Below are 227,500 nucleotides of genomic sequence, written 5' to 3' on the forward strand. Positions count from 1 at the left end.
ACAAGTCATTTAGCAGCCACCATGATGTAGTGGACATGCAGCGTCCACACCATAGACATAGAATTAGAAATAGAACCATTTCTATGATCCACACCCCTGTGCTGCCTGCTACATTGTGCTGTCATTTGAACAGAGAATGGTGAACCCCTGCCTGCCCAGAGGACAAGCTGTTCTGGAATTTGTCCCAAATTATACCCTATTCCCTATGTAGTGCACTACTTTTGACCAGGACCCATATGGCTCTGGCCAAAAGTAGTGCACTATGTAGGAAATAGGGTGCCATTTGGGACACACACCCTGGTCTCTATAGAAAGTAAAGTACTGTAGGTACTGACTGAGTCACTGAAACCCTACTGTATTGACAACTGAACAAAGGTTTCAAATGATTGTGAGGTGTTCTGTATATAGTGAATGATTGTGAGGTGTTCTCTACCTGACAGGTCGCTCCTACCAGGTGGCGTGGCGAGAATCTGTCTCCGCACCACGTGCTCTCACCACTGGAGTCCCCCAGGGCTCAGTTCTAGGCCCTCTCCTATTCTCTCTATACACCAAGTCACTTGGCTCTGTCATATCCTCACATGGTCTCTCCTATCATTGCTACGCAGACGACACAATTCATTTTCTCCTTTCCCCCTTCTGATAACCAGGTGGCGAATCACATCTCTGCATGTCTGGCAGACATATCAGTGTGGATGTCGGATCACCACCTCAAGCTGAACCTCGGCAAGACGGAGCTGCTCTTCCTCCCGGGGAAGGACTGCCCGCTCCATGATCTCGCCGTCACGGTTGACAACTCCATTGTGTCCTCCTCCCAGAGTGCAAAGAACCTTGGCGTGACCCTGGACAACACCCTGTCGTTCTCCGCTAACATCAAAGCGGTGACCCGATCCTGCAGGTTCATGCTCTACAACATTCGCAGAGTACGACCCTACCTTACACAGAAAGCGGCACAGGTCCTAATCCAGGCACTTGTCATCTCCCGTCTGGATTACTGCAACTCGCTGTTGGCTGGCCTCCCTGCCTGTGCCATTAAACCCCTACAACTCATCCAGAACGCTGCAGCCCGTCTGGTGTTCAACCTTCCCAAGTTCTCTCATGTCACCCCGCACACTCCACTGGCTTCCAGTTGAAGCTCGCATCTACTACAAAACCATGGTGCTTGCCTACGGAGCTGTGAGGGGAACGGCACCTCCTTACCTTCAGGCTCTGATCAGACCATACACCCAAACGAGGGCACTACGTTCATCCACCTCTGGCCTGCTAGCCCCCCTACCTCTATGGAAGCACAGTTCCTGCTCAGCCCAGTCAAAGCTATTCACTGCTCTGGCACCCCAATGGTGGAACAAGCTCCCTCACGACGCCAGGACAGCGGAGTCACTGACCACCTTCCGGAGACACTTGAAACCCTACCTCTTTAAGGAATACCTGGAATAGTATAAAGTAATCCTTCTTCCCCCCCTCCCCCACAAAACATTATTTTTTAAAGTGGGTGGTTGTCCCACTGGCTATCATAAATTGAATGCACCAATTTGTAAGTCGCTCTGGATAAGAGCATCTGCTAAATGTCTTAAATGTAAATAGTGAATGATTGTGAGGTGTTCTGTACATTGTGAATTATTGTGAGGTGTTCTGTACATAGTGAATGATTGTGAGGTGTTCTGTACATAGTGAATGATTGTGAGGTGTTCTGTACATAGTGAATTATTGTGAGGTGTTCTGTACATAGTGAATGATTGTGAGGTGTTCTGTACATAGTGAATTATTGTGAGGCGTTCTGTACATAGTGAATTATTGTGAGGTGTTCTGTACATAGTGAATGATTGTGAGGTGTTCTGTACATAGTGAATGATTGTGAGGTGTTCTGTACATAGTGAATGATTGTGAGGTGTTCTGTACATAGTGAATGATTGTGAGGTGTTCTGTACATAGTGAATTATTGTGAGGTGTTCTGTACATTGTGAATTATTGTGAGGTGTTCTGTACATAGTGAATGATTGTGAGGTGTTCTGTACATAGTGAATTATTGTGAGGTGTTCTGTACATAGTGAATTATTGTGAGGTGTTCTGTACATAGTGAATTATTGTGAGGTGTTCTGTACATAGTGAATGATTGTGAGGTGTTCTGTACATAGTGAATTATTGTGAGGCGTTCTGTACATAGTGAATTATTGTGAGGTGTTCTGTACATAGTGAATGATTGTGAGGTGTTCTGTACATAGTGAATTATTGTGAGGTGTTCTGTACATAGTGAATTATTGTGAGGTGTTCTGTACATAGTGAATTATTGTGAGGTGTTCTGTACATAGTGAATTATTGTGAGGTGTTACAAAGGACTAATGCTGCATGATTTACAGAGAGTTAAGACGTTCATTCAAAGACAGAGAGAGAAGAGAGAGAGAGGGGGAGAAAATACAGACGTTAAGAAAGAGAACAGAAAAGAGAGAGATGAGTGTGTATGTGTGTGTGTGTGTGTGTGTGTTTGTGCATCCATGTGTGTGTGTGTGCGTGTGTGTGTGCGTGCATGCGTGTATTAACTCACACTAGGGGTGATGTGAGTGACCTGGGTCTTGAGGCTGAAGGCCAGGGTGGCTCCAGAAGGGCTGGCTGAGGAGGCAGAGCGTGATGTCAGCAGTAGCACCGCCTCCATGGGCCTCAGGAAGGAACAGGAGTACTGCACTGTCACCTCCACACCACGCCCCCTAGTGGAGAAGAGGACAGAGTGTAAGGGTCAAATATAAGGTGGGGGCAGGGATGGGGAAAGGCATAGGATTCATGGAACACCAGTCTAGACACTGAACATCAGTTGAGATGACAGGCAGCCAGTTAACACTAACACAGTTAGACAGAGAGAAAGACAGAGCCAGGATAGAGAGAGAAGACAGAGCCAGGATAGAGAGAGAAGACAGAGCCTGGATAGAGAGAGAAGACAGAGCCAGGATAGAGAAAGAAGACAGAGCCAGGATAGAGAGAGAAGACAGAGCCAGGATAGAGAGAGAAGACAGAGCCAGAATAGAGAGAGAAGACAGAGCCAGGATAGAGAGAGAAGACAGAGCCTGGATAGAGAGAGAAGACAGAGCCAGGATAGAGAGAGAAGACAGAGCCAGGATAGAGAGAGAAGACAGAGCCAGGATAGAGAGAGAAAACAGAGCCAGGATAGAGAGAGAAGACATAGCCTGGATAGAGAGAGAAGACAGAGCCAGGATAGAGAGAGAAGACAGAGCCAGGATAGAGAGAGAAGACAGAGCCAGGATAGAGAGAGAAGACAGAGCCAGGATAGAGAGAGAAGACATAGCCTGGATAGAGAGAGAAGACAGAGCCAGGATAGAGAGAGAAGACAGAGCCTGGATAGAGAGAGAAGACAGAGCCAGGATAGAGAGAGAAGACAGAGCCAGGATAGAGAGAGAAGACAGAGCCAGGATAGAGAGAGAAAACAGAGCCAGGATAGAGAGAGAAGACATAGCCTGGATAGAGAGAGAAGACAGAGCCAGGATAGAGAGAGAAGACAGAGCCAGGATAGAGAGAGAAGACAGAGCCAGGATAGAGAGAGAAGACAGAGCCAGGATAGAGAGAGAAGACAGAGCCAGGATAGAGAGAGAAAGAGCCAGGATAGAGAGAGAAAACAGAGCCAGGATAGAGAAAGAAGAGTGTGGCTGTGTCTGAATACCCATACTTGCGTTCTAAATAGTAGGCATTTCGGTATGTGAAAATATAACATTTTATAGTATGTGAAATTTACAAAATGTAGTATAGTTTAAATGCCAGGATGTCATACTCATTTTGGTTTTTCATCCTGAATTCCCTGCACACTATTGAGTAAGATAATCCTCTTTTGAGACCCACATGTGTTCCACAACAGCTGATAATCAGATAAATTGAGGCGCTGTACCAAAATGAATGAATGGCAGGAATCAACACAACTGCACATTAGATGACGCAATCTCAGTATGGATGAGCCTAGTTTGTTGATATTTGTTGCTTACTGCATTAGATTTGACTAAACAGTATGTTCTAAATAGTACGTAGTACGATTAGTACACAGTAAGTAGTTTTAGTAAGTAGTAGGATAGACAGATTTCAGGCACAGCCAATGAGAAGAGAGAGAAGAGATAGGAAATAATTATCTTCATCTCTTAATCTATCAAGGCTATTTGAGCATAATAGGTTCTGGAGGTGTCTGGAGGACTGGGTTGAGGAACAGTGCTGTCCTACAGGGTTAGGGGTTAGGGGTTATGATTAGAGATAGGACGGCTTACTTAGGAGGGATGGTGATGGAAGCTCCTTGGGGCAAGGAAAAGTGATAGGCCTCCTTCCCTACGATGGAGGCATGGTACCACATCGGTCTGGAGGACGGGCTCTTCAGACATACCTGGAGCACACACACACACACACACACACACACACACACACACACACACACACACACACACACACACACACACACACACACGATGGAAAAAGTGAATAATTGTCATATGTTGTGTACACACCAAAGCAAAGTGAATGATCTTCAGAAAAGGATCTGATTGAACTGCTTTGGAAGGTGGACCATCCAATACATGCAGTAAGTCTGGGTTACCCCAGGGGTAGTGCTGTGTGTTGGAGAGAGAGGGAGGGACCTGCCTGCTTGGTAAAGATGTGGTGCAGGCTGCCAGACAGAGTGATGGTTCTCCTGGGAAGGTACTGGGGCAACCTCTCATACAGATAGACACACAGCATCAGCATCAGCACTGGGTTAGGGTCTGACAACTCTGTGGGCTGGATGTCTATGTCCAGGCAGAGCAGCGTGAAGGCCTGGCTGAGGATGATACCGTTGTGGAGGTTTTGTTCCAGACGGCTGCTGCTGGTGTACATCCTCTGGAGATGGCTGGAGATCTGAGGGACCGGAGGGACCGGAGGGGGGAACAGTCAACACTGGGCCAGTTTCCCAGAGACAGATTAAGCCTTATCTGCTATCACAGTCAGACTAATCAAAACCAGTCGAGTTGGGATTCATCTGGAGTTACTGAGAATTTCCCACACATAGTAGACTAGGACAAGAGTTGACTTGAATAGGAGGGGAGAACACAGGCCCGTACCAGGAAGGGGCAGTAGGCAGCCAGCACAGCAGCCAAAACCAGGCCATCTGCCAGGTCCAGGTCAAAGTTCACCACCCAGCGGGCTGATGGGACATCTCCTGGTTAAAGAGCAGAATTTAGGTAACAGAGGATCTGGCTCTGTCTCTACCTCTCTGTCTCTACCTCTCTGTCTCTACCTCTCTGTCTCTACCTCTCTGTCTCTACCTCTCTGTCTCTACCTCTCTGTCTCTACCTCTCCGTCTCTACCTCTCCGTCTCTACCTCTCTGTCTCTACCTCTCTGTCTCTACCTCTCTGTCTCTACCTCTCTGTCTCTACCTCTCTGTCTCTACCTCTCTGTCTCTACCTCTCTGTCAATCTCTCTGTCTATCTCTCTGTGGATCTGGCTCTGTCTCTACCTCTCTGTCTCTACCTCTCTGTCTCTACCTCTCTGTCTACCTCTCTGTCTCTACCTCTCTGTCTCTACCTCTCTGTCTCTACCTCTCTGTCTCTATCTCTCTGTGGATCTGGCTCTGTCTCTACCTCTCTGTCTCTACCTCTCTGTCTCTATCTCTCTGTGGATCTGGCTCTGTCTCTACCTCTCTGTCTCTACCTCTCTGTCTCTACCTCTCTGTCTCTACCTCTCTGTCTCTATCTCTCTGTGGATCTGGCTCTGTCTCTACCTCTCTGTCTCTACCTCTCTGTCTCTACCTCTCTGTCTCTACCTCTCTGTCTCTACCTCTCTGTGGATCTGGCTCTGTCTCTACCTCTCTGTCTCTATCTCTCTGTCAATCTCTCTGTCTACCTCTCTGTCTCTACCTCTCTGTCTCTACCTCTCTGTCTCTACCTCTCTGTCTCTACCTCTCTGTCAATCTCTCTGTCTATCTCTCTGTGGATCTGGCTCTGTCTCTACCACTCTGTCTATCTTTCTCTGTCTATCTTTCTCTCTCTATCTCTCTTACTCGTTCTCTCTTGTTTTCTCACTCGATCTCCCTCTCCGTGTCTCTCTCAACACACACACCCCTCCTACCTCTACAGGTGAGTGGGCTCCAGACGGTAGTCCTCATGGTGTGGTAGTGCAGGTTGAGCCAGGTGAGTAGCCTCCTCTCCCAGGTGGAGTAGACGTTAGAGGCCAGGGGCTTTGGGTTGATCCTGGGGACCTGCTGCTCCATGCTGCCACTGTCACAGCTCTGGAGGCCCAGGGACAAGGGACCCTCTGTCACCCGCGGCAGGACTAGCACCTGGGGAGGAGGGGAAGACAGACAGATACATTCCTCAGACTGCTGATCAGTGATATGAGGACGCAGAGGGGGGAGAGAGAGAGAGAGAGAGAGAGAGAGAGACAGAGACAGAGACAGAGACAGAGACAGAGACAGAGAGAGAGAGAGAGAGAGAGAGAGAGAGAGAGAGAGAGAGAGAGAGAGAGAGAGAGAGAGAGAGAGAGAGAGAGAGAGAGAGAGAGAGAGTGAAGAAGAGAGAGTGAGAGTGAAGAAGAGAGAGATTATATAGAGATGTAAAGACCACATTCCCTTGCCTTGTAGGTCTGCAGTAGAACATCCATCCAGGCCCTTTTACTGAGGGATTCAAAGGCCATGCTGCTGTAGACCATCCCCGTCTGATCACACTGGGACTGGGCCTGTAGAGAGCTCCAGTGACTGAACTCCTGGGAGTCTAACAGGTACTCAGGTCTGATGTGGGACAGACAGGCTCCCTGCCTCCTGAAGATCGGAACACAGTGAGTAGGCGAGTGAGCGAGTGAGCCTGCCTGCGCGCGGGCCTGCAGAGTTGGAATTAAGTGTGTGTTACCTGAGGAAGGCCAGCAGCACTGTGTTCTGGTGGAGCAGCTGCTGCACGCGCTCAGTGAGGTTGCAGGACAGCGATTGGCTGGTGCTCACACCAGGAAGTGTCTGTCCACTCAGATGACGCAGCATGTCGTAGACGGTCCGTGTGTCTTTACCATGGCTCATAAGGTATGAGTTCCTCCACTCACTAGAGCTGGAGTCTACTGTCTGGACCTTACATACCACCCTGAGAGAGAGAGAGAGAGAGAGAGAGACAGAGAGAGACAGAGAGAGAGAGAGAGAGAGACAGAGAGACAGAGAGAGAGAGAGAGAGAGAGAGAGAGAGAGAGAGAGAGAGAGAGAGAGAGAGAGAGTGAGCGAGAGAGAGAGAGAGGGAGGGAGGGAGAGAGCGTGAGAGAGAGAGAGAGAAAGAGAGAGGAGAGAGAGAGAGAGAGCGCGAGAGAGAGAGCGAGAGAGAGAGAGAGAGAGAGAGAGAGCGAGAGAGAGAGAGACAGAGAGAGAGAGAGAGAGAGAGAGAGAGAGAGAGAAGAGAGAGAGAGAGAGCGCGAGAGAGAGAGCGAGAGCGAGAGAGAGAGAGAGCGAGAGAGAGAGAGAGAGAGAAGAGAGAGAGCGAGAGAGCGAGAGCGAGAGAGAGAGAGAGAGCGAGGAGAGAGAGCGAGAGGAGCGAGAGAGAGGAGCGACCTTCTGAGAGAGTGGGGTAGAGAGATGGGGTTTACCTTCTCAGAGAGTGGGGTAGAGAGATGGGGTTTGGTCCTCGGGGCCAGCCAAACTGACTGAACCACTTCTGTACAGCCTGCAATCAATCAATCAACCAATCAACCAATCACATTTAGCTATAAAGCCTTTGTTCTATCAGCAGTTGTCCCAAAGTGCTTTAACAGTTGTTACCTGCAGGATGCTGTGGTAGTACAACCCCTCCTCTGAGTCCTGCCCTGGGAAGACTGGTATACCCTGCTGCTGCCACTGCTGCTGGTCAGTCAGACCCACACCTCCCTCACCACCCCTCTCTCTCTCCTTCTGGGGCCAGTCCTCCTTCCCTCTGGGTCCTGGTCCAGCACTCACACTCCTACTCCTTCTGTCTCCAACAGAGTCTGAGGACATGGCAATATGCTTGATTCAGCTTGGAATGGGCACTTTGGGGATTTTTATTTGGGATTGTGGTCCTGGTACCTTTGTACGGGGGAAACCAAGTTAAGGCCCACTCCAGTAATTGAAAGTATTTCACATATGTATTTGACCAGGTCTGGTGAGTAACAGTTTAGTTGTAGGGGTGTGTCTCACCAGAGATGGAGTGATTGCTGGTGGAGGAGAGGAAAGCGAAGGTGGAGGAGGAGGAAGTGTAGCGAGAGAGAGGGCTGGGGGAGTAGCATGGCTGAAGCACCGCCTCCCTTGTCATCTGAGAGCGCCCTGATTCGCCGCTGAAGCCGCTCAAACGACCTGAGTGACAGCCACATGGACCAGTTAGGGTGGGGGATGGAAGTACACAGACACTTAGATTAGCAGACAGTAATCCCCAACCCAACCCACAATGGATGGGTATGAGTGTAGGAATGCTGTATATTGTGCAGTGTGTTGTGGGTACAGAACAGGACAGGAGGACATACCACTCTTGAGGACTATCTGCTGCTCAGAGCGGTGCAGAGACAGGTAGGGCCACACTGTCAACAGACTGTTATCTGCTGTAGCACATACCTCCACCTGGAACCTGAAGACACAGACCAACAGAGGAGAAGAGGAGAGAAATTAAACCATCACTTACAACTCTGGACTAAGACAGGAGAGAGGGAGGAGGAGGAGGAGGAGGAGGAGGAGAGAGAGAGAGAAAAGAAGCCATCACTAGACAAAGCTAGAGAGAATTATAAGAGAGAGAGAGAGAGAGAGAGAGAGAGAGAGAGAGAGAGAGAGAGAGAGAGAGAGAGAGAGAGAGAGAGAGAGAGAGAGAGAGAGAGAATGAACAGTATGTGTGGCTGACTGGGACGAGGAATCCTAAGAATCCGTACCTGTTGTTGAGGTGGTCCAGGAATGTGATGTGTGAGGTGAGGTCCAGGGGCTGAGGGGAGCAGAAGGTCACTGTGCAGGTGATGTGGGTCTGGGGCTTTGTGTGGGTCTGGGGCTCTGTGTGGGTCTGGGGCTGGGGCGGGACGGTGCCATTGTGGGGCAGGCTGACTGAGAGGGCCTTCAGCCGACTGCCATCCTCCAGAACCATCTCCTCCACCTCCACACGCAGACAGGAACCACTGGGGTCAGAGGGGAGAGGGCAGGGGTCAGAGGGCAAAGGTCACAGAGGTGAGAATGGGACTCTATTCCACTATATGGGATAGTAATATATTACTCTATAATGACTCTATAATGGGACTCTATTCCACTATATGGGATAGTAATATATTACTCTATAATGACTCTATAATGGGACTCTACTCCGTATTATTACTGTATAGAAATGCAGCTCTTTACAAATTCTCCTGTTTATTGGAGCTATAATACTGCTGAGAGAATCTGCTGAATCAGGTTATAAATACACAGGCTACCTATCAGAGCATAGAGATCATTAGGTATTACTGTAGTACAGTAAACAGTCAGTCAGTTAGTTTGTGGATGCCCATAGTGACAGGCTGGTGGATGGGTGGTACAGACCTGGGGTACCCGGTGGGGAGCAGGGAAAAGGTGGTGGTGGAGGGGGTGTCCAGGGGGACAGGGGTGAGGAGGACTCGAGGGGGGAGGAAGCTAATGCTGGGGGGGTGAGGGATGGCACTGAGAGACAGCACCCTGTAGGGGTGAGGGACTCCCCCCTCCTCCCCCTTCTCCCTGTCTCTCTCCTCCTCCCCCTCCTCAGACAGAAACAGAGGGAGGGACACCTGGATCTGACCTGCTGTCACTGGAAGACAGAGTGACGATGCAGAACAGAACACAGCAAACAGACATTTACAGAACCACCATTAAATCATACAGTAGCAGAACTCATCTAAACAACACCACTTTAGAGGTCGGAAAACCTGTTGTTATTATTATAATATTATTATACATTATATTAACTGTCCACCAAGAGTGAGCTCAGAGGGTGACGTGAGAGAGGGTTAACCTGGTGTGACTCTCTCAGGAGAGAGGGAGACAGTGACAGACACACACTGCTGTGGCTCCAGGGTCCCAGTGGTAGGACAGATAGTGAACATCCCCTCACTGCTACTGGTGCAGGTGCCACTGCCCCCTCCTGGTGTTACTGCAGCGCTGCAGTCAATCCTCCAGCTCACCCTCTTCTCAGACACGTTCCTCAGCTCTACGGTCTGGAGACAACAGAGGAGAGGAGAAGAGCCTCCGGCTGGTTGTAGCTCAGCCCAACAACACACAAACTGCCTCTCAGTTGGGAATATCAAGCTCTTTCTCTCTGCCAGCTCTGAAAAACATCTGCCATTCAGAATCTACCTGCATTAGTAGTTGGTGGAGTGGTGAGGTGAGGTGAAAGTACTTACCTGAGTTTGTGAGGAGGTAGTAAGTGAACTTAAGGGCTCCAGATCAAACGGGAGACTTGATGGGGACATCTCCAGCGGGGCTCGCAGGGCTGAGGGACACACAGGGACAGAGAAACACAAACACAAAAACACAATATCTTAAGCGCTAATTACACAGGTCTTAAATCACTCTTATCTTAAACGTATTGTCTTATCTCAGAGCCTTACGGAATGATGAGTGTCTAGTGTCATTACTGTCTAGTACACTGCAGGGACAGAAACAGCAGAGCACAGTTTGAGGTCATATTGTGTCTTACTGTCTAGTATACTGTGGTCCTCTGTAGCTCAATTGGTAGAGCACGGCGCTTGTAACGCCAAGATAGTGGGTTCGATCCCCGGGACCACCCATACGTAAAAATGTATGCACACATGACTGTAAGTCGCTTTGGATAAAAGCGTCTGCTAAACGGCATATTATTATTATTATACTGCAGGGATAGAAACAGCAGAGCACAGTTTGAGGTCATATGGAGTCTTCCAAGTATTGGAAACAACACTGGGTGTGGAAACAGTGGGAACATGTAGGTCTGAGCAAGTGTGATGTCATTGATGTTTGTGGAAATGCATGTATGTATGTAAATGTTATGTTGTTTATTGTTTTTGTCTAGCTTTGTTTTGTCTTTGTTTACTGTCAAGGAAAAGCAGCAAGAAAAGTTAAAATAAAAAGTATACTGCAGGGACAGAACAGCTCAGTCCATCTGTTCAGGCCAATGGTTCAGGCAGGCAACTTTCTGACCCCGTATCCCCACTCCTCTCACCTGTGGCCTGAACCCTGCGTGATAGCGTCTCCATGGCGACGGGCAGCGGGCGTGGGGTGACGATGTGTTGGGCCCTGGAAGAGGAGGACTTCGGGACGGAGCTGGGAGGGGCGGGGGAGGAGGAAGAGGAGGATGAGGAGGGCAGGCCCACACTGTTGACTGTCACAGGCAGGTTGAAGTCATACGCTGCCACCTGCAGGACAAACACAGGAACTACCGACTGACGCATGATAGAGCAGAGAAGGAACAGATATAGGATGGGGTTTGGGTCAATTCAGTTTGGTGTAATGGGTGAAGTTAGGATAATGATTATGGTAGGGAAAGCTCATCCTTGATGTCTCTGTGTTTAGGGAAAAACTTGTCTATCTTAAACACAGATGTGGGATGGAGTAATGTAGAAGGTGTTTGATCTGTTGGGATTAATAAACACAGATGTAGGATGGAGTAATGTAGAAGGTGTTTGATCTGTTGGGATTAATAAACACAGATGTAGGGTGGAGTAATGTGGAAGGTGGTTGATCTGTTGGTGATTAATAAACACAGATGTAGGATGGAGTAATGTGGAAGGTGGTTGATCTGTTGGTGATTAATAAACACAGATGTAGGATGGAGTAATGTGGAAGGTGGTTGATCTGTTGGGATTAATAAACACAGATGTAGGATGGAGTAATGTGGAAGGTGGTTGATCTGTTGGTGATTAATAAACACAGATGTAGGATGGAGTAATGTGGAAGGTGGTTGATCTGTTGGTGATTAATAAACACAGATGTAGGATGGAGTAATGTGGAAGGTGGTTGATCTGTTGGTGATTAATAAACACAGATGTAGGATGGAGTAATGTGGAAGGTGGTTGATCTGTTGGGATTAATAACACAGATGTAGGATGGAGTAATGTGGAAGGTGGTTGATCTGTTGGTGATTAATAAACACAGATGTAGGATGGAGTAATGTGGAAGGTGGTTGATCTGTTGGTGATTAATAAACACAGATGTAGGATGGAGTAATGTGGAAGGTGGTTGATCTGTTGGGATTAATAACACAGATGTAGGATGGAGTAATGTGGAAGGTGGTTGATCTGTTGGGATTAATAAACACAGATGTAGGATGGAGTAATGTGGAAGGTGGTTGATCTGTTGGTGATTAATAAACACAGATGTAGGATGGAGTAATGTGGAAGGTAGTTGATCTGTTGGTGATTAATAGGTGAAAATGAGTATAGATGAGGGATAATGAAAACAGAGGAGGGAGCCCTTACTTGTTTAGGGGAGAACACCAGGCAACACTCTGCAGTCTGCTGCCCTTGTAGATCCATCGCAAACACGTCTGGCTCCTGGCTTGTACCTGTAACACACCAACACCTGGCTCTCAATATTACGCCTGCACATCCAGTCTAGTAATCCATACATCTAAATTGAACTAGGCTGACAGTTTATGACAGTCTATCTTCTTAGAGCATTTCAGTCACAGTCAATGAATCTATCAGTCAATCAATCAAACAAATATATACCTGCAGAGTGTGGGGGGAAGTGGATGGTGAAGTCAGTGTGTTCTGACAGGTCAAACTGGACCCGTGCCAGGGCAGAGGAACGGTTCCTCAGGGAGAATGGAACGCCACGACTGGAACCAGAATGCACCCCGTGGAACAGGAAGGATTTCTGAGAGTAGGAGTAGGAGTAGGAGGAGGAGGAGGAGGAAGAGGAGGAGGATAACAAAGATGGAGAGATGTTTCTGAGAGGAGGAATATTATAAGGAGTCTGAATATTTTTCAGACCGAGCTGAATGTTTTGTTTTCTGACTGTGGCAAAAAAAGAGCCTTCAGAAAATGAACAGCTCTGCTCTCTGAAAATGAACAGCTCTGCTCTGCTCTCAGAAAATGAACTGCTCTGCTCTGCTCTCTGAAAATGAATAGCTCTGCTCTGCTCTCTGAAAATGAACAGCTCTGCTCAGCTTTCTGAAAATGAACAGCTCTGCTCTGCTCTCTGAAAATGAACAGCTCTGCTCTGCTCTCTGAAAATGAACAGCTCTGCTCAGCTTTCTGAAAATGGACAGCTCTGCTCTGCTCTCTGAAAATGAACAGCTCTGCTCAGCTTTCTGAAAATGGACAGCTCTGCTCCGCTCTTGGAAAATGAAAGAATGAAACAGGGGAATCCAATTAAAATAAATGTGGGATCAAGTTGGGTCCAGCTGTAAGCGTGGCCTGCCTTCTTCAAAGCCTAAGTGTCCCTGCAGCTCCCCACTCTACAGACCCCAGCTAGGGGCTGAGACAGGCACTCCCCATTTCAAAAAGGAAAAGGTTTTGTCTATGTGTGTATTTCACGGCAGTGAACACCACCACAGGCATCTTCTTCCATTCATTTAAAAACATGACTGCAGAAGCAGCAGACTTTGTTGATAATGATGAAATGGTATGGTTTGTTTATTTTCCACAACTCAGAAGAAAAGTACAAGAGACTACTGTGGTGTGCTCCTGACAGGGCATATTCAGGACACGCTGTTATTCTCTGCTGTTCTGTGTCTTTCGTACACATACAGTCCATATGCACGCAAGTCCACATTCACACACACATATGAACTCACTAAGTTGATGTCCACCAGGGGGGGCTCGACATATGAACTCACCACGTTGATGTCCACCAGGGGGGGCTCGACATATGAACTCACCACGCTGATGTCCACCAGGGGGGCTCGACATATGAACTCACCACGTTGATGTCCACCAGGGGGGGCTCGACATATGAACTCACCACGTTGATGTCCACCAGGGGGGCTCGACATATGAACTCACCACGTTGATGTCCACCAGGGGGCTCGACATATGAACTCACCACGTTGATGTCCACCAGGGGGGCTCGACATATGAACTCACCACGTTGATGTCCACCAGGGGGCTCGACATATGAACTCACCACGTTGATGTCCACCAGGGGGGCTCGACATATGAACTCACCACGTTGATGTCCACCAGGGGGGCTCGACATATGAACTCACCACGTTGATGTCCACCAGGGGGGGCTTGACATATGAACTCAGCACGTTGATGTCCACCAGGGGGGGCTTGACATATGAACTCACCATGGTGATGTCCACCGGGGGGGCTCGACATATGAACTCACCACGTTGATGTCCACCAGGGGGGGCTTGACATATGAACTCAGCACGTTGATGTCCACCAGGGGGGGCTTGACATATGAACTCACCATGGTGATGTCCACCGGGGGGGCTCGACATATGAACTCACCATGGTGATGTCCACCAGGGGGGGGCTCGACATATGAACTCACCACGTTGATGTCCACCAGGGGAGGCTCGACCGACCCGCCCACTCTCAGCTCCAGAGATTTCATGTTCCTTAGAACTATCTGCAACACACACACCTCGTTAGGCAAGCTCTTCCATCATGACTATCTAGGTTTCTGACATAATGACAGGTAAGGCTAGAGGTTATTTAGGTTTCTGAAATAATTACAGGTAAGACTAGAGGTTAATTAGGTTTCTGAAATAATGACAGGTAAGGCTAGAGGTTATTTAGGTTTCTGAAATAATGATAGGTAAGGCTAGAGGTTATTTAGGTTTCTGAAATAATGACAGGTAAGACTAGAGGTTATTTAGGTTTCTGAAATAATGACAGGTAAGAGGTTATTTAGGTTTCTGAAATAATGACAGGTAAGGCTAGAGATTATTTAGGTTTCTGACATAATGACAGGTAAGGCTATAGGTTATTTAGGTTACTGAAATAATGACAGGTAAGGCTAGAGGTTATTTAGGTTTCTGACATAATGACAGGTAAGGCTAGAGGTTATTTAGGTTTCTGAAATAATGACAGGTAAGGCTAGAGGTTATTTAGGTTTCTGAAATAATGATAGGTAAGGCTAGAGGTTATTTAGGTTTCTGAAATAATGACAGGTAAGACTAGAGGTTATTTAGGTTTCTGAAATAATGACAGGTAAGAGGTTATTTAGGTTTCTGAAATAATGACAGGTAAGGCTAGGGGTTATTTAGGTTTCTGAACTAATGACAGGTAAGGCTAGAGGTTATTTAGCTTTCTGACATAATGACAGGTAAGGCTAGAGGTTATTTAGGTTACTGAAATAATGACAGGTAAGACTAGAGGTTATTTAGGTTTCTGAAATAATGACAGGTAAGAGGTTATTTAGGTTTCTGAAATAATGACAGGTAAGGCTAGAGGTTATTTAGGTTTCTGAAATAATGATAGGTAAGGCTAGAGGTTATTTAGGTTTCTGAAATAATGACAGGTAAGGCTAGAGGTTATTTAGGTTTCTGAAATAATGACAGGTAAGGCTAGAGGTTATTTAGGTTTCTGAAATAATGACAGGTAAGACTAGAGGTTATTTAGGTTTCTGAAATAATGACAGGTAAGGCTAGAGGTTATTTAGGTTACTGAAATAATGATAGGTAAGGCTAGAGGTTATTTAGGTTTCTGAAATAATGACAGGTAAGGCTAGAGGTTATTTAGGTTTCTGAAATAATGATAGGTAAGGCTAGAGGTTATTTAGGTTTCTGAAATAATGACAGGTAAGGCTAGAGGTTATTTAGGTTTCTGAAATAATGACAGGTAAGGCTAGAGGTTAATTAGGTTTCTGAAATAATGACAGGTAAGGCTAGAGGTTATTTAGGTTTCTGACATAATGACAGGTAAGGCTATAGGTTATTTAGGTTACTGAAATAATGACAGGTAAGGCTAGAGGTTATTTAGGTTTCTGACATAATGACAGGTAAGGCTAGAGGTTATTTAGGTTTCTGAAATAATGACAGGTAAGGCTAGAGGTTATTTAGGTTTCTGAAATAATGATAGGTAAGGCTAGAGGTTATTTAGGTTTCTGAAATAATGACAGGTAAGGCTAGAGGTTATTTAGGTTTCTGAAATAATGACAGGTAAGGCTAGAGGTTATTTAGGTTTCTGAAATAATGACAGGTAAGACTAGAGGTTATTTAGGTTTCTGAAATAATGACAGGTAAGGCTAGAGGTTATTTAGGTTACTGAAATAATGATAGGTAAGGCTAGAGGTTATTTAGGTTTCTGAAATAATGACAGGTAAGGCTAGAGGTTATTTAGGTTTCTGAAATAATGATAGGTAAGGCTAGAGGTTATTTAGGTTTCTGAAATAATGACAGGTAAGGCTAGAGGTTATTTAGGTTTCTGAAATAATGACAGGTAAGGCTAGAGGTTAATTAGGTTTCTGAAATAATGACAGGTAAGGCTAGAGGTTATTTAGGTTTCTGACATAATGACAGGTAAGGCTATAGGTTATTTAGGTTACTGAAATAATGACAGGTAAGGCTAGAGGTTATTTAGGTTTCTGACATAATGACAGGTAAGGCTAGAGGTTATTTAGGTTTCTGAAATAATGATAGGTAAGGCTAGAGGTTATTTAGGTTTCTGAAATAATGACAGGTAAGGCTAGAGGTTATTTAGGTTTCTGAAATAATGACAGGTAAGGCTAGAGGTTAATTAGGTTTCTGAAATAATGACAGGTAAGGCTAGAGGTTATTTAGGTTTCTGACATAATGACAGGTAAGGCTATAGGTTATTTAGGTTACTGAAATAATGACAGGTAAGGCTAGAGGTTATTTAGGTTTCTGACATAATGACAGGTAAGGCTAGAGGTTATTTAGGTTTCTGAAATAATGACAGGTAAGGCTAGAGGTTATTTAGGTTTCTGAAATAATGATAGGTAAGGCTAGAGGTTATTTAGGTTTCTGAAATAATGACAGGTAAGGCTAGAGGTTATTTAGGTTTCTGAAATAATGACAGGTAAGGCTAGAGGTTATTTAGGTTTCTGAAATAATGACAGGTAAGACTAGAGGTTATTTAGGTTTCTGAAATAATGACAGGTAAGGCTAGAGGTTATTTAGGTTACTGAAATAATGATAGGTAAGGCTAGAGGTTATTTAGGTTTCTGAAATAATGACAGGTAAGGCTAGAGGTTATTTAGGTTTCTGAAATAATGATAGGTAAGGCTAGAGGTTATTTAGGTTTCTGAAATAATGACAGGTAAGGCTAGAGGTTATTTAGGTTTCTGAAATAATGACAGGTAAGGCTAGAGGTTAATTAGGTTTCTGAAATAATGACAGGTAAGGCTAGAGGTTATTTAGGTTTCTGACATAATGACAGGTAAGGCTATAGGTTATTTAGGTTACTGAAATAATGACAGGTAAGGCTAGAGGTTATTTAGGTTTCTGACATAATGACAGGTAAGGCTAGAGGTTATTTATGTTTCTGAAATAATGACAGGTAAGGCTAGAGGTTATTTAGGTTTCTGAAATAATGATAGGTAAGGCTAGAGGTTATTTAGGTTTCTGAAATAATGACAGGTAAGACTAGAGGTTATTTAGGTTTCTGAAATAATGACAGGTAAGAGGTTATTTAGGTTTCTGAAATAATGACAGGTAAGGCTAGGGGTTATTTAGGTTTCTGAAATAATGACAGGTAAGGCTAGAGGTTATTTAGCTTTCTGACATAATGACAGGTAAGGCTAGAGGTTATTTAGGTTACTGAAATAATGACAGGTAAGACTAGAGGTTATTTAGGTTTCTGAAATAATGACAGGTAAGAGGTTATTTAGGTTTCTGAAATAATGACAGGTAAGGCTAGAGGTTATTTAGGTTTCTGAAATAATGATAGGTAAGGCTAGAGGTTATTTAGGTTTCTGAAATAATGACAGGTAAGGCTAGAGGTTATTTAGGTTTCTGAAATAATGACAGGTAAGGCTAGAGGTTATTTAGGTTTCTGAAATAATGACAGGTAAGACTAGAGGTTATTTAGGTCTCTGAAATAATGACAGGTAAGGCTAGAGGTTATTTAGGTTACTGAAATAATGATAGGTAAGGCTAGAGGTTATTTAGGTTTCTGAAATAATGACAGGTAAGGCTAGAGGTTATTTAGGTTTCTGAAATAATGATAGGTAAGGCTAGAGGTTATTTAGGTTTCTGAAATAATGACAGGTAAGGCTAGAGGTTATTTAGGTTTCTGAAATAATGACAGGTAAGGCTATAGGTTATTTAGGTTTCTGAAATAATGACAGGTAAGGCTAGAGGTTATTTAGGTTTCTGAAATAATCACAGGTAAGGCTAGAGATTATTTAGGTTTCTGAAATAATGACAGGTAAGGCTAGAGGTTATTTAGGTTTCTGACATAATGACAGGCAAGGCTAGAGGGTATTTAGGTTTCTGAAATAATGACAGGTAAGGCTAGAGGTTATTTAGGTTTCTGAAATAATGACAGGTAAGGCTAGAGGTTATTTAGGTTCCTGAAATAATGACAGGTAAGGCTAGAGGTTATTTAGGTTTCTGAAATAATGAAAGGTAAGGCTAGAGGTTATTTAGGTTTCTGAAATAATGATAGGTAAGGCTAGAGGTTATTTAGGTTTCTGAAATAATGACAGGTAAGGCTAGAGGTTATTTGGGTTTCTGACATAATGACAGGTAAGGCTAGAGGTTATTTGGGTTTCTGACATAATGACAGGTAAGGCTAGAGGTTTGAGAGACTTTATGATATGTTGTGTGTTTGTAGAGGCTTTATGATATGTTGTGTGTTTGTAGAGGCTTTATGATATGTTGTGTGTTTGTAGAGGCTTTATGATATGTTGTGTGTTTGTAGAGGCTTTATGATATGTTGTGTGTCTGTTTCCTTCACCTCCACTCTGGTGTCAAACTTCATGACAGCTCCAGGGTTGAGGTGCACCTGGACCTCTGCCTGCCCCCCCACAGGAACCACGCCCTCAGGGGGGGTCACCACCATGCCAGGCAGGGGGTACACGTCCAACACCTGATACACACACACACACACACATGTTACACCATCGGAAAAACACACACATACAAGTATAAACAGTACAAAGACCTGGTGTGGAGTGTGTACCTGGAAGTAGGCATGGTTGTGTCCTGTGTTGTATAGCGTTGCTGTCCTGACAGAGGGGAAGTTGAGAGGTACTGATCTAAACACCAGATGTTTCTCAGACAGCTTCACAGTGGATGACCCAAGCTGTACAGAGGGGAATGGGGTACATATCTCAGTACATCTCAACATACACCGATCACCATCACACACACACAGACACACACACACCTTGGTCACACATCGTAGGTGTGCTGTGTTTCCCTGGTGAACACACAGGTCAAATTGTCCCTCCACAGGAGAGTAGAAAGAGGGATGCCACATCACCTCACAGTCTAACTCCCTGTACGCCTCCACAGTACCTGGCAGAGAGAGGAGGAGGGAGAGAGAGAGCGAGAGAGAGAGCGAGTGAGAGAGAGACAGAGAGAGGAGAGAGAGAGAGAGAGAGAGAGAGAGAGAGAGAGAGAGAGAGAGAGAGAGAGAGAGAGAGAGAGAGAGAGAGAGAGAGAGAGAGAGAGAGAGAGAGAGATGGAGAGATGAGAGAGATAAGGAGAGAGAGAGAGAGAGAGAGAGAGAGAGAGAGATGGAGACGGAGACAGAGACGGAGAGAGATTGGTGTGGGCAGATGCATGTAGCTCCACGAGCTGCCATACTATGAGATTTGATAAAGTGATAAGCTTGATTGTTTCCACAGACATTTGGTCTGTGCCACTAAAACATACAGAACATATAGAAGACTAGACTACAGTACATCACCATACAGAACATATAGAAGACTAGACTACAGTACATCACCATACAGAACATATAGAAGACTAAACTACAGTACATTACCATACAGAACATATAGAAGACTAGACTACAGTACATCACCATACAGAACATATAGAAGACTAAACTACAGTACATCACCATACAGAACATATAGAAGACTAGACTACAGTACATTACCATACAGAACATGTAGAAGACTAGATTACAGTACATCACCATACAGAACATATAGAAGACTAGACTACAGTACATCACCATACAGAACATATAGAAGACTAGATTACAGTACATCACCATACAGAACATATAGAAGACTAAACTACAGTACATTACCATACAGAACATATAGAAGACTAAACTACAGTACATTACCATACAGAACATATAGAAGACTAGACTACAGTACATCACCATACAGAACATATAGAAGACTAGATTACAGTACATCACCATACAGAACATATAGAAGACTAGACTACAGTACATCACCATACAGAACATATAGAAGACTAGATTACAGTACATCACCATACAGAACATATAGAAGACTAGATTATAGTACATCACCATACAGAACATATAGAAGACTAGACTACAGCAGTGTTTTGTTTTGATATAACCCAGAGCGGCAGCCTACCTGTTGCTGGGCGTATGGAGAAGGCGATGCCCTTCTCTGTGATGATGGGCCTCCAGGTGAAGTCAGCCGGGTGGTTCCTGGGGTTGACCAGGGTCACAGTGCCCCTGTAGCCCGATGGGGCCAAGTAGCTGGGGGACGGTGACAGGACCACCTGGCTCTGGGACAGCTGGAGGACCACAGGGACGACCTGGGACTGGACCAGGACATGGCCCCGGTGACAATTATTCACTGTGTAGGAGATGGACCTGGGAGAGGGAGATGGAATCTACCAGTCAACTGTCAATCAGTCAGTCAATAAGTCAGTCAGTCAATCGATCAATCATCAATCAAGCAATCAATAAGGATTGGGCTCGATTTGGTTTGTCAATTATCAATTTAGGAAACCTCTATATATAAAGAGAGAGAGAGAGAGAGAGAGAGAGAGAGAGAGAGAGAGAGAGAGAGAGAGAGAGAGAGAGAGAGAGAGAGAGAGATAGAGATAGAGATAGAGAGGCAGAGAGAGACAGAGAGACAGAGACAGAGAGAGAGAGGCAGAGAGAGACAGAGAGACAGAGACAGAGAGAGAGAGAGAGAGAGAGAGAGAGAGAGAGAGAGAGAGGCAGAGAGAGAGAAAATGAAAGAAAGACAGAGACAGACAGACAGACAGACAGACAGACAGAAACAGAGACAGACAACCAGCCAGCTAGCCACACACACAGTGACTAACTTGTGGAACTTTCCCAGCTTGGTGCTCTCTAAGACGAGGGGCAGGGTGGCTCTGGAGAGGGGGGGCAGGACGTGGGACAGAGGGCTGGAGCGCTGCAGCTCAGGACAGCAGTCTAACTCCAGCTGCACCCACACATACACCTGCAGGTTGTTCACCAGGTCCAGGGTCCTCACACACACTGAGGCCACACACACCTCACCAAAATCTATTGAGGATGGGCCTGGATGGGGAGGGGGAGGGTGGGAGCAGGGAGAGAGGGGAAATGATAACTTGTACCCAAACTCTGATTCACATCTTTAATTCAAGAAATGTTAATTTTGTGAATATTCTCTTCATCAGCCATAGTAGGGACAGAGGGCTACAAAAAAGACTGCATGTGCGTTTCTCACCTATGACCACTTGGTGAAGCTGCTGAGCTGTCAGGGTGCGGCTGCAGTCTGCCACCTCCTGGTTAGTGGAGGTTAGTGCATTGATGCCCTCTGTCACCTGGACAACAGAGGTTCAAAGTGTCAGAGGAATACTGTACAGTCAGTCAGGAAACACCAGATATAAAATGATAGAGACAGAGGAATACCGTGCAGTCAGTCAGGAAACACCAGATATAAAATGATAGAGACAGAGGAATACCGTACAGTCAGTCAGGAAACACCAGATATAAAATGATAGAGACAGTGGAATACCATACAGTCAGTCAGGAAACACCAGATATAAAATGATAGAGACAGAGGAATACCATACAGTCAGTCAGGAAACACCAGATATAAAATGATAGAGACAGAGGAATACCGTACAGTCAGTCAGGAAACACCAGATATAAAATGATAGAGACAGAGGAATACCGTACAGTCAGTCAGGAAACACCAGATATAAAATGATAGAGACAGTGGAATACCATACAGTCAGTCAGGAAACACCAGATATAAAATGATAGAGACAGTGGAATACCATACAGTCAGTCAGGAAACACCAGATATAAAATGATAGAGACAGAGGAATACCGTACAGTCAGTCAGGAAACACCAGATATAAAATGATAGAGACAGAGGAATACCATACAGTCAGTCAGGAAACACCAGATATAAAATGATAGAGACAGTGGAATACCATACAGTCAGTCAGGAAACACCAGATATAAAATGATAGAGACAGAGGAATACCGTACAGTCAGTCAGGAAACACCAGATATAAAATGATAGAGACAGAGGAATACCATACAGTCAGTCAGGAAACACCAGATATAAAATGATAGAGACAGAGGAATACCGTACAGTCAGTCAGGAAACACCAGATATAAAATGATAGAGACAGTGGAATACCATACAGTCAGTCAGGAAACACCAGATATAAAATGATAAAGTGGGGGGATTGCATAGGCTAAAACAGGTAACTGTAGACTTTAGAGGACCCGTGTAAAATGGTTTCCCAGAGATCGCAGTTCAACTTTACACGCCCTGCTTTACCTGTCTGGAGCTGGACCTGGTCTCCATGGCAGCCAGCATACAGGTGGTCAATAGCTGGCTATGTCCCTGGTCGACGCTCCGCCCCTCCTGGCTGTGATTGGACTCCAGGTCCCTCAGAGAGAGTTTGGGGGTGAGGAGTCCTGCGGCAGGCCGGAGCCCAATATCTATGACGTCCTCCACCTCGCCATGCAGCCTGAGCATACATCGAAAACATTGTCAGATACCACCTTGTTGTCAGCGTACAGCACATATTGTAAACAATGATGAGGGGATTCGATTAAACTGGCCAGGTTGCACTGGGGTATGACCGTCACGTGACTGGGCGAGCTGGTGAAGGAGGCAAGCCCTGCTCAAATCGAACAGTAATCTGCACCGCTCGGTCATATCTCTTTTTCATAAAATACAGTATATGTTTGAATTTTCAAACTAGTTTTCATTGGGAAGGCAGATAAAGCCTTTTTATCAAAAGATAAGAGTAGAGTGCAGATTAATCAAATCCCCTCATAGGTAGACTTTTTGGAAGGGGAGTGGCTAGGACCGAGCTTTGCAGTTTAGTTCTTGCAAAAAAATGTGTACCCACTAAGCATTTACCGTCAAGCGACGTCTTTTGGACGTCTTTTTTTGGTCCGGCTTTCTTTTTTAGGTATTTGTTTGGGGTGCGGTCCGGACCGGCCTTGATTTCAACGTCCATTGACGTAGATTTTTGGTCCTGTCCAAGTCTGAACCAATCATAGAAATCTATATTTGGTTCAGATTTGGTCCAGTCCAGACCAGCCTTGATTTGACTAAATAAAATACATCTATGATTGGTTCAGATTTCGTCCGGTCCGGTCCGGACTGGCCTTAATTTGGCCCAAATATAGATGTCTATGATTGGTCCAGTAGGGTGTTTGCCTTTCACGCCTTTTGGTGCAGTCCGGACCGGCCTTGATTTCAAGCAGAGTACAGGACCGGACCAAATCTGAACCATTCATAGACGTCTATGTTTGGTTCAGATTTGGTGCGGTCCGGCCTATATTTGGCCCAAACATAGACGTCTATAACTGGTTCAGATTTGGTCCGGTCTGGACTGGACCAAATCTGAACAAATAATAGACATCTATGTATCACAAGTTTTGACAGCAGAGTCCAGTACAGTACAATACAGTAGAGCACTATTCTATTCTACTGAACTAAACTGTACTGTACCGTACCATACCATACTGTCCTCTACTGTACTAAACTGCCGTATTGTAATGTGATGTTCAAACGTGTGAAACAGCCTAGACGTCTATGATTCATTCAGATTTGGATCTGGTCCGCACTGACCAAATTTGTACTTGTTTGGGGGCAGAGCTCATTAGAATAATATCCAGAAAGCTTTGCAAGTGTTTGTTTTTTACATAAAAATGTTGGTCATTCAGCAGGTTAAAAAAAAACATATCACAGTCATAGCAAGAAAATAAAGAAATCTGTAACCGTTACTGAGAATGTTATTGTAGTTGAAGTGGTCTGTTGGTTCATTCTGTAGCTTGGATTATTTTGAACATCATCGTTGCCAGTTTTAAAGCTTTTGAAAAAGTTAACATAAGTGAATGTGACAGATGGTAGCAATAATCCATATTCAGTTGGCCCCTCATTCCTATGTTATAGTGATATACAGTAATGCTTACTTCACTGATAGTGTACAGTATGTGCAGAAATGTGTCCATAGAATCAATGACTGAAAAATATATATTTTAAAAGTCTGTAAATTACGTATTTTCTACTTCCGGAAAAATACGCATTTTCAACGTCGGAAAATATGTCTTCTAACCTTTCATTCAGCACCTGAAATGCGTGTAATGTCCACGTCTGGAAAATAGGTCTAAAAGAGGTATTTTCAGCATAGTTTTGCTTACTGCGTAGCTGTTTGGGTTGCCTAGGTGACAACATACAGAACACACATCACCCTCTGTCTACCTCGCGGTGGTTTTCTGCAAGCGCGTGTTTCGCAGGCTCCTGAAGAAGGCTAGGTAGTGATCTCTGTGTCTCTGTCTCTGCTGCTGCTCCTCCTCCGTGAAGGCAAAGTCAGGGTCCACGTAACGGTAGCGCTCCACCCCCGTGAAGATGGTCCTGGGTGGAGAGAGACAGAGAGGATATAAGCAGTTCATAGGAGTTCATAGGGGGTACATAGGGGGTACATAGGGGGTACATAGGACTTTATAGGGACACGGATGCCACTGTAAACACACTGCGCTGACTGCCCAGGCATCTGGAGGTACAGTAGGTCCCAGTAAACCTGACTGCACTGATACTATTGCCATCATTACTTTAGTAGTATTGATATGGCTCTGGAATAGGTCACAGGGTGCCATGTCAGATACTCTATAACGGTATTACTCAAATGACCTGTAGGTGGTGTCTGGAGAGGCAGGGCGGATGCTGCAGGCCCTGTCGTTGGGGAAGGCCACTAGCTCCCGCTGGCTACCATCTAGCCTCTGGCTCCTACGGTGGCTCTTGCTCTGGCCGTGGCTGTGGAGCCGGGTCTTGGCCGCGCTAAGGACAGCTGCCCGCACCAATCCCACACACCTGCCCAGCTCACTGGAGGGCACCCGGGCATACTGGCCTGTCTCATTGGTCACAGCCGGGGTGATTCCTGATGCATCACAGACAAAACAATGAATGGGTGGGTCTAATAATAGGTTGAAGATAGAATGCCATACAATAGTTTGAAGAACATATACTGTATGGGTAAGAGATCAGTGGACAGGGCAGTGAGTGGTTCAGTGTGCTGGCTGTGGGCAGGGGGTGGCTTTGGGTCTCACCAGGGTTGAGTTTGGGTGTCTTGCAGGCGGTCTGTGCCCGGCAAACGGCTGACAGGTGCAGGGTGATGGTGTGGAAGCTGCGGAGGCGGAGCTTGGTGGAGGAGGGCTCCAGGTGTACCACCTGACCCAGCACCTCTAGCACCTGTTTCACCTTGAACGTCCCCATCTGGTGGGGGGCGAAGGACAGCACCACGTCCTGGACAAAAACACAGATCAATGATTCTGATCAGCTTTCTGTCAGACTCAGGGAGGATATAGAGGATATTGATAATTCAGCTTTCTGTTCTGTCATAGAGGATGCTTGGAGGAGACTGGGGTTGTGTCCAAAATGGCTCCCTATTCCATATATAGTGCACTACTTTAGGGCCCAGCCACCCTATACAGTGCACTAGTTTCCTCTGGCCAAAATAAGGAGCCATCTGAGCCTGGACCAGGGTCGTCTACCTGGTTTTGCCCTGGGGAGATGGTCCCACTAGGCGGGTCACTGATGAAGTTGGCCATCTTTCGGAACTTGAAGGTGACGGGGAGTATAGGGGAGAGGTTGTGGAGCACACACAGGACGTCCACACGCTCTCCCATCATGCACTGCTGGAAGCTGAAGCTGTGGCCGGGGCTGGGCACAAGGGAGACAGGGAGGGCTGAGCCAGTCACCGCCAGCTCCACACAGCAACCTGGGGGTAGAGGTCAGGGCTTAGAGGTCAGAGAGGTCAGGGGTCAAGGACTAGACAGTCCGAGATCAACCACAACATTTCTGTTATAGCTGTCGTACACATGTCGTTCAGTGCCCCTCACCAGAGAATGGCTTCAATTGTTGTTTTTACTAATGATATAATATACATGATTGTATTGCAGCATATTGTGCCTGCTATTGGTAAGGAACAGATTGAGGCTTGCTGTACCATTGTGGGGAAGTACAGTGGAGTGCTGCTGGTGGTTGAAGCCATCTTTACTTCCCACCATCTCAAACTTGAGGAAGAGTGAGTAGTCTTGTTTACTGGCTGCTGCGGAGACTCCACTGCTCTTCTGCTCCTCCCTGCTCCTTCTGAAGAACAGAACAACCATTATATACTGTGTGTTAGAATATCTTTATACACATTTATACCCACACACAGACACACACACACACAAAGGAGGGCTGTATACCTTCTGCTGACAGGACGGAAGCAGACCCACAGAGTGGTTTTCTCGTAGGGTCTCAGTCCTCCCTCGTTGGGCACACAGGTGATCACAGTGGAGGGATCCACAGGGGTGGCCCTGTTACGAACACTTCTCTCTAGCAGCGCTGCGTCTGTACTCCTCTGGAGGTCAAAGCCCTGAGGAAACACACACACACACACAGACACACATACACAGCAATACAAAAACGTATCACGCCTAACGATAGAGATCTAAAAACACAGTTTAGTATAATTGCACTTCCGTGTGAAAGTGTGAAATATGTCAACATGTGTCTGTGTTTTCTCTGTGCGTTGGTGCATGTGTCTGTGTTTTCTCTGTGCGTTGGTGCATGTGTGTGCGTGTGTATGTACCACTTCTGTCCCTGAAGCATCGTCCTGCAGCACCACCATCCAGTCGCAGGCCTGTGGTCCATTGTTCACCAGAACCACTTTTTCCACCCGGGATGTACCAAAGAAGACGGGTCCGAAGCGGAGGCAAGACAGCCTCTCCCCCTCTAGGTCCTGGAGCTCCAGGCTCTGCTCCAAAACATCCGCCCTGATCTTCAGGACCACATCCTTACTGTTCTGCAGCTTCACCCTGAGAGAGAGGGGGGGATGGGGGGAGTGGGAGGAAGAGAGAGAGAGGGGAGAGAGAGAGAGGGGGGGGGGAGAGAGAGAGAGAGAGAGAGAGAGAGAGAGAGAGAGAGAGAGAGAGAGAGAGAGAGAGAGAGAGAGAGAGAGAGGGCAACTCAATAAACACACACAAAATGCACAAACAAAGAACCATAAGTAACACTAAGCAGAATAAGGTGGAGCGTTTAAGATGATGTTCAAGATAAGGCAGAGGCTCTAGTTTCCTTACTGGGCCTCCTCTCTGACCCTCGTGGGTTTGTCAGTGCAGAGTTCCACCTTCAGCCACTGGGTAGCGCCAGGCTGCAGGACGCCACTTCTGGGAGAGAGCCTGATGGACTGGTCTCCATCATACAGCACCTGAAAAGCTCCTTCAGCAAGGCCAAGGGAATGAACAGCAATCAATTAATATAACAATAAAAAAATACAATAAAAAATAAACTAGATTACTGCAAAATGTCTACTAAAATCAATCAAAGCAAGTTTACAGAAGTGGGTTCAACGTAAGAGGCAAAAGCATAATACCTGGAGCAGATCCCTGATTGGTCAATTCCACCTCTTTGCTGATCACTTGACTGTTTGCCGTCACAGAGCCGAAATCAGCGAGAGATTCCATTGTTAGAGAACACGCTGGGGAGAACCTGCAGGAAAGGCCAAATATAAGTAACCTTGTCTGAGACCTGAAGATTGCATTAACCCGCTAATGCCAAGCACATGTCTGGTGGAACACGGCCAAGCTATTACATGAATGAGTTATGTTATAACAGGGGTATATATGACTCTGCTTACACAAAGAGGGGGATCTCCATGGCAATGTCATCCAGGACAAGGAGCAGACGGTCACAGACATCCTCATCTTTCTCAGGCCTGAATTCTAGAGTACCACTTAGGGCCAATCCGGCAGCAATGGGGGTTTCTGTGTTTGTCACTCTAAATGTGAACAGCTTGGGGGGTAGAAAGGTCAAAGGGTTGAAAACATTTAAGAAGAGAGGGGCAGGGCAGTATGAAGGGTGGAAGTAACAAAAGTGTATAATAATTTATTGCATCAATCAAAATGAGTTTATAAATTAGAATAGGACAAAAGCGCAATGAAAACTAAGCACAACTAAGCACAAGTTGCTCTGAACTTTACTAACGTATTACACACAAAGACAGCCAACAGGCAGCACTGCAGAAAGGATTTCACCTTTGATGTGGGTTCAAGCAGTCTCATTCTTTTCGAGGTACTTCCAGTGTTGGTCACCGTGACAGTGGTCTTGTAAACCTTCCCTGCTTTTACGTCGGTAAACTCAACAACCGGGGGATTAATTCGAATAGAATTCGTTGCCATATTGTTATAGTTAAAAGTTGGGAGACTAATAGCACAATTCGACGGCTTATCCCAGTTCAGGTTTCGGTCCTACGTTATCAATGACATAGGCTTCATTTTCTGCAGTAAGTAACCTTTCAATGTATAAAGCTAACCACATGCAGATACAGTGTATCGTTGATGGTTACCAGGGCAACAAGACATAGGAACTTTGTAAACGGTACTTGTTTTCTACGGACAACATACAGCCGGATCTATTTCCTTTAACCAAGATCTGCCTTTTCTGGTACTTCCTTTCTAACAGTCCCCCACCGAAGTGAGTTTCGCAGATTGATAGTCCTCGTATAATCTAAATTCATCCTGCAGTATTTACGCATAAAACACATATTTGCATTGTCCAAATCTATAGTTGTGTACCTCATTGTCAATCGGATTTGAGTTTGGGATGTATTGTGCATTCATTTAGTTAACAAAAACAGTCAAAACTTTAGTTACCGTACACATCACAGGTTTCGTAACATGCTAGCTGGCTAGCTACCAGACATAACATATTTTTGCCAGCTAACGAATGTTTTGTAACTGGTGTAATGCACCACAGGCAGTGCCGTTAATGGTTACATTTAGCCATTTCCATGATACATTTTTGTTTGGGTGGAACAGGATGTTTTCCTGTTTTGGACGTTAGCGTACCTGGCTAGCTAGCTAACGTTAGCCTAGCAGGTCTGACGGTTCACTTTGTATGGGACAATCTCAACTTCAACCGGCCCGGTTTGTCTTTTCAGATGGCTCCTACCAAGAAGGGAGAGAAGAAGAAGGGGCGTTCAGCCATCAATGAGGTGGTGACCAGAGAATACACCGTCAACATCCACAAGCGCATCCATGGAGTGTAAGTACTGTGGTGCAAACAGACAAATTCACCAACAGAAGCCAGGTCAATGTTGGATCAGTGTCCTCAAAAGTATGCACTCTTCTGTCATCTGCACCTTAAGTAGTTTTTCATCAGAACCAGAGGATATAAACTGGTTTTGTGTAGCTTTGGCATGTGGGAGTATTTACATCACAGAGCATGGCTGTTGACAAATCTACTGTTCCTCTAAATTGGCAGATGTCCCTCAAGATGTAGGCTAGTTTTTCTTAGTCCCCTGAGACTGGTATTAATCAGAACGTTTCTTCTCTATACAGGAGCTTCAAGAGGAGAGCTCCTCGCGCTCTCAAGGAGATCCGCAAGTTCGCCATGAAGGAGATGGGAACTCCTGATGTACGCATCGACACCCGCCTGAACAAGGCTGTGTGGACCAAAGGCGTCAGGTAAGGACAAATGAGACACCTGTCATCAGATTAATCGGGTGCATTCATTAGTGCACACCATAGCAGAACGTTTTGCAACAGAAAACCTGGGGTTTCTATTGGACAAGTTCAGATAAGTTTCTCCCTGTTTCTGCTGTTTGCTTCCATTTGGTTTCTAGTGAATACACCCCAGTTATAATATGAATCAGGATACAACATTTGGATATACTGATGATATGGTTTTACAGTACTTGTGTTTCCCAAACCCCATTAAGTTGGTAAAACAATCACTAAGCCCTTCATTAGTTGAATCGGGCGCTTTCAGCAGGGTTGAATGTTTAGGAACGTTCAGATAGAAATAGGCTATGTTGATCAAACATGCCTCTGACATGTAGAATAAGGAATCACATCGGCTCTGTTCATGGCATTTCTATCTGCAACGTTAGAGAACGCTTGGCAACTGAACAGTTAGTGACCGTCTGGCCCAGGTGTGCTTCCTCAAGAACAAATAAGTGTTCAAATATCAAATACGTGGAATAGCTGGGGGTGCTAGAAGAAAGGTTTGGGTAACTGCTCGTTATCAACCCATACAACCACTTATGGTTGTTGTTGACACAAATAGCACTACAAATTGTGTTGCACAAGTATGTACTAACGTTCACCTGTGTTATTTACAGGAACGTGCCATACAGGATGAGACTAACGTTCACCTATGTTATTTACAGGAACGTGCCATACAGGATGAGACTAACGTTCACCTATGTTATTTACAGGAACGTGCCATACAGGATGAGACTAACGTTCACCTATGTTATTTACAGAAACGTGCCATACAGGATGAGACTAACGTTCATCTATGTTATTTACAGTAACGTGCCATACAGGATGAGACTAACGTTCACCTGTGTTATTTACAGGAACGTGCCATACAGGATGAGACTAACGTTCACCTATGTTATTTACAGAAACGTGCCATACAGGATGAAACTAACGTTCACCTATGTTATTTACAGGAACGTGCCATACAGGATGAGACTAACGTTCACCTGTGTTATTTACAGGAACGTGCCATACAGGATGAGGCTAACGTTCACCTATGTTATTTACAGAAACGTGCCATACAGGATGAGACTAACGTTCACCTGTGTTATTTACAGGAACGTGCCATACAGGATGAGACTAACGTTCACCTATGTTATTTACAGGAACGTGCCATACAGGATGAGACTAACGTTCACCTATGTTATTTACAGAAACGTGCCATACAGGATGAGACTAACGTTCACCTATGTTATTTACAGGAACGTGCCATACAGGATGAGACTAACGTTCACCTATGTTATTTACAGGAACGTGCCATACAGGATGAGACTAACGTTCACCTATGTTATTTACAGGAACGTGCCATACAGGATGAAACTAACGTTCACCTATGTTATTTACAGGAACGTGCCATACAGGATGAGGGTACGATTGTCCAGGAAGCGCAATGAGGACGAAGACTCCCCAAACAAACTGTACACACTCGTCACGTACGTCCCTGTCACAACATACAAAGGTGAGGCATAGTCAATACCAAATGTGCCTTCATAGGTTTTTTCAGACTTGTGCTGAAACGTCAACGTTAGTCTCAATTACTGTATATCCCTGTTCTGTTCTTGATTTTTCTGATGCCAAGTACACCAATATGAAAGATTTTTTTGTTTTATCATCTTTTCTGTCCTAGGATGATGAAGACGGGGGGTTTATAATTCTCAAGCTGTTGCTAAATCGTTTTTCTTTCCTTTGTCAACAGGTCTACAGACGGTCAATGTTGATGAGAATTAAATCTGTCTTCAACGCTTGTAGAATAAATGTATAAAATGAGTTTTGTCTAATGTCTTTATTATACAACAGGGTTCCCCAACTGGTGGCCCCCGTGCTGAATTTGGCCTGCGGGTGGTTTTATTTGTCCCCCAAAGTTTTCTGAGCGAAAATAAATAAATACAAATGTTTTGTTGTGTGGAATTTTCCTTGTTGGACATAAAAGACTGTAGAAACAGCAGGAAATCAGCTCCAAGTGATTTTAATTTGACATCTGTTCCCAAGTATTCCTACGCGTAATAGAGAGACGTGATCGTATAGAAATGTAAGCAAGGTTTGAAATGATTATGTTTTAGTCAAACATATATGTTTGGGCTTCTAGCAGTCAATTTGCACTCTACAAATTATTTGTAATTATATTCCGGCCCCCCGACCATCCGCTCCAGAAAAAATCGTCCCGCGGCTGAATCTAGTTGATGATCCCTGCACTACAAAGTAGATGAACTGTTATGAATACAAGCCTACTTGAAGTGTGTGTGACTTGCATGTCTGAATGAGGTTGGGTGCCTAAATGTAACTATTCATGACATGATAAACACAAAAACGCCTCACTCTTTTTCCTTTTCCATCGACTCAAGCTACTGCCTTTTTCAACTGCCTCAAACGCCTTATCTGCTGTGGAAGACCACTGTCCAAGAACTGCCAGAACCATTTTTTTTAGCTTTGAGAATCTTATTGTGATGATAAACACTATTTATAAAAAATATTATTAGATGTGATTGAAACCCTGTCCATTGACCAGTGATCTGTGTTAGCCAATATAGTCTCTTGATGGTTTACCCATAGTTTCCAAAGATGTCAATTCTCTTGAATCCTGATCCCAGTGCCTATTGCCTATATGACCATGAAGCCAATTTTATAAAATGTCCCCATGTTGCATCAGAATAGTGCATATAACTGTTGTGGCAGAGACGAGATGAGGAGTGTCTAAAATATGCACTCGAAATGCAAAACTCAAACAATTTATCCAGCTGGCTGCCACCAGAGGGTGGTGCGGTCTGCCCTCCAGGACACCTACAGCACCCAATGTCACAGGAAGGCCAAAAAGATCATCAAGGACATCAACCACCTGAGCCACAGCCTGTTCACCCCGCTATCATCCAGAAGGCGTGGTCAGTACAGGTGCTTCAAAGCTGGGACCGAGAGACTGAAAAACAGCTTCTATCTCAAGGCCATCAGACTGTTAAACAGCCATCACTAGCCGGCCTCCACCCAGTACACTACCCTGAACTTAGTCACTGTCACTAGCTGGCTACCACCTGGTTACTCAGCCCTGCACCTAATAATGGCTGCTGCTCTATGTACATAGACATGGAATCACTGGTCACTTTAATAATGTTTACATACTGTTTTACTCATTTTATATGTATATACTGTATTCTAGTCAATGCCACTCTGACATTGCTCGTCCTAATTATATTTTTCTTAATTCCATTCTTTTACTTTTAGATTTGTGTGTATTGTTGTGAATTGTTAGATACCACTAAACTGTTGGAGCTAGGAAAACAAGCATTTCACTACACACGCAATAACATCTGCTAAATATGTGTATGTAACCAACAAAATCTGATTTGATTTGACCTCCCTGGCACATCCAACTGGCTGTAAGGAATGATGAGGAATGATTAGCTGAGGGTGGTGTTCTTCTAAACATCCAAGCCCAGCTGCTCCCCAAGAAGACCAAGAGCAACAGCAGCAATGTCATTTATGCAAACAATGCCAATAATACCAATGATGCTGGCCATGTATCTGAGGAATTGTATGTATTTAATTCAAAAATTAATATTTATTTCACTGGGTAAGCCTTATCCTGATACAGTGGGGGGAAAAGTATTTAGTCAGCCACCAATTGTGCAAGTTCTCCCACTTAAAAAGATGAGAGAGGCCTGTAATTTTCATCATAGGTACACGTCAACTATGACAGACAAAATGAGGAAAAAAAATCTAGAAAATCACATTGTAGGATTTTTTATGAATTTATTTGCAAATTATGGTGGAAAATAAGTATTTGGTCAATAACAAAAGTTTCTCAATACATTGTTATATACCCTTTGTTGGCAATGACACAGGTCAAACGTTTTCTGTAAGTCTTCACAAGGTTTTCACACACTGTTGCTGGTATTTTGGCCCATTCCTCCATGCAGATCTCCTCTAGAGCAGTGATGTTTTGGGGCTGTCGCTGGGCAACACAGACTTTCAACTCCCTCCAAAGATTTTCTATGGGGTTGAGATCTGGAGACTGGCTAGGCCACTCCAGGACCTTGAAATGCTTCTTACGAAGCCACTCCTTCGTTGCCCAGGCGGTGTGTTTGGGATCATTGTCATGCTGAAAGACCCAGCCACGTTTCATCTTCAATGCCCTTGCTGATGGAAGGAGGTTTTCACTCAAAATCTCACGATACATGGCCCCATTCATTCTTTCCTTTACACGGATCAGTCGTCCTGGTCCCTTTGCAGAAAAACAGCCCCAAAGTATGATGTTTCCACCCCCATGCTTCACAGTAGGTATGGTGTTCTTTGGATGCAACTCAGCATTCTTTGTCCTCCAAACACGACGAGTTGAGTTACCAAAAAGTTCTATTTTGGTTTCATCTGACCATATGACATTCTCCCAATCCTCTTCTGGATCATCCAAATGCACTCTAGCAAACTTCAGACGGGCCTGGACATGTACTGGCTTAAGCAGGGGGACACGTCTGGCACTGCAGGATTTGAGTCCCTGGCGGCGTAGTGTGTTACTGATGGTAGGCTTTGTTACTTTGGTCCCAGCTCTCTGCAGGTCATTCACTAGGTCCCCCCGTGTGGTTCTGGGATTTTTGCTCACCGTTCTTGTGATAATTTTGACCCCACGGGGTGAGATCTTGCGTGGAGCCCCAGATCGAGGGAGATTATCAGTGGTCTTGTATGTCTTCCATTTCCTAATAATTGCTCCCACAGTTGATTTCTTCAAACCAAGCTGCTTACCTATTGCAGATTCAGTCTTCCCAGCCTGGTGCAGGTCTACAATTTTGTTTCTGGTGTCCTTTGACAGCTCTTTGGTCTTGGCCATAGTGGAGTTTGGAGTGTGACTGTTTGAGGTTGTGGACAGGTGTCTTTTATACTGATAACAAGTTCAAACAGGTGCCATTAATACAGGTAACGAGTGGAGGACAGAGGAGTCTCTTAAAGAAGAAGTTACAGGTCTGTGAGAGCCAGAAATCTTGCTTGTTTGTAGGTGACCAAATACTTATTTTCCACCATAATTTGCAAATACATTCATTAAAAATGCTACAATGTGATTTTCAGGGGGAAAAAAATCTAAATTTGTCTGTCATAGTTGACGTGTACCTATGATGAAAATTACAGGCCTCTCTCATCTTTTTAAGTGGGAGAACCTGCACAATTGGTGGCTGACTAAATACTTTTTTTCCCCACTGTATGTGTGTATGGCTGTGTATGTTGTGCAACAGTGATACATACCCCCTGTCCCTGACCAGAAGCGTGATATGACTGGGCCAAGTAGTCAATGCTGCATTGTGTGCCATATGAAGCCATGTATGATGGTAGTCCATAGGCTCAGCTCACTTTGTATTTGCAGTGAGCATATGCACAACTTTTTGTGTATTTTATTTTATTTTATATACAGCAAGCAGCATATGATATCACTGGCCAATTGCATAGCTAGTTCTCGGGTAGTCTTGTCCAGTCCTATGTTGTGCCGTGTAAACATTTGAACGCTAGGGGGCGATATTGATCTGTTATTGCATCAACAACATGGATAACGGGACAGGTCCGCCAACATCACAAGAAACGTTACTATTGCATTAGTTGCAATTACATAGCAGGTAAGACATCACATTTGGGTTGTACAATGGGAAACTAGCTATCAGATCATTTTATAATCAAGTAAAACGTACTCAGGAGCAGGCCTAGCTTGCTACACTTCGGGATGGTCAGAATTATGGCTACTGTTAGCTAACAAACAACTACAGCAACAAGCTAACTAACGTTAGCCGAAGTTAGCCAGCTAGCTGAGCTAAATTGATCTCTCCCTGGCTTTCAGTGGGGACAGTTGTTTTGACCATGCCTATAGCTAGTTGGTGATTGGCATAAATGGTCATGTAGTTTTATAGCCTGCTGAAATGGTAGCCTATGGATGTTAAGCTAGCTAGCTAGCCTGCTAAGCTAACTAGTCTCTCCTCACTGTCCCTGTGACACTCCTCTGCCTGTGGTGAAGCACCCGGCTGAGTCCAAATATTATGACAACTAGCTAACGTTAACTAGCATTCAGTCCAAATATTATGATAAGGTTTCCCCCTTTCATATGTGCTGAGTCAGGCGAGAAAGGCTAACTGCTATTGCTAAACAGCTGTTTCTGCAGGGACCGTCGCTACTTCAATGGCCCACGGGTGATGCAAAGAACGATGCGGCACCACTGGCTGCTCGTCGGGGCTTGCGGCTGGGTGTTGCTCATCCTGGTGTTTGCCAACAAGTTTATCAATTTCAACGCCAGAGACACGGATGGTAAATTATCAGACTGAAACCTGATAGTTTTTATCATCAATACTAGCTAGCTATCTATACCTTTCAGTTAGAGTTGTAGCTATAGCTACAGGACAGCTAAACTGTTAGATGTAATTGTCTACTCTATCCTCCTTGGAATTGTCTTGTGATCTCTTGGTGTCTTGTGTTTCAGACTATGGGGAGAAGACCGAGATTCAAATTTGGACACAACCAGGAGTTAAGACCACCAAATTGCTTCCAGCTCAGAAATCAGAAAGAAGAGCTCCCAAGTCATCAGACGTGGTAGGTGTTGTGTGTGTGCCCTTGAAACAGAATCCTCAGTTCCTTGAATTGTGTGTGTGTGTCAGTCCACAGTAGGCCCCTCCTCCATGTCCGACCCAACAGACTGGAACACTGTGGAGACGAGGCGTCTGGAGCTGCTGTCCGCCGTGTGTAACAACAACTCCCTCAGGAACCTCACTCACACCTCAATCAACAAGTTTGTCTTGGACCGCATCTTTGTGTGCGACAAGCACAAGATCCTCTTCTGCCAGACCCCCAAAGTGGGCAACACTCAATGGAAGAAGGTCCTCATCGTTCTCAATGGTTAGTGAGGGAGGGCAGTAGGGAGAGAGTGATAGTGTCAGTGAGTGAGTGGGGGGGGAGTGAGAGAGGAAGGAAGAGAGTGACGGAGTGTCAGTCAGTGAGTGATGATGATGAGTAGAAGTTGACTCAAAACGTAAGCTTATCTGTCTGTAAATTGTAGTGATGTAGTGGCCTCGATGCCAGTGAAAAAGGACAATAAACTTGTGTTCTTCACTGTCCTTTTGCCCCTCAGGAGTGTTCTCCACTGTGGAGGAGATCCCAGAGAACCTGGTTCATGACCATGAGAAGAACGGCCTGCCCCGCCTCTCCTCTCTGACAGAGAAAGAAATCACTGAAAGGTTAAGGCCCTGCTCCAATACTTCAGAAATGCATCCTACCTTCCTTCCTTGAAGTAATCACAGATCTGAATTAGTTAGATTGGTTAAAGTAATAAGCTGGTAATGTAGGCTACCCTTGCTTACACCTACCCAATCACTTGCTATCGTAAGATGAATGCACTAATTGTAAGTCGCTCTGGATAAGAGCGTCTGCTAAATGACTAAAATGTTATAGAGCTGTGCTTAGGTCAAGGAAGGAAGGAAGGTTGAACACATTTACTGACTTGTTTGGCCCTGCCCTGTATTCCATTGTGGTGTTATGATTATATTTCTATGGGACTGACACTGCTTTTTGTTTTATCTCGCCAGGTTAGCCACGTACTTCAAGTTCTTCATCGTCAGAGACCCGTTCGAGCGCCTCATCTCCGCCTTCAAGGACAAGTTTGTGAAGAACCCGCGCTTCGAGCCCTGGTACAAGCACGACATCGCTCCCGCCATAATCCGCAAGTACCGCAAGAGCCACCGTGACAACGACAACAACAAGGCGACCACGGGCCTGCGCTTCGAGGACTTCATCCGTTACCTGGGTGACGAGCCTGGGCGCCGACGCATGGACCGTCAGTTCGGGGAGCATGTTATCCACTGGGTGACGTACGCGGAACTCTGCGCCCCCTGTGACATCACGTACAGCGTCGTGGGGCACCACGAAACTCTAGAACGCGATGCCCCCTACATCCTCAAAGCTGCCGGGATAGACCGCCTGGTATCGTACCCCACAATCCCCCCGGGGATCACCCGTTACAACCGGACCAAGGTGGAGCGCTACTTCTCAGGCATCAGCAAGCGGGACGTCAGGCGGCTTTACGCCCGGTACCAAGGAGACTTCAGCCTCTTTGGCTACCCCAGCCCGGACTTCCTGCTAAACTGAATGACAACGACACTAAAGAAAGACTGTTGTGTTGCAATGATATTATAATATAATGTTTCTCTAATCTAACATGCATCTTAATCAGTGTGTGGTTTACTGAAGAGGTAGGGAGGGTGTAGCCAACTAGCTGCCTAGCCTGGCTGCTCTAACTAGGAGCCATAGTAGAGACTAGTGATCCCCACCGTCCGGGTTCAAGCCAGGCCAGGGAGGGATGGAGACTACAGGTTGGTCTGATATAACATGCTGAGCTGCTGTAGGATGATCGTCACTCCTCTACCTGGCTGACGGTACTTCCTGCCTCGACCTAGCAACTTTTCCTGCCTCTACCTAGCAACTTTCACCATGGGCGATGACTGTACTACATGTCTCTACTTCCTGGTAGCCGTCACCATGGTGGTCATGAATGGCATGAGGACTGAGGTGATGGAGAGTTACTTACTATGGTCACGGTTAATGGCTGTATTCGCCATACGACCAATGAATTAAGTGCCACATTTTAATGTTATTTAACAAAGCTTTTTGTATTATAATAATGAGTTAATTTAAAGCAGAGATTACTGTTACATACTGTGCTAAATGGTACCCTCTGTACTACTTCCACACAAAGCAGATCTGCTGCTGGAACTGCATTATGGACTAACAATATAGTGGGTCTGGGAGACAGTAGCCTGGTTAAACCAGACTGAATGCTTAGCACACCATTGAAACGTAGCAGAATCAGTTTGAATGCCAGGCTAGAGATGGTCTGGTAACAATATCAGAGCCCCAGCTCTCCTCCCTCCAGTCTAACCACTCATACAGAGTAGAGCAACAACATCTAGTTTCAACAATCGGCACCTATAGAAATTCTGTGAGTGCTGGGTGGGAGGAGTCAGTCTGATATGCCTGTGGTCAGGTGGCAGGTTCACAGTGGCATAACTCCTGCTGATTGGCTGAAGCTAGTACCGCAGATAATATGCCTGTATTGTCATGGCTGTACAGTTCCCGGGCCTTACCTCATGTTCCCGTCCAGTACAGTAGACACACATACAGACAGATATATATGAAAAAAGTATGCACTCACTAACTGTAAGTCGCTCTGGATAAGAGCGTCTGCTAAATGACTAAAATGTAATATAGATGTCCTTCAGGGTTAATCCAGTTAAATCCAGCCCAGACGGATAATAATCTGGGATCATGACAATCTGGATTGGAGGCATACAGCCAACCCGCTTCTATACCCATACGTATGTCAAAGATGGTGGATGAACGAAGATGTCTTACTCAGGCTGTTTACTTTCTACTTAAGTCCCGTAGACACCAATGCGATAGCAGCTGTGTCTGGTCTACTTAGTTCATTGACTGTATATAAACCATTTAAAAAAAAGAGGGAGTGGGATGCTTCCTCTTCTGTCTCAACTTGCCACCTGTAAGGGCAGTACAATAAACTACAGTGACACTGTACTTGGGAGAAGGAATTATTTTCTTAAATTTTCTCATCTTCAGAACTGTTATTTCACAATTGACTTCCATGAATTGTCTTATTCTTCATCCTAAACAAGACACCGTCCAATGGCGCCCATGAAGAGAAGTGAGTGACAGCTTCCTGTTGATCTTTTTAAATCAACCAATGTTTGGTATGTTCAGTCACATTGTATTGACAGAGCTAGGCGACCAGGCGATGGGTACTGAGTAATAAAGGTTTCATGTAAAATATAGAACTTGTCTTTTGCGCTCTTCTCTGTAACACAACACATGTATGATGCTTTCACATTTATTTTCCCTGTATATGAGGTCAGTTAAACGGTGCAGTAGACCTGATCATATTATCATTCTAGCAGTAGACCTACCACCAGAATTCATTCAATTAGACCTACCACCAGAATTCATGTAATCTTTCAACCTGCAAACAGAATAAATTAAGACAATTCTACAGAGTCATCATAGTTTAAGAGTCAAATCCATCTCCTGATGGGAATATGTTCAGGCCAGCCAGAGTCCTGTTGGTAAGTGTCTGGACTGGAGTGTTGTGGCACAGCAGTCGGAGGGTGTTGGTTGAGTTTAACCCAGAGTTCCTAGTAAAGTAGACCATTGCCAAAGTTTCCCACATCGAGTGACCTAAAGGGAAATGTATTCATGGGGGGGAGTAGCCTAGGCAGTACAGTAAACATTCATACAAGTCACTCAGAGATTTTAGTACATTCGGCCAGGGCGCATCCCAAATCACACCCTACATAGTGCCCTACTTTAGACCAGAGTGCATCCCAAATTACACCCTACATAGTGCCCTACTTTAGACCAGGGCGCATCCCAAATCACACCCTACATAGTGCCCTACTTTAGACCAGAGTGCATCCCAAATTACACCCTACATAGTGCCCTACTTTAGACCAGAGCCTTATGGGCCCAGGTGAAAAAATTTGCACTACATAGGGAATAGGATGCCATTGGGGATGAAGTCAATGTCTCTTTTGAACATTACACAAATGACATCAAGCAGGACATGGCACTAAGACTGAACTCCACACAAAGCAAAGATAAGAGCCATTACAAATGAACAACTAACCATTTTAATGCACAGTCTTAGTAACCAATGCACAACAAAATAAACTAAATACAGCAACTTCATTATAAAAAGGGAGACTTATCACCCGACAACTAAAACATCCAATCGCACAAAAACAATTGACAATTGTGTCATTCGGGGGAAATGAAATGCATGTCTTTCCTGCACCATTTATAGTTCAATGTACAGTACATTGTACAAAGCCTCTATCAATCCCTCCATAGGCTAGTATCTCCAATAGTCTCTATGGTAGAAGCAGAACAGGACTTCCAGATCAGATCAGTCTTCCAAAATGACAGCACTGCTGACTGAAAGTTTCAGCGTTTTGTTAGATTTTCCCTTGTGATTAAAAAGGCTATAGCAGGGGGCGGGGTTTAGCATTAGAGGGGCGGGGTTTAGAGTTAGGGGGCAAGGACTCAGAGCAGGCTTAGTTGTCAGAGCTGTTCAATTTCTGATCACAGGTCAGTTTCATCATGCAGCGTTTGTTTTTACCCATAAGCCCCGCTCGCTCTCAGGAGAGACACACCTCGGAGGGCTGTGGTGTACCGGGCTTGGCTACTGGTGAAGCTGCCGGTACCAGCCCCGGTGGCCCCTTGTTGGCCTTCTCTGGGCCTGCTGGGGGCCCCAACAGGGGCTGGTTGCTGCTGGCGGCGGCTACAGTCTTCTTGAAGAGACGCATGCTGAGTTGGAAGAGCTCACTGTCCACCACAGGAACACTGGGGTACATCTGCTTGGTCAGGCCCTGGAGGAGAGAGAGAGAGAGAGAGAGAGAGAGAGAGAGAGAGAGAGAAATGGAAAGAGAGCGAGAGAAATGGAAAGAGAGAGCGAGAGATGGAAAGAGAGATGGAAAGAGAGAGAGGGAGATGGAGAGAGATGGAAAGAGAGAGAGAGAGATGGAAAGAGAGATGGAAAGAGAGAGAGAGAGATGGAAAGAGAGAGAGAGAGATGGAAAGAGAGAGAGAGAGAGAGAGATGGAGAGAGAGAGAGAGATGGAAAGAGAGAGAGAGAGATGGAAAGAGAGAGAGAGAGATGGAAAGAGAGAGAGAGATGGAAAGAGAGAGAGAGAGAGATGGAAAGAGAGAGAGAGAGAGATGGAAAGAGAGAGAGAGAGAGATGGAAAGAGAGAGAGAGAGAGATGGAAAGAGAGAGAGAGAGATGGAAAGAGAGAGAGTGTTAGCTTACTATACAGTTTACATGCGGTAGACATTGTGTGTCAAAATATTGGTCCATCTATTATAATATACTACCTACATAATCCCAGACTATTCATCCAGTCCTTCTACAGTACATGGGCTATCATAGTCAATTGGAATATGGGCTAGAGTAGTCTATGGCTCTGGGTACAAGTACATTTTCTTGGAGCACTCACCTTTTCATTCTTGAGAAGCTGCCGTCTGATGGCCATGTCCCTGCGGGCGCAGAGGGCCTTACAGCAGGGGCCCAGGTTCCTCAGCAGACCTGCCCTCTCTACCTTCCTGTTCACAGCTGCCTTGTTCAGAGCACCCAGGTCATGCTCAAACAGCTTGTCAGCATCTGGAGGAATGGACGGAGAGCTGGGTTAGACTCACTGGATGTTTACAGTGAGGAATGGACGGAGAGCTGGGTTAGACTCACTGGATGTTTACAGTGATGACTGGACAGAGAGCTGGGTTAGACTCACTGGATGTTTACAGTGATGACTGGACAGAGAGCTGGGTTAGACTCACTGGATGTTTACAGTGATGACTGGACAGAGAGCTGGGTTAGACTCACTGGATGTTTACAGTGATGACTGGACAGAGAGCTGGGTTAGACTCACTGGATGTTTACAGTGATGACTGGAAAGCTATTTCTATAGACAGAGCTCGTATGGATAATGTTTGTTGTCATATCATGCATGGTTATAAAATCCAGTAGGAGAAAGATCGATGAGTACACGGTATGTAATAGTACTAATATCTCCTCCACTCACCTTTAGGATCATCCAGCTCCTTCTTGCAGACCTCCCTGACCCTCTCCAGGAGCTCGGGCCCAGCCAGCCGCTTGGAGACGCCCGCCCTGAGGAGCACCGCCCCTGGGGTGAACCGGAGCAGAGCTGCCCCTGCTGCCCGGGGCTCCTGCTTCTGCTTGGGCATCAGGCTGGACCAGTCCACATCAATCACGTCCAGGGGACCTGGAGAAACACAGCACATATGAAGGACTTAGACCACAATAATCAAACAACGATTTAGTTCACAATAACAAAACCACAACAGTTTGTCTTTTACCAGTCGCCAACTGCAGACTAGACAGGGTTGCCAGGTGTATGATATTGGGCTGGTTTGGGGGAGCCATTGGGCCAGAAGTTTTAGCATGACTTGGCAACCCTGCAGGCAAACCAGAAGGACTGTGTGGTCCTGTTCTAAACCAGATGGACGGTGTAGTCCTGTTCTAAACCAGAAGGACTGTAGTCCTGTTCTAAATCAGAAGGACTGTAGTTCTGTTCTAAACCAGAAGGACTGTGTGGTCCTGTTCTAAACCAGAAGGACTGTAGTCCTGTTCTAAATCAGAAGGACTGTAGTTCTGTTCTAAACCAGAAGGACTGTAGTTCTAAACCAGAAGCACTGTGTGGTCCTGTTCTAAACCAGAAGCACTGTGTGGTCCTGTTCTAAACCAGAAGCACTGTGTGGTCCTGTTCTAAACCAGAAGCACTGTGTGGGCCTGTTCTAAACCAGAAGAACTGTGTGGTCCTGTTCTAAACCAGAAGAACTGTGTGGTCCTGTTCTAAACCAGAAGGACTGTGTGGTCCTGTTCTAAACCAGAAGGACTGTGTGGTCCTGTTCTAAACCAGAAGGACTGTGTGGTCCTGTTCTACACCAGAAGGACTGTGTAGTCCTGTTCTACACCAGAAGGACTGTGTAGTCCTGTTCTAAACCAGAAGGACAGTGTAGTCCTGTTCTAAACCAGAAGGACTGTAGTTCTAAACCAGAAGGACTGTAGTCCTGTTCTAAACCAGAAGGACTGTAGTCCTGTTCTAAACCAGAAGGACTGTAGTTCTAAACCAGAAGGACTGTAGTCCTGTTCTAAACCAGAAGGACTGTGGTCCTGTTCTAAACCAGAAGGACTGTGGTCCTGTTCTAAACCAGAAGGACTGTGGTCCTGTTCTAAACCAGAAGGACTGTGGTCCTGTTCTAAACCAGAAGGACTGTGGTCCTGTTCTAAACCAGAAGAACTGTAGTCCTGTTCTAAACCAGAAGGACTGTAGTTCTAAACCAGAAGGACTGTAGTGTTCTCAGTATTGTACCTGGTGGCTTCTCATCATCCTGCCCATCCTCTCTCTTCTGGGCACTGTCCGCCAAGATCTCATCCAGCTCGTCATCACTGATTGGCTCGTACTCCTCCCCGCCAGACACCACCGACACAGCGTCGTCCGCCTTCGCGTCATCGTCGTCTGAGGACAAACAAGCAAATAAACTCCCTCAATAACCTGATGCCATATCAACACAAACCTAATAAAAATAATTGATGTCCTTGTCCCAGATCTGTTTGTCTGTTGTTGCCAACTCCCATGGTCACTGTCACACAAGACCAACAGTTCTGGGACCATGCTAGTAGAAAGGAGGAGTTTGTTATTGTAGTTGATCCTTACCGTCAATGCTGTCCTGTTTCTCTGCTTCCTGTATCTCTCCTCCCACAGGGTGATGGCTGTTGCCTGGTTTGTCCTGGTCCATGCCGCCGTGTCCCAAGGCTTCGTGGGGGAGCAGGAGAGAGAACTCAGCCCTGTCCGGCCCCCTGATCATATCTGGTCTCATGTGATCTGGCCTCATGTCCGGTCTTATATCTGGTCCCCCTCTCATATCCCCTCGAATGTCTCCCCTCATATCAGGTCTCATATCCCCTCGAATGTCTCCCCTCATATCGGTTCTCATATCTCCTCGAATGTCTCCCCTCATATCAGGTCTCATATCTCCTCGAATGTCTCCCCTCATATCAGGTCTCATATCCCCTCGAATGTCTCCCCTCATATCGGTTCTCATATCCCCTCGAATGTCTCCCCTCATATCAGGTCTCATATCTCCTCGAATGTCTCCCCTCATATCAGGTCTCATATCCACTCGAATGTCTCCCCTCATATCAGGTCTCATATCCCCTCGAATGTCTCCCCTCATATCAGGTCTCATGTCTCCCCTCATATCCCCTCGAATGTCTCCCCTCATATCCCCTCGAATGTCTCCCCTCATATCGGTTCTCATATCTCCTCGAATGTCTCCCCTCATATCAGGTCTCATATCCCCTCGCATGTCTCCTCTTAAATCTGGTCTGTCTCCCCTCATGTCTGGTCTCATATTGTCTCCCCTCATGTCTGGTCTCATATTGTCTCCCCTCATGTCCATCCTGTTCTTGGGGTCCCCATGTGGCGGCAGGTCCATCAGCAGCATCCTCTCCCGCTCCCGGTCGTTGCCATGGTCGCCACCGCGGCCACCGCCCCTGTTGCCGCCGCGCTCCCTGTCCCGCTCTCGTTCGTGCTGCTGCAGGAGACCCTCGGGCAGAAGCCGCTCTCGCTCACCCCGCATGTCACGGAGATCACGCTCTCTCATTGGCTCTCTGTTGCCTCCACGCATGAGGGGTTCACGGCCCCTCCCACCCCACTCCCGTGGCCCCTCAGGCTCCCAGTCTCTCTGCTGCCCCTGCTGCTGGAGAGGAGGTAGTGGCCCCGGAGGCCCCTGTTGTTGTTGCTGTCGGAGGTCCTTGCGCTCACGCTCCCTCTCAAACTGTTCCCGCTCCCTCTCCCTCTCCCTCTCGCGCTCTCGGCCGTCGTAGGACCCGGCCCGGGACTGCACCTGCCGCTCGGACTCTGGGGAGCTGCGTCTGGAGCTGTGGCTGCGAGAGTCCTGCCGGTCTGGGGAAGGAAATCCACCAGAAATGGAATATAAGAGATATAATATCAATCAAATCAAACTCTGGTATGTTAGTAAGGCAACTCACTGTTCGCTCGACAAAAACTGTTAATAGTACGTGTGTCTCCGTACCTGAGGAGGTGCTGCGACTGGGCTCTCCTCTCCTCAGCTGGTCGATGCGGGACTTCCGCTCCTCTCCCCTCGCCGCCGGTGGCTCTGTGGCCACTGGTCCCCTCTCTCTCTCACCACGCTCCCTCTCTCTTTCCCTGTCTCTCTCCCTTTCTCGTTCCCGGTCTCGGGAGTTGCCCCCCTGGAGCTGGCGTCCTCTCCTGGGTCGGCCTGGTCCTTGGCCCTGCTGATGGTCCTCTCTGTGGGCTGACTCGTTGGAGGGAGAGCGGAGACGTCTGGATGAGGCCCTGCTCTGGTTGCTTCCCATACTGCTGCTCCTCTTCTGCTCCGGAGGAGGCTTCCTCAGCAGGGGCTGGGACATGAGGGGCTGGGGGGGCAGGGTCTGGAGTAGCATGGGAGGGTCCTGGGACAGCAGAGGGGCGATGGGCGGGGGAACAGGCCTCTCCCTCTCCTTGCCCCCCCTCGGACCTCCTCTCCTGGGAAGAGCTTCGGTCGGAGTCCTCTCAGTGGGGATTGTGGGGGGTGCCTTCGCGGCCGCTGATTCACTGCCGCGCTCCAGCACATCCTCGTCAGACCAGTCGCTGAAGTTGGCGTCCATTTTCACGGGCTGTGGCAAGGGCTCTGTGCCAGGATGTGGCACGGCCCTCTGGGATAGCAGAGCCTCCTTGGGCGCGGGCGGGGGCGTTCGGGGACCCCTCTTGTTCCTCTTGCCGGGGGGAAGATGGGAGGAGCCTGGTTCCTCCTCCGACGCATCCGACTCTGCGCCACGGGAGCGTTTCCTCTTCTTGTCCAGTGCCTTCTTCTTAGGCGCCTTGCGGGGGGAGAGGAGAGGGGGCGGGGGGCCGTCCGAGGGGGGCTCTGGGTTGGTGAACCTCTCTGGAGCTCCTGAAACACCTCCTGCCACCTCCTCCTCCTTCCTCCCCTTCTTCAGGCCTTTCTTCTGGGACTTGGTCTTCTTCTTGCCCTCATGACCTGATGGGACTGGAGCATCTCGGTCTCTGTCCTCAGTGACCAGGGCCACGGGCGGCGGGGGAGGGGTGGGGTCCCGAGCGTCCCTCTCTTTACCTCTCCTAGAGTCCGAGCCGGAGGCCGAGACAGGGGTACTGCTATCTGAGGGCTGCTCCCCACGTCTCTCCTCTCCTCTCCCTGCTCCTCCTCTGTCTCCGCGGGCGTCAGCCTCCTCCTTCCGCCGGCTCCTCCCCTCCCTCTTGTCCCCGCCTCCACGGCGCTCCTCGTCCTTCCAGCGGCTGGGCTTGGGGTCCTCCGCTACAGGGGCGCTGGGGGGGGAACGCAGGAGGGAGTCCTGGGGCGGGAGTACCACCTGACTCAACAGCCGGTGTTTCTCAACACCTGAACACACACAAGGAAGCAAAGGGTTTCTGTAAGCGTGATACCAAGGTTTATCAACACCGTGGAAACGTCAACAAATGTCAAAGAAACAACAAAACACCTTTTTATCTTAAAGGGCGCCTTGGCTCGTTCTCAAAGATCTCTGATCGCCCTCTAATAACAAATCAAACACCGGCTGCTACTTCCATGTACAGCACTGAGTTACAGTCTGTCTGTATGAAATGTGCTCAACAATTAAACTGTATTATCATCATTACTGAGTGTGCCCTGGGCTCACGTGGAGGGATATTGAAGTGATCAGGCCAAGGCACCCTTTGGGGAGGTGTTAATCCATACGGGACTAGTTTCCTCCAGACAGAACCAGTGCTGTTTGTTTTTCCCATTAAAGAGTGTCCCTACTGTCAAGAACTGGAGGAGGAGGAAGACACACTGGTACTGTGATGGGGAGGATGGTGATTGGGCCAGGGCCAGAGGTGGGGCGGAGCTTGGGCTGGCCTCCACCAATCAAACGCTCACTTTTCTCCTCAGCGCTGTTGTATCCGTCGCTGTCTCCTGGGGTGACGTCCCTTGCTCGCTTGGGGGAGGGGCGAGTCGGGCTGGGTGTGGTCTCTACCCTGTGCCTCTTCCGGCTACAGAGGACACACACAGAGAAGAGGGGTTCGAGGTCAGTTGGGTTGTGTTAAGTAGGAAAGAAACAGAAGGAAATGATGGAGTGATTCTAGTTATGAGTCATGGGTTAGTGGTTACCTGGAATTGAAATGGAACTGACCCCAACCCTGGTGGTTACTACTGATACTTGCCTGGTCTTGCGGTCTTCGTGCGAGTCTCGGACAGAGCGGTCGTCCCTTGGTTCATCCCTAGTCCGTTCACGTCGCTCCTCCCTTCCTTTCTCTCGCTCCTCCCATTCCCGCTGTCTCTCCCTCTCTCTCTGCTCACGCTCCCTCTCCCGCTCTCGTTCCCTCTCCCGCTCTCTCTCCTTCCTCTCCCTCTCTCGCTCCTCCCTTTCCCGCTCCCTCTCCTCCCTCTCCCGTTCCCTCTCTCTCTCCTTTTCCCTCTCTTTCTCCTTTTCCCTCTCTCTCTCCTTTTCCCGTTCTCTCTCCCGTTCTCGCTCCCTCTCCCGGACCCTCTCCCGCTCTGCCTCCTTCTCCTTTTCCCTCTCTCTCTCCTTTTCCTTCTCTCTTTCTCTCTCCCTCTCTCTTTCCCGTTCCCTTTCTCGCTCCCTCTCTCGGCCCCTGTCCTCTCGTCTGTCCCCCCCTCCTTTTTCCTCTCCTCTGCGTTCATCCCTCCCTCTGGTCTCCTCCCTCTCTGGCTCTTCTCCTCTGGCTGGGTGCCGACCAGGAGAGGACGCTCTTTGGTCTGTTAGAAACAGAGAAAACAGCCAGTCAGTCACAACATCCAGCACCAAGGGCTCGTTCTCAAGGAATCTTTCAAAACGCATTAAAGATGGCCTGAGGGACCTTGGATCTTCTTCTCCAGTACGATTGAGGAGGAGACAGGATGCTTTAGGAAGGCTTCTGTTACATATAGCTGTGTTCCTGGTTGTCCTTGCCCCTTGTAGAGTCAGCTGTGTACTTCGTCAGTTTCCCTGTCTAGTGGGGTTCTTTTTCTCTACGTCTCACTTGTATTTTAATGCACTCACTGTAGAACTTTTGAGATTGTTTTTCAATGAAAAGCGCATTATACATGCAATGTAATATTTATTATTAGGATACGAGGAAAGACTAATTGAGATATAGCCAAGACCTCTCCTCACCTCTCTCCCGGTTCTCTCTGCGGTCACCACGGTCGGTGTGACCACCTCTACGGTCGTAGGATGAGTCTCTCCCAGTGGCCTGCTCCCCTCCTCTCCTGTCTCCGTCATAACGGTCACGCTCCGCTCCTCCTCTCTCCGCGCCTCCTCCTCTCTCCGCGCCACGGTCGGTGCTCCTCTCTGCACTCTTCTCACGGAAGCCTCCGCCGCTTCGTGACTCCCAACTGTCCTGGCCACCACTCTCCAACTGGGAGCCTCGAGAGTTCCGGGTGGAGCCTGAGGAACCCGAGGGAGGAAGGTCAGAGTTGACAACATGGCAGAGCGGCGCAGATTACTGTTTGATTTGAGAAGGGCGCTCCTCCCTCAGCTATAGACTGGTGCACCGCGGTTTAGCTTAATCAAACTCCCTCACTTCCAAAGACACCACAACAACAAACACATTAAGAACTGTTACTACAACTGGCCATTAGTATATTTTGCTGGTTATAAGATGTGTGATGTCATGTGTGACCTCACCTTTGTCAGATCCATCAGCCTCGCGGCCCCTCCCCCTGCCAGGTCTCTCAGCTCTACTCTCTGTCCTCGTCTCCCCCCTCCCGTCAGTCCTCCCCCCTTCCTCTCGCCCGTGGCCCCTCCCATAGCTCCTCCCCTCCTCCGGGACAGCCTCCTCCTTCCTGTCCCTGTCTGTCTTCTCCCTCTCTCCTCTCTCCCTCTCCCGGTCCCTGTATTCCAGAGAGTCTCGTCCGGAGCGTGCTGACGTGGTCTCTGTGGTTCTGGGTTCCCGGGTAGAGTCCTTGGTGTCCCTGGTGTCTCGGTCTCTATCCCTGGTGGCGTCCCTGGAGGTACCGGTGGAGTCTCCTCGTCGGTCGCTGCGCCCGTCACTCCGGCGCTCTCGCCCCTCTTTCGTCTCCCGGTCCTCACGGGCGCCATCACGAGAAGAGCTGGTCTCTGCCGCCTCGTAGTCCCGGTCGTCACGGCTACAGTCTTTCTCTCGCTTCCCGCGGCTCTCTGCGTGGACGAGGGAGACAACAACACAGGTTTGTGTTGTTACAGTGTCCAGTCAAATGATAGAATGTAGAGACTGTTTTCATATAAACACACATCCACATATAGAAAACCAGTACTGATTTAAAGAAGGTGACCACATACAGAAAACAGCCAGTATATTATGTTAATGAGTTGCTATACCGTCTCTGCGCTCGTGTCGGCGCTCCTGGGCAGGTGGGCTCCTCCCCCTCTCGCTGCGTCCTCTCTCACGCCCCCGAGAGTGGTTTCGTCCTCCAGGGCTAGTCCTCCTCTGAGGAGAGGAGGTGTCCCGGGAGGCTGCAGGGGAGCGGGAGGCACACCTCTGGCCAGGAGGTGAGGCGGCGGCTGGGGGCTCGCGGTTGTAGGCGGGGGATGCCGAGCGGCGCCGGCGGGGGGGAAGGAGAGTGTCTCTGGGCTGAAGAGCCAGAGTGGGAGGAGGGGGAGTGGTGGCGGGGCGGGGTGGGGGTGCGCTTGTGGCGGGGAGGGGGAGACCTGGAAGACCAGGAGAGGACAGGGAGTTATGGTTATTCATGGTGGACCATCTTGCTAGTCTGTCTACCATCTACACCAACTCATTAGAATCCTGCTAATAACATTACTGAACATGCTAGTGTTAGGATAGATGGCATCTTTAGACCATAGTGTCAGGTTCAGGTCCTACTGCATATTTCTCAGTTTCTGCAAGTGGATGTATATACTGTCATCTTGCTGCTTATAGCATGACAATGTTGTTATCTTGCTAGTGTCTAACAGACTACTGACCTGTGAGGTGGGGAGCCAGGCGCAAGGGTCTTCTGGGAGGCTGCTTTTGGGGAGGCGGACTTGATCTTCCTGGCTGATGGGGACACCTCTCGGTCTCTGGAAGGAGAGGACACGCTGCCGGAACGTTCCTCAGACATCACTGACCGCTTGGCCTTGTGGGAGCTGTCTGATCGGTCTCTGCAAGAGCTACGAGAAACAAAAAGTGAGTCCCTTTCATAGTGTATTCAACAACAGTGCTAACAGATACAAAAGAATGACTGTTCATTTGACTGTTGGTTTGCTTGTTTCCAGTGGGCCTTGTTTTGCCTATTTAACGAGGGTGCTAGATTTCTCTACAGCTTGGAGCGGAGCTGGACAAAACATGGCAGTGAACCTCTTTACCTGCGTTTCTCCTTCTTCTCCTTGTGTTTCTCCACATCTCTCCCCCTCTCCTTTCCCTCCTTGGGCGGCTTCTCCTCACACTTCTCCTTGCTCTTGTGCTTTCCCTTGTGCTTCTTCCCCCCGGCTGCCACCACAGGGTTCACCAGAGGAGGCACCGGAGGAGGGGGGCTGGGGGTGCGGGGACCTTTCTTCTTCCCGTGGCTCCCCTTGGAAGATCTGGCCGTGGCCGGGTCGGACACAGAGGACGACACAGAGGTCTTCTTCTCCTTCTTCCTAGAACCGGAAGATTTGGGTCCTTTAGCGTGTTTGGGAGATCCACTGGACTTCCTGGAGGAGGGGGAACCTTTAGAGCTGGAACGCTCCGGGGATGTCTGGAATTAGAATGTGGAATAAAGAAGGCGGAATTGGTTAGCATGGACACTGGAAGGAGATACGCCTAAACTAGATATGAGTGTTGATATGGATGGCTCCTGAATGACAAGGAGGTTAGGTAGGTATCTCTTCTTACCTTGGATATGATTGTGGTCCTAGTTTTGGTGGTTGGTTCCTAGTGAGAGATTGTAAATGTAGAAGGTTATAAAACAGATCAACCTCAGTCTTAAATCATGCAAGGCTATATGAACTATAGTAGATATAGCTACAGTAGATACATGCATACCGGTACCTCCTTCTTGATAACAATCTCCTCTCTTTTCTCCATATTCTCTTGCTCCAATTTCATGAGCTCCCGCTGGATCTTCTGTCTCTTCATCTCTAGGGATAATTCGTAGTCGTAGTCGCCGTTATCGGAGTCTAATGCAACACATTCCTTAAGGTTAGAATACGCAATACAAACAAGCTTTCCCAATAGAGTGAAAAACGGTTTGGGATTCATTAGTTCTACTTTCTTATGTTAATAAGGGCACATTTTCTTTCTTTTCGTGCCTATTGAACATGGCCCTGCTTTCAAACCTTACCTTCGCGGTTGGCTTCCCACTCAGTGGTCTCTTCTTCGCTGGTAGGGGTTCTCTCTTTAGTGATCTTTATATCTTCCTTCTCCCTGTGGCCTCGGGACGAGTCTCGCTGCTGCACAACACACAGACAAGCAGGTTTACATGTAAGACTCCCATACCTGTTGGTCTAATATCTAACTATTCAAATGGTTTTTCACTATGTCCTAAAGAACAAAAGAAAACAGGTCATGGAAGCATGTTGTGTGTGTTTGTGTGTGGAGAGTAACTCACTCTGGCTGTGGGGGACGTAGGCTCTTCTGGGTCTCTCTTTGTAGCATCTGATTCAACATCCTGCCTCTTATTCTTCATCCTCTCTCGCAGATCGCCAGTTGGTCTCTCCGCTGACCTGTTCACACACAAACATATGGTAATCTGAGGCATTGGTTCAGCATAAGACCACTGGCTTATCAAATACAACAAGAAACAGCTATGAGAGAATATTGGGACTTTCTGACAGTGTTGCCCACTTGCATAAAATTTATATTTTTCAGTTTCCTGCATACACGGGTCACAGGCAATTCTCCAAGGCCATCTAACCTGCTAAAAGATCCACTAAATCCTTTGCCTCGTGGCTGAGTTCCATGTGTGTAGCGACAAGTGTTGCCGTAACTGCAATTCCCAGTCTTCAACCAATTTCTACAATTAGTCTGAAAGGAAGAAAGCAAGAAAGTGTCATTTCATGAGGCAGAAATAGGGTTTAGCTCTGATGAATCCAAATTCAAAGATGTTCTTTCTCTACCTTCTCTGGACATGCATGTGTTGTATCTGTCAGTGGGTTAGATGCAGGTGTAGAGTTACACACCTCGACAGCATTACTACCAGTGCTGGGGCCGAGTCTTTCAAACACGCTGGGCCGGCGAGACGGAGTGGTGGTGGTCTGGCTACTGCTACTGTCAGATATGGTTTTAGAATTCTCCACTGTTACCCTCCGCCTTATCTTGGACATTCTGCAGGGCTGCAATTGTAGAAGAAGATATTGTAAACCTGCATTGGTACATACAGCACTTCACTATAAACAACAAACAAAACAATTCAACGTTTGTTTGTCAAACACAACAGCCTGGTTGACATTTCCATTTGAAACTATTGTAGCAAATTGATGCAAAGAAACATTGGGGATTTTGTTAATCTTTTTACATACTACACACTGATCTGGGGTCCATTAGTCGAAACAGTTGCAAAACGTTCAATTTTGCAACTAAAACGAGAGTTTTTATTGGACACATTCAGGTAGGTCCCTCCCCATTTCGTTCCATTTGCTTCCGTTTAAGAAATGTTTTGCAACAGAATCGCCTTAAATGAATACACCCAGGTCAGGCGCTGATGAAGAGTTAACAACATTAGCATATTGCTGCTGACTAGTTACTAACACTTTAGTTAACTAGTCATTTATGCATATTTTTGCCAGAGATCGTATCTGAAAACGCAGTTTGGTAGCTAGCTAGTTAACTAGCGAATGAAAAGGAACTTTGGATAGTTATGCTAACGCATAAGCTAGCTAGGATCTATGCCTGGGCCCGAGGCCTGCATAAGCCATCCCCACATTCAAAGATCCTGGAACGCTATTGCACATTGCAGTAAAAGAGTTGCCTCACCCAAAATATTAATTCGGTGTCGCATCTATTTTCGTAGGCTATGGGGATTCGCTACCTCTTGAATTTACAAGTTTTATTCTTGTATTTCAATGGCAGGGGCTCCCCTATCCGCCTTCATGTTGGCAAAGGGTGCGTGTGTAATGATTGGGTGTTTTTTCGACCGTCGATATCTAAAGAGGAGCCGCTGTAGAATCTCCACGCGCGGGGAAGTATGGGATACTGGGTGTATTCTTTTTTTTTATTTTTACACGATTTTGAGCCTGCAACTTTGGATAGAATGGACCTATTATCGTATTCATGATTTTTCACAATTTGTGAGAGATTTTTTGCTGTATTGGAATTTAAAATAGTGCTAATTTGCTGAGAAATTGGCTTACTAGTCCTAGGAGAGTAGCCAAAGCGCATGCGCGTGATGATTTTTCCTACGCTCCCTACACACTCGAGCCACCAGGGGCTAGTTGCTGGAGCGCAATGGCGGTGCACCGGGGACCTTCTTCGAAATGGCTCTTTTCCCGGGAGCAACTAGAAACAACGCCGTCGCGCCGCAGTGGAGTCGAATCTGATAGGGAACTTTCTTACCGACAGCAAGCCGCCAACCTAATTCAGGATATGGGCCAGAGACTCAACGTGTATCCTGTCTGAAAATGAGGCTTTCAGCCCGCTATGTGGCAGCTAGGCTAACTAGCTACCCAAAATGGTTGTGCCGTTTGTTAGCTTGGTACCTAGTAGCCAGCTAGTTAGTTTTATTTTCAAGTAACTGAAACACAACCAAATGTGTCCATTTTTAAAATACTAGTTGAATTTATAACTTCGACTAAGGTTTTGGTTTGATTACAAAATAGGGTACCTAACGCAGTGACGGTAACCTGAGGTTGTTAGACTAGCTAGTTATTCAGCTAACTAGATAGCTACCATGCTAACCTCGTTCTGTTATGTGATCAGCTAGCTATTATGGCCTGCTAGCCGTTCGCTTTAGCAACCCTGTTATCGTCTACTCAGCCGGCTGGATGTACAAATAACTATTAGTTAATCAGATTTATGAGCATATATAATATGGTTTGTGTTATGTTATCTCACGAGGTAGTTAATTGTGACATCTTGGTCAGCTCTGTCTCATTATGGGAGAAACGTTAGTGGTTAACGTTAGCGAACGTGAGCTAACTAGCTTAGATGGGAACAAAGCTAGGTGGATTGCCAGCCAACTACCAGTAAATGACATCAGCCAGCTAGGATGTTAGGTAGTTTATGCTTTGATTGCAGTATTTCTGTTGTTTCAATCCACATATCACTTGGAATACCTTAAGTCTTGTATTCAGCTCTCAACTCATCATCAACACTGCAATCGTTTACATGCATAGATTTTATATGATTCACTCTTTCACCAAGTTTCATAGGAATGTAAGTAATCACCATCTCAATTGTAACATCAATCTTTTTTGTATTTTCTTTCTCTAACTATTTCTATCTAGCTTCTTCCTATATCTGTTTGTGCTGTCTTGCCAACTCTTATGGTTATTGTGCTTGGTGTGACAATGACTTGCAGTTGGCAAGACAGCACAGACAGATCTGGGACAAGGCTAACTTCTATCTACAAGGGAAATCTGATGGATTTCTTTTAGGCTTGGGTGGTATACCTTATATACCGTACACCTGGGTATTTGGAAATAGCCACGGGGTGGTTTTTCAATGCTGTCTATAACGTTGAAGTTTTGCACGTGGAAACTATTAATTTGAAATGTTTCTTTACATTTTAATATTTGTAGCTACTTTTTAAGTTAATACCTGCAGTCAACTTGTGCAATATGTTAGGAGAGAAAGCAGATTGCGTTCTTCATTTCTCCTGTCACATTATTTTACATTATGAACCTTACCATCTACATTTGAGTCATTTAGCAGATGGTCTTATCCAGAGCCACTTACATTAGTGAGTGCATACATTTTCGTACTGGTCTCCCGTGGGAATCGAACCCACAACCGTGGCGTTGCAAGCGCCATGCTCTACCAACTGAGCTACAAGGGACTACCTACACTAGTTCCCTACCATAGTTCCCCAGAACAGTTGAGCCAGTCTCTGTTTGTTTGTAAATAGCAAAACTGGAGAAAGCGGGAGCAGGTGAGTCCAACTGTGTAATGACAGAGGTCGCGTTTTATATTGAAAGTCAAGTGTTTTTTTCTTCAATAGAGTGATCAGGGACTTGCAACTTTAGTTTTCCTTCACAGAAAATACAACACATTTGGCAGAAAATAGAATAAGTGCAACGCTATTTGGCTGGCAGCCACACAGGTAGGCTAAATGAGCTTACAATTAAAAAGCAAGGTCGTTTTTGCAAAAATGATGCATGGCCATCATTTCTTTTTATCATAGATAGGAAATGTAGCTGACTACATTCTAATGTTTTTCTCAAAGTTAATCTTACATTTTACTGGAGAAAGGTAGGCAGGCTACACTGAGAAAAGTAACTACATGTCAGTCAGAGCGCTGTCTGCTGAATGAATGTGTGAATTCTCATCAAAATCAAATCACATTTTATTGGTCACATACACATATTTAGCGGATGTTATTGCGGGTGTAGTGAAATGCTTGTTTTCCTAGCTCCAACAGTGCAGTAGTATCTAACAATTCACAACAATACACACATCTGAATATAATTAAGAAATGTATAAATATTAGGGCGAGCAATGTCGGAGTGGCATTGACTAAAATACAGTAGAATACAGTATGTAAACATTATTAAAGTGACCAGTGATTCCATGTTTATGTACATAGGATAGCAGCCCTCTAAGGTGCAGGGTTGAGTAACCGGGTGGTAGCTCAGTTGGTAGAGCATGGCGCTTGCAACGCCAGGGTTGTGGGTTCGATTCCCACGGGGAGCCAGTATGAAAAATATATGCACTCACTAAAAACTGTAAGTTGCTCTGGATAAAAGCGTCTGCTAAATGACTCAAATGTAAATGTAGCAGGCTAGTAATGGCTATTTAACAGTCTGATGGCCTTGAGATAGAAGCTGTTTTTCAGTCTTTCGGTCCCAGCTTGGATGCACCTGTACTGACCACGCCTTCTGGATGATAGCGGGGTGAACAGGCTGTCGCTCGGGTGGTTGATGTCCTTGATGATCTTTTTGGCCTTGTGACATCAGGTGCTGTAGGTGTCCTGGAGGGCAGGCAGTGTGCCCCCGGTGATGCGTTGGGCATACCGCACCACTCTTTGGAGAGCCCTGCTGTTGCAGTCGGTGCAGTTGCCATACCAAGCGGTGATACATCCCGACAGGATGCTCTCAATTGTGCATCTGTAAAAGTTTGTGAGGGTCTTGGGGGGCCAAGCTGAATTTCTTCAGCCTCCTGAGGTTGAAGAAGTGCTGTTGCGCCGCCTTCACCACACTGTCTGTGTGGGTGGACCATTTCAGATAGTCAGTGATGTGTACGCCGAGGTACTTGAATCTTTTCACCTTCTCCACTGCGGCCCCGTCGATGCTCCCTCTGCTGTTTCCTGAAGTCCACGATCAGCGCCATCGTTTTGTTGAGGGAGAGGTCGTTTTCCTGGCACCACACCACCAGGGCCCTCACCTCCTCCCTGTTGGCTGTCTCGTCATTGTTGGTAATCCGGCCTACTACTGTTGTGTCATCTGCAAACTTGATGATTGTTAGAGGCGTGCGTGGCCACGCAGTCATGGGTGAACAGGAGGGCAGGAGGGGGCTGAGCATGCACCCTTGTGGGGCCCCTGTGTTGAGGATCAGCGTAGTGGAGGTGTTGTTTCCTACCTTCACCACCTGGGGGTGTGGCCCGTCAGGAAGTCCAGGACCCAGTTGCACAGGGTGGGGTTCAGACCCAGGGCCCCGAGCTTAATGAAGAGCTTGGAGGGTACTATGGTGTTGAAGGCTGAGCTATATTCAAAGAACAGCATTCTTACATAGGTATTCCTCTTGTCCAGATGGGAGTGGAGAAGTGCAACTGAAGCACACAATTAGTCTGATGCAGAGCAGAAATTACAATAAGAAGCATTTTAGGTCTGCATTTACAAAACACAGCAAGATAAAACTCATAAGAAATATATTTTTTTCCTGCTTGAAAAACGGAACAATTCTGCTTTAACGCGACCCCTAAGTTTAACTTGCTAGTTATCTCAGTAAGTGGCTGAATTAATAAGGTGACGGGCAATCATATTGTCTTCGCCTTCTGCCGTGTTTGAGATGTCAAAGCCCTTTGGATGAGTTGGCAGTGGCAGCTGTACAGATATCTTTTCAAATCCTTGTGTTTTTCCTCCTCTCTGTTCTGGGCCTGTCTGCTCCTCCCCCATCTTCTCAGAGCAGGCAGGCCCGTTGCCCGTTGCAGTATTGTTCATTTGCACAATGTCTCTCATTCACATTCGCTTGTAAATGTACAAACTCACCAAAAATGACGTTCTGTAGCTCCTTCCTATATAAAAAATATGTTGAACTCAAAAAAACATTTCCGTTTGCGCTCAATAGCATATTTAGCTAGCAGCCTCCATGGAAATGACTTGTGCTCATTCTGTTACCATTCTGGTAATAGATGCACAATAGGCTTTTTCACCCCGTTTTTGGCGCCCCCTTGTGCACTAAGTCTGTAATACCGTAATTCCCGGGATGAGAGGAGGATGGTATGAAAATCTGGATACCGCCCAACCTTAATTTCTTTGACCCTACAGATCATCTCCCAAACAACCTTGTTCCTGGCCGCGAAGGTTGAGGAACAGCCTAGGAAGCTTGAACATGTCATCAAAGTGGCCCACGCCTGTGTCAACCCCCAGGATGCACCACTAGACACCAAGAGCAATGTAAGTGAGGCCTCTGTACCTGGGTGTTGTGGATCTGTCATAGAGCTATTGCTAGAGAGAGCGACACATTACAAATATGAAATCTGTTGAACTTTAGGCATACCATCAGCAAGCTCAGGAGCTGGTGATACTAGAAACGATAGTACTGCAGACGCTGGGTAAGGATCTGTCTATAGATGGATGATAAATGGAAACTTTATGAGTTGCATCCCAAATGGCACCTTATGCTTTACACACAGTAAAATACTTTTGCCCAGTTGGCCCTGGTCAAAAGTAGTGCAATATAAAGGGGAATAGGGTACCATTTGGGATGCAGTCATGGTCATGTCTGGTTCATTTGCACACTGGATGACCTATGGGCCTTTTGTAATATCTAATAATGTTCCATTCCATTGTTTTCAGGTTTTGAAATAACAATTGAACATCCTCACACTGATGTTGTGAGATGTTCCCAGCTAGTGCGAGGTACAGGCTCCTTTCTTTGTCTTTCCATCTCATCACCTTCTCTCGTCTTTGACACACACAGACACGTACCTTTTATTAAACCTCTGCTGGATGTAACCAGTTGTTATAATAATATGTTGTCGTCATTTTATTTTATTCCAGTGCTAGTCTGAGATTCTGAGCTAACCTTTGACCTTTCTCTTCCTTCTATTACAGCAAGCAAGGATTTGGCACAGACTTCCTATTTCATGGCTACCAACAGGTTGTTATCCTGACCCCCCCCACCACTATGTTGCACTGTGATGGCACACTATATCTTCCTGTACTGGCAGGTCCCCCTTCCTGTGTCCAACGCCCTCTTTGCGCCAGGCAGGTTTCTGGGAAACCCCTAGGGGCGGTACCGGACAGCCAGCCAGGCTGCAGCAGTGCGGTGTATTGTACAAGGGCTCAGTGTTGGCACATAGGGGTTGAATGCACAATGTGAAGTGTTAGTGGTGCTGTAGAACGTCCTCCCTGACCATTTGGTTGCTACAGAGTGCATATGTCTCCTCCTTCCTAAAACACAATTGGTAGCCTGAATATAGCTTGCCACTAAAGATCAGTGAAAAGATGTAAACTATAGAATCTGTCCCGGTAAGTATTAATAACGTTTTCTTTTCTTTTCTTGATTTACGTTTGACAAATATAAGCTAATATGTAAGGGTAACAAGCAAATTCTTAGTAATATTTAGTAGTAATAATTTACACACCTAATACTCCAGTAGTAAAATGATCATCCATAATTCTCTATCTTATATATGAGGGACTTGTAAGCTATAGGTATCCTCTTCTTTACCTTATTAGAATCTAAACATTACAATTCATTATATCGTACAAGATTTTACTACATTTGGGATATTAATTATTTTCCTCAAGATTGCTGTTAGATTAATTTGTATTTTAAGAATAATGACTAAAGGATTTCACCCCAAATACAGTATAAATGTGTAAACTGTGTTAGAATTATCAACCCACTAACAGAGGGGGGCGGGACTAAACATTCCAGGGTGAAGGAGAAAGGTGGAAACTGTTTAAGAAAGCCTCCTAAAGGTGGGCGGAGCAAAGTGCCTTTGTGTGTCGAGGTATAAAACAGGATGTATGTGTTTTGGGCGCCAGAGCTCTCCATGAATAAACATACAGATCATTCTTGTTGGTTAACAATTGCCCAGATTTTTGCAATGTTAGGCTATTGAACCATTTGAAAAAGGACATTTAAAGGAATGATGTGTGCAAATGTATGAGTGAGATGGCATGACTTGACAGGCTGGACTGGAACAAAGCAGGTGGATGGTGGAAATCAATGATCTCTAGGAAACAAGCTTGATCCCAATATAAAAATGCTCAGTACTCTCAAAGAACAAGTTTACCATCTAGGTTGTTGTAAATGTATCAGTTTCATAAGGTACAATTCTGTAGGCAATGGTAAGGGAAACAACCTCGATCATCCATCATAGAAACCACCGGGGTATGTGCCTCTGTCACTCACTCTCCACAACAGTCTGAAATATGAACATAGTATTATATGAACTGTATGCATGCAGATCTACTATACTCTGAGCTGTATTAGACCAGAGACATGGTTCTAGTCTAGAGACCTCATAGAGCAGGGGTTCAAACCTCTCCTTGGGGACCCCCCCAGCCCTTCCATGTATTTCAACTGTTCCACAATTAGCACACCTGATTCGACTTGTCAACTAATCATCAAGTCCGCGGAAAGGTTTGAAAAGCACTTCCATAGGGTCTCCAGCCATGTCCCAGGGCTAGTACTGATGTTGTGTATTCCCATCCTGGAACTGTAGCTAACAGGTGTCTCCTCTGTGGTCTTGTCTCCCCTCCAACAGCCTCCACCTCACCACCTTCTGCCTGCAGCACAAGCCCACGGTCATCGCCTGCGTCTGCATCCACCTGGCCTGTAAATGGTCCAACTGGGAGATCCCTGTCTCTACTGATGGGAAACACTGGTGGGAGTATCTGGACCGCACCGTCACACTCACACTGCTGGACGGTGAGAAACGTTTGAATGTTCTTATTTGATTTGAAGGACAGTGGAATTCCACCCTCGTAGGGGGATATAGGGCAGGAGGACAGTGGAATTCCACCCTCGTAGGGGGATATAGGGCAGGAGGACAGTGGAATTCCACCCTCGTAGGGGGATATAGGGCAGGAGGACAGTGGAATTCCACCCTCGTAGGGGGATATAGGGCAGGAGGACAGTGGAATTCCACCCTCGTAGGGGGGATATAGGGCAGGAGGACAGTGGAATTCCACCCTCGTAGGGGGATATAGGGCAGGAGGACAGTGGAATTCCACCCTCGTAGGGGGATATAGGGCAGGAGGACAGTGGAATTCCACCCTCGTAGGGGGATATAGGGCAGGAGGACAGTGGAATTCCACCCTCGTAGGGGGATATAGGGCAGGAGGACAGTGGAAATCCACCCTCGTAGGGGGATATAGGGCAGGAGGACAGTGGAATTCCACCCTCGTAGGGGGATATAGGGCAGGAGGGTTGAAATTGGGAACAGTTGGTTGAAGGTGTTGAACCTTCGGGGGGTCTGTAGTGTAATTCCACCCTCCGTTAGTATTTCTTGTTGTTTATTCAGACTGCACAGAAACGGGGATACAACGCAGGGGGATACAACGCAGGGGGATATAATGTGGTGAAGGTGGATGCAGGGAACCTTCAGGGTTCTAATAGTTGTCTTTGTGTCCGATGTAGAGCTGACCAATGAATTCCTGCAGATTCTGGAAAAGACGCCCAGCAGGCTGAAAAGGATACGCAACTGGAGGGTAGGTTCTGCTCTCACAACTGGTGTAAGTCTTACAGCATTTAGCACTAGTAGCTACTACTTCACTATTTCATCAGATTTGTCTTCTGAATGATATTGACTGACATTTGGGGTGGAATGTTTTGGTGTTGCCTTTTTAACTGAATTTCACGACATCTCCATTCCAGGCCACGCAAGCTGCCAAGAAGCCGAAGATGGACAGCCAGTCGGGCGACACCATCTTCCAAGGGACCTCCTCATTGGACAGCATCACCGGTGTGTCCGGCAGCAACTCGTTCTTCCCTTCGTCTCTGTCAGACTCTGGGGAGATGCCTTCACTAGACGACATGTCTGTCCCGTTCCCTCCCTACCAGGCCCTGGCTGGTGACCAGGCTGAGCTGCTGGGTCTGGACCAGGGCCTTTCGTTTCTTCCTCAAGCCGTCCCTTCAAAGTACCCATCAGGCAAACACGAACACAAAACGTGCAGTGCAGGCAAGCATCCACAGGCACTGCCCAGTAACCCCTCGCCCTTCACCCGCCCCCCACAGAAACTGTCCCTGGACAAGTACAGAGAGAAACAGGCAGCAGATCTGCAGGCCATGCAGAACGGTGTCAGAGAGGAGCAGAGCGGTGTGGACATGTACCAGTCCCCCGCCCTCTCTCACCCGCAGTCCCATAAAAGACGCTCCCAGCCTGGGCAGGGTGTCCCCCAGCACGGGGACAGTAGGAGGGACAAGGCCAGCTCTAAAAAGATACGCAGTCTCCCACCACAGGCCTTGGCTGTTGAGAACGGCGTTGCGGCCAGCAACGAGGAGCTGAAGATGAGAATCAAAGTCTCGGCTGAGCGGGACCAAGGCGGCCATGTTGGTGTCCCACAAGGCAAAGAGAAGTACAAAGACCACTCTGGCCCCAGCAGACACCCCAAGCACGGCCACTCGCACCCCTATGCCCTCAGCGGGAATGGCCGAGGGGCCATAGACCCCGCCCTGGCCCTCAGAGTCCTCGGGGGCCATGGTAGCGACCTGGGGGGCTCCAGTTCCTCCTCCAGGAAACGGGCCAACCCCGACGTCAGTAGTCACAACAACCACCACCACTCTGCTAAGAGCAGCAGGAGTTCCAAAGGCGCCGGAGGCTCCTCCCACTACTCTTCGGACAGCAGTGGCGGCCCGAGGACGGTGGAGAGACACCACGGTGGCCCGGAGGGGTCAAACGGAGTGCTGGGTTCTAACGGCCAACACACCGACTACAAAGACACTTTTGACATGCTGGACTCTCTGCTAAGTGCCCAAGGAATGAACCTGTAAATCCAGACAGAGTTCATCGTTTAGCATGGGTGCAGGCTGTTTGGCTCTCTTGCCAACTCCTTCTAAACATGTTTGGCTTGACATTTGAGTTGGCAAGATTGGACAAACAGCTCTGGATGCCAGGCTAGGAGGAGTTGTTGGATGGAGAGGAGAAAACAATTCTGAAAAAGATATATAGGTTTTTATGATTTAAAAAAATGATTTTATAACCTTTAAGTTATCTGAAAGTAACTTCATCACCCAGTCAGTCCTGTCCACACACGGTAATAATTATTGATGCTTTAAGGCTCTTCAGAAATGTCCACAACATGATATATACACAGTGTTGTAATGCTACCTGTCTGCTTGCTAAAAACCCCTGTGAGCCACGTTCACTGGTTCTGTGATTGACAAAATTCCAGATTTGAATTCTGTTCTTTTAAGGAGATAAAGAAGGTTGGTGTTATTAATGATGTGCATGTTTCAATCACATAAGGGAAGATAGCAGCCTGGTGGCGGTTTACAGAGTGTCAACGTAAATGCGCGTACGTTTTTGTATGTTAAGAAACAACCTTATTCCTTGAAATACTCAGGTCTTTAAACTTTTTTGATATAAAGAACGAAAGAAATCTTCCTCTCTTGGTGTAATACCTGTATCTGTAGAGATGTATAACTTTGTTGGTTGAAGGCTGCAGAAGTACAGCGTCTATCTTACCGTGGAGGCTGTTTGTCTGCTTGTCTTCTAAGGGGAGGGCACAAATTGTATATGATTGGCAATCCAACTAATCACACATGGGTAGTCCGAGGACATACGTAGGCCCTTACCCAAATCAACCCCTCATAGACCCTATGGCTGTGTCCAAAATGGCTCCCTATGTATCGCACTACTATTGACCAGGGCCCACAAAGTTCCCAGCTGGGGAAAACACTAGGTCCTGGTCAATAGTAGTGTACTACATAGGGAATAGGGTGCCGTTTGAGATTCACACCTCTTATGCGCTGGTGGGATCTCGAGTGCTTAGGGTCTAGGGGTTGATTAGGGACTAGGCCATTTTCTGTCTTGTGGATGCCAAAGGCTGTGCCTCCTAAAATGTATGGCAGATTATTCTAGAGCTATAAATGAAGTTTGTTATATCTGCTGTGAAGTGCATTTAAAAAGATATCTCGGCGTATTTACAAAAAGCCTTGTGATTGTAACAAGTCATCAACAAGTCGCTATTCTTCAATATTGATAAATGTCTAATTAACCAATCGCCATTCTATGAAAAGATCTCTAGATAAGATTGTATATAGGACTGCAGTTATGAGTTACAACTAACTAGTCAGTTGACTTGTTACTCCCTCAGACCACATTCTATTCTGCCATAACTGTGTATTAGGGGGTCCTAAAGCAGACACTCTATTGAACAAATCCTTAATGTGTGTACTGGGAACCCAAATAAACGTGTAAAACTGTCGTTTTTACACACAAACACAACATGGTCTTGTGCATTTTATAATGGTTATTTGTGCTACCACATACATCCACTGGGTGGTGCTGTTCTTTCATTGATTAGTTGTCTTGGTCTGGCAAAAAGACCCTGGAGCACGTATGCTTGCATTTACACCAGCAGCCCAATTCAAATATTTTGGCGCTAATTTGGTCTTTTGACCAATCGGATCAGATAGTTTGACAATAAGATTCAAGTATATTGACCAGAACAAACCAGTTGAATTTTGTATATTCCTCTCCGACGGCATATATCAGCAAATCTGTTAGTTTTCTGACGAAGGGGAGATCTAACAAAGGGACTTCCTAATATGGATTCTGTAGTTGGAACGTGTAGAGACAGATCTGTCCAGAAAGAAAAGGGTCTGCGCGTACCGCTACCAACAGTCAACGAAACTAGTAGCTATTAGTTGGCCTATTAGCTGTAGCTGTGTGCAAAAGTGAACAACTTTTTTTTAAATCTCTGTAACCAGGTTTCCATGATCCAACCTTTTATTATGCGACTAAAGTACATGTCTGATCAAAAATGTAATGACGGGTCTAATGCAAACAGAACATTTGTCGGTAAACAAAATACGCTAGACAGTTTGGGATCTTTTTGTGTCGGTAAAATGTAGTATGCGAGAAATGTCGGTGGAAACGCTTTTATGCGCAAATATTGGTATAATAACCATATCGAAGTATGAAGTACTTTTCATCGACTAGTCGGGAAAGCATGCAGTTAGGCTACAGATAGAATAAATTATGAACTTCACAGAGGTGGTGAAAGTGCAGGGTGATGAGCTTGATGCTCATTTCCAATAAATATCGAGGTTCTTGTTCTGTTGACATGATCGTCGATGCTTGCTGCCTTTTGACAAATAAAAATAATATATTTTGTCCATAATAATCTCATCATGTAGGCTATACCCGCACTATATTTGTGAGTTGTTGGCTAGAGCGCACGTGCCAATAACAGAATGGGCACACGCGATATAACGCAACAGTTGTTGTGCGAAAACCATCAGTAGAGTTGAAAATGTGATGGAAATCCATTTAACTTGTATTTTTTATTCGGTACATGGGAATTTAACCGCAAAATGTATGTTTATGTACACTGCATAATCAAGCACAGCCTTTTATAGACAAGTCAATTTGATGGAAACAACTCCGGTGGGAAAATGCGCATCTTGTTTTTATGCGGATTTTTAAATATTAAATCTGGGGGTTCATGCCCCGGCTTTGTCACCAAGTAGCGCCGGCCCTGACCCTGAGGTCTGATTAATGGCTGTTGTCACTGTATTGTGCTCATGGATGTATTCCAGAAGTAACACCCTGGTCTTTCATGGATCATCCAGGTGCTTCGTTCTGCCAGATCAGTACTGACTCAGTAGACCTAGCAGGTGTAGGTAGTTACACAGGGGATTAATATCATCATACACTATGTCCCTCAGTCAGAAATAAACGGTCCACTTCTCCACAAAGTCCCCAGCTGGAAAATACAATAATATGTCTTGGTGACAATGCAGCCTTGCCTTGCTCACAGAGTCATGCAAAACTCAAGCAAAGATTTATTTGGTGAAACTTTGAAAAAGTGTCCCTAAATATAACTGTCCCCAAAGCTCCAGCGGTCCCTTTAAAACCCGGTTGAAACCAGTCAATTTGAAGTTTCCTCCCTTGTCATCAATAATTCACAATCTTCGACATTGCAACTAATTATGGCCCATAGTGTGACCTATTTGAGCTGGGCTGTGGCTAGGCCAGGGCAGAGTAACAGAGAGCAAAGCACATTCATTTTAGCGTTGATATCTAGGTCGACAAATACTATGGCACTGAATGTTGAGTACACTATGTCGTAGAGACTATTCAATCTACAGTTGTACATGTGTTACATGTATGTTCAAGAAAGCTGCATTACTGCATACAGTGTGTTCAACAGTGCGAACAAACAGTGTATTGTCTTGTGTGTGAGCAGACAGACAGGAACCACTCATACTCACAATCACACGCGTGTGAGGACACGGATGGCTGACCACTGGGTGAGTTGCGTGCCGTTCACGGCCTGGCTGGGTGAGTGTCTTGTTTGAAATTCCAGCCATCACCCCACCTCACGCCCTCTCTCCACCAGAAGTGTCATTAGTCTGCTGGTGAGGTGTTGTTCAGCGCCAAGCGAGCTCAGCTCAGCTCAGCTCATCCTATTTATATTCTCTAAAGAGCTAAACTAATGGTTCCTCTGGCTCAGGAGAGAGCTTTCATTAGAGACACAGTAATAACCCTTATATCAGGAACAAAGGGCACTTGAGAGACAGAGAGTATAGTAGGTTTTGGTAAAGCTCTTCAAAACTTGAATTTATATTTATTTTGCCCACGGAATTTCACAGTGTCGACTGTAACCGCACAAGGGTTGCTACAGTACATGGAGGTAGTCCTTACCTTGGAACGGGGTTACTAGATGGAGGTAGTCCTTATCTTGGAAGAGGGTTACTATATGGAGGTAGTCCTTACCTTGGAACGGGGTTACTATATGGAGGTAGTCCTTACCTTGGAACGGGGTTACTATATGGAGGTAGTCCTTACCTTGGAACGGGGTTACTATATGGAGGTAGTCCTTACCTTGGAACAGGGTTACTATATGGAGGTAGTCCTTACCTTGGAACGGGGTTACTATATGGAGGTAGTCCTTAACTTGGACCCATTCCAGTCTGAGGAGATCAGATCAGCTAGGGTTATTTCAGTAGTTTGTGTCTATGTTGTGTAGCTGTAGTGTTTTGTGTCTAATCTCTTCTCACAGCCACTTTGTGGCTGACTGTTGACAGGCCTGGTCCTCATTAAATGCATGTCATTGGCTGTGTGTTCATTAGGCAAGTGACAGGTAGGGTGAAGGGGTGATGGAAGAGGTAGAGAAAGTGGTGATAGGGTGTCTGTATCCTCTCTCTCTCTCTCTCTCGCTCCCCTCCGTCCCTCTCTCTCTCTCAATTCAATTTCATTTTAAGGACTTTATTGGCATGGGAAACATATGTTTACATTGCCAAAGCAAGTGAAATAGATAAACAAAAGGGAAATAAACAATAAAAAACAGTAAACATTACACTCACAAAAGTTCCAAAAGAATAAAGACATTTCAAATGTCATATTATGTCTATATACAGTGTTGTAACAATGTGCAAATAGTTAAAGTACAAAAGGGAAAATAAATCAACATAAATATGGGTTGTATTTACAATGGTGTTTGTTCTTGGAGGTTGCCCTTTTCTTTTGGCAACAGGTCACAAATCTTGATGCTGTGATGGCACACTATGGTATTTCACCCAATAGATATGGGAGTTTATCAAAATTGGATTTGTTTTCAAATTGTGTGGGTCTGTGTAATCTGAGGGAAATATGTGTCTCTAATATAGTCATACATTTGGCAGGAGGTTAGGAAGTGCAGCTCAGTTTCCACCTCATTTTGTGGGCAGTTTGCACATATCCTGTCTTCTCTTGAGAGCCAGGTCTGCCTACGGGGGCCTTTCTCAATAGCAAGCCTATGCTATGCTCACTGAGTCTGTACATAGTCAAAGTTTTCCTTTATTTTGGGTCAGTCACAGTGGTCAGGTATTCTGCCACTGTGTACTCTCTGTTTAGGGCCAAATAGCATTCTAGTTTGCTCTGATTTAAAAAAAAATATTTCCAATGTGTCTCTTTTTGTTTTCTCATGATTTGGTTGGGTCTAATTGTGTTGCTGTCCTGAGGCTCTGAGGGGTATGTTTGTGTTTGTGAACAGAGCCCCAGGACCAGCTTGCTTAGGGGACTCTTCTTCAGGTTCATCTCTCTGTAGGTGATGGCTTTGTTATGGAAGGTTTGGGAATCACTTCCTTTTAAGTGGTTGTAGCGATATACGTTAATCCACCACCGACTGGGAAATGTATGAATGATGCTAAGCACCTTATCCTCTCTTTCCCATGATCCCCTACTTCGTGAATTGATTGTGTTTTTGGCCCTCATCCTCTTCTCTGCATGCAACACATCCTGGATGTAGACTACAGAGAGACTCTTCAATGAATAGGTTTAGCCAGGGATGGTCTATAATTTAACAGGCTTTGGTTTAGCATCTAAAAGAGATCCCCTCCCTGTATGTTACTGAAAAGATGGTTACTGTATATCCCATCTAGAGATCACCTCCCTGTATGTTACTGAAAAGATGGTTACTGTATATCCCATCTAGAGATCGCCTCCCTGTATGGTACTGGAAGGATGGTTACTGAATATCCCATCTAGAGATCACCTCCCTGTGTGGCACTGGAAGGATGGTTACTGTATATCCCATCTAGAGATCACCTCCCTGTGTGGTAATGGAAGGATGGTTACTGTATATCCCATCTAGAGATCACCTCCCTGTGTGGTAATGGAAGGATGGTTACTGTATATCCCATCTAGAGATCACCTCCCTGTGTGGTAATGGAAGGATGGTTACTGTATGGATTTGCTGAACTAACCGTCCATCAGACAGACGGACAGACAGGATGGACATTGGACAGAGAGTTCTGCCTCTGTCAGTGTGGACTGTTCTCCTTTATTAACACCAACTGACAGTGATATTGTTTTTCCCAGGGCCTGGCGGGAGGCGACTGGAGTTTGCCCAACACAAACAGACAAAGCATCACGTGACTCTGGCTGCTCTTTACTCAACGGGCCCTCTGGGAAGAGAGAGAACACAGTGATGCAGCCGCACATCTTCATCTGCTGCCAGGACGCTCGATACGGCTCCCTCCATCTGGGCTTGGCGTTATTAAAGTTCTCCCCCCTCTCTCCCCCAATCCTCCCTCCTGGCTAGAGTGTAATAAAAGAAGCAAGGAGGCAGTCGTATGAGGAGAGAGAGACAGAGAGAGAGAAAGAGAGAGAAAGAGGGAGGCCGTCGGTGGTGGGGCTGCAGTAACCTTTGTAAAGTTGCATCCATCTGCAGGTGAGGACCGAAGAAAGCAGGCAGTGGAGCACTGGCTGCCAACTGACAGGACAGGACAGAAAGGGCATGTCAGGACAGGACAGAAAGGGCATGTCAGGACAGGACAGAAAGGGCATGTCAGGATGCTGCCTCCCTGTGAGATGTCCATTCCTCAAAGGGGGCCTGGCGGCTCAGTCAAACAGACAGCAGAGGGACAACAGCCTTGTTAAGTGGAGACCTGGCTGGAGCCCTGCAGCAGATGTAGAGGATGACACAAGCCTCCTGATAAAGCTGCTAGTGGTCTCGCCTGGAATACAAACGGATAAGCTCAGTTCAAACAGTAAGTTAGGTTTCCAGGCTAGAAGTGGCCTTAGCTGGGGATGCATTTATCTGATGTGAATGATTGACATGAGCTGTATTAGGGACACTGATACCCTTTCTCCTTTGTCTGGTCTGAGCGCACGGAACCAGGTATGGTGTGGATGTATTCTATCAGGAGGGTTGGTGATCAAGGTCTGCAAGCTCAGCTGCAAACTCCTGGAACCAACTAGGCCTACACATGTTCCCACTTTCTTTTGGATCAATGTACAATGAGCTGGATGGGCCACCTGAGACAGTGTTAGGCAGAGTTACTCTGATGGCAGACTGATAAAGACAGGAGGCTGGTGAGATACTCTGATGGCAGACTGTTACAGAGAGGAGGCTGGTGAGATACTCTGATGGCAGACTGTTACAGACAGGAGGCTGGTGAGATACTCTGATGGCAGACTGATGAAGACAGGCTGGTGAGATACTCTGATGGCAGACTGATACAGACAGGAGGCTGGTGAGATACTCTGATGGCAGACTGATACAGACAGGAGGCTGGTGAGATACTCTGATGGCAGACTGATACAGACAGGAGGCTGGTGAGATACTCTGATGGCAGACTGATGAAGACAGGAGGATGGTGAGATAATCTGATGGCAGACTGATAAGACAGGAGGCTGGTGAGATACTCTGATGGCAGACTGTTACAGAGAGGAGGCTGGTGAGATACTCTGATGGCAGACTGTTACAGACAGGAGGCTGGTGAGATACTCTGATGGCAGACTGATGAAGACAGGCTGGTGAGATACTCTGATGGCAGACTGATACAGACAGGAGGCTGGTGAGATACTCTGATGGCAGACTGATACAGACAGGAGGCTGGTGAGATACTCTGATGGCAGACTGATACAGACAGGAGGCTGGTGAGATACTCTGATGGCAGACTGATGAAGACAGGAGGATGGTGAGATAATCTGATGGCAGACTGATACAGACAGGAGTCCGGGAGATACTCTGATGGCAGACTGATACAGACAGGAGGCTGGTGAGATACTCTGATGGCAGACTGATTCAGACAGGAGGCTGGTGAGATACTCTGATGGCAGACTGATTCAGACAGGAGGCTGATGAGTTACTCTGATGGCAGACTGATACAGACAGGAGGCTGGTGAGATACTCTGATGGCAGACTGATACAGACAGGAGGCTGGTGAGATATTCTGATGGCAGACTGATAAAGACAGGAGGCTGGTGAGTTACTCTGATGGCAGACTGATACAGAAAGGAGGCTGGTGAGATACTCTGATGGCAGACTGATTCAGACAGGAGGCTGATGAGTTACTCTGATGGCAGACTGATACAGACAGGAGGCTGGTGAGATACTCTGATGGCAGACTGATACAGACAGGAGGCTGTGAGATACTCTGATGGCAGTTAGATTCAGACAGGAGGCTGGAGAGTTACTCTGATGGCAGACTGATAGAGACAGGAGGCTGGTGAGATACTCTGATTGCAGACTGATACAGCCAGGAGGCTAGTGAGTTACTCTGATGGCAGACTGATATAGACATGAGGCTGGTGAGATACTCTGATGGCAGACTGATACAGACAGGAGGCTGTGAGATACTCTGATGGCAGACTGATAGAGACAGGAGGCTGGTGAGATACTCTGATGGCAGACTGATGAAGACAGGAGGCTGGTGAGATACTCTGATGGCAGACTGATAAAGACAGGAGGCTGGTGAGTTATTCGGATGGCAGACTGATACAGACAGGAGGCTGGTGAGATACTCTGATGGCAGACTGATGAAGACAGGAGGCTGGTGAGATACTCTGATGGCAGACTGATAAGACAGGAGGCTGGTGAGTTACTCTGATGGCAGACTGATACAGATAGGCTGGTGAGATAATCTGATGGCAGACAGGAGGCTGGTGAGATACTCTGGTGGCAGACTGATAGAGACAGGAGGCTGGTGAGATACTCTGATGGCAGACTGATAGAGACAGGAGGCTGGTGAGATACTCTGATGGCAGACTGATAGAGACAGGAGGCTGGTGAGATACTCTGATGGCAGACTGATACAGACAGGCTGGTGAGATACTCTGATGGCAGACTGATACAGACAGGAGGCTGGTGAGATACTCTGATGGCAGACTGATACAGACAGGAGGCTGGTGAGATACTCTGATGGCAGACTGATACAGACAGGAGGCTGGTGAGATAATCTGATGGCAGACTGATACAGACAGGAGGCTGGTGAGATACTCTGATGGCAGACTGATACAGACAGGAGGCTGTGAAATACTCTGATGGCAGTTAGATTCAGACAGGAGGCTGGAGAGTTACTCTGATGGCAGACTGATAGAGACAGGAGGCTGGTGAGATACTCTGATTGCAGACTGATACAGCCAGGAGGCTGGTGAGATACTCTGATGGCAGACTGATACAGACAGGAGGCTGGTGAGATACTCTGATGGCAGACTGATAAAGACAGGAGGCTGGTGAGATAATCTGATGGCAGACTGATACAGACAGGAGGCTGGTGAGATAATCTGATGGCAGACTGATACAGACAGGAGGCTGGTGAGTTACTCTGATGGCAGACTGATACAGACAGGAGGCTGGTGAGATACTCTGATGGCAGTTAGATACAGACAGGAGGCTGGTGAGATACTCTGATGGCAGACTGATACAGACAGGAGGCTGTGAAATACTCTGATGGCAGTTAGATTCAGACAGGAGGCTGGAGAGTTACTCTGATGGCAGACTGATAGAGACAGGAGGCTGGTGAGATACTCTGATTGCAGACTGATACAGCCAGGAGGCTAGTGAGTTACTCTGATGGCAGACTGATAAACACATGAGGCTGGTGAGATAATCTGATGGCAGACTGATACAGACAGGAGGCTGGTGAGTTACTCTGATGGCAGACTGATACAGACAGGAGGCTGGTGAGATACTCTGATGGCAGTTAGATACAGACAGGAGGCTGGTGTGATACTCTGATGACAGACTGATACAGACAGGAGGCTGTGAGATACTCTGATGGCAGTTAGATTCAGACAGGAGGCTGGAGAGTTACTCTGATGGCAGACTGATAGAGACAGGAGGCTGGTGAGATACTCTGATTGCAGACTGATACAGCCAGGAGGCTAGTGAGTTACTCTGATGGCAGACTGATACAGACATGAGGCTGGTGAGATACTCTGATGGCAGACTGATACAGACAGGAGGCTGTGAGATACTCTGATGGCAGACTGATAGAGACAGGAGGCTGGTGAGATACTCTGATGGCAGACTGATGAAGACAGGAGGCTGGTGAGATACTCTGATGGCAGACTGATACAGATAGGCTGGTGAGATAATCTGATGGCAGACAGGAGGCTGGTGAGATACTCTGGTGGCAGACTGATAGAGACAGGAGGCTGGTGAGATACTCTGATGGCAGACTGATACAGACAGGAGGCTGGTGAGATACTCTGATGGCAGACTGATACAGACAGGCTGGTGAGATACTCTGATGGCAGACTGATACAGACAGGAGGCTGGTGAGATACTCTGATGGCAGACTGATACAGACAGGAGGCTGGTGAGATACTCTGATGGCAGACTGATACAGACAGGAGGCTGGTGAGATACTCTGATGGCAGACTGATACAGACAGGAGGCTGGTGAGATACTCTGATGGCAGACTGATAAAGACAGGAGGCTGGTGAGATACTCTGATGGCAGACTGATACAGACAGGAGGCTGGTGAGATAATCTGATGGCAGACTGATACAGACAGGAGGCTGGTGAGATACTCTGATGGCAGACTGATAAAGACAGGAGGCTGGTGATATAATCTGATGGCAGACTGATACAGACAGGAGGCTGGTGAGATAATCTGATGGCAGACTGATACAGACAGGAGGCTGGTGAGATAATCTGATGTCAGACTGATACAGACAGGAGGCTGGTGAGATACTCTGATGGCAGACTGATAAAGACAGGAGGCTGGTGAGATAATCTGATGGCAGACTGATACAGACAGGAGGCTGGTGAGATAATCTGATGGCAGACTGATACAGACAGGAGGCTGGTGAGTTACTCTGATGGCAGACTGATACAGACAGGAGGCTGGTGAGATACTCTGATGGCAGTTAGATACAGACAGGAGGCTGGTGAGATACTCTGATGGCAGACTGATACAGACAGGAGGCTGTGAAATACTCTGATGGCAGTTAGATTCAGACAGGAGGCTGGAGAGTTACTCTGATGGCAGACTGATAGAGACAGGAGGCTGGTGAGATACTCTGATTGCAGACTGATACAGCCAGGAGGCTAGTGAGTTACTCTGATGGCAGACTGATACAGACATGAGGCTGGTGAGATAATCTGATGGCAGACTGATACAGACAGGAGGCTGGTGAGTTACTCTGATGGCAGACTGATACAGACAGGAGGCTGGTGAGATACTCTGATGGCAGTTAGATACAGACAGGAGGCTGGTGTGATACTCTGATGGCAGACTGATACAGACAGGAGGCTGTGAGATACTCTGATGGCAGTTAGATTCAGACAGGAGGCTGGAGAGTTACTCTGATGGCAGACTGATAGAGACAGGAGGCTAGTGAGTTACTCTGATGGCAGACTGATACAGACATGAGGCTGGTGAGATACTCTGATGGCAGACTGATACAGACAGGAGGCTGTGAGATACTCTGATGGCAGACTGATAGAGACAGGAGGCTGGTGAGATACTCTGATGGCAGACTGATGAAGACAGGAGGCTGGTGAGATACTCTGATGGCAGACTGATACAGATAGGCTGGTGAGATAATCTGATGGCAGACAGGAGGCTGGTGAGATACTCTGGTGGCAGACTGATAGAGACAGGAGGCTGGTGAGATACTCTGATGGCAGACTGATAGAGACAGGAGGCTGGTGAGATACTCTGATGGCAGACTGATACAGACAGGCTGGTGAGATACTCTGATGGCAGACTGATACAGACAGGAGGCTGGTGAGATACTCTGATGGCAGACTGATACAGACAGGAGGCTGTGAGATACTCTGATGGCAGTTAGATACAGACAGGAGGCTGGTGAGATACTCTGATTGCAGACTGATACAGACAGGAGGCTGGTGAGATACTCTGATGGCAGAATGATAAAGACAGGAGGCTGGTGATATAATCTGATGGCAGACTGATACAGACAAGAGGCTGGTGAGATAATCTGATGTCAGACTGATACAGACAGGAGGCTGGTGAGATACTCTGATGGCAGACTGATAAAGACAGGAGGCTGTTGAGATAATCTGATGGCAGACTGATACAGACAGGAGGCTGGTGAGATAATCTGATGGCAGACTGATACAGACAGGAGGCTGGTGAGTTACTCTGATGGCAGACTGATACAGACAGGAGGCTGGTGAGATACTCTGATGGCAGACTGATACAGACAGGCTGATGAAATACTCTGATGGCAGACTGATACAGACAGGAGGCTGGTGAGTTACTCTGATGGCAGATTGATACAGACAGGAGGCTGGTGAGATATTCAGATGGCAGACTGATGAAGACAGGAGGCTGGTGAGATACTCTGATGGCAGATTGATACAGACAGGAGGCTGGTGAGATACTCAGATGGCAGACTGATGAAGACAGGAGGCTGGTGAGATACTCTGATGGCAGACTGATACAGACAGGAGGCCGGGAGATACTCTGATGGCAGACTGATACCGACAGGCTGGTGAGATTCTCTGATGACAGACTAATAAAGACAGGAGGCTGGTGAGTTACTCTGATGGCAGACTGATACAGACAGGAGGCTGGTGAGATACTCTGATGGCAGTTAGATACAGACAGGAGGCTGGTGAGATACTCTGATGGCAGTTAGATACAGACAGGAGGCTGGTGAGATACTCTGATTGCAGACTGACACAGACAGGAGGCTAGTGAGTTACTCTGATGGCAGACTGATACAGACAGGAGGCTGGTGAGATACTCTGATGGCAGACTGATACAGACAGGCTGATGAAATACTCTGATGGCAGACTGATACAGACAGGAGGCTGGTGAGATACTCTGATGGCAGACTGATGAAGACAGGAGGCTGGTGAGATACTCTGATGGCAGACGGATACAGACAGGAGGCTGGTGAGTTACTCTGATGGCAGACTGATACAGACAGGCTGGTGAGATAATCTGATGGCAGACTGATAGAGACAGGAGGCTGGTGAGATACTCTGATGGCAGACTGATACAGACAGGAGGCTGGTGAGATACTCTGATGGCAGACTGATACAGACAGGAGGGTGGTGAGATACTCTGATGGCAGACTGATAAAGACAGGAGGCTGGTGAGTTACTCGGATGGCAGACTGATACAGACAGGAGGCTGGTGAGATACTCGGATGGCAGACTGATAGAGACAGGAGGCTGGTGAGTTACTCTGATGGCAGACTGATACAGACAGGAGGCTGGTGAGTTACTCTGATGGCAGACTGATACAGACAGGAGGCTGGTGAGATACTCTGATGGCAGACTGATAAAGACAGGAGGCTGGTGAGATACTCTGATGGCAGTTAGATTCAGACAGGAGGCTGGTGAGATACTCTGATGGCAGACTGATGAAGACAGGAGGCTGGTGAGTTACTCTGATGGCAGACTGATAAAGACAGGCTGGTGAGATAATCTGATGGCAGACAAATACAGACAGGAGGCTGGTGAGATACTCTGATGGCAGACTGATACAGACAGGAGGCTGGTGAGATACTCTGATGGCAGACTGATACAGACAGGCTGGTGAGATACTCTGATGGCAGACTGATAAAGACAGGAGGCTGTGAGATACTCTGATGGCAGACTGATGAAGACAGGAGGCTGGTGAGATACTCTGATGGCAGTTAGATACAGACAGGAGGCTGGTGAGATACTCTGATGGCAGTTAGATACAGACAGGAGGCTGGTGAGATACTCTGATTGCAGACTGACACAGACAGGAGGCTAGTGAGTTACTCTGATGGCAGACTGATACAGACAGGAGGCTGGTGAGATACTCTGATGGCAGTTAGATACAGACAGGAGGCTGGTGAGATACTCTGATGGCAGACTGATACAGATAGGAGGCTGGTGAGTTACTCTGATGGCAGATTGATACAGACAGGAGGCTGGTGAGATACTCAGATGGCAGACTGATGAAGACAGGAGGCTGGTGAGATACTCTGATGGCAGACGGATACAGACAGGAGGCTGGTGAGTTACTCTGATGGCAGACTGATACAGACAGGCTGGTGAGATAATCTGATGGCAGACAAATACAGACAGGAGGCTGGTGAGATACTCTGATGGCAGTTAGATTCAGACAGGAGGCTGGTGAGATACTCTGATTGCAGACTGATACAGACAGGAGGCTGGTGAGATACTCTGATGGCAGACTGATACAGACAGGAGGCTGGTGAGATACTCTGATGGCAGACTGATAAAGACAGGAGGCTGGTGAGATACTCTGATGGCAGTTAGATTCAGACAGGAGGCTGGTGAGTTACTCTGATGGCAGACTGATACAGACAGGCTGGTGAGATAATCTGATGGCAGACAAATACAGACAGTAGGCTGGTGAGATACTCTGATGGCAGACTGATACAGACAGGAGGCTGGTGAGATACTCTGATGGCAGACTGACATAGAAAGGAGGCTGGTGAGATACTCTGATGGCAGACTGATAAAGACAGGAGGCTGGTGAGTTACTCGGATGGCAGACTGATAAAAACAGGAGGCTGGTGAGTTACTCTGATGGCAGACTGATACAGACAGGAGGCCGGGAGATACTCGGATGGCAGACTGATACAGACATGAGGCTGGTGAGTTACTCTGATGGCAGACTGATGAAGACAGGAGGCTGGTGAGTTACTCTGATGGCAGTTAGATTCAGACAGGAGGCTGGTGAGATACTCTGATGGCAGACTGATACAGACAGGAGGCTAGTGGTTACTCTGATGGCAGACTGATACAGACATGAGGCTGGTGAGATACTCTGATGGCAGACTGATACAGACAAGCTGGTGAGATTCTCTGATGACAGACTAATAAAGACAGGAGGCTGGTGAGTTACTCTGATGGCAGACTGATACAGACAGGAGGCTGTGAGATACTCTGATGGCAGTTAGATACAGACAGGAGGCTGGTGAGATACTCTGATGGCAGTTAGATACAGACAGGAGGCTGGTGAGATACTCTGATGGCAGTTAGATACAGACAGGAGGCTGGTGAGATACTCTGATTGCAGACTGACACAGACAGGAGGCTAGTGAGTTACTCTGATGGCAGACTGATACAGACAGGAGGCTGGTGAGATACTCTGATGGCAGTTAGATACAGACAGGAGGCTGGTGAGATACTCTGATGGCAGTTAGATACAGACAGGAGGCTGGTGAGATACTCTGATGGCAGACTGATACAGATAGGAGGCTGGTGAGTTACTCTGATGGCAGATTGATACAGACAGGAGGCTGGTGAGATACTCAGATGGCAGACTGATGAAGACAGGAGGCTGGTGAGATACTCTGATGGCAGACGGATACAGACAGGAGGCTGGTGAGTTACTCTGATGGCAGACTGATACAGACAGGAGGCTGGTGAGATACTCTGATTGCAGACTGATACAGACAGGAGGCTGGTGAGATACTCTGATGGCAGACTGATACAGACAGGAGGCTGGTGAGATACTCTGATGGCAGACTGATAAAGACAGGAGGCTGGTGAGATACTCTGATGGCAGACTGATATAGAAAGGAGGCTGGTGAGATACTCTGATGGCAGACTGATAAAGACAGGAGGCTGGTGAGTTACTCGGATGGCAGACTGATAAAAAACAGGAGGCTGGTGAGATACTCTGAAAGCAGACTGATACAGACAGGAGGCCGGGAGATACTCTGATGGCAGACTGATACAGACATGAGGCTGGTGAGTTACTCTGATGGCAGACTGATACAGACAGGAGGCTGGTGAGATACTCTGATGGCAGACTGATACAGATAGGAGGCTGGTGAGTTACTCTGATGGCAGATTGATACAGACAGGAGGCTGGTGAGATACTCAGATGGCAGACTGATGAAGACAGGAGGCTGGTGAGATACTCTGATGGCAGACGGATACAGACAGGAGGCTGGTGAGTTACTCTGATGGCAGACTGATACAGACAGGCTGGTGAGATAATCTGATGGCAGACAAATACAGACAGGAGGCTGGTGAGATACTCTGATGGCAGTTAGATTCAGACAGGAGGCTGGTGAGTTACTCTGATGGCAGACTGATACAGACAGGCTGGTGAGATAATCTGATGGCAGACAAATACAGACAGTAGGCTGGTGAGATACTCTGATGGCAGACTGATACAGACAGGAGGCTGGTGAGATACTCTGATGGCAGACTGACATAGAAAGGAGGCTGGTGAGATACTCTGATGGCAGACTGATAAAGACAGGAGGCTGGTGAGTTACTCGGATGGCAGACTGATAAAAACAGGAGGCTGGTGAGTTACTCTGATGGCAGACTGATACAGACAGGAGGCCGGGAGATACTCGGATGGCAGACTGATACAGACATGAGGCTGGTGAGTTACTCTGATGGCAGACTGATGAAGACAGGAGGCTGGTGAGTTACTCTGATGGCAGTTAGATTCAGACAGGAGGCTGGTGAGATACTCTGATGGCAGACTGATACAGACAGGAGGCTAGTGAGTTACTCTGATGGCAGACTGATACAGACATGAGGCTGGTGAGATACTCTGATGGCAGACTGATACAGACAAGCTGGTGAGATTCTCTGATGACAGACTAATAAAGACAGGAGGCTGGTGAGTTACTCTGATGGCAGACTGATACAGACAGGAGGCTGTGAGATACTCTGATGGCAGTTAGATACAGACAGGAGGCTGGTGAGATACTCTGATGGCAGTTAGATACAGACAGGAGGCTGGTGAGATACTCTGATGGCAGTTAGATACAGACAGGAGGCTGGTGAGATACTCTGATTGCAGACTGACACAGACAGGAGGCTAGTGAGTTACTCTGATGGCAGACTGATACAGACAGGAGGCTGGTGAGATACTCTGATGGCAGTTAGATACAGACAGGAGGCTGGTGAGATACTCTGATGGCAGTTAGATACAGACAGGAGGCTGGTGAGATACTCTGATGGCAGACTGATACAGATAGGAGGCTGGTGAGTTACTCTGATGGCAGATTGATACAGACAGGAGGCTGGTGAGATACTCAGATGGCAGACTGATGAAGACAGGAGGCTGGTGAGATACTCTGATGGCAGACGGATACAGACAGGAGGCTGGTGAGTTACTCTGATGGCAGACTGATACAGACAGGCTGGTGAGATAATCTGATGCAGACAAATACAGACAGGAGGCTGGTGAGATACTCTGATGGCAGTTAGATTCAGACAGGAGGCTGGAGAGTTACTCTGATGGCAGACTGATACAGACAGGAGGCTGGTGAGATACTCTGATTGCAGACTGATACAGACAGGAGGCTGGTGAGATACTCTGATGGCAGACTGATACAGACAGGAGGCTGGTGAGATACTCTGATGGCAGACTGATAAAGACAGGAGGCTGGTGAGATACTCTGATGGCAGACTGATATAGAAAGGAGGCTGGTGAGATACTCTGATGGCAGACTGATAAAGACAGGAGGCTGGTGAGTTACTCGGATGGCAGACTGATAAAAACAGGAGGCTGGTGAGATACTCTGAAAGCAGACTGATACAGACAGGAGGCCGGGAGATACTCTGATGGCAGACTGATACAGACATGAGGCTGGTGAGTTACTCTGATGGCAGACTGATGAAGACAGGAGGCTGGTGAGTTACTCTGATGGCAGACTGATACAGACAGGAGGCTGGTGAGATACTCTGATGGCAGACTGATACAGATAGGAGGCTGGTGAGTTACTCTGATGGCAGACTGATGAAGACAGGAGGCTGGTGAGATACTCTGATGGCAGACGGATACAGACATGAGGCTGGTGAGATACTCTGATGGCAGACTGATACAGACAGGAGGCTGTGAGATACTCTGATGGCAGACTGATAGAGACAGGAGGCTGGTGAGATACTCTGATGGCAGACTGATGAAGACAGGAGGCTGGTGAGATACTCTGATGGCAGACTGATACAGATAGGCTGGTGAGATAATCTGATGGCAGACAGGAGGCTGGTGAGATACTCTGGTGGCAGACTGATACAGACAGGAGGCTGGTGAGATACTCTGATGGCAGACTGATAGAGACAGGAGGCTGGTGAGATACTCTGATGGCAGACTGATACAGACAGGCTGGTGAGATACTCTGATGGCAGACTGATACAGACAGGAGGCTGGTGAGATACTCTGATGGCAGACTGATACAGACAGGAGGCTGTGAGATACTCTGATGGCAGTTAGATACAGACAGGAGGCTGGTGAGATACTCTGATGGCAGACTGATACAGACAGGAGGCTGGTGAGATACTCTGATGGCAGAATGATAAAGACAGGAGGCTGGTGATATAATCTGATGGCAGACTGATACAGACAAGAGGCTGGTGAGATAATCTGATGTCAGACTGATACAGACAGGAGGCTGGTGAGATACTCTGATGGCAGACTGATAAAGACAGGAGGCTGTTGAGATAATCTGATGGCAGACTGATACAGACAGGAGGCTGGTGAGATAATCTGATGGCAGACTGATACAGACAGGAGGCTGGTGAGTTACTCTGATGGCAGACTGATACAGACAGGAGGCTGGTGAGATACTCTGATGGCAGACTGATACAGACAGGCTGATGAAATACTCTGATGGCAGACTGATACAGACAGGAGGCTGGTGAGTTACTCTGATGGCAGATTGATACAGACAGGAGGCTGGTGAGATATTCAGATGGCAGACTGATGAAGACAGGAGGCTGGTGAGATACTCTGATGGCAGATTGATACAGACAGGAGGCTGGTGAGATACTCAGATGGCAGACTGATGAAGACAGGAGGCTGGTGAGATACTCTGATGGCAGACTGATACAGACAGGAGGCCGGGAGATACTCTGATGGCAGACTGATACCGACAGGCTGGTGAGATTCTCTGATGACAGACTAATAAAGACAGGAGGCTGGTGAGTTACTCTGATGGCAGACTGATACAGACAGGAGGCTGGTGAGATACTCTGATGGCAGTTAGATACAGACAGGAGGCTGGTGAGATACTCTGATGGCAGTTAGATACAGACAGGAGGCTGGTGAGATACTCTGATTGCAGACTGACACAGACAGGAGGCTAGTGAGTTACTCTGATGGCAGACTGATACAGACAGGAGGCTGGTGAGATACTCTGATGGCAGACTGATACAGACAGGCTGATGAAATACTCTGATGGCAGACTGATACAGACAGGAGGCTGGTGAGATACTCTGATGGCAGATTGATACAGACAGGAGGCTGGTGAGATACTCAGATGGCAGACTGATGAAGACAGGAGGCTGGTGAGATACTCTGATGGCAGACGGATACAGACAGGAGGCTGGTGAGTTACTCTGATGGCAGACTGATACAGACAGGCTGGTGAGATAATCTGATGGCAGACTGATAGAGACAGGAGGCTGGTGAGATACTCTGATGGCAGACTGATACAGACAGGAGGCTGGTGAGATACTCTGATGGCAGACTGATACAGACAGGAGGGTGGTGAGATACTCTGATGGCAGACTGATAAAGACAGGAGGCTGGTGAGTTACTCGGATGGCAGACTGATACAGACAGGAGGCTGGTGAGATACTCGGATGGCAGACTGATAGAGACAGGAGGCTGGTGAGTTACTCTGATGGCAGACTGATACAGACAGGAGGCTGGTGAGTTACTCTGATGGCAGACTGATACAGACAGGAGGCTGGTGAGATACTCTGATGGCAGACTGATAAAGACAGGAGGCTGGTGAGATACTCTGATGGCAGTTAGATTCAGACAGGAGGCTGGTGAGATACTCTGATGGCAGACTGATGAAGACAGGAGGCTGGTGAGTTACTCTGATGGCAGACTGATAAAGACAGGCTGGTGAGATAATCTGATGGCAGACTGACATAGAAAGGAGGCTGGTGAGATACTCTGATGGCAGACTGATAAAGACAGGAGGCTGGTGAGTTACTCGGATGGCAGACTGATAAAAACAGGAGGCTGGTGAGTTACTCTGATGGCAGTTAGATTCAGACAGGAGGCTGGTGAGTTACTCTGATGGCAGACTGATACAGACAGGAGGCTGGTGAGATACTCTGATGGCAGACTGATAAAGACAGGAGGCTGGTGAGATACTCTGATGGCAGTTAGATTCAGACAGGAGGCTGGTGAGATACTCTGATGGCAGACTGATGAAGACAGGAGGCTGGTGAGATACTCTGATGGCAGACTGATACAGACAGGAGGCTGGTGAGATACTCTGATGGCAGACTGACATAGAAAGGAGGCTGGTGAGATACTCTGATGGCAGACTGATAAAGACAGGAGGCTGGTGAGTTACTCGGATGGCAGACTGATAAAAACAGGAGGCTGGTGAGTTACTCTGATGGCAGACTGATACAGACAGGAGGCCGGGAGATACTCGGATGGCAGACTGATACAGACATGAGGCTGGTGAGTTACTCTGATGGCAGACTGATGAAGACAGGAGGCTGGTGAGTTACTCTGATGGCAGTTAGATTCAGACAGGAGGCTGGTGAGATACTCTGATGGCAGACTGATACAGACAGGAGGCTAGTGAGTTACTCTGATGGCAGACTGATACAGACATGAGGCTGGTGAGATACTCTGATGGCAGACTGATACAGACAAGCTGGTGAGATTCTCTGATGACAGACTAATAAAGACAGGAGGCTGGTGAGTTACTCTGATGGCAGACTGATACAGACAGGAGGCTGTGAGATACTCTGATGGCAGTTAGATACAGACAGGAGGCTGGTGAGATACTCTGATGGCAGTTAGATACAGACAGGAGGCTGGTGAGATACTCTGATGGCAGTTAGATACAGACAGGAGGCTGGTGAGATACTCTGATTGCAGACTGACACAGACAGGAGGCTAGTGAGTTACTCTGATGGCAGACTGATACAGACAGGAGGCTGGTGAGATACTCTGATGGCAGTTAGATACAGACAGGAGGCTGGTGAGATACTCTGATGGCAGTTAGATACAGACAGGAGGCTGGTGAGATACTCTGATGGCAGACTGATACAGATAGGAGGCTGGTGAGTTACTCTGATGGCAGATTGATACAGACAGGAGGCTGGTGAGATACTCAGATGGCAGACTGATGAAGACAGGAGGCTGGTGAGATACTCTGATGGCAGACGGATACAGACAGGAGGCTGGTGAGTTACTCTGATGGCAGCTTTAGATTCAGACAGGAGGCTGGAGAGTTACTCTGATGGCAGACTGATACAGACAGGAGGCTGGTGAGATACTCTGATTGCAGACTGATACAGACAGGAGGCTGGTGAGATACTCTGATGGCAGACTGATACAGACAGGAGGCTGGTGAGATACTCTGATGGCAGACTGATAAAGACAGGAGGCTGGTGAGATACTCTGATGGCAGACTGATATAGAAAGGAGGCTGGTGAGATACTCTGATGGCAGACTGATAAAGACAGGAGGCTGGTGAGTTACTCGGATGGCAGACTGATAAAAACAGGAGGCTGGTGAGATACTCTGAAAGCAGACTGATACAGACAGGAGGCCGGGAGATACTCTGATGGCAGACTGATACAGACATGAGGCTGGTGAGTTACTCTGATGGCAGACTGATGAAGACAGGAGGCTGGTGAGTTACTCTGATGGCAGACTGATACAGACAGGAGGCTGGTGAGATACTCTGATGGCAGACTGATACAGATAGGAGGCTGGTGAGTTACTCTGATGGCAGATTGATACAGACAGGAGGCTGTGAGATACTCTGATGGCAGACTGATAGAGACAGGAGGCTGGTGAGATACTCTGATGGCAGACTGATGAAGACAGGAGGCTGGTGAGATACTCTGATGGCAGACTGATACAGATAGGCTGGTGAGATAATCTGATGGCAGACAGGAGGCTGGTGAGATACTCTGGTGGCAGACTGATAGAGACAGGAGGCTGGTGAGATACTCTGATGGCAGACTGATAGAGACAGGAGGCTGGTGAGATACTCTGATGGCAGACTGATACAGACAGGCTGGTGAGATACTCTGATGGCAGACTGATACAGACAGGAGGCTGGTGAGATACTCTGATGGCAGACTGATACAGACAGGAGGCTGTGAGATACTCTGATGGCAGTTAGATACAGACAGGAGGCTGGTGAGATACTCTGATTGCAGACTGATACAGACAGGAGGCTGGTGAGATACTCTGATGGCAGAATGATAAAGACAGGAGGCTGGTGATATAATCTGATGGCAGACTGATACAGACAAGAGGCTGGTGAGATAATCTGATGTCAGACTGATACAGACAGGAGGCTGGTGAGATACTCTGATGGCAGACTGATAAAGACAGGAGGCTGTTGAGATAATCTGATGGCAGACTGATACAGACAGGAGGCTGGTGAGATAATCTGATGGCAGACTGATACAGACAGGAGGCTGGTGAGTTACTCTGATGGCAGACTGATACAGACAGGAGGCTGGTGAGATACTCTGATGGCAGACTGATACAGACAGGCTGATGAAATACTCTGATGGCAGACTGATACAGACAGGAGGCTGGTGAGTTACTCTGATGGCAGATTGATACAGACAGGAGGCTGGTGAGATATTCAGATGGCAGACTGATGAAGACAGGAGGCTGGTGAGATACTCTGATGGCAGATTGATACAGACAGGAGGCTGGTGAGATACTCAGATGGCAGACTGATGAAGACAGGAGGCTGGTGAGATACTCTGATGGCAGACTGATACAGACAGGAGGCCGGGAGATACTCTGATGGCAGACTGATACCGACAGGCTGGTGAGATTCTCTGATGACAGACTAATAAAGACAGGAGGCTGGTGAGTTACTCTGATGGCAGACTGATACAGACAGGAGGCTGGTGAGATACTCTGATGGCAGTTAGATACAGACAGGAGGCTGGTGAGATACTCTGATGGCAGTTAGATACAGACAGGAGGCTGGTGAGATACTCTGATTGCAGACTGACACAGACAGGAGGCTAGTGAGTTACTCTGATGGCAGACTGATACAGACAGGAGGCTGGTGAGATACTCTGATGGCAGACTGATACAGACAGGCTGATGAAATACTCTGATGGCAGACTGATACAGACAGGAGGCTGGTGAGATACTCTGATGGCAGATTGATACAGACAGGAGGCTGGTGAGATACTCAGATGGCAGACTGATGAAGACAGGAGGCTGGTGAGATACTCTGATGGCAGACGGATACAGACAGGAGGCTGGTGAGTTACTCTGATGGCAGACTGATACAGACAGGCTGGTGAGATAATCTGATGGCAGACTGATAGAGACAGGAGGCTGGTGAGATACTCTGATGGCAGACTGATACAGACAGGAGGCTGGTGAGATACTCTGATGGCAGACTGATACAGACAGGAGGGTGGTGAGATACTCTGATGGCAGACTGATAAAGACAGGAGGCTGGTGAGTTACTCGGATGGCAGACTGATACAGACAGGAGGCTGGTGAGATACTCGGATGGCAGACTGATAGAGACAGGAGGCTGGTGAGTTACTCTGATGGCAGACTGATACAGACAGGAGGCTGGTGAGTTACTCTGATGGCAGACTGATACAGACAGGAGGCTGGTGAGATACTCTGATGGCAGACTGATAAAGACAGGAGGCTGGTGAGATACTCTGATGGCAGTTAGATTCAGACAGGAGGCTGGTGAGATACTCTGATGGCAGACTGATGAAGACAGGAGGCTGGTGAGTTACTCTGATGGCAGACTGATAAAGACAGGCTGGTGAGATAATCTGATGGCAGACAAATACAGACAGGAGGCTGGTGAGATACTCTGATGGCAGACTGATACAGACAGGAGGCTGGTGAGATACTCTGATGGCAGACTGATACAGACAGGCTGGTGAGATACTCTGATGGCAGACTGATAAAGACAGGAGGCTGTGAGATACTCTGATGGCAGACTGATGAAGACAGGAGGCTGGTGAGATACTCTGATGGCAGTTAGAAACAGACAGGAGGCTGGTGAGATACTCTGATGGCAGTTAGATACAGACAGGAGGCTGGTGAGATACTCTGATTGCAGACTGACACAGACAGGAGGCTAGTGAGTTACTCTGATGGCAGACTGATACAGACAGGAGGCTGGTGAGATACTCTGATGGCAGTTAGATACAGACAGGAGGCTGGTGAGATACTCTGATGGCAGACTGATACAGATAGGAGGCTGGTGAGTTACTCTGATGGCAGATTGATACAGACAGGAGGCTGGTGAGATACTCAGATGGCAGACTGATGAAGACAGGAGGCTGGTGAGATACTCTGATGGCAGACGGATACAGACAGGAGGCTGGTGAGTTACTCTGATGGCAGACTGATACAGACAGGCTGGTGAGATAATCTGATGGCAGACAAATACAGACAGGAGGCTGGTGAGATACTCTGATGGCAGTTAGATTCAGACAGGAGGCTGGTGAGATACTCTGATTGCAGACTGATACAGACAGGAGGCTGGTGAGATACTCTGATGGCAGACTGATACGGACAGGAGGCTGGTGAGATACTCTGATGGCAGACTGATAAAGACAGGAGGCTGGTGAGATACTCTGATGGCAGTTAGATTCAGACAGGAGGCTGGTGAGTTACTCTGATGGCAGACTGATACAGACAGGCTGGTGAGATAATCTGATGGCAGACAAATACAGACAGTAGGCTGGTGAGATACTCTGATGGCAGACTGATACAGACAGGAGGCTGGTGAGATACTCTGATGGCAGACTGACATAGAAAGGAGGCTGGTGAGATACTCTGATGGCAGACTGATAAAGACAGGAGGCTGGTGAGTTACTCGGATGGCAGACTGATAAAAACAGGAGGCTGGTGAGTTACTCTGATGGCAGACTGATACAGACAGGAGGCCGGGAGATACTCGGATGGCAGACTGATACAGACATGAGGCTGGTGAGATACTCTGATGGCAGACTGATAAAGACAGGAGGCTGGTGAGATACTCTGATGGCAGTTAGATACAGACAGGAGGCTGGTGAGATACTCTGATGGCAGACTGATACAGACAGGAGGCTAGTGAGTTACTCTGATGGCAGACTGATACAGACATGAGGCTGGTGAGATACTCTGATGGCAGACTGATACAGACAGGCTGGTGAGATTCTCTGATGACAGACTAATAAAGACAGGAGGCTGGTGAGTTACTCTGATGGCAGACTGATACAGACAGGAGGCTGTGAGATACTCTGATGGCAGTTAGATACAGACAGGAGGCTGGTGAGATACTCTGATGGCAGTTAGATACAGACAGGAGGCTGGTGAGATACTCTGATGGCAGTTAGATACAGACAGGAGGCTGGTGAGATACTCTGATTGCAGACTGACACAGACAGGAGGCTAGTGAGTTACTCTGATGGCAGACTGATACAGACAGGAGGCTGGTGAGATACTCTGATGGCAGTTAGATACAGACAGGAGGCTGGTGAGATACTCTGATGGCAGTTAGATACAGACAGGAGGCTGGTGAGATACTCTGATGGCAGACTGATACAGATAGGAGGCTGGTGAGTTACTCTGATGGCAGATTGATACAGACAGGAGGCTGGTGAGATACTCAGATGGCAGACTGATGAAGACAGGAGGCTGGTGAGATACTCTGATGGCAGACGGATACAGACAGGAGGCTGGTGAGTTACTCTGATGGCAGACTGATACAGACAGGAGGCTGGTGAGATACTCTGATTGCAGACTGATACAGACAGGAGGCTGGTGAGATACTCTGATGGCAGACTGATACAGACAGGAGGCTGGTGAGATACTCTGATGGCAGACTGATAAAGACAGGAGGCTGGTGAGATACTCTGATGGCAGACTGATATAGAAAGGAGGCTGGTGAGATACTCTGATGGCAGACTGATAAAGACAGGAGGCTGGTGAGTTACTCGGATGGCAGACTGATAAAAACAGGAGGCTGGTGAGATACTCTGAAAGCAGACTGATACAGACAGGAGGCCGGGAGATACTCTGATGGCAGACTGATACAGACATGAGGCTGGTGAGTTACTCTGATGGCAGACTGATGAAGACAGGAGGCTGGTGAGTTACTCTGATGGCAGACTGATACAGACAGGAGGCTGGTGAGATACTCTGATGGCAGACTGATACAGATAGGAGGCTGGTGAGTTACTCTGATGGCAGATTGATACAGACAGGAGGCTGGTGAGATACTCAGATGGCAGACTGATGAAGACAGGAGGCTAGTGAGATACTCTGATGGCAGACGGATACAGACAGGAGGCTAGTGAGATACTCTGATGGCAGACTGATACAGACAGGCTGGTGAGATAATCTGATGGCAGACAAATACAGACAGGAGGCTGGTGAGATACTCTGATGGCAGTTAGATTCAGACAGGAGGCTGGTGAGTTACTCTGATGGCAGACTGATACAGACAGGCTGGTGAGATAATCTGATGGCAGACAAATACAGACAGTAGGCTGGTGAGATACTCTGATGGCAGACTGATACAGACAGGAGGCTGGTGAGATACTCTGATGGCAGACTGACATAGAAAGGAGGCTGGTGAGATACTCTGATGGCAGACTGATAAAGACAGGAGGCTGGTGAGTTACTCGGATGGCAGACTGATAAAAACAGGAGGCTGGTGAGTTACTCTGATGGCAGACTGATACAGACAGGAGGCCGGGAGATACTCGGATGGCAGACTGATACAGACATGAGGCTGGTGAGTTACTCTGATGGCAGACTGATGAAGACAGGAGGCTGGTGAGTTACTCTGATGGCAGTTAGATTCAGACAGGAGGCTGGTGAGATACTCTGATGGCAGACTGATACAGACAGGAGGCTAGTGAGTTACTCTGATGGCAGACTGATACAGACATGAGGCTGGTGAGATACTCTGATGGCAGACTGATACAGACAAGCTGGTGAGATTCTCTGATGACAGACTAATAAAGACAGGAGGCTGGTGAGTTACTCTGATGGCAGACTGATACAGACAGGAGGCTGGTGAGATACTCTGATGGCAGTTAGATACAGACAGGAGGCTGGTGAGATACTCTGATGGCAGTTAGATACAGACAGGAGGCTGGTGAGATACTCTGATTGCAGACTGACACAGACAGGAGGCTAGTGAGTTACTCTGATGGCAGACTGATACAGACAGGAGGCTGGTGAGATACTCTGATGGCAGTTAGATACAGACAGGAGGCTGGTGAGATACTCTGATGGCAGTTAGATACAGACAGGAGGCTGGTGAGATACTCTGATGGCAGACTGATACAGATAGGAGGCTGGTGAGTTACTCTGATGGCAGATTGATACAGACAGGAGGCTGGTGAGATACTCAGATGGCAGACTGATGAAGACAGGAGGCTGGTGAGATACTCTGATGGCAGACGGATACAGACAGGAGGCTGGTGAGTTACTCTGATGGCAGACTGATACAGACAGGCTGGTGAGATAATCTGATGGCAGACAAATACAGACAGGAGGCTGGTGAGATACTCTGATGGCAGTTAGATTCAGACAGGAGGCTGGAGAGTTACTCTGATGGCAGACTGATACAGACAGGAGGCTGGTGAGATACTCTGATTGCAGACTGATACAGACAGGAGGCTGGTGAGATACTCTGATGGCAGACTGATACAGACAGGAGGCTGGTGAGATACTCTGATGGCAGACTGATAAAGACAGGAGGCTGGTGAGATACTCTGATGGCAGACTGATATAGAAAGGAGGCTGGTGAGATACTCTGATGGCAGACTGATAAAGACAGGAGGCTGGTGAGTTACTCGGATGGCAGACTGATAAAAACAGGAGGCTGGTGAGATACTCTGAAAGCAGACTGATACAGACAGGAGGCCGGGAGATACTCTGATGGCAGACTGATACAGACATGAGGCTGGTGAGTTACTCTGATGGCAGACTGATGAAGACAGGAGGCTGGTGAGTTACTCTGATGGCAGACTGATACAGACAGGAGGCTGGTGAGATACTCTGATGGCAGACTGATACAGATAGGAGGCTGGTGAGTTACTCTGATGGCAGATTGATACAGACAGGAGGCTGGTGAGATACTCAGATGGCAGACTGATGAAGACAGGAGGCTGGTGAGATACTCTGATGGCAGACGGATACAGACAGGAGGCTGGTGAGTTACTCTGATGGCAGACTGATACAGACAGGCTGGTGAGATAATCTGATGGCAGACAAATACAGACAGGAGGCTGGTGAGATACTCTGATGGCAGTTAGATTCAGACAGGAGGCTGGAGAGTTACTCTGATGGCAGACTGATACAGACAGGAGGCTGGTGAGATACTCTGATTGCAGACTGATACAGACAGGAGGCTGGTGAGATACTCTGATGGCAGACTGATACAGACAGGAGGCTGGTGAGATACTCTGATGGCAGACTGATAAAGACAGGAGGCTGGTGAGATACTCTGATGGCAGTTAGATTCAGACAGGAGGCTGGTGAGTTACTCTGATGGCAGACTGATACAGACAGGCTGGTGAGATAATCTGATGGCAGACAAATACAGACAGGAGGCTGGTGAGATACTCTGATGGCAGACTGATACAGACAGGAGGCTGGTGAGATACTCTGATGGCAGACTGACATAGAAAGGAGGCTGGTGAGATACTCTGATGGCAGACTGATAAAGACAGGAGGCTGGTGAGTTACTCGGATGGCAGACTGATAAAAACAGGAGGCTGGTGAGATACTCTGATGGCAGACTGATACAGACAGGAGGCCGGGAGATACTCGGATGGCAGACTGATACAGACATGAGGCTGGTGAGTTACTCTGATGGCAGACTGATGAAGACAGGAGGCTGGTGAGTTACTCTGATGGCAGTTAGATTCAGACAGGAGGCTGGTGAGATACTCTGATGGCAGACTGATACAGACAGGAGGCTAGTGAGTTACTCTGATGGCAGACTGATACAGACAAGCTGGTGAGATTCTCTGATGACAGACTAATAAAGACAGGAGGCTGGTGAGTTACTCTGATGGCAGACTGATACAGACAGGAGGCTGGTGAGATACTCTGATGGCAGTTAGATACAGACAGGAGGCTGGTGAGATACTCTGATGGCAGTTAGATACAGACAGGAGGCTGGTGAGATACTCTGATTGCAGACTGACACAGACAGGAGGCTAGTGAGTTACTCTGATGGCAGACTGATACAGACAGGAGGCTGGTGAGATACTCTGATGGCAGACTGATACAGACAGGCTGGTGAAATACTCTGATGGCAGACTGATACAGACAGGAGGCTGGTGAGTTACTCTGATGGCAGACTGATACAGACAGGAGGCTGGTGAGATACTCAGATGGCAGACTGATGAAGACAGGAGGCTGGTGAGATACTCTGATGGCAGACTGATACAGACAGGAGGCTGGTGAGTTACTCTGATGGCAGACTGATACAGACAGGCTGGTGAGATAATCTGATGGCAGACAAATACAGACAGGAGGCTGGTGAGATACTCTGATGGCAGACTGATACAGACAGGAGGCTGGTGAGATACTCTGATGGCAGTTAGATACAGACAGGAGGCTGGTGAGATACTCTGATGGCAGACTGATACAGACAGGAGGCTGGTGAGATACTCGGATGGCAGACTGATAGAGACAGGAGGCTGGTGAGATACTCTGATGGCAGACTGATGAAGACAGGAGGCTGGTGAGATACTCTGATGGCAGACTGATGAAGACAGGAGGCTGGTGAGATACTCTGATGGCAGACTGATACAGACAGGAGGCTGGTGAGATACTCTGATGGCAGACTGATACAGACAGGATGCTGGTGAGATTGATTGCAGCCAGCTGCTGATGTGTATCTGTAGCCTAAATTCTAAACAGAGGAGCTGTGAAATGATTCAATAGTCTCCCTCCGCAATGCCGATCACCGACACACAGGTCTACTGTTTCCATAGTAACTTATCCTTCCTCCCACTCTCCCTTCTTTATTGAGTTAACTCCTTTTAGAAGAACACAGGGGTGCAGGAAGATAGATAGAAATGGCAGAAGGTGGATATTAATACCTTTCTGTTGGACTTCAAGCGATGCACATCGCACAGTACATTTTCTGCTGTGAGATTAAGTTATTCTGTACTTCTGTACATTCCTAATAGTGGTCAAATGGTTTGCCTGGGAAAGCCCTCCTACACTCCTGAGAGACGTTTGGCTTTGAAACAGCCACCAGCACACAGACAACAGTCAGTCAGATCACTCAACAGGAGAGAGACAAATACAGGTTTTATTTTAATTTCAGTCAAGTTTGTTCATCCATTCATGCTCAGTCTAACAAATCCAAGACACCAGCTAAAACAGTAGGCATCACAGGGACCTTTCAACTAGGCTACATGTAGAGGACATAGGAAAAGACTTGCTTGTGAAATCCTGTCAAGATGTAAACTAGAGTATCACACATCTCAGGGTTTTTCTACCAAGTTTGCACAACCTAAAATAGCAGCGAGCGCTCAGCAGGCAGGCAGGCACTTCAAACAGGCAGCAGCCTGCCCAGCTTGGTTCAGTTCAGCCTGCATCTGAGCTAGATAAGCCCGTTATAAATCAACCCAGGCTCACTGCTGACGGTTCGGGGGCAACATGCGAAGGAGCAGAGTTGCGCATTTGGAACGTTTGCATCTGATACAGGCAGCATTGTTTAGTTAACTCTATTCAGGTAACTCAACAAAAGCAACCCTGAAACAACAGTCTTGAGTTTTCACACCAACACTCTCAATGATCGAACTTCAACATTATGAAATTGAAGGAAGAGGCTATGTTCCTCTACATTGCATCGGATTGCTAGTGAATCCATAACATGGACAGTAGTGGCAGCATTGAGAACCAACTGTGACATGCAGCCTACTTCACAGAGATTGCAACATACTCAAGAACCATCATTCCCATGTTACTCAATAGTCCTTCCTTGGTTGAGGAAAACATTTAATTTAATTTTCATTTCTTTATGAAGAAGCGAGTGATGTCTGAAGCCACCTTGGAGGCTGCCAGTCCTTTCTTCTTCTGGCTTCTGTCTTTGGCTTGCTGACTTGTCCTCTGTAAAACAAACAGCATACTGACATCAATAATCTGTCCTCTGTAGAACAAACAGCATACTGACATCAATAATCTGTCCTCTGTAAAACAAACAGCATACTGACATCAATAATCTGTCCTCTGTAAAACAAACAGCATACTGACATCAATAATCTGTCCTCTGTAAAACAAACAGCATACTGACATCAATAATCTGTCCTCTGTAAAACAAACAGCATACTGACATCAATAATCTGTCCTCTGTAAAACAAACAGCATACTGACATCAATAATCTGTCCTCTGTAAAACAAACAGCATACTGACATCAATAATCTGTCCTCTGTAGAACAAACAGCATACTGACATCAATAATCTGTCCTCTGTAAAACAAACAGCATACTGACATCAATAATCTGTCCTCTGTAGAACAAACAGCATACTGACATCAATAATCTGTCCTCTGTAAAACAAACAGCATACTGACATCAATAATCTGTCCTCTGTAAAACAAACAGCATACTGACATCAATAATCTGTCCTCTGTAAAACAAACAGCATACTGACATCAATAATCTGATCTGATATACACTGACTGGTGTTGTATTATAACATGGTGGTGTATTATATTATAACATGGTGGTGTATTATATTATAACATGGTATTATATTATAACATGGTATTATATTATAACATGGTGGTGTATTATATTATAACATGGTATTATATTATAACCTGGTATTATATTATAACATGGTGGTGTATTATATTATAACATGGTATTATATTATAACATGGTGGTGTATTATATTATAACATGATATTATATTATAACATGGTGGTGTATTATATTATAACATGGTATTATATTATAACATGGTATTATATTATAACCTGGTATTATATTATATTATATTATAACATGGTATTATATTATAACATGGTATTATATTATAACATGGTGGTGTATTATATTATAACATGGTGGTGTATTATATTATAACATGGTATTATATTATAACATGGTATTATATTATAACATGGTGGTGTATTATATTATAACATGGTATTATATTATAACCTGGTATTATATTATAACATGGTGGTGTATTATATTATAACATGGTATTATATTATAACATGGTGGTGTATTATATTATAACATGATATTATATTATAACATGGTGGTGTATTATATTATAACATGGTATTATATTATAACCTGGTATTATATTATATTATAACATGGTATTATATTATAACATGGTATTATATTATAACATGGTGGTGTATTATATCATGGTGGTGGTTTGAGAGGGCATATGGCTTGGTTGTAATGAAGCACCATGTGGGACTGAGTGTGTATAAGAACACAAGAAGGAGTGGGGACCAGAGTGGACCTGAGTGGACCTGAGTGGACCAGAGCGGACCTGAGTGGACCAGAGCGGACCTGAGCGGACCTGAGTGGACCAGAGCGGACCTGAGTGGACCAGAGTGGACCAGAGCGGACCTGAGTGGACCAGAGTGGACCAGAGTGGACTAGAGTGTGTATGTGAACAGATGGAAGAGAGTGGACCAGAGTGGACCAGAGTGGGGACCAGAGTGGACCAGAGTGGGGAACAGAGTGGACCAGAGTGGGGAACAGAGTGGACCAGAGTGGGGACCAAAGAGGACCAGAGTGGGGAACAGAGTGGACCAGAGTGGGGAACAGAGTGGACCAGAGTGGGGAACAGAGTGGACCAGAGTGGGGACCAAAGAGGACCAGAGTGGGGAACAGAGTGGACCAGAGTGGGGAACAGAGTGGACCAGAGTGGGGAACAGAGTGGACCAGAGTGGGGAACAGAGTGGACCAGAGTGGGGAACAGAGTGGACCAGAGTGGGGAACAGAGTGGACCAGAGTGGGGAACAGAGTGGACCAGAGTGGGGACCAGAGTGGACCAGAGTGGGGAACAGAGTGGACCAGAGTGGGGAACAGAGTGGACCAGAGTGGGGACCAGAGTGGACCAGAGTGGGGAACAGAGTGGACCAGAGTGGGGAACAGAGTGGACCAGAGTGGGGAACAGAGTGGACCAGAGTGGGGAACAGAGTGGACCAGAGTGGGGACCAGAGTGGACCAGAGTGGGGAACAGAGTGGACCAGAGTGGGGAACAGAGTGGACCAGAGTGGGGAACAGAGTGGACCAGAGTGGGGAACAGAGTGGACCAGAGTGGGGAACAGAGTGGACCAGAGTGGGGAACAGAGTGTGTATGTGAACACAAGGAGGAGAGTGGACCAGAGTGGACCAGGTCCCTTGTGGTTACATGGCAGACGGTGCGGGTTGTCCAATGAACACTGTGTGTGTGATGGGGTGTGTGTGCATATGCACAGTGTGTGTGTGTGTGTGTGTGTACTGGACTCTTACAGTTCTGTGGCAGATGGTGCAGAGTGTTTGTAAGTTGTCCAGGGAACACTGTCCTCCTCCACTGTAGACGGGTCGGATGTGGTCCACTTGCCAGAACTGACCCTCCACGGGGGCACGGATCATCTCATTCAGCTGGACACAACACAGAAAATTGTAATAAATACATTTCTAAGTAAAGGGTTAGTTTTGTGCAGTACAGAGGCCCTGTTAGTGTTAGGCCAAATCCAGCCATTGATCTGTGAGAGAGAAGGTACTCGTTAGGTCTTTACAGTAGAAATGGCAGAGCCAATCAAACAGGCTCTTGGCTGAGCGGAGGCTGAGCTGTGGGAGAAATCAATGGAGGATCTGACAGTCCTGGACAATCTATTTACTGTGAGCTGATAAAGAGGAAGACAGACACACACACAGGCTGAGAGAGGACCTTGTGTGTCTACAGTACAGTACACCCTCTCCACCCACACCCCCTCCACACACACACACCCCCTCCACCCACCCACACACCCCCTCCACACACACACACACACCCCCTCCACACACACACACACACCCCTCCACACACACACACCCCCCTCCACCCACACCCCCCTCCACCCACACCCCCTCCACCCACACACACACCCCCTCCACCCACACCCCCTCCACCCACCCTCACACCCCCTCCACCCACACACACACACCCTCCACCCACACACACACCCCCTCCACACACACCCCTTCCACACACGCCCTCCACCCACATATCTAATAGTTCATCTTCCCCCAGCACAAAGCAGCAGATTCCAGGGAAGATAGAAGGTGTTGGTGTTGTTGTAATCCCCTTGAGCAGTGTGTCAGTCAGCAGTAGAGAGGACTGATTCCCTCTCTTTCCCTCTCTTTCTCCTCTTCTCTCTCTCTCTCCCATTGTATAATATAATATACTAAAGCCTTTCGTCTCTCCCCAGATGGTTGGAACAGGTGCAACCCTTCTGTTCTCAATGCTACACACTGATTTATATAATAAGTGGCTAAAATTGTCCAAATGGGTACTATCCATTTCAGTTGAGTGTTTTCTGTAGAACTTCATTAATGTGATATGCTAATTTGAGAAGAGAGAGATTATGCTGCGTTTTGATAAATCCAGTTGAAAATTAGCCCACATCAATAGTGGGACTTTTACACTCCTGTACTTATCTATTCTCTGTGTCTGTGTTGATTTGTGAAGCTTAAAAAGCTAATTTCGGTAAAGGGCACATTAAGTGATGTAGAAGATTGTATCCTGGCTAAGAGAGGTCAGGTAGTGTAGGTCAGACCCCAAACACAGTAATGGAACGGTCCTAGGTCCCTCTCTGTATCACTCACCTGTTGGGGGCTAAAGAGATCCAAACCAACCAACCTGTTTGAGTGACAGCTGGGCCAGCCAGGTGTTCTCTAGCATCTCCTTCCTGTGTGTGGGCGGGGCGTCGCGGACCTTCAGGTACAGCTGGTGGGCTTGCAGGCCGCAGCTCTGACACACCCCCTGCTCCGTCTGCAGTACCCGGACACGCATATATGCCTGGCTGGAGCGCAGCTGGAACTCCTCTTGACACCTTTAATAGGATAGATGAAGTAGAACAGAACTACTTTATTTTTCCCCATGAGAAAACATTTAGTTTGTAGAGCTTTAATAAAGGAAGACAGTAGGCCTGCTAGGATATACAACATCACTGACCTGTTAACTTGGCTTTACTAATGCTGCTACTTACTTTTGGCTACAGAAGCGGGTGTCCCAGGCCCCTCCGGTGGACCCACAGGCCTTATGGCAAGACAGGCACAGGGGCCGACCTTCACTGTCCACCGCCTGTAGGTACCCAGCTTCAGCCTCTGACGGACCCTCAGGAGGCTCTGGGTGCACCTCAGATGTCCTGGGGGGAGGAGAGAGACAGACACACAGAGAGAGAGAGAGAGAGAGAGAGAGAGAGAGAGAGAGAGAGAGAGAGAGAGAGAGAGAGAGAGAGAGAGAGAGAGAGAGAGAGAGAGAGAGAGAGAGAGAGAGAGAGAGAGAGAGAGAGAGAGAGAGAGAGAGAGAGAGAGAGAGAGAGAGAGAGAGAGAGAGAGAGAGAGAGAGAGAGAGAGAGAGAGATGTCAGTCAACTGCCCAACAAGTGAATAAACAGTATTAACCCACTGGGCACAGATTGGTTTAATGTAATTTCTTTGAAACAACGTTGATTCAACCAGTGTGTACCCAGTGGGGAAAATATTACTATACAGTTACAATGCATTAATTCAATAGGAACATCTACATCTAAGCAGGCTTTTGGGAGCCTGGACATATGGTTGTTAGCGGTGTGTGCCCTCCTCCTGGCTGGAGAGGCAGAGGGAGAGGAAGGGGAGCCTGGACCACTGCCACAGTGTGTGTGTGCTACAGTGTTCCACCAGGGTACTGCCCGTTGACATATTAGGGAACAGATGGGACACGGCTCTCTGGAGCGCCCCCGATGGTCCTCAACCAATCAGCAAGACTCGCTGGGTGAGAGAGAAAGAGCCAGTCCCTGTGGTGGTTGCCATAGCGATGTGCTCCATCTATCCACCAAGCCGTCGGTCCCTTGCCTCTAAAACAGTGGATTATAGCCTGGTCCCTCTGTGCTAAACACTCACTGGTCCCACAGCATCTTGTAAAGGCCAGGACATACAGTCTCAGAAGACATAGACAAGAGTTCATTGAGCCTCACTGGCGAAACCCACGAAAACACAGACTTACTTCAACCACCTAAATGTCAACTGAGGACACATTTAGTTCCTTGGGTATTGAACACAATTGTGCAGACAGGACATACAGTGGTCTTTCAATGTAATATAATTCCAATGTCGAGGAGAAAGTTTTACAACATGAACTAGTGTTGCTATGACTATAGGAGACTGCAGACCTACTTCACTGGGACGGCGGTAGAGGTGTTGGGTAGCGAGATAGAGGTAGATCTCCTCTTGGTGAAGAAGCTCTCCTTGTTGACCATGCGGACAGTTCCTCCATCACACTGGGCCTTACTGAGAGAGGCCTGGGACACGTCTTCTTTGGTTAGGTACCTGGATGAGGGGAGGAAGAGTATGGTTAGGTACCTGGATGAGGGGAGGAAGAGTATGGTTAGGTACCTGGATGAGGGGAGGAAGAGTATGGTTAGGTACCTGGATGAGGGGAGGAAGAGTATGGTTAGGTACCTGGATGAGGGGAGGAAGAGTATGGTTAGGTACCTGGATGAGGGGAGGAAGTGTATGGAGGGATGCGGGAGGAGAGTGGGAGTTTGGTCAGGATGGAGTGAGGAAGAGTATGGTCAGATACCTCGATGAGGGGAGGAAGGAGGAGGAGAGGAAGAGTATGGTCAGATACCTGGATGAGGGGAGGAAGGAGGAGGAGAGGAAGAGTATGGTCAGATACCTGGATGAGGGGAGGAAGGAGGAGGAGAGGAAGAGTATGGTCAGATATCTGGATGAGGGGAGGAAGGAGGAGGAGAGGAAGAGTATGGTCAGATACCTGGATGAGGGGAAGAAGGAGGAGGAGAGGAAGAGTATGGTCAGATATCTGGATGAGGGGAGGAAGGAGGAGGAGAGGAAGAGTATGGTCAGATACCTGGATGAGGGGAGGAAGGAGGAGGAGAGGAAGAGTATGGTCAGATACCTGGATGAGGGGAGGAAGGAGGAGGAGAGGAAGAGTATGGTCAGATACCTGGATGAGGGGAGGAAGGAGGAGGAGAGGAAGAGTATGGTCAGATACCTGGATGAGGGGAAGAAGGAGGAGAGGAAGAGTATGGTCAGATACCTGGATGAGGGGAAGAAGGAGGAGAGGAAGAGTATGGTCAGATACCTGGATGAGGGGAGGAAGGAGGAGAGGAAGAGTATGGTCAGATAGCTGGATGAGGGGAAGAAGGAGGAGAGGAAGAGTATGGTCAGATACCTGGATGAGGGGAAGAAGGAGGAGGAGAGGAAGAGTATGGTCAGATACCTGGATGAGGGGAGGAAGAGAAGGAGGAGAGGAAGAGTATGGTCAGATACCTGGATGAGGGGAGGAAGGAGGAGGAGAGGAAGAGTATGGTCAGATACCTGGATGAGGGGAGGAAGGAGGATGGGGACACATCAAAGAGGAGGAATCTTGAAGAAAGGAGGAGGAGGAAGAAGAGAGGAAGGGGCAGATCTGCATGAAAGAGAGAAGGGGAGAGGGGACTCTTGGGCTTCAAACAGCGCAGTATAGAGAGGCTGGATGAAAAGACATGAAAGCTAGGTCCAACTGACAGTAGTACTGAGAGGTGTGGGGCGGAGGGTGTGTGTGTGTGTGTGTGTGTGTGTGTGTGTGTGTGTGTGTGTGTGTGTCTAAAAGGCTAAACTGATCCTATATCAGCAGCACTCCTACTCGGACTCTCTTTGTGAATACAGCCCTGATCCTTTAGGATAACCCAGCACAGCACTACAGCAGAGTCTAACTGACTACAGGATAATCGCCTTCTCAACCAGCTCCTTACAACAAGATAATCGCCTTCTCATCCAGCTCCTTATTACAAGATAATCACCTTCTCATCCAGCTCCTTACTACAGGATAATCACCTTCTCATCCAGCTCCTTACTACAGGATAATCACCTTCTCATCCAGCTCCTTACTACAAGATAATCACCTTCTCATCCAGCTCCTTACTACAAGATAATCGCCTTCTCATCCAGCTCCTTACTACAAGATTATCGCCTTCTCATCCAGCTCCTTATTACAAGATAATCACCTTCTCATCCACTCCTTACTACAAGATAATCACCTTCTCCTTACTATAAGATAATCACCTTCTCAACCAGCTCCTTACTACAAGATAAACACCTTCTCATCCATCTCCTTACTGCAAGATAAACACCTTCTCATCCAACTCCTTACTACAAGATAATCACCTTCTCATCCAGCTCCTTATTACAAGATAATCACCTTCCCATCCATCTCCTTACTCCTGTATTGTATTAGCTCAGTCACAGAGTGAATCTCTACCTCTGTAGGAACCAGGGTTCCCAGTTGGACTTAGTTTCTACCATACTTTCTCAGCATGAAGTCTTTAACCAACATATCATCTTTGGAAATCAGCTTGATGTGCAGTCAATGGGGTAAACCTTGATTGGCCTTGATTAGAGAATAAATCCCACATTCTGTCAAATCAGTGGTTTGCAGAGTCAGATTTCCTCCTACGTCCACTGTGATTGGCTCTTGAGACACCCCCACATGAACCTGGATTAATCAGTGATTAGCTGATGCTGCCCTGGGCACCAACACAGGAGGATGGAGACATAGGACAGGTCCAATCCCTCCCCCCCACCTACCTCTTGGTGCTGCTGTGTTTGCGCTGGGTGCTGGTCAGCTCGTCCAGGGCCAGGACTGGGCTGCAGAACAGGAGACCACTGCGGCGGATCAATCTCTGCTTCATGGCTGTCAGAGTGCTCCACTGCTGCACAAACCTCAAGATCTGACCCACACAGAGGGAGTCACATCAACACCACATTAAAGCAGTTAAACAAAGACACAATCTGTAATTTGTTTTATAGCCAAACGGCAGCCACAGTAAATGAAATGACCATTGAACAGTACCTTTAAATGCCTCCCTCTAGGTGACAGCTTCCCTGTAGTGACTACAGTGATGTCTCCCTCTAGGTGACAGCTTCCCTGTAGTCACTACAGTGATGTCTCCCTCTAGGTGACAGCTTCCCTGTAGTGACTACAGTGATGTCTCCCTCTAGGTGACAGCTTCCCTGTAGTCACTACAGTGATGTCTCCCTCTAGGTGACAGCTTCCCTGTAGTCACTACAGTGATGTCTCCCTCTAGGTGACAGCTTCCCTGTAGTCACTACAGTGATGTCTCCCTCTAGGTGACAGCTTCCCTGTAGTGACTAGACTACAGTGTTGTCTACTTGCAGGTCAAACAAACCGACCTGTGTCCTGTTCTCTCTGCGTCTGAAGGCTTCAGGTAGGTCCTCCCAGCTGTCCAGTTTAATGTCCAGAGGAATGAAGTTCCAGTGCAGTGGACTGTCCTCCTGATGAAGAGAGAATAAATTAGACAGCTTAAAACACATTCACACACTTCAACTGGGCATCGCAACCTATTTTAAAAAGACATTTGACGGCCAATTCCTCATACGTAATACTTTACATTTCGCTGTTGATTAAATCAATTTCTGAATAATGTGAGTGGCCTAGGATTAAGCAACTCGGACATGATTTAAAAGGGTAAACCACATCTGATTTATGCCTTAAAAGGGTATTATTATGTTGAAGAAGGTAGATAGATGCTTATCCTTTGATGGTACATAAGAGGTCTGTCACAGAAAATATTCCATTAACATTTCAATTGGTCACTCATTTCAAAGACATGTTAGACTCCAGGTATTAAAGGAAAGATGGGAGATGAAGGAGCAGGAGGAGGAGGAAGAGGAGGAGGAGGAGAGAGGGGAAGGAGGAGGAGGAGGAGGAAGAGGAGGAGAGAGGGGAAGGAGGAGGAGGAAGGAGGAGGAAGGAGGAGGAGAAGGAGGAGAAGAAGGAGGAGGAGTAGTGTTGAGTACAGAGTAGAAGCACCGTCATGTACCTTGGAGTAAAGATAGATACGGTCAGTGTTCTTGCTGGCGCAGAACTTCATGTTGGGGTACAGGGGGAGACTGGCCATAGTGTCCTCATCATCAGCAGGACTAGATACACTGTCTGTCTGGGCTGCAGGGAGGGAGAGAGGGAGAGAAAAGAAAGGTCAATACGGTCTAGGGGTGAGGCTCCCGAATGATGGCAACGCCTGCAAGAAAAGGTAAATTGGTGGAAATTAGACTCTATAATCCATCTAGGAGGGACCTCCACAGTCCACAGGAGCCTTAGTTAGAATAGAGAGGATGTCTATGTAGGTGGGCGACAGTATATTGTTGCTGTTTTAGTTCTAACTGAATTTGGTGTGATGTGAATACTGCATTAAAATGGGGCGGTTTATAAGACTGGGGTAATTCATCTTACAAAGTACTCTTATTAGGATGTCACTGCACAGAATATGAACGCTAGCTGCCCACAGTAGACCTCAGGGAGTTAACTTGTCATTCCACAGTCCTCCTTGGTCTAATTGGTCTGAGTCACCTTGTCTAGTCTTCTAGAATCTAATGCCTCTCTGTCGTCTAGAATTCATTATCTCTCTCTCCCTCTCTCATAGGTCACTTTTATTGGTCCACTGCACTGTTCCACATTAACCCTGAGACTGAGGAATGGCTGTCTGTAAATAGAACACCCAGCCACTAGTGTCACATCACCATCAGAAGTGAGTGACATGACACAAGGCCATTAGCTGCCATTCATTGTCCACAATGGGAAAGACAAGACGAGGCAGGACTGTTCTTTTTTTGTGTTTTTTTGTTGGATCTGGACATATTTCTGGATCAGAATGTGTGATGTGTTTTGATGACTCTGGATGAAAGCATGCAGGGGTGTTTGGAGCTGGTTGATGCTGTTGAGGGTGTTAATTAATGTACTGACAGACAGACAGACAGACAGGCTGGCGAGGGGCGATAATATGACTCCTCCTGACACATACATACAGTAGACACGTCTTCTTCTTACGGAGTTATTGAATAAATTCACTTCTGTTTTCAGAATGCAAAATACACATAAAATAAAATCAATTCCATGAACCTATACTTCAGAGCCAGTTTAATCCCATATGGCATGATGTGAAGAGAATAAACAGGCAATATCCTTTACTACAATAACAACAACAACAATAATAATAATAATAATATAACAATAATAATAATGATAGTAATATGCGTTACACACCCCCTTACCCATTCACCACACATGGGAGGGAGGCAGCATATTGATGATTACCTCAGAGTGATCGATATCATTACAGCATTATACCATCTGGGTAACTATTCACCCCAGACAATATCCCCCAGAGGAAAAGACAAAAGGGAAGGAGGGAAGGAGGAAAGGGAAGATTAAAGTTGGATTACCATCAGTGTGATCATGAGGGGCTGACTGGTTCTCTACTGGTGATTGTTTGCCTTTGAGCCTCTCCTCCTCCTGATCTCTCTGTTGACTGTCTGTCTGTCTCTCCTCCTCCTGATCTCTCTGTTGACTGTCTGTCTGTCTCTCCTCCTCCTGATCTCTCTGTTGACCGTCTGTCTGTCTCTCCTCCTCCTGATCTCTCTGTTGACCGTCTGTCTGTCTCTCCTCCTCCTGATCTCTCTGTTGACCGTCTGTCTGTCTCTCCTCCTCCTGATCTCTCTGTTGACCGTCTGTCTGTCTCTCCTCCTCCTGATCTCTCTGTTGACCGTCTGTCTGTGGTACAGTTGTACCGAGAGAGGCAGGACCAGGACAGGGGGTGTCCTCCTGCTCGCTGTCTGACCCAGAGAGGATGATCCAGGGGTGTTCTCTAGGGGTGGACTGATCAGGCCTGGAGCCTGGGGACACAGCATGTGAACCTGTAGACTGTGAGTCTGGAGCTGAGAGGTGGAAAAGAGAAAACACAACCAGGTCCTTTATAGATTGACATGTAGCCTAGCAGTTCATATCAGTGTATAACACATGGAAAACTACACAGATTAGATTTATACAGTTGTGTTCAGTGAAATGTACATAGGCCAAGATTACAGTAAGTAGTCCAAAGAACTGTTAGGGGAGCAGAGACACAATGCTTCACACAGTCACAAAAATAATGCTTGAATTCAAATGTGAGCAGCTGCTTGTTGAGAGAGACAGATTCTTGTCATTCTGCTCAGACAGTGTGGAATACTTGTGACTTGGTGACACGCGGTGAAAACTAATAAAATGCTGCTGATATGTTGAAAAGGAGCAGGATACGGGACATCAATATGTAACTGATTCTCAACTCAAAGTTAATCTGTGGGCAATCTTTGGATAAATTGCGACATCCTGAAATTGTTTTATTTTGTTGGGTTTGTGGACGTCGCAGAACAGTGGAAGAACTAACTTCTAATAGACTAATTCATGATGTTTCCATTGTGAGGTGTGTTTCTGAAAGGCCATCCTCTTATAGATTTTCTCAAATGTCACCTGAATTTACCAGCGCCCCGACTCCGAGCCCCTACAATTAACGAGCTGAGGGGACAAGAGACTGCAGCTCAATTCTCCTCAGACTAGTCTACTGTCTGCCAAACAAGACATTCTCCTCAGACTAGACTACTGCCTGCCAAACAAGACATTCTCCTCAGACTAGTCTACTGTCTGCCAAACAAGACATTCTCCTCAGACTAGACTACTGTCTGCCAAACAAGACATTCTCCTCAGACTAGACTACTGCCTGCCAAACAAGACATTCTCCTCAGACTAGACTACTGCCTGCCAAACAAGACATTCTCCTCAGACTAGTCTACTGTCTGCCAAACAAGACATTCTCCTCAGACTAGACTACTGTCTGCCAAACAAGACATTCTCCTCAGACTAGACTACTGTCTGCCAAACAAGACATTCTCCTCAGACTAGACTACTGCCTGCCAAACAAGACAGTCTCCTCAGACTAGACTACTGCCTGCCAAACAAGACATTCTCCTCAGACTAGACTACTGCCTGCCAAACAAGACATTCTCCTCAGACTAGACTACTGCCTGCCAAACAAGACATTCTCCTGACGATTCTAAAAAAGTGATCTTTGTCAATGTCTGTGAACGCAATATGCATTTATTTACTAATGCTGTGATATAGTAGTGCTTATTATCTCTGCATTTCCTGTTTGGTTACAGTGATTACAGTGTCATGTTTTGAGAGATGTGAAGTCTTAATACCATCAGAGTTGTTGCTCGGCCTCTGTTGTCATTACAGATCTGACGGCCTGGTAAATTCCCCTTCTAACATGCTGCCTGTGCTGTCAGCTATACCATGAGAGAACTGTGTTTGTTTGCTGATTAGATATCAAACATTACGCACCTCAGTCAAGCATGAAATGGAGCAGATTTTGTTAATGGATTGTGTGTGTGTGTGTGTGTGTGACAAAAAACATACAATTGTAATGGTGTGTTTGATCGGTCCTTGATGATTGAGATCGAGCTAGTCTAGCATAGAAGTAAAATGTATTTTCTAGTGATTATATTTCTATGATTGAGACAACCCTCCTCTAGTGTTGACAGACAGTCAGGTGCCTGTATAACATCCCCTACACCAGCGCTATTGTCTGTCAGCCTTACAGAGCACCAACCCAGCCTTACAGAGCACCAACCCAGCCTTACAGAGCACCAACCCAGCCTTACAGAGCACCAACCCAGCCTTACAGAGCACCAACCCAGCCTTACAGAGCACCAACCCAGCCTTACAGAGCACCAACCCAGCCTTGCAGAGCACCAACCCAGCCTTGCAGAGCATCAACCCAGCCTTACAGAGCATCAACCCAGCCTTGCAGAGCACCAACCCAGCCTTACAGAGCACCAACTCAGGCAGCCAGAGCACCAACCCAGCCTTACAGAGCACCAACCCAGCCTTACAGAGCACCAACTCAGGCAGCGAGAGCACCAACCCAGCCTTACAGAGCACCAACCCAGCCTTATAGAGCACTAACCCAGCCTTACAGAGCACCAAGCCAGCCTTACAGAGCACCTACTCAGGCAGACAGAGCACCAACCCAGCCTTACAGAGCACCAACCCAGCCTTATAGAGCACCAACCCAGCCTTATAGAGCACCAACCCAGCCTTACAGAGCATCAACCCAGCCTTGCAGAGCACCAACCCAGCCTTGCAGAGCACCAACCCAGCCTTGCAGAGCACCAACCCAGCCTTGCAGAGCACCAACCCAGCCTTACAGAGCACCAACCCAGCCTTACAGAGCACCAACCCAGCCTTACAGAGCACCAACCCAGCCTTACAGAGCACCAACCCAGCCTTGCAGAGCACCAACCCAGCCTTGCAGAGCATCAACCCAGCCTTACAGAGCATCAACCCAGCCTTGCAGAGCACCAACCCAGCCTTACAGAGCACCAACTCAGGCAGCCAGAGCACCAACCCAGCCTTACAGAGCACCAACCCAGCCTTACAGAGCACCAACTCAGGCAGCGAGAGCACCAACCCAGCCTTACAGAGCACCAACCCAGCCTTATAGAGCACTAACCCAGCCTTACAGAGCACCAAGCCAGCCTTACAGAGCACCTACTCAGGCAGACAGAGCACCAACCCAGCCTTATAGAGCACCAACCCAGCCTTATAGAGCACCAACCCAGCCTTACAGAGCATCAACCCAGCCTTGCAGAGCACCAACCCAGCCTTGCAGAGCACCAACCCAGCCTTGCAGAGCACCAACCCAGCCTTGCAGAGCACCAACCCAGCCTTACAGAGCACCAACCCAGCCTTACAGAGCACCAACCCAGCCTTGCAGAGCACCAACCCAGCCTTACAGAGCACCAACCCAGCCTTACAGAGCACCAACCCAGCCTTACAGAGCACCAACCCAGCCTTACAGAGCACCAACCCAGCCTTACAGAGCACCAAACCAGCCTTACAGAGCACCAACCCAGCCTTACAGAGCACCAACCCAGCCTTGCAGTGCACCAACCCAGGCAGGTAGCAGGGTTATTCTGGGTTATTATTACTGAGAGACAGACAGGAGGGATGCTGCTGTGTGAATTCCCTGTGCTGCTCGGTCATGATGGATGGAAGAACAGTGAATCCTTTAAAGACTGAGGGCTGATCTCAACCCTCCCTCACCCCCCTCTTTACGCCCTCCACTTTTCCCCGGTACTGCCAACTGAGTCTGTGTTTGAGGAGAGAAAGTTACCTTCCTTCTCCCAGTCTTATATGATAGCACCACAGAGTGACAGTCAGCCAGAGTGCCTTGAGGAACTTTAACTTCAGCCCAGCCAATTCATTAACTTTACTTTCTAAACTTTGAGACACGTGGCACAAAGAGAGCATGCCTTGTGACTGTCTGTCACTTGACAGTCAGGTGAACGTTGTGTTGCTTCCTCTTGTCCTCATTGTCATCTAGCAGAGACACGTTGTCACGCTGGTCTATTTCTGACTTGGTGTATGTTACGCCTGCCAACGTGTGTGTGTGTGTGTGTGTACTCACAAGTGCTGGGCCTGGGGCGTGGGGACTCACACACCTCACAGTAAGGGAGCAGGATGCTGTTGGAGTAAGTACAGGCCCCACAGCTCCACTCCTCTTCCTTCCCCTGGTCTGGTGCACCTGGTCTTGGGCTCAACCTTGGTTTTGGGGTCCCTTTCTCAGAGAGCCGACGGGGGGTAAACAGAGGGGCCAGGGGGCTGCTGCTGGTGCCCCCCCGGGAGGGACGTCCTCTTCCCTCCAAGACGAGACCTGGGGCTGTGGGTAGCGCTGGGGGTGAGGGTGGGGGTGGGCAGCCGCAGCCTCTTCACCTGGGGAGAGAAGTCTAGGTCCTGGTCCTGGAGGTCAGGGGGATCTTGGGAGTTTTTCTCCTTGTCGTTCTCTGGGTTCTCCACATCCAAGTCTATAGAACCCTCCTTCTCTGTGGGGGTAACGGGGGATTGGCAAACCTCATCCTCTGTTCTCTTCCTCTTCTTCTCCATACCCGGAGAGAAGAAGGAACGGATGTCGTGCTGTTTGTCCTTCTCAAACTGCAGAGAGGAGGGACAGAGTCACGGTAAGACTGTTGTAAAAGCCTGTCATTCATCTGATCTGTTGTAAAAGCCTGTCATTCATCTGATCTGTTGTAAAAGCCTGTCATTCATCTGATCTGTTGTAAAGCATGTCATTCATCTGATCTGTTGTAAAAGCATGTCATTCATCTGATCTGTTGTAAAAGCATGTCATTCATCTGATCTGTTGTAAAGCATGTCATTCATCTGATCTGTTGTAAAAGCCTGTCATTCATCTGATCTGTTGTAAAAGCATGTCATTCATCTGATCTGTTGTAAAGCCGATCATTCATCTGATCTGTTGTAAAAGCCTGTCATTCATCTGATCTGTTGTAAAAGCCTGTCATTCATCTGATCTGCTGTAAAGCATGTCATTCATCTGATCTGCTGTAAAGCCTGTCATTCATCTGATCTGTTGTAAAAGCCTGTCATTCATCTGATCTGTTGTAAAGCATGTCATTCATCTGATCTGTTGTAAAGCCAATCATTCATCTGATCTGTTGTAAAAGCCTGTCATTCATCTGATCTGTTGTAAAAGCCTGTCATTCATATGATCTGCTGTAAAGCATGTAATTCATCTGATCTGCTGTAAAGCCTGTCATTCATCTGATCTGTTGTAAAAGCCTGTCATTCATCTGATCTGTTGTAAAGCATGTCATTCATTTGATCTGTTGTAAAGCATGTAATTCATCTGATCTGTTGTAAAAGCATGTCATTCATCTGATCTGTTGTAAAAGCATGTCATTCATCTGATCTGTTGTAAAGCATGTCATTCATCTGATCTGTTGTAAAAGCCTGTCATTCATCTGATCTGTTGTAAAAGCCTGTCATTCATCTGATCTGTTGTAAAGCATGTCATTCATCTGATCTGTTGTAAAAGCCTGTCATTCATCTGATCTGTTGTAAAAGCCTGTCATTCATCTGATATGTTGTAAAAGCATGTCATTAATCTGATCTGTTGTAAAGCCTGTCATTCATCTGATCTGTTGTAAAAGCATTTCATTCATCTGATCTGTTGTAAAAGCCTGTCATTCATCTGATATGTTGTAAAGCATGTCATTCATCTGATCTATTGTAAAAGCCTGTCATTCATCTGATCTGTTGTAAAGCCTGTCATTAATTTGATCTGTTGTAAAAGCCTGTCATTCATCTGATCTGTTGTAAAGCATGTCATTCATCTGATCTGTTGTAAAGCATGTAATTCATCTGATCTGTTGTAAAAGCATGTCATTCATCTGATCTGTTGTAAAAGCATGTCATTCATCTGATCTGTTGTAAAGCCGATCATTCATCTGATCTGTTGTAAAAGCCTGTCATTCATCTGATCTGTTGTAAAAGCCTGTCATTCATATGATCTGCTGTAAAGCATGTAATTCATCTGATCTGCTGTAAAGCCTGTCATTCATCTGATCTGTTGTAAAAGCCTGTCATTCATCTGATCTGTTGTAAAGCATGTCATTCATCTGATCTGTTGTAAAAGCCTGTCATTCATCTGATCTGTTGTAAAAGCCTGTCATTCATCTGATATGTTGTAAAAGCATGTCATTAATCTGATCTGTTGTAAAGCCTGTCATTCATCTGATCTGTTGTAAAAGCCTGTCATTCATATGATCTGTTGTAAAAGCATTTCATTCATCTGATCTGTTGTAAAAGCCTGTCATTCATCTGATATGTTGTAAAGCATGTCATTCATCTGATCTATTGTAAAAGCCTGTCATTCATCTGATCTGTTGTAAAGCCTGTCATTAATTTGATCTGTTGTAAAAGCCTGTCATTCATCTGATCTGTTGTAAAGCATGTCATTCATCTGATCTGTTGTAAAGCCTGTCATTCATCTGATCTGTTGTAAAAGCCTGTCATTCATCTGATCTGTTGTAAAAGCCTGTCATTCATCTGATCCGCTGTAAAGCATGTAATTCATCTGATCTGTTGTAAAGCATGTAATTCATCTGATCTGTTGTAAAAGCATGTCATTCATCTGATCTGTTGTAAAAGCATGTCATTCATCTGATCTGTTGTAAAGCCGATCATTCATCTGATCTGTTGTAAAAGCCTGTCATTCATCTGATCTGTTGTAAAAGCCTGTCATTCATATGATCTGCTGTAAAGCATGTAATTCATCTGATCTGCTGTAAAGCCTGTCATTCATCTGATCTGTTGTAAAAGCCTGTCATTCATCTGATCTGTTGTAAAGCATGTCATTCATCTGATCTGTTGTAAAAGCCTGTCATTCATCTGATCTGTTGTAAAAGCCTGTCATTCATCTGATATGTTGTAAAAGCATGTCATTAATCTGATCTGTTGTAAAGCCTGTCATTCATCTGATCTGTTGTAAAAGCCTGTCATTCATATGATCTGTTGTAAAAGCATTTCATTCATCTGATCTGTTGTAAAAGCCTGTCATTCATCTGATATGTTGTAAAGCATGTCATTCATCTGATCTATTGTAAAAGCCTGTCATTCATCTGATCTGTTGTAAAGCCTGTCATTAATTTGATCTGTTGTAAAAGCCTGTCATTCATCTGATCTGTTGTAAAGCATGTCATTCATCTGATCTGTTGTAAAGCCTGTCATTCATCTGATCTGTTGTAAAAGCCTGTCATTCATCTGATCTGTTGTAAAAGCCTGTCATTCATCTGATCCGCTGTAAAGCATGTAATTCATCTGATCTGCTGTAAAGCCTGTCATTCATCTGATCTGTTGTAAAAGCCTGTCATTCATCTGATCTGTTGTAAAAGCCTGTCATTCATCTGATATGTTGTAAAGCATGTCATTCATCTGATCTGTTGTAAAGCCTGTCATTCATCTGATCTGTTGTAAAAGCCTGTCATTCATCTGATCTGTTGTAAAAGCCTGTCATTCATCTGATCTGCTGTAAAGCATGTAATTAATCTGATCTTCTGTAAAGCCTGTCATTCATCTGATCTGTTGTAAAAGCCTGTCATTCATCTAATATGTTGTAAAAGCATGTCATTAATCTGATCTGTTGTAAAGCCTGTCATTCATCTGATCTGTTGTAAAAGCATTTCATTCATCTGATCTGTTGTAAAAGCATTTCATTCATCTGATCTGTTGTAAAAGCCTGTCATTCATCTGATATATTGTAAAGCATGTCATTCATCTGATCTATTGTAAAAGCATGTCATTCATCTGATCTGCTGTAAAGCCTGTCATTGATTTGATCTGTTGTAAAAGCCTGTCATTCATCTGATCTGTTGTAAAGCATGTCATTCATCTGATCTGTTGTAAAGCCTGTCATTCATCTGATCTGTTGTAAAAGCCTGTCATTAATCTGATCTGTTGTAAAGCATGTAATTCATCTGATCTGTTATAAAACATGTAATTCATCTGATCTGTTGTAAAGCATGTCATTCATCTGATCTGTTGTAAAAGCCTGTCATTCATCTGATCTGTTGTAAAGCATGTCATTCATCTGATCTGTTGTAAAAGCCTGTGTTACGGATACAGGTATCCTGTGTTTTTGTGTGTTCCTACTCTTTCTGCCCTAATCACAGGTGTCCTGTATGTTCCTGATTGGTGGTCGTTGAGGTGTCTGCTGATTGGACCAATCAGTGAACATTCCTGTTAATTGCACCACCTGTTATTCGTTTGTTCAATCACACATCCCATTTTATAAAAACCAGACTTGTGTTTGTTGAGAGAGAGAGACTTTTTGCCATATGTGAGTATGGACACGGTGGTGTCCTGTGTGTTGTGTACGCACTAAGTTGTTGGTTACCCTATTGGTAACATTAGTAGAATATATTTCTTTACCTGAGTGTGGATACTGTTGTATCCTGTGTACTTATTTAATTGCTGAGTACCCTGTTTAGTAGTTTTGTGTGTTTTTTGGGAAAAGGGGGGTTTAAGCTAGTTGCCCTTGGGCGTACATTACCCGTAGGAAGAAATCTGTCTATAAACACCAGTTAGACCTGAGCGGACCACCCACTGTATTTTTGTATGGTAGCAGTAGCCTAGCGGTTCTTCAGGCAGGCTAGATCAGTTTAGGGGTTTTACACTATTGTTTCATTTCTTGGGTCCTGCTCAGCCCTTTTTCCCAAACCCTTACCGTGTGTTCATAAATAAACACTTTGTGTTTGACGGTAGTTCATGGTAGTTGTGTCTTATTTGTTCTCACTATTCCATGCCACACTTATAATTTACATGAATTTATGTTACGGGTCTCATGTCCATCCACCCTAGATGTTTAGAGCCACGGGGTTCGTAACATAAAGTGGGGGCTCGTCCGGGATCCTATCTATCCCATGCTACTCATGTAAATTAGTTAGTGTCTGGTTCGGTGTTGAGCTTAGCAGCTGTAACTACCTGTTTTTTTTGTGTGTTCAGTAGTCGACGGCTCGTGTTGCTAGTAGGATGGCTACTTTTGAGTTGGAGGCATTTTTGGAAAACCCTACGTGGGAGGTTTTTGATAATTGCCGTAGAGTGGATCTACAGGCTTTGGCTGACCACTTTTCTGTACCCATACCGAGGGGTATAGTGAAAGCAGAAGTTAGGGAAGTAGTGCTAGCGATATTGTTGAGCGAGCGAGTGCTTGTGTTACCGCCGCCTGAGTCTGCTGCTCCTGTAGGGGATGTGGTTGCTGTTCCTGTAAGCCCATCAGTGTCTGAGGACGAGGCTAAGGCTCCAGCCACATTGCCCCGTTATGACCCACTCTCCCCACTGACTGACAGTGATGCCAGGATGGATGTCCGCTCGACACGGCTCCAAATAGAGGCGGAAGAGCGGGCACAAATCAGGCAAGACAAGCTGGAGATGCGTAAAATGGAACTAGAGGCAGAACAGGAGACGCGTAAGCTAGAGGCAGAACAGGAGACGCGTAAGCTAGAGGCAGAACAGGAGACGCGTAAGCTAGAGGCAGAACAGGAGACGCGTAAGCTAGAGGCAGAACAGGAGACGCGTAAGTTGGAACTGGAGACGCGTAGGCTTGATCAAGAACTGGAGACGCGTAAGATGGAACTGGAGATGCGTAAAATGGAACTAGAGGCAGAAACAGCGAGGTTAGTCTCTGCTCATACTATGCCTGCTAGTGAGCCAGCCTCACCAGCGGTGTCGTCTGCTACATTTGATATTAGTAGACAGATCACCTTGGTACCTGTGTTTAGGGAGTCAGAGGTTGATTCCTATTTCAGTGTGTTTGAGCGTATAGCGGTAGCATTGAAATGGCCCGACGAGGTATGGTGCCTATTACTTCAGTGTAAGCTAACAGGTAAAGCCCAAGAGGTTCTGGCAGCGCTACCTCTTGAAGACAGTTTGAATTATGAGGTGGTCAAAGCTACTGTTCTTCGTGCCTATGAGCTTGTTCCTGAGGCATATCGACAGAGATTTAGGTCTCATAAAAAGTCTCCTACTCAGACTTATGTGGAGTTTGCTAGAGACAAAGGAAATCTGTTTGACAAATGGCACAGTGCTAGTAAGGTAACTGATTTTAACTCTCTACGGGAGTTAATCTTGTTAGAAGAGTTTAAAAATTGTTTACCGGAACGCATTGTAGTTTATCTGAACGAACAGAAAGTATCCTCACTGTCGGAAGCGTCTGTATTGGCAGACGAAGTTTGTGTTGACGCATAAGAGCGTGTTTTCGGCTCGTACGGAGAGCCGGGCTGCGGAGTTGCTAACTTTTAATCCTAGTCGACCAGCAGTACATCCAGCACGCCCAAAAGATGTGCGTCACTGTTTCTATTGTCATAAGGTGGGACATATAGTTAATGATTGCTTTCTGCTAAAACGCAAACCGGGGATGCCTCAGCACGCCAGGCCGCCAACGGGTGTTGGGCTGATTCGTACGGTTGTAGGGCCGGAATCAAGACAGAAGCCTCATAGTGAATGTGGTTTGAAAGTCCCTGTCCCAGATCACAGTTATGAACCGTTCATTTTTGAGGGGTTTGTTTCTATATCAGATGATGAAGCGTCTCAGCGTCCAGTTAGAATCCTCAGAGGTACTGGTGCGGCGCAGTCGTTCATACTAGCTGATGTGTTGCCCTTGTCCAGTAATACATATTGTGGTTCCAGTGTGTTAGTACAAGGAATTGAAATGGGTTTCGTCCCAGTGCCATTGCACTTTGTGAACGTACACTCTGAGTTAGTCAGTGGATTGTTCAGAGTTGGCGTACGTCCGATGTTGCCAGTAAAAGGGGTGACCTTTATAATGGGCAACGATATTGCCGGAGGAAAGGTAATACCCATATTGGAGGTATTGGATAAAAGTGACCAGTCTCTCTCCGAGGAGCTGGCACAGGGTTATCCAGATGTGTTCCCGCTTGTGCTGTCACACGTGCTCAAGCACGACAAGTGGGTGAAGTGGTAGATTTGTCAGACACGATTCTATTCAGAGAGTGTGACCCAGAGGATAGTTCGGGTGCTACCTCTGGTAAGCTGGTGCAGTCTGACCAACAGCCCAGAGAAAGGAAGAAGGATGTGGAACTTGTTGCTGAAGCAATACAGTTACCAGTTACTCGTGAGCAGCTGATCGCTAACCAACAGGTTGACATTAGCCTGGCTAAATGTTTTTCTAGTGTTGTCTCAAAAGACGAGCTAAAGAAGAAAAACATGGCATACTTCATTGATGGTAATCTCCTCATGCGTAAATGGACATCCCATGTTGACGCTGGCGGAGATTGGAATGCTGTTTACCAAATAGTGATTCCTACAGCCTTTCGACAAAATGTTTTATCCCTCGCTCATGATCACCAGTGGTCCGGACATCTGGGAGTCACCAAGACTTATGATCGTGTTTTGCGACATTTCTTTTGGCCTGGTTTAAAACAAGATGTGGCTCAGTTCTGTCGGACTTGCCACACCTGTCAAGTAGTTGGGAAACCGAACCAGGTTATTTCCCCGCGCCTCTTTGTCCCATACCGGCCATAGGTGAACCATTCGAACATGTGATGGTTGATTGTGTTGGACCATTACCAAAAACAAAATCTGGTAACCAGTTTATGTTGACAATTATGTGTGTAGCCACCAGGTACCCAGAGGCCATTCCTCTGCGAAGGATTACTGCTCCGGTGGTGAGTAAAGCGTTGATCAAATTCTTCTCAACTTTTGGATTACCTAAGGTGATACAAACTGATCAGGGTACGAATTTCCTTTCTAAACTTTTCAAACAAGTGTTAAAATCCTTGTCAGTTACACACCGTGTGTCAAGCGCATATCACCCAGAGTCTCAGGGTGCGCTTGAACGTTGGCATCAGACCCTGAAGTCTATGCTCCGTAAATATTGTTTGGAATCTGAGAAAGATTGGGATGAGGGAGTTCCTCTAGTGTTGTTTGCTGTCCGTGAGACAGTACAGGAATCCCTAGGGTTCAGCCCAGCTGAACTGGTGTTTGGACACACCATGAGAGGACCTATGAAAGTCCTTAAGGATCAGTTTTTGTCACAAGAGTTGTGTGTGAAAGAAAATGTGTTGGACTACGTTAGTCGCTTCGTGAGCGCCTACATGCTGCCTGTGCTCTAGCAAAGGAAGCACTGTCTTCCTCACAGAAACGGATGAAACGACACTATGACACACAGGCTGTTTCTCGTTCACTGCAGCCAGGTGACCGAGTTCTTGTATTGTTGCCTGTGCCAGGAGCGTCATTGTCAGCACGTTTCTCTGGTCCTTATGTCATTGAAAAGAAACTAAGTGAAACTGACTATGTGATACAGACTCCTGATAGAAAACGCCAATCTCGTGTGTGCCACGTTAACATGTTGAAGACATACCACACCAGACCCGTCACTCAGGTAGACAGTCCAGAGAAACTGGCCGAGTCGGCTGTCTCTGTTGCTGCTACGGCTGTAGTGGGAGGTCATGTTAATGATGTGGACGGAGATGGTTTGGAGTTGCGCAATACTCAGCAGCAGTGTGCTAGATTGCCCAATTCAGAGATGCTGCTGTCTCTCCCGTCAAGCCTGATTAATTTAACGGACAGACAGTCAGATGATATTGTGAGACTATTACACAGCTTTCCATGTCTTTTTAATGATGTTCCTACATGTACAAATGTGTTAGAACATGACATTAATGTTGGAAACGCTGCACCTATCAAGCAACATCCTTATCGTGTCAACGTCGCTAAGAGAAAGATAATGAGGGGTGAGGTCGGTTATTTGCTGGAGAATAACCTGGCTATGCCAAGTTCAAGTCCTTGGAGTTCTCCGTGCATTCTGGTTCCTAAACCTGATGGGACATCCAGATTATGTACGGACTATCGGAAAGTCAATGCTGTCACAGTGCCCGACTCGTTCCCGTTACCCAGACTGGATGACTGTATTGATACTGTTGGTGCTGCTACCTATGTAACCAAATTAGATCTTCTAAAAGGTTACTGGCAGGTGCCGTTAACCCCACGTGCCTCCGACATCTCTGCATTTGTGACCCCAGATCACTTCCTACAATATGCTGTCATGGCATTTGGGATGCGGAACGCACCAGCCACTTTCCAACGCCTGGTTAACACAGTATTGGCTGGAGTTCCAAATTGTAGTGCTTACCTTGATGATCTGGTCATTTATTCAACTGAGTGGTCTGATCATGTTAACACTCTAAGGGTAGTGTGTGAACGTCTAGCAACCGCTTCTCTAACCCTGAACTTAGCAAAGTGCGAGTTTGGGAAGGCTACTGTTACTTATCTTGGTAAACAGGTCGGCCATGGTCAGGTGCGCCCTGTAGATGCCAAGGTCTCAGCTATAAACGCATTTCCCGCACCTACCACCAGAAGAGAGCTACGCCGTTTTTTAGGGATGGTTGGCTACTACCGTAGTTTCTGTAAAAAATTTCTCTGCGGTAGTTGCTCCATTAACGGATTTGCTCAGTCCGGCGAGAAAATTTGTATGGTCTGAAGATTGTTGTACTGCTTTCAACACTGCTAAAGCACTCTTGTGTAGTACTCCTGTTCTTGCTGCGCCAGATTTTGAGCGGCCGTTTAAACTGGAGGTAGATGCAAGTGCCAGAGGTGCTGGTGCTGTTCTACTGCAGCAAGACCAGAGTGGAGTGGACCATCCTGTCTGTTATTTTTCACGGAAATTTAACAAATGTCAGACAAACTATTCCACCATTGAACAAGAAGCTCTAGCTTTGTTGTTAGCTCTGCAGTACTTTGAAGTTTATGTTGGTTCCAGTGCATTACCAGTGGTAGTGTATACTGACCATAACCCCCTTAGTTTTTCTCCACCGGATGTACAACCAGAACCAACGCCTTATGCGTTGGGCACTTGTCGTGCAAAATTATAATTTGGAGATCCGCCACAAAAAGGGGTTAGATAATGTGTTGGCAGATGCTTTGTCTCGTGTGTAATGATCTAGGTTTTTTTTTGTTATCCCGATAGGATGATTTGTGAATTTGGGTGTTGTGATAGTACGTGTGTCGCAAACCATTTTGGTTTGCTCTTTTAAGGGTGGGAGTGTTACGGATACAGGTATCCTGTGTTTTTGTGTGTTCCTACTCTTTCTGCCCTAATCACAGGTGTCCTGTATGTTCCTGATTGGTGGTCGTTGAGGTGTCTGCTGATTGGACCAATCAGTGAACATTCCTGTTAATTGCACCACCTGTTATTCGTTTGTTCAATCACACATCCCATTTTATAAAAACCAGACTTGTGTTTGTTGAGAGAGAGAGACTTTTTGCCATATGTGAGTATGGACACGGTGGTGTCCTGTGTGTTGTGTACGCACTAAGTTGTTGGTTACCCTATTGGTAACATTAGTAGAATATATTTCTTTACCTGAGTGTGGATACTGTTGTATCCTGTGTACTTATTTAATTGCTGAGTACCCTGTTTAGTAGTTTTGTGTGTTTTTTTGGGAAAAGGGGGGTTTAAGCTAGTTGCCCTTGGGCGTACATTACCCGTAGGAAGAAATCTGTCTATAAACACCAGTTAGACCTGAGCGGACCACCCACTGTATTTTTGTATGGTAGCAGTAGCCTAGCGGTTCTTCAGGCAGGCTAGATCAGTTTAGGGGGTTTTACACTATTGTTTCATTTCTTGGGTCCTGCTCAGCCCTTTTTCCCAAACCCTTACCGTGTGTTCATAAATAAACACTTTGTGTTTGACGGTAGTTCATGGTAGTTGTGTCTTATTTGTTCTCACTATTCCATGCCACACTTATAATTTACATGAATTTATGTTACGGGTCTCATGTCCATCCACCCTAGATGTTTAGAGCCACGGGGTTCGTAACAGCCTGTCATTCATCTGATCTGTTGTAAAAGCCTGTCATTCATCTGATCTGTTGTAAAGCATGTCATTCATCTGATCTGTTGTAAAAGCCTGTCATTCATCTGATCTGTTGTAAAAGCCTGTCATTCATCTGATATGTTGTAAAAGCATGTCATTAATCTGATCTGTTGTAAAGCCTGTCATTCATCTGATCTGTTGTAAAAGCATTTCATTCATCTGATCTGTTGTAAAAGCATTTCATTCATCTGATCTGTTGTAAAGCCGATTATTCATCTGATCTGTTGTAAAAGCCTGTCATTCATCTGATCTGTTGTAAAAGCCTGTCATTCATCTGATCTGTTGTAAAAGCCTGTCATTCATCTGATATGTTGTAAAAGCATGTCATTAATCTGATCTGTTGTAAAGCCTGTCATTCATCTGATCTGTTGTAAAAGCATTTCATTCATCTGATCTGTTGTAAAAGCATTTCATTCATCTGATCTGTTGTAAAGCCTGTCATTCATCTGATCTGTTGTAAAAGCATGTCATTCATCTGATCTGTTGTAAAAGCCTGTCATTCATCTGATCTGTTGTAAAGCCTGTCATTCATCTGATCTGTTGTAAAAGCCTGTCATTAATCTGATCTGTTGTAAAGCATGTAATTCATCTGATCTGTTATAAAACATGTCATTCATCTGATCTGTTGTAAAGCATGTCATTCATCTGATCTGTTGTAAAGCCTGTCATTCATCTGATCTGTTATAAAACATGTCATTCATCTGATCTGTTGTAAAGCCTGTCATTCATCTGATCTGTTGTAAAGCCTGTCATTCATTTGATCTGTTGTAAAAGCCTGTCATTCATCTGATCTGTTGTAAAGCATGTCATTCATCTGATCTGTTATAAAACATGTCATTCATCTGATCTGTTGTAAAGCCTGTCATTCATCTGATCTGTTGTAAAGCCTGTCATTCATTTGATCTGTTGTAAAAGCCTGTCATTCATCTGATCTGTTGTAAAGCATGTCATTCATCTGATCTGTTGTAAAGCCTGTCATTCATCTGATCTGTTGTAAAAGCCTGTCATTAATCTGTTCTGTTGTAAAGCATGTCATTAATCTGATCTGTTGTAAAAGCATGTCATTCATCTGATCTGTTGTAAAAGCCTGTCTTTCATCTGATCTGGTGTAAAGCAGGTCATTCATCTGATCTGTTGTAAAAGCCTGTCATTCATCTGATCTGTTGTAAAGCAGGTCATTCATCTGATCTGTTGTAAAGCATATCATTAATCTGATCTGTTGCACTAGACCAGTGACTCACATGGTTAAAGAATACAGGGTCTTTGTCATTGTCAACCTGTCCTCCTGCTGCCAGGGTCATCCCGCTTGGCGTCCACGCCTCTGCGAAGTTCAGGAAGTCCCATTTGTCCTTATCCCCCACCTCCGCCTTTAAGTACTCCTTCTTACCATTCAGAGTACTGCCTGTTACCGTTTCCTGTCAACAACACACACACAAACACACAGTCTCATATCAGAACAACACGAACAGGAAAACTCCACTCAAAAATAAAATATGTTGGACTTTCAAGAAGCAAAAACAGTGTTTGGATTTTCCCTTTAAGCACTTAATGGAAGAAAATGGACTAAATCAGGGAGGGGAGGGGCAATCAGAACTTGTCCAATAAGAAACACTTGTTTTGCTACAATGTGCACTAATGAATGTGATCCTAAACTGAAGAATCCAACATGTTCTGTTCTTTGCAGCATAATAAACAACAACAAGTTCAATAAACAATAAAATAAACACCAAGGTCAACAACAACATCACTCTGATACTTCTGTAATGGCCTCTAAAAGGTTTTTGCTAAAGAAGGATGCCAGACATTTTATTGGTTAAAACCCAATACTCTGGAAACGGTGTTCATGCAGTGGATATTAGTACCCCATAGAATGACAGATATATTGAGAGTACCCGCCCCGCCATTCAACCCACTGTGTTCCAGTCAAATTGACAAGGTGGTCTCGGGGGCTTTGTCCTGTCCCTTCTAGTAAATCTATTTCTATGAAAAGTACCTACCTTCCTGTTAAAACACACACGCACGCACGCGCACACACACCTTCCTGTTTAGCATGCCCCACATGACGGTGTCGAAGGTTCCCTTGGCGATGAGGTAGTGCACGTGGACGGAGGCGGTCTGTCCGATGCGGTGCGCCCGGTCCTCAGCCTGCTTCACATGGCCAGGGTTCCAGTACAGCTCAGCAAACACCACGTGAGTGGCTGCTGTGAACGTCAGGCCCTGGACACCACAGACCACACACTCACTTAAGCGGACGGGCGGAGCAAGCAGAGCGAGGCGGGTGAAAAGGACGGGACAGGCAGAGCAGTGACTGTATGCTAGCAGGACAGTACATATAATATTATAATATATACCATTTAGAAGACGCTTTTATCCAAAGAGACTCACAGTCATGCATGCATACATTTGACATATGGGTGGTTCTGGGAATCAAACCCAGCGCGGTTACAAGCGCCAGGCTCTACCAACCGAGCTACAAAGGAGCATACCTCCAATCATCTTTGCTGATAGCGATGTTGTGTTTCCATAAGTAGATGAATTGGTCTAATTTAGCATGTATGGTAAAGCCTCAACCCTTAGCTACATCTTCCAATACAAATGAGCCAAAAGAAAAGAAGCTAATACTTTTTGTTTTTTTTGTTTTGTGTGACTACGGCGCCAGCGCTAAAACACCAGAACAGAGACGTTCTAATTGAGCAAGGCATCAAAGCTGACAACCTGCACGCCCCGCTTCGGCTGGGTCGTTATAATTCGAAACAACACATTCTAAAATAAATCACACATACGCCTTTAGTGAGTTTAGGCCATTAGTCAAGAACGTCCTGAACTTTTTTTACTGTTTTTAATGAGAGCTCTGGAAAGAAAGATCTCATCTATTTACTACATATTACAAATAAACTGGAACAGGTCAAAAAGTGTTACTTTGGGACTGGAATTGGGACACATGTTGGATGTATATGCCCAGTATTCTGATGACCAGTAGAGGGTCTGTACCATAGAAATATAATGACTTCTGTCATAACTGTTTCTATGGTCTGTACATGCAGTACCTGCCCAGCAGCCTGTATGCTGAGGACGGCCACACGGGTCTCAGGGTCATTCTGGAACTGGTGAACCAGGTGGATACGTTCTGAGGACGGAACACTGCCATCGATACGGATGTAACTGGCCTGAGAGAGAGAGAGAGGGAGGGAGAGGGAGAGGGAGGGAGGGAGAGGGAGAGGGAGAGGGAGAGGGAGAGGGAGAGGGAGAGAGGGAAAGAGAGAGAGAGTGGTCATTACTGAGGGGACACTTCCATCGATATGGATGTAACTGGCCTGAGAGAGAGAGAGGGAGATGGAAAGAAGGAGAGCGAGAGAGAGAGTGGTCATTAATGAGGGGACACTGCCATCGATATGGATGTAACTAGCCTGAGAGAGAGAGGAGATAGGGAAAGAGGCAAATGTCAGCGCTGATTAAAACCTTGACCTCTGAACCCACCACTAAAACAACAACAACATCCTATAGCATTGTTGCAAACAACAACTTTACTAACACATTTAGTCAATTCCACTCCACACAGACTACCCATATACAGGAAGACAACTTTTGTGTTCTAATACCTGTAACAGTGATGTCATCGATTTCAGTCTGTTTTAATTAGATTAGTCATCTCTCTCTCTCTGTCTCTGTCTCTGTCTCTGTCTCTGTCTCTGTCTCTGTCTCTGTCTCTGTCTCTGTCTCTGTCTCTGTCTCTGTCTCTGTCTCTGTCTCTGTCTCTGTCTCTGTCTCTCTCTCTCTCTCTCTCTCTCTCTCTCTCTCTCTCTCTCTCTCTCTCTCTCTCTCTCTCTCTCTCTCTCTCTCTCTCTCTCTCTCTCTCTCTCTCTCTCTCTCTCTCTCTCTCTCTCTCTCTCTCTCTCTCTCTCTCTCTCTCTCTCTCTCTCTCTCTCTCTCTCTCTCTCTCTCTCTCTCTCTCTCTCTCTCTCTCTGTTCTCACAGCTGTAGTTCATCACGGCATCATGCATCTCCTTATTTTAGTATTCGTCCTGTTAATGGGTGATGATGAGTCTGCGATAGAGAGAGTGGGAGACTTCACATTAGGTGTGATCACACACACATGCTCACATATCAGATAACAGCAGACGACACCTATAGCCATCCTCACATCCCTGCCATCGAGCTGAGAAATGTGTGAAACTGGCTTAAAATAAAAACTGTGTGTGTGTGGGGGGGGGGGTTATTTTACAAACTTCTGTTTTGAGTTTCTACATAAGTGGAGAGGAGATTCAGCAACACTTGGAGAACAATGGAATTCAATAAAAAAGCTTCTTTATTGCTAAAAGTAGAACTCCAATCTCCTCTCTCCTTCAGTTTGCTCCTTAATTCATGCACCTTGGTTGGAAAGCGAGGTAGCGACAGTGATCCCTTCCCTTTGAGTTTCTACATAGACAGTCTGTTATACTGAATACATACAAGCAGTTTGAAGTGTATGTGGTATCATTACCAGTGGGTGGTTCAAAATGTATAGACTTGAGGGGAAAGCAAACACACGTACAGCTGAAGTCGGAAGTTTACATACACTTAGGTTGGAGTCATTAAAACTCATGTTTCAACCACTCCCCAAATTTCTTGTTAACAAACTATAGTTTTGGCAAGTCGGTTAGGACATCTACTTTGTGCATGACACAAGTAATTTTTCCAACAATTGTTTACAGACGGATTATTTCACTTATAATTCATTATATCACAATTCCAGTGGGTCAGAAGTTTACATACACTAAGTTGACTGTGCCTTTAAACAGCTTGGAAAATTCCAGAAAATGAAGTCATGGCTTTAGAAGCTTCTGATAGGCTAATTGACATCATTTGAGTCAATTGGAGGTGTACCTGTGGATGTATTTCAAGGCCTACCTTTAAACTCAATGCCTCTTTGCTTGACATCATGGGAAAATCAAGAGAAATCAGCCAAGGCCTCAGAAAAAAAATGTAGTCCTCTACAAGTCTGGTTCATCCTTGGGAGCAATTTCCAAACGCCTGAAGGTACCACGTTCATCTGTACGAACAATAGTATGCAAGTATAAACACCACGGGACCACACAGCCGTCATACCGCTCAGAAAGGAGACGCGTTCTGTCTCCTAGAGATGAACGTACATTGGTGCGACAAGTGCAAATCAATCCCAGAACAACAGCAAAGGACCTTGTGAAGATGCTGGAGGAAACAGGTACAAAAGTATCTATATCCACAGTAAAACGAGTCCTATATATACATAACCTGAAAGGCCGCTCAGCAAGGAAGAAGCCACTGCTCCAAAACTGCCATAAAAAAGCCAGACTACGGTTTGCAACCGCACATGGGGACAAAGATCGTACTTTTTGGAGAAATGTCCTCTGGTCTGATGAAACAAAAATAGAACTGTTCGGCTATAATGACCATCGTTATGTTTGGAGGAAAAAGGGGGTCCTTGCAAGCCGAAGAACACCATCCCAACCGTGAAGCACGGGTGTGGCAGCATCATGCTGTGGGGGTGCTTTGCTGCAGGAGGGACTGGTGCATTTCACAAAATAGATGGCATCATGAGGAAGGAAAATGATGTGGATACAGTGGGGAAAAAAAGTATTTAGTCAGCCACCAATTGTGCATGTTCTCCCACTTAAAAAGATGAGAGAGGCCTGTAATTTTCATCATAGGTACACGTCAACTATGACAGACAAATTGAGGAAAAAAAATCCAGAAAATCACATTGTAGGATTTTTTATGAATTTATTTGCAAATTATGGTGGAAAATAAGTATTTGGTCACCTACAAACAAGCAAGATTTCTGGCTCTCACAGACCTGTAACTTCTTCTTTAAGATGCTCCTCTGTCCTCCACTCGTTACCTGTATTAATGGCACCTGTTTGAACTTGTTATCAGTATAAAAGACACCTGTCCACAACCTCAAACAGTCACACTCCAAACTCCACTATGGCCAAGACCAAAGAGCTGTCAAAGGACACCAGAAACAAAATTGTAGACCTGCACCAGGCTGGGAAGACTGAATCTGCAATAGGTAAGCAGCTTGGTTTGAAGAAATCAACTGTGGGAGCAATTATTAGGAAATGGAAGACATACAAGACCACTGATAATCTCCCTCGATCTGGAGCTCCACGCAAGATCTCACCCCGTGGGGTCAGAATGATCACAAGAACGGTGAGCAAAAATCCCAGAACCACACGGGGGGACCTAGTGAATGACCTGCAGAGAGCTGGGACCAAAGTAACAAAGCCTACCATCAGTAACACACTACGCCGCCAGGGACTCAAATCCTGCAGTGCCAGACGTGTCCCCCTGCTTAAACCAGTACATGTCCAGGCCCGTCTGAAGTTTGCTAGAGTGCATTTGGATGATCCAGAAGAGGATTGGGAGAATGTCATATGGTCAGATGAAACCAAAATAGAACTTTTTGGTAAAAACTCAACTCGTCGTGTTTGGAGGACAAAGAATGCTGAGTTGCATCCAAAGAACACCATACCTACTGTGAAGCATGGGGGTGGAAACATCATGCTTTGGGGCTGTTTTTCTGCAAAGGGACCAGGACGACTGATCCGTGTAAAGGAAAGAATGAATGGGGCCATGTATCGTGAGATTTTGAGTGAAAACCTCCTTCCATCAGCAAGGGCATTGAAGATGAAACGTGGCTGGGTCTTTCAGCATGACAATGATCCCAAACACACCGCCCGGGCAACGAAGGAGTGGCTTCGTAAGAAGCATTTCAAGGTCCTGGAGTGGCCTAGCCAGTCTCCAGATCTCAACCCCATAGAAAATCTTTGGAGGGAGTTGAAAGTCCGTGTTGCCCAGCAACAGCCCCAAAACATCACTGCTCTAGAGGAGATCTGCATGGAGGAATGGGCCAAAATACCAGCAACAGTGTGTGAAAACCTTGTGAAGACTTACAGAAAACGTTTGACCTGTGTCATTGCCAACAAAGGGTATATAACAAAGTATTGAGAAACTTTTGTTATTGACCAAATACTTATTTTCCACCATAATTTGCAAATAAATTCATTAAAAATCCTACAATGTGATTTTCTGGATATTTTTTTCTCATTTTGTCTATCATAGTTGACGTGTACCTATGATGAAAATTACAGGCCTCTCTCATCTTTTTAAGTGGGAGAACTTGCACAATTGGTGGCTGACTAAATACTTTTTTCCCCCACTGTATATTGAAGCAACATCTGAAGACATCAGTCAGGAAGTTAAAGCTTGGTCGCAAATGGGTCTTCCAAATGGACAATGACCCCAAGCATACTTCCAAAGTTGTGGCAAAATGGCTTAAGGACAACAAAGTCAAGGTATTGGAGTGGCCATCACAAAGCCCTGACCTCAATCCTATAGAACATTTGTGGGCAGAACTGAAAAAGCGTGTGTAAGCAAGGAGGCCTACAAACCTGACTCAGTTACACCAGCTCTGTCAGGAGGAATGGGCCAAAATTCACCCAACTTATTGTGGGAAGCTTGTGGAAGGCTACCCGAAACATTTGACTCAAGTTAAACAATTTAAAGGCAATGCTACCAAATACTAATTCAGTGTATGTAAACTTCTGACCCACTGGGAATGTGATTAAATAAATAAAAGCTGAAATAAATAATTCTCTCTACTATTATTCTGACATTTAACATTCTTAAAATAAAGTGGTGATCCTAACTGACCTAAGACATGGAATTTTTACTAGGATTAAATGTCAGGAATTGTGAAAAACTGAGTTTAAATGTATTTGGTTAAGGTGTATGTAAACCTCAGAATTCAACTGTATGTAAGAATGCTGTTCATTGACTATAGCTCAGCCTTCAACACCATAGTACCCTCCAACAATGACGAGACAGCCTACAGGGAGGAGGTGAGGGCCCTGGCGGAGTGGTGCCAGGAAAATAACCTCTCCCTCAACGTCAACAAAATGAAGGAGCTGATCGTGGACTTCAGGAAACAGCAGAGGGAGCATCGACGGTGCCGCAGTGGAGAAGGTGAAAAGATTAAAGTTCCTCGTCGTACACATCACTGACAATCTGAAATGGTCCACCCACACAGACAGTGTGGTGAAGAAGGCGCAACAGTGCCTCTTCAACCTCAGGAGCCGGCTTCCACCCGGTTACTCAACCCTGCACCTTTGAGGCTGCTGCCCCATATACATAGACATGGAATCACTGGTCACTTTAATAATGGAACACTAGTCACTTTAATAATGTTTACATACTGCTTTACTCATTTCATATGTACAGTGAGGGAAAAAAGTATTTGATCCCCTGCTGATTTTGTATGTTTGCCCACTGACAAAGAAATTATCAGTCTATAATTTTATTGGTAGGTTCTATTAGAACAGTGAGAGACAGAATAACAACAACAAAATCCAGAAAAACGCATGTCAAAAATGTTATAAATTGATTTGCATTTTTATGAGGGAAATAAGTATTTGACCCCCTCTAAATCAGAAAGATTTCTGGCTCCCAGGTGTCTTTTATACAGGTAACGAGCTGAGATTAGGTGCACACTTGACTGGAACAAATTGCAAAAATCTCTGAAGCTGGAGACACTTATCTCCCTCACTAACTTTAAGCATCAGTTGTCAGAGCACCTTACCGATCACTGCACCTGTACACAGCCCATCTGAAATCAGCCCGCCCAACTACCTCATCCCTATATTGTTATTTATTTTGCTCATTTGTACCCCAGTATCTCTATTTGCACATCATCTCTTGCACATCTATCATTCCAGTGTTAATACTAATTGTAATTATTTTGCACTATAGCCTATTTATTGCCTTACCTCCATAACTTGCTACATTTGCACACACTGTATATATATGTATTTCTGTTGTATTTTTGACTTTGTTTTGTTTTACCCCATATGTAACTCTGTGTTGTTGTTTTTAATCGCACTGCTTTGCTTTATCTTGGCCAGGTCGCAGTTGTAAATGAGAACTTGTTCTCAACTGGTTTACCTGGTTAAATAAAGGTGAAATAAAAAAATAAAAATAAAAATAAAACACTCTTAAAGGGAGTGCTCCTAATCTCAGTTTGTTACCTGTATAAAAGACACCTGTCCACAGAAGCAATCAATCAATCAGATTCCAAACTCTCCACCATGGCCAAGACCAAAGAACTCTCTAAGGATGTCAGGGACAAGATTGTAGACCTACACAAGGCTGGAATGGGCTACAAGACCATCGCCAAGCAGCTTGGTGAGAAGGTGACAACAGTTGGTGCGATTATTTGCAAATGGAAGAAACACAAAAGAACTGTCAATCTCCCTCAGCCTGGGGCGCCATGCAAGATCTCACCTCGTGGAGTTGCAATGATCATGAGAACGGTGAGGAATCAGCCCAGAACTACACGGGAGGATCTTGTCAATGATCTCAAGGCAGCTGGGACCATAGTCACCAAGAAAACAATTGGTAACACACTACGCCGTGAAGGACTGAAATCCTGCAGCGCCCGCAAGGTCCCCCTGCTCAAGAAAGCACATATACAGGGCCGTCTGAAGTTTGCCAATGAACATCTGAATGATTCAGAGGAGAACTGGGTGAAAGTGTTGTGGTCAGATGAGACCAAAATCGAGCTCTTTGGCATCAACTCAACTCGCCGTGTTTGGAGGAGGAGGAATGCTGCCTATGACCTCAAGAACACCATCCCCACCGTCAAACATGGAGGAGGTGGAAACATTATGCTTTGGGGGTGTTTTTCTGCTAAGGGGACAGGACAACTTCACAGCATCAAAGGGACGATGGACGGGGCCATGTACCGTCAAATCTTGGGTGAGAACCTCCTTCCCTCAGCCAGGGCATTGAAAATGGGTCGTGGATGGGTATTCCAGCATGACAATGACCCAAAACACACGGCCAAGGCAACAAAGGAGTGGCTTAAGAAGAAGCACATTAAGGTCCTGGAGTGGCCTAGCCAGTCTCCAGACCTTAATCCCATAGAAAATCTGTGGAGGGAGCTGAAGGTTTGAGTTGCCAAACGTCAGGCTCGAAACCTTAATGACTTGGAGAAGATCTGCAAAGAGGAGTGGGACAAAATCCCTCCTGAGATGTGTGCAAACCTGGTGGCCAACTACAAGAAACGTCTGACCTCTGTGATTGCCAACAAGGGTTTTGCCACCAAGTACTAAGGCATGTTTTGCAGAGGGGTCAAATACTTATTTCCCTCATTAAAATGGAAATCAATTTATAACATTTTTGACATGTGTTTCTCTGGATTTTTTTGTTGTTATTCTGTCTCTCACTGTTCAACTAAACCTACCATTAAAATTATAGACTGATCATTTCTTTGTCAGTGGGCAAACGTACAAAATCAGCAGGGGATCAAATACTTTTTTCCCTCACTGTATATACTGTTTTCTATTCTACTGTATTCTAGTCAATGCCACTCTGACATTGCTCGTCCTAATATTTATATATTTCTTAATTCCACTCTTTTACTTTTAGATTTGTGTGCATTGTTGTGAATTGTTAGATACTACTGCACTGTTGGAGCTAGGAACACAAGCATTTCCCTACACCTGCAATAACATCTACTAAATATGTGTGTGACCAATCAAATTTGATTTGATCTCAGTAAAATCTTTGAAATTGCTGCATGTTGCGTTTATATTTTTGATCAATATAGTTATTTTGTTACATACTTTTTCCTATTAGCTGAAATCCTATTTTTTCATAGCCATTTGCTAGCATACGTTTGCGCTATGAAACTAAATAAATACTGCACTCTGAACCACAAAACGTATTTGCTAGATTCATGAAAGTGTTGTTAGACAAAGCAAGAAAAGTGAACTTCAAAATGTGATGTAGTTTTAGTGAAATTTGCAGCTGTCGTTGGTAAGTAATGAATCTGCTAGCTTCAGAAATAACTTACTCAACCTTTAAGTGTTTTAGGATTTGAAGACGGGTATGGAATAATCTCCATAATAGTTTGACAGGTCTGAGAAAGTGCCTGAGGGCATATCTGTGTGCTGTGTCAGGGAGAGGGCGAGAGATGGCCCCTTAATGGTGAGTTTGTGATAGAAGGGCCTGATGAACAGTGGTGTGCATGTGCATTAGTTGTGATGAGTGAACAACAGTTACCTTGGCTTCGATGACAGCCTCGGTACAGGCCTGCAGCATGGTCAGGTGATGAGCGAACACCAGGAACTTTAACTTCTCAGTCTCCAGCAGCATCTTTATGTAGTCTTTCACTGCTCCGGCCTATAGGAGGAGACCACAGAGGAAGGTCATTAGAAACACAATAAGAACGTATTAGAATACATCTCTATGGAAGGCCATGCAGGGGAAATCAACCAATGGAAAAGAAGGGAATGAATCATGAATTGCTATGAGAGACATATTCAGACTTCACATATATTTGTCTCGAAGGACCACTTGAACGACACACACACACACACACACACACACCTGCTCTCCACATGCCACACACCTCTTGGACTTTACACCTCTCTCACATGTCTCCTCGCTCACCTAGAGACTTGGACTGTTAATTACCAGAAAGCCTTTCCTCTCAGAGGGGAATAATGAAAGTAGGTCTAAGCAGGTCTAGCTAGAAGCCCCCTTCTCTATCTGCTAATGGGAACTTCTCATTACTGGGTTGCTGGGTTGGTTTTAACTCCGCAGAAGTTTAATTAGTGCAACACAAACTTCCTGTCCACCGAAGCAGTGATATGTTATCTCTCTTTAAAGTCCATCATCAGAGGCATTAGGGTTTCTGGGTAATTGGGAGCATCTGCTGCTGCTGGTAGATGGGGTAAAAATAAAAACCCTGTCCCCCTCCGCACTGCCAAACTGTGTCCCAAAATGGCACCCTTTTCCCTATATAGCGCACTGCTTTTGACCAGCGTCCATGGAGCTCTGGACAAAAGTAGAGCACTATCAAAAGTAGTGCACTATATAGGGAATAGGGTGCCATTTGGGATGCATCCATGGTCGCCTCGCCAGGCATTCACATACGCTTCAGAAGTGACATGAGATGTGTGTGTGTGTGTGTATCCACTTGCCCCAAAAAAAGTTATTTTCTGTCAGAGTGTGTGCAGCGGCAGCCAAAAGCGAAGGGCGAGGAAAATGAGACAGGAGGATGACACTTCTACAGCGACGCAACGGTGAACTTTAATCAAGCGGAGGAGGAAGGGAAACTGAGCGAAAATCCAATCAACAAACAAGACGGAGCCAAACAAGCCAACCGGTGAGGAAGGATATCTCCACTGATTACATTCAGCAGGCTGAGGCTGTCTGTGGCTTTGTTAACCTTGGTGCAGGACCCTTATTACAGAGGTGCCTGGGTCGTGTTCAGTTAGACACCAAACAAAAGAAAACTGTCCAAAACGGAGCGAAACAGAGGAGGTACTATCTGTGCTTGTTTTCCATTTTCTGTTTTAAAACGTTTGTATCCAGCGTACCAAGCCAGCTTCCTTCACTGAACAGCCTCTTAAAGTCAACCTGGAAGTTAACGGCTGACTTCTCGCCTGCCGGTGTTACCATGGCAACCACATTAGAAATAACACCTTGGAAAGGTTCAGCTATATTTGGGTTCGGTGTGCTGTGTTGAAAAGGTTTACTTTAGAAGAAAAAACAGAAATTGAAAGGCCACAGTTATGGCTGTCCAGAGTTATGATGGCCAGCCAGAATGCTTTCACTAAGGGGTGGCAGACCTTCACTCTGTTCCCATGGCGATGTGCTCTGAGTAATGTGAAGCAGAGAGAGAGAGAGAGACAGAGAGAGAGAGAGAGAGAGAGAGAGAGAGAGAGAGAGAGAGAGAGAAAAGGCCCTTTTCTAGAATGGTGCAGAAGTGCTGGGCCAGGCAGGGGGTTAAGAGGAGAGTGACACATTGAGGGCCTGTGTGTGTGTGTGTGTGTGTGTGTGTGTGTGTGTGTGTGTACACTGTACCTTAGCGATGGCAGTCTGTTTGTACATGCGTGTCACAAGCCCCATGACTTCAGTAAAGGGGTTGTCCGTGGCAGAGACCCCCGATCCCATCGTCCTCATCAGGTGCTCCCACTCCTCCAAGCTGCTGCTCGCCTCCTGTACACACACACACACACACACACACACTCCTCTGTGTCAAAAGGCCTGTCTCTTTCTTTCTTTTTCACCCTGCTTTCCCCTCTTCTCTGTTTGCTATAAGGGCAGAGAAAGGAGGAGAAGACAATTCCCAAAGACACTGCTCCCCTCCCCTCCCCTCCCCTCCTCTCCTCTCCTCTCCTCTCCTCTCCTCTCCTCTCCTCTCCCCTCCCCTCCCTCCCCTCCTCTCCTCTCCTCTCCTCTCCTCTCCTCTCCTCTCCTCTCCTCTCCTCTCCCCTCCTCTCTTCCTCTCCCCTCCCCTCCTCTCTTCCTCTCCCCTCCCCTCTCCTCTCCTCCCCTCCAGTCAGTAGTGTCTAGGTAGGTCACATGGGCTAGCCCAATTATAGCTGGATTGTGACAAGGGGAGGTTGAAGATGGAGAACGCACTAGCCCAATATAATACATCACACACAGTCTGCTCTCAAGGTGAAACACAAGGAGTATTTCGGGGAGCTACTGTAGAAAGGCAGTATGAAGGAGTATTTAGGGGAGTTACTGTAGAAAGGCAGTATGAAGGAGTATTTAGGGAAGTTACTGTAGAAAGGCAGTATGAAGGAGTATTTAGGGAAGTTACTGTAGAAAGGCAGTATGAAGGAGTATTTAGGGGACCTACTGTAGAAAGGCAGTATGAAGGAGTATTTAGGGGAGTTACTGTAGAAAGGCAGTATGAAGGAGTATTTAGGGGAGTTACTGTAGAAAGGCAGTATGAAGGAGTATTTAGGGGAGTTACTGTAGAAAGGCAGTATGAAGGAGTATTTAGGGGAGTTACTGTAGAAAGGCAGTATGAAGGAGTATTTAGGGGAGTTACTGTAGAAAGGCAGTATGAAGGAGTATTTAGGGGAGTTACTGTAGAAAGGCAGAATGAAGGAGTATTTAGGGGAGTTACTGTAGAAAGGCAGTATGAAGCAGCTCTGAGAGGACAACATATACACCAGATAGATACATTTGAATTGCACAGATCTGGGGCAAAACACATTTGCATGTATAAGATGCAGTCACATACATGTCACCTTATCTTTGGTATGTAAATGCAAAGACAAGCCATATATTATGATATTTAGACATAGATAAACCCCATACATGCATATTCCTTCATTCACACTGACTGCATACATTCAGTATGTGTGTGTGTATGTCTGTGTGTTGACAGCGTGTGATTTATGGAGCGCAGCAGCAGGTGAGGTCTCTTTGTACTGAGAGAGAGAGAGAGCGAAAAGAGGGAATGTGCTGGCCATGCATTCCTCTGGCTGACGGAGGGAACAGAGGAGGAGAGAATGAGAGGATGAGTTCTACCTCATTACTTCAGGCTTATACAGCAGCACAGAGAGGAGAGGAGCGTAGCGGAGGACGGAGGGCACACAGAGGCTGGAGCTCACAGAGTTTAGAGCTCACAGAGTAAAGTTTACACACTAGACTAGAGAGCTCACACAGAGACTAGTTCAGAGATTATGGAGTTCACACACACAGAGTTTACAGAGCTCACAGAGTATAGAGCACACCGAGTATAGAGCTCAGAGTATAGAGCTCACAGTTTAGAGCTCACATGATATAGAGCTCACAGAGTATAGAGAGCACAGAGTTTAGAGCTCACCGAGTATAGAGCTCACAGGGTATAGAGCTCGTAGGGTATAGAGCTCACAGGGTATAGGGCTCACAGGATATAGAGCTATAGAGCTCACAGGGTATAGGGCTCGTAGGGTATAGAGCTCGTAGGGTATAGGGCTCACAGGGTATAGAGCTATAGAGCTCACAGGGTATAGGGCTCGTAGGGTATAGAGCTCACAGGATATAGAGCTCACAGGGTATAGAGCTCACAGGATATAGAGCTATAGAGCTCACAGGGTATAGAGCTCACAGGGTATAGAGCTCACATGATATAGAGCTATAGAGCTCACAGGGTATAGAGTTCACAGGGTATAGAGCTCATAGGGTATAGAGCTCACAAGGTATAGAGCTCACAGGGTATAGAGCTCACAGAGTAGAGTTTACACACTAGACTAGAGAGCTCACACAGAGGCTAGTTCAGAGATTATGGAGCTCACAGGGTATAGAGCTATAGAGCTCACAGGGGTAGAGTTCACAGGGTATAGAGCTCACAGGGTAGAGAGCTCACAGGGTAGAGAGCTCACAGGGTATAGAACAGAGTATACTGCCCACAGAGCTCATCATGGATAAAAGAGCCCACAAAATACAGATATGATGGAAATTAACTGGCTAATGTTTGAATATGAATTCAGTTGTATAGAACAGACAGCTAGTCCTGATCACTATGAAAGGCTACTTTACTTATGAACGGAAAAGGGCAAGACTGAAATAAAAACCATATGGCAATGGGAGATAAAATGATAATTAGTGTAAATTGGATACGATTGCCGAGCAACAGGATGGGAGAGAGGGAGAGAGAGAGAGAGGGAGAGAGAGAGGGAGGGTGGGGAAGTGTGAAAGAGAGAGATGATAATAATGAGGGATATATTCAGAATATTCAGCGCCCCCTGTCTCCTGCTATATATTCCCTCTGTCTCCTGCTATATATTCCCTCTGTCTCCTGCTATATATTCCCTCTGTCTCCTGCTATATATTCCCTCTGTCTCCTGCTATATATTCCCCGTCTCCTGCTATATATTCCCCCTGTCTCCTGCTATATATTCCCCCTGTCTCCTGCTATATATTCCCAGTCTCCTGCTATATATTCCCCGTCTCCTGCTATATATTCCCCCTGTCTCCTGCTATATATTCCCCCTGTCTCCTGCTATATATTCCCCCTGTCTCCTGATATATATTCCCTGTGTCTCCTGCTATATATTCCCTCTGTCTCCTGCTATATATTCCCCGTCTCCTGCTATATATTCCCCCTGTCTCCTGCTATATATTCCCCCTGTCTCCTGCTATATATTCCCCGTCTCCTGCTATATATTCCCCCTGTCTCCTGCTATATATTCCCCCTGTCTCCTGCTATATATTCCCCGTCTCCTGCTATATATTCCCTGTCTCCTGCTATATATTCCCCCTGTCTCCTGCTATATATTCCCCCTGTCTCCTGATATATATTCCCTGTGTCTCCTGCTATATATTCCCCCCTGTCCCCTGCTATATATTCCCTCTGTCTCCTGCTCAGAGGAGTCCGTCCGTCCGTTTGTCAGTCTGTGTGTGTTTCTGTCTGTCTGCCTGTCGGTCCGTCCATTACCTTGGCAGCGTCTTTGGGCAGGTCGAAGGGGATGCGCTGGCGTATTTTGGGGGGTAGCTGGGGGAGGACCTGGGCCTTCAGCCTCCGGATCATGATCTCACTGAGACGCTGGTGGAGCTCCTCCAGATGAGAGGCACCACGACAGTCCCATTGTCTCCTGTTCCCAAAGAACCTGGGAGGGACAGATAATGGGGTTTGGGTCTGTCTGTCTGTCTGCAGGGTCATTATGCTAATGCCCAGTATGTACACACTGCTGTGTGTGTGTGTGTGTGTGTGTGTGTGTGTGTAGGGCGTTACCTGTAGTGAGCGTTACAGTATTGTTTGGCGTAGTCACTCCACGTTCCAAACATCCTAGGATAGAGGGCATCTATCTGCATAAAGAGCTGCGGAAACATCATTAAGGGAAATGTAATGTGTGTGTGTGTGTGTGAGTTGTGGCAGTTCTGTTCTGCCCCCTCCATCATCACTCTTCAATGCACTAAACGGAACATTTCTGCCATGATGATAATAATGGGCCATTATTCAAATTGAGCTTTTCAGGCAGCAGCCATGTGAATAACTACAGCCACTGTAAATGTCCTAATCAAAGCACTGCAGCAGCACAGTGGAGCCAAGAATACTGTGAATACTGTGCTGCTACACAGGGAAATGAAAGGTTTGGTGTAGTGAACAATAGTGATGCGTGGGTGGAAGGAAGGAAGGGATGCAGGTTCTCTGGCACGGGCTCTGTGGTGTGTGTGTCTGTGTGTGTCTGTGTGTGTGTGTCTGTGTGTGTCTGTGTGTGTGTGTGTGTGTGTTTGTGTGTGTGTGCCATTTTAAAGTGCCACAATGTTTCTAGACCCTTTAAATCCCAGACCATCTGTATTCAACCAACCCTTCAGGCTTCCTCTAGGTACAGACAGGTTCAATACATATCTGTGTCTGTAAAATACTTAAGGCAGACAAATTGAATGTATAGGACCCCAGCTGGCCAAGCTGGTTGAAATGTCAGAATAGAATAGAACAGAAAATAAATGTATGATTTGGGGATGGCGTGTGTTTGGACGTTTGGACCTTTGGGGGAACCGTACCTCCTCTGGTCGTCCCAGGGCCGGGGTGCCCGTTAGTAGGATGGCCCGCTTGGCGTTCTGGATGAGTGGTACCAGTATCTTGGTCCTGGCTGCGTTCCTGGACTTGAGGTAGTGGGATTCATCCACCACCACCACATTAAACCTCTGTCTGGTCAGAGCCTCCACTAGGGGGCGTGCGTCTGTGGTGAGCAGCCCGTAACCCAACACTGTTACCTTACTGCTACTGATGCCCCTGTATAACAGACACACAGAGGGTTATAATGTGTTATGTATGGGTTATAGTGTGTTATAATGGGTCTGTGGTGAGCAGCCCATAACCCAACACTGTTACCTTACTGCTACTGATGCCCCTGTATAACACACACACAGAGGGTTATAATGTGTTATGTATGGGTTATAGTGTGTTATAATGGGTCTGTGGTGAGCAGCCCATAACCCAACACTGTTACCTTACTGCTACTGATGCCCCTGTATAACAGACACACAGAGGGTTATAATGTGTTATGTATGGGTTATAGTGTGTTATAATGGGTCTGTGGTGAGCAGCCCATAACCCAACACTGTTACCTTACTGCTGATGTCCCAGTAGAGTGGACAGACAGACAGACAGACAGACAGACAGACACAGACAGACACACACACAGATGATCAATAATCTCTAACAGTGAAAACATTGACTGATGCTGTACTGATACTGTCAACTTGAACTAAATTGATTGAGAAAATATAAATTCATTTAGCGGGAATGAAAATATCAATTTGCACATTTCCAAATTTAATTGCAGGTTGACGTTTATTGTCAAGAGTCTTGTCCAGGAGGCAGAACTGAAAGATTTCCCCTTAGACATACCAGCTGCAAAGTCAAAATGTTGTACTGTTGTAAAAAGTCATGAAAAGAAAAATGAGCTTTTTGGTCATAATTGAAGGTTAGAGGCATTAGGGTTAGCAGTGTGGTTAAGGTTAGGGTTAGAGGCATTAGGGTTAGCAGTGTGGTTAAGGTTAGGGTTAGAGGCATTAGGGTTAGCAGTGTGGTTAAGGTTAGGGTTAGAGGCATTAGGGTTAGCAGTGTGGTTAAGGTTAGGGTTAGAGGCATTAGGGTTAGCAGTGTGGTTAGGGTTAGAGGCATTAGGGTTAGCAGTGTGGTTAAGGTTAGGGTTAGAGGCATTAGGGTTAGCAGTGTGGTTAGGGTTAGAGGCATTAGGGTTAGCAGTGTGGTTAAGGTTAGAGGCATTAGGGTTAGCAGTGTGGTTAAGGTTAGGGTTAAAGGCATTAGGTTTAGCAGTGTGGTTAGGGTTAGAGGCATTAGGGTTAGCAGTGTGGTTAAGGTTAGGGTTAGAGGCATTAGGGTTAGCAGTGTGGTTAAGGTTAGGGTTAAAGGCATTAGGGTTAGCAGTGTGGTTAGGGTTAAAGGCATTAGGGTTAGCAGTGTGGTTAAGGTTAGGGTTAGAGGCATTAGGGTTAGCAGTGTGGTTAAGGTTAGGGTTAGAGGCATTAGGGTTAGCAGTGTGGTTAAGGTTAGGGTTAAAATCAGATTGTATGACTTTGTGACTGTGCCAGTTAGTGACCACTCTGCAGAGGTGCCTCCAGAACAAGATCCATGATGAAAAACGCTAACCTGCATTTTAAAATGGTGGACAACTTCAGTAGGGAAACCAGGACCACTACCAAGTTGGGTAAGAAAAGCAGACCAGGTACAGGTGAAGTTAAAATGGGGTAACGTACAGTGTGTCACTCTTGGTCTCCACCAGATGAATATCTCCAGGGTTGAGCTCAGGGATCCACCTCTCCATCTCCTCCACCCAGGGGTACTTTAGAGAGGAGGGCACCACGATGAGAAGAGGCCACTCCTGTCTGTAGGCGTATGCCACAGAGATAGCCTGCACCGTCTTCCCTAGACCCATCTGGAGAAGCAGATTAACAATGCAATATGGAGGATGAAAACAATGATGTACATATATCATAGATGAAAACTCATTTTAAAAAACAAAGAAACCAAACACAAATCATTGCTTGGCTCAACAGTAAGTAAATAGCATGTGACGGAGTGTTCGTGAGATTCTGAGACACCAATAGATTCTAGAATGACCTGGTGTCAGAAATGATTATTTGGCTAGGAAGGTTTCTTAAATGAGCATATATCCCAGATAATTATTTTTGGAGAATAGATTTGATAGGACTGGGGTGTTGGGTTGTGTGTGTGCTTTGCGGCTTACCTCATCTGCGATCATACACCTGAAACAGAGAATGAAGGGAGTTGAGAATGGAGGACATAGAATACTTACTGTATTCATACAATATTGCACTAGCAATCAAATCAAATCAAAATGTATTTGTCACATGCGCCGAATACAACTGGTGTAGACTTTAACGTGTGATGCTTGCTTACGGGCCCTTACCAACGATGCAGAGTTTTAAAAAGTATCATAAAAAATAAAACAATTGTAACACAAGAGGAATAAAATAATATACACAAGAATGGATTTATATACAGGGAGTACCAGTACCAGATCAATGTGCAGCTATATAAAAGGAAGTACCAGTACCAGATCAATGTGCAGCTATATACAGGGAGTACCAGTACCAGATCAATGTGCAGCTATATAAAAGGAAGTACCAGTACCAGATCAATGTGCAGCTATATACAGGGAGTACCAGTACCAGATCGATGTGGAGCTATATACAGGGAGTACCAGTACCAGATCGATGTAGAGCTATATACAGGGAGTACCAGTACCAGATCAATGTGTAGAGGTACGAGCTATTTGAGGTACAGTGAGGGAAAAAAGTATTTGATCCCCTGCTGATTTTGTAAGTTTGCCCACTGACAAAGAAATGATCAGTCTATAATTTTAATGGTAGGTTTATTTGAACAGTAAGAGACAGAATAACAACAACAAAAATCCAGAAAAACGCATGTCAAATGTTATAAATTAATTTGCATTTTAATGAGGGAAATAAGTATTTGACCCCCTCTCAATCAGAAAGATTTCTGGCTCCCAGGTGTCTTTTATACAGGTAACGAGCTGAGATTAGGAGCACACACTTAAAGGGAGTGCTCCTAATCTCAGCTTGTTACCTGTATAAAAGACACCTGTCCACAGAAGCAATCAATCAATCAGATTCCAAACTCTCCACCATGGCCAAGACCAAAGAGCTCTCCAAGGATGTCAGGGACAAGATTGTAGACCTACACAAGGCTGGAATGGGCTACAAGACCATCTCCAAGCAGCTTGGTGAGAAGGTGACAACAGTTGGTGCGATTATTCGCAAATGGAAGAAACACAAAATAACTGTCAATCTCCCTCGGCCTGGGGCTCCATGCAAGATCTCACCTCGTGGAGTTGCAATGATCATGAGAACGGTGAGGAATCAGCCCAGAACTACACGGGAGGATATTGTCAATGATCTCAAGGCAGCTGGGACCATAGTCACCAAGAAAACAATTGGTAACACACTACGCCGTGAAGGACTGAAATCCTGCTGCGCCCGCAAGGTCCCCCTGCTCAAGAAAGCACATATACAGGCCGTCTGAAGTTTGCCAATGAACATCTGAATGATTCAGAGGAGAACTGGGTGAAAGTGTTGTGGTCAGATGAGATCAAAATCGAGCTCTTTGGCATCAACTCAACTCGCCGTGTTTGGAGGAGGAGGAATGCTGCCTATGACCCCAAGAACACCATCCCCACCGTCAAACATGGAGGTGGAAACGTTATGCTTTGGGGGTGTTTTTCTGCTAAGGGGACAGGACAACTTCACCGCATCAAAGGGACGATGGACGGGGCCATGTACCGTCAAATCTTGGTAAACCAAAAAAGTGTTAAACAAATCAAAATATATGTTATATTTGAGATTCTTCAAATAGCCACCCTTTGCCTTGATGACAGCTTTGCACACTCTTGGCATTCTCTCAACCAGCTTCACCTGGAATGCTTTTCCAACAGTCTTGAAGGAGTTCCCACATATGCTGAACACTTGTTGGTCGGGGGAGTGTGGAGGCCAGGTCATCTGATGCAGCACTCCATCATGGTAAAATATCATCTGTTCACCTACACTGCGTTTCACAAAGACACGGCGGTTGGGACCAAAAATCTCAAATTTGGACTCCAGACCAAAGGACACATTTCCACCGGTCTAATGTCCATTGCTTGTGTTTCTTGGCCCAAGCAAGTCTCTTATTATTATTGGTGTCCTTTAGTAGTGGTTTCTTTGCTGCAATTCGACCATGAAGGCCTGATTCACACAGTCTCCTCTGAACAGTTGATGTTGAGATGTGTCTGTTACTTGAACTCTGTGAAGCATTTATTTGGGCTGCAATTTCTGAGGCTGGTAACTCTAATGAACTTATCCTCTGCAGCAGAGGTAACTCTGGGTCTTCCTTTCCTGTGGCGGCCCTCATGAGAGCAAGTTTCATCATAGTGCTTGATGGGTTTTGAGGTCATGAAATGTTCCGGATTGACTGACCTTTATGTCTTAAAGTAATGATGGACTGTCGTTTCTCTTTGCTTATTTGTGCTGTTCTTGCCATAATATGGACTTGGTCTTTTACCAAATAGGGCTATCTTCTGTATAACACCCCTACCTTGTCACAACACAACTGATTGGTTCAAACGCATTAAGAAGGAAAGAATTTCCACAAATTAACTTTTAACAAGGCACACCTGTTATTTTAATGCATTCCAGGTGACTACCTCATGAAGCTGGTTGAGAGAATGCCAATAGTGTGCAAAGCTGTCATCAAGGCAAAGGGTGGCTACTTTGAAGAAACTCAAATATAAAATATATTTTGATTTGTTTAACACTTTTTTGGTTATTACATGATTTCATAGGTTTTATTTCATAGTTTTGATGTCTTCACTATTATTCTACAATGTAGAAAATAGTAAAAATAAAGAAAAACCCTTGATCGAGTACGTGTCCAAACTTTTGACTGGTAGTGTAAGTATTCACACCCCTTTGCTATGACACTCCAAATTGAGCTCAGGTGTATCCAATTTCCTTTGATCCTCCATGAGACAACTTGATTGGAGTCCACCTGTGGCCAATTCAATTGTTTGGACATGATTTAGAAAGAAACACACCTGTCTATATAAAGGTCCCACAGTTGTCAGAGCAGAAACTATACCATGAAGTCCAAGGAACTGTCTGTAGATCTCCGAGATAGAATTGTGATGAGGCATATATCTGGGGAAGGGTATAAAACCATTTCTAGAGTGTTGAACGTTTCCAAGAGCACAGTGGTCTCCATCATTGGGAAATTGAAAAATATGGAAGTACTCAGACTCTGCCTAGAGCTGGCTGTCCTACCAAACTGAACAACCGGACAAGAAGGACCTTGGTCAGGGAGGTGACCAAAAACCCAATGACCACTCTGACATTACTACAGAGTTCCTTGGCTGAGATGGGAGAACCTGCCAGAAGGACAACAGTCTATACAGCACTTCACCAATCTGGGCTTTATGGGAGAGTGGCCAGACGGAAGCCACTCCTGAGAAAAAGGCATATGACCCAAGATTATTTGGTCTGATCAGACAATTTTACTCTGGCCTGAATGCAAAGCACTATGTCTGGAGAAAACCAGGCACAGCTCATCACCCGTCTAACACAATCCCTACGGTGAAGCATAGTAGTGGCAGCATCATGCTTTGGGGATGGGAGACTGGTAAGGATAGAGGGAACAATGAATGGAGTCAAATACAGGCAAATCCTTGAGAACCTGCTTCAGAGTGCAAATGACCTCACACTGCGGCAAATAATTACGTTCCAACAGGACAATGACCCCAAGCATATAGCCAAAGCAACACTGGAATGGCTTCAGAACAAGAACGTGAAAGTACTTGAGTGGCCCAGCCAAAGCCCAGACTTGAATCCCATTGAAAGTCTGTGGAAAGACTTGAAGATTGCTGTTCACCACCACCACTCCCCATCTAACTTAACAGAGCTTGAGAAAATCTGCAAGGAAGAATGGGAGAAAATCCCAAAATCCAGATGTACAAAGCTGATAGACATACCCAAGATGACTCAAAACTGTAATCATCGCCAAAGGTGCTTCTACAAAGTATTGACTCAGGGATGTGAATAGTTATGTCAATAAGATCTGTATTGTATTTTAATTTCAACATATTTGTTAAATTCTAAAAACATATTTTCACGTTGTCATTATGGGGTATTGTGTGTAGATGGGTGAGAGAAAAAAATCCATTTTGAATTCAGGCTGTAACACAACAAAATGTAAGTCAAGGGGTATGAATACTTTCTGAAGGCACTGTAGTGTTTGTATATATAGACTACTGAATGTGCAGTAACAATATAGCCTAGTCTATGGTCTCCACTTCAAACTAAGAATCATGTTGATATTGCTAAATGCATTATGACATAAGCAATATCAGCACAAATAAGAGGTATGATTTCCATTCAGGTCTGTCCATCAGTTGGACACAATAGAGCCACTGCCACTCAAAAAATAATCACACCAAAGCTTCCCCCCTTTGCAATTCTAAGTGTAACGATGCTCCACAGATCAATGATGACAGTTTTATTACCCTGCTCACAAGGTTATAAGCTGTTAGCCTGTTCCCTCCACCCTCCTTTACAAAACAGGCTTTATCCACACCTCCCTGTTCATAAAAGTTAACGCCACCCTTTACAAAACAGGCTTTATCCACACCTCCCTGTTCATAACCGTTTCCACCACCCTTTACAAAACAGGCTTTATCCACACCTCCCTGTTCATAACCGTTCCCACCACCCTTTACAAAACAGGCTTTATCCACACCTCCCTGTTTATAACCATTTCCACCACCCTTTACAAAACAGGCTTTATCCACCTCTCCCTGTTCATAACAGTTAACACCAACACTCTTTCTAGCACTTATTTTTCAGATTGTAGCTACAGTGCATTCAGAAAGTATTCAGACCCCTTCCCTTTTTCCACATTTTCTTACGTTACAGCCTTATTCTAAAATTGATTAAATAATTGTTTTCCTCATCAATCTACACACAATACCCCATAATGACAAAACGAAAACAGGTTTTTAGAAATGTTTGCAAATGTATTAAAAATAAAAACAGAAATACCTTATTTACATAAGTATTCAGACCCTTTGCTATGAGACTCGAAATTGAGCTCAGGTGCATCCTGTTTCCATTAATCATTCTTAAGATGTTTCAACAACTTGATTGGAGTCCACCTGTGGTAAATTCAATTGATTGGACATGATTTGGAAAGGCATACACCTGTCCCAAAGTTGACAGTGCGTGTCAGTGCAAAAACCAAGCCATGAGGTCGATGGAATTGTCCGTAGAGTTCCGAGACAGGATTGTGTCGAGGCACAGATCTGGGGATGGGTACCAAACATTTCTGCAGCATTGAAGGTCCCCAAGAACACAGAGGCCTCCATCATTCTTAAATGGAAGAAGTTTGGAACCACCAAGACTCTTCCTAGAGCTGGCCGCCCACCCAAACTGAGCAATCGGGGGAGAAGGGCCTTGGTCAGAAAGGTGACCAAGAACCCGATGGTCACTGGCAGAGCTCCAGAGTTCCTCTGTGCAGATGGGAGAACCTTCCAGAAGGACAACCATCTCGGCAGCACTCCACCAATCAGGCCTTTATGGTAGAGTGGCCAGACGGAAGCCACTCCTCAGTAAAAGGCACGACAGCCCGCTTAGAGTTTGCCAAAAGGCCCCTAAAGGACTCTCAGACCATGAGAAACAAGATTCTCTTGTCTGATGAAACCAAGATTGAACTCTTTGGCCTGAATGCCAAGTGTCACGTCTGGAGGAAACCTGGCACCATCCCTACTGTGAAGCATGGTGGTGGCAGCATCATGCTGCGGGGAGGTTTTTCAGCGGCAGGGACTGGGAGACTAGTCAGGATCGAGGGAAAGATGAACAGAGCAAAGTACAGAGAGATCCTTCATGAAAACCTGCTCCAGAGCGCTCAGGACCTCAGACTGGGGCGAAGGTTCACCTTCCAACAGGACAACGACACTAAGCACACAGCCAAGACAACGCAGGAGTGGCTTCGGGACAAGTCTCTGAATGACCTTGAGTGGCCCAGCCAGAGCCTGGACTTGAACCCGATCTAACAACTCTGAAGAGACCTGAAAATAGCTGTGCAGCGACGCTCCCCATCCGACCTGACAGAGCTTGAGAGGATCTGCAGAGAAGAATGGGAGAAACTCCCCAAATACAGGTGTGCCAAGACTCGAGGCTGTAATCGCCGCCAAAGGTGCTTCAACAAAGTACTGAGTAAAGGGTCTGAATACTTATGTAAATGTGATATTTCCGTTTTTTTTATTTTTATACATTTGCAAACATTTCTAAAAACCAGTTTTTGCTTTGTCATTATGGGGTATTGTGTGTATATTGTGTGTGGTCCTCTGTAGCTCAGCTGGTAGAGCACAGCGCTTGTAACGCCAGGGTAGTGGGTTTGATCCCCGGGACCACCCATACACAAAAATGTATGCACGCATGACTGTAAGTCGCATTGGATAAAAGCATCTGCTAAGTGGGATATTACTACTATTACTAGATTGATGAGGGGAAAAAAACAATTTAATCAATTTTAGAACAAGGCTGTAACGTAACAAAATGTGGAAAAGGTCAAGGGGTCTGAATACTTTCCGAATGCACTGTATATTGAAATAGTTTTAGGCTACTCCTAATGATCATGATCACGGCTGTTTTGGCTTCTTCAGTAGAAGGGACTGATTGTAAGTCTCTTTGGATAAGAGCATCTGTTAAATTACTCTAATGTAAAATGTAACACAGGTAGGCAACACCAGTCTGCCATGATCGTGAGATGTGGTATGCAAAATGTAACACAATGTAGTCAGAGCTAGTCTACCCATGAGAAAAGCAGTTCTGATCCCCCTACCTCCCCTCCCAGATTTTACCCTTCAGTTGAACAGCATGATTAATGTACACCTTCCACTGGTGTTTCTTCTAATTGCCTGCCCACTCTGCTCAACCAGCATAATGCATACGCACACAATGGGAGTAGAGAGAGGGAGGGAGAGAGCGAGAGATTGAGAGAGAGAGATAAGGAGAGAGAAAACAGAGGGAGAAAGACAGAGAGAGAGAGAGAAAGAGAGAGAAAGAGAGAGAGGGAGAGAGAGAGGAGAAAGAGAGAGAGAGAGAAAGAGAGAGAGAGAGAAAGAGAGAGAGAGAGAGGCTCCGTTCAGGCAGGTGCTTACCATTTCTCCACGCATTAATCATTCTTCTTTCAATAACCTGGGTACATCCCAAAAGGCACCCTATTCCCTATTTAGTGCACTACTTTTTAGCCAAGACTCTGGTCAAAAGTAGTTCACTATATAGGGAATAGGACGCCCACTCAGCCAGACAGCTGGTTTCCTGGAGGATGCTCTGACTGCCACGGTTGCTTGACAACAACACATTGAACAACTTTTTAATGTTATCTGTGAAACCCACCAGCACCAAGGTGTTTGTGAACGTAGTTCTTCCTCCCGGGATGGAGGCGGGGTCTTTGACCTTCCACACAATCATTTAAGTCTTTTGTCTTGTTTTCAATGAATGGAGCATAGACTAGACTACCTAAGACTGAGGCTCAGACATTACCATACATGAATATTATTCATGCTTTCTTATCAACGGGCAGGTAGGCTATTCGAGTGGTGGGATAATTTTTCTGGGACCTGTACCTTTCTTTCAATATCAACAACCTTATGTTGTTTTTAGTATTACATTGTTATTGATTACTGCATTGTTGGGTTTAGAGTTTGTAAGAAAGGCATTTCCCTGTACTTGTGCATGTGAAAACATTAAAACTTGTAAAAAGATTTTTTTTTAAAAATTATGGGAACACACCTCACTAATCCTATCAGATCTTAAAGTTCTAGGATCATTAAGCAAAGTAATGAATTAGGCCTACGTCAGCATGCAAATAAAGCTATTTTACATACTTCTCGCATTTTCCCCGTCAATGCATAATGATGAATTAGCATTTTGTCAGCCTTTATAATTGATGTAGAGCTGTTTCTGCTTAGTCTGGCTCAGCAAAGCAAACGCCTGGCTGACTATACACCACCATCTCAAATTAAACAAGTGTAATTTCTGCCTTTTTGTTTCAACATTGCCAACACTGTTTATATCATACAATAAGGAGGGGTAGTTTAAACTTATTTAAAGTCATATCTTTAAATATATTGGCTAAGGATGAGACAAATCACACATGACATCTGAACGGAGAACATCATCGGGGACCAGTTGTGTGTTGGGGACCTGTGTTGGTGTCCAGGGATTTGATGGGCACATCAACATTGGCAGTGGTATTGAATTTCACAGTAATTTGAAGACCAGGTAGGAGAAGCAACAACACAGTCTGTCTGTCTATTGATCTGTTGTAAAACCAGCGTCGGCGTGGCAACCCTTACAAGTGGCCCCAGCAGACACTTACAATAACACTTTAGATGGATGACACGTGATGTACTTCGCACAACCTCATTCAAATTTAATTTTTAAACCAACTGACATTATGCCCGAGTGGATCGCAATGTAACTGACACTACATTATCATAAGCAGATTAGTATCAGGCTCCCAGCCTTTCTAAATTGCATTTTTAATATTACAAATAAATTGGCATCACCTTAATTCAAAACCAGGCTACATATTGATGCGAGATGGGCAATCAAACAACCTGATTCTCTATTAGAAGTATAATTTCTAAACTATTTACTAGAGTTCTTCAATACAAACATGTCCACCTCTGTCCACTGACGGTGTGCTAAAAGACAAACCAAACTTGACAGCCTGCGTGTTGCTCTGATCTGCCTCAGCCTCTGGTCCCACTACAACAACTCCAACACAGTACCTGGCCCTGCTCTCCTGATTGCTAACAGCTTGCATCACTAGTCTCCAGGGAGAAACCGTACACAGAGCTCATCACAGCCCTGATAGTGTTTACTGTCACATTGATGCCTCCAACATATTGACTGGATGACCCATCCTCACAGTACAGCACTTCTACTGTCCCTGTATTGATCTACTGCTTCATCACTACATCGTCAGGCTGACTCCTCTGACCTGACTGCCTGACCCCCGGGATTCTTACATCCACTGACTGACTGACTGGCTGGCTGACTGGCTGGGACTGACGGGGGAGTAGTCTGGCTCTGGCCAGCCCTTTGTTCTGCTGTGAGGCTGAGGTGATTCAGGCTACAGGGTTAATACAAATTGGAACTATTTTTTGTTGCTTTGAAAGTAAAATGACTTAGTGAGCACATAAACTGTGCTTCTGCTTACTATTTGGGGCCTTGGCCGGGTTACTGTAAAGTACTTTGTGACAACACTGTTGATGTAAAAAGGACTTTATAAATAAATTGGATTGATTGATAACCAGTTCACTAACAACCACCTACCTTCCATTCTTTGATAGGGCGAATTTGACCCCCTCCTTTTGGAATGGCATCAGTCTCTGTTGTAGCTTGTCTGGGAGGACTGACAACTGACTGTCCCATCTCCTGTCAACATGAGAGTTATGGGGGTTACAATCCATATCCTGGTCCTCACTCATGGCCCGTCTTGACTTTGACATGCCTTGGCAGAGAATGAAAAGAGAGAGCGAAAAAACACAACAGTAAGAAGAAAAACCAACCCTTGCTGACAATTTATCATCAGGGCTTTGGCATTTAGATGTAATGCAGAACTACTCAAAGTTTCCCTCATGTGGCTCAGTTGGTAGAGCATGGCACTTGCAACGCGAGGGTTGTTGGTTCGATTCCCACGGGGGGCCAGTATTGGGGGAAAAGTATGAAAATGTATGCACTCACTACTGTAAGTTGCTCTGGATAAAAATTTCAATTTAAAATGTCTTCAGTAGTGTTTTACAGCTTGGTGATGCACCAGGTCTCAGCTCTGCTGTCATCTCAATACATTTATTTACCTGCGACAATGTCAGGAACAGGTTGCCGAACTGCCACTTGAAGAGGGAGAGGCACAAGATGACTGCTCCTCTGCTCTTATTGGTAAGGTGCTAAGAGACTGCTGGGTTACCCAGTGAGAGGATATCTGGTAAGGTAAGAAGACAAAGAAAGAGAAGACTATTCAGCCAGGTTTCAAGGTGATATTTATGCTAGGAAGGATATTAGGGATACAGTTGCAGCATCTGTCCACAGATTGCATTACAAGAGGATGGTTACAAAGGTACTCTGACAAATATGGTTACATTAACTTCCACAGTAGTTAACTAGCTAGCTATGCACAGCAAATTCCTCCACGTTTTTAGCTAGCTACATCTCAACCCAATGCAATCAATGTACAAGAGATGATACATGCTAAGGCTTGGCACTTGTTAGTTTGAAAATACATTATTATTAAAAGGATACAGACCACCAGTGCAGAAATCTTTTGATACAGACTTGCATGTGCAGAAGTTTCGCGGGAAACTTGGACAGTAGCTACGTGGTTTCCGTAGCGGATTCCATATGAGTTGCGTTCAAGACAAGAAGCCTGCAACTTTCTTAATCTTGACTAAAAAACTGTGTTTTTTCCCACGATACTTTTCTAAGTAGGTTCAAATGCATATCGACTTTTCTTTCAAACTCAAAAGCATGCTCAATACATCTCATTTTTAGCAGTACATGCCCCCTACAGTAGAACGATCACTGGACGCTCACTCGGATTTGCTGGGCAAACTGTCAGTTCGGATGCTTCCTGCTGCACTCTCCACTTTCCTGGATTTGCTGTTTCGTCTTGTGCCGAATGTTAGCAGCTAGCCTCGGTCTGTTGCCGCTACACATTGATCATTGCCGTGGGCACACGCAGCTACAGCTGTTTTTATAAATCATTCTGTTTTGTCAACGTTTCTGGTAAGACAACATGTGTTTGTTTCTTCGCACACTTTCTTGGTGGGGATTAAAGGTGAATTTGTGTAGTTACGTTATCAAATTAGAAGTTTAGGGGCAAATTTAGCTAGCTAAGTTAGCTAACTAGCTAAGGAATCATTTGTTGAGCTAAAGGGCTACGTTAGCTGACTAGCTAGTTAGCTTGATGGCTAGCTAGCTAAACTCAAAGGAATTCAAAGTTAAACTTGACACAGGCAAGATATGTATCCAAGTTAGCTATAATAAGATAGTTGTGTTTGGATGGCAACAATACAAACAAGTCATTGTTAACGAGCTAGCTAAAATAGCTATCATTTATCGTGATTAGCTACATAGCTTCCTCGGTAGGGCTGCGAAGTAAGGCCTCGTTTGCCTGATCAATGCTTTGCAAACTCGCTGTAGTTAACACTGGTAACTAGCTAGTTAGGTATGCATTTTAGGCATGCAGGAATGATACCTCTGTACAAACTAAATATGAATGTTTGAAATAGGTGGTATAACACTGTTCTAGCTAGCTCTCTAGTTAGTAGACCTAAAGAACACTAACGTTATATCCTGCAATTTGTGCCTTTGGAGTAACTTTTTATTAGCGCGCTAGCTGTCCGCTAATGGCAGCCCAGTATTACTTGGCAATTGTTCACGTTCACCAGCCTGTATCAATCAAGGCGAGAATAAATAGCATGCTAAGATGGTGGAGAGAACAACGTTGCTCCCCAGACCGAGGTACCTATTGAGACCATCCACAAGAGGTGTCCTTCCACCGCAGTTCTCTAACCCTTTCACAATACACACACAGAACACTCCTTCACATAGTCCTTGAGTTCTGGTGCAATTTGTCAGTTCATATTTGGAGCATGGACACCATCTTAATTCAAGGCATGTCATGACCATGACGCTAAAGCCCCACTAGCTATTTGGGCTAATTGTGTTTGACATATTCTGCATGACCCTTCTCTTCATGTATCATGTTCAGCAGTCCTCATATCGCGTGCTATTCCTCTTGTCAGACAGGATGAGGTGCTGAAAGAACGGTCATTGACAGGGCTCGTCTTCAGACTTTCATTCTAAAGTGGTGAATGTAGCCTAAAGTAGTAACTTTGAATCACTATCAGGCCACCAATAACGTGTAATTTGATTGCCGATTTACATTTGCTCAATTTGCTGGTATCTCACTATGCAGGCCTTCCTACAGTAGTTATGGTGCCTACCATTGGCTTGGCTGGCATGATGAAGTGTGTTTTGTTCTACTAGAGTAAATAATAATAATAATATGCCATTTAGCAGACGCTTTTATCCAAAGCGACTTACAGTCATGTGCGCATACATTTTTACGTATGGGTGGTCCCGGGGATCGAACCCACTACCCTGGTGTTACAAGCGCCATGTTCTACCAATTGAGCTACAGAGGACCACAATAGGTGTCATCTTGTCAGCTCAGTATCTTTCCTACCTCTTCTATAATGAGGACGCAGCGATGCTTACTAGTCTACTACAGGAGAGTTCCCCTGCTGTCTGTCGACCCAAGGGAGGCTCATTAGGATTGTGTTATGCTATTGCCATAAATTGAGAACTTGGTGGGCATTCTGTGGTGGGGAAATATATCCTATCTAAGCACATCCGTCACTTCTCACAGCAAATTAGAACGCCTAATAGGCTAATGTATGAAGCGTTGCTGAGACGCCTCAGTTTTGTAGAAATGGTGGTCCCTTTTTTGTCTGGCTTTGGAGTTCACTAATCAAAGAGGAAACGCTCCAGTTAGCCAATAGCTAAGATGCAGAACCCCACTGTTTTTTTTTGATGAGTAGTTATTTCTTTCTGTAAACATTAGGGCTATATCTTGGTTTGAGAGTCCAGACTTATTCTAGGCTACAGTTTTATAACTTTCACTGCCGTATTGTATTTTCATATCTATTTATAATGTCAAGGAGGCACACTTCCTACCTCCTGCCTGAGTTATTAACTATCTATCCTTGTTGTCTAGTGCTGCCATTAATAATTCTGAGACAAGGCTCAATGATTCTGCTTTCAGAGCTAGAGGCTCTACTGTTAGGAGTGCAGTGACACAACTCTTGATTTATGTCCAAATTAGGGGTGTAAATTCAGAATATTGAATAGCCTGACGCTGTGTAACTTCTACTGAAGAAATGTAATAACTAAGTCAATTCCTCAGGTGTGTGTGTGCGCAAGCGTGCGTGTGCATTTGTGTGTGGGGGGGAGGGGGTCATGATAAAATTGTACCCTAAATGCTTTATGTTCCTATCCAACTTTCTCCTCATGATAGTGAGACAGACGTCGTTGTTTCTCTTTGTTTCTCGATGATGTTAATAAAAGGAGACCACTGGCTGTTTGCTAGGCTGTTGGGTTTATGAGATTCAGTGACCGCGTTGGTGGCGTAGCTACTACAGTTGAACTTGTGATCAGATCAGTTGTCACCAGCTTCTGTTGCTAAGGGACAGGGAGAGGTTTGGGTTTTTAACTTTACCTTCAGTCTGCATGGTCAATGCAGAACATGCAACAATGTTGATGACGACGATGCTGTTTTCACTTTGCTTCTTAATATAAATCCACTATTGTTCTATAATTACACAATTAGTTAGTGTTTGTTACATCTGCAAACAGCTAGTTTGTCTTAGCAAGTTGTGCCTAAATCTTGTTTGCCGCTAATCGCTAGTTAGCTGGCTAGCTAATAAATGTACTGAGTCAGAGCAAATGTAATTAGCTATACAGCCCTGATACTACCAGTGATGGGTTAGACCTAAATCAGCATGTTTTTGCAACAGTATCTTCTAAATCAAAGAGGAAAATATTATAGGGTCCCCTAGGAAACACTTATCAACACTTTGGTTCCTACCCTGTCACAATAACTCCTCCCTGGCATTTTCATTCGTCGTCATGTCAAACTACACTGTATTCAAAGTGGCCACTATTATATTCTAATTATAGAATTAGAATATTCATTCTATTTCCATGATTCCAACGGGTCACAAGTGTTTTGCTCTAAATCGTGAGTCAAATCACAATTGCAACATTTGGTTAAAAATAAGGCCTAGATTGTTAGCCTATATCATGCAGCCCTAGGTGGCAGTGTGGAAATGATCTGAAATGAGTACAGGAAATGCAGAAATGTATGAAAATGCTGAGAATTATTTTTAGTTGAAGTTGAATTGAACAGTGTTAAATAATCAGAATGGAGAAAGACCCATTGAAATCACTTAGAATGTATGTGTTGCCACCCTAGGGTCACGCACTACTCATAAAGCAAATTTAGAAATTGTATTTTTTTTTTTTTTGAAGTACCATAATATGATATTTGGGCCATATTGCTCAGCCCTAGTTGGTTGGAGCAGTCTTGTGTCTTGTCTCCGTCTGGTTGAAAAATACCCAACTGTAATGGGCAAGGTCCACTTTGAACAGCCTGTCCTTTCATTGGACATCTACCCCCTCCCATGGTGTGTCCTGTTCTCTCATTGGCCATCCATCTTCTCCCATGGTGCATGGTTTGTCCTGTTCTCTCATTGCTGTATATGGAGAGACAGACGCCCCTCCTGTCTCTCTCTCTCTCTCTCTCTCTCTCTCTCTCTCTCCTCTCTGTCCCTCTCTCTCCTCTCTGTCCCTCTCGCTCTCTCTCCTCTCTCTGTCCCCCTCTCCTCTCTCTGTCCCTCTCTCTCTCCTCTCTGTCCCTCTCTCTCACCTCTCTGTCCCTCTCTCTCTCTCTCGCCTCTCTGTCCCTCTCTCTTGCCTCTCTGTCCCTCTCTCTCGCCTCTCTGTCCCTCTCTCTCGCCTCTCTGTCCCTCTCTCTCTCTCTCTCTCTCTCTGCCTCTCTCTCTCTCTCTCGCCTCTCTGTCCCTCTCTCTCTGCCTCTCTCTCTCTCGCCTCTCTGTCCCTCTCTCTCTGCCTCTCTCTCGCCACTCTGTCCCTCTCTCTTGCCTCTGTCCCTCTCTCTCGCCTCTGTCCCTCTCTCTCGCCTCTGTCCCTCTCTCTCGCCTCTGTCCCTCTCTCTCGCCTCTGTCCCTCTCTCTCGCCTCTCTGTCCCTCTCTCTCGCCTCTGTCCCTCTCTCTCTCCCTCTCTCTCTCTGTCCCTCTCTCTCTCTGTCCCTCTCTCTCGCCTCTCTGTCCCTCTCTCTCGCCTCTCTGTCCCTCTCTCTCGCCTCTCTGTCCCTCTCTCTCGCCTCTCTGTCCCTCTCTCTCGCCTCTCTGTCCCTCTCTCTCGCCTCTGTCCCTCTCTCTCGCCTCTCTGTCCCCCTCTCTCTCTCGCCTCTCTGTCCCCCTACTCTCTCTCTCTCGCCTCTCTGTCCCCCTACTCTCTCTCTCTCGCCTCTGTCCCCCTCTCTCTCTTTCGCGCCTCTCTGTCCCCCTCCTCTCTCTCTCTTTCTCGCCTCTAGCCTCTCTGTCCCTCTCTCTCGCCTCTCTGTATCTCTCTCTCGCCTCTCTGTCTCTCTCTCTCGCCTCTCTGTCCCCCTCTCTCTCTTTCGCGCCTCTCTGTTCCCCTCCTCTCTCTCGCCTCTCTGTCCCCCTCTCTCTCTCTCGCCTCTCTGTCCCCCTCTCTCTCTTTCGCGCTTCTCTGTTCCCCTCCTCTCTCTCGCCTCTCTGTCCCCCTCCTCTCTCGCCTCTCTGTCCCCCTCCTCTCTCGCCTCTCTGTCCCCCTCCTCTCTCTCTCGCCTCTCTGTCCCCCTCTCTCTCTCTCTCGCCTCTGTCCCCCCCTCTCTCTTTTGCGCCTCTCTGTCCCCCTCTCTCTCTCTCTCGCCTCTGTCCCCCCCTCTCTCTTTCGCGCCTCTCTGTCCCCCTCTCTCTCTCTCTCGCCTCTGTCCCCCCCTCTCTCTTTCGCGCCTCTCTGTCCCCCTCCTCTCTCTCTCTCTTTCTCGCCTCTGTCCCCCTCCTCTCTCTCTCTTTCTCGCCTCTGTCCCCCTCCCCTCTCTCTCTCTTGCCTCTCTGTCCCCCTCCTCTCTCTCGCCTCTCTGTCCCTCGCCTCCCTCCTCTGGTGTAAGCGCATGGCAGGGCAGCAGAATCGCTAATGAAGAAAGTGCCCAATTTAGCCTCCTCAGCTGCGCGCTCCTCTGAGATGTGCTTCCTGCCTGCCTCTCTGCCTGGGTGCAGCGGGGCGGTGCGCTGTGAGTGGCTGCACTGGAGCTGACATCACAGGGACCAGCTGTTGATTTGTTGCTATCTCTGAGGCTGGGGCGAGTCAGTGACTCTGTCGGGCGCCTACTGAGGGGCTCTGGCAGGTGGACTCGCGCGCACACACACCAACCCACGACGATAGGAGGCTGTGAGGCTACTGCAGGGAGTGAGTCGCTCCGAGCAGCTACGTCCTCCTCAACCAATGCTGCCTTGGGTACTATGGACAACTCCAGCAGCTTGCAATGAACATAAGGAGGGCTACTATGTGGCAGGTAGGTCCTGGTTCTGTCCTTACCAAAGAGTTTGTATTTGGTGAAGGAAGGAGCACATTGGAAAGTCAAGAGTAATGGTTCAAGTGCCAGATGATACCTACTAAGGCTTTTAGTAGCCTTTTCAGACTTGAATCATTCAGACATTGTGCCGGGTTCTCGATCATCTGTCCGTTAGTGTCTTAGACGTTGAGCTTCATTTTGAAAGCAGTGATTTATTGTAGATTTTTTTTTTCGTGGTTATCTTTTCAATATTATCCTTTGAGCCTATATACTACCACAATAAAACCACAGCAGTCTTCTACAATGTGTTATAAGATACAGTTCTGAATGTCGTTTACCATTTAGGCTACATGGTTTCCAAGAGGATGCGCAGCAGGGCTGTGTTCAGTGTGTTGGTGAACAGGGGATCTGTAGACTGTGTTCAGTGTGTTGGTGAACAGGGGATCTGTAGACTGTGTTCAGTGTGTTGGTGAACAGGGGATCTGTAGACTGTGTTCAGTGTGTTGGTGAACAGGGGATCTGTAGGCTGTGTTCAGTGTGTTGGTGAACAGGGGATCTGTAGACTGTGTTCAGTGTGTTGGTGAACAGGGGATCTGTAGGCTGTGTTCAGTGTGTTGGTGAACAGGGGATCTGTAGGCTGTGTTCAGTGTGTTGGTGAACAGGGGATCTGTAGACTGTGTTCAGTGTGTTGGTGAACAGGGGATCTGTAGACTGTGTTCAGTGTGTTGGTGAACAGGGGATCTGTAGACTGTGTTCAGTGTGTTGGTGAACAGGGGATCTGTAGGCTGTGTTCAGTGTGTTGGTGAACAGGGGATCTGTAGACTGTGTTCAGTGTGTTGGTGAACAGGGGATCTGTAGGCTGTGTTCAGTGTGTTGGTGAACAGGGGATCTGTAGACTGTGTTCAGTGTGTTGGTGAACAGGGGATCTGTAGACTGTGTTCAGTGTGTTGGTGAACAGGGGATCTGTAGACTGTGTTCAGTGTGTTGGTGAACAGGGGATCTGTAGACTGTGTTCAGTGTGTTGGTGAACAGGGGATCTGTAGACTGTGTTCAGTGTGTTGGTGAACAGGGGATCTGTAGGCTGTGTTCAGTGTGTTGGTGAACAGGGGATCTGTAGACTGTGTTCAGTGTGTTGGTGAACAGGGGATCTGTAGGCTGTGTTCAGTGTGTTGGTGAACAGGGGATCTGTAGACTGTGTTCAGTGTGTTGGTGAACAGGGGATCTGTAGGCTGTGTTCAGTGTGTTGGTGAACAGGGGATCTGTAGACTGTGTTGAGTGTGTTGGTGAACAGGGGATCTGTAGACTGTGTTCAGTGTGTTGGTGAACAGGGGATCTGTAGACTGTGTTCAGTGTGTTGGTGAATATTAATTTAGCAGATGTAAAGTATGTAGAAAAGATAATGGAACAATATATTTTAAAATAAGATTATCTTTGAGAACTAACAATCACCTAAATAAAAACTAGACAGTCAGGGAGAATCAACAATTCCCAAAATATCATGACACTTTGCCACCGCTGCTGAAAAGAATCCTAGGGGAAACACTGCAATGTGTTGGTGAACAGGGGCCGTGTTCTGATTACCGTTGTGTCTTGGCGTGGCTTTCTTTCACCAGTACACTAATTACAATAGATAAGCCATTAAGAGGCTTGTATTGAATTGTCTCTGCACAGCTAGCATTTCTGCTCCTCAGTATTTGTTTCTGCAGGTGTTTCTGTTGTTACAAATGGGTTTTTAATGACTGAGTGACTCCACTAGTGTGATGTACAGTGCCTTCGGGAAGTATTCATACCCCTTGACTTATTCCACATTTTGTTACAGCCTGAATTCAAAATGAATTAAATATTTTTTTTCCTCACCCATTACACGCAATACCCCATAATGACAAAGTGAAAACATGTTTTTAGGAATGTCAGCAAATTTATTTTAAATAAAATACAGAAATATCTAATTTACTTATGTATTCACACCCCTGAGTCAATACTTTATAGAAGCACCTTTGGCAGCGATGACAGCTGTGAGTCTTTCTGGGTAAGTCTCGAAGAGCTTTCCACGCCTGGATTGTGCAACATTTGCCCAATTTATTCATTAAAAAATTATTCAAGCTCTGTAAAATTGGTTGTTTATCATTGCTAGACAACCATTTTCACTTCTTGCCATAGATTTTCAAGCAGATTTGAGTCAACTTGTTTTAGGTTATTATCCTGCTGAAAGGTGAATTCATCTCCCAGTGTCTGGTGGAAAGCAGATTGAACCAGGTTTTCCTCTAGGATTTTGCCTGTGCTTAGCTCTATTCTGTTTTAATGTTTTTATCCTGAAAAACTCCCCAGTCCTGAACGATTACAAGCATACCCGTAACATGATGCAGCCACCACTATGCTTGAAAATACGGAGAGTGGTAATCAGTAATGTTTTGTATTGGATTTGCCCCAAACATAACACTTTTTTATTCAGGACAAAAAGTCAATGTCTTTGCCATTTTTTTGTTGAAGTATTACTTAGTGCCTTGTTGCAAACAGGATGCATGTTTTGGAATATTTTGTATTTTTACTGGTGTTTTTTTCACTCTGTCAATTAGGTTAGTATTGTGGAGAAACTACAATGTTATTGATCCATCCTCAGTTTTCTCCTATCACAGCCATTCAACTCTGTTTTAAAGACCATTGGCCTCATGGTGAAATCCCTGAGCGAGTTAGGAAGGACGCCTGTGTCTTTGTAGTGTGTTGATACAACATTCCAATGTGTAATAATTTCACCATGCTCAAAGGGATATTCAATGTCTTATTTAATTTTTATTTTTACCCATTTACCAATAGTTGCCCTGCTTTGCGAGGCATTGGAAAACCTCCCTGGTCTTTGTGGTTGAATCAGTGTTTGAAATTCACTGTTCGACTGAGGGACCTTACAATTATCTGTATGTGTGGGGTACAGAGATGAGGTAGTCATTCAAAAATCATGTTAAACACTATTGCACACAGTGAGTCCATGCAACTTATGTGACTTGTTAAGCACATTTTTACTCATTAACTTATTTAGGCTTGCCATAACAAAGGGGTTGAATACTTATCGCCACAAGATATTTCAGCTTTTAATTTTGTATTAATTTGTAAAAATTTCCAAAAACGTATTTCCACTTTGACATTATGGGGTATTGTGTGTAGGCCAGTGACCAAAAAATCTAAATTTAACCAATTGTAAATTTAGGCTGTAGCACCGCGTAATGTGGAAAAAGTAAAGGGGTGTGAATACTTTCTGAAGGCACTGTGTTTTCATAACCCTTTCATTGAGCACAGTAGGCTAGTGTTCCCGTTGTAATTATTATTGCCGTAGTAACTCATTACAATGATTCATATCCATGCATTCTATGACAAATGTCTAGGGCCCTATAAAATCTATTTTTATTTTTTAGCATCATGTTTTTCCCCCGTTTTCAGGTTTTGTCTCTCAATAATTTTTTTTATTTGTATGGAAAAACAACAAAATTGGATGTTCTAAGTCCAAAACAATGCATAAACCACATCAGGAGACAATTTGAGGTCTGGGAAAAATAGAATACATTTATTTTTTTGTGTAGTTAACCTTTAATGCAAGTGCGCACCAGCAAGATGTTGGTTAGCGATGTTTCTGTAGCACTAATGTGATTGCAGAGTTTGCAAAACAAATGGCTACCGGATTGATGCAATAATCATGATATCGTTCTGCCAGGTAGGCATAGGCTACTTTGTAGTTAACATTTAATTGAAGGTTTTTGGGAAATCCTTTCCATATCTACAAAGTGTAGAAATACACGCACACACAGACATGGGCATTCCTGTGCCATTGTAGGTAAATACGAATCACTGACGCATTTTGTTCTTTGTCTTATGATTAACTTCGGCAAATAAATGTTCTATTAAGTTTAATACATTTAGTTGATTTCCTACTAAGTAAAACACATTTTTGAATATTGCTGAATTCTGTTTTAATGTCTGAATTCCGTGATTCCGTACGCGTTCTCCCTAAATGTCTTCTGGGACTGTTAATTTTTGGTAAGGCTTTCCATGACACCTGCAGGTGTAATGCTGCTTCTTTTTATATGAATGTATGATGAGCCTGTATGTTAATACATCACCAGTTATTCTTTTACTGTACTGCACATGTTTTAGTCTACCTAAAACTGAGTGAGTGATACATGGAATACCTTGTCATGTCATCGATCTGGAATGGTTAATACGTTGTTTTTAGGTACATTAGGGTTGCTGTACAGCACATGAAGGCTATATGTTTTGGTGGTAATATTTTATGTTAGTCTACGACTGTGATCCGCAGTTCCCCCCCATACAATAGATATGCTTACAGTACATAACGTTGGCTGTTTTGGTAGGGATTTCAGAGCCCGTATACATCTCTGGTGGTGGTGATATTTTATGTGTTGGTATACCTGTAATTTGCGTCCGAGTGACGAAATGAATACCTTTAGTCTGCACTGTAGACCCCAGAGGGCTTTAGTCTCCATTATCATCAGCTCTCTCTAGTCAATAACTCTCCTTATTAGCAATTAGCAGAAATCGCTCTGAGCTGGGGGACGGGTTTATTTACCCAGTTCAACACACTGAGAATCAATGTCATTTATTAGGCTTAAAGTAAGAGGTATTACTATTCCTGTGAATTGATGGTTGGTTGACTCTAAACATTGATCTCTCTATGCTTTCCCACTGTTATTGTTTTCTGTGTGACTGTAGAGCTTGATAAGACAGCCTCAAGGATGTGTCTGTCTATTACCTACAGAGTATATAACGGATGGATGGATGGATGGATGGATGGATGGCGCTGGCTGCTTTTCTCTGTTCTTGTGGTGTTCCATCCTCCTACACACAGTCTGGGAGAGAGGGGGAGCGAGTCTCTCTCTCTGCAGCACTTGGGAGGGAATGGGCAGGGGGGAGGTACCGCCCAAGCCTGGTGTGGACCGCCCTGTCTGTGCGTGCAATCAGAATGGCCTCTTGTGCATTCCACAGGAGCAATTTCCTATTCGCTGTGCTAACATAATTGTCATCGAGTGGTCCATTTACAGCCGGCATATGATTAGTTAGCTCCCATTCCCCTGGCTGGCTGGCTGGCAGAGTAGCTGCCCTTTTGACCTCATTGTAGGTTTTTGAGAATACATTTCCATGGACAGAAAAGTTTAATGTGGAAAAAGGCTCAGCCACTTATTCACCACTTCTACACACACACACACACACACAGACACACACACACACACACACACTTGCTGGCAGTACTGATCTGGGTGTGTTTGTACCGTTGGGAATAGAGTTAAAGGGAGAGTGAAGAGGCTCTTTTAAGGTTCAACCACTCAGATCAACTCAGAGCCTCATATTCGGCTGTCAAATACAGATGAGATGCTGAGTAACAGGAGGAGACAGAAGGATTCTACTGGGCTGTAGTGTGTGTGTTTTCTCGTGTACGTGTGGACTTCTGGTCTGTCTGTGCCTGCCAGTGTTTATTCATGCGTGTGTGTCACTGTGTTCCATCTGCACCCATAAGGCCACCTGTCTCTGTCCCTGACACCCCATCCCCCGTGTGTCACACATACTGTCCCTGACACAGAACTGACACTGACACAGTGATCTCCTGAACTCGGAGGCCAGCTCAGCCCTGCTGTTCCTCCCTGTCCGTGCAGCACAGCTCTGACTCCTAATGCAGCTTGTGTCTGGGGCCAGAATCTCTCTTGCTGTCTGGTTGGTTGGCTGAGTTCTACTGGTGTTTGATCACCAGCTATTAGGGCTGACTGTAGTCATTTGAAGTTCCGTACCTCTCTTTGTGTTGCTGCTCACTGCCAGACTGGAGGCTACGGTTTGGTCTAGTAGTGTCTGCAGTTTACTGTCAAACCAGGGATCTGCATGCACGGTGAGGCATGGCACGGTGAGGCATGGCACGGTGAGGCATGGCACGGTGAGGCATGGCACGGTGAGGCATGGCACGGTGAGGCATGGCACGGTGAGGTATGGTGAAAAAGGATTATCAAGTGAGCAGGAATCCACCGCTTGACCTTTTTATCTAGCAGCATGCATGGGTCTCCTTCCCACTGGCCCGACAGGACTGTGTGGAATCAGGAGACAGGACTGTGTGGGATCAGGAGACAGGACTGTGTGGGATCAGGAGACAGGACTGTGTGGGATCAGGAGACAGGACTGTGTGGGATCAGCAGACAGGACGAGCCAGGACAACCTACTGGGTGCCAGAGAGAGCTCACTGTGGCGGGCTCTCTGCCCGGTAGATATCACTGGGCTCTGGGACTAGGGCTCACTGTGGCGGGCGCTCTGCCCGGTAGATATCACTGGGCTCTGGGACTAGGAGGAGGATTAGGCTAGAGATGTAGATCCCTTCTGACTGAAGATGGAGAAGCAGATCTGTTATAGGCCCCGTCTGTTACCTTCCATGTGAAGCTTCGATGTGGGAAATGATATGTCGACTCCAAAATTGGTATTCTAAATATCATAGGGTTTTGATTTGAAAAATGTAATCTCCTGTTTTTATTACAGCTGTTATTCCTGAATATGTAATGCTACTCTGTTTTACCTAATTGGCAGGACAGGGTGTGTTTACCACAGCCCTCCATGCACTCAATCGCTCTTATGGATGAATCCTGTATTACACATAGGCATGCACAGCCACAGCATCGCTTTCTCTCTCTCTTTCTCTCCCTCTCTCCCTCTCTCTCCTACTCTCTCTCCCACTCGATATCCCCCGGACTCTGTCTGTCCATGTCAGCCCTGTCACTGTCAGCAACCTATAACCCTGTTCTCTAAGGGTCCTGACCTCTGACCTCGCTCTTCCCTCCATGTGACAGGTCTGTGATGGCCATGAGCAGCTTGGAGGGCAGTGCCACCGAGGCCGTTCAGATCTGGACACCAGCGACTCCGAGCTGGTGCTAAGGACATGGGACTCTCCCTCAGAGTTAGCGACAGGCTCAGCAGCACTAGACGTTACAGTGACAAACCAGTGGTGGAGCAGGCCTGCACCCAGAGCCTTCTCACCCCCTGTAGGACGTCACCACCACCACAGGACCAGCAGCACACAGTAAGTAGCTTGACTCACTTGACTTAAGCCCTTGGGTCCTGTAAGGAGCATAGGCCATTGGCCACAAAGTACATTTGGGGTCGGGGGAAATTAAAAACAGCATTGCCATCACTTTAGTCAAGATAGACTGACAGATATTACAAGTCAGCAGAGCTGCACTTTAATATAAAATATAACATTTGTGTGCCGGAATAACTTGATAGATGGGATCAGCCTGATGTTATACTAACTGTAAGTCGCTCTGGATAAGAGCGTCTGCTAAATGACTCAAATGTAAATGTTATAGTTATTGCTCTTCAAGGTGACCATTTTGATCTGCCTGTCAGTCAGTTTCCACTCAGTATTCAGTAAAAAAAACTAAAATAGCACTGCACACTGCAGAACAAAAAAAACATACCTTTCGTTATTGGAGAGAGCATGTAAAGGTTTGAAGATGGGTGTGAGAGGAGCAGGGTTGGAGTAACGGATGACATGTAATCTAATTACAAAAAACGAATTAATCAGTAACGTTACCAGCTAAAATATTGTAATCAGATTAGATACTTTTGAAAAACTAGATGACTTCTTGGATTACGTTTAAATTCCGGAAAGGATGTTTGCGAAGAAATGCATTTTGACACCTTTCGGTTTCTCAGTGACATTCAATTCAGCATTGAAAAAAGGTGTAGGTTATTTTATTTGTTCCACCTGAGCGAGTCTGACCACAAGTCAGAGACCACTATGATGACACACCGAATGATGACCACAAGTCAGAGACCACTATGATGACACACCGAATGCGTTTGATGGATCCTTTCCAAAAAGCCGGTATGATACATTTTGCATCATACCTGCTATATTTCTGTATTTTGGAAGTTCTATATCTTGAAAATTGTATTGCTTATATGCAAAACATTTTGGGACTATATCAACAATGGACTAATGAAACAAATTAAGGGGAAGTAATCCGAAAGTAATCCGATTACGTTACGGAGTTTGTGTAATCCAAAAGTTACGTTACTGAATCCAATTTTGGACAGGTAAGGTGCTGTTTTCAAGGGATTGTTAAATATATTTGAACTATTTAGTTGTAATATCATCACCTCTTGAAGAGCATATTCAGACCTACACATTTTCAATTATTCCACATTTAGCTCTATCAGAGTTATACATCAAGTAACTGCATGCTTTTCATGATCAGTAAACATCAATTGATCATCTAATTTCCGATATGTGAGGGTAGCCTCACAATATCTCTCAATATTGGCCACCATTAATTGGATATTTGAGTGATATAAAATAAGTGAAATATACTTGACAAGTATACGTGGTTTTAGGTTAATTTCCCATCCTTTGTGGGCTCTGCCTGTCAAGCAGCAGAAGGGCGAATTTGCCGATGTACTGTTATCTGATAATATTTACTTTGCTAGCTACCTGATCATGTTTACTTTGCAAGTTACCTGATAATGTTTACTTTGCAAGCTACCGTTATAAACAGTTGGCTATACATATAGTGATAGGTAGACCTAATGTAGGCTACTTTTTTCTCTAACCAACGTAGGCCTACCTAGCGAAGTTGGCTAGCATTTTCCCCTTTTCAACATTGTTAATAAGTGTTTAATCACGATTGCGGCTGACAGACATGATAGGCTACATTGATTGATGGACCACGTCAAATTGGCTAGCTAGCTAGCTAATAACAGATCACATCGATATGGCTAGCTAGCTAACAACAGATCACGTGAATATGGCTAGTTAACAAGCAAACTTCCAGGGGATAAACTAGATGGCTATATCCTAATATTGTTTGATTTGTTTGCCATATATAGTAGGGTTGGGCGGTTTCCAGATTTTCATATCCTCATACCGTCCTCCTCTCCCACCGGGATGTACGGTATTATCGGTTTAGTACACAAGGGGGCGCCAAAAACGCAAAAAAAGAATATTGGCCGTCTATCAGAATAACAAAATTAGCACAAGTAACAGCAAATTTCCATGGAGGCTGCTAGCTAAATATGCTAATGAGTGCAAACTAAAATAAACGAATTGTGAAGGCAGGCAATCCAGCTCATAAAGTTATACATATTTAGGTAGGAGCTACAGAATGTCATTTTTGTTGAGTTTGGACATTTACATGTGAATGAGAGACATTGTGCAAATGAACACAGTTTTGACTAATGCTTGTTTGAAGGAAGAACAGTACTGTTTACACACTGTGTCTGTGTGGAGTCACAAGAGCAATGGACCTGCCTGCTCTGCTCGGAGAAGATAGGAGCAGAGCAGATGGGCCCAGAACAGAGAGGAGAAAACACAAGGGAATCAAGCTGCAGTGGCAGCTGTATACAGATAACTCATGCAAAGGGTTTTGACTTCTCAAACATGGCAGAAAGCTAACACAATATGATGCCCCGTGACGTTATTAATTCAGCCACGTACTTAGATAACGAGCAAGTTAAACTTAGGGGTCGCCCTAATGCAGAATTCTTCGTTTTTCACGCAGGAAAAAAATATGAAACTCATAAGAAATATCTTCCTGTGTTTTGTAAACGCAGATCTAAAAAGCTTCTTATGGTAATTTCTGCTTATAGTTTTTTTTAAATAAAAATGCCTTTTTCATTGTAAGCTCATTTACTTGTATGGCTGCCAGCCAAATAGTGTTGCACTTCTGTCGTCATCTGATGACAATGAAACTATTATCTGCCGAATGTGTTGCGCTAATGTATTTTATGTGAAGGAAAACTATAGTTGCGTGTTCATGATGACTATTGAAGAAAAAAAGAAAAACAGTTGACAGGGGTCTCGTTTTATATTGAAAGTCAATACACAGCTGGACTCACCTGCTCCCGCTTTCTCCCATTGTGCTATTTACAAGAAACACTGGCTCGCTAGATACATGCCAAATGGATAGGCTACCCTCACGTATCTGAAATTACACGATCAATTGATACACTTACTGGTCATGAAAAGCATGCAGTTACTTGCTGTATAACTCTGATGATGAAGCTAAATGTGGAATACTGGGACATTTGTAGTTCTGACTATGCTCTTCAAGAGGTGACGATATTTCAACCAAATAGTTACAACATTTATTTAATAATCCCTTAAACGGCACATAGTTGTCAATGGTTTAGCGGAGCTGGTGGTCTCCTTTACCCCCAGCAGCCAAATCGAACGTTCTGTACCGTATTGTGACGTTTTATTCATAACGACCTATAGAGCGGCCAATAGAGTCATGGAGTCATTCCACTCGTTGGAACATTCTGGAATCCAGGGTGTCAGTGCTATTTTTCTATAGCCACAAGCTCTCTCCTCCAATAGCACTGTCTGTCTCACAGGCTCTTTCTCAATGTGTCTTTCTGTGATTCCTCTATCTTCCAAATGAATTGGTCCCTCCCAGTGTTTCCGCTGCACTCATTTTGCTGTGGTGCTGCGCCACGGCAAAAGTATTGCCGCCACGCAACAAAAAAAAGATGGAACATGAAAAAAATATTTCTGCTGAAGCGCATTTTGAAGATGCTACAACATTCCACATGTACTTTTCCTCAGCAAACAAAACGAGTAATTAATAGAAAAATCTAACAACCCCATAGTAGAATAGTTGATCTATTTACCTAGTTGGCTTGTTGTGTTCTATTTGCTAGATAAATATTACTCTCGTGGCGCATTCATGTTATAAGTGCCACAGGAAGGGAAACATGCATTCTGAGAAGCAGTCAATGCACAACAATTATTGCAATCGCGAAAACAGCAGTTTTAATGGCTTTTGTTAAAGGAGGGGAATCCCAGTTTTCCATATCTACTTTATTTCTCAACTCTATTTTAAAACCGGGTTTTTTAGCAGAAGCATGGTTAAGCACGTTAATGCTCTGCAATTAGCAGCAAGTGCATAGGGGAGAGTGGGGCTAAATGTAACACCGGTCAATTGTAGGGTGACTTGGGGTAAAACGCCTCACTACCTCAAAATCATTTCTTTGGAATGACTTAAAAAATTGTGATGAGACAGATCATATTTTTGGTTGAGCAAGATTAGTGGAAACCAGGAAAAGTGTTGGGGGGGGAAAATTGTGACATGAAGTGGTTTCTGTGAGATGTACAGGCAGTGGGCTTTTTACCCAGAGTGGTGAGTTACCCTAACAGGTAGGCATACATTATATTCAGTGTTTATGCAAGTTTTTCTGTGACATAAAATTCATCAATATGATAATAACTAGTTAAAAGATGACATTTGAGATCTGGCTAATGATTAGCCCAATAGGGTAAATGCAGATAGGCAACCCCATGCTTCAGCCTATTTATTTGCACTTTGCTGCATCAGTTGGGCTAAAGGTGATAATGTTTATTGCTAATAGCATTCATGATAATAGGCTATACACTGTACATGGCCCAATATGTTAAAATAATTGTAATAAATCATTTTACCATTTTCTGAAGGTGGGCTAATTTCTGGAGGTGGAAATTCTATTTTAGATGGTGTCAGCATACTTATTTTAATTCATTTTGGAGTAGAATGTCCTTTTAAAAAGTCACCAGAACTGAACTCCTCAGTCCTTCTACATAAAAATTATAGGAGGGACCCCCCCCACTGCTACACATTTTCCCAGAGGAAACACTGGTCCCTACCCTCTGACCTTCTCCTCCAATGCATTTTGAGAAGGAGGCAAGGAGGACGGACATGAGGAATTGAGAAAAGACACATTTCCAAACTTGAACCTTCTCCCCCATCGGGTTTGAGAAGGAATCAAGGAAAGACTAATTGAGACGGAGCCACAGTGTTAATATGTCAGGGACTGAATCAGATGGGGCCTCTCAACCTCTAATTAAGTCATTAATCACAGTTCTCATAAACCAGATGTCTCCTTCCCTAACCCTCCCCTCTTCTCCTCTCTATGATGTCTCCTTCCCTAACCCTCCCCTCTTCTCCTCTCTATGATGTCTCCTTCCCTCTAATCTTCTCTGATGTCTCCTTCCCTAACCCTCCCCACTTCTCTATGATGTCTCCTTCCCTAAACCTCTTCTCCTCTCTATGATGTCTCCTTCCCTCTAATCTTCTCTGATGTCTCCTTCCCTAACCCTCCCCACTTCTCTATGATGTCTCTTTCCCTAACCCTCCCCTCTTCTCTATGATGTCTCCTTCCCTAACCCTCCCCTCTAATCTTCTCTATGATGTCTCCTTCCCTAACTCTCCCCTCTAATCTTCTCTATGATGTCTCCTTCCCTAACCCTCCCCTCTTCTCTATGATGTCTCCTTCCCTAACCCTCCCCTCCCCTCTTCTCTATGATGTCTCCTTCCCTAACCCTCCCCTCGTCTCTATGATGTCTCCTTCCCTAACTCTCTCCTCCCCTCTTCTCTATGATGTCTCCTTCCCTAACTCTCTCCTCCCCTCTTCTCGATGATGTCTCCTTCCCTAACTCTCTCCTCCCCTCTTCTCGATGATGTCTCCTTCCCTAACCCTCCCCTCTTCTCTATGATGTCTCCTTCCCTAACCCTCCCCTCCCCTCTTCTCTATGATACTGCTGCTGCAAGAGAGACTTGCTGCATAATTAGGCCACATTATTACAAAAAAACACCGCCGTCAGTGTCCCTGCCTTAGTCCCATTAAAGAAGTCATTCGATTTCAGATGTTCTAACTAATAGAGACGTTTACAATATGTCTCTTTGGTTTGGTCCTTTGGCGCCCATGTTTTCTCACCTCCTCTATTCTCTGTAAATGCATGATATTTCAATGCCCATGTTTTCTCACCTCCTCTATTCTCTGTAAAAGCATGATATTTCAATGCCCATGTTTTCTCACCTCTATTCTCTGTAAATGCATGATATTTCAATGCCCATGTTTTCTCTCCTCTATTCTCTGACTGTAGGTGTAAGATGTCTTTTGATGTAGCTCTAATGAGAAATGATTTGCATTTTGATTAGTAAAATCCCAGTCTCTCTCCATCCTCTCTGTGTCTCTCTCTCTGTCTCTCTCTCTGTCTCTGTCTCTTTGTCTGTCTCTCTCTCTTTGTCTGTGTCTCTCTCTCCATCCCCAGGTCCCCAGTAACAGCAGTGTTGTATAGAGACTCTCTGTAAGCTGTGCGTCTGATGAGGATGTCTGATCCTGTTACTGTAAAGGACATCAGTAGGACTGACACTGAGACCATGAAGGTTTGTGAGGCTGGAGTGGAGCTGGAGGCAGCAGACTCCACCACAACGCCTGGAGCAGACATTAGCCTTAACGGTGTGAAGGAGCAACACAAACAGTCTGGGAGACTGGTGCTGGAACACAATGTGACCGGTCACCAAGACCAAAGCTGCTGTGACAACAAGAGGGAAACCTCACAGGTAAACACACTGGTGTAAACAAACACACAAACAGAGCCTTTTAGTGTGGACCAATGAGATCAGTTTTCCATTATATCACATCCACAATTTGAACTTGTTTTACTACGACTCTGGTAAAAAAATAGAAATATGGTAATATAATTTAAATATGGTAATATCATTTAAATATGGTAATGGAATTGAGCTCATGCTCAATGTGAACTCTGTTTACAGTCATGTAAATACTGTAACGTATCAGATAAAACAATCATGAAGAAATTGGTGGAAGAAGCTGTGCTGATACAGTGCAGCAAAACATTCCTTTGTTTTAGGATTGGAGGTAATGCTGACAGGCAGCAGACAGGGTATTGTCTCAGGGTTGGAGGTAATGCTGACAGGCAGCAGACAGGGTATTGTCTCAGGGTTGGAGGTAATGCTGACAGGCAGCAGACAGGGTATTGTCTCAGGGTTGGAGGTAATGCTGACAGGCAGCAGACAGGGTATTGTCTCAGGGTTGGAGGTAATGCTGACAGGCAGCAGACAGGGTATTGTCTCAGGGTTGGAGGTAATGCTGACAGGCAGCAGACAGGGTATTGTCTCAGGGTTGGAGGTAATGCTGACAGGCAGCAGACAGGGTATTGTCTCAGGGTTGGAGGTAATGCTGACAGGCAGCAGACAGGGTATTGTCTCAGGGTTGGAGGTAATGCTGACAGGCAGCAGACAGGGTATTGTCTCAGGGTTGGAGGCAATGCTGACAGGCTGCAGACAGGGTATTGTCTCAGGGTTGGAGGTAATGCTGACAGGCAGCAGAGAGGGTATTGTCTCAGGGTTGGAGGTAATGCTGACAGGCAGCAGACAGGGTATTGTATCAGGGTTGGAGGTAATGCTGACAGGCAGCAGACAGGGTATTGTATCAGGGTTGGAGGTAATGCAGACAGGCAGCAGACAGGGTATTGTCTCAGAGTTGGAGGTAATGCAGACAGGCAGCAGACAGGGTATTGTCTCAGAGTTGGAGGTAATGCAGACAGGCAGCAGACAGGGTATTGTCTCAGGGTTGGAGGTAATGCTGACAGGCTGCAGACAGGGTATTGTCTCAGAGTTGGAGGTAATGCAGACAGGCAGGAGTATAAATGGGAAGCAGGACAAGTAAAACTGACCGACCTTGACGGTGGCTGGAGACGCAGCCAGACTGAAGAATCCAGATAATCTTGATCTCAAATCCTGGCTTATCTACAAACTTCCTGTGTGTCAGGAGAGAGAGAGACTGAATGGGTGCCGGATGGGCAGAGAGGGAGTGGTGTGTGCGTGTCCTCTGTGACTTTGCCACCATCTGCCCCTGCCATGTTCTCTCTCTCAGGCCAGGTACCTTGTAGTGCTGATGTCAGCGTTTTCTTCTCTCTCATTGTTCATTTCCTTACTGTCCTCTTCAATTAGCTGGTCTACCAGTGCTGTCACAACTACCAACACACACACCACTCACTGTCCCTACAGGTCATACACATGCCTGGAAATGGGAACGGTCCGTTTCAATCTTTATTTCATTAATGTTATCTAACCCTCCAGCGCAGCGGGGAAAGGAAATGTCCTTTGGTTGGTTATAGAGGACAGGAGCAAGAGAAGTGTCTGTGTGTGTACAGACTGAGAGGAGCATGGGGCCTGCCAGCCGTTCTGTCTAAATCAGACACAGCCTTCGCCTCTGACTCCCTAGGACCTCTCCCTGTGCACGCACGCATGCACGCACTCAGAACACACACACGAACACGCGCCGATGGTGTGTGAAGATCAGAGGCAATGAGCTGCCCCCCCCCCCCACTGCCTCCTGTTCTCCTCCAACCTCAGAACACTGGTCTTTGCTCTAGGAAAATGACAGGAAAATGGGTCTGAGAGAGAAAAATGTGAAAATGATCTGAGAGAAAATTAAGTCAAATGTACATGGTAGTCAGACAGAAGTCTGGGTCTAATTTCTCACAGACAGGAAGGTGTTTGAATCACTAGGGTGACAATTCATCTCGGCCTATAAAGGGCTCCTCCTGTATAATTGGATGTTTTGTCACATGCCTATATTGATTGGCCAAGCTCTTCAGTAGGGGTGTACATTGACGTCCGATATGTATCACATGTATGTATTCAGCCTTTCTTCCTGTTGTTCTGGACCTGGACCGCAATATTATTTAACGTTGTAGTTTTGTTAGCTAAACTCCACCTTTTTGTGGTCTGTTTTGGACAGCAACACACTCTATCAGCTGGCCAGCCAGTGAGGCGTTCTAAGGTACAGCCAGGGACTAGCATGATGCTTGACACCACATACATTATCATTTCATCTCAAGTGGTTCTGCTGAGAAGACTGATTTATCCAATATGTCTTCTTATATATTTGCCTGCTGTTGACTTAGTTCTTGTTCTGTAGTGAACAAGTGAGGGGGGTCAAACTCATTCTATGGAGGGCCTAGTGTCTGAGGGTTTTTGGTTTTCCTTTCAATTAAGCCCTAGACAACCAGGTGAGGGGAGTTCTTTACTACCGTAATTTTCGGACTATAAGCCGCGACTTTTTTCCAATTTTTCAACCCTGCGGCTTATATAACGGTGCGGCTAATCTATGGATTTTTACAGCTAACAGCCACTAGAAGACCTCCTAAATCTATGGATTTTTACAGCTAACAGCCACTAGAAGACCTCCTAAATCTATGGATTTTTACAGCTAACAGCCACTAGAAGACCTCCTAAATCTATGGATTTTACAGGTTACAGTCCACCAACTTTAACTCTATGGGCTTTATGACCGGTCCGCGCCCTCCACCTTTAAGCGGCGGGCTCCAGCAGGAAAAGCTGGAGGCCGGAAAAGAGTGAGACAGGTAGCGCGCAAAAGTAAAAGTGGAACCGAGAGTGGTACGAGAGACAGAACGAGAGACAGAACGAGAGCAAGACAGACAGACATTACGAGAGCGAGACAGTTTGTGCAAAGGAAATTTTCATGCACAAACCCTCATTATGGAAAACAAACGTAGAAATGCATATGATGCAGCTTTTAAGTTAAAGGCAGTCAATCTGGCTGTCAAAACATCCACGATCATTAACGGGTTCCGAAAGGCTGGACTGCTGCGTGATGAAGAGGAGGACGCCGCCACAGCTGAGGCCCTTCAGAGGCTGTTCGATTCCGACAGTGACGAAGAGGAGTTCGTTGGTTTTGAGAGCGACAACGAAGGAGAGAGGAGAGTGGCTGACGAAGCCACCCTGAGCCTGTTTGTTTCCGACACTGAAGATGAGGACTTTGGTGGTTTTAGTACGCAGGAAGAAGACGGAGATGAGGATTAATGACTTGACTTTTCTGGTTACAGCCGTGTACTGCACCTTAGCCTAAAAGATGAAGACGAGGATTGATGACTTTTCTGGTAGGCTGATTACCGTATATTTTAAGCAGCCGTGTTGCTGCAACTTTAGGCTTACGCGCTTACTGTCGTGTTACAGGCACTTTATTTTGCACTTTAAAAAAAACACATTTAATTTAGCCATTGATATTGCCTCGTCAAGCGCTGTAAGCTTTGTTTTTTGTTATGGTACTACTGTAGGCTATAATGTAGATAAATATTCAAAGATGTGCACACTTTTTCAAGGTTTTTCAAAAAAAAAAAAAAGTTAAGTGGTTAAATGATTGTGACGCTATTAACTAATTTTGCTGGGGAACCCCTAGCACTCCCTCAAGGACCACTGGTTGAAAACCACTGCTGTAGATCACTGCCGGTATGTGCGCTGGGAGCGCACCGTTTAAGTTTGAAAGTTGAAAAGTTTGTGTGTCTGAAACGCTATGTGATACAGTACAGTTTACACAGCACAGTATATGTTCTGTAGCACAGTATATGTTCGGGGCGGCAGGTAGCTTAGTGGGTAAGAGCGTTGTGCCAGTAACCGAAAGGTCGCTGGTTCTAATCCCCGAGCCGACTAGGTGAAAAATCTGTCGCTGTGCCCTTAAGCAAGGCACTTAACCCTAATTGCTCCTGTAAGTCGCTCTGGATAAGAGCGTCTGCTAAATGACTAAAATGTAAATGTAAATGTAAAATGTAGCTACTATTGCACTAAATGGTAACACTTGAATACGTTATGCAAATATGCAACTTGTTTGTTGAAATGTTAATAAATGGGAGCTTCCTCAAGCAGCCATCTCTTTCCCGACAATCCCCTCTGTGCACGAACCCTTACATATGGTAATTAAACATTAAAACACCTGCGGCTTATAGTCCAGTGCGGCTTATATATGTACACATCATTCAATATCATTCAATTTAGCTGCTGCGGCTTATACTCCGGTGCGCCTTATAGTGCGGAAAATACGGTAATTAGTAACCTTCATTTATCGATCGAGTACAAGGGACCCGCAGATACTCGGTTCTCCGTGGGATGAGTTTGACACGTGATTTAAGTCATCCCTTTAAAAACATCCGGTGGTGCGCTGATATTACTTTCTGGCCTTTTATCTTCACTGGCATGATTTCCAGACTTTCAAGACTGACTTATTTACATGTATTTAAGTGTCTGCTAACCATCACGTTAGTTACATGCATGAATTGGATTTGATACGAACTCATTTTGAGATCTGAGCATATTCTGTCGGTCGTGGTTGCTTGGTGCTTGCTGGCCTTTTTTGCGTCTTGGTTTGTATTTAGACTTGGTCGGTTCGTGTTTGTTTGGTGAAATTATCAACGCACGTCATCAAAAGGAACATATTTTTAACCGTTGTCAATATACTGTACTCTCCCCCAGTCGAAGGCAAAGTTAAAGTTAGTACGGAGCCTAGCTGTCTGTGAAGAATCCTCTCCTCCCCTTACTGAGCACCAGCTGACACCAGATCCTCAGGTAAACCTTTAGATACAAACACACACACACACACACACACATACACACACACAGAGAGACACACAGACAAAAAGAGACACACACACACCCTTGGGTAAACCCCCAGACGGCTCCTTCTACCCCATTAGCTGTGGCTCATTTCACGAACGTCACTCTGCTTTCTCAACACACACACACACACACACACACACACACACACACACACACACACACACACACACACACACACACACACAGCCAGCAGCTAGAGGGCTTTGCCTTTCATCCTGTCGACACTAACTTCATCAAAACCCCCAGGGTGTGCTCCACCACAAACCGTTGTGTGTGTGTTACTCACATCCATCATCTTGGAGAACATTCTATTTTCGCGTGTCAGAACACGGAGGCCTGTGGATTGATATAATTGAATAGAACGGATGTCACTATGATACCCTTCCTTCAACCTATTCCTTTGAGTCTCAGTCAGCACGACACAAAGATGTCCATGGTGAATGGTGTTTGGAGTGATATAGGGAATCTTTTTCTTTTATTTAGGTTTGTCTCTTTCTATGGAAAGGCTGACATTTTTTATGCCAATTATTTCTCCTTGAGTGAAAATGTTTCCTTGGTCTAGAAGAGAAAATAAAATATTCTCTTTCTGAATTATTATTCTACTTCTCTGTAAAGATTCATTGGCCTTGCTGTGAAATGGCTTACTAGGAAACCCTGACAGTGTGTTTAAATGGAAATGCTTATTTAATCAAGATATACTTCCTTGAACTCGTGAGTGAGATTTAACCCCCTCCTCCTCTGGGTTCTATTCAGTCCTCTTTCACTCTTTTCTTCCTCCCACTCTTCTTCCCCCCTCTCTCTCTCTCTCAACGTTCTCCCTCTCTTCTCCCCCTCACTCCCCCTTCCTCACATCTCACTTTCTTTGAGGCTTTTCTGTAGCAACATTAGTTCTTTCTTTTGTTAAGCTGTTGTGCTGTACCTCTACAGCGAAGCCTCCCTGAGAGGCAGAGTATATCACTGATGTAAACATTACATCTCCCTTCCAGAAACCACTGGCTCACAACTTCTTAACCTAGCTGCCTCTACCCTGAAGTCGTATTTAATTTTAAGCTTCTTGCGTTCCTTTGGCAGCCAGCATTCTGAGGCTGCGTTCCAAATGGCACCCTATTCCCTATCGGCCTTGGTCAAAAGTAGTGCACTATATGGGGAATAGGGTGCCATTTAGGACGCTGGCTGAGTTTCAGTGGACTGTTCAGCTTTAGCTCCTCTCTGCCTTTGTACTAGTGTTGAATAGTGAATCCGAGCTTCTTCAGAGCAGAGAATGAAGCGTAGCAGAGAGATTAAGGTGAGGAGAGTAGCGGGGTTAAACCAAAGTCAAGGCTGAGAAGGCCTTGAAACTCATAGAACTGGAATGATTAGAATGTAGATTTTCATTCAAGTGAGTACTGTCAAATGGTTGTTATATTCTTGTGAACTAATAGTAATTTCCATGCTCGTTAAGCCTTAGACATGTTACAATTTGATATTTTAGTAATTTAGCAGACTCTTATCCAGAGTGACGTACAGGCACAATTAGGGCAAGGGCACATCAGATTTTTCACCTAGTCAGCTCGGGGATTCGAACCAGCGACCTTTCGGTTACTGGCCCAACGCTCTTAACCACTAGGCTACCGGCCACTCTTAGAAAATATAATAATTCAACCGAGTGTCAAAATGGCTGTGCTATTAGGGGCTTTCCATTCTAATCATTTTATTTCTATGCTTGTCTTGCAACAAGTCTTCCAAAGGGAGCTCTTTCATGTGGTGCAATACATGGAATGATGGATGTTAAGGTGTGGAAGATGAGACAGGCTTTCTATTGAATGTATTCTCTTCCCCCAACAAAAAGCAGTTCTATCTTTTGACTCTCAGTACTCACAACTCAGTATGTAGGCCCATATACTGTTAGTTTTTTATGTATTCACATCATTGGTTATTTCAAAATGATGTATGATTTTCAGCTGCTTAATGAATAAATAAAACGATGTTAATCCTTGTGATTTAATTGGCGAGGTGATTATCATATGTATGGAGGAAGGTTTATCGCTCGGTGCAGCACTGTTTCTTTTAGCTGAGCTGTTATTTGAAATAAAAACAGTGCTCTCACAATAAACCACACATTTTAAATTAGGTCTGTCGGCATATACTTATTTGCACAAGATAAACATGTAAACCCCTTAAATATGTTTTAATTAACTTCCAACCGAGTGCGAGATTGTGGAGAGAATTAGATGCTAATTCTTAATGTGACATGCTAATTCATTCTGTCTGGTGTATTTAAATGTTTGTGTACTTCTCAAATGGCACCCTATTCCCTATGTAGTGCACTACTTTTGATCAGTGCCCATAGGGAATAGGGTGCCATTTAAGAAACTGCTTTAATCATGGGGATACTCTTCTGTTGAACAGGATCAGATTCACATCCAGATATCCCAGTCCTTTGATAAGGAGGAGCTGTCTGCCAAGGGTGAGAAAGAGAAGGTTGAGAAACCAGAGAAGATGCCCAGGAAAATGCTGTCAAGAGGTGTGTGTGTGTGTGTGTGTGTGTGTGGAAGAGTTGACGGAGAGGTTGATTTGTTGTCTTTGTGTGGAAAATAGTGAGTGAAAATATAATGGCCATCCCTGCCTTCAAAGACACACGCACACATACACATGCACGGTTGTGTTTGTATGTTACAATACAAGACCTTGAAGACATGATGTGAGCTTTACTCTAGTGAAATAATGAACTGATTCCGGAACATATGGAGCTCTCTGAGAAATCTAATATAGAATCCTAGGAGACAATGGGTGCATTTGTAAATTCACTCTGGCTATCTACTACTCCGATTTCAGAGCACTCTCGTCTGAGTGTGCCAGAGCGATTAATAACCTATTAATTTACGAACGCGCAACACCCGTTGAATATTACATTTCCATTTTAGTCATTTAGCAGACGCTCTTATCCAGAGCGACTTACAGTTAGTGAGTGCATACATGTAATATTAAATATGACCGGTGTCAGTAAACGTAAAAAAAAAAAAAAAACATTATTAAATTGTTGCCAGCAGCACAGTTGCAGTCACCAACATGAAATCAGCCAAACCAGCTCACCTAGGGCGAGTACAATGGTCAGAGTGAGGTGTTCTCATTTGTTTGGAAGTAGCTAGCAAGCTAGCAAACTTTAGCCAGTTAGCTTGGGTGCTTGACTGCCATTGTGAGGTCAGAACGCTCGGATCAACCCTACTCCGGCCAGAGCGTCCAGTGTGCGCTCTGAACGCTCAGAGAGCGAAACCTGAATTTATGAACGGACAATCTAACAACGCTCTGAATTTACGAACGCCCAGAGCGCACACTGAGCGCACTCTGGCACTCCAGAGTGAATTTACGAACACACCCTATAGTCCACAAAGATGTGTTGTGTACAGAGCACCATTACCAGAATGATTCCTCGTCTTGTTTCTAGATTCCAGCCAGGACTACACAGACTCTACTGGAATAGACCTGCATGACTTCCTGGTCAACACTCTACAGAACAACCCCAGAGACAGAATGATGCTGTTGAAGTTGGAGCAGGACATTCTGGACTTTATCAGTAATAATGAGTAAGTTATTTCATTTAATACATTTGTTGATTGATTTAATGTATTTTATTTATTTATAGTTAGTGCAATTTTATTTGAATGTAATTACATTTTATAGTTGTATTGTATTATTATTTTAGCCTTTCAGTAAAGCTCATTCAGTTCTTGTCTTTCCTAGAAGCCAGAAGAGGAAGTTCCCCCCCATGACGTCGTACCATAGAATGCTGCTACACAGAGTGGCTGCCTACTTTGGCATGGATCACAATGTTGACCCCACCGGGAAGTCGGTCATCATCAACAAAACTAGCAATACAAGAATGTACGTTTTTAATTTGGTACCAGTCAATGTATTTATATTTTTTATAATACATTATTTTCAGTATTTATACTGAAGCACAATGCTAAATTTTATTAGGTTCTATGAAGCTCAAATACATCAAATTACTTTGAAAGTAGAAAGTATATATTAGTTGGTAGATTTGGCGTAGATGTTTTTTCACGCCTCGAAACTTCCAGTAATGTAAATTCTCTTCCACAGACCAGATCAAAAATTCTCAGAACACATAAAAGACGACAAAACAGACGATTTCCAAAAACGCTACATTCTCAAAAGAGACAACTCCAGCTTCGACCGGGAAGACTGCATGGTAGGTGGTTTCTGTGTTCCAATCAAATGTCAGGGTGTGTCCCAAATGGCACCCTGTTCTCTATATAGCGCCCAATGGGCCCTGGTCAACAGAAGGAAAGGATATGGGGAATAGGGTGCCGTTTGGGATGCATCCTCAGTGATATGTCTGTGAGAGGGTGACGATCTGGTGCCGCTGTTCCAGCTGCTAGCTAAGTTGTGCTGAAGCTTCTAGCTGTGCTGAAGCTGCTAGCTAAGCTGTGCTGAAGCTGCTATCTGTGCTGAAGCTGCTAGCTAAGCTAAGCTGTGCGGAAGCTGCTAGCTAAGCTAAGTTGTGCATGTGCTTGCAGATACGAATGCGCCTGAAAGACGACAGGAGAAGCAAATCTATCGAGGAGAGAGAGGAGGACTATCAGAGAGCCAGGGACAGGATATTTGCACCAGATGTGAGATTTTGGGGGGGAAATTATATTGTAATATATCTAATCAATTTAGATTCATGATGCATTTGTGTTTATGAAGTAAAATATGGATCTGCTTTATGGACTGCAAATGACATGTAAGTAAGACATTAAAATATATGTATTTTTTTCCACAGGGAGATCATTTCCATCTAGATGGAAGGTAAATATCATTCACATATGAGTCTAATTTGACTGGTACAACATGGACATTTGACTGGTTGGTACAACATGGACGTTTGACTGGTTGGTACAACATGGACGTTTGACTGGTTGGTACAACATGGACGTTTGACTGGTTGGTACAACATGGACGTTTGACTGGTTGGTACAACATGGACGTTTGACTGGTTGGTACAACATGGACGTTTGACTGGTTGGTACAACATGGACGTTTGACTGGTTGGTACAACATGGACGTTTGACTGGTTGGTACTACATGGATGTATGACTGGTTGGTACAACATGGACGTTTGACTGGTTGGTACAACATGGACGTTTGACTGGTTGGTACAACATGGACGTTTGACTGGTTGGTACAACATGGACGCTTTGACTGGTTGGTACAACATGGACGTTTGACTGGTTGGTACAACATGGACGTATGACTGGTTGGTACAACATGGACGTTTGACTGGTTGGTACAACATGGACGTTTGACTGGTTGGTACAACATGGACGTGTGACTGGATGGTACAACATGGACGTTTGACTGGTTGGTACAACATGGACGTTTGACTGGTTGGTACAACATGGACGTTTGACTGGTTGGTACAACATGGACGTTAGACTGGTTGGTGCAACATGGACGTTTGACTGGTTGGTGCAACATGGACGTTTGACTGGTTGGTGCAACATGAACATTTGACTGGTTGGTGCAACATGAACATTTGACTGGTTGGTGCAACATGGACGTTTGACTGGTTGGTGCAACATGGACGTTTGACTGGTTGGTGCAACATGGACATTTGACTGGTTGGTACAACATGGACATTTGACTGGTTGGTACAACATGGACGTTTGACTGGTTGGTGCAACATGGACATTTGACTGGTTGGTACAACATGGATTTGATACCCTTTCATAATGTTGCACCTCCCCATGCAGGACCCCTGATGAAGAGGCTTGTATCAGCACACAACAGAGACGGCAACTCTTCAGGTACTTCCTTTCTGTCACAGATCTCTCACTCACTCACACACACACACATCCATCTAAACTCTCCCTTGTTTCCTCAGACTAGGGGATGGGCGATCAGCCAGCAGTAGACAGAGCAGCTCTGAGAATGACCCCAAGAACTCTGATGCCCGGCCGTGGAGCAGCACTGATTCAGACAGCTCCAACCGTAACCTGAGGCCGACCATGACCAAGGCCAGCAGCTTCAGCAGCATCTCTGTCCTCATCAGAGGAGACAGCTCAGCCAGCAGCAAGAGCACCGGACGTCTCTCCAAAACAGGCAAGTAACGGGGTCAAATGCACACGCGATGTGTCGTGTTAAGTCTGCTTTTTTCCACAGCACAGTGAAGCACCTGTTTTAATAACAGAATGAACCCTAATACTTCACCTCTTACTAACATATTGGGATGCTACTGAGGTAGAAGCTGAATCACCTCTTACCAACACATTGTGATGTTACTGAGGTAGAAGCTGAATCACCTCTTACCAACACATTGTGATGTTACTGAGGTAGAAGCTGAATCACCTCTTACCAACACATTGTGATGTTACTGAGGTAGAAGCTGAATCACCTCTTACCAACTCATTGTGATGTTACTGAGGTAGAAGCTGAATCACCTCTTACCAACTCATTGTGATGTTACTGAGGTAGAAGCTGAATCACCTCTTACCAACTCATTGTGATGCTACTGAGGTAGAAGCTGAATCACCTCTTACCAACTCATTGTGATGTTACTGAGGTAGAAGCTGAATCACCTCTTACCAACACATTGTGATGTTACTGACGTAGAAGCTGAACTTCTCCTCTGAAATCTCTGTGTAATAAAGAAAAATGTGTTCTGTGTCCATGACTACTTGCTGGTAACAGATTCTTACCCCAAGTGTGGTCAGTCACCCCTAGACAATGTGATACACAAGTTTCTGACTGACATGAGTTGGAATTGGTCCTTCACTGTGTGTCTGTGCACCATTCCTGTTTAATACAGGCATACTGGGGGAATGGAGACCCAGTTTTCTTTGTTTATCCTGTTTTGGTTCCTCCTCCGTCCCTTGTCTTTTCGTTCCGTTTCTTCTTCTGCTGTCTCTGTTCTAGAGGCTTTTCTGTTTTGGTTTCATGTGATTCCATTTTCACAGGGCACTGACTTCTCCAGCCAGACATGTTCTTTCTTTTAAGTAGTTTACGACGATGGGGCTCACTTTGTGCAGCACAAGATCTGCTCTGCTGCTACTGGGAGGCCATTTTGTGTCCCTGTTAGCTCTGTCATATGGCTCATCTCTTCATAGTCTTCTGCATGCAATGCATGTCATCCATTGGTTCTTTGGCATCATTTAGCATTTTTGGTTTTAGCATTTTTTCTCATTTTGTTATAGTATCCCCAATTTCTTTAAGTGCTGGTTGTTTAGTTTGTGTCGAAAACATGAATAATGATGGCTATCACAACTCTGAATTCATTGTCTTTTACTGTTGTCAAGATGGAGAGATGTCTTTTTAACCTCTCCAGTAATACTGTACATCAAGAGAGATTAAACTTGAGCCTAGTTTTCCTGTTTTGTCTGTCCAGATTTCAAAGCTCCTGATAGCGTTGCTTTTGACATCAAATATCTGAGGTTTGGGTACGTGCCGTAAGAGGAAAAACAGGACCAACTTTGACTTTCTAAATCAGGAAAATGTGTCAACATGTATATTGCTGCATTACTGACAAACGAATAACATGTTTGTGGTTATACTCTTTTTAAGATGTAGACCACTGAAATTACAGTTGATATGGGCTCATACAAGATGTCCACAGAGGGACAAATATCACCTATAGCCAATGAATTCACTCACTATGTGTCCCACTTTTGAATGGACCAATGGCTATCCTCCTTCTACCCCTGTAACCTCAGAAGTGACCAATAGCTGTCCTTCTTGTACCCCTGCCCAGAGGCTGGCTATGCAGGCGTTACAAGTCGCTGCCTCTGTAGGACGTCTTTAGTGATCTTCTCTGTTCTCTTTAGGACGTCTTTAGTGATCTTCTCTGTTCTCTATAGGACGTCTTTAGTGATCTTCTCTGTTCTCTATAGGACGTCTTTAGTGATCTTCTCTGTTCTCTATAGGACGTCTTTAGTGATCTTCTCTGTTCTCTATAGGTAAAATATATTTTCATCCCTCCCTCCTCTAGGTTCTGAGTCTTCTAATAGTGTAGGGTCTTCTACGAGTTCCATCTCTCGCCCCCAAGTACTCCACCTGCCTCTCCCGCTCCCCGTCCCTGCTGCTCTAACCCAGGCAGCCGGCCCCGTCGGCGGCCCCAGCACGGTGCAACCTCTAACCCAGGCAGCCGGCCCCGTCGGCGGCCCCAGCACGGTGCAACCTCTAACCCAGGCAGCCGGCCCCGTCGGCGGCCCCAGCACGGTGCAACCTACACCCTCCTCCGCTGCCACGGCTCCCAGCAGTAGTAGAAGTTCTGTGCACTGTGAGCAGGGCAGCAGGAATGGCCCGGTGCCTGCATCCGGCCCAGCGCCAACCCAGACCACTGCTAATGCTACTAGCTACTATTTCCTTTCCCCGGAAGCCACAGGGATACCTCCTGGCAGTATACTGGTCAACCCACACACAGGTTGGTATCCTCTGACCAGGGTTGGTCCCTCATACTGAGTTTATATAGGCTGGATTGGCCTGTCTTTATGTTGGGTTTGGTTTGATGTGATGTTTGGTCTTGGTTGGTTTTGATCAGAGTTCTTGTAAAACAAACTTCTTATTCAGTCTATTATTCTGTCTGCTCTCTTCTCTTGAACTTTTGCTTAAATTTCCACACACTACATATTTTGTTTTGGGTGAAATATATATCAAAGCTTTGTCAGATTGAATGAATGGACTAAGAGAGTTGGTAGACTGTGCATATATTTGATAAGTCTATTCATGGTTTAGTCATTATTCAGGATAAATGTTACTATAGCATAACTCCTATTGCCTAAATTATACTCAAATGTCCTATAGGCTCTACAGTGTATCTAAGTTTGTTCTCCACATGCAGGCCAACCCTTTGTGAACCCTGATGGCAGTGCTGTGGTCTACAACCCCTCTATGACCTCACAGCAAGGTGGGAGGAGCCAGCAGCCCTTGGCCCCTCCCCTACCGCCCCCAGCCCCGCACCAGCCAGCCAATCAAGTCCTCTCCCAGGTCAGTCAATGAGTGGACAGCCCCTTCTTTCTCCAGAAAGCCCATTCACTCCCTGCATGCAGTCACTTCTCTAATCTACCCTTTCTCAATTAATATAGTAGATTAGAATCCATCATTCTTTAATTCATGCCTCCTAATTTCCCAGAGAACATTCATCTTCTACGAGCTAGGGCTGGGTGAATTATCTAGATATCAATCAGGTTAAATTAATTGTGATATTAAATCGGCCAGCTCTACTTCCTCCTATTCAATCACCTCTGACTTCTTAACTCATGGAGGTCTCTCTCTCTCTCTCTCTCTCTCTCTCTCTGTCTCTCTCTCTGTCTCTCTGTCTCTCTGTCTCACTGTCTCTCTGTGGCTCTCTCTCTGTCTCTCTGTGGCTCTCTCTCTCTCTCTCTCTCTCTCTGTGGCTCTCTCTCTCTGGGTGGCTCTCTCTCTCTCTCTCTCTCTCTCTCTGGGTGGCTCTCTCTCTCTGTGTCTCTCTGTGTCTCTCTGTGTCTCTCTGTGTCTCTCTGTCTCTCTCTCTCTGTGTTCTGTTCTGTCCTTTTCTCCTTCAGCCGGTTCGGCATTTCCAGCCCTCTGCTCCACAGCCGATCCAGTACTCAACGATATCTTACCCTCCTCCTCAGTTCCTGCCACTCTCCTCTAACCAACACCAACAATACACTTTGGTATTATCAATCGTCTGTCTCCTCTAACCAACACCAACAATACACTTTGGTATTATCAATCGTCTGTCTCCTCTAACCAACACCAACAATACACTTTGGTATTATCAATCGTCTGTCTCCTCTAACCAACACCAACAATACACTTTGGTATTATCAATCGTCTGTCTCCTCTAACCAACACCAACAATACACTTTGGTATTATCAATCGTCTGTCTCCTCTAACCAACACCAACAATACACTTTGGTATTATCAATCGTCTCTCTCCTCTAACCAACAATACACTTTGGTATTATCAATCGTCTGTCTCCTCTAACCAACACCAACAATACACTTTGGTATTATCAATCGTCTGTCTCCTCTAACCAACACCAACAATACACTTAGGTATTATCAATCGTCTCTCTCCTCTAACCAACAATACACTTTGGTATTATCAATCGTCTGTCTCCTCTAACCAACACCAACAATACACTTTGGTATTATCAATCGTCTCTCTCCTCTAACCAACACCAACAATACACTTTGGTATTATCAATCGTCTCTCTCCTCTAACCAACACCAACAATACACTTTGGTATTATCAATCGTCTGTCTCCTCTAACCAACACCAACAATACACTTTGGTATTATCAATCCTCTGTCTCCTCTAACCAACACCAACAATACACTTTGGTATTATCAATCGTCTCTCTCCTCTAACCAACACCAACAATACACTTTGGTATTATCAATCGTCTGTCTCCTCTATCTCCCTACCTGTCTGTTTCTGTCCAGTTGCCTCTTGAGTGCCTTGTCACTTAATTAGGTGGTCTTTTTATAAGACATGGTCATTACATTACATCACGTGTGTCAATTCCCGAAGTTTATATTTTTATACAGAATCTTTGATGTAATGTCATATTTATCTGGGCAGACTTTGTGATTGAAGAAGTGTTCAGCAGGAGCCTGGCTCATGTTCATTAGGCACAAAACAATTTGTAATTTTTTTTACCGGCAGTTTGCCAAATGGAAACCCAGAATGTTGTTTTCTGTTGCAAAATGTCTTGCAACTTAGTGCTTCTTGAACATGACCCTGTTAGGTAGAACATGACCCTGTTAGCCCTAGTACCCAGTTAGGTAGAACATGACCCCGTTAGCCCTAGTACCCAGTTAGGTAGAACATGACCCCGTTAGCCCTAGTACCCAGTTAGGTAGAACATGACCCCGTTAGCCCTAGTACCCAGTTAGGTAGAACATGACCCCGTTAGCCCTAGTACCCAGTTAGGTAGAACATGACCCCGTTAGCCCTAGTACCCAGTTAGGTAGAACATTACCCTGTTAGCCCTAGTACCCAGTTAGGTAGAACATGACCCTGTTAGCCCTAGTACCCAGTTAGGTAGAACATGACCCCGTTAGCCCTAGTACCCAGTTAGGTAGAACATGACTCCGTTAGCCCTAGTACCCAGTTAGCCCTAGTACCCAGTTAGGTAGAACATGACCCCGTTAGCCCTAGTACCCAGTTAGGTAGAACATGACCCCGTTAGCCCTAGTACCCAGTTAGGTAGAACATGACCCTGTTAGCCCTAGTACCCAGTTAGGTAGAACATGACCCTGTTAGCCCTATATAATAATAATAATAATAATAATAATAATAATAATAATAATAATAATTAATAATAGTAATATAATAATATGCCATTTAGCAGAGGCTTTTATCCAAAGCGACTTACAGTCATGCGTGCATACATTTTTGTGTATGGGTGGTCCCGGGGATCGAACCCACTACCTTGGCGTTACAAGCGCCGTGCTCTACCAGTTGAGCTACAGAGGACCCTAGTACCCAGTTAGGTAGAACATGACCCCGTTAGCCCTAGTACCCAGTTAGGTAGAACATGACCCCGTTAGCCCTAGTACCCAGTTAGGTAGAACATGACCCCGTTAGCCCTAGTACCCAGTTAGGTAGAACATGACCCCGTTAGCTCTAGTACCCAGTTAGGTAGAACATGACCCCGTTAGCTCTAGTACCCAGTTAGGTAGAACATGACCCCGTTAGCCCTAGTACCCAGTTAGGTAGAACATGACCCCGTTAGCTCTAGTACCCAGTTAGGTAGAACATGACCCCGTTAGCCCTAGTACCCAGTTAGGTAGAACATGACCCCGTTAGCCCTAGTACCCAGTTAGGTAGAACATGACCCCGTTAGCTCTAGTACCCAGTTAGGTAGAACATGACCCCGTTAGCCCTAGTACCCAGTTAGGTAGAACATGACCCCGTTAGCCCTAGTACCCAGTTAGGTAGAACATGACCCCGTTAGCCCTAGTACCCAGTTAGGTAGAACATGACCCCGTTAGCTCTAGTACCCAGTTAGGTAGAACATGACCCCATTAGCCCTAGTACCCAGTTAGGTAGAACATGACCCCGTTAGCCCTAGTACCCAGTTAGGTAGAACATGACCCCGTTAGCTCTAGTACCCAGTTAGGTAGAACATGACCCCGTTAGCCCTAGTACCCAGTTAGGTAGAACATGACCCCGTTAGCCCTAGTACCCAGTTAGGTAGAACATGACCCCGTTAGCCCTAGTACCCAGTTAGGTAGAACATGACCCCGTTAGCCCTAGTACCCAGTTAGGTAGAACATGACCCCGTTAGCCCTAGTACCCAGTTAGGTAGAACATGACCCCGTTAGCTCTAGTACCCAGTTAGTTAGACTAGATCAGGCTGCATTCTGTTGTCCTCCTTTCCTGACCTGGTTTCACCCAACACATCAGTCTATCCCTCTATGGCTAATTAAAGCACTTAAACTAACGGCTTTGAATAATTAATTAAATACCAGATGTTGAATAATCCATGAGTAGATACGCTAAACTTTCAACCTATTGCCACGGAACAGCTTGTCATAGATGACCTAGACTGAGGTAGCCTACTCTGGTGATATAAATAGTCCAGTTTGGGTTCCCTGGGTGGTGTTCGGCATTAAACGGTAGAAAACTGACTGAAACAGGGAGAGACTACTAGAACTTGTCTCCAGTAAGACACATTCGTTTTCTGTTTCAACATGTTTTGCTACAGTGTGCCCTAATAAATATGCTCTTGATGCACATTGCCTCTGGCCCTGTCTGTTGATTGATTTATTTTGATTAAGTTTATTTGACCATTTTAAAGGACATATACAGACAGTACATACATACATACATACATACATTTATTTGAAACAGTACATACGTTTTCAGAATTGTTCTCTCCCCACAGCAAGATGGCCTGGCTGCTCAGTTCAGCCACATGAATCTGGTGCTCCAGGCGTCCAGCGACGGCACGAACGGTGGCCCCCACCCTGCCATGTACCCCTCGGGCCCTGTGGTGCTCCAGGCCCCCCTGCAGCACCAGCAGACTGGCTACATGGTGGCCCCTCCAGGGCCACCTGTGGTTGGGCAAACCCAGGCCTACCCCACCCCCGGCCCTGCACACCCTATGAGCCAGCCGCTCATGCAGCAACAGGGCTACATGCAGCAGCAGGTACAACCGGTAGGTTACAGTACAGTCCCTCACATAGTCAGTCAACAACGACAGCCACCATCTCATAGCGTCGGCTACTTCAACTACCTACTCGTTTATGGTCTCAATCTCCTTCCATAATAGTCAATGATGTTATCCACCAGATTATCCAGATATGATCACAATCTAGATTGACCTCGTATCCTCTATGAGGAAAGTGTTCAGATAGAGAGTTCCTCTGGTCACCTTTCAATCTGCTTGTTCTCCTTCCTCTCCTGTAGATGCAGACATGTTACTGTGCTCCAGCCCAGTACCCCCACTCCCACTCCCACTCCAACCAGCACTATCGCCCTATCAGCCCCGTGCACTACACCAGCCCCCAGAACCAGCCTCTACTCCAGCAGCCAGGTAAACACACACACACACACACACACACACACGAGCGCAGAGTCATATACACACACACTGCTATCTCTCTGTGTTTGTCTTGATTAACTGAGATGTCTCCCTGTGAGCTGCAGTCTGCTTGCTGAGTGGGTGTTCTGTTTCTCTGCACCCTGGGGGGACATGGTTGTTATCTACAGCCTCCAGCCTCCTCAACACAACACAGCTCCTGTTTACTGGTTGTTATCTACAGCCTCCAGCCTCCTCAACACAACACAGCTCCTTTTTACTGGTTGTTATCTACAGCCTCCAGCCTCCTCAACACAACACAGCTCCTTTTTACTGGTTGTTAGTTACAGCCTCCTCAACACAACACAGCTCCTTTTTACTGGTTGTTAGTTACAGCCTCCAGCCTCCAGCCTCCTCAACACAACACAGCTCCTTTTTACTGGTTGTCTTCTGCTGAAGGCAGCACTGTGGCCGTTTACTGGCTTTCATGTGGAGGAACGCTAGTCCATCGTCTGTTGGGGGGAATTAGGAGGCATCTCTTGGGACTGAGCAGAGGAACAAGTTAGTCTATATGCTGTTAGTCTACTCAGGCCAGTGCATAGACAGTGGACTATCCAGCCACAGTGAAAATAATGACTGTTTCCAAACCACTTGCATAAAGAAGTTGCTTCTGCAATTAGACATTTTTGCTGAAGCCTTCAGTATAAATTATCCTTGCGGGAATTGAACCTACAACCTTGCCACACTCTTAATGACTGAGCCATACTGGACCACAGGTGTTGGTGGGAAGACCCGGAGTCTGGACCGGACCACAGAGGTGTTTGTGATGGGGAAAACCTGGAAAGCAGAGTGGCAGAATGCGGGGCCGGGACGCTGTCTGAGAGTTCTATGATTCTCACAGTGAACCGGTCTCTTTTTCAGCCCCTCACTTCTCTTCAGTCTCTTTTTTTTCTCATCTTCTCCAGCGGTCTCTAGTTTCAGCCCCTCAACTCTACTCCTCATCTTCTCCAGCGGTCTCTAGTTTCAGCTTCTCAACTCTTCTCCTCTCTTCTCCAGCAGTCTCTAGTTTCAGCTTCTCAACTCTTCTCCTCTCTTCTCCAGCGGTCTCTAGTTTCAGCTTCTCAACTCTTCTTCTCCTGTATTATTACAATGTGCCTTTTGGAAGCGTTCAGTCCTGCAGATTACAACGTGAAGGCACACTGACAATAGGCATAAAGCACCTGTTAGCAACTCCCTATTCCACATGCTGTACCAAGGCAATCTAATCCCATTCCCTGTGAGCTCAGGTGGAATGGTGTGTGTTTTGATAAAATGGGAGAGACATTTCATGCTTGGTTTGTGAGGAGGACGGTAAAATCTAGTGTCCTGCTCTTTCTCATATGAAACCATTCATCCTCTATTGGTCTCGTCTTGTTCCGCTTTTCTCATTGGGGCTATAGAATGTTCCAGCCACCTTTTACAAAAGGACGACGACGACTAATGCGGTCCCTGGATTTGTCTCTGAGGGGACGAGTCTGTCCAACGCTGCTGCCTGTAACCTTGACATTCAGTGTCCAGTATGGAAGAGGCACTACTGTTTCTAGCACCCTTTTTGACTTTGCTAGCGAGCCTACAGTTTTCCCCTATTGCACATTGTGCGTCGTCTATTTCTGTAATTTGCTCATGTGTTAAAGACTTTGTTTTCACAATGGGTTTTTTCACACTACACGCTTGCTTCCAGGGATTCAATATTGTATGATTTTTCTCCATGTTTTAGATTTCTTCTCTACATTGTAATGGGTATTATAATACAAGTAAAGAGAAGATCATCTTCCAAGACAACAGAGGCTATTTAAATACAGTGGGGAGAACAAGTATTTGATACACTGCTGATTTTGCAGGTTTTCCTACTTACAAAGCATGTAGAGGTCTGTAATGTTTATCATAGGTACACTTCAACTGTGAGAGACGGAATCTTAAACAAAAATCCAGAAAATCACATTGTATGATTTTTAAGTAATTAATTTGCATTTTATTGCATGACATAAGTATTTGATCACCTACCAACCAGTAAGAATTCCGGCTCTCACAGACCTGTTAGTTTTTCTTTAAGAAGCCCTCCTGTTCTCCACTCATTACCTGTATTAACTGCACCTGTTTGAACTCGTTACCTGTATAAAATACACCTGTCCACACACTCAATCAAACAGACTCCAACCTCTCCACAATGGCCAAGACCAGAGAGCTGTGTAAGGACATCAGGGATAAAATTGTAGACCTGCACAAGGCTGGGATGGGCTACAGGACAATAGGCAAGCAGTTTGGTGAGAAGGCAACAACTGTTGGCGCAATTATTAGAAAATGGAAGAAGTTCAAGATGACGGTCAATCACCCTCGGTCTGGGGCTCCATGCAAGATCTCACCTCGTGGGGCATCAATGATCATGAGGAAGGTGAGGGATCAGCCCAGAACTACACAATAGGACCTGGTCAATGACCCGAAGAGAGCTGGGACCACAGTCTCAAAGAAAACCATTAGTAACACACTACGCCGTCATGGATTAAAATCCTGCAGCGCACGCAAGGTCCCCCTGCTCAAGCCAGGGCATGTCCAGGCCCGTCTGAAGTTTGCCAATGACCATCTGGATAATCCAGAGGAGGAATGGGAGAAGGTCATGTGGTCTGATGAGACAAAAATAGAGCTTTTTGGTCTAAACTCCACTCGCCGTGTTTGGAGGAAGAAGAAGGATGAGTACAACCCCAAGAACACCATCCCAACCGTGAAGCATGGAGGTGGAAACATCATTCTTTGGGGATGCTTTTCTGTAAAGGGGACAGGACGACTGCACCGTATTGAGGGGAGGATGGATGGGGCCATGTATCGCGAGATCTTGGCCAACAACCTCCTTCCCTCAGTAAGAGCATTGAAGATGGGTCGTGGCTTGGTCTTCCAGCATGACAACGACCCGAAACACACAGCCAGGGCAACTAAGGAGTGGCTCCGTAAGAAGCATCTCAAGGTCCTGGAGTGGCCTAGCCAGTCTCCAGACCTGAACCCAATAGAAAATCTTTGGAGGGAGCTGAAAGTCTGTATTGCCCAGCGACAGCCCCGAAACCTGAAGGATCTGGTGAAGGTCTGTATGGAGGAGTGGGCCAAAATCCCTGCTGCAGTGTGTGCAAACCTGGTCAAGACCTACAGGAAACGTATGATCTCTGTAATTGCAAACAAAGGTTTCTGTACCAAATATTAAGTTCTGCTTTTCTGATGTATCAAATACTTATGTCATGCAATAAAATGCAAATTATTTACTTAAAAATTATACAATGTGATTTTCTGGATTTTTGTTTTAAATTCCGTCTCTCACAGTTGAAGTGTACCTATGATAAAAATTACAGACCTCTACATGCTTTGTAAGTAGGAAAACCTGCAAAATCGGCAGTGTATCAAATACTTGTTCTCCCCACTGTATGTTTTTCATTTCACTTTGGCTCATTCATGAATATCCGTTGTGAATAGAATGAATGTCACCATTTTGTTTAAAACAATTAATTCAAATGTTTGACATCGCACTAGATATTTGAATAGAAGTGAATTGTAATGTCCTAATGTTACTGTAGGTTACCAGGCTGGGATGCCAAATCAGCCCCAGAGCCCTCACCATCAGAGTGTGGTGACACATCAGAACCTAGTGAGCAACCAGCAGCACAGCAATATGGGAAATCACATGACGGGCTTCATGGTCCAATACCCTTCTATGCCATCTTATCAGGTACGTTCTTTTTGGCTTATGATTATTAAACTGTGTTTTTCTTTCAATTAAAGAATCTAACTGATTTTGTCCCGTCCTTTACATTTACATGGTTTTATCCTCAATTGTCAACATCTTGCTCTTGTAAACATCTTTGCCTGGCTGAAAATCTAATAATTATATAAATCGAACCCTGAAATTAAAATAGTTTGAAGGTTGAATTGAAAAGGGATTTGAAAGGCTAAAGTCCCCTGTAGCTCAGTTGGTAGAGCATGGCGCTTGCAACGCCAGGGTTGTGGGTTTGTTTCCCACGGTGGGCCAGTATGAAAATGTATGCACTCACTAACTGTAAGTCGCTCTGGATAAGAGCGTCTGCTAAATGACTAAAATGTAAAGGGCCCCGACATTAGATGTCTATCAATTGTAAATGTAAAAAAAAGACATTAAAATACTTGTGCTTAATCCTGTTTTTCCATATGATCTGTGTGTGTTATTCAGGTATCCATGCCCCAGGTCTCTCAGAACATGCCTCCACATCAGCAGACATGTCAACAGCCAATGCTGATCCAGAGTCATCCAAGCCCAGGTCCCATGGCCATGTCAGGCATGCAGGTCTACTACAGTTCCACGCCACCAAATCAACACAGCAGTATGAGGTAGGCACTGAGGTGTTCTGTTCTTAGCGCCACCAAGATGGACTGTGTATTAAATAGTCTTAAGTGTTAGGTCTGTAATCTGATACTGTTTCATATTTCAAAGTAGTTCAACATTGATGAAAGCGGCGCAGATATCGGTGTACCAACCAACCTGCCAGAAACCATCCATAAAGGGAGTTATTGACGCTGTAGAAACCATCCATAAAGGGAGTTATTGACGCTGTAGAAACCATCCATAAAGGGAGTTATTGACGCTGTAGAAACCAGTCCTCATGGGAGCTGAGGTGTTCTATTAAGACTGGGATGCACTGTACCTGTATCATCGGCCTTATAAATCATCCTCCAGACTGCCCTACTAACATAAACTTTACTGAGCTGAAAGTGTCCTCCAGACTGCCCTACTAACAGAAACTTTACTGAGCTGAAAGTGACCTCCAGACTGCCCTACTAACAGAAACTTGACTGAGCTGAAAGTGTCCTCCAGACTGCCCAACTAACAGAAACTTGACTGAGCTGAAAGTGTCCTCCAGACTGCCCTACTAACAGAAACTTTACTGAGCTGAAAGTGTCCTCCAGACTGCCCTACTAACAGAAACTTTACTGAGCTGAAAGTGTCCTCCAGACTGCCCTACTAACAGAAACTTTACTGAGCTGAAAGTGACCTCCAGACTGCCCTACTAACAGAAACTTGACTGAGCTGAAAGTGTCCTCCAGACTGCCCTACTAACAGAAACTTTACTGAGCTGAAAGTGTCCTCCAGACTGCCCTACTAACAGAAACTTTACTGAGCTGAAAGTGTCCTCCAGACTGCCCAACTAACAGAAACTTTACTGAGCTGAAAGTGTCTTCCAGACTGCCCTCCTAACATAAACTTTACTGAGCTGACAGTGACCTCCAGACTGCCCTCCTAACATAAACTTTACTGAGCTGAACGTGACCTCCAGACTGCCCTACTAACAAACTTTACTGAGCTGACAGTGACCTCCAGACTGCCCTCCTAACATAAACTTTACTGAGCTGAACGTGACCTCCAGACTGCCCTACTAACAAACTTTACTGAGCTGAACGTGACCTCCAGACTGCCCTACTAACAGAAACTTTACTGAGCTGAAAGTGACCTCCAGACTGCCCTACTAACATAAACTTTACTGAGCTGAAAGTGACCTCCAGACTGCCCTACTAACATAAACTTTACTGAGCTGAACGTGACCTCCAGACTGCCCTACTAACAGAAACTTTACTGAGCTGAACGTGACCTCCAGACTGCCCTACTAACAGAAACTTTACTGAGCTGAAAGTGACCTCCAGACTGCCCCACTAACATAAACTTTACTGAGCTGAAAGTGACCTCCAGACTGCCCTACTAACAGAAACTTTACTGAGCTGAAAGTGACCTCCAGACTGCCCTACTAACAGAAACTTTACTGAGCTGAAAGTGACCTCCAGACTGCCCTACTAACAGAAACTTTACTGAGCTGAAAGTGACCTCCAGACTGCCCTACTAACATAAACTTTACTGAGCTGAAAGTGACCTCCAGACTGCCCTACTAACAGAAACTTTACTGAGCTGAAAGTGACCTCCAGACTGCTCTACTAACATAAACTTTACTGAGCTGAAAGTGACCTCCAGACTGCCATACTAACATAAACTTTACTGAGCTGAAAGTGACCTCCAGACTGCCCTACTAACAGAAACTTTACTGAGCTGAAAGTGACCTCCAGACTGCCCTACTAACAGAAACTTTACTGAGCTGAAAGTGACCTCCAGACTGCCCTACTAACAGAAACTTTACTGAGCTGAAAGTGTCCTCCAGACTGCCTTACTAACAGAGATTCCACTGAGCTGAAAGTGTCCCCCCTCCCTGTTGTACTGGTTCCTCTATACCGCCCCACAGCATCAGGACTGTCAGTGTTAATATAAAGTGGCCCTATATAGTGCACTACCTTTGACCAGAGCCCTATGGGTACAACACCAAGCAGCTGTAATGTAATTATTCAGTCTGATTAGAGTGATTCAAGCCATAAAGAGGAAATGAATGACATGTTTGTTTTCTTTCGGACTACCACCATTAATCAGAGATCATTAACAGACCTTTAACACACAAGACTATTTCAGAAATGTTTTTGTTAAGTCTCTTCAAGGCAGACTTTGAGAGCAAATGTAAAGTGTCTGCCTGCTGGTGCTATCAATGTCTTTAATGAATGCCCCAGAGCTCCATAAATATATTGACTAAGCAAGTGTGTCTGTCTCCACAGTTCGTCGGTGGGTTTCTTACCTCCTCCGGGGTCAGAGCAGATGCAGTTTCCCCGGGCCGCGTCTCCGTGTGGAACCCAGCAGCTACCAGGACAGCAGTGCACAGGTAACATTACTTCTCCTCTCAGCAACACCAAGGTCGTGGGTTCAATTCCCACCGGGATCACACACATACTAAAATAGATACCCTTCGGTTTTGAAAGACTCTTGTGTATAAGATTTGATACCATTTTTAAATGCTTTTCCTACCTTGTGTATAAGATTTGATACCATTTTTAAATGCTTTTCCTACCTTGTGTATAAGATTTGATACCAATAAAATGCTTTTCCTACCTTGTGTATAAAATTTGATACCAATAAAATGGTGTGTTGCTTGTATGTCCATCTGAGGATGGAAACATTCCTTTGACCAAAAACGAAGATGTCAGATTTTCACGTTGTTGTTGTAACGGTGTGGCTGTTTGTCTGTAGGTGTGCATCCCGGTCCTCACAGTGGCGGTATGGTGATGATGCAGCTGACCCTGCCCCCTAACCATCAGCCCAGAGCACACTCCCCTCCACAGTGGAAACACAACAGATACTACAGTCTGGATCACACACGCAGCCAGAGGTCCTCAGAACAACTAGACAACTCTCAGGTAACTACTCAGAACAACTAGACAACTCTCAGGTAACTACTCAGAACAACTAGACAACTCTCAGGTAACTACTCAGAACAACTAGACAACTCTCAGGTAACTACTCAGAACAACTAGACAACTCTCAGGTAACTACTCAGAACAACTAGACAACTCTCAGGTAACTACTCAGAACAACTAGACAACTCTCAGGTAACTACTCAGAACAACTAGACAACTCTCAGGTAACTACTCAGAACAACTAGACAACTCTCAGGTAACTACTCAGAACAACTAGACAACTCTCAGGTAACTACTCAGAACAACTAGACAACTCTCAGGTAACTACTCAGAACAACTAGACAACTCTCAGGTAACTACTCAGAACAACTAGACAACTCTCAGGTAACTACTCAGAACAACTAGACAACTCTCAGGTAACTACTCAGAACAACTAGACAACTCTCAGGTAACTACTCAGAACAACTAGACAACTCTCAGGTAACTACTCAGAACAACTAGACAACTCTCAGGTAACTACTCAGAACAACTAGACAACTCTCAGGTAACTACTCAGAACAACTAGACAACTCTCAGGTAACTACTCAGAACAACTAGACAACTCTCAGGTAACTACTCAGAACAACTAGACAACTCTCAGGTAACTACTCAGAACAACTAGACAACTCTCAGGTAACTACTCAGAACAACTAGACAACTCTCAGGTAACTACTCAGAACAACTAGACAACTCTCAGGTAACTACTCAGAACAACTAGACAACTCTCAGGTAACTACTCAGAACAACTAGACAACTCTCAGGTAACTACTCAGAACAACTAGACAACTCTCAGGTAACTACTCAGAACAACTAGACAACTCTCAGGTAACTACTCAGAACCACTAGACAACTCTCAGGTAACTACTCAGAACAACTAGACAACTCTCAGGTAACTACTCAGAACAACTAGACAACTCTCAGGTAACTACTCAGAACAACTAGACAACTCTCAGGTAACTACTCAGAACAACTAGACAACTCTCAGGTAACTACTCAGAACCACTAGACAACTCTCAGGTAACTACTCAGAACAACTAGACAACTCACAGGTAACTACTCAGAACAACTAGACAACTCTCAGGTAACTACTCAGAACAACTAGACAACTCTCAGGTAACTACTCAGAACAACTAGACAACTCTCAGGTAACTACTCAGAACAACTAGACAACTCTCAGGTAACTACTCAGAACAACTAGACAACTCTCAGGTAACTACTCAGAACAACTAGACAACTCTCAGGTAACTACTCAGAACAACTAGACAACTCTCAGGTAACTACTCAGAACAACTAGACAACTCTCAGGTAACTACTCAGAACAACTAGACAACAGGTAACTACTGAGCTGCTGGTAATTAGACATGACCAGTCAGGAGTAATATTGCGTGTTAGAGAGAGGAAAGGCTCTGTACAGAATCACTGATCTACAAGGAATCTTGCATCCCAAATAACTGCTCATTGTATTATCAAGATTCGCGACTCCGAGCAGCGAGTCTTGCTCAGGCCTGTCCCCTCGAACTAGGGATACACTTTCCTCCTGATAGACTACATTAAAGGGTTTCTATGTCCCCTCTTTGACCTCCACCTCCCTGTCCCTCCTCTCTGCCTCTGTCCTATAGAACGGTCTCCAGCTGGGCAGCCCCAGCACCCCTCCGGCCCAGCCCCCAGCCCCAACCCATCAACTCACCTCCATAAAGAACCTCCGCTCTGCTGGCCTCACCCCCATCCCCATAATGACCCAGTTCCCCAGACCCTTTGGCCCAGGGCAGGCAGGGGACGGCAGGTACCCATTACTGGGTCAACCCCTCCAGTACAACCCCGCCATCAGGCCTCCGCTGATCCACGGGACACACCACATGATCCCCAACCCCCACCACGTGAGTCCTCAGAGTACACACACACACTTGACAAAGGAGGTTGTTTTGTACAATGAAATTTACCAAATCTGTATTAATGTTTTTTCACGATTTACCCGCTGAGTGAAAATTGAAGATTAAAAGATAAAAAAGTAGAAAATAAAAGCTCAGTCCAGTCAACATGTCTGCCTCCTCTTCCCTCAGGGCCCAATGGGAATCCGGCATCATGGGGGGCGAGGGAGGAGACCACCGCCCAGGAAGTCATCTGATCTTAGTGTAGGTGACCCAGGTAATAGAGAGGAGAGACCATGACCCAGGTACTAGACAGACCATGACCCAGGTACTAGACAGACCATGACCCAGGTACTAGACAGACCATGACCCAGGTACTAGACAGACCATGACCCAGGTACTAGACAGACCATGACCCAGGTACTAGACAGACCATGACCCAGGTACTAGACAGACCATGACCCAGGTACTAGAGAGGAGAGACCATGACCCAGGTACTAGAGAGGAGAGACCATGACCCTGACCCAGGTACTAGACAGACCATGACCCAGGTACTAGAGAGGACAGACCGTGACCCAGGTACTAGACAGGAGAGACCGTGACCCAGGTACTACAGAGGAGAGACCGTGACCCAGGTACGAGAGGCGAGACCATGACCCAGGTACTAGAGAGGCGAGACCATGACCCAGGTACTAGAGAGGCGAGACCATGACCCAGGTACTAGAGAGGCGAGACCATGACCCAGGTACTAGAGAGGCGAGACCATGACCCAGGTACTAGAGAGGCGAGACCATGACCCAGGTACTAGAGAGGGGAGACCATGACCCAGGTACTAGACAGGAGAGACCATGACCTAGGTACTAGACAGGAGAGACCATGACCCAGGTACTAGACAGGAGAGACCATGACCCAGGTACTAGAGAGGACAGACCATGACCCAGGTACTAGAGAGGAGAGACCATGACCCTGACCCAGGTACGAGACCATGACCCTGACCCAGGTACGAGACCATGACCCTGACCCAGGTACGAGACCATGACCCTGACCCAGGTACGAGACCATGACCCTGACCCAGGTACTAGACAGGAGAGACCATGACCCAGGTACTAGACAGGAGAGACCATGACCCAGGTACTAGACAGGAGAGACCATGACCCAGGTACTAGAGAGGGGAGACCATGACCCAGGTACTAGACAGGAGAGACCATGACCCAGGTACTAGAGAGGAGAGACCATGACCCAGGTACTAGACAGGAGAGACCATGACCCAGGTACTAGACAGGAGAGACCATGACCCAGGTACTAGACAGGAGAGACCATGACCCAGGTACTAGAGAGGCGAGACCATGACCCAGGTACTAGAGAGGCGAGACCATGACCCAGGTACTAGAGAGGCGAGACCATGACCCAGGTACTAGAGAGGCGAGACCATGACCCAGGTACTAAAGAGGCGAGACCATGACCCAGGTACTAGAGAGGCGAGACCATGACCCAGGTACTAGACAGGAGAGACCATGACCCAGGTACTAGAGAGGACAGACCATGACCCAGGTACTAGAGAGGCGAGACCATGACCCTGACCCAGGTACGAGACCATGACCCTGACCCAGGTACGAGACCATGACCCTGACCCAGGTACGAGACCATGACCCTGACCCAGGTACGAGACCATGACCCTGACCCAGGTACTAGACAGGAGAGACCATGACCCAGGTACTAGACAGGAGAGACCATGACCCAGGTACTAGACAGGAGAGACCATGACCCAGGTACTAGACAGGAGACCATGACCCAGGTACTAGAGAGGAGAGACCGTGACCCAGGTACTAGACAGGAGAGACCGTGACCCAGGTACTAGAGAGGAGAGACCATGACCCAGGTACTAGAGAGGAGAGACCATGACCCAGGTACTAGAGAGGACAGACCATGACCCAGGCTCTAGAGAGGACAGACCATGACCCAGGCTCTAGAGAGGAGAGACCATGACCCTGACCCAGGTACTAGACAGACCATGACCCAGGTACTAGACAGACCATGACCCAGGTACTAGACAGACCATGACCCAGGTACTAGACAGACCATGACCCAGGTACTAGACAGACCATGACCCAGGTACTAGAGAGGGGAGACCATGACCCAGGTACTAGAGAGGAGAGACCATGACCCAGGTACTAGAGAGGACAGACCATGACCCAGGTACTAGAGAGGGGAGACCATGACCCAGGTACTAGAGAGGACAGACCATGACCCAGGCTCTAGAGAGGAGAGACCATGACCCTGACCCAGGTACTAGAGAGGAGAGACCATGACCCAGGTACTAGAGAGGAGAGACCACTCTAGAGTAGAAGTCCTTACTCAGTGATCACATCTAGGATAGAAGTCCTATAGCATTAGAATCTATAGAACGGGCCTCCCCATTCAAGTCAATGATTGCATAATGGGTGGACTGGCAGCCATTGTGAGTGTACCCATGACTTTACTAGTCAAATTGCCAGGGTTAGAGGTTCCAACCCCTTTCTATAGATTATATTTCTATGAGAAGTCCTAATACAAAGATGTCACTAGTTTAGAAGTACTATCAAATTGATGTTGGGTTTGCCCTCATATTGTGCTAACTGAACATGGCCTTTTTATTCAAGTACCTTTTTTTGACTCAGTGTAATTTTTTATATACAGGGTTTTTTCTGCATAACAAAGTATTGGGCGGGCCGCTAAGTGTTGTTGTTTTTTAGGGCAGCTTATGTCCAAACAGTAAATAATAATGAATAAAACATTTGGGGAAAATAATTTTCAGAATTGAAAAAGGTTTTCAGTGTTAACTTAAAGTGGAACTGACAGCGTTTTAACTACTTTGCCGATATGAAACAGACACTCATAATATCGGTCAAAAATATCAAATTCCCAGTTTATGCTACAAAACCAACTTTATAAGAGGTTTTAAAAATAGGTTCTGTTTCACTCAACATTCCATGACATAGAGTAAGGCATTGTTGGCAGAATACATGGATGCAGTTCAATTCATGATTTAATATAGCGAATTCACCAATACCTTTCTTGGTAGTCCAAAACATATTGCTATCAGGTTGTAAATCACAGCTGGCCTGGTACATTGTTTGCTGCCTCCACCCATTCAAGATGCACTGTTTCAGTTTCAATGACTATATTTTTGAGAAGAAAAAAACACGAATGAATGTAACTAAGGCTGGGAATGTCAATACAATCAAACTAGCAAGGGCAATGATCACAAGTGCAGTCATAACGTGGCTAATAGGCTAGCGTATCTATTTATTTAGCTATTTATTTAGCAAGCTAAAGACATGGAGCCTAATGTTAGTTAGCTAGCTAGCTGCTGGGAGGATGTCATGTCATTGGACGAGTGCGCGAGTGGCCGACTTCTTCCCATCATATCGTTTTTCGGTGGCTACAGCCTAAGATAAAGGTGTAATTTGGTTAGCTAGCAAGAAATGTAAATCGCTTTGCTAGCTAGCTATGCTGAACTTGAATGACTGTTATCCACAGTTAGCGTGCATATCTCTTAGTTGTCAACCAAATGTATTTGGCATCGATCAAATGGGCAGGCAGGCAGTTCCCAAAAATGTGGTTTGGGACAAGCATGCATTGGCAGGCAAGCTGCAGAAGGGCGAGCAGCCTACTATTCCCCATCGGGTATCAGTGCAACTACAAGCTGAAAAAGTTTGAGAGGGTTTAATCTACTCTTGCCTCCTTAGATTTTAGCTCATCTCGCTCTTGCTAACATTAGTTGTTGATCTTAGGGAGGGTGAGAGCCTACCTGTTCATGGTTGTTTGATCAATAGGACTGTGACGTTCCCAAATGTAAGAGGACACCCGTGGTATTTACATATTTGCAGATATCCATTCAGGTGTATTTTGTGGTATGTAAATGATGGCAGGCCCGTGTGGCAAATGGCTTATTTGCATATAGACCTACTGTAGCTCTGATTGGCTATTGCGCACCGGTCTGTGTAGAGTCCGGTCCTGGACAAGACATGCATGTTTTTATTAGGTTTTATTTACTGCAGTGTCTATTAATTGTCCAAACGCACGGCTGCTTTCCCACTCTATATTGATATAGAATTTTAACAAATACCTTACTCTACATCATTCCCAAACATTCTATGAAAGTGTGAAAATGACCATATGTAAGTGCTTGTCAGAGAACAATAATACACATTTTAAAAAGGCGCCATTCTTCCTGGGGTGTGTATGATCAGATTTCATGTTGCTAAAACGCTGTCAGTTCCCCTTTAAACGACTAAAACCGGATATTAAATATGTAGAACATATAATGGACCTATATATTTTTTAATAAGATTATCTTTGAGAACTAACAATCACCTAAATTAAAGCTAGACAGGGAGAATAAAAAGTTCTAAAAAATTATGCATTCAGGAGTTTTGCCATGGCATGAGGCCCCCATTTGATTTTGTTATGTTTGAGTCACTCAGATAGCATAAGCCTTGGCAAAATGTGTAGAATTGCAGGAAATTAGCTTTAAAACAACATTTTGTCACTGCGGCCAACAGGAAGGCCTAAAAAATGTCAGTTTGGTGACCGCACCATGGGCCACGCCTCCACCACGCCCACCACCTAAGCCCCATTTTGATCCAGAAAAAACCCTGTATATGTGATTTTATTATGTAACCTTGAGTTTGGTTCAATTTATTTTGCAGTAGAAATAATAGTGGTCTGTGAATGGATCCCTGTGGCGCAACACACATGAGTCTTACAACAAATTTTCAAATGTAACATTTATGAACAATTTAGTTGAATGATTTTTTTTGGGATCTATCATAAACCACTTGCTGTGCACTGTAGGACCAGACAGGAGTGGTTTTTTTTTTCCACCTAAGAATCATCATTTATAGACTAGGCAGAATTCACACCTGGCTAAATAAATAAACAGGTGTACCTAGGTGTTAGGAATATAATGATTCTCTCACATACTGGATTGGATTCCACACAGCAAGATTTTATTTTAGAAGGAAAAAATTATCGTTATTGAATTCACTCTAGTAATGTGATTTTGATTTGGTCCACAATTACTCCCCCAAAAACAACTAAGCTAAATGTCAGCCCTGTTACCTCTAGAGATAATCTGCTTCTGTTGGTCTCCATGCAGTAAATGGTCAAAGAGAATGTGTTGTCAATAACTTTACCTGGTGAATCAATCAATCAATTCTCTCTCCGTGCAGTGAATGGTGGAGTCCTGGAGGTGCTGGAGCTACCAGAGGGCATCAGCCGTACGGAGGCAGACTCTCTCCTGGGGGAACTGTACAGAGGAGGGGCCATGATCAAGTGGTTGTCTGAGACCCAACACCAGAACCAGTCTGGTGGAACCCTGCTGAAGCACTGTGGGGCTGGGGGGGACGGTAGTAACGGTGACACAAACACTGACACTACTTCCTGTTCCAAACCCCCCAGTAGTAACCATAACGACCTGGCGTCCACCTACACCATCCTGGCTGTGTTTCCCTCCAGGTACGCAGCTCAGAATGCCTTGCTCAGACACAGTGGCCCTGCTGGCTCTGGGCCCCTCCTAACCACCACCACCACGTTCAAACTCAGAACTAGCAAGAGACACTCTGATGAGTTTCACAACCTAGAGAGGACCAGCTCTCAATAGCAGGGCGGGGTGCTGTAGCCAGCCAACCTGGAGAGGACCAGCTCTCAATAGCAGGGTGGGGTGCTGTAGCCAGCCAACCTGGAGAGGACCAGCTTTCAATAGCAGGGTGGGGTGCTATGTTACTAGGGGCCCTGTGAGGTTGTTCTAGGGGCCCCCACGGGGTGCTATGAGGGGCTACCCATCATGGGCCCTCGCCATGGCCCCTCCACCACCTCCTCCACTGCTGCCATCGGCCGACCAACCAGACACCCTTCTTCTGCCAGCATCACTCACTAGTCTCCATTACCCACCGGACTGACAGACAGACTGATGGAGTATCACTATGTTGGCATTATCTAACAGGTTTTTCACTTGAGTTGTAGAAGCTTTCTGGAAATGTGTTAATGCCTTTGCAATGTTCTCCACTTCTTGAGATGAAAATGAAAACATGTAAAAATTATCCGACAACACACCAATGTTGAAACACAAGAGAAAAACCCCCCACAAGAATGAAGTTCCAAAAGTGTAATATTATTTTATTTGCAGACAACATAGCAAAGAGCAGCATGTTTTAGTTTATTTTAATTTTATTTAGTTTTATATTTGTTAAAAGCTGCGGTCAGAACACCCAAAGCAGGGTTGTACTCATTCATTACAAGAGGAGAATATACCAAGTGTCTCTCTTTGGGCCGGATTCTGATTTGAGATCTGCAACGCATAACTCAGATCTCAAGTTAAAAATGACCCAGTGACATAAATTCTTGATTTACACGAAAGCCTGAGTTGTGCGGACGTATAATATCAAGTTAGGATTCGGCCCGTAGAGTCAGTCTCCTGTTAGTCAGTTGGTGTGCTACGTCAACAGCAGATTAGAGTCTTCTAGAACAAGGTTGTCTCCCGAATGGCACCCTATTCCCTACATAGTGCACTACTTTTGACCAGAGCCCTATGGGACCTGGTCAAAAGTAGTGCACTATATAGAGAATGGGGTGTCATTTGAGACTGAACCCAACAGAATGGTTTTGTTTTTGTGCCTTCTAACTCGACTCTGGTGCCACTATCCATCTCTCTCTCAAACACCCATCAATACAAGACACCCCATCCAATTCTATTTGAACAAACTCTGACCCACCCATTCATTCACAATAAATCATCAATGATATGGTAGCTAAATTATTCTGTCACTTTTCTACACAGTAAATGGTATCTTTGCACTGGCACAAGGGAGAAAGATGTTTGTTTTGAAAGTGTTTTTTTTTTTTTTTTGGTTTATCGTTTTTTCTTTTGGTTTTTAAGTTAAAAGATGAGCAGAAGCTTTGGTGCATCTCATTGATGGTATATTCTATTTTAGCTATTCTAAAATGAATGGCCTCTGTTCAGTCTACCCATTCCCTAGTTCCGTCTCTATTCCCCTACATAGTGCATTACTTATGGCCAGAACCCTATGGGCCCTGGTTAAAAGTAGTGCACTATATAGGGAATAGGGTGGCCAGGCCAAATTCCTTTCATATTTAATTCATGTTTTACCGTTTGTATCCCATCAGAAGGGTCATTGGAAAAATCCTTCACAACAATGCCCCAACCCCATCCTACCCAAAAATATGTATATTTAAGATGGTTGTTGATGGTGGATTCAGGAGAGATGTACAGTCTGCTGGTGCAAGATGTTTTTATTTCTGTTTGAAACCAATAAATGTTTACAACATAACGATGTGCTTTGTCATTTCAACACTCCTGTCATTTTACAAAATGAGATTGATTCCGCTTCCTTCATTACTACCTTGGACATACAGTCAACTACCAAAATGAAAGGAAATGGCTAAATAAAGTGCATTCATAGGGCGTTGGGCCACCATGAGCCAGAACAGCTTCAACGCACCTTGGCGTAAGATTCTAGAAGTGGCGAACTCTGTCGGAGGGATGCGACGCCGTTCTTCCACGATAAATTCCATCAGTGGCTGTTTTGTTGAAGTTGATGGAAAATGCTGTCTCAATCACCGCTCCAGATTCTCCCATAAGTGTTCAATTGGGTTGATATCTGGTGACAGACGGCCATGGCATATGGTTTTCATCAGTGGCGGTTTTACACGGAGGCCGGGGGAGGCCCGTGCCTCCCTGGAAATGTCCCTGGCCACCCCTGTGGCCCCCCCGTGCTGACCAAATAAAAAATTATGAATTTATAACTATTTTACACGCGAGCGCCAAAAGCGGAACTAATGCAACGCTCTACACGGCAACGTTCTACACAGGTAAATTAGAGTGGCGCACCCAAAAACTGTATCCTGCCATCTGCCTGCCTGCCACGTGTGGTGCTGCTTCGGTGAATGAGAGCTCAGCAACTACTATTTGCGAGAGGAGCTACGATTTGCAGGAGTCGAAGGTAAGAAAAACCATTTAATATCATAAGTGACTTGTTGTTCTTGCACATAGCCTACATGTTCCTTTTGTTCCTCACACATAAATCAAATCAAGTTTTTAAATGTCTGGTCTCGATTTGTTTAGAAATGTAATCATACAGTGGGGAAAAAAAGTATTTAGTCAGCCACCAATTGTGCAAGTTCTCCCACTTAAAAAGATGAGAGAGGCCTGTCATTTTCATCATAGGTACACGTCAACTATGACAGGCAAAATGAGGAAGAAAAATCCAGAAAATCACATTGTAGGATTTTTAATGAATTTATTTGCAAATTATGGTGGAAAATAAGTATTTGGTCAATAACAAAAGTTTCTCAATACTTTTGTTATATACCCTTTGTTGGCAATGACACAGGTCAAACGTTTTCTGTAAGTCTTCACAAGGTTTTCACACACTGTTGCTGGTATTTTGGCCCATTCCTCCATGCAGATCTCCTCTAGAGCAGTGATGTTTTGGGGCTGTCGCTGGGCAACACGGACTTTCAACTCCCTCCAAAGATTTTCTATGGGATTGAGATCTGGAGACTGGCTAGGCCACTCCAGGACCTTGAAATGCTTCTTACGAAGCCACTCCTTCATTGCCCGGGCGGTGTGTTTGGGATCATTGTCATGCTGAAAGACCCAGCCACGTTTCATCTTCAATGCCCTTGCTGATGGAAGGAGGTTTTCACTCAAAATCTCACGATACATGGCCCCATTCATTCTTTCCTTTACACGGATCAGTCGTCCTGGTCCCTTTGCAGAAAAACAGCCCCAAAGCATGATTTTTCCACCCCCATGCTTCACAGTAGGTATGGTGTTCTTTGGATGCAACTCAGCATTCTTTGTCCTCCAAACACGATGAGTTGGGTTTTTACCAAAAAGTAATATTTTGGTTTCATCTGACCATATGACATTCTCCCAATCCTCTTCTGGATCATCCAAATGCACTCTAGCAAACATCAGAAGGGCCTGGACATGTACTGGCTTAAGCAGGGGGACACGTCTCGCACTGCAGGATTTGAGTCCCTGGCGGCGTAGTGTGTTACTGATGGTAGGCTTTGTTACTTTGGTCCCAGCTCTCTGCAGGTCATTCACTAGGTCCCCCCGTGTGGTTCTGGGATTTTTGCTCACCGTTCTTGTGATCATTTTGACCCCACGGGGTGAGATCTTGCGTGGAGCCCCAGATCGAGGGAGATTATCAGTGTCTTCCATTTCCTAATAATTGCTCCCACAGTTGATTTCTTCAAACCAAGCTGCTTACCTATTGCAGATTCAGTCTTCCCAGCCTGGTGCAGGTCTACAATTTTGTTTCTGGTGTCCTTTGACAGCTCTTTGGTCTTGGCCATAGTGGAGTTTGGAGTGTGACTGTTTGAGGTTGTGGACAGGTGTCTTTTATACTGATAACAAGTTCAAACAGGTTCCATTAATACAGGTAACGAGTGGAGGACAGAGGAGCCTCTTAAAGAAGAAGTTATAGGTCTGTGAGAGCCAGAAATCTTGCCTGTTTGTAGGTGACCAAATACTTATTTTCCACCATCATTTGCAAATAAATTCATAAAAAATCCTACAATGTGATTTTCTGGATTTTTTTTCCTCAATTTGTCTGTCATAGTTGACGTGTACCTATGATGAAAATTACAGGCTTCTCTCATCTTTTTAAGTGGGAGAAAATGCACAATTGGTGGCTGACTAAATACTTTTTTCCCCCACTGTATCTAAGCAAACTCATCGAAGCAGAAGCAAATATCCAAATGTTAGTAGGCTATCCTTGCTAGGTCTACACAATGTTGTGATGTTAACCACGTAACTTCATCCGTCTTGGCTGTTGCATCGCGATAACAAATACATTTTTAGTAAAGTAATCAACAGGTTATCTGCCAGTGTTAAGTAGGGAGGGATGGTTAGGTAACAAAATGTAATGCATGCCCCTACGTTTTTTCTTCTTCTAATAGTTATCATGAAACGAGGAAGGGACATAAAGTCTTTTTTTGCCCCAGCAAACAAAAAAGTGAGAGAAACAAATCGAGGTTTTGAGAAAGTTGAGGAAGAGGGAGAGCCAGCATGTGATGAAAGTGAGGGGTCTGACAAAGAGAGGGAAATTCCAGAGGGTGAGGAGGATGAAGAAGAGGGTGAGGAGGATGAAGAAGAGGGTGAGGAGGATGAAGAAGAGGGTGAGGAGAATGAAGAAGAGGGCGAGGAGAATGAAGAAGAGGGTGAGAAGCATGAAGAAGAAAGCATACAGGGACAGAGAGATGAACAGCCAGAGGGACAGCAAGTGGATCCATGTGGATCAAGTACTGCACCATCAGGTTTGTGATGAGGAAGGTTCTTACTATTTGCAAAGCAATGCAATTACAATGTAATGGTAGGCCTGCTGGGTGTCCTTAAAATGCTGCTTTCTGCTGTTAATTCTTTTTTGTGTCAATATGGCTCTGTTTTTTTAAGTAAATACTTTGCCTACATTTTGAAATACATGCAGATATACAGTAAATAAATGTTGTAGTTGTGCCCTATGTTTACTGTCCATCTTCTTCAGATATCAGCAAGTCTAAGTATGACGTACCAGTACAGCCGAACTTGAAGATATTCCCAACCACACTGATGGGGGACAGAAGACGAAGCTTCAGACCAAACTGGTACACTACTCATCCATGGCTTGAGTATTCTGTAATGACGGACTCTACATGTTGCTATGCATGTAGACATTTTAGCACACCAAATGCCCCAGACACCGTTTTTGTTTCAACACCTGGTTTTACAAACTGGAAAAAGGCAACTATGAGAAATGCAGGGTTTTCACTACATGCAAAGTCTGAACGACACAAGTGTGCAATGATCGCATGGAGGGATTATCAAAGAGCTGTTAGAACTGACGCAACACTAACAGATCTCCTTGACAAAGAACACACTAAACAAGTACAAGAAAATCAGGCATACATTAAAACAGTTGGGGAAGTGCTGTTGCTTACAGCTACACAAAACATAGCACAAAGAGGACACGATGAATCTGAAGGGTCCACTAACAAAGGAAACTTTAGGGAAATTCTTAACACAGTTGCTAACCACGACCAACTTGTTAATCTTCTCTTAACTTCCATTCACAATGCAAAGTACACAAGCAAGATCATCCAGAATGAGGTTTTGGGTTGTTTGGCAGAAATGGTTCGGTCTGAAATCATAGAAGAAGTGAAGAAAAGTGAGGTTTTTAGCGTCATGGCAGATGAAACAAAGGATATTTCAAAAAAAGAACAGATGTCCTTCACACTCAGGTACTATTACAATGGGGCCATTAAGGAGAGTTTTCTCCATTTTGAATCTGCAGAGAGGTTAGATGCAGCAGGGCTTACTGGAAAAATAGTACACTTACTGGAACGTTATGGCCTGGACTACAAAAATAACCTCGTAGGCCAAGCGTACGATGGCGCTGCCGTTATGAGCGGTAAGCATTCAGGGGTTCAGGCAAGGATCAAAGAACAGGCTAAATTTGCCTTCTACGTCCATTGTAGTGCTCATTGTCTGAATTTAGTGTTAGTTGATGTAGTCAAAAGTGTCCCAGAAACGGAGGAGTTTTTTTCTTTGTTACAGAGTCTTTATATGTTTACTTCTTCCTCATATGTGCACCCAAAATGGCTGTCTCTCCAAAGAGAAATGTATGGCAGAACCAGAGAGCTGCAACGTTTAAGCGACACACGTTGGTCATGCCGATTTCTAGCCCTACGTAATATCATGGACACTCTACCTGCCCTTAAACGACTACTGCAAGAGATTGCTCAAGAACGTCATGGTGAAAGAACTGTTGAGGCCCGAGGTCTTCTTGCTCAAATTGACCTAGAATTTGTTGTGCATCTTGTTACTCTGCGTAAGTTGTTTGGGGAGACAAAGCTATTGTCTGACATGTTACAGTCACAAACTGTTGATCTGTCAAGTGCTGTTGACTTAGTAAATGCTTTAGTCCTGACATTGAAAGACCACAGGCAGGAGTCTTTCTTTGATGAGTTGTGGGATGAAGCATTGAATATTTGTGAGCAGTGTGATTCTGCAACAAGGTCAGTGGCGAAACGTCAGAAAATGCTGAGCTCTAGACTCAGTGGCTACTGCACGCTAAGCACTGTTGGTCAGAGGGAGGTAGAACGTGACAAAGATATGTTTCTCACATCATTTTTCTATCCTGTAATTGACAGCATGCTCAATGAGTTGAACAGACGTTTCTCCAATACAAACTGTGAGCTCATGAGAAGCATACAGTCTCTCAGTCCCCAGAGTGATACCTTTTTAAAGGAGAGCAATGTTTTTTCATTTGGCCGTTTGTATAATGCAGACATTGATGATTTAGGGCATGAGCTCCATCAATTTAAGAGTTTTGGACAGAAAAATACAGAGTGGTGAAGTCAAAAAGCCATGCAGTACAGTTGAGCTGGTTTGTTTTATTGAGCCATACAGGGAAGTTTTCTTTGAGCTCTTTAGCAGTGGCGGCTCCTGAAAAAATTCTCAGGGGGGGCAATTTTTCTGATGATTTAGGTGACCTACACACATTTTAAAAAAGATATGTCCAGCAACAACATGAAGACAGGGGCAGCATATAAGTCAATACCAGAAGCATTTATTGACTGATCTCAAAAGTGTTGGCTTACCAGGGTTGGTGGAGCCCTCAGTTTCATCTTTGCCTCGCAAAGCTAACTCAAACTGGTGGTGGCAGAGAACGCCTTTGGTATTGTCCCATAGCACAAATCAAGAGTCCTATTTTTCCTAGTGTGACATTTCACATACTGATGGTATGTGCGCAAGACTTTGTGCAAGGTACAGTTGTTAAAATCCCCTAAAATAAATTTGGGTGCGTCGGGGGAGATGGATTCCAGTTTCTGTGACAGATTATAAATAATCTCTGATGCCTTTGTTATATTAGCTTTTGGTTGAATGTACACAACGGTAACAAACAATTGGGGGAACTCACGGGGCAGATAGTAAGGTCGCAGTGACACAGAAAGCAGTTCAATGTCGGGGTACAGAGTCGCTCTCTTACCAGGATCGATTTACACCACTGGTCCCTGACAGACGCCCCCGCCGTGAAGTTTCCCTGTGACTGTCAGATCGCGGTCCGCTCTGACCAGGGTGAAGCCGGCCGGCTCCACTTCTCTGTCCGGGACTCTGTCATCCAGCCAAGTCTCAGTAAATGCCAGCAAACAGGCCTCCCGATATTCGTGTTGGAAGCGCAGATTCTCTGACAACTCATCCGCTTTCCCCCTCAGTGACTGGGCATTAATCAGCAAGGTGGTGGGTAAGGGAAGTTTGTTCTTAATTTTTTTAAGTCGTTGTCTGATTCCCCCGCGTTTTCCACGTTTGCATTTGGGTTTGTAATCCACTCGCAGACAATCAGGTATTAGATGGGCCATTGGGATATCCATCGCGTTGGTATTTGAGTTGCATTGTAGTAAAAACTCCCTGCTGTATTGGATTCCGCTGCCAGCAGCGTTTTCATTATTTAGTCCGTTCGTAGCGGGTATGTACACGATCAACAAGATCAGTCCAACACCCCACCACTGGAAATCCATGGTTGGCAGAATGTTTGTAAACTAAGTGTACAAATTAAAAACATAAAATAACGCCACTAAGTGTACAAATTAAAAACATAAGATAACGCCACACCAAACGTCACACACACTGCAGGTCGCAACAGAGACGCTGCTACCCGCTCTTTTCTTAGTTACGTTCATGGTTATGTTACGTATGACGAAAGCGCGTAAGTGCAAGCCCTCAGAAACCCATAGAGATTGTATTGAAAGCTCTGAAATTTGAAAAAAATAGATTTTACATGGGAGTCTATGACAGACTTCTGGGCGATTTTCAACCTGACTGAAATCGCCCCAAAAGGGGGGGGGGCCATTTGAAGCACGACTTTAGCCTGATTGGACATTTAGTGGCACTGTGGCAGATCAGACGTCTAGATTACAACACTGATAACTACTGTTGCCGTGATATAATTGATTAGAAAAAAAATCCCTTCCTTTTCCCGTTTGGCAGTGCGTCGCCCATATCGCCCTAATGAACACACCGCCCCTGCTCTTTAGACTGTGCAAGATTGCTGTAACCCTTCCTGTAAGCTCAGCCTCTTGCGAACGCAGTTTCTCCACACTGAAACTGATAAAAACCTTCCTGCGGTCCACCACTAGTGATGAGAGACTCAGTGATCTTGGTGTCCTGAGCATAGAGTCCAGAAGGGCCAAGGCTCTGGATCTTGATGTATTTGTGGACCGTTTTGCCAGACAGCACAACCGCCGTATCCTGTTGCTGTAGTGTATCTATATGATATATACGCTAGTAGCGTATGAGTGCCGCTGTGAGGAAAAAGAGATATAATGAACAATAAAACAACAAGCTTGAGCTTCTTAAGACACGGTGGGTTTATCTGTTCTCAATACCACCGGTAAAATGAATGGAGTTAGTCTGGTGTCCACATGAAGTTACGTGTGTAGACAAAGAGTCTGGTGTCCATATGAAGTTACATGTGTAGACAGAGACAGTCTGGTGCCCATATGAAGTTACATGTGTAGACAAAGAGTCTGGTGTCCATATGAAGTTACATGTGTAAACAGAGACGGTCTGGGGTCCATATGAAGTTAGATGTGTAGACAAAGACAGTCTGGTGTCCACATGAAGTTACATGTGTCTACTTAGATGAACCCACCGTGTCTTAAGAAGCTGAAGCTTGTTTTATTTTTCATTTTACATCATCTATCTTTTTTTCCTCACAGTACCAGTAGTTCCACACACTACTAGAGTGTATGTATGTTTGTATGTATGTATATATATCCCACCAATCCTCTCTCAAGAGGTTTTCAAAAAGGGGCAAACTCATGTCTCAAGACCTGCTTCTGTTGGTTCCCCTCTCCTGCCTGTAACTTTCCATCCACATCCCCAAAGTTTTGTGGCCCATTATGACATCACTCCATTAAGTGATTGCTGCATGTACTGCTCTAAGGAAACACTTCTCTCTCTCTCTCTCTCTCTCTCTCTCGCTCTCTCGATAGATAGATAGATAGAGTTTATGATTTTATTCTTTTGAATTATCTCTGCCAAACATCTATGTACTACAAATCTTCAAGCTCCACAGATGTTTTATGGCATCCACTAAACCTCTTTAGATATTTGTAAATTATACAGTGTGATACCTTTCAACGAAAGTTTATTTTATTTTTTACCAACTATGATTTTTCCTTTTGAAAACAAGCAAAGCAAGAAAAAAAGAAACAAAATCACTCCAATCATTGCACACTTGTGTCGTTCAGACTTTGCAGGTCCAGCTTTGACATGATGATCTAACTAACACTAATATTGTAACTAATATTGTAACTGAAATATGTATGATCCTATGATGAGCGATTGCTTACTTCCCTTTCACTCTTAAAAAATTACTGAAAAAAAATGTGTATAAAAAGGTATATGTAGTATATGTTTGTTTAGTGAGCATTCATGCTGTCATTTTTTCCTAATGTGAACTATGGTGGAAATGTGCTGTCCTAAATGGACTTGCCCATATATGTTGTAAAGCCTTTTTTTGTACACCTGCTCATCAACTGACAGTGAAGTACACAAAGACACAGACACACACACACACACACACACAGACACCTGTAATATTCTTGTTTTCATGTTGTTGCTGATATCCATCAGTGTTGTTCATATTGCTACATTGTGTTGACATGATTGTTGCTTTTAAACGAATGTTAACTTAATGTTTATTGTCTGCATCCTATTGGACTACTGGATGTTAATGTGTAACACGTTTCCCTGTTTATGTGCTTTAGCAATACTGTATGTCAATATGGTCATGCTAGTAAAGCCTCTTTGAATTGAATTTCTTTTCTGATTTGGTTTATTTTACCTAAATGGATACAGGGTAGTGTGTTTTGTTTATAAATCACTCAGAAAGTTTTCTTTCTTAAAACAAAATGTGGAATCAACTGTCCACAGTAGTGGGGCTTCCATAAATAGGAAATGGCACATTGTTGTACCCTTTGTTGTATCCTGGAGTTTTGTTCACATTGAATATGAACCCTGTATTTGTACCCTGTACTTTTTTTTTTTTTCATTTTTATGGCACTATCTCTCTTGCATCTGCACTCTTGTACAAAATACGTGTTATAATAAATGTCATATGATTTTAAAGTAAAATAAAGTTTATAATCTTTGAATATCATGTGTTGCCAGTTTTTTTATGTGTGCCCCCCTGATTAAACACTGGCCCCTCCTTGGCCCCCCTAGTAAAATGTGTCTAGAACCGCCACTGGTTTTCATGCTCATCAAACCATTCCGTGACCACTTGTGCATGGGGGCATTGTCAGCCTATGGAGGCATAGCCATGGTAACCAAAATAATGGCCTACCAGCATTTTTATACACGTTAGCATAACTCAGGAACCACACCTGCGTGGAAGCACCTGCTTTCAATATACTTTGTATTCCTCATTTACGCAAAAGTGTTTTCATTATTTTGGCAGTTACCTGTATAATTGATCATATTAGCTACAGTAATTGTTTTATTGTATAAAACATTTTATTAAACGTGTTGTTCTCCATAGGATATCATCATCCAACGTAAAATATAAAAGCCCCAGAGAAATGCCACCTTCAATATTCTGGTTATGATCCTGCAGAGTATCTGTAATATATTTTTGTTTAAATTTGCCGATCGTGTGAACCGAATTTCAAGATTGGAGCGACAGTGCCCCCTGGAGGATTTGTGTTATCGCATTTTCACTACCAATGGAGTGGACCATAGGCCCAACTCAGCAGAAAATCTGTCTCCCTCCAGCAGATGGCGTATGTTCATTGTTTCAGGGCGGCAGGTAGCCTACCGGTAAGAGCGTTGGGCCAGTAACCGAAAGGTCGCTAGTTCGAATACTTGAGCTGACAAGATGAAAAATCTGTCGATGTGCCCTTGAGCAAGGCACGTAACCCTAATTTGCTCCAGGGGTGCCGTATTACTATGGCTGACCTTGTAAAACAACACATTTCACTGCACCTATCTGGTGTATGTGACAATAAAACATATATATTTTTAAAGTATGTTCATTGTTTCCCACATCAAGCAAGGAGTTTTTGTATGGAGCAGTGGCAAACAAAACAAAAAAAGTGGGATGCATGCCAGCAAAGCCACTACACAACACTAAACATTACATTACTTGCACTATAACGGTGACAAACGGTGCCCACAAACTGTTAGGGCCTACATAAAGCTGTCCCAACACCTTACCACTGCTCCACCTGGCTATCAGCGGAGCCTTGTCTGGCAGCAAAACAGTTAATTCAGCCTCATTTACTGCCTTTAAAAAAAAACATAGCTGATATGGCTGACTTGCTTAAACAAATGTGGTTTCTACTGACAATTGAGATGTACAATCTATGGCATAGTTGGACGACAAGCGGATAAGTGGGCAATCTGTAATTACAATTAAGACATTCATGAGCGAGCTAGGACGGACATAGTCAATATAACTATTTGTACTTTTGAAATGTACAGTGACAGAATTCAAAACATGGGCCGTTCTTACAGTTTTCTCCCTGTACACCAAGTCAGAACTGTAGGATAAATAAAGAGGGCATATTAGCAGACAATGAAAGCTCTTACAATATTCGATTACATTTCTCTAAAACTGGTTATAGGCTACATGTGCACCACCAAGTCAGAACAGTAGGTGAAATTAAGAGGGGAAAATAGACCAAATGATTAGGGTGAGGCACATGGGCTACTAACAGCTTACTACACAACATACACTTAGTATTATTTTCTTAGCTACAGTATACATATCTCCCTGGCATATTACATCATTTATGCAGTAGCATACAAGACATTTCTGGACTCACTTTGTTGTGCTCACTTGAACAGGAAAGTGGCGCGACGGTCCTTCGTGGGCAAATTTTGTCATCAAACTTTGTCATCAAAGTCTGGCATTCTCTGGATTTATGGTGCTTTCAAGACAACTGGGAACTCAGTGATCTTCAGGCCGTAGCTCTAGAAAGAGGCCCGAGTTCCGGATGTACAATTTCGAGTTGGATGACCGTTCAAAACTTTTTTTCCCAGTCGGAGCTCGTTTTTCCCAAGTTCCCAGTTGTCTTGAACTCACTGAAGTCAGATTTCGCAGTTCCGAGTTAACAGTTGTTTTAAGTGCAGCACAAATCATGCTTCATTGACAGCATGGCCAATGTTGAATGTTTATAATTTTAAGCTTGGAAAAGAGATCCTTAATCCCAGACTTTGGACCACACAGACACTACACTGAATAGCAGGCTAGTGATTGCTTTGCAATGCTTGCAGTTAGCCACTGATTCCTTCCAAACCACTCATTGTTGAATTTGCGATTTCCAACTTGTTGTGTATTGTTTATGTCCAATGGCCGATGAGCACCGATGCGTTTTATCTATAATTTCTCTTCATTATTTCTCTTCATATGACAAGGATTAAAAAGGATTTGCCAGTAGATTGTCAACTTGATTAATGATGATGACTGCTAGCTAAGATTTTGAAAGTATGATGTTGACATGATCAGTCCAATCAAAGCTACTGTAGATATAACGTGATCTGACGTAATTTTATCTGTGGCCAATGACCTTGAGCCTTCTTGGATGGGCACTTCTAATGTAACTCTATGGCAGCACCCAAGGCGCTTGAATTTTCGAGCTCTACCCTTAGACTTGGCAGTGACGTAGTGTCCCCATGAGTGACAGAACACTGAGCCAATCACGGCGCAACTAGAGAACATTACCAACACCTACACTCAGTATTTTCCGCTGGCTGCCCCACCACCACAGAAAGCACTGAGCTAGGCTGAAACACCTGCATTTTGGAGCTGCCTTACTCAGTAAAGCAAAAAAGAGACCATGTTTGTATGCAGCTTTATTAACTCAATGTTTTTTTATACATAGTTTGCAAACTGATATGTGACATGTATTAATGCCAAAATAACATGCAAAACAGGCAAAAATGTGGGGCCCACCTGCCCTGAATGACGGATAGCCACTGGTATAGAGGTATGCGCCTACACATGCAGACCGTACTTGCTACAGAGTTACAGAAAGCTAAACCAACAACTACATAAACTGAAATTGGATACATTGTAAACGCAGGTCCAACGAGGACAAAACTTAGCTAGCTAGCGTTGATTTGTTTTTGCAGAGACATTTTTTTGTAGCATCTGATGATGACCTAATGTGGTGAGTGATGAACATGAATTTCTCTGGTCCCTACTGTTGCAGTCATGACGCAGGTGGCGTTATGCGGTCAAATCCTCCCACATGTTTCTAGTATGACAAGCTGTTTTCAGCAACAGTTTTTATTTGTTATTTTATTCGGTTGACATATATTGGCAGGTATGCTAACAACAAACTATTTAGCTAGCTTCTAGCGTAGTGTTTGATATGAAATGCGATCTCCTCGTAATTAACCGTTCAGGGGCGTCCTGATGAGAAGCTTGCTACTTTTATGTTATTCTGGCTGCTGACTAAGGTCGTGACTGTTAGTCGTAGCTAGCTGGCTAGCTAGCAAACAAGGGATAATAACGTTATGGCAACGGAACATAAAGAACGAACGACTGGGTCGCGTCTCTAGCAACCAAAATGTGAGAAAGTATGAATTCGCTTATACAAATGAAAATGTCAACGAAAAATAAGTATTTCCACCGGTAAATGTGTGCTTTCATATTGTTTTATTTGGCAACTGTGGTATAAGCGGGATAAACCTTTTTTACCTTGGAAAAACGAACTCCGCTAAGGGACTCATCGTCCATTATTTCCAAGGTAATGTACAGCACCGAGGCGTTTATCCCTTACGTATCCATCAATCCAAAGAAAGGATAGGCGGGAGCTAGACAGCCCGCGGTGCCGTTTTGTCATGCAGCGTTCAAAAGAACTGTGAACTCGGGGGAAAAACGAGCTCCGTCTGGGAAAAATCGATTTGAACAGTCATCCAACTCGGAATTCCTACTCGGGAACTCGGGACTCTTTCTAGAGCTCCGAATTTCCGACCTGAATATCACTGACGTCATGATTTGACCTCGTATTTTTCCGAGTCCCTGTTGTTTTGAACGCGGCGTCAGTATATCCGTAATCTGAGTTGACGCAGGTCTAGGATCCGGGTATCCACCTGAAATCCATAAAGCAGAAATCGCTAAACTGACCTTAGATCAGGCATTCTACTCCAAGTAACACATCGAAACCGAAACAAGGTAAATGCGTTTGGTTTTCACATTGTTAAAGGCAGTCGAAAGAAACTACAACTAGCTCTGAGTTTAAATTAGTGTGGTTTAAACTGAAACGGGTAAATTCTACTTCATGCATGATAGGTCTAGTTTTCTGCAAAGTTATGGCATGATTTAAAATCATTCAGAGTAGTTTTTGGTAATTTGTTTTAACCTCCACAGCATTATATGACTTCAGTTCAAAGAGAATACGTTTTAAGAAGAGATACAAATAATTCAGATTGTAAAACGTTTTATCTTTTTAGTCATAGATAGGCTAAACGTCCACATGACCGTTGTTTATTTGCACACCATTCATTCTAGGTGATGAACATCTCAGAGGAGAACAGGACAGTCGTGGTCTCCGGTGTGCCAGACACACTGTCCATGAGTCGCATGGCAGACAAACTGTTCATTCACTTCCAGAGCTCCAGAAGCCACGGAGGAGATGTAGAAGACATCAAGTACCCGAGCAGCTTCAAGGGGGTGGCTTTTGTTACATTTGAAAACACCAGAGGTAATAGAAATACTCTATAACAAAGTTTCCTTAGCTGGGATGTAGTTTTGTTACATATATGTCTATAGATCATAACAACAACAAACATATTCTAACAGATGCCGAGATGGTGATCAGAAATGAACAGATAATGTGTGATAAGGAGTTCCCTCAAGACTATCCTCTCACTGTATACAAATTCACCCAAGATGTGAGTACAGTCAAGTAATCAAATCAATCAACAGTAAATCAATACAGTAAATGTTTCCATTCCTGCATGGGAAGGAACAGTAGCACACAGTGCAGTACACATACTGACTAATCCTATATTCACCATGCTATAGGTGTTGTTCTACATTAACGCTAAAGTGAACCTGTCAATCTTCGGTGACAAGGAACAGCAGGAGACAGTGATCCAAAGCCTGCAGTCTGCTCACAGGTCAGTGAGGATCTGCCCTCTACCCAGCCAGGAGAGTAAAGCTTCAGTGGAGGGACCCTTCACTGCCGTCAGGGCCCTGAGAGAGGACCTGCTCCAGCGGGCCGCTGCCAGCAGCAGTCACATAGGGGAGAAGCACAGGGCTCCATCGACCTCTGGTTACTCCCTGACCTCAGTGGCAGCAGGGAATTGGGTATCCAAGTTCAGCAGCAGTCATGCCTTGGAGAAGCACAGAGCTCCATCTCCATCAAGCCATGATCATTCCCTGAGCTCTGTGGTAGCAGGGAGTAGGTCTTCCAGGGTCAGATCTGGTGATGGTGCTGAGGTGGACTTCCAGGTCAGCAGTTACACCTGGGAGAAGAAGCACGGGGCAGCTCCATCAAGCTCTGATCATTCTCTGTCAAGCTCTGTGGCAGGAGGGAGTGGGGTTTCCAATAGAAGTCAAACCTGGGAAAAGCACCACTGGGCAGCTCCGTCAAGCTCTGATCATTCTCCGAGCTCCATGGTATCAGGGAGTGGGGAATCCAAGGTCGTCAGCAGCAGTCACACATTAGAGAAGTACATCGCTCCGTCAAGCCATGATCGATCTCTGTCAAGCCCAGTGGCAGCAGGGACTTCCAAGGTCAGCTCAGGTGGTGATGTTGATGAGGAAGAGGAGTCCACGTGGGTGGACACAAACATATTTCTTTACATTCAGAGATTTTATAAAGACGAGTTTGACCAATGTTTGAGGAACCACGGTGTGTCGGCTGTGTTCAATGACAATGATGTGGCCGACCTGACTCTGATATCGCTGAGAGGAGGACGCAACAGCAAGGGTCTCTCTGAAGTCCAACTGACCATATCAGAGCTGTCTGATCTGGTCACTGTTTGGCAGTCAACCCTGAGAATCCACACTATAGACTATCGAAGGCAGGACGTGCATGAGATGAAGAGGCTGCTGCAAATCTGTGCCGAGGTAAACAACTTTAAAGACGTTCTGTACGTGCAGAAGGAGTTTAGTGTCCTGGTCATCGGTCCCTCTATGACCAGTCATCTCTTTAGTGAATGTGTGAAGGATAGAATGCATCAACTGGATGAAGAGGACGTCTTGTAGTGGTAGTCAAAATGTGAATCCATTTACCATTCTGCAATAGCAGCTAGTGCATGAAGAGCATTTTTGCGCGATATATATTGATTGCACTGTGAGACGTTTTCAAAAGATCTTGTGACAACTAAATAGTATTGAGTTTGTGTTATTTGCTGTGTCTCAACAAGGATGCTGTTATGTGCCAAGCCAGCCTTGGGGTATAAACAAGATAATGGACTAGAAACTACATGTTAATGAGACAACAATAGAGAGTGCTGTTGTACCGAATATACACTATTTCTTCCATGAAATAAATGATTTCTGGTTTCTGTGTGTCAATCCACATGTGTGTTTATTTGGGGCTGTAAACTGCCCCCTCAGCTGAGATCATGCATGGGACAAATTAACTATGTCATCAAGGTCAATATCTCCCATCCCAACCTCATGATTAACTATATATATATTATTTTTTTGTCATTTAGCAGACGCTCTTATCCAGAGCTAGTGAGTGCATACATATATTTGATTTTTTTTCATACTGGCCCCCCGTGGGAATTGAACCCACAACCCTGGCGTTGCAAGCGCCATGCTCTACCAACTGAGCTACACAGGACCCCGACAAATTAACTATGTCATCAAGGCCAATATCTCCTGTCCCACCCTCATGATTTAACTATGTCATCAAGGTCAATATCTCCCGTCTTACCCTCATGATTTAACTATGTCATCAAGGCCAATATCTCCCATCCCAACCTCATGATTTAACTATGTCATCAAGGCCAATATCTCTCATCCCACCCTCATGATTTTGGGTGGTTCTCCTCTCATGCAACAGGCCGGGTCTCTGTCCCTTTTGACATTTATGTGGTCATCTGGTATCGGAGCACATTATGGAACAGGTCGGCAACAGGCGGCCAAAACTTTGATTTATTAATTTTTTACTGGATTTAAATTTTTTGTCAAAAAATACTAAAATTACCAAGAATTCAGCAAAAAAAACGATTTCATTGAGAAAATCAGTTAAAAAGAGACGTGATTGTGTCTCAATGTAATCAAGGTATGAAATTGTTGTTCTTTTCAAATACAACTTCTTTTTGGGCTTAATTGTGGTCAATTTGCAGTGTACAAATTATTATAATTACGTTCCGGCCCGACCATCCGCTCTGACAAAAATCGTCCGCTGCTGAATCTAGTTGCCTACACCTGTCATATAAGATCAACTATGATTTGCTTTCATACACAAATGGCATCTTCTTCCACACAGGGGTTCACCCAATTATGATTTAATGGCCAGACAGGCTAAAGTCTGCAAACACAATAGTATCTTGTTTGTCATTCTACACCAAGCTTTGTTCTTGATACAATGTATTCCCCTCACACAGCAGCTTAATTAGTTTTTGGCAACTGTTCTTTAATCATGTTGCTACTGGCGATTTTCATTCATTTCCAATTGAAGCTGTCCCTTAATTAAGAAGACATAAGCTCATAATTAATACCTCAGAAATCATTCAAATAGCAGATGCTGACCCAGCAATCCTCATTATTACTGCAGTTGATTAATAGGTATCTTTATCAGGCATATTCAGTACATTATTTGTAGTATTTTAACGTGTGGGTAATAAGACATACTCTACACAAACGTGTCTGTTACAGTGTGGTAGAAACATGACCACAAGGCTGGGAGGACCTGACATCTGAGACTAAGGTGTTTTAACAACTACTGTAACCTGCTCCAACTCCTCTACTGTCTGAAACTACTCCAACCTGCTGTCTGAAACTACTCCAACCTGCTGTCTGAAACTACTCCAACCTGCTGTCTGAAACTACTCCAACCTGCTGTCTGAAACTACTCCAACCTGCTGTCTGAAACTGCTCCAACCTGCTGTCTGAAACTACTCTAACCTGCTGTCTGAAACTACTCCAACCTGTTCCTGGTTTTGGTCCTGGTCTTGGTTCAGTTCCTGGTTTCGGTCCTGGTTCAGGTCCTGGACCTGGTTCAGTTCCTGGTTTTGGTCCTGCTCTGGCCCTGGTTTTGGTCCTGGTTCTGATCCTGGTTCAGTTGCTGGTTTTGGACCTGGTCTGGTCCTGGTCTGATCCTGGTTATGGGTCTGGTCCTGGTCTGGTCCTGGTCTGGTCCTGGTCCTGGCCAGAGGCTTCACAGACACAATAGGATGGGACCAACAGGGGTCCAGTACACCTGTAGGTAGTCCCTCTCGCTGCTGTGCTTTGATCTGATGCAATGGACATGCTTCACACAGACTTCGGGTAGTTCCCAAATGGCACCCTATTCCCTATACTGCACTACTTTTGACCAGCACCCATAGGGAATAGGGTGCCATTTGGGATGCATCCTTACACACTCAGACCATTCCAAGCCAGACTATTTATGCTACAGTATATGCACCTATGCTACGGTGAGGGAAAAAAGTATTTGATCCCCTGCTGATTTTGTACGTTTGCCCACTGCCAAATAAATGATCAGTCTATAATTTTAATGGTAGGTTTATTTGAACAGTGAGAGACAGAATAACAACAATAAAATCCAGAAAAACGCATGTCAAAAATGTTATAAATTGATTTGCATTTTAATGAGGGAAATAAGTATTTGACCCCCTCTAAATCAGAAAGATTTCTGGCTCCCAGGTGGCTTTTATACAGGTAACGAGCTGAGATTAGGAGCACACTCTTAAAGGGAGTGCTCCTAATCTCAGTTTGTTACCTGTATAAAAGACACCTGTCCACAGAAGCAATCAGTCAATCAGATTCCAAACTCTCCACCATGGCCAAGACCAAAGAGCTCTCCAAGGATGTCAGGGACAAGATTGTAGAACTACACAAGGCTGGAATGGGCTACAAGACCAGCTTGGTGAGAAGGTGACAACAGTTGGTGCGATTATTCGCAAATGGAAGAAACACAAAATATCTGTCAATCTCCCTCGGCCTGGGGCTCCATGCAAGATCTCACCTTGTGGAGTTGCAATGATCATGAGAACAGTGAGGAATCAGCTCAGAACTACACGGGAGGACCTTGTCAATGATCTCAAGGCAGCTGGGACCATAGTCACCAAGAAAACAATTGGTAACACACTACGCCGTGAAGGACTGAAATCCTGCAGCACCCGCAAGGTCCCCCTGCTCAAGAAAGCACATATACAGGCCCGTCTGAAGTTTGCCAATGACCATCTGAATGATTCAGAGGAGAACTGGGTGAAAGTGTTGTGGTCAGATGAGACCAAAATCGAGCTCTTTGCCATCAACTCAACTCGCCATGTTTGGAGGAGGAATGCTGCCTACGACCCCAAGAACACCATCCCCACCGTCAAACATGGAGGTGGAAACATTATGCTTTGGGGGTGTTTTTCTGTTAAAGGGACAGGACAACTTCACCACGTCAAAGGGACGATGGACGGGGCCATGTACCGTCAAATCTTGGGTGAGAACCTCCTTCCCTCAGCCAGGGCATTGAAAATGGGTCGTGGATGGGTATTCCAGCATGACAATGACCCAAAACACACGGCCAAGGCAACAAAGGAGTGGCTCAAGAAGAAGCACATTAAGGTCCTGGAGTGGCCTAGCCAGTCTCCAGACCTTAATCCCATAGAAAATCTGTGGAGGGAGCTGAAGGTTCGAGTTGGCAAAAGTCAGCCTCGAAACCTTAATGACTTGGAGAAGATCTGCAAAGAGGAGTGGGACAAATCCCTCCTGAGATGTGTGCAAACCTGGTGGCCAACTACAAGAAACGTCTGACCTCTGTGATTGGCAACAAGGGTTTTGCCACCAAGTACTAAGTCATGTTTTGCAGAGGGGTCAAATACTTATTTCCCTCATTAAAGTGCAAATCAATTTATAACATTTTTGACATGCATTTTTCTGGATTTTGTTGTTGTTATTCTGTCTCTCACTGTTCAAATAAACCTACCATTAAAATTATAGACTGATCATGTCTTTGGCAGTGGTCAAACGTACAAAATCAGCAGGGGATCAAATACTTTTTTCCCTCACTGTATATGATGGATGAAAGCCAGGGTTTATAGTGCTTGGTAATGCAATCATATAAGATATAGATGGTGTGTGGTGGTGGTGGGGTACTGTAGAATATCTCCAGACAGTCTCTCCCTGTACAGAGGTGTGGTGGTGGTGGGGTACTGTAGAATATCTCCAGACAGTCTCTCCCTGTACAGAGGTGTGGTGGAGCTGCATGCTGGTGATGGATTGCTTCCTCTGGGCCAGACAGTGGTATGCAGGGAAGCCTTCTGCCGCTGAGTGATAGTTTAGACCAGTGTGTGTGTGTGTGTGTGTGTGTTTCTGTGTGAAGCTTTCTGTGTGTGATCGTGTGGAAACCTCTGACAGATAGCTCCATTACCAAGCTCTGTTCAGAGCATCAATCCAAAGAAAGAGGGAGAAATATGACTGAAATATGATGCTTTCGCCTGCTGTAAATGTTGCATGGAATTGGGGCCAAGTGGGGTTACGGCAGGGGCGGACTGGGCATTTGTATTTCGCATGCCAATCCTCCATTATCTGGCTTATGGGGGCCTCTACGTGTGTTAGAAATGCCAGGGCCTGTTATGACCCTTACCCAGGGTAGCAACAGTGTGTTTGGGGGGAAACAAGAGGCGGCAAATCATGGATGGAGACACTCTATCCATTTACTTAGGCCGGGTGAAGATCCACTAATGTTTGTTTGACCTTGTTTTCTTACATCAATGCACTGGACTGATTTGAGGAGTTGATGAAAGACAATTGGCATTTGATGGCCAAACATTTTAATAAACAAAAATCTGTACCAAGTTTCAGAATTGCCGAATTGTCTTATTCATCGATGTGGTAATAATACTGTATAGCCACATTATAAATCATTCATGTGATGTGGTCTAATGATTTAGGCATAATTGAGTGCAAAATGCATTCTGTTTGTCTATACATTTCTTCCCAAACAACTCATAATAACTAGAAAGGTCCTCCTAATTTTGAAGATGAGGCCGTTTTCAGACAGTTTCTGCACAGTCCAGTGTGTGCTGAGAGGCATCGTACAAACATGATTACCGGTATAAGGGGTCATGCAGCACACAGGACTCCTGTCAACTCTTTGCATAGCAAAAAAGCAATCTCCGTTTAGGCACCGCTTCAAATGGATGTGACCCGGAGTCGAGAGCGATGCTTCAAATGGACGTGACTCGGAGTCAGGGCGATGCTTCAAATGGACGTGACTCTGAGTCAGAGTGATGCAAGCAGGGACTCCAAGCAGGGGCAGAAAAGGGCTATGTGTTTAACTGGTCTCCTCCTGGAACAAAGCCATTTGTTTGACTTCATCACCAAGACAAGGAAACAGGCCAGGATTCAGGAAGCTCTTTATTAACATGCTGCTTGAAGTGCTGCCTGTATACAGTATAGTCAGAACATTGGAAATAGCTCACTATGGTCAGTCCTCACTGTAAATGTGGCCAGTCCTCACTGTAAATGTTGTCAGGCCTCACTGTAAATATGTCCAGAACTCACTGTAAATGTGGCCAGACCTTACTGTAAATGTGGCAAGACCACACTGTAAATGTGGTCAGACCTCACTGTAAATGTGGTCAGACCTCACTGTAAATGTGGTCAGACAAGAATGTGACTCCCCCTGCTAGAGGTCCACAGCCAGAGGCAGCACTAGTTACAGCATAGGACCAGGACCAGAACACAACACAGTGGATATGGGGTCAGAACACAACACAGTGGATATGGGGTCAGAACACAACACAGTGGATATGGGGTCAGAACCCAACAAAGTGGATATGAGACCAGAACACAACACAGTGGATATGGGGTCAGAACACAACACAGTGGATATGGGGTCAGAGCACATCACAATGGATATGGGGTCAGAACACAACACAGTGGATATGAGACCAGAACACAACACAGTGGATATGGGGTCAGAACCCAACACAGTGGATATGGGGTCAGAGCACATCACAATGTATATGGGGTCAGAACACATCACAGTGGATATGGGGTCAGAACCCAACAAAGTGGATATGAGACCAGAACACAACACAGTGGATATGAGGTTAGAACACAACACAGTGGATATGAGGTCAGAACCCAACAAAGTGGATATGAGACCAGAACACAACACAGTGGATATGGGGTCAGAACACAACACAGCGGATATGGGGTCAGAACACAACACAGTGGATATGGGGTCAGAGCACATCACAATGGATATGGGGTCAGAACACAACACAGTGGATATGAGACCAGAACACAACACAGTGGATATGAGGTTAGAACACAACACAGTGGATATGAGGTTAGAACACAACACAGTGGATATGAGGTTAGAACACAACACAGTGGATATGAGGTTAGAACACAACACAGTGGCTGGATGTGGTACAGGGTCAGAGGGGATAACTGGACAATGATTCCACCCCATGTACTGGATGTATGGTCCTCATCCTGATGATAATACGGACCCAAAGCATCTGAGCTGAGCCTGCTGGAATATCACCGATCAATCAATCAATAACACTATGGGAAGTCCAATAGCATTATGTAACATAGTATGGTGTGTGGAGAACAGCTTTGCATAAATAACTATTAGAACCTATAGCCAACCATAAGTCACTGAGGACAGTTGATACAACAGTCTGTAATATTTATGTTTAAAGTGCAGAGGAAGGAGGGGAGTACTTCATCAGAGGATCTGAAACAGAGCCAAGTCATTGACCTGTTAAACCTCCAGTAGTCAATACAATTCAGTACACGTGTTACAGACACCTCTTTGTAAAACGACTCTAATTACCTTTAAGATAAAAAACCTCCTTTCTCAGTTCTATATTCACCTCATGGTATAATGATGAGGATTAGAGGGATTATAAACCTGGTAGTTTGGGTCCTGGATGCTGATTGGCTAAAACAGCCATTCAGCTGTGTGTATATCAGACAATATACTACTGGTATGATGCAAAAATACTTGTTTACTTATTATAATAGCAATAAGGTACTTTGGGGGTTTGTGGTATGTGGCCAATATACCATGGCTAAGGGATGTATCCAGGCACTCCGCTTCGCATTGTACATAAGAACAGCCCTTTGGCCAATATACCACACCCCCTCGTGCCTTAATACAGACAGACTGTTAGTGTAGGGTTAATACAGACTGTTAGTGTAGGGTTAATACAGACTGTTAGTGTAGGGTTAATACAGACTGTTAGTGTAGGGTTAATACAGACTGTTAGTGTAGGGTTAATACAGACTGTTTAGTGTAGGGTTAATACAGACTGTTAGTGTAGGGTTAATACAGACTGTTAGTGTAGGGTTAATACAGACTGTTAGTGTAGGGTTAATACAGACTGTTTAGTGTAGGGTTAATACAGACTGTTAGTGTAGGGTTAATACAGACTGTTAGTGTAGGGTTAATACAGACTGTTAGTGTAGGGTTAATACAGACTGTTAGTGTAGGGTTAATACAGACTGTTAGTGTAGGGTTAATACAGACTGTTAGTGTAGGGTTAATACAGACTGTTAGTGTAGGGTTAATACAGACTGTTAGTGTAGGGTTAATACAGACTGTTAGTGTAGGGTTAATACAGACTGACTGTTAGTGTAGGGTTAATACAGACTGACTGTTAGTGTAGGGTTAATACAGACTGTTAGTGTAGGGTTAATACAGACTGTTAGTGTAGGGTTAATACAGACTGTTAGTGTAGGGTTAATACAGACTGTTAGTGTAGGGTTAATACAGACTGTTAGTGTAGGGTTAATACAGACTGTTAGTGTAGGGTTAATACAGACTGACTGTTAGTGTAGGGTTAATACAGACTGTTAGTGTAGGGTTAATACAGACTGTTAGTGTAGGGTTAATACAGACTGTTAGTGTAGAGTAAATACAGACTGTAAGTGTAGGGTTAATACAGACTGTTAGTGTAGGGTTAATACAGACTGACTGTTAGTGTAGGGTTAATACAGACTGACTGTTAGTGTAGGGTTAATACAGACTGTTAGTGTAGGGTTAATACAGACTGTTAGTGTAGGGTTAATACAGACTGTAAGTGTAGGGTTAATACAGACTGTTAGTGTAGGGTTAATACAGACTGACTGTTAGTGTAGGGTTAATACAGACTGTTAGTGTAGGGTTAATACAGACTGTTAGTGTAGGGTTAATACAGACTGTTAGTGTAGGGTTAATAGAGACTGTTAGTGTAGGGTTAATACAGACTGTTAGTGTAGGGTTAATACAGACTGACTGTTAGTGTAGGGTTAATACAGACTGTTAGTGTAGGGTTAATACAGACTGTTAGTGTAGGGTTAATACAGACATACTGTTAGTGTAGGGTTAATACAGACTGACTGTTAGTGTAGGGTTAATACAGACTGTTAGTGTAGGGTTAATACTGACTGTTAGTGTAGGGTTAATACAGACTGTTAGTGTAGGGTTAATACAGACTGTTAGTGTTGGGTTAATACAGACTGTTAGTGTAGGGTTAATACAGACTGTTAGTGTAAGGTTAATACAGACTGACTGTTAGTGTAGGGTTAATACAGACTGTTAGTGTAGGGTTAATACAGACTGTTAGTGTAGGGTTAATAGAGACTGTTAGTGTAGGGTTAATACAGACTGTTAGTGTAGAGTAAATACAGACTGTTAGTGTAGAGTAAATACAGACTGTTAGTGTAGGGTTAATACAGACTGTTAGTGTAGGGTTAATACAGACTGTTAGTGTAGAGTAAATACAGACTGTTAGTGTAGGGTAAATACAGACTGTTAGTGTAGGGTTAATACAGACTGTTAGTGTAGAGTAAATACAGACTGTTAGTGTAGGGTAAATACAGACTGTTAGTGTAGGGTAAATACAGACTGTTAGTGTAGGGTAAATATAGACATTGTGTACAGTACAGTAAATAGAACATCATGCCCAGTGACCTTATGATGAGTCACTCAGTGTGGACTACCACACCAAGCTCTTTATTAATCATACTATCATGTTACTAACAGGACTACTGTATGCACTGTGGGTTGTTAGAGGAATACAAGGGACTTTACCTTCATTCTTGATTCACTATGTTTCTCTAACTCAGATGGTCAGCAGAGTGGAACAGGGATATATGAGTTAACTCTAGAACTAGTGGGTGGGTTCTAGATGGCTTATATACGGTGCCTTGCAAAAGTATTCATCCCCCTTGGCGTTTCTCCTATTTTGTTGCATTACAACCTGTAATTTAAATGGATTTTTATTTGGATTTCATGTAATGGACATACACAAAATAGTCCAAATTGGTGAAGTGAAATTAAAATAATAACTTGTTTCAAAAAATTCAAAAAAATCAATAACGGAAAAGTGGTGCGTGCATATGTATTCACCCCCCTTTGCTATGAAGCCCCTAAATAAGATCTGGTGCAGCCAATTACCTTCAGAAGTCACAAAATTAGTTAAATAAAGTCCACCTGTGTGCAATCTAAGTGTCACATGATCTCAGTATATATACACCTGTTCTGAAAGGCCCCAGAGTCTGCAACACCACTAAGCAAGGGGCACCACCAAGCAAGCGGCACCATGAAGACCAAGGAGCTCTCTAAACAGGTCAGGGACAAAGTTGTGGAGAAGTACAGATCAGGGTTGGGTTATATAAAATATATATAAAATATCAGAAACTTTGAACATCCCACGGAATCCCATTAAATCCATTATAAAAAAATGGAAAGAATATGGCACCACAACAAACCTGCCAAGAGATTGCCGCCCACCAAAACTCACGGACCAGGCAAGGAGGGCATTCATCAGAGAGGCAACAAAGAGGCCAAAGATAACCCTGAAGGAGCTGCAAAGCTCCACAGCGGAGATTGGAGTATCTGTCCATAGGACCACTTTAAGCCCTACACTTCACAAAGCTGGGCTTTACGGAAGAGTGGCCAGAAAAAAATAAGCAAACATGTTTGGTGTTCGCCAAAAGGCATGTGGGAGACTCCCCAAACATATGAAAGAAGGTACTCTGGTCAGATGAG

General features: G+C 45.3%; 9 protein-coding genes and 1 long non-coding RNA gene across 30 annotated transcripts in view; 7 read left to right on the top strand and 3 right to left on the bottom strand.

Annotated features, from left to right (window-relative positions):
* LOC121586507 (cilia- and flagella-associated protein 47-like) overlaps positions 1-28,556 on the bottom strand; it is a 63,054-nt gene extending 34,498 nt beyond the window's left edge. For all 4 annotated transcript variants that reach the window (XM_045209646.1, XM_045209647.1, XM_041903242.2 and 1 more), the window contains exons 1-37: positions 28,310-28,556; positions 27,913-28,067; positions 27,649-27,764; positions 27,356-27,494; positions 26,866-27,091; positions 26,480-26,649; positions 26,236-26,378; positions 25,781-26,007; positions 25,337-25,532; positions 24,921-25,167; positions 24,492-24,644; positions 22,551-22,743; positions 21,480-21,576; positions 21,091-21,310; positions 20,385-20,629; positions 19,205-19,335; positions 18,998-19,120; positions 18,773-18,904; positions 14,400-14,477; positions 12,626-12,773; positions 12,374-12,459; positions 11,119-11,311; positions 10,322-10,410; positions 9,934-10,135; positions 9,489-9,729; positions 8,855-9,091; positions 8,459-8,559; positions 8,136-8,291; positions 7,743-7,945; positions 7,571-7,647; positions 6,859-7,080; positions 6,587-6,770; positions 6,083-6,293; positions 5,076-5,173; positions 4,621-4,872; positions 4,254-4,366; positions 2,540-2,699 (exon numbers count right to left, since the gene is read on the bottom strand). In XM_045209646.1, the coding sequence (XP_045065581.1) occupies positions 2,540-2,699; positions 4,254-4,366; positions 4,621-4,872; positions 5,076-5,173; positions 6,083-6,293; positions 6,587-6,770; positions 6,859-7,080; positions 7,571-7,647; positions 7,743-7,945; positions 8,136-8,291; positions 8,459-8,559; positions 8,855-9,091; positions 9,489-9,729; positions 9,934-10,135; positions 10,322-10,410; positions 11,119-11,311; positions 12,374-12,459; positions 12,626-12,773; positions 14,400-14,477; positions 18,773-18,904; positions 18,998-19,120; positions 19,205-19,335; positions 20,385-20,629; positions 21,091-21,310; positions 21,480-21,576; positions 22,551-22,743; positions 24,492-24,644; positions 24,921-25,167; positions 25,337-25,532; positions 25,781-26,007; positions 26,236-26,378; positions 26,480-26,649; positions 26,866-27,091; positions 27,356-27,494; positions 27,649-27,764; positions 27,913-28,067; positions 28,310-28,453 (6,108 nt within the window). In that variant the 5' untranslated portion in view covers positions 28,454-28,556. The remainder of the gene's footprint in view (positions 1-2,539; positions 2,700-4,253; positions 4,367-4,620; positions 4,873-5,075; positions 5,174-6,082; positions 6,294-6,586; positions 6,771-6,858; positions 7,081-7,570; positions 7,648-7,742; positions 7,946-8,135; positions 8,292-8,458; positions 8,560-8,854; positions 9,092-9,488; positions 9,730-9,933; positions 10,136-10,321; positions 10,411-11,118; positions 11,312-12,373; positions 12,460-12,625; positions 12,774-14,399; positions 14,478-18,772; positions 18,905-18,997; positions 19,121-19,204; positions 19,336-20,384; positions 20,630-21,090; positions 21,311-21,479; positions 21,577-22,550; positions 22,744-24,491; positions 24,645-24,920; positions 25,168-25,336; positions 25,533-25,780; positions 26,008-26,235; positions 26,379-26,479; positions 26,650-26,865; positions 27,092-27,355; positions 27,495-27,648; positions 27,765-27,912; positions 28,068-28,309) is intronic.
* A 112-nt stretch (positions 28,557-28,668) lies between these two features.
* LOC121586499 (60S ribosomal protein L31) lies at positions 28,669-31,585 on the top strand. The gene is made up of 5 exons (XM_041903229.2): positions 28,669-28,748; positions 29,215-29,318; positions 29,615-29,740; positions 31,165-31,277; positions 31,515-31,585. Exons 2-5 carry the CDS (start codon positions 29,215-29,217, stop codon positions 31,544-31,546), a joined length of 375 nt encoding a protein of 124 aa, XP_041759163.1. The 5' UTR covers positions 28,669-28,748; the 3' UTR covers positions 31,547-31,585.
* A 3,725-nt stretch (positions 31,586-35,310) lies between these two features.
* Positions 35,311-39,612, top strand: chst10 (carbohydrate sulfotransferase 10). 2 transcript variants are annotated; one of them, XM_041903265.2, is made up of 6 exons: positions 35,311-35,406; positions 35,931-36,085; positions 36,258-36,367; positions 36,433-36,670; positions 36,903-37,008; positions 37,357-39,612. In XM_041903265.2, exons 2-6 carry the CDS (start codon positions 35,974-35,976, stop codon positions 37,913-37,915), a joined length of 1,125 nt encoding a protein of 374 aa, XP_041759199.1. In that variant the 5' UTR covers positions 35,311-35,406; positions 35,931-35,973; the 3' UTR covers positions 37,916-39,612. The 2 variants fall into 2 exon arrangements, with proteins under 2 accessions (XP_041759199.1, XP_041759189.1); XM_041903255.2 differs by having other exon boundaries at positions 35,943-36,085.
* Positions 39,613-40,450: 838 nt separating this feature from the next.
* On the bottom strand, positions 40,451-53,433 carry LOC121586534 (zinc finger CCCH domain-containing protein 13-like). The gene is given in 22 exon segments (XM_045209649.1): positions 40,451-41,202; positions 41,830-41,993; positions 42,412-42,612; positions 43,723-43,869; positions 44,068-44,599; positions 44,636-45,318; positions 45,449-46,795; positions 47,312-47,424; positions 47,596-48,151; positions 48,549-48,821; positions 49,062-49,553; positions 49,734-49,965; positions 49,967-50,063; positions 50,334-50,510; positions 50,715-51,085; positions 51,223-51,261; positions 51,373-51,506; positions 51,671-51,779; positions 51,938-52,052; positions 52,244-52,353; positions 52,509-52,661; positions 53,302-53,433. Coding segments are annotated over 21 exon segments (6,267 nt in total). The 5' UTR covers positions 52,653-52,661; positions 53,302-53,433; the 3' UTR covers positions 40,451-40,971.
* Positions 53,434-53,673: 240 nt separating this feature from the next.
* LOC121586525 (cyclin-T2) lies at positions 53,674-58,816 on the top strand. Its single transcript, XM_041903277.2, has 6 exons — positions 53,674-53,930; positions 54,618-54,699; positions 57,969-58,097; positions 58,195-58,255; positions 58,500-58,562; positions 58,758-58,816. The coding sequence occupies exons 1-6, from the start codon at positions 53,773-53,775 to the stop codon at positions 58,814-58,816; spliced, it is 552 nt and encodes a 183-aa protein (XP_041759211.1). The 5' UTR covers positions 53,674-53,772.
* A 1,148-nt stretch (positions 58,817-59,964) lies between these two features.
* On the top strand, positions 59,965-64,105 carry LOC121565571 (cyclin-T2). The gene is made up of 4 exons (XM_041876150.2): positions 59,965-59,982; positions 60,387-60,585; positions 61,297-61,391; positions 61,534-64,105. Exons 1-4 carry the CDS (start codon positions 59,965-59,967, stop codon positions 62,647-62,649), a joined length of 1,428 nt encoding a protein of 475 aa, XP_041732084.2. The 3' UTR covers positions 62,650-64,105.
* A 28,694-nt stretch (positions 64,106-92,799) lies between these two features.
* Positions 92,800-148,734, bottom strand: zranb3 (zinc finger, RAN-binding domain containing 3). The gene is made up of 24 exons (XM_045209296.1): positions 148,467-148,734; positions 148,021-148,145; positions 147,497-147,674; positions 138,331-138,349; positions 137,840-138,018; positions 136,118-136,349; positions 135,345-135,430; positions 135,048-135,219; positions 131,690-131,824; positions 129,881-130,000; positions 121,849-121,968; positions 120,839-121,018; positions 120,043-120,216; positions 108,184-108,543; positions 106,590-107,100; positions 103,959-104,450; positions 102,560-102,681; positions 101,910-102,011; positions 101,304-101,446; positions 98,892-99,044; positions 97,725-97,883; positions 97,376-97,568; positions 96,004-96,135; positions 92,800-93,624 (listed from the first exon to the last, which is right to left on the bottom strand). The coding sequence occupies exons 3-24, from the start codon at positions 147,670-147,672 to the stop codon at positions 93,526-93,528; spliced, it is 4,059 nt and encodes a 1,352-aa protein (XP_045065231.1). The 5' UTR covers positions 147,673-147,674; positions 148,021-148,145; positions 148,467-148,734; the 3' UTR covers positions 92,800-93,525.
* Positions 148,735-148,847: 113 nt separating this feature from the next.
* On the top strand, positions 148,848-202,593 carry LOC121572312 (R3H domain-containing protein 1). 11 transcript variants are annotated; one of them, XM_041884374.2, is made up of 25 exons: positions 148,848-148,945; positions 161,178-161,407; positions 167,414-167,705; positions 169,912-169,953; positions 172,440-172,532; positions 174,972-175,086; positions 176,008-176,146; positions 176,304-176,444; positions 176,664-176,772; positions 177,101-177,196; positions 177,349-177,374; positions 178,319-178,372; positions 178,450-178,667; positions 180,550-180,984; positions 181,402-181,547; positions 182,105-182,218; positions 185,445-185,717; positions 185,969-186,095; positions 189,677-189,828; positions 190,306-190,463; positions 192,720-192,823; positions 193,189-193,355; positions 195,014-195,271; positions 195,455-195,526; positions 200,476-200,564. In XM_041884374.2, exons 3-25 carry the CDS (start codon positions 167,466-167,468, stop codon positions 200,476-200,478), a joined length of 3,282 nt encoding a protein of 1,093 aa, XP_041740308.2. In that variant the 5' UTR covers positions 148,848-148,945; positions 161,178-161,407; positions 167,414-167,465; the 3' UTR covers positions 200,479-200,564. The 11 variants fall into 11 exon arrangements, with proteins under 11 accessions (XP_041740308.2, XP_041740304.2, XP_041740305.2 ...); XM_041884370.2 differs by having other exon boundaries at positions 148,851-148,945; positions 185,445-185,708; positions 195,455-195,539; positions 200,476-202,593; XM_041884364.2 differs by having other exon boundaries at positions 148,852-148,945; positions 195,455-195,539; positions 200,476-202,593.
* Positions 182,952-185,293, top strand: LOC123482316. Its single transcript, XR_006657669.1, has 2 exons — positions 182,952-183,797; positions 184,048-185,293. It is a non-coding gene; the product is annotated as an uncharacterized LOC123482316 (long non-coding RNA).
* Positions 202,594-214,125: 11,532 nt separating the features above from the next.
* LOC121572311 lies at positions 214,126-217,841 on the top strand. Of its 7 annotated transcripts, none has more exons than XM_041884363.2 (4): positions 214,126-214,162; positions 215,836-216,028; positions 216,127-216,218; positions 216,352-217,841. In XM_041884363.2, exons 1-4 carry the CDS (start codon positions 214,157-214,159, stop codon positions 217,537-217,539), a joined length of 1,479 nt encoding a protein of 492 aa, XP_041740297.2. In that variant the 5' UTR covers positions 214,126-214,156; the 3' UTR covers positions 217,540-217,841. The 7 variants fall into 7 exon arrangements, with proteins under 7 accessions (XP_041740297.2, XP_041740295.2, XP_041740294.2 ...); XM_041884361.2 differs by lacking the exon at positions 214,126-214,162 and adding an exon at positions 214,263-214,489; XM_041884360.2 differs by lacking the exon at positions 214,126-214,162 and adding an exon at positions 214,511-214,645.
* The last annotated feature ends 9,659 nt before the right edge of the window (positions 217,842-227,500 follow it).

This window comes from Coregonus clupeaformis, chromosome 30 (assembly GCF_020615455.1).
Source record: "Coregonus clupeaformis isolate EN_2021a chromosome 30, ASM2061545v1, whole genome shotgun sequence".
Lineage (NCBI taxonomy): Eukaryota > Metazoa > Chordata > Actinopteri > Salmoniformes > Salmonidae > Coregonus > Coregonus clupeaformis.

Excerpts from the sequence above, each read along its gene's own strand:
- LOC121586499 (XM_041903229.2), top strand. The coding sequence starts at position 29,215 with ATGGCTCCTACCAAGAAGGGAGAGAAGAAGAAGGGGCGTTCAGCCATC. Across the intron at positions 29,319-29,614 it reads CACAAGCGCATCCATGGAGT|GAGCTTCAAGAGGAGAGCTC; the intron begins GTAAGTACTGTG and ends TTCTCTATACAG. Across the intron at positions 31,278-31,514 it reads CCCTGTCACAACATACAAAG|GTCTACAGACGGTCAATGTT; the intron begins GTGAGGCATAGT and ends CTTTGTCAACAG.
- chst10 (XM_041903265.2), top strand. The coding sequence starts at position 35,974 with ATGCAAAGAACGATGCGGCACCACTGGCTGCTCGTCGGGGCTTGCGGC. Across the intron at positions 36,671-36,902 it reads GGTCCTCATCGTTCTCAATG|GAGTGTTCTCCACTGTGGAG; the intron begins GTTAGTGAGGGA and ends TTTGCCCCTCAG. Across the intron at positions 37,009-37,356 it reads GAGAAAGAAATCACTGAAAG|GTTAGCCACGTACTTCAAGT; the intron begins GTTAAGGCCCTG and ends TTATCTCGCCAG.
- LOC121586525 (XM_041903277.2), top strand. The coding sequence starts at position 53,773 with ATGGCGGTGCACCGGGGACCTTCTTCGAAATGGCTCTTTTCCCGGGAG. Across the intron at positions 53,931-54,617 it reads ATGGGCCAGAGACTCAACGT|CTCTCAACTCATCATCAACA; the intron begins GTATCCTGTCTG and ends TCTTGTATTCAG. Across the intron at positions 54,700-57,968 it reads TCACCAAGTTTCATAGGAAT|ATCATCTCCCAAACAACCTT; the intron begins GTAAGTAATCAC and ends TTGACCCTACAG.
- LOC121565571 (XM_041876150.2), top strand. Across the intron at positions 60,586-61,296 it reads CACACTCACACTGCTGGACG|AGCTGACCAATGAATTCCTG; the intron begins GTGAGAAACGTT and ends TGTCCGATGTAG. Across the intron at positions 61,392-61,533 it reads GTTCTGCTCTCACAACTGGT|GCCACGCAAGCTGCCAAGAA; the intron begins GTAAGTCTTACA and ends TCTCCATTCCAG.
- zranb3 (XM_045209296.1), bottom strand. The coding sequence starts at position 147,672 with ATGTCAAAGTCAAGACGGGCCATGAGTGAGGACCAGGATATGGATTGT. Across the intron at positions 102,012-102,559 it reads GTATCTATCTTTACTCCAAG|GAGGACAGTCCACTGCACTG; the intron begins GTACATGACGGT and ends TCTCTTCATCAG. Across the intron at positions 101,447-101,909 it reads GCAGAGAGAACAGGACACAG|ATCTTGAGGTTTGTGCAGCA; the intron begins GTCGGTTTGTTT and ends TGTGTGGGTCAG.
- LOC121572312 (XM_041884364.2), top strand. The coding sequence starts at position 167,466 with ATGAGGATGTCTGATCCTGTTACTGTAAAGGACATCAGTAGGACTGAC. Across the intron at positions 169,954-172,439 it reads AGCCAGTGAGGCGTTCTAAG|TCGAAGGCAAAGTTAAAGTT; the intron begins GTACAGCCAGGG and ends ACTCTCCCCCAG. Across the intron at positions 185,718-185,968 it reads TGCAGCAGCAGGTACAACCG|ATGCAGACATGTTACTGTGC; the intron begins GTAGGTTACAGT and ends CCTCTCCTGTAG.
- LOC121572311 (XM_041884363.2), top strand. Across the intron at positions 216,029-216,126 it reads TACATTTGAAAACACCAGAG|ATGCCGAGATGGTGATCAGA; the intron begins GTAATAGAAATA and ends ATATTCTAACAG. Across the intron at positions 216,219-216,351 it reads TATACAAATTCACCCAAGAT|GTGTTGTTCTACATTAACGC; the intron begins GTGAGTACAGTC and ends ACCATGCTATAG.